At 38.1% G+C, this 247,240-nt stretch overlaps 3 protein-coding genes across 3 annotated transcripts; 2 read left to right on the plus strand and 1 right to left on the minus strand.

Moving 5' to 3' along the window:
* Positions 1-45,747: 45,747 nt before the first annotated feature.
* HCRTR2 (hypocretin receptor 2) lies at positions 45,748-78,495 on the plus strand. The gene is made up of 9 exons (XM_056487618.1): positions 45,748-45,899; positions 46,098-46,282; positions 60,154-60,332; positions 61,757-62,000; positions 69,216-69,331; positions 73,954-74,174; positions 75,468-75,589; positions 76,681-76,881; positions 78,100-78,495. The coding sequence occupies exons 1-9, from the start codon at positions 45,748-45,750 to the stop codon at positions 78,291-78,293; spliced, it is 1,614 nt and encodes a 537-aa protein (XP_056343593.1). The 3' UTR covers positions 78,294-78,495.
* A 6,460-nt stretch (positions 78,496-84,955) lies between these two features.
* On the plus strand, positions 84,956-111,808 carry GFRAL (GDNF family receptor alpha like). Its single transcript, XM_056487619.1, has 10 exons — positions 84,956-84,978; positions 88,722-88,856; positions 94,933-95,091; positions 97,420-98,256; positions 98,949-99,005; positions 99,634-99,958; positions 101,864-102,123; positions 105,098-105,196; positions 110,149-110,230; positions 111,227-111,808. Exons 1-10 carry the CDS (start codon positions 84,957-84,959, stop codon positions 111,312-111,314), a joined length of 2,064 nt encoding a protein of 687 aa, XP_056343594.1. The 5' UTR covers position 84,956; the 3' UTR covers positions 111,315-111,808.
* Positions 111,809-114,701: 2,893 nt separating this feature from the next.
* Positions 114,702-189,802, minus strand: HMGCLL1 (3-hydroxymethyl-3-methylglutaryl-CoA lyase like 1). The gene is made up of 9 exons (XM_056488109.1): positions 189,633-189,802; positions 170,480-170,557; positions 169,439-169,546; positions 166,056-166,151; positions 164,270-164,418; positions 149,664-149,727; positions 145,534-145,722; positions 123,628-123,753; positions 114,702-119,526 (listed from the first exon to the last, which is right to left on the minus strand). Exons 1-9 carry the CDS (start codon positions 189,735-189,737, stop codon positions 119,413-119,415), a joined length of 1,029 nt encoding a protein of 342 aa, XP_056344084.1. The 5' UTR covers positions 189,738-189,802; the 3' UTR covers positions 114,702-119,412.
* Between the last annotated feature and the right edge of the window lie 57,438 nt (positions 189,803-247,240).

Below are 247,240 nucleotides of genomic sequence, written 5' to 3' on the forward strand. Positions count from 1 at the left end.
ATCCATGGGTGACAGAGCAGCAGAGGTGAACCTGATCCCAGCCCAGCTGCAAGGAGGCTCACAGAGCCGGGTGGAGTGGGGCAGAGCAGTGCAAAGCAATGGCACCATGTGGGATTGAGCCAGCAGAGCACAGCGGTTCCGAAAACAACAGGTGGCACAGCACAGAGGGGCCACATTTTGGGGGTTTGTCAATCATTGTTTTCCATTGCCTCGGGCTCAGGGATGGGAAAACCACCTGTGGGGAGCACCCATCAGCTTGTCGTTGTCCAGGGAAACCATGTGGTGCTGTGTGGGAACAGCCACCATCTTGTCTTTGTCCTGGGAAACCATGTGGTGCTGTGTGGGAACACTGCCATCTTGTCTTTGTCTGGAGAAACCATGTGGTGCTGTGTGGGAACAGCCACCATCTTGTCTTTGTCCTGGGAAACCATGTGGTGCTGTGTGGGAATGGCCACCATCTTGTCTTTGTCCTGGGAAACCGTGTGGTGCTGTGTGGGAACACTGCCATCTTGTCTTTGTCCTGGGAAACCATGTGGTGCTGTGTGGGAACAGCCACCATCTTGTCATTGTCTGGAGAAACCGTGTGGTGCTGTATGGGAACGGTCACCATCTTGTCTTTGTCCAGGGAAACTGTGTGGTGCTGTGTGGGAACAGTCACCATCTTGTCTTTGTCCTGGGAAACCAAGCAGTGCTGTGTGGGAGCAGTCACCATCTTGTCTTTGCCCATGGAAGCTGTTTGGTGCTGTGTGTGTGGGAACAGCCACCATCTTGTCTTTGTCCCAGGGCCCATGTGGACTCCACCTACAGGCAGTGTCCAGCATCCTGCCTTGTCCCAGCAGCCACACAGAACTAAGTCAAGGTGGTGAACAGCTTTTGTGTGTAAAGCACTTTCTCTTTTCGTATACTTTTGTTATTTATATTGCTGCTCTTTCTGTGTGTTCCTTATTCCAAGGCCATTTGATTTCAGCAAATTGTTTCCTCCACCCATAGACTCTGCCTTTGTCCATCTCTTATTGGAAGAGGCAGGGGGAAGGGCAGTGGCTTATTTGGAGTTTAATTTCCAGCTGGTGTTAGACCACCACACCATCTCAAGTTGATTTTCATATTTATCATAGTTGATGAAGTTGCTTGGGATGAGCATGTGAAGTATTCATAGGCTGATTAGTCTTTGGGGATGGTAGACAGAAATAGCTGCAGAGACATGTTAATATGTTCTGCTTTTATTTTGTGATTTCTGAGCCATAGGAAATCAGCTCACATTTCTGTGTTTAGAGTTCACTTACACATTGTTATGGCTGATCCTCTACCCTTTTCCTACTTGTTTAGGCATGCAATTGTTTGGACATCCCAGATTCTCAGGATCCCAGAAATTATTTTCTTTATAAGGCACCTAAAACAAAATAATATTTCACTTCTTGGTTTTAATAAGGCAGCATGAAATCTCATTCTCATGAAATCTCTGCTTAGCCTTCTGTTTCTTTTTCTTGTTTCTGGGCTTCATTTACTATAGAAAATTGATGTATTGGCATACTCTTTTACCAGTCAAGCTCTTAAGCTATTTCTCAAGAATTTTATGGTGTTATATTTCTGTATAAGCATTTACAGAATGGAAGGCGAAGGCAAAAGGAACAGCTGGGTAGGACTAACATTATGTTCACTCCACATATTTCCCTCATAATAAGGCTGCTCTCCAGAATAACACTTTAAGTTTTAGTCCTCTCTTGAAACCAGAGAATTCAAGTCCAAAGTCACACTGGTATTTTCATGGCACTGTAATTTAGTGGAGCTGTGTTAATGCTTTTAGCATAGTGCTACTGAGATGCCCACCTACACCTTTTATTTCTTTAAACAGGTCATTTATTTCTTTAAACAGGTCAGACCCAAGCAGTATTTTCCTCACCATTCATTTCTCAGCACTGGCCCTGGCATGGCTGAGCATAACAGCAACATCCCAGCCCCAGCTCAGGAATCAGTGCATGCTGCAGATCCATCCAGTGTAGCTCAAATGTGTCCAGCTCCTGGGTTTGTGGAGATAAGGACTGAACTATGTGTGCTGGCTGGCCTTCAGTGCATGCAAAATCAGTCAATCCATGTTATCAGCCCTTAGGTTTGCCAAAACTATTTGCCAGGAACCTCGACTAACAGATTGTTAATGGTGTCAGTAATGTCCCAGCCCAGCCACAATGAGCTTAGGCAAGGAAAGCCAGAAAATATTTATTACTTCAGAAGAGAGGAAAGAGAACGATTTGGGAATTACATTTCATAACAACAAGCTCCTTAAATTATTGCTAATTATTCCTTTTTATTGTTGTCAAATCTTCTTAATAATCATTAAAGTGTTAGATTTAATTCTCCTTTTACAGCACAGGAGGGGTATTTTCAGCTGCTTTCCAGCAGTCAGTTGTGAAAACTCTGCAAAAGCATTCTGTCAGTATGGGGTAGAAGGAATCACTTGCTTACCTTGAGCAGCTATCTTTTGACCATGTATGCAGTGGGGGATACGGCTGAGTTCTCAGTCTGAGAGGTCTTTTGTCCAAAGACTAATGTGGATGACAGTGATAGGATGAAATTCAAAACAAGCCTGCAGTGATTCCAAATGAAGAGTTTGAAACAGTCTGGAATTATCCCCCCTGCAGGGCTAACACTAGCAGTGCATAGAGCCATGAGGTGGGACTCAGCTTGCTCTGATAGCTCCAGAGACACTTCTCCATGCTGGGCTCACAGCCAAGATCTGGGCACAGGGCATGCCAGGACATGCACTGAGGGCTCTGACCCCGTCTGATGTGCCATGGCATCACACCAGGGCAGCTCAGCACACAGAAACTCAGGCGGTGCCATGGGACCACGTGGCGATCTGTGCAGGCTTGCTCTGAACACTGACTACAGGATTGCTCCCAGGAGATGGATCAATGGCTGGCTTTTAACATGAAATTCAATATCTCTGCAAGAGCTTAACGTGCCCCCACCTCTTGTGAACTGTTCCAGCATTTAATTTTCATCCTCAGGGAAGTGGCCTGACTTCAACTTCTAGCAAATGTGCTATCTCATGCTCTTTTCTGTAGTTCTGAAATATTTCTCTATACACTACAATGGGAAATACATGATCAGATGTCTTCCAGAGGATTTTTTCCACATTCAAAGATTAATTCCTAATATCTAATTTATTAAACTATATGATGTTCCCAGAGCTTTCTGGCTCCTCTCTTTAGGGCCATTAAGTGTGATTTGTCTGGGCCACATGATGCCATGACCTGAAACTTGCATTGTGCCAGAACACTTTTATTGTTCATAAAACACAAATAAATAAAAATGTATTTTCTACATATAAATGTAAAGTCTTCTACACTTCAGATGTTGCACTGGGATACAGATTTTCCTTTCTAAATTTTTTTTTAAACACTTTCTTTTGCCACTTTACCTACTGGGATTTACTTCAAGGCCTTTTGCTACCTCCATATTAGTAAATTAAGAAGCATGGTAAAAGGAACAGGATGGCAACTCAACTGCCTATACTATTTAGTTGTTATAAGTGTACCTGGAAGCCTCAACCAATAATACTCCCCCAAGCATTTCTAAAAGCTTGGAATTCAGTCCAGTCCAAAGCTCTTTTTCAGAATATGGGGACTTTTAATATATAGTATGCCTATATATAGTATGCCTTGGAATCTCCAAATTTTTAGTTTGCCAGTTTAGAGGCATGTTTCAATATGTAAATTAAAGCATTTTCCCATTTTTCAATGGGAATATTAAATGCAATGTTAGGATTGATGACTAATTTGGTAAGAACTAAACTTTTTGAAGGTAATTAAAATATTATTGATCAGTCCAATTACATGAAAAGTTCACAGGAAGTAAAAAATCCAAGATATCAGGTAAGTGTCTTTCACATTGAGATTACCAAAGCCATGACCAGTTATCTTCTATATTTTATGAAGAGATATTGAAGACTCATTTTAATCTTAGGATGTCTGCAGTTTGACTGTAATATATATATAGAATGACTTACAATGCCACATACACCATAGGTCCTTTACAGCAGGCTGCTATACATTCAGCTATTTTCCCATCTATTATTATTAAAGGAATATTTTCTCCAGGAGCAGAACTTTGCACTTCTTTTTGTTGAACTTTGTGAGGCTTCTCTCAGCTCAATCCTCAAGATTCTCAAATCTCCTCTGGATTAAAGCCCTCCAGTTCAGCCCTTCACCCCTTATTTATCATCCCCTGGTAATCTATTCACAATCATGTTGATTAAGCAGGGTTTGGAGACTGCCTGTTCCTTGTTATCTTCTTGTTGCTCAATAAGTGGAAGTAGATTACAAGGAAATGTGCTCCAAGACTTTTCCAGGGACTGAGGTGGGGCTGATCAGCCTATTGTTTGCAAGGTGGTTCTTACTTTTCATGAAGATAAGCATAACTTTAAATTTTTCCCACCTGGCAGAAAATTTCTCCATCTGTCATCTACTTTCTGTAGATGATAGTCAACCTCCTCATAACGATGTGCCATTTCAACAGCCTTGAATTAATCCCTTACAGCTCCATGTATCTCACTACTATCAGCTTCTCTAAGTAGCCTGTTGATTCCTCACTTCAAGTTGCACTCTATCTCAGCAAATTTGCATACACCAAGCTGAGTGGTGCAATTGACACACCAGGGGGACCTGGATAAGCTTGAGAAGTGCGTTCATGTGAAAATCATGAGGTTCAACAAGGCCATGTGCAAGGTGCCACAGCTGGGTTGGGACAATCTCTGGTATCAGTAAAGGTGGAGGATGAAGGGATTGAGAGCAGCCCTGCTGAGGACTTTGGGGTGCTGATGGATGACATGAGCTGGCAATGAACATTCACAGCCCCAAAGACAAACTGCATCAAATGCAGTGTGGCCAGAAGGGCAAGGATGGGGATTCTGCCCCTCTGTTCTACTCATTCTACCCTGCTCTGGCGAGACCCCACCTGCAGCACTGCATCAAGATCTGGGGTCCCCAGAGCAGGAAAGACTTGTGCGTATTCAAGCAGTTCCAGAGGAGACCAGGAAAGTGATCAACAGGGCTGGAGTACCTCTTGTATGAAGAGAGGCTGAGAGATTTGGGGATGTTCAACCTGAAGAAGAGGATTTTTTGGAAGACCTTATTGTGGCCTTCCAGTAATGGAAGAGTACTTATAAGAAAGATGGGGATAGACATTTTAGGAGGTCCATTGCAACAGGACAAGGGAAAGCAATTTTATAATAAAGAAAGGGTAGATTTAGACTAGATATACGGAAGAATTTTTTTTTTTACAGTGAGGGTGGTAAAACACTGGAACAGGTTTCCCTGTTCACACAAAAATGTGGTAGATGTTCTCCCCTTGGAAAGATTCTAGGCAGGTTGTATGGGACTCTGAGTAACCTGGTCTAGTTAAAGATGTCCCAGGTCATTGCAGAGAGCCTGGATTAACAACCTTAAAATGTCCCTTCCAACCCAAACTATTCTATAATTCTATGAATCTGTGTTCTCAGACTTTAGGTGAGAAGGGCTGAAAGCCAATTTTTACTCTGAAGACTGAGACCTAAAAAAAATATTGAGTATGGTACTACCTCCAAAAAAGATACCACATTTTAACAGAACATCCTCTTATTACTTGCACACTGGTGGATTCTTTTCTTCTTATCCTTTAGAAAGCTGTATCTTCTTGGTTTTGCCCCCATGCTTTTATCACTCTACTTTTTTTCTCAACTTCTATGCCTCTGAGGCTATGTCTAGTCTGCACTCTGAGTAATTCAGAGGGAAAGATGAGTATATGTTTGGTCATCTCAGTGAAGGATTTTGACCCCCATATGACAGAACTAGATGCCAGTATCTCAGAGAACCTCCAAATTATGTTGTGTTTTTTTTTTTTTTTTTTTTTTTTCCTTGAACAGCTGTAGCTGACAATAGAAGTGCTCTTTTCCATCAAGATTGAGTTGGTGCAGACCCAAAAGAAAGCAATCAGTACAGTCTTTCTTCTCCAAAGAAAGTTATGAATAGGCATCCAGGGTGAGGTTCAGTTATCTGAGGAATTGATTCCTGATACATTTTGACATGATAAAAGTAATAGAAAAAAAAATTAGATTTCCAGTGTTCTGAATGTAGCAGAATGTTTGTGATATTAAATATAATTACCTTCACCAAATACTCTAATTTTGTGTATGGTTATAACCAGTGCTTTTATCATTTCATCTGTGTGATCTCTGATCTACTTGCCAAGTATTAGCAACTCCAGCAATGATGTTTCTTTTCTTTATGGATGAAGGCCAATACACAATTTAAAAAATATTCTATTGTTATATATTGTCTTCATATTTACTTTCAGATTTTCATGGCTATCTAGTTATATTTGATAGCTGATGTGTTCATCTGAAGCTAACAGAAAATCAGTTTCTCTGTGTTTGTGAGCAAATGCCACCAGATGGGAATAGAAAAGGAATGGCAAAAAGTACATAATGTTCTGATGTTAAATCTCTCTAAATTAGCTTGGTGAAGAAAGAACAACTATTTCTGCACTGATTAATTTCTAGTCAATAGAAATGGAATTGCCATCAGTGCTTCCACACAAGGCCAACATAATTTTAAGTGCTATGACAGTCATATGCTTTAATGTTATTCATCAAAGAAAAATGGCATTTCAGCTGACCAGAGAACTCAATAAACCTTCAGAGAAATTTTTTGGCATTGTTGTTTGGGTTTTGATTCATTTTTATTTTACCATTCTCTCAACCTGATTTGTAGAGTAAGAGCCTCAGGTTATATTTACCTTCACAGCTGAGTCTTTGATTCAGCATTCAAGTATATAAAATAAGTTCAAAATAAGACAACAACTTGTTTTCATCCTTCCTTGCTGACACAATACCTCCCTACTTGCCAAGGACAGTAAAAGTGGTCAGGTCCCTAACCTGCTTTCAGCGGCCCAGTCCCCTGCAGCCATTTTCCAAAAAGAGTGTTGGAGGTTTTGAGTTATGTCTCTAGGCAACCTGTTCCAGAGCACCATCCTTACAGTAATAAACTTTCTTTCCATGTTTAAATGGAATTTCCTGTATTTCCATTTTTGCTCATTGTTTCTTCTCCTTTTACTAAATACCAGTGAAAAAAGCCCAACTCCCTCTTCTTTATATCTTCCCATCAGGTTTATATATCCCATCATATTGGTGAGATTCCTCTTCTTCAGCCTTTTCTTCTCTAAACAATCCCATCTCTTCGAGCTTCTCTTTGTATATTAGGTGTTCCTGTCTCTTAACCATACTCATGGTCCTGAACTGGACCTGCTCCAGCATGACCAGGTTTTTCTTGTACAGGACAGCCCAAGACTGGACACAACACTGAGCAGAGCTGGCTTGATGAGGGACCACTGTGTTGAATTACCACAGGTAATTACTGACAGCATTGTCCAGTACTGGCTCTCAGGCTGAGCCCTCCAGTACACCACAGGTGATGGCCTTGAGCTGGATGTCACATTGCTGATCAAACCACTTTGAGCCAAACAGTTCATTTTGGTTATGTAGTCCAAGCTCCACTTTGTTGAGAAGGATATTGTGGAAATGTGGGATATCTTCTTAAAAACAAGATGAACAACAACCACTGGTCTTTCCCCAGCTACTAAGCTGGACATTTCATTGCAGAAGCTATCAGGAGTGTCAGGAGGGATTTCTCCTTTGTAAATCCATAATGACTAGACTCAACCAGCTCCTTGTAATACATACATTTGAAAATATCTGCTCTGTCATATTCCCAAGGAATTGAGGAGAAGCTGCCCGGCCTGTAGTACTCCAGATCTTTTTTCTTGTCCCTTTTGAAGACAGGAATTATATTTGGTCCCTTCTAGCTCTCAGTTTCTCTTGATTTACCTTTCAAAGGCAATTGAGAGTGGTCTTACAATAACACTGGCCGACATCCAAATAATCATTGTTGTATCATGAGACCCCTTAGATTCACGGATGTCCAGTTTTATTTAAGTATCCCCTAACTTGGTCCTCCTCCTCCAAGGAAAATTCCTCCTTGCTCCAGATTTTCCCACTGATCTTAAGGACCTGAGAGAATCAAAGGCCAGTCTTACCAGTAGAGACTGATGGAGTCAGTAGTCCTTCTCAGATTCAGCTCCCTGGTTTCATATCCCTACAGTCTGGTTTTCTAGAGTGCTAAAAAATGGCAGTTCCAGAAATTTTAAACCAAAGTTTTGCTGCCTATTCATTTTTTTACTCTGCAGACAGTCATCTTAAATTCAGTAATCATTGCCAAAAGTGTTAATATTCCTGCCTGCTGTTCTCAGTAGAACAATGTCTCATGTGCCTCCAAGACCGTGGTGCTTTGCACCTCATCCCAAAGTGCTAAAGTGCTGTGCTGAAACCAACCATCAATCACACACCCCGATTTACTTTTCATGTGACAGACCTTGCATACCAAAAACATACTCTGCACCTGTGCATCTGTAATTAGTAATAAATTAAGAATGTTATGGAGAATTTAATTAAGAAAAGAAGACAAGGTTAATATATTTATTTCAATATCACCCGTTTATGGCTTGGTCTCACAGTTCATCCCATATTGGTGGGCTGCACTCTGAAAGGAATGCAAGTTGGAGATGATTGCTGTATTCTGTACATCTCCTCTCACCTGGATTTTAATTGAGGGTTGCATAATTGTACAGAAAGTCTAGTGTTCCTAAATGAGAGGCTCAAGATTTAGTAGGATGAACACAGGACTTTCTCTTCCATTCTTTAGATACTGTAGCATAAGGTGGCTCAGAACACTAAGAAAGGTAGCTATCATGACACCTGTTAGGGGTTTTTTCTGGTGTATTGCATCTGAACAACTGGAAAATATTTCTCTGATATTGAAGTAGAAGTGAATGAGAAAGGGTAAAAAGTATGTTTCCTTGCAGGAATATATGAATGAAACCAGAAACAATGGAACAGTGAATGAATCTCATAAAATGTAGGAACTTACCTTTTCCTATTCTGTTTTGGTGATAATTTCTTACTATAACTCTTCAGTATACACTGTATTGAGGGAATATTTATTTTTGATTAAACAAGCATTTTGAAATTTGAGTCCAACATGAACTTAATTAAAGGTTGACATTTCCATTTTCCATAAAGCCTTTCTGTAATTAGATCTATTGTAGAAATAATTACTTTTCCTTTTTCTTACGTATGTGAAATGTAATATGTAATGTGTAATTGTACGTATGTATAATTATTCCTAAATATAAAAATTATGTGAACTAATGTTTCTTGGAAATGTTAAAGACCTTTTCCAAAAGTAATTTTGAATACATTTAAGTTAGAGAGTATAATAATATTGATTTTTTTCCTCAAATAACTTCCTAAAAGAGGGTAATTATTTCTCATAGACTAGCAGTAGATTTCAAAATCAAAAATTTGCATTATAAAATTGAGTGTGGTTATTGCTAAGAGTTGTTAGTAGCAGCCTCCTCCTCCAGCAGGTCTGTCCCAAGACTTTCTCCTGCCTGACCTCTGGAGCCCAGTGCCCCAGAAAGCTGGGGTTTCTGCCCAGGCTGTGAGATATGGCTCCCCTAGGGAAGTTGAATGCTTGTCCCTGACATGCAGGACCCTTGCAGGATGTGGACATGGCTGGCTGCACAAAGATGCTGCCCCTACAGAGCACTCACATCACATCAGAGGAGCACAGAGCACCATCCCCTCCTCCCCGGGGCTGGCAGAGACAGAAGGTCTCTGTGTGGGCACACACACTCAGTGTCCAGGCTCACAAGCACAGTCACGGATTCCCAGAGTACAGCATGGCCCTTCTGCTCATTTAATGCCCTGCTGGGACTCCCTTCTTACCCACCCTTTGAATTCCTGATTTGCCAGCTGCTCTAGCTCAGGGCTTGCTGCAAAAGGACAGACAGACTCACATTCTCATTGCACAGGCACCCCACAGCCCCCTGTCCCCATGGACTCTACCTGCCTGATGTTCTTGCTCCAATGTGGGGCATCCAACTGCTGCAGAGTCCAGCTTGGAGTTTGCTGTTGAATGACAGATGCACACTCCATGCACATCCATCTTGAGAGTGATACAGACACTTGTCCCCTGCCCCCAAACTGGCACCAGGCATGTGAGCTGTGAGCCCTAGTCCTGCTTCAGCTGCCACTGCTGGACCACAGTGCCTCACCCACACCAGAATCCCAGCAGGCAGCACTCAGACCTTGCCCTCACCCCTGTGGAACAGAGGGCGAGATCATGCAGAGCTAGTTACCACAGTATGTAATAAAGAGATAGGATGAAGGTGATGATCAGCTGCAGGGCTCCATCTGACAAGTGTTAATGGCTCCATTTTACATGCAACCAGCCTCTTTTATACCCCTTTCTATCAGTTTGCCCCTTCATTCCTCTGTGCTCCCCCTTCCCCTGCATATTCCCTCATCAGCATGCATAGCTCCATTGACCCCCCTTCCATCTCCATTCACCCTTGGGTTTGCAAAGTCCTGGTTTGCTTGCAGCTTCTTGATAGCCCACAAGCTACTGTGACTGGACAGGTTTATTTCTTGTCTTTGTCTCCATTATGCTTGTCTGTCAGGTTTGTGCATCTGCATCTTCTTGTTTATATCTTCCATGTATTCTTATTATCCCTTTTTTGCATTGAAAAGGTCCTTGACCATACGTCCTTAAAGGAGAAGATGCTCTCTCCTCCCACACACACTTGAATTTTATTCCATAGGTTGGCTGGATCACATGTCTGCTCCTTACAGGCTTCAAGAGGGAAGAGTTCAGAGTATTAAGTGAGAGTTTAAGTCTGCCACAAGGCATCATATTAATTTTAATATCTAAATATGTATTTAATCTACTACTGCCAAGTGGTTTTGGCATTTATAGACATGAAAGGAAGCCCCTGACTTGGAGAGTTTATGTAGAAGGTAATTAGAAGAAAGGCTCACTTCACTGAAGTGGAGTTAATCTTTCTGGAGGCATTCTATCCTCAGTGAATGAAGAAGTGCCTTCAGAAAGCTATTCACACTCACTTTTAATTTCCCTGTGGGAAATCCTTTCTCTTTCTGGAGAAGGAGCCTTGTAACATTAACCTCCCAAGAGATGTTGTCAAAACTACCAGACCAGTGTCAGTCACCTTTGGAAAAAAAAAAAGCTAGATATGAAGGGTCAACAATGCACCACAAAGAAGGTGAGGAAGAGGAAAATTGTGGGAAGACAAGTTAAATGGAAGTAATAGAGAATATGCCCATTGTTTGAGGTATCAAAAAATGCAGGGACCCAATCTGGCTTCTGGAAAAGTCTGTTTAGACTGGTTGTAAAGCATGCATCTTCACATAAGCCTAGCTAGAGCCTTCATCAGCAGATATTTCCATATCTGTCAATCTCCATGACCTGGTTTCTTTCCTGAGGAAGCAGGATTAGGAAACTGAAGCATACTTGTGTATGCTTCACTCTAATCAGCAGAGGCACAACATGGGGGTAATCTCAGTCTCATTTACACATACCTTGACTCAGTCTCAGAAGGAGTCTCCCTCTTCACTAGGTTGGAAAATAAATGTGACTAACCTTTTAAAGGAGTTTCCTAAAATACAGTCTGGCAACATGAAAGTTGCCCTACAAAATCTAAATAAAATATATTTTCTATTTTACTGTTTTTTAAAAGCAGATGTTTTGGTGTGGTAATGAGTTCATATTCAACATACTGTTGATTCTGCAGTATTTGCTCTCAGTCAGTCCTGGAGTCTTGAAATAATTCACACTTCTGATGATATTTCAGGGATTAAATCACAGGTTTAAGGCAAACTGATGGTTGAGCTACAGAAGTTATACTTGAGTGAATATGTTGCTGGTAAAAATATTAATGAAAAAATCAATTGTACCTTCCTGCTATATTTGTCAATAAATGTTCTAATGTCAAGGAAAGAATTTTTCTTGTTATAAATTAATGTTTCAGTTTGTTATATGTACTAGTCATTCATTCTCACAAGGCATAATTGTTACACATTTAAATTACAAACCCTTTTCAGAAGCAGCCTTTAAATTCCTGTGTCTATAGTTGTCTATACTGTTACTTAGGGTACTTAAACCTGACAATACCTGAACTTAGCAGGAGCCTCTGCCACTTTGGCTATGTAAGTGTCTGGTTTGTTCAAGCTGGGGCATGCTGCTTGTTTTTTCAATCTTAGACACTCAGTAACACCTTCCCATGAGGCCCCATCTGAAAAAATGGTTAATGAAAGATTGTATCTACAGTGGGAATTCAAATGACATGCAAGGAATATTCCTTAATACGTGTTCACAGGGTCCAGCTTCTCCAATAATACATTTCTGGATGTTTTCAGTTGGGACTGAGGAACTGCTTTTGCTTGCCAAGGAATTTCTTTAGAATGAAAGTTTATAATTATGAGCTTCTTTTTTTGCCAGGATATTTTCTTGGAGAAGGATTTTGTTCGCTCACAGTAGAGCAGGGCCACTGTGGCAAAATAACTCATAAAAACTCATATTATGTATCATAACTGATACAAAATAATTCTTTGTTGCATCAGAGAGCAAAAGAGCAGATGAGATTTTCAGAGGAGCACGATGATGTAGCCTATGCTGCATGTCATCTAAGACATGGGAACCATGCCCTTTATCACCACCACGGTCCATGCAGCTCTTCAACAACTCTTCAAAGAATCTAGACTGTGGTTCCTTAGTAGGTGAAGGGACTAAGCCATCCTATTCCTAGGAAAAGCCCTCTGAAACATTTATAGGTCCTCAGCACTGATTTTTTTCCTTGTCGAGTTTGGGTCTTGCAGAATTCACTAGTTGCAGTGTAAACAGATCAAAAATAATTTCTGGCTTAGTTTTCAAAATTCTAGGAGGGGTGGGTTTTAAAACCCTTTCATTTCAATGAGTTTCTTCTTTGCTAGCTTTAGGCACCTCCTCAATTTGAGGGTAGTTTTTAAGTCAGATATCCAGAGGCACAGAGATGGGGCTTTGAACTTTAAGTTTATTGAGATGGGCTTAGAATTCAAATCATGACTCCTTAAAATGTATTTCTCAATTTTTAAAATAGATACAGATTTATAGAACTGATAAATAAATTTCTGTTGATGTCAGTAGCACAGAAGGACTCCTAAATGCTGTTCAAAATAATTTCAAAATTTGTTGCATATACTCAAAAAAATTGTAAATTATTTTCTCTAAGTTACTATGCTAATAGGTTTGACAACAAATCAGCTGAACTGAGATATTAAGAACCCACATGATATTCAATCTGTTGTTTTATTTTTAATTGCCACATTTTAAAGAAAGCTTCATACAAACAATAAAAGATTGGGTTTTTGATTGAATGTCTGAGTAAGGTCAGTGTATTTTTCTCAGAGCCTCTACAATGATTCATCCATCTGTTGTCTCATTGCTTTCATGTTCAGTGGCTTCTCCTCTGTATTTATTTTGATATTAAACCAAAAGCAAAAACCAGCCCATTTCTTTGATTTTTCCAGTCATGTTACGCTAATGAAGGATGCCTTCAAAAGGTCTAATTCCTAAATATTCATAATTTAGCATGGACTTCTATATACACTGATTAAATATACAAAGTAAACCCACAAAATTTTCTATGTCAATTTCCATTCACTAGTAATTTGAGAAGTTAATTTGAGAAGTTAGCTTTAAAGCAATATGATTATATTCTCGTTTTGTTGCATGAATCGAATCTGTAAAACTCACAAGTTAAATTACTGATTTCCTCTCCTATCTGCTGATACATCTGATTTCTATACTTTCATAACCTTTGGACACCACTTCCCAGAGCATTCTCCTGGAGAAACTGGCTGGTCATGGTTTGGACTGGGACATGGTAAAACTGGGTGGATGGCCAGGCACAGAGAGTGGTGATAAATGATGTGGCCAATCCTAAGTGATGTTCCCCAGGGCTCAGTGTTGGGTCCAGTCCTGTTTAACATCTTTATCCATGGTCTGGATGAGGTGATCAAGAGCATCCTCAGTCAGTTTGCAGATGACACTGAGGGAACTGGGAGTGCTGATCTGCTGAGGGGTAGGAAGGTTCAGCAGAGGGATCTGGATCAGCAATAGGGCAGTCAGCAGAACCAGGCAGGGATTGTGCTTGGCACTGGTGAGGTGTCCAGTTCTACACCCCTCCCTAAAGGACAGGCATTGAGGGGCTGGAGAGTGTCCAGAGAAGGGCAGCAGAGCTGGTTAGGGGTCTGGAGCACAAGTCTTAGGGGGAGTGTCTGAGGGAGCTGGGGTTAACCTGGAGAGAACAAAGCCGAAGGGAGACCTCACTGCCCTCTACAACTACCTGAGAGGAGGTTGTAGAGAGGTTCAAGTCAGCCTCATGTTACAAGTAAGGTTTAGATTGGATATTAGGAAAAACATATTCAAGAAAAGGTATTGGAACAGGCTGCCCAGGGAAGTGGTTGATTCACTATTCCTGGAAATGTTCAAAAGATGTGTTGAGGTGTCACTCAGGGCGCTGCACTTGGCAGTGCTGGATTAATAGTAGCACTCAACAATCTTAAAGATCTTATCCAACTTGAATGATTTTATCAAAGAAGAAATAACAAACTTCATTAAATAAGATTTTTCCTCTAAGGAATTCTAAGGGAGTAGTCTTTTATTCTTTACACATGTTCATTCTACAATTTAACTATAAATTTCTTCCACCAGGAAATGTCTATCCAGCTGTATTTATGTATGCCTATCTATCTATCTATCTATCTATCTATCTATCTATCTATCTATCTATCTATCAATCATATATCTATATCTATATCTATATCTAAATCTTTCTACATCTATCTGTAAGTATGTGCATAAATATATATAAAATAATTGTTTTTATGGTGTGTCACTGACACATACCACACAATCATTTATTTGATCACCAGTAATCCAAAATTTAATGCCATTTTACCACTAAAGACACAAAGTCCCACCTCAGGTGGGCTATAATGTTCTCAAAACATATAAATCTTTTGAATTGTGCTGGATGCAGAATTTTGTAAAATAAATATCTAAAAAGTCAGTTTTAACCAAGTTTCCAAGGTTTGGTAGCTGGGAATGAAATGCACTTTCTCTGCTCAAATAGGAGGTAGATTTGGGCTAGAAGAGTGTAAGTGGATATTTCTGAGTTCTGCAGCCTCCTATAAACCACCAATAACTATCAGATCATTTTTGCTGATGTTGTAGTAAACTCTACCTGCTAATAGTAATATTTCAACATTTCTGAATTATATATCATTTAATAATTGAAAAAATACAATTTTTTCTTCAGATTTGTAATTTTAATACTGTTTTTCCATTTTCCTTATAAATGCAGCACAACAATATCTCCAGTACAATATATTTGAAGAGGACTATATGTTTTTCATTGATTTTTATATTAGATCACAGTTGTTTTTATAGTTTCACAGTTGCTAAGTTTGTTAAAGTGTAAGAATGTATTAGTTGTTTTCTAAAATGCAAAATCATACTGTCATGCATATTCACATGTATTAAACTGAGGTCTGAGTTTCAGCCTTTGAATTCATAAATCTTCCTCATAATTTGAACAATCTGAATAATCCAATATTCAAAATCACAAATGTGTTCTTTGATTATTCAGCATTAAAATCTGATTAAATTCATACTGGTAACCTACCACGTTGGCATAACTGCAAGGACAATTCTGCAACAATGAAGGCATAAGACATCTCCATTACCCTGGGGGCAAGAAGGGCAATTCACAGAGGCATGAAATTGCTGAGGCTGGGAGAGACCTCTGGAGCTTGTCTAGTCCCATCCTCTGCTCAAAGCAGGGTCAGGTATAACAGGTTACCTGGAACCATATCCAATCAGGATTTCAGTGTCTCCGAGAATGGAGACTTCAAAACATCTTTGGGAAGCATGTTCAGTGTTTGATGACTCTCAGTAAAATAAAAATTTTAAAAAAGTTATGTTTCAGTGGAATTTCCTGTATTTGAATTTATGACCCTTGCCTCCTGTTCTTTACCTTAATACCACTGAGAAGGGACTGGCAACAACTTGTTTATTACCCCGACCTATACATTGATACTTGTGTATAAATCTTCTCCAGTCTTTAAGAATCCCATCCCTCTCTGCCTTTTCTTGGGTAACAGATGTTCCAATCCCTTAGTCATACCTGTGTCACTCACTGAACCCACAGCACATCTCTCCTGTACTGGGAATCCTAGGACTGGAAATAGCACACCAGATGTCTCACAGATCTGAGCAGAGGGGTGGGATTGTCTCCCTAGAACTAATGGCAGCAGTCTTCCTAAAGCAGTTAGGATGCCACTGGCTTGCTTTGCCACAAGGGAGCTTCATGGACCTATTCCTTTCCAAGTGCATTTGACTTTTTGTCATCCTTTCCAACTTTTACAACCACCTCTATCATGGTCCTCCCTCCATTTCCTGTAGAAGTCTAATAAGAGTAAAGCACTTGCCACTGAACACTGTTGCTCAGTTTCTGGCTTAAGCTTTGTGTGTTCTGCCTGCTGATCCAAGCCCAAATAAGTGATCTAAGGCTTTTCCAAAGTCAGATCCTACTCTTGGTAGAAAACTTGGGATGCAATTTTCTTCTTTCTCATGATAATTCTTTCAGAGAAGGAATTTCTTGCCCATCCTCACCTGAGGAAAGGTAGAGCCTTTCCCATCAGGAAAAAAGCTCATGGAGATTTAATATGCTGAATGCATATGCAATGCATAAATATGATAAATTTAATGTCTTAAATCAAGTAGAATTTGCAGTTGCTTCAGTATGGAATTAATTTTGAAGCCTGTGCGGGTGTGGTAGCTTGACACAGCTCATACCTTTTTGTCCACTGTTGTATCTTTGACTCTGATGTATCATGTTTTGTCTTTCTCAAATTTGGTTTACCCCTATCTTACCCTTGAGGTCCTTTTCCCCAGTCAGCTTTGCCTACTGCCAGTGCAGAAGTGAGGATAGAGGATATGCCATGACTGAATTGCAGTCTGAGAGATACTGAAGTTCACAAAGTACATGCCCTGAGGGCTACAAGGTCAGAAATAGTTCCTATGGTGCCCTAAATCCCATTGCCTTCCCATTTCCCTGTCATGACACTTATAGTCCAAGTGAAACAATCAATGTAAGGGCACCTCACTATTTTGTTGCTAATTTTTAAAAGGCTGCAGTCCTCTCTGTGGAGCAAGAACATGCCTTCCAGGATATTTTTAATGATGGTGTAGGCAGCCCCATTAAAATTCCCCAGACTCATACAGACAAAATGGTTTAAATGCTGATGACTGCAATAGAACAGAGACACTTTATATTTCTTCTGAATGTAGAATTCTCATGAGATTTGGAAATACACTTCTAATTCTCAGTTAATTTGGAGGAAAATTTTGACAAAAAGCATTTGCCCAGTCCTGTCTCTGAAAGACAGTTGCTCCACAACAATGTAAGAACACTTTATGTACTAATTGATCAATATTGTGGGATGGTGCTTTGAACAATAAAACAGCTGCCATGTGCATTTTAAAGCTTCCTGTGCCAATGAAGCAATTAAGGAGTAGGGAGTGGGAGATTTTAAGACATTCTGAAATCTAAAAAGAAACCAAAAGCCTTCCTAAATACCATTCACAAACACCCTGTCTGTACTGCAGAATACTAGCCAATGTTGCCACTGTTCAGGGTCTCATGATAGATAGATAATATGATAGATATCTTATAGATGGATATCTTATGACAGATAAATAATATCTATCATTCAGTCTTCCACTCATCACAAGGATGCATGCTTGCTCCTGCAGAGATACATTTTCTTTGATGCATTTTCACATTATTCTATCAAACTGTGTGCTTATCTACCAGAGACAATATGGCTAGCATGTCAAGGAGTAATGGGGGTGTTCATTATTCTAGGCAAGTCTCAAAAGAGTACAGTACCTTGAAAACATAAATATGAATTCTTCTTTGTTGAAATATTAGACCAAAAGCTGTTCTTAAAAAGAAAATAACCTTGTCACAAGATGAAGGGAAAGAGAAAGGTAGACGGAAGAAAGTCATGTCCTTTCTCTGCAGTTTTGTCAATTGTGTTACCCTGGGCTTTTTAACTTTGTACAAAAGAAATGCACATCTTATGAATCACAGCCAAAAATTAGTGAAAATACCACATTGCTCCTGTTTTTGAATATATCACTGTATGAGAGGGATTTGATTTTTATTTAGTCAAATTAAACGAAGTCTCCCAGAATGGTGTTTGCAGTGATCTTATCCCTCTCTACAACTACCTGAAAGTGGTTGTAGCCAGGTGGGGGTCAGCCTCTTCTCCCAGGCAACCACAGACAGAGCAACAGGACACAGTACTAAGCTGCACCAGGGGAAGTTTTTCAGGAAAAAAATTTTCACTGAAAGACTGGAATCATCTGCCCAGGGAAGTGATGGAGTCACCATCCTGGAAGTGTTTAAGAAAAGACTGGCACACAGTGTTGTGGTTTAATTGATGAGTTAAGTCATAGGCTGGACTTGATGATCTCAAAGGTCTTTTCCAACCCAGCTCATGCTGTGACTCTGTGATCCCAAGTGTGATGTGGATTTACAAAGCAGTTTGTAAGTGGCAGTGTGAGCAAATAGCAATGTGTGTCCCTCCATTGAATACATTTTGTTATCAGATGAAATGCTTTATTTTTCAGATTTTAGTCACATCTAGTTGATAAATTTTTGTGTACAGGGAATAATATAAAATAGGACTGTAAGGGATCTTCAGATATTGCCTGGTCCAATACTATCCATGATCTATTACCCCCTCATCCTGCTCAGATAAGGTTGTTAATCTTTTTTAATAAGCATTCTGAAATGGAGATTTCATAACCCATTTAAATATCTATTCAAGTGCTTGTCTAGCCTTACTGTGAAAACATTTCCCTGCATCTGAATCTTCCTGGCTGCAGCTCAAGGTCATTTTTCCTTGTTCCATTCTGAGTAAGAAACAGTAGAAAAAAATATGTTTTTCTTTTCCTTGCCATAAATTTTTGTGTACTTGAATTCAATTAAAAAGTTTTCTCTAATCTACTTTTCTTCAGCAAAAATAACTTACTCAATCTTCCTTCAGAGGTCACATATTCTAGCCCTTTTAATTGTTTGTAGTTCTTCTTGGGCTCTTCCCAAGCTGATCCACTGTTTCCTAAACCTTTCCAGCTGGCATCTTGCCAGTAACTAATAGAACAGGTCAATTATTTTTCATGTTGCTAGTGTTTGTAATACTAGGCTAAATTTTTGTCTTTTCTCACTGTAGGGTTAGTGCATTTATTTACTTTTTCTTCACAAATTCCAGGCCTGGTTTTCACTGAGGCCTAGGCAGTGTCCTTTTTATGATTTCTTTTCTGTCATTTAATTTCACTGAATTGTATTCGATTTATTTTGTGTCATTTCTTTCTTTTGTTTAAGTTATTTTAAATTTTGATCCTCATTGTCAAAACATCTGAATCTACTACAGCTTGACATGACCTACAACACTGACTTTCACAGGTTTGTAGGGATGCACAGTTTGTTCCCAAATTGTATGAGCAACAATTACAGTCTAAAATTGCTGATGCTGAAAAATCTCCATCTCCCCTGTTTTGGAAATTCACCAGCTGACTGAAAACTGTTAGAATAAACATAGCTTATAGATGCACCACATGAGTCAGCCTAATGTAGTAGCCTAATTCAGAAACCATAACTGTTCCAAGATGGTAAATCTATAAACTCCACAGGCTCCAAAACCAGTAGTACTAGTTATCCTAAAGAATAACTGCAATATTAAGACTAAATACAGAATAAAAAAAAGTTACATATATATATATATATATATATATATATGTGTGTGTGTGTGTGTGTGTGTGTGTGTGTGTGTGTGTATACCTGTGTTTTTTCAGCTGTGTTTAAATGAAAGACTTTACAATGTGACTGTGAACTTTGCTCTACATGTGACCCAGTTATAGATCACAAAAATGTTGTTTTCTAAAGGCAATCTGTATCTATATATGACAAAATTTCAAAGAGCATAATAAATTTTTGTAATTTTAAAAATAATATGCAAAACATCCCATTGTATTTGTTAGATATATTTGGGCTATTTATGTTGAAAAATGGTGGAAGCTTTTAGCAGACATATGAAATATTTATCCAGCTCTGTTGACTGCTGACATTAGGGGAAATGTGGGTTCAACCAGCTGTAAAACAGATTTTAGGACAGGTAGTTTCTGGTGCTGCTGGAATCAGTAAGTGGGGCTGGAGGGCAAGTTGGTAGGCTGGCAAAGTGAGAAATTTGCTTCCAGTTTCTGTAGGTCCCAAGGAAGTCCAAGTCTGTATATCTGAACACAAATCCACTTCCAGGAAGTTCCTAAATAATCTGCTTCCATAACCTACAGAAATTGGATTAACAAGCTGCCAAGAGCATTGGTACTAGAATAGGTACAGAAAGAAGGAAGGTGACTGTGTAACCCACCAGTTAACTAAGGGTATGTAGGAGCCTGAGGTCAAAACCTGTCACTGTAATTTTTCTAGAGAGTCTTTAATATAAAATATATAAATTATCCTAGCAGCAAAAAACAGAATGAGAGGTTCCTCTTTTGCTTCCTCCACCTGAAAAATCTTGCTTCCTCAGATCAACAGGGCTGGTCTCCTTAATCTGTGAAGCTTTTTAGCCCACTGATCATGTCTGTATCCTCGGAGTTAAGTACTGGTGGAAACCTTTTTAAACAGAGGGAGGCCTAGAGTTCAAGTTTACCACTAAATGATGATCAAGATTTAATAAGGCTGGGTCTACTTTTGCTTTGTTTTCAAACAAAGATTTTTTCCCCCTTTACTTAAAAGCACCTGTAATCAGGAGAAGACTTGCTATGTTTGCTTCTGTTTCATTTAAAAATTAACCTCAGAGTTCCTGGGAGGTAATTGACCCCTAGGAGAGACAAATTTCAGAAGCGCATATAGGCTGGATTTTTCTGGCATAGAGTTAGTTTTCCTTATATCTAGTACTGGCCATGTCTTGGATTTGTGCTGGAGACAGTGATGATAACACAGGGGTGTTTTGGTTACTCTGAGCAGCACCTACACCATGTCAAAGCCTTCTCTGCCTCTCACACCCCCCAGCAGTGAGGAGGCTGGGGGAGAATAGTCATTTGGGAGGGGGTGGAACCCTCCCCCAGACTTCATTCTTAGAGAGGCAGCAGAGCTTCAGTGATGATTTGATTATAGACACTAAACCTAAATTGAGTCACCACAAGCTGATTCAATTCTATGGAAAGCAAAAAACCAGAAAGCTAAAGCTTTTTTTTTTTTTTTTTCAAGAAGGAACCTGTAGTTTGAGTCTATGTTATGAAACTTTGAGAACTTATAAAGTGCTTTAAGCTCCATCCTTCCTTTTCCTACTTTCAGTTTTAGGCTTCTGTCCCTTACCTCTTCACCTCTTCATAGAAATTTCTTGTGCCTCTAAGCTGGTAATTTATTTTGCTTTAAACTGGATCTGTAAAATGACACTAGTAAAAAAAAGTAAAAATCTTTTTCTTGTTGTTAGGAGACTCACTGGAGTCAGCTGGGGTCATTGATTGGAGGCTTAGCTGTAACATGGCATAGGGAATGTTTTTTAAGCTGAATATAAGACTTTGTGATGCTTGCAGCTTGTGTCAAGAGGAAAGCACATTAAGGCTCCATGTCTCCACAAAAGCAAAGCCATTTCATACAGAATATTGGGAATAAATAACAACCTGAAAGAACTAAGGAGAGAATAGAAAGTGAAGACAGCTGAGCCACATCTGGCAAACTGCAGTGAACTACAAAATGCTCATTCAAAACCCATAAAAAAACAAATCGAACAAGAAAGGAGTAGAATTGGTCCTACACCAAGAATGAGGAAGATAATCCAGTATGATGCTCTAACAAAGGAATATTTTATTTGTTTTCAGCAGTGTTGGTCTTTTTTAGGCATTGGTCTGCTACTAGGAATAAGACTATAGAAATAGAAACACTGAATTTGAGGAGAAAACACGGGAGTACTGCATTCTGTAATCTCTCAACCTTGAAAAAAATAACAAGTGAAACTAATACCCTCCTAGTTGTGATTTAGTAAATCACTTATTTGGGCATTTATGATGCATAAAGGCACATTCATCCATTGTCAAGCTTTTGGATGAAGGTTTGAAGGAGAGACAAGCTTCAGCAGATACAGTTAAACAGGCCACGAAACTGAAACTCTAAAATTTGCCTGCTCAAGATCCTGACCAGAATTCTATGTCACGAACCCATCTTTAATTGAAATTGATCTCAACAAGGATTTAAGGAGGAAAGGACATGGAAGGCCAATGTGGCTAATTAAGGAGTATGAAGAAATAAATCAGTAGCACAAAATGCTCACAGACCAAAAACTGCTCAGTAGAAAAATGAGAAAGTGTGACCATAGTGAAGATTTAAACAATCTTCAGAACAGACAAGTAAAAAAGAATCTCTTAAAAGGGGTAGGTTAAACAATATTTCAAAGCTTTAAAATGTTGGCTATGATTACTGTCCTCTCAGACAATGGTTTAGAGCCCATTATCTTGAATTTGTTTGAATTTAAACAACACTGCCTAAATACTGTGAGTTTTTGTTTGTGCCTGTTGGTTTGTTTTTCAGTACTTTAGATTTCAGACTTCTGGAGCTATTCAGCCTTTTTCTGAACACTTTTCAGCTAGTCACACAAGAGGTTAAAGGTGAGAGGAATAACTAACTCTCCACCCCACTGTATTTCTGAGCATGGACTGGTGCCTAATTTTGATCCTTTAAGAAAACTGACTGACTATGAATGTGCCAAGTGAAGCTGGGGACCCCTGAACTAGGCTGGCTTTTTTTGGATATGAACTTCTACAGTCCACAGTAAAGTTATAAAGCAAGGATATAAAATGTAATTTGTAGTATTAAACACACAGTTTGGTTTTAAAATAGCAAGCATCAAATGCTCACTGTGAGCAGCTCAGGGATATGTAAGAAAATAACATCAGAACTAGCTAATTTATTGAGGTAAGAAAACACTGAGTAATGTCAGTGTTTTCAGATATGGAATATATTTCTGTCTCATTGTTCCATGTCTGAATTCCCCGGGAGCTCCTATAATCTCTCAGATCATTTGTTTCAGCCGAGTTTGGCAAACCTTAGCTGTCTAACAAGGACTTTGAAGCAGTTACTATATCAAATGCTTTTTATCTAATGATAGCTGACCATATAATGTGTTTCACAGGATAATTCAAAGAAGTTCAGTAGCAATAATGATAGATTAAGCATGTGCTAAACTGCAATGATGTGTGTTTGATATTGTGCCAGCATTGAATAGTCAAGGTTCAATAGATCTCTAACTGCTCTTCCTCTTAACCACACTTTCCTTTTAATGTATGGGAAAAGCCTGCTACAAAGTAATCTAGTTTAGTCAAAGTTAGCAGTTTTCTATGAAATAATCTGTTAGTCAAATTTCCATTTCTACCTCATGCATGTGCCAGATATGTTGATCATCCATTCCTTTATTTCCTAAAATAAAAGTATTTTTAAAACTAAAGGTTAGTATACCAAATGCTAGAAATGGCAGGTCTTCCATTTTTTCAGCAAAAAGCACATTATTTACAAACATTGTATTTTTGTATATGCAGATAACTGTTTTTAATGTATGGGCTGTTTCCTTGCTGTTTCTCATTTCTGTTTATATGATATTAACTGCAGTAATTTATTTAATTAATGATAGGTGAGACAAACATTAAAGAAATTAGTTAAAAATGTCCATATCACGCTTTTCTACATATTCTCAAATTTTATCCAATGTCATCCTCTAGGAATAGCTATTACTGACAGACTTTAACATCTTGGCAGTCACACTGTTTCTTCTACAAGGCAACTTGCAGCATTCCTGTAAGGAAATAGGGCAGGAAAGCTCATAGACACAGCTTCTCTGTCCCCACTGATATTTCTGTAAACACATGAGGACACCTGATAGACCTAAACAGGATATAAATGAAGCTTTTACACACAATCTTTCACAGAGCAACCTCAACAATTTTATAGTATAGCTGTAAAGCAAGGAAATCCTTCTCAAAGCAGACAGTGCATATTGAAAATACAATAGGATCAAATGACAATATTGTGGAACAGAACCCAGTGTGCTATTGAATACAAATAAGCTAGCTCAAGAATCACTAGAAGCTGGGAGATTATGTGTGAGAAGTATCATTATGTGCTTGTTGTACTCTAAATCTCTTCCTGGGCTGTCAGCAGCTGAGGAAGAGCACCACACCTGAGGCTCTTGCCTCAGCACTGCTGCTCTGGTCCCACTGTGCTGAGCAGCCCCGGGCGTGGCACCAGCCACACTCACATAATGTGGTGTATGGGTGGTGTGAGATCACCTTGTTACAGACCACCCTGCTGTCCCTGCAGGGATCAGCTCTGGAACTTCAGAAAAACCATGAGCTCTGTTGGCAGAGTTAGGTGATCCATCAGTATTAGCTGTATCCAAGGAGGGATCAGCTATAATCCAGCAAGGTCAGAATGCCATCCTCAAGCAATTTGCTGCTGATAAAATTTCACTCGTGTTTCATTCTTCGAATGTGCTGGGGTGTCTGGATGTAAAAGAAAACAAAATTTGATTCTTGCTTGCATGTTGTGGTTCCACATCTGTGCTCTTTGAGCTATTATACCATAAAAGACAAGCACAAAGTCCAAGTTCTACACATCAGAGAATTAGTACAATCACAAAAATAGGCTTTAACCTAAGGAGGGATGATGTATTATGAACATGGATAAGACATGCCAGGCTACAGATGAATAAAATAGAGGCACTTGAATAAAAATACCTTTTAAATATTTAAAAAAACAAAAACAAAAACAAACCCAAAAAACAAAAACAAAAACAAAAACAAAAAAAAACAAAAAAACAAACAAAAAAAAACAAAACAAAACAAAACAAAAAAAAAAAAAAAAACAAACCAGAAAAACTCCAAAAAAACCAACCAACCAAACAAACAAACCAACAAAAAAAAAAAAAAAAACCAACAAAAAACCAAGCAAACAAACAAAAAAAACACCCCAAAACAAAAAAACCCAAAGCAACAACAAAAAACCCAGGAAAATTACAATGGAAAGAGAGGTAGTGATAATCTTTTTCTTTTGGTGTCATTAAGTATGCACTTAGCCACTTTGCCAATTAAAAAGTTTCAAATAACATAGTATGTGTCAGAGAATGTTGGTTAGTTCTCAGAAAATGTCATATATTTACTAAGTTTGTATTATATACCCTGCTTCTTAAAACACCAAAGAAGGCAAGTGTGTATATATATTGATGGTATTGTTTTTTAGGGGGAAGGTTGGGGTTTTTCTTTTGTTGCTGTTGTGGAGTTTTTTTGTTTTATTTTTAAATTATATGGGCATAATTCCCTGCCTCATACTTCCCATGGTTACCTTTAATTTACTGTGTTAATGACACATTTTCAAGAAATACACCCCCAAACAAACAGTGCAGAATCAGTCATTTTTAACTCCAGTTTGAACAGCATCTGTTTCTTTAGACAATATCTTTAGACAATGGCTAAATCATTGTGTCTATTGATAAGCAAAGCAGATTCCAAAAAACATAAATAATCAAAGTTTGCAGGCATGTATTTTTCCTAATATTCACCAAACTGTTCATTTTGCGCCGATTTTATTTTCTTTTCCATGCATTTAATTTTTTTTTAAGGGAGAATTTTTCAATGTAGACAATGCTTTACTGCCAGGGAACTGGCAGATCCCAGAACCTATCAAATGCATTATCAGTTATAGATATGTTTAAATTTGTACAACACATTCATATTCTTGACCATTTTCCTCACCTGCTTATGGTGAAAGTGATCTCATAATTCAGGATTAGTACAAGTTAACTACAGGCAACAAAAAGAATGATGCAAATCTCTCAGATGTTGATAATTCTGTATTTTTTTCTGAGTAGTTCTGCACTTAGGTTTGCTCAGCTGACATTTCTTTTCTATTAATTAATTTTTTGGTAAATTGTTTGATAAAATAAAACCTAGAAAAAATACTGAGAAGACCAGACTGCAAATTCTTATAACAATATTTAAAACAGCAGTAAACTAATCAGGAAGTAAGAACACAAAATAACTTATAAACTATAAAAATAATTTTCAGCCTTCATTTATTAACAATGGAAATTCAAGGAATGGGTTACCAGACAGGAGTATGCTGTACACATTATTTTGCATTTTAAAGATTTAATTGATGTAAAATCATCACAGTCTATTAAGTTGGTTTATTAATGATAAGACATCCACTTATCTTGTACAATATTTTGTCTTGCTTGCTAATTAAAATTGTCTGAAATAGCAGACTTCAACACATCTAAAAAGCAGAATAGTCTTGCAGTAAAAAAGAGTGTCTAATGCTATTTTATCAGATGCAACTGACCAAATTAAAAATGTGAGTCACAGTAGAATGAATATAAGAGTAAAATCAAACCTGATTTCAAAGATTAAATTTGTGTTCAATTATATTTAATTTTCAGCTTGTGGCTCTTTAACTCAGTAGCTCTTAACTCTAATCTTACAAACAGACTTACATTGAAGGTAAATCTTTTAAAAAAAGAATTAACAGAAGAAAAAGGGAAATCTTACGTTGGTGTCTCTGGATTAAACTGAAGGGAATACAGCTTTCTGCACAGGATAGAAAAACAAGATATTTCTAAAGTGAATTCAGAGATACATCCTCTTCCATACTTTAATATGTTAGTAGGAACTGGCGTGGTAACACTAGAAAGTTCCACCTTTATTTCTGAGAATGATCTGAGTTACACGTGTCAAGTTCAGGTTGGGGTCTAATGATTGCAATGCAGAAAGTTCCAGATAGAAGGCACAAAATGAGCCTTTATTCTTCCTCAGCACCCATCCAAGCCTTGTGCTAGGGTAAAACCTTCCTTCCTGTCTTTGAGCAGTTGACAAAGACACTGAAGTTCAAAACAGGGGAGGCTTCCAGACAAGCCTGTAAGATTTCAGTTCCCTAGAGACTTTTCTGCCTTGCTTTCTCTCTCCACTCAGACCCTAGGAGGATGACAATCCTGGCTTGGATGCTCCAGTTCAGCATTTAAATTATTTTGTCACTCCGTAGATAAAGCACATGCCAAGAGGACAGCCTCTGTTAAATAGAATCTGGTATTTGTATTTTATCTTCAGAGGCATATATCTTAACTCATTCTGCCACAATTTGAATGCTTCCTGCAGGAGTTCTGCATTCAGTGTGGAGCCAAAGGACTTGCTGACCTATTTGCCCAGAGGAGCTCCTGTTAATCCTTCCAAAGTTGTGACTGTGTAAGCAATGAGCCATTCAATTTCTGATTACAGGGAATGCTAGTATTATTATCTTTTCAGGCAAACAAAAATTAGGAGATTTTCGTGATAATGAACTCTTCCACTCCCCATGCATGCTCCAGGTTCTTATTCTTACTTCCCCAATGGCAGGTGCCTACATGACCTTCAGGGTTACACAGGTTTCCCAGAGTTTTTCTCCTGACAATTTGTGAAGCTGGTTCATAGCTGGTAATTTGTGGGCATAGCAACCACAAAAAGATGGAGTTTTCAAGTTTGGGTCAAGTAGCAGGGATGCCAGCAGAATTACCATGTTGGAATTCCAGCAGGCAGGATTGAATTCAACTATCATCAAACTTGCAATGGTTTTCTTTCACCATGAATAATCATAGGAAATAATGACATCAGTATACATATTTCTTGTACTGAAAGGTGTTATGTCAACAGACAATAACAAATTCAGTTTAAACAAAACATATCTAGTTCAGCCTTCTTTACAGATTGACAGCTATAAAATTAACTGGACAGCTCCTAAAAAACTTAGCCAAATATCAGAGCCAGGACAAAGATGAGCTTTGTGAGAGATTTCCTCTGACTGGTTGCAACTGAAGAGGACTGAAGACTCTTGGAAAAATGCACACCTGTGAGGAAGAAAAGGGTGAAAAGCATCATGCACCTGGTTCAAAGAAGGGTGCTCTATGGGTGCAAAACTGACTGAGAAGATGATCAGAGAAAATAAAAGAAAGGTCCTTTCCCTCTTGTACTGAGGGAAAACAGGCTTTGTGTGTAGGACAAAGAAAAATCCCGTTTTTATCATTCATTTATTCTCAAAATGAAGACAGCCGTGGGAGTTCCTGTCTACTATCAGCTCATAAAAGTAATGAATAATGGAAATTACAGAACTCTCACTAGGTTGTCTAGGAAATAATTCAGTGAAAGTATGTGATTGTCAGTCAGTGGAAAAAAGCAAATTATTTAGCACATACTATCAAACGTGCTACAGTTTGAACCTTATTTTTGAAATATAATTCTGTTGAAAGTGGGAGAATTACAAGGGTTGTTTTTAATCATACTTAAATGACATTATCCTAATGATAAATTAGATCCCTTGAGATCAGGAGATCTTTTCTCCTCTGACAGAAGCATCTTAACTATCAGCAACTTTAACTATTATTTTCACATACTACTTACATATTCACAGAGGATCTGAAAAGTAATTTTTCTGTGTACCAGAACAAATGAAAGATAGGGCCAGTTCCTAGATGGAAAAATTTAGAATAAATCTACAATGGTGATATGTTTAAAATTTTGTCATGTTGCATCTGTGTCAGCAAAGTAGCAATGTCCAGGTTCATTTTCCAGTCCCAAAGAGAGCTGACAGGATTAGGCTGCCTTAGTATAGTTAAGCTGACTGCAGGACAGGAGGATTCTTTATTCATAGACTCTACTGGGAATATTTCTTTGCCTGTGCTACCTGCTGAACAATTCCTCAGAATTTTTTAGAAGAGGAATTATTTAGTAAAAACCAGTTCCAGAACAATTTTAACCATTTTGAATTGTGACATTGAAGTTCCAGTGCCTGGACTCAGACATTGGCATAGATAACTGTCTGAATAGTTTATATCATGGAGAGCTTAGGAGAGACCTTTCTTTAATTTTTTAACCAACAGTTTGCTCTTCTAAGCCTGTTCCTAATGTATAGAAGAGCTTTTATTTTCAAATGAAATGGAGTCATGTTGGGTCTGAAATATGTCTGCCATCAGCATGCTGGAAACTTTTCAAATTCTTCTTAAATAGAAACATATTGTAAGCTTCCCATGAGTTGAAGGTACTTCCTTCAATCTTCATCTGTACTCTACCCAAGCATCTATAACCCAGGAGACATTATTGCCTCCTGTGTTATTGCCTAAAAGAGAAACTCTGTGGGCTGTAAATTTTTGCTGTCAGCCCAATACATAATCACTTTGGATTCCTTCCTCTTTTTGTTTTTAGACCTCTGTTACCTCTTTTATACATAATCACTCATAAAATAAAAAGAAAATCAGAGGGTTTATTTTCTTATTCACTCCAGATAATATGAGCTTGTCACTTGCACCCATGCAAGTATGCTCATTTTTTCAAGGAAGGGTGAGGAGAGGGGAAAATAAATCTTAGTCTTCTAAATATACATACACCCTTCTGTGCCTAGAGCTATCTGTTTTATGTTGAAGATATGACTCTCCACTCTGATGCCTTTCTAGAAGTGAAGAATTATTGGAGATTTTGCTAAAGGCTTTTTTCCCCTTAAGGCATTCCCTATCAATTTTATCACCAGAAGTTTTATATCCCAGAAGGAAATACATTACTGGAATCAGCACCATCCCCATCTTTGCCAGTACTTGATAAGGTGAGACCTCCCATGGCTGGTTTACTTAGCTCACATCTTCATAAGAAGTTATAATCCTTCAAAGAATTTGATAACAGTCCTTTGTTTCCTAGGAGCAGTACAAATGTGAGAAATATGTGGATTATAGCACAGATTATAGAACTCCTTCCTTACAGTTGAAGCTACTGACTAAATAATCTTTTTCAAGTTCCTACCTAGGAACTTTGTGCAATCTCTTTTGCCACTGAAGAAAAATTTCCGGAATGCTTGGAAAGGAACCAAGACCAATTGGCTTTAAGTCAAAACATTGAGAATGTTTCCTGATTTTTTTAAAGAAACATATTTATAAACGGCAATTCCTTATGCTTTACTAGACTCACTGATACATTCCTGCAATTCTAGTTTCTGGTATTGAACGAGCCTTTAGGCTATGAGCAAGTGGAAGAATTTAAAATGGCCCTAAGCTATCTCTTGTTCTAGGAACCTTGCTGAACTACTCTGTAACAGAAATCCTTGAGTTATAATAGTTGATCTGTGTAGCCATGCTCATGCATCGATGGAAATATTCATGTGATGCTGCATCACACACCTTTCCTCAAACAGATGATTCTTTGTGTTTCATTCAGAATTACATCAAACTTCCAGGGACCTCTAACTGACAGGAGCCTTACACATTCAGACTATACCTGGGCTTCTATTAGTGAATTGAAATACAGTTTGGACATAGCATCCTGATTTGAAGAGTAAAATAGTTAAGTAGCATCAATGCAATTTCTGGAGAATTGTGTCTGGAATACTAATTTATTAGTATAGGCACAGCCTCACTTTCATGATAAATACCACTTGTTTACTCAGATGGAAGCTCCCACAAAGGGCTGTGAGCTGTTGGCGATGGTACTTGGCTGCCTGCCTTGAAGCACAGTGGTTTTCTGTACCAGCACTTATGATGTCTTACATTTAAACATCACCCCTGCGAGCTCCTGACCTAGACATAGCTAAGTGACCATGTTCCAAGGAGCCAAACTGAGCTCAGGAGAAAACTTAATAGGTGCTGATTAAGAGCAGCATCTGTTCAAGCCTTTCCAGCAGCCTCCCATGTGTAACCCTCAACAGGTATCCAGTACAGGGAATGCAGGCTTTGATTAGCAGCTGAAATAACACAGCACACACAGCCATAGCTCTGCTGTGATCCACTACTCCAAGGAAAAAATATACTTATGGAAGTAAAGAATATATTGAAATGGTCAGGCTTGTGAATGCCTCTGGTTTTTGGTTGTTTTTTTTAAAGGGGCAACATTGCCACACTGGTCACAGTTCTGTAGTTTTGAGATGCAAAGGTCTGGTGTGTAAAATACAAGGTTTGAAACTGGGAAACATGACTTTGATTTCCAGCAGTGTGAGTGACTCTGGGTCATTAGAGAGGTCTGCGCATCTCTATTTTCCTCTTTGACCTCCCACATTTTTCTTTTGTGTCTGTTCCCATAATAGCTTCCTCAAACATGACTAGTTTTCTTTTAATTCTGCTTCTTTATGTTTTCTAGGCTACTGTGGTTTTCTTTTAAGTGCTGCATTTTGGAATAAGAACAAGGCAGTTTGTTCTAATTTTCAAGGGCTATGATTTATTACCTGCACTGCCTAATTTCATTTAGCTGAAAACTCTCAGTCCAAACACAATGCATATAGTACTTGTCACAGAAAACATCAAAGGCACTTCTCTTCCAAGTAAAATCCATCCCTAAGTAAGAAAACAGTGTGTATTCCAGCAGGAAATAAACATTGACATAGCAACCTGCCATATGGATGACAGGACCTGCAGCTGGAGTCGACAGGAGAGGCAGCCAGCAGCTCCCTGCTTACTTGCCAGGTCCTTGTAGGCCATGCTCAGCCATTATCAACACAAGATCTGAGTGCTGCTGGGTCACCTGGCAGTACTACTGTACACAGATGAAAAACGAGGGCATGACTGCAGTCCTGATGATTCTGTGATTCTGTGTAGTGGTTATTTATTAATGTTTTATGTTATCTCTGAAAAATGGATGATTCCTGACCTAATTTAAAACTCCTCAAAAAAAAAATAAAATTTGCAAGTACATTTGAAGTAGAGGTTGAACTTTTCACATCAGGTGACTGTGAATGTTTTTATCATGACAAGTTCTGAAAGCAGATTTACAATTGTGCTGAGTCAAATGAAGGAAACACAAAGAAGGTGAAAACTGGGATGGGCTACTCGGGGAGCTATAGAGATATTGCCTGAACATCTAGGGCTGGTTTAGCAACGTCAGGTATTAGCTGGAGCTGAAACTGGTGGAGTCTGTGAATGAAAATAAGAGTTTCTTAATGTATAGCAAAAGAATAACTAATAAAAATGAGGATATACTGCTCAGTGTGCTCATCTAATCACAAAGGACAGAGAAAAGGCAAAAGTATTCCATGACATTTTTCTCATAGTCTTTTCTGGCAAGGTCTGCTCTCAGGTCTTTTGCATCTGGTTGGAGAGGGTTTGAAAATGACACTATTTACACCAGAGGAAGATACAGCTAAGGAAGTCTTAAAGAAATTCAATTATTTGGGATGGGATGAATCCAGTGATGCTAAAGAAACCAGCTAATTTCATTGACATTGACTGGAAAATTTCATTTCTCTAAGATCTTTAAAAAGTCACGACAATCAAGGAAGATTTCTGCTGACTGTAGAAGTAAAAAATGTTATACCCATCTTGAAGAAGTGCAACAAAGAAGATCCAGGGACAAATACACAAGCCAGGAACCTAGCATGGCTCATGTCAGCAGAGATAAATTCTTCTCTTGGAAAATGTGTGGTGTCCTGAAAACTGTGTGTTGGAAACGGCTCCTGCCCTAGTTTGACCTCCAAACCATACTCAGGCACTGCAAAAGTTTGCTTAGTTTACTGTAGAGACACACCCAGTACCAGTAGAGAGGCTGTCAAAAGACTCAAAGATGAGAGCAAAGTAGTGTTGACATATCTAGCCTGTGACCCACTCACTCAGAACCAGAGAACAGCCCCTGACCCCAGTTAAATAAATTCTAGATGCATTCATTGCTGCACTTATTAGTTAAACACGTGCATAGGGACAAGCACATAGGCAGGCAGGCTGTGAATGCTTTGCTCACCTGAAGCCAACTTCTACTCTAAGTCCAGAACTTAAACTGGTTAACAACTATTTAGCAGAACATGTGGAGCAGAGGTGAAGAACTGAAGAACTGCCTTTGGTCTGTGGTACATCCCTGTGTGTGTGATGTTTTCCAGATGTCTCTCTAAACTATTAATTCTAAAATGAAAATGTAATTATTTGAGTACTTTGAAATGCAGTTTTGAGTACTTTGTTAATCTTTAATAACTTGTGTTTTATTTGTTTATTACTGCTTAAAAATGTTTGTTTAGTCAGCAAGAGATAACTGTAAGTTTTTTAAAAACTACAGAAATTCTGATAAAAAGTGAAACTTCCTCAACATTCAAGTTTGGTATATTTGCTGAAATGCAAATAATTTTTTTACTTTTATTTTGTAAGTGGGTATGAATGACTTTCCAGCAAAACATTACTCACAGAGAGAATCTAAAATTTAGGTTCAAAAACTGGTCACTAGAGAGTTGTAGAATAATAATTTAGTATACAACAACAGAAAATGTTGCATCTTGTAGACCAGCAAAGAAACTGTTTTTCTTATTGCATAGGGAATGACAATATTTAAAGAAAAGAAATAATCAATATGTAGGAAATGCACATCTTCAACTACAGACTGAAAGAAAAAGTATTGGAAGTCACAAGGTAGTGCAGTTCAGTATTACAGCAATAAAGTACAACCCAACATTATAATGCTTGCAATGGCATTGATAGCCCAAGGAAGCATTTGGCTTCTAGGTAAAGCCTATTCCTTCTCAACTGTATTCCTTTCCAGAGTGGAGAAATATTATCTGACTACGCTGTCTCTGGCAGAGTGAAGGAACAGTTTCTGGGTAATGAATTAAATACTAGTTTCCTAGGAGATGGATTGATGTACAGGAGGCAGTGTGAGCCCTTTTTCTTTCTATCCAGTGTACTCTCAGCCTACAATATTAAGCTCTGTCAATGGGTCTAAGAGGACAAAACTTTTTTTCTGTGCAAACATCTTGAATTACTGAAGAGCAATTTAGAACAGTTTCCAGGTAACTTATGCTAGCCTCTCATATTCTCTATAGGAGAGCTGAGCAAGACCCAAGTACAGACTTTAAGAATATATTATTACTACAATTCTGTGAGGTTATTTTGCTTACCACACAGGTACAAATTTGGGGGAGTTAATCTGCATATCTGAGTTGATATTTTTATGTTCCTGTTGCCTGATAGCCCCTAAAATCAAGAGCCAGCCAGATTAAGATGATAAAATGGACATGTGATACAGGGCTTCAACATCTTTATGTTTAGAAAATTAGCATAATTGACAAGAATCCCCAATTAGAAATACAGTTAATGAAATAATTCCCCCTTTGGTTCAGCCCCCTACTGAAGCCTCCCCCTAGCTTCTATCCCTACATTGTTTATGTCAAAATAAATGGGAAAGTGAAACAGCCTTGGTTCACTGAAGAAGCAAGATTAGAACAGGATTCCTGTTTGTCTAACAGGTAGGAAAAGTACTGGAATTAGCTAAGAAACTATATAATTATACAATAATAGTCTACAGAGCTACAATTATATTAAAAATACATAAAAATCAACAATCCTTTGGCATTAATCTGATGTGTACATTTTTTTATCTCTAACAAAAAGTGAAGTCTGTTTTCTTAGTTATTCACAGATGTTGCTATCTTATATTCAAGATGGAATATAATTTTCTTAAGTTGTTTTGAAGATAATAATGTAACTTGAAAAACACTCAGTTCAACTGTAATCATTCATGTTTACTGTGATTTTGTGACAACAGGAGATATATAGTTTATCTGGGTATAATTGGCTTACTTACAGGATGCTGGATTTGTGGAGAAAAGAAATTTATCTCATTTTAAAGTGCATATTATTACATTATTAGTGTATTCCATAGTGTGTTAATTTATGGGCAATGGGATTTCCACAGGAAACATCAGAAATCTCACCTAATTTCTAACACAGGAAAGCTAAGTTAAACCTTTAGTTAAAATTAGCAGTGACAAGCCTGGGTATTCTTGTTGTATATATTGATTATGAGACCTTCTAAAAGGTAGTTAAATTTTTTACTTTAATTAATTTTATAGTCTATTTTTACCTTGTTGGAAGAAAAGCTGTTGGAGCTATCCTTTATTTCCCACTACTATTTTTATTCAGTGATTCCTTCTTGTGCCATAAGTTAGAGCTGAAACATGTTATTTGCTTTTGTCCTGCTGTTCATTTTTGATACATGCACTGATATTCTTTCTGATTTGTTTCCTATGGTAAAACATTCTAGTTTTGTAAAGAAATTCTCATGGTGTTTATCATTCTCACCACTTTTTTTACAAAGTTCTTCAAGACCTGCAATGTGCTCTTTGAGTGATAGTTCACTAGAACTTCCAGCAATTTTACTAATGGGACAACATTGATCTGTGTAATTATACCATACTCTTGTGTTTTTCCCCTAATTGTCCTTTCTTGCTGTATATACATATTTATTAGAGACCTTCAGTAAACTTTAACAACAAAGTAACAAATATTTTGGGGTGCATTTACAACAGCTCGTTTTTCAGGGTACATTCTCCATCTCATGTTCCAGCTCTGTCTTTTTCTCTGGGAAGAACAATGGAAAATGAAGGAGAAGTTTATAAGCCCTGTAAAAAATACATAAGTATTTACACAGGTTATAAATCAATTCTGTTTAGGTGATTGTAGATGTGAGTAGATACACTGAAGCCAAATAATTTTGGAGGTTTTTACACAAATTAAACGACTAAGCAAATGTACAGAATGGAAACAAAACAGCTAAAGGAAGGGACAGATTTCTCATGTTCTGATATTTAGTTTGGACTTAGTGGACTCAGTCTGGATAATTTCACTGCACCAGTATCAGGATTTATGCAACTCTTATAAATTTTGGTGCTAAACTTGTCATCCTTCACCCCCTTCACTTATAGCACCTAAAACTTATGTTTTTACAGATATTCACACTAAGGAAATTCTGTGAACTCAGTTTGCAGATGAGTAACCAGAAGATGAGGTTAAGTGATAGAGTTTTCTATAGGTGATAGCAAGCAACAGACAATGATGTGTATAAACATACAGAATCCTCATAAAGTTGAAAATGCTAATAGTTCAGCTGTGCTTCATGAGAAATGGTCTTTACAGTTAAAATTTTGAAGTAGTCAGAAAATAAAGTTACTAAAGAAACAGCAAAAAATATCTGAGAAGGTCGAAGCATTTAAACAGGCAGCAAACTTGGAAGGAAAAAAGTGAATAGTGCTTTTTTAAATTATACTTTTCCAAGCTCTGCTCATGCTTTGCCATGAGATATTTAGATCTTCAGTTGAATATCTTGGTTAATCTGGTCCAGCTGAAATTAAACTGAGACAAGGATGCCTTGTTTACAAGCTATGCTATAGCAGTAAATGAAAAATGTGCAGCCAATATAATTAAATTTTAGAAGAGGAAAAAATGAAAAGTATCACATACTCAGTCTTGTTTATAATCTTGAATCCCACAGAAGTGGATTATTTATCTTCACAATCACTGGAAGAATTGCAGCAACTGAGACATCCTCAACCCCAAAGCCTTCCTGAAAGAAACTTAAAGGTGCAGGTCTGCTACAATCTCATGGTTCATACTTATCACTCAAAGCATATTAAGCACTGCCTCACATTTTCAACTTCACAGGAAAATAAGTCTTTCAGTGTTGGTGCCTCAATGTGTAACAGTATTGTGAGAGACTATAATAATTTTTTTGATAATGTGACTCTGAGCTGGCAGCTTGCTTATAAATACAAGAAAAGCAAGGAGAGTTCCTGTGCTGATGGGTTTCTATCTGATGGCCCAAATCAACAGTGATGAGTGTATTGTCACACATCTGAGCCCCAATGTGGTGCTGCACAATAGGTGCAGAAGTCTGCATGGGCTTAGTCACAGCTCTGATTCCTCCACAATTGCCTTTATCAGTAGCAAAGATGGTCCTTAAGTGACTTCTTCCTTCACCCCTCCATAGATAATGGGCTCTGCCTGTGAAGCATACACACATCTTTACAGTAGGAAAGGCAGAACTATAATTATTTGAGGCTCAAATACTGTCAAGTGGCAAAGGGAAAAATCTGCCCATAATAATAAGTACTGGTATTCTCAGGCATGAGAACTGAAGCTAATTTGACTTCTAAAATGTAAGGTGACTTGACTGAGATGAAAAAATATGGGTTTAATTCACTAAAAGGCTCATCTGATATTCAGGCTAGGGTAATTTCTGAAGTAAAATGTTGATCTGTATCTAGAAATTTTAACATTTCCTTTTATTTTTTGACATTTTGGGGCATTTTATTTTATTTTATTTTTTTCAAACTGACTTGTTGGCTTAAGGTGTTTAGCAGAGTAAAAAACTGAGCCAGCCACTGTCTAACAGGACACTGGGTAATAATATTCTTTAATGCACAGCCAGCCAGGTTAGACTTACTGAAACATGCAACTGACAGTAAGAGATGAAAAGAGAAAGCAATGACCAATATTTCAGGAGCTGGAGAAGACCACTAAAGGCTCTAGTTTTAATCATTCTGTAGCAGAGGAAACTTCTTTTATATTTTTTTTTTTTGACCCAACATATGTTACAGCCTGAACAATCAAGTTCTTTGGTGTTGAGTTTGAGACTTCTCTCTAACAATATCCCTTGTAAATATATATTTAAAAGATGCAGTAGCAAAGTGCAGAAGAGAAACAAATCAGTGCAGTCTATGCTGGCAAAACAGTGCACTTTGATCCTGAAAGATCTTGAAGAGCAAGTCTAATGAGGAAATGGCTGAGGAAACTGGAGTTGTTGAGTCCAGACAAAAGGTTCATGAGGGATATTACTGCTCTTTACAACTAACTGAAAGGACATTGCAGACTGGTGGGGGCTGGTTTCTTTTCCCAGGTAACAAGTGATAGGACAGGAGGAAATGGCCTGAGGTTGTGCCAGGGGATGCTTCAATTCGATATTAGGAAAAAATTCTTCACTGAAAGTGTGAGAAGCACTGGAATAGTGGAAGTGCTAGAATCATCATCCCTGGAAGTGTTCAAAAAACTTGTAGATGTGGTACTTGGTACATGGTATAGTGGTGGACTTGGCAGTGCTGGGTTTATTGTTGGGTTTGATTATCTTGGAGGTCTCTTCAAACCATAACAATTCTATGATTCTATGACAAAATGTATAAGAAATTCTATGTTTTTCTTTTGAAAATGAATGCCATTATTACTTCAATTTCTGAGGCACAAAACATGGTTTTCTATCAAAGAAACCTAGTAACAATATGGGAAATTATTGAAAAGTTTTTCATGTTGCAGTCCAAAGTAATGTATAGCCACCTACAAGCTCATTGAATGAATAAGAAAAATATTCCTGCAGCAGTTCATTGAAAATTAATGGAGGAAATTAAGCTCTTCCCTGTTATCTAACTGAAATATTTTATTAAGCTAGAAAAAAGGAAAAGAAAGCAGGCATGGAATAAACTATCAAGGCAGCATTGAAGTCTTTAAATGCCATGTGTAAATATACATACCTAAACAGAATATTAAATCACATCTTAAGAAACAAAATAGCAAGGGTGAACAGTGACACAGAAACAAATGCTTTTGATGCTTTGTGAACTTTCCTTATGACAAAATACTTCATTTTTATTCCCTGAAAACTTAAAAATGGAAATCTCAAAAGGTCATATAGTGGCAATAGATTGTAGAAAGTCTTTGAGAAAAGGTGACCTGAGAAATGTCCTCAGTGCCATGAACAGGGCTAGACAGAGAGCAGTGTCAGTATGTCTGAGAAATGGCATAAAGAGCATAGTCAGTTTGTTAGGAACGGGGAAACTTTAATAAAAGATCAAACTGATATTAGTGACACAGATATCCAAGGAAAAAGAAATCTGTTGATGAAACTTAAAATAGAAATAGGTAAGTTTTAAAGTTTACTATCTGAAAGCCAGTGTGCTAAAAAGTGTGCCATTTGAGATGATTCATCTGGTAATGAAGTTACAGAATGCTGCACTCAAATGAAGCATAGTGTATGGGACAAACCAAACAAAATTCAAACAAGTGACAGAAAAACACCCCCACTGAGTTAACTGGACCTTACTTAAACAGATAAGAGATAATTCAGGGCATGAATTTAAAAAGTAACAACATTTTCTGTTATGCTAAGTTAGCAAAAATAAAATGATTGCTGAAATGGAGGCAGTTTCAAACAAGGAGGACTTGATTGAGGAAAAATGTGTCACAAATGGTATGGAAAAACTGGAAAGGGAAATAGTCCATTTTTACACTATATGAGCAACAAACCAAATAAAATAAAATTATTTAGGAACACTTTTAAAGGTAGCAAAGGAGGAGCACTGTAACAAATTTGGAAATCATTGTTTCTGGTTTCAGTGGGAGACAGAGGTTCAGATGGGCTCAGGAACCAATTAAGCAAAATTTTTGGGAAAAACACGTTAAGACCTATCCATTAGGCAGACATAATGATGTGCCTCAGGAAGCTGCTAACTTGCAGCTTGCTCAAAGATAGAAAGCTGGGAAGTATCATTGGAAACTTGCCTTACCCTTATGTTCTCCCCTACTCACCTATACCTGGCCACTGCCAGAGATGTAACCGTGACTGGAGGGTTTGCCTTGTGCAACAGAAAGGGTTAGAGAACAAAGTAAGAACCAGTTTGATGAAAGCAATAGCACGATGTAGTTCTTACATTCTGGTCTTCTGTCAGGAGGCCAGTGAACCCAAATAGAAAAAATACAGGTCACAGGCCTGTAATACATGTTGGTGTCACTTAGCTTTGATAATACTGAAAGTGATAAGTCCCTTAAAGCCATCTTTGTCACTGTTGTCTTCCCATTCCTAATTTATCTCATCTGCTTAAAACGCACATTCTGCAGAATGGAGACTGTTCCTTGCACCATGTTACTAAGGGCAGATCCAATGCTCTAATCACCATGAAAACTTTGCAATAAATCATACAATTTTTTGGGCTGAATTCATTTGAAAGGCCTTTATTTCCTTTAAAATAACCAAAATATTTATTTTTTAAAAGCTGTGTTCCTCTTCCTTCTTGTTCCTCAAAATACTTAGTATGAAAACATCTAACTTGCCTCAGATCACACGATCACACCACAGATCCTCTGCTATTTCCAAATGGGTCAGAAGAAGATTCCAGGTAAAATAATTTTAAGAAAAATGTTCTATTTCAAGTTATATTTTCTCTGGCTTCAGAGCTCTTGACTGCAATGTGGCATTCAACCTGCCTAATTTAAGAACTTTAATGCGCCTGTAATAAATCTGTCTTAGCTTCTACAAAAATGACTTTCAGTGCTCACATACATTTATGAAGTTAAGAAGAGATTTTTTTTTTAATATTTAAACTCACTGACTGAAACCTTTGGGCATGCCTTGACTTAATTAAAAAAAAAATAAATTAAAAAAAAAAAAGGACTTTTCAGCTTCTTTATACAGTTGAGAGACATTTTCAGGAAAGGTGGCTTGTAATCTGCTCTATCTATGTTTGGATTTTTGCCCTGATCATTAAATGTGTTTGCTTTTAAATATTTGTAGATTTGGTGGAGGGGAGAATACTGCAGATGGTACTTATTCATTTTCATATATAAAAAACATTTTTTTTCTAAAAGAAAGAAAAAGAAGTTTTAAAATCCCTTTTAGTACTTGGCTGTTAATAGGCACATGGAACAAAAAAAGCATGGTGCAGCAGTGTACTTTTTTTTAATATATGCATTGTACACTCTTGGAAATTATATGTTTAACATATAGGAATGATGTCAGGCAATTCTGCTCCCAGCTGGACAACAGAGTTTTCATGGAGAATCAGATCCTCATATTGCTTTCAGCTTGTCTGAAATTGAACAACCATGCATTCTATTATTCTAATTTGTATTACAGCAGCATAACTCTACTGACATGAATGAAGATATTTCTAATTTACAGTAGAGTGAATGAGACTAGAATCAGAATGTTTTCACTTCAAATATGTTCTGCATTAGTGAATATTAATAATGAAGATGGCATGAGCTAACCAACAGCTAATTTTTCTTATCTGATCACTACCAGAAACAGAGCAAATTATCTTAGCTTTGACTTATTTTAATGGTGCTAGTCAGCTAATAAATCAATAGAGTGTTGCTCATATTGGGGTAATAATACCTTTGCAAGTTTTTGCATTGTTTAAAACAAGATCTTGCTTAACAGGATCCTGCTTTCTATATTCAAGAGAAAAATGCCTGAGGTTGCCTAAACAAAGGTAATTGCCAGATGCTTCTTATATCCTCAGTTTAAAAAATTTAGCAGCTGGTTTGAGCTGCTCTTATATTAAAATTGGTTTCGAATCTTTAACCTACAATTCATCACTGAATTGATGCTAAGAAAAGAAGAGACCTAAAGGAAATATGGTGCTGCAAATGCATTGTTGATGGAACATCATAAGGTTTACTTATAAAGGTAACTGATTAATTCATTCTGTTCACAAAAAATACACTAAAGTATGTATTTTTCTTTTGTGGTGCTTTTCACCTCACTGCCTGATGGGCACTATCCTTATCACTTCACAGAAATTAAAGGCTGTATAGGTTTCTAACCTGGCTTTTTCTTTCAGTCTTCCTTTCTTGCTCTTGGCTTGTTTCTACTTGCTCATTTATTGTCTTTACTATTTAGTTGATAGTAGTCCGTCTGCTTCTCAGAAACTACTTCACACTGCTGCCAGGGAGCAGCACTGCCACCCTGAAATACCATTACAGCAGGAAAGATACCAGAGGACCTTCATGGGCAAAATCTGGAATTTGACTGGCCAGGATGACTCAGGTAAATAAACATCAAGGCTGGTGGTTTTCTACTCTCAGGAGCATGTTTCATGAGAGAGACAAAGGAACAGAAAAAGGCTGTTACATGGGAAGGAAGGGAAGGAAGGGAAGGAAGGAAGGAAGGAAGGAAGGAAGGAAGGAAGGAAGGAAGGAAGGAAGGAAGGAAGGAAGGAAGGAAGGAAGGAAGGAAGGGAGGGAGGGAGGGAGGGAAGGAAGGAAGGAAGGAAGGAAGGAAGGAAGGAAGGAAGGAAGGAAGGAAGGAAGGAAGGAAGGAAGGAAGGAAGGAACATTCACACAAGTGTCTCTACTGCGAGCACAACAGTCTGTTTCTCTTAAGTGCTTGTGTTCATGTGATTTGCTTACAACAAAATCACCTGCTAAAATATTCAACAAAGGCAGAACAGAAACTGCCCAGCTGAGCTGCCTCTCAAACCAAGTTGCAAAAAATTCAAAATTAATTCTGATCTGAGAAAAGGGCTTGTAATTTAGTATGGTATTTGACTACTATGGAGCTACTACTACTCTGAATCAAATAGATTTTAAAATAAAAGGGCTAGTCTCTGACAGAAGACTGAAGAAAAAATGCTGCCTATTTATGTGATTAATAAAAATGTAGGTCTGCAATAAAATTATTGTTATGGAGGGGGAAATGTCTTTGGCGAAGCAATAAACTTGGATGCTGAAGTAAGGTTTGTTTATTCTCTATGAATGTCAGTTCCTGTGAGCCATCAGATGCAATAAAGCACAAAATTCTGTTTGATTTATATTCACGTGGTCTAATATCATATAATAAGTGATATTGAAAGCCACAAGACATATCTTCTAGAGCTGGTAATCTAATTTCAGTATTTTTGGATTAGTGATGGAAAGTTATGGATTAGAAGAGATATCAATATATGTGAACCTTTTAGCTAAATAAAGTACCAGACACTACTCTGCTGAGATAAGAAGGTTAATAGATATACCCTTGAATTTAAGCATCTTTTAAGTGCTGTGTCACCAGTATATTCTTTAGTAATAGAAGTTTGTAAAACCAAATGTTAAGCAGGTTTTGAACTGAAAAGAATAATAAACAATTAAAATAAGAATTACATAATTTTGAACATTTGCTATACACTTCCATATGAAAGGAACAGATTTAAACTGTTGCACCAAGATTGACACAGATAGTATAATTAATTAAAAGAAAAGATAAATCAGAACCAAAATTCATCAGGGGAATTGATTTAGCTAACACACTTCACAAATTAGAAAGCCAGAGGGGGACAACCATAATCATCTAGTCTGACCTCTTGCACTACACATCATGTGATTTTTCTGAATTAATTCTCATCTCATCTAGCACTTCTCTTTTAGAAAGACAATTGATCTTGATTTTAAAATGCATGGCAAAAATGGTTCCATTTGAAAACCATTTCCTCAGTAGCAAAGTTTTGTACATGGTGAATATTTTCACTAAGTTTCACTCATACTTTAAAACTTAATCTGTTTTCACAGGTATACCCCTTTATGCCACCAAGGATCAAATGAAGCTTTCTGCCTACGGATTTGTGATGAGCATGTATGTTTAGCTGATTACACCTGATCTTTGGGTCACCTGCCAGCTTCTTCAAGGTCACTGGAGAAATAACAGAACCAAGAACTGATGGTAGGAATGCATAGGCTCAGCAATGATTTTTGTCTACCTTTTCATTCTGTCTAACCTATTTTTAATCATTATAATGTGTGCTACATTGATTTTTTTACTAGCCTGCTCCCTAATCAGAATGTGTGGTATCAATCAAAGCAAATGTCTTCCTATTCTCTAGGAATACCAAATTTAGGCAGCTAATTAATCTGCATAATCCATTATTTATGTATTTATCGGTCAAATTTGTAATCTTGTTGAAAAAAATAATGAGTCTTATGACAAGTTTTTCACAAAATCATGTTGTTTCCAAATATTTTTGACTTTTAAATTCCATTCCTACTATTCATAGGAATCATAGGATATCTTGGGTTAGAATGGAAGGGACCTTAAAGATCATCTAGTCACAACCCCTCTACTATAGGCAAGGAATCTTCCAGCAATGTTCCTCAAAGCTCCATCCAGCCTGGCCTTGAAGATATCCAGGGGTGGGATATCCACAACTTCTCTGGGCAGCCTGTTTTGGTTCCTCACCATGCTCAGTAAACAACTTCTTCCTAATGTCTAGTATAAACCTACTCTCTTTCAGGTTAAATCCATCCCCAACCTTATCACTGCATACTTTTGTAAAGTCCCTCTCCATCTGTCTCTTCAGGTTCTCTTCAGGTGCTTGGGAAGCTACAAGTCACCCCTAAGCTGTCTCTTTTCCAGCCTGAGCCATCCCAATTCTTGTAACCTTTCCTGATAGCAGAGGTTCTTCATCTCTCTGATCACCTTGATGGCCCTCCTCTAGACAAGCTCCAAAAGATCGATGTCCTTCCTGTGCTGGGGACCTCAGAGCTGCATGCAGCACTGCAGGTGGGGTCACTGCTGGTGATGGAGGAAGAACTCTACATCAAAAAAGACATTATTTGATTTTTTTGGCAACTTGGAAGTAAATAGTGGTATTACAAACATTTTAGCAGAGAAAACAAGCTGGAGCATGAGTGTGGTTTTCTGTTATTAATTAGCAAATGGTCATTCTCTAAATCTCTTCACCACTAGTAAAGACCATGACAAGCTCCTTCAATAGGTCTCTTTTTGTGTATCAAATAGTCCTGCATTCCCACATTGTCAGGAGAGTTTAAATCACTTCTCAATATTCATACCTCAACTAATATAACCTTAGGGGTTTTTGTTAGCTGCAGAGTATCTAATCTTTCCTATGGTGTTTTCAAACTCTACCCTTCAAATTTATGTAGAACAGATGCTGATCCTACCTATATATCAGAGTATATTTCACTCTAGAACATATTTAGAAAGGTTCACTCAAGTTCCCTGTGGAACAGGAAATTTTTTCTATGTTTTACAAGGAACTAAAGAAAAGTGAATGGGTCTATAGAAACAGGAGGAGGTATTCCAGGTGCAGGCATGCTGCACTGAACTTTGAAGGCAGTAGAGAAGGCTGCACATCTATGAAATACAATTGGGTAGCCTAAAGTACTGTCTAGAGCTAAGCCCTCTATGCACACTGTTAATGAATGAATACCTGCCTCTTTATTACGTTTGTGTTGGAAGTAGAGTCACATCATAATACTTCCTCCTTTTCTGTGGAGGTGCAGACCCTGCACTGAAATGCTTAACTGAGCTAGCTGTGCCATGTCCCAATAGAAATGGTGCTTTTATCAGACTCATTAAATTATTCAGATACGAAGTGAACAGAATGCCTGAATAAGAGGGGATTTTATCAGTCATGGAGGGACATGCCCAGACCTATGCCTTCTCTTTCAGAGATTGTACACTTGGCAAAGTATGAAAATATTTCAAGAAGTAATGACCAGATGCCAGGAAACCTATCATAATGTTTAACTAGCACTTTTGGGTTCTCTTGAACTGCTTTCTGCCAGCTGAGCCCATTTCAGAATAGCTGATGGGCAGTTGCTGTATCAAGATCCCAAGTTGGATGTTTGAAACAACCTCAGCACAGTGAATGCATGCTAAACTCAAGGTACAGGGAGGTCTCACAATCTTCAAATCCAATGAAATCTCACAGTTATCTGCTCAGCTCACTTAGGGATTTTTCCACCAGTGTTGGGAAACGCACAGGGTTCCCGTTTTTGCCTAACTTTCAAAGCAGCACAGAAATGAGACAGCTTCATTAGCCACTGTTTTCTAATGGCTCCTTTAACCCTGCGCTTCCTCCCACCGCAGCCTTCCACAGCCTTTAATTCACAAATATCTTGAATATATCTGGAATCGTTTGCAGAAAGGTCTGAAGGGAAGTGCTTGTGCAAGAGAGGGTGAGAAGCCGAGGTGAAGCAGAGTGAGAAGAGGGATGGGCACGCTGGAAGTAGGGCTGGGAGAGAGCTGGGGATGAGCTGAATCGGGGGGAGGAAGGGGAGGAGAGCTATGTAGAGATGCGGGGGGGGGGGGTGTGAGGGTGCGTGTGCAGGATTTGGGGAACAAAAATCGGCATCGTCTGAAACGGACGTGACTTTTCCAGCGGGGGCGGGCGCACTCTGGCACCTGAGGCATGCAACCCACCCCGACCAGCCTTTTCCACGACGGTGCCGGGGGTGCAGCCGCCGCGGGGGAGGCTTCAACCCTTGCCCGGCCGGGGAAAAGGCTCGTCAGGGCGGGTTGGGGACCGACGCGGATCCCCAGCCTGTTCCCGCATTGGTTCCCGTAAGTTCCCGCGTCATTTTTCTCCCCACACCCCGCTTTTCGCACTGGCAACCACAAGCCTCGATGGACCGGTGGGAGAAAGCTCGGATGCTCTGAGAGGGTCTGGGTTTGGGGGGTTATTGTTTTTTTTTCCCAGCCTCCGGAACAACCACTAGGGATGTCCGGGATTCAACCAGAGGATGGTTCCCCTCCGTACAGGAATTGGAGTGGCTCGGAACTAAACGAAACGCGGGAGGCTCTTTTAACCCCTTCCTCCGACTACGATGATGAGGAGTTCCTGCGATATCTCTGGAAGGAGTATTTGCATCCCAAGGAATATGAATGGGCGCTGATCGCCGGCTATATAGTCGTCTTCATTGTGGCTCTCGTCGGGAACGTCTTGGGTGAGTCGCGCTCCCCAAAACTTCCCGTTCTCCCTCCCCGAGATGGGTTTTTCACGGAGGGTGGCTGGAAACCGGGGCGGGCTGGGCACACCCCTCCGGGAAGGCGGCAGTCCCCAGCCGAGGGGGAAAGTTCAGGCTGCGCGGAAGGGGCGGTAAAATCCGCTCCCGCTCCCGCTGCGCGGGCCGGGCTGCGGCGGCGCCGCTCGCTCCAGCGCCGGGCACGGGCAGCGGCGCTCCGGGCACAGAGCGGCGGATCCGGCCGGCTCCCGGCCCTGTCCCCGCGCCGGGGTGCTGAACCCTCCGCACGGCGGCGGCCGCGCCCTCAGCCCGCTCGGAAGGGTGCTGCTCCCTCCCGCAGCCCGGCCCTGCCCCGGGATATTGGGGGGTTCTCCAGGCCAGAGGCAGAGACAGGGGCGCGGGGCCGGGACGGCGCCCTCAGCGCCTCAGAGCTGTGCCCTCAGCGGCGGCGGGCGCGAGCGCGCGGCTCCCTCCCGGCGGGAGCGGAGCGGGGCCGCGGGGCGGGGGCGAGGCGGCCGCTCCAGGGCGCTCATTGAGGCGCCAGGCGGGGCGGGGCCTCCCTGGAGCCCGCCTCCTCCCTCTTCCATTCATGCTTGAAGGAGGCGGCGGGGGCACCGGGGCCGCCTCCACGGGAGCGGTGGGGGCGCTGGAGCGTGGCTGGGGCTGGTGAAGGGGGGGCAGGCTGGGGCGGCGGGCGGGAGCGGCAGCGGCGTGAGGGAGCGGCGGAGGGGTCTGGCCGCCAGCAGCCCGCCCGCTGCCCCCCATCGCTCCTCTTCGCTCCCCATCGCTCCTTTTCACTCCCCCGAGTCGACAGTGGCGGCTCTCGCCGGGAACAGGTGCCTGTGCTGGTGCGGGGGAGCGCGGCCATGCCTGTGCACACACCCATCCCAAGGCGGCAGTGCCCTCCATCCCAAGGCTGCAGTGCCCTCCATCCCAAGGCGGCAGTGCCCTCCATCCCAAGGCGGCAGTGTCCCCATCCCAAGGCGGCAGTGCCCTCCATCCCAAGGCGGCAGTGCCTCCATCCCAAGGCGGCAGTGCCCCCATCCCAAGGCGGCAGTGCCCTCTATCCCAGGGCGGCAGTGCCCTCCATCCCAAGGCTGCAGTGCCCCCATCCCAAGGCGGCAGTGCCCCCATCCCAAGGCGGCAGTGCCTCCATCCCAAGGCTGCAGTGCCCCCATCCCAAGGCGGCAGTGCACTCCATCCCATGGCGGCAGTGCCCTCTATCCCATGGCGGCAGTGCACTCCACCCCAAGGCTGCAGTGCCCCCATCCCAAGGCGGCAGTGCACTCCATCCCAAGGCTGCAGTGCCCCCATCCCAAGGCTGCAGTGCCCCCATCCCAAGGCGGCAGTGTCCACCATCCCAAGGCTGCAGTGCCCCCATCCCAAGGCGGCAGTGTCCACCATCCCAAGGCTGCAGTGCCCCCATCCCAAGGCGGCAGTGCACTCCATCCCAGGCGGCAGTGCACTCCATCCCAAGGCGGCAGTGCCCCCATCCCAAGGCTGCAGTGGCCTCCATCCCAAGGCGGCAGTGCCCCCATCCCAAGGCGGCAGTGCCCTCTCTCCCAGGGCGGCAGTGTCCACCATCCCAAGGCTGCAGTGCCTCCATCCCAAGGCGGCAGTGTCCACCATCCCAAGGCGGCAGTGTCCCCATTCCCAAGGGCAGCCTTGCCCCACCCCAGCGCGGCCGTGGCCCGTCCCGGGCTGCGGTGTCCTAGGGAGCGGAGCAGGCGCTGCTCCCCAGCAGTTCTGCATTTATGAATGACTTGGTGGCCGCCGGGAGCCGGCTCCGCCAGCAGGACCGCCCGGGTTGCGGTCACGGCCATTGGCATTCCCGGTGTCCATCCCTGTGGTACTGCTCCGAGCGGAGCGCCCCGGGCCCCGCCCCGCCATACGGGCCTTTCATTCATGTTTTTCTGGACGAATTGTGCGTGTCAGGGCTGTCACTGCAAACTCTACAGGCTTCCCGAAGTGAGATGCAAATGAGGCTGCAGCCAAAGGCAATATTTTTAAAGGCACTTTTTAAAATTTCAACGGACTGATGATGCGTTTTTGGTTTTTTTGGGTTTTTTTTAGTAATTCTGTAGCGTTGTGCTAAGTGCCTGTGCACACGTTTGCTCAGTCCATTGCTCGGCAGCCAGCTTGATCGACAGTGTGAAGATAACAGCCTCGGCAAAGAGGCTTTATTTTTAAACTAGGATAAAAGCTGTCCTTCTGTCTGATTTTGAGCACAGACTATTTTAGGAGAACTACCTGTGCTTGCCTATTATCCTCCACCGATACTGTAGACAAGCTGTCCTCTCACCAGTAAAGATTCAAGGTCGAATCTTCAGCTGGAGGAGCTTTTGCCCTGTTTACACTTTTCCCCTCTGAAGCCACGAGGATAAAAGCTTTTCTCTCTGTGCACTCACAAATAGAGATGATACCAGTGCAGATGTGCAGATGTTCTTTCCTCACATTTGTGTGTATGAACTTTTTGCTTGGGATGGAAACTGGCATCTGGCTGTCCACCCACTGTTTCTTTTACTGGATGGAATGTCCACTTTTTCTCCTCTGAAATCTCTCTCTCCAAGCTGTAGTACATGGTAGCAAATCTCTCTCTTAAAATGGACAGAGAAGTACCTGAACACCTTTCTATCCATTCCTCTAAATTGCAATAAATCTTACAATAGATAATTCATCTTTACAGCTGGACTGAATTATCTTAAAGGTCTTTTCCAACCTAAATGATTCTATGATCTTCCTCAAGCTGTTTGTTCCATATTGCTGGTTCTGTTTATGGGTGAATTGTTTGTGGTGCCTGCAGGTGCTTGGTAGCTGAATATTGTCTCATCTTTATTCAAGAAAGCTCACACTGCACTGATTGCAGGCTCATGTGATTCTGAGGAGAAAAATGGATGTGATCTAAGGCTCTTTACAAAGACATTTTTGAAGAACTTTTTTACGACCAGTGAAATCTGATGTAGAAGAGTTGATGTCCTATAACAGCACATGTTGATGTTGATGTCTCTGAGAAGCTGATTTCTGCTGCTTGAGAAATACATATTCAAGGTTAATCAGGGATTTAGTCATGGACCTTCTCAAAGAAGAGCAAGAATGCTTCTAAAAACAGTTTTAGTTACTGCTAGTGCTTTATAGTATCATCCTTAATGCTTTATAGTATCATCCTTAATGATGCATTGCCTTTTTTTGCTTATGTTTGCCCAGTGTTGCAGAACTCATGGCATGTGGAGCCAAATGCTTTGATTCTATTTTTAATATGTCCTATTCAAATAACACTTGAGCAACTGGGAAAAGCCCTTCCTTTCCATATGTGGTTCTGAAAATTACATTTCTGCTTCTTATTTTGGTTTGTGCACTCACATGGGATAAGGAGTGTCCCAGAAATTGTATCTGTGCAAGTGGAAGGCACAGCACATCCCTTAAATTATAGTAATAAACTGGATTGAACCATTCTGACAATTAATTACCAGCCAAGGGTAGAATCAGAAGCTCAAACTTTGATTGACATCTGTTGTGTTCTTGACTGAGATCACAGCAGGAATTCCACTAATAATAGCATTTAAACAAGGTCTGTGTTGCTATTTAGCTTTCAATTTAATTAGAGAGTTGTCACAGACTGTCCAAGCTGCTGCACAGACCAGCTAAAGTGAAAAACATTAGCAAGTCTCTGCATCTGAGTGCAGGTTTCAGTATTGCACACCAAGTGCTTCATGTCAATGATTCCCTTGTGTGCTTGGGTTGGCTGCTCACCAGGTACTTCAGTGCAAATGAAGGTAAAGAAACAGATTTTAGTGACAGTTGATTTTATGACATATTTACATGAACACTCAGGGAATCTGAAGTCTGGATGACAGTATCAGTATGAGGATTTATCCTATTTTCTTCTTCACTTGATTGTGATTTATCACTAGAAACAGAACAAGTGTGGAGGGCAAGGGCTTTCTGTTTTGCAAATAAGACCCAAAGTTTGCAGAGCAATGAAACTCTTGCAATTTCTTTGCACATCTAGTGAAAAACATAGGACTTCTAAATGTAGAATGTATGTTGACTATAAAGACTCTGTTCTTTATTTCGAAGCATATCATTAAAAACACTGCTGAAAAATAGGAAACTAGATAATTAAAGAACAAAAGGTATTTTTAGGATGTCTGGAGGTCTCTGGTTACTGATGCTATTCCACGTTGATCAGTTGCAGTAGTTAATAACTGAAATAAAGCTACAAGGGATTGAAAGGTACTGTACAACTACATGTATTTAACTGTGTATCCACATGAAGAATGCAAATGACCCTTGTTGAAGTTATTCATTCACAGGGGTCAGGATTTTTCTAATGAGATGGTCTCTCTCAGGGAACATGCATTCATCAAAATGAAAGTGTACAGCAGAGATGACTTGGTTTGATCAAAGACTGAAGGCAAAACTAGCAACCTCCTGGCATCCCACCAGCTGGGCTGCTGGGCCTCTTGGCAGGCCTGCCCAGAGCTGGCAGGAGCTGAAATCTTTAGCACACACAGGCTGCCACTGCCCAGCTTGAAAGTCCTCAACACTGCTGGCTTCCAAGGGTAAGAGACCATGCAGTACATCAGTGAGAGCTCTCAGAAACTTTCTTTCCTCACACAGTTTTGTGATACCTGCTTTTCATTCCAACTCAGAAGGAGATTGTGAGACTTACCCTTCTCTGGATAGATGTATTATTTATTATCTGTTTTACAGTAACTGCCAGTTTTGCTGAGATCTGTAAGAACCCAACTATGCTCCTTTCTTCAAAGAGTTTGTAATCTGACTCATAGAGTTCAACAGCCTCCATTTGATTTTTCTAGGGCTGGAGCAGAAAAAAATTCTGTGTGTGGCTCTAATACCAGAGTCCTGCCCAATGCCTATGAACAGGCAACTCTCTCAAATCCTGCTCTAATTTTAAAGATATCCAATGAATACTGAGGTCTAGGCATACATGCCTATGTTGATAGAATTGGATGAGTCATGTATTCTCTTAAATGATCTTCATGAATCCTATTTCATTGCTGTAGATGAGGCATATTTCATTTAATTACATTTAATAAATAAATTATTACATTTCATTTTTTTTTTAGATTACTTGGGGAATCTGATACTGAAAGGACTTTGTAATATTAGCAGTGAGAGACACCTTTATCTGTTGGATAAATAAAAGCTAGAATGGCTTTATCATTGTTAAGAAGGCAGCACATAGGAAATGAGACAATGTATATATTTTTTTCTACCTAAGATAAAGTGTAAGCTCAATTTATGTAAGAGTTCAAGTATCAATTGAAGTACATAGCTGTTTGCATAATCTAGGGATTACTCACTGTTTTTGAAAAGAAAAAAATATTGAAGGGTTCAGGATGGGTTATCTTTTATATAAAGCATAGTTTATTTTTTGTGCTGCATGTCTTCTTTGTTTTCTTGGACATAAGCAGCTGAGTTACTGCCTGTCTCACAAGTGGAATGTGTCAGAGAAGGATTGTGGGGGACTGTTCCCCAGGGGAAGGGGCACCAGGAGCTGAGGGCAGACTCACAGGGCAGTGTACTCACCAACACAGTCACACAGTGAGCTGGGTAGGTCTGAAGATGTTTACCAGGTTTCAGTCATCTCCCAGCAATCACCAGATGAATCTGTAGTGCTGAAACAGGTCTGAGGTTAAGCCAGAAAATCAAGTCAGTGGATGAGTTTTACAATCAAATTCAGCAAGGCAAAAGCTTACTTGCAACCTGGTCTTTGCCCAAGCTTAGTGTGAGACCCTGAGCTTAAATGCAGTTCTGGGGCAAAAGGCTGACTCTCAGAAGAGTACTCCAAAACTCCAAAAGCTGTGCTCCCAGAAGCCTTACCAGCTTACATGCTGCCCCATATCAAAGCTGGCTCCAGCATGGACAGCTGGCTCCTGGACAGGGGGCAGAGGTTGCAGAGCCAGAGGGTGCACTCACCTCTGACAGAACTGTGCTCTGTCTCCTGGCTCTTAGCACAGTAGGACTGCAAGGATTTTAACCAGTTTGTGGAATATTAGATTGACAATGAGGATCCAGGATACAGATTCAGAAGTTGTATGATATGCAAGATATTTGGTGGAACATGCCACTAGCATTCACTAGCATAGTGAATTGTATTTTCTTTGTGTATCCTGCAGAAAAGGCACTGAGTCTTACATCTCCATTAGAAAGAGACATGGACATGGAAAGGTTTTTCCTAGTGCAACTCATGTTGCAATGACTGATAGATGCTTTTTGAAGCATATTTTTTTCAAAGTTGCACAGCATTTCAGCTGTGAAACACACCATTTTAATGTCATGCAGCTTTAAATTGAATCAGCAAAGTGTGAAATCTTTTCAACAGTGTCATATACAGTATGACATCTAAACTTCTGACTCTTCCACCTGTAATAAGAATTGTGGATAAAGATTTTGTGGGCTTTATTTGTAATAGAATAAATTATTATTATTATTAAACATCTAATCAACCAGTATAGCCAGCTCTGCAGAGATGACTGGGTTTGCCAATACTGATAATGATTTTGGAGGTGGGAGTGGATATTTTAAACCAATCTGTCTGTCTTAATCAATACAGTTAGATTAGGAAGACACTCTGATGGAACCTTTCACTTCCTCCAGAGCTGACCAAACCAGGTATTTTGGGCAGTCTGTTTTTATAGAGTAGCTGATTTTCTGCTAATAACTCCCATTTCCATTAGACTCTTAATTGCCTAAGATTATGTAATGTGGCCGATTTAGGAAATGAATCCAGTGCCAATTAGATGGCTGTGCTATCACTCCCAGTTGTGATCCATAGACATAAGCTCCCAGTACACAGAATTCAGTTCTTGTTTTCTTATCTAATTCCTTGGTAAGCCAGTGCTTAAGATGTAGAAGCGTTCTGGGGCACATGAGTAACCCACAACTCACAGCTCTTAAGTCTGTTTAAAACCTTTGGTACAATAGAACACATGGTAGGTAGAAAACCTCAGAAAACATATTGCTGCAAGCAAACTAGTTGTTGTCATATGTTTTATTTATGTAGATCCTCACTGTCTTTTGCTCCCCATTAGTACATTCCAGTGAAGCTGGTATTCAACAAAATACTTTGGAATTTCAAGTGTTCTGTGTTATCCAACTACATTTTTTACAGTTTTGTTATTTTTCCTGTGTGATGGAACCTAACATACACACTTGTTTATACAAGGGAGCCTGACCCAGCCACCTACCCCTTTTGTCGTGTTTCTAAGAGTTTCTTCACATGTTTGAATATATTTGGTGTTTCCTGTTGATGAGGGGCTGTTGCCTCACTGGCAGGCCATGTAATTCTTTGCTCAGAGTCTTGGCTGTCTTTTCAGCTATCACATCACATGTTCAAGGACAGTTATCATCTGCCAGGTATTGTTACCAGATACGGGTTTGGGGTATTTTTTTAAGTATTTCCTTTATAATAAACATTGTATAAAACAGTGTATTTTCTTTGTAGCATTCTTTCTATTACTTTTCAATGTAAGCCTGGTCTCATGTTGGTCTCCTTTTTTTTCAGATAAGATTAGTCATGTAAAAATGAAGTAATGTGTGAGTTGAGAACTTAATAGTGGGTGAGAGATGGACAGCCTAAGGATTAGATATCTCCCTATTCACAGAAGATATTGCTTTGGTTTAGATCTTTTGTTCTCATTACTGGTTTCAAAAACCCCTAATTAAATATTCTCTACTATTTAAAGTGCTTCTTTCCCCTTAATCAAGATCATAAATGAAATTATTGAAAGACTCATGAGAAGCCTTCCTTAAATAAAATAAGCTTAGTCTTAGGCACCTAATTTTTAGACTTTTAAGTCAAAGCAGAAGAATCTTTAATCAGGAGTCATTCATAATGAAGATAGTTTTAATGACAACATTTTTCCTTCCAGCAGTATACATTCAGTGTTTTCACAGGGGCTCTAGCTCTCCAGGATTCCCCTTGGTGGCACATCTGCTTAGATATTATCCTTTCAATCTTCCATAATTGTGTTCCTTGACACACACCACTCAGATCTTGATTTTCAGCAGGTAATATCACCAAAAGAGAACAAGAGGAAGAATTCCATATGAAGAACCAAATAATTGTGAGGGGTGGGTGGGTTAGGAGATAGAGAATAAATGATGTATAATTCAAAACTATTTATCACATTTTTTTGTCATTGGTTGTAAAATAATGTGAAAGAGTAGAGTTTTTTAGAAGCTTTCTGCCTAATGCATTTGGATATGTTGATTACCAGGTCCTGTAATCACAGCATCAGTTCCAAATAACTTCTGGATGACTATATTATGATATTTCAGTCAAACAGTTGTGAGACTGAATTACCAAAGAAAAATAAAATCTTTGTAGTTTTGTATGAAAAATGATAATTCTTTGTTTACTTCCATTTGGGATTTATTATTCATGCAAAATTAGATAAGTGATAAAGTCATTCCTTTATATATGAAAATGTCAGGTATTGCTGGTTATGGAAACTACATTTCTATTCATCACTGAAAGATGACCCATTGAATAAGAGGCTGACAAGACTTCTGGAGTGTAAGGGAAGTTATTTAGGGTTGACATGTAGAAAACAAATTGACAGCTGACCCAGGAGTCCACCAGTGGAAGGACTGCAGCACAGTGTTTAATATGCTCAAGGCAGCATAAATCTTCCAGGAGGCAAGCAGCTGCACTTTATACCAGATGGAGCCTTTGTACTGTTTTCACATTCAGCTTGAGATACAATGAGCTGTGCTAATTGATTAAACACCATTAGAGCATCTAATTAAAATGCCCCAGGACATTAAACCACAGGGACTAAATTTGTACTTAAGAAATACCAATCTCACTATATTGTCATATTAGAGAAGGTTTTTTTTCTTCAGGAATGTGAGGTGAAGCTTTCTTGATGGATTTCTAACAGCAATCCGTCTTAAATTTTGACTTTAATCTTTTATTATTTTGTCGTTGTTGGGGCTTTCCTGTGAGACTTTTTTGGGGAACGGGACATTGTCAGTGTTTGGAGGATGGGTCCAGAAACCAGCTTCGTTATCACAGAGCTGTCCTGACCTATGAGAGCCTCCACAAATTTTTCCAAACGCTTTCAGCCTGGCGACTCCAGCTGGTTTCCGAGCCTTCAGTGACACTGTGTGGAATAGGTGGGAACAGCAAGCTCTGCGCTTAAAGCTCTGATGGAGTCTGGAAAAGGAAAAGGGAAGTGCCCCCGGTGAGATGAAGGATCTGGGACAGTCCAAGAGCCATCAGAAAAACAGCTGCTCCTTGTGAAACCTGGGCTGCCTGTTTGCACTTGAAGGAATAGCTCTAACTCACTGGTTTTGTAAAATAAAGGCAAAAATATGGAAAATAATACAATACATTGGACAGATAATTAGGTTCCATTAGGGCACTAGTAGTAGGGAAAATCATGCGGAGCAGAAGCACATTTTAGAACTGCTTTTTAAAATTTCTCTCCCTTTTTTTTTCATTATTCTAATCCTCTTTTCTCCAGTGTCTGTGTTAACACCACTTCCCCCACTTTCTTTCTCAGTCCCATTTATAGCTAGGAACATAAAAGTCTGCATAAAAGCTTTGCACATAATGTTAAATGGAGATTTTATTAAATTATTTTTAATATTTCACCGATTTTTTAATGGAGGTCTAAAGGACTTAGTTTGAGCCACTTTTCTGTGCTCCAACTAAACAGGCATCCTGTTAACACTGTGGTGTCTCAAGTTTTTAGGAAGGCTGCTGCTGGCCTCATCTCCTGTTTTATGATTTTGGTGTCTTTTTGGTAAAATACCCTCCCAACTGAGAATCTTTTCTAACTTTCTTATCCTTTCTTCTCTTCCTCAAGATGAGTGAAAATTCACAGCTCTCTGCTATTTCTGTTTGGGTAGGCAGATGGCATTTCCACTCCATGGAACTCTCTTTCCCTAGTGTGCTACTTGAGTGTTCCTGTGTCAGCTGAGTGCCTCTCTGTAAAACTGCCCGAGATGAAAATGTGTAATTAAAGGAGTGCAAGTGGAGACTAGATGAAATTCTTTTGTTCTGACACTTAACTAGCTGCACAATATTCAATGGCATAGTCAAACTATTTTTCATGCCTATAAAACAGCAAGTTTTGAGCACAGGCTAGAGAACCTCTCTTGATGAACTGCTAGAGCACTATCAATGAAGCTATTGTCCAAGACCACTGAGTAACCTTGGACTGTAGGAAACTCAGAAAGAGCAAGCCTGGAAGGAATGTATTGAACTAACTTTATGTCATTTAGGACTTATTTATTATTTTTTATCATTCTGTCCTATTAAAATAACATTACCAATGCTTGTGGCAGGTCAGTTCTGCAAACAGCAGAGGGCAATGAGGGCAGAGAAAGTTGACTTGGTTTTAAAATACTTCAGAGGCTTTTTTTCACAATCCCTCTCTTTTTTTTTTTTTTTTTTTTTTTTTTTTTTAATACATTCTTGCATTCTTGGAATGAGTTTCTGGGATATTTAATTATTATGGTAGCATTTAAATATTTATGTAAACATAAAGCTGATTAAGGTGCCTGTACTACTATGTGCCATTAAAAAAGTGAGAAATGTTTTACACTGAGGAGAAGAGGTCAAAAGGGGATATAGACAAGGATAAGCAGAAAAATAAAAAGTAACAAAATATCTTGCATTTCTATGCTTGCAGCATATTGGGCTTTTTCACCTTCCAGGTGCCTACCCCCATGGATTAGAATTCAATGAAATTGAGGGGTAGTTTCTGTACCTTGGCTTTCCTGAACACTGCTTCACCATGAGAGCAAGAGGCATAGTCTTTTATGTTACTCTGAGGAACAGGAAACACTGAAGTTCATCTACATTCCATCTGTGTGAAGCCAGTGTGATCTGGAAGTTTTAGTACACTGCAGGGAATTAGGAGTCCAAGTTTCTCATTCTGTGTCTGATTTATTGTTTGGCCTTTAACAACTTCTGTTCTGCACTTCACTTTCTTTGTGTCAGAGATGGAAATGGTAGTAATTCTTAGATCTCTAGGGTATCACAAGGTTTCATTTGCTCATAGATAGACAGCTTTGAACTCAACATGCAGAATGCTATGAATTGATTTCTGATACAGCTGGCTGCCAGTGAGATCGACCTCATATTTGTCAATTTAATGGATTTGTTTTACCAGAAATAATGTTTATGTTCAGGTCCTTTTCACATGGACCAGCACAGTAATGGGAATAGGCCTGGTCAAAGACCAAACATATCTGCTTAAACCCTGCAGCTTTAGGCACTGACATCCATGGCTGTAAATGCTGTACTTGTCTGAACTGGGTAGAACATGGGACTGTTGAAACCATAATATGAGAAAAAAAAAGTAGCCAAACTCTGAACTTTTAAACATTTTTTTTTATTATTATTCAATTTTTGCCTGTTGATAAAAGGAATAAGAAATACACAAAAACATTGCCACCTAATACCAACTTTTGCCCAGGTAAAAGACAGGACCATACTTTCAATATGAATTGCACCTAATATAAAGAACCAGCCATAAGTAAATTTTTAGAGATAAGTATTAAAATTATCAGAAGTAAAATGGTTTTTGCAATTTTTTTTAACAGCATTGCATTTCCAACTGCAAATAATATTCCAGAGGGGCAGCAATGTTTTATTTACTTCCCTGTGAGGTGCTGTCTCTGCACTATCAGACTGTAACTGTGGTAACCCCATGCACAAGTGACAGTGATAAAGCTCTAATGAGTTATGTTGCAATTATCATGCAATGCTGTAGAAATAATTACTCTGGTAGGTTCTTTGAATCTTCCAAATGGGAAGAAAATACAATCAATATGGTGTTTCCTTTAAGCCTTTAATTTGTAAGCCTTGCCTTTTAGATATCTGAGGCCAAAACTAAGAAAACCTGAAATTCTGTATTCAGGAAGAAAACAATAGAAGAAATCTATACTGTATCCTCTTCAAAATCAGTACAAGAACAGTGAAAATCTTTGTAGAAAGGTTTTCATTTGCATTTATGAAAGTGTGGTACACGTATAGAAAAAAATAAATTTATGTAAGCTACAGAATCTAGAGCTATCTCTGCAACACATTAAAATATATGAAGAACATATGTTGCATCACAATAGAGGTTTTAGATGAACCTTGGAAGCCTGTATCTTAAGAAGATAGTTAATAAAATCACCTGGTCTTAGAGAAACTGAAGGCCACCTAGCCTCTCCCTTTGTCTGTGTCCTAGTCGTTCTGGAAATGACTGAGAGTAAAAAATAAAGAGCTCTGAAGTTCTGGGGAAATAACAAAATAACAAGAATCCTTACATATGTGAAACATTGCTGCAGGAAAAACTCTTCCTCAACCCTGTCTATGTGCAGGAAAAAAAAGTTATATAAATAGCAGCAAAATAAGAGTAGATTAGACATGAGAAGAATTTTATTCTTTTTTTGTAGGGATGATAATTAAACAGTGCAACACATTTGAGAGATGTGTGATATCTTCAAATATAACACATTTTCAAATGTAAACTTGCCAACAGTTGCTCAGTTGTAGTCTTGCTGTAGTTCTATTGCTCTGAAGACATAAGAAAAGTTTTGTGGGCTTAAGTAATATGTTTTATTAGATCAACTGGTACAGCTGGAAGATAGACAGAAGCTTTCAGGCACTTCATCCTTCTTAGGATCTAAAGAAGCATCTGATCTCAAGAGCTCATGTGCCTTAAAGTCTGTGTATTTTTTTCCAGCTGTTTTAGCTAGTTTAATGACTTTAAGAGAGTGACTGAACCCTGGCAGATTCCATTTTAGGTTTGGGCAACTTCTGGAGGACCTTTTTAGCTCAATTTTTCACATTCTCTGATCTGTTTAATTTATCTAAATTAAGCATTGTGCTATATCCTGACAGAGTAGGAGACTTTGAATCTTCAGCTAGATATGCATGATGGATGAATAATTGTTTGGGGGGAAGACCCTTTGATGTACAATGAATTGTATTCTTGTCTTACAAGTAGTATTGTGCATCAGTTCAAAAAGAGCTTTGGGTGAATGAATTTAAAAATCTAAATAATTCAAAACCTTTGATTGCTCCAGTCACTCAGGGTTTGACTTCAAAAATTATTTTTAGAATTACTTTTCTGCTACATTCTCAGACTTAATTATGGCATTTTTAATTTAGCAGCTTATGAATTTAGTGTAATGATTTTAAAGACTGATTTGCCTCATTTCTAGAAGTCTTTCAGTTTGAAAAAGAGAGACATAAAATATACAAAACAAGCTTTAAAGGCACATCTTGTAAAGTGCCTTCTACATGCTGCTTTTGATCATCATCAAAAATGTAACATTTCATACAGAAAAAAATACTTTTATTAACTCAACTTGTATGACAATTACCCAGAAAACTGTTACAGATTCTCTGCAGATAAAATAGATATATTAAATCCAGCAAAATATTTTATAATATTATATTTGTACAGTTTGCAAGATTCTGTGTTGTAGCAATTTGATTTGAGCATCATGCTATCATAAGAATATTGTGTGTATTGCTGTAGATTAGAGCCAGTGGCTTGAAAGAGAAATGAAGGAAGTTGTATGAGTAGTTAGTGAAGATTAACTAGCAGAGAAGTAAGATGCTTTATATATTGGATTATTTCCCACGTTGCAGTCTGTGGAAAGCTATTCTTTGTGTATCAAGAATCTCTCTACATGTATTCTCTTTTTTCCATTCTAAAAGAAAACACGTGGTTCTTGCATTGAACTGCATATTCAGAAATTCTGTATTAAACAAAGGACTCAAAAATTTCCAGAATTCCACAAAGTCAAATGTTTTCCTCTTAAAGCATTTCCTAAGTAATTTCCATCTCACTAACTTGTCTTTCCAAATTCAGTTTGCCTTGCAGTGTGGAAGAATCATCACATGAGGACCGTTACCAACTATTTCATAGTGAACCTTTCTCTGGCTGACATTCTGGTCACAATCACTTGTCTTCCAGCAACTTTAGTTGTGGACATCACAGAAACGTGGTTCTTTGGGCACACCCTCTGTAAAGTGATTCCCTACTTACAGGTATTATTTTTCTGTTTCTGTACACGTTACCCATGTTATGAAAACCAGAAATGACAATGGCATCTTCCTAATACTTCTAATCCAATGGAAGTCTATGCCTGACACTGAGTATGTATCTCAGAGCATATGCTGAGGCTAAAAGGCTGTGATTGTGCATAATAAAGACTGGTTTTCATCCATCTGATTGTTGGACTTTGGCAATACATTTTTAGGACATTTTTCTCATGCTCTTTACTTTTTGTGACATTCATTAGCGATTCAGAAAGGATGGAAAGCAATAAAAATATCTGTAAATAGAAATAAAGTCATTCATATTTTCTCTGTGTGGATCTGAACAGCTGCACAAGTGTCCAGGACAGAGAATCCAGCTTCTGAAGGCAGTATGGGCTTTTTTTTTGCATTTACTGATTTCGTGTCAAGGTATCCAGGTTCACTGGGAGATGATCAGATTGTCTGCCTTAAGCAATAATTGCTTCTATTCATTTACCCATGGACTTAACTGGTTTTGAAATCATTTGCATCAAAATGATTGACAAATACCTTTTCTATGTGTATGGATGAACTGACTGGGCAAACTAGAATGCCAAGTGTTTGGATTTGTAGTCATTAAAATTCAGAAGAATTAAACAGTACTCAGATTATATAAAGATCATCAGCTCTGTGCCCTCCAGCACAATTTATATTTGCAGAAGATGCCTCTATGGCCAATGAGCCACATTGTCAAAGTTCTCCAGCAGTTATGAGCTCTACATGATACAATCAAAGTCAAAAACTTTGTTTTTCAAAACTTCCATTCTAGTGAAAGAAAATCTGAAGAATGAGTGATCACCCAGCATACAAATTGAAAGAATAAAACTGAAGTGATAGCTTATTTCCTTTACTGAAAAAAAAAGTAAAATATTTTAGTCTGCCTTAAGCTGATTGTTGTCAAGGACTTTTTCATGAGATCCTGAGTTTCATAGTTCTCATAAAAATAAAAAGCAAAATGATGACTCTGATATGTTAATATAACATAGAAATCAACAAATAAATTTTTCTACAGAGAAAAAAAGATAAAATTCACTGTCTAATATTTTAAAAGTTTTTTCAGTTTAAGTTTTATAAATTCTCATTTGATTAAATTTTCTGTTTCAAAATTTGATTTTGCAACACCCATTCAGTTTAGTTAGCATCCTAATGTGTGAATTGTCTTGTGGATTCTAGTAGGAGTACAGCAGATGAGGATATCTTGTAATTTGGTAATAAGTGATTTTAAAAGGAGTCTGCTTTTCTGGGAGTTTATTTAACAATTGCAGATAAAGAACTAACTGTTGAAAATATAAATAATTTTTAAAACACTGGGGGAAAGGTATGATAAATAATTTTTGGGAAACTCTGGGGAAAACCTTGCATTTACATTTACATAATATCCCTTTTTTGTTTAGACAGTTTCAGTCTCTGTGTCTGTCCTAACACTCAGCTGCATTGCTTTGGATCGATGGTATGCAATTTGCCACCCTTTGATGTTTAAAAGCACAGCCAAGCGAGCCAGGAACAGCATCATAATTATCTGGATTGTGTCCTGCATCATAATGATTCCTCAGGCTATTGTTATGGAGTGCAGCAGTGTGTTCCCAGGATTAGCCAATAAAACCACCTTGTTCACAGTGTGTGATGAGCACTGGGGAGGTGAGTCTGTCATTGGCCATACAAGCTGAATTTGTACTGCTATAAAGTAATCAAAATATCAGCAAATGTTAAATAAAGTAATCAAAATATCAGGAGATGTTAATATGAAGTCAAGTTGTATGAACACAACACAAAATGTCCTTGATTATATAAGCTTTCCTGGAACTGTCATTTTTCAAATTCTGTGAAATTTCTGTGTATTTCTTTTGTTTTGTTGAGGCTTTAAGTACATTTTAAATGAAGTTTAAATGAATGAGGCTGACAAGTGTCTTGACCGTGTTAATGCTTCCCAGAGGGTAGAAATGTTCCCATCCTTCAGTGCTTATGCTTATATAATTCTGTAACTGGTGGACATTGCAGGTTTACAAAGACTTCAGTATTTAGCCTTAAGAAGTAACTATGCAAGAACAGATTTTCTGTTTACCGGATATTTTGCTAATTGCTGGCATTTGGCAAGTGTTTATAGGTATCTTCTGGGAGTTCTACTCAAAATACATGTCTGCAGAATTCACAGAGAACTCATCTGTATAGGGTAGTGAGTTAATCTAAAATTTGACATTTTTCATGGACAAAGTCATTTAAATAACTTAGTGAAAGTAATCAGTTACAAATTAGTTTATACAAGAAGTAACCCTGTCTGTCCAGATTTGAATCTAAGATGTCCTTTATTGGAACGAAGCTGTAAGAAGCAGCAAGGATTTCCAGGGAGTAACTATTTCTGTTTTGTTCACAGTGAGGGGTGTGAGCCACTCACCCCAATGGTGAGGGCTCAACTCTGGTGGGCCTTGGCAGAGCTCCAGTGCTAACAGAGTGCAGGAGTTACATGCTGTGACTCTGACACTGGGTATAATGGCCATCAGTAATGCCATTATCCACACACAGGAGAATAAAGCCAAGTTTGCCAAAACATATAACAAAAAGGTGCCTGTTTAATAGCCTTGAGTCTGGCTAAAGCCAGATATTCTCCCAGAGCTGTCTCTGTGGAAGAAGATGATTCCAGTCCTGTGAACAATTATGATAAAATACAAATGGATCACCTGTACTTAATTATCATGATAAATTAGCTTAAACAGCCTGAACTGCTGAGGGCTCTTCCATGTGCTCTTCTGTAAGTTCCTTCCCTGCCAATGGCTTTCACAGAGCCACTAGAGGATTAATGAGAAGACACTGGGTATTGCATTCCCTGTTTTTGGCTCCTTCATCCCAGTCAGTGCTCTGGGACAAGGCAGGGGGGCAGAGGTGGCCACTGGCTCACTGGTACTTGTTGCTGACAAAGGTGTGCTCTAAGTTTGTAGCTGAGAGAAAGCCTCTGTTAACAGTTGTGAGTATTGTACTTGATGTTTCATTGGAGAGGACAAATCTGCTCTTTACTTCTAGTGTTCTTTCTTCATCTGTGAAAAATGTGAAAATATCCCTCCTGCTGCAGGGCTCTGCAGCTGTCATGGGACTGTTTTCTTTCCCAGCATTCATTCCAGGTACAATTTTTGTCCACTCATTTTGGCACAGAACCAGTTATTCATGCCCTCACCACTTCAAGGTTAACTCTGCAGCACAGATTATTTTAATCTCATCCTAGAAAACGATGTGGTTAATTAATTAGGAAATCAAGAGACATTTCATCAGGTTATGTAATCTCAGAATTTCCAGATCCTTATTGGCCACTTTTTGATTCCCAATGGGAAAGTGTTGCTTTTGAACTACAGAGTCTGTAGTAGGCTTAGAACTATTTTAAAGAGTGCCTTTTGTTCAGTTGTGCTGAAGTAGTTGCAGCCTGAGGTGAAATATCCACTATACAAAATAAAACCCAACAAGAAACAACTAACCCAAACTCCCATGTTCTTGCAAGACTCTACTCCTCTGGAGTGCATTTGTCTAAATTTAAATCTACTGGTCCTCAGGTTATGGTGTGAGCCTTCACTTGGATGCATGGAGAGATAGGGGGCATTATAATAAAGGCAAGGACTCTTGCATAGAATCAATTATAGAATCAATTTTTTTGTGTCTAGCTTCAGAAAGGGTGTGCAAACACTTCAAATTTTTTAACTTATTATTTATATTGAGCATGAAAATAATAATTTTATACTAAAAAGTTTTCTGAAATGGGAAGATTTTCACTGCACTGATAGATAACAACCCTATTTTTATCTTGCTGCCTTTTTAATGAATAATTCTTCTAATGGCAATGCACCATCATTGCTAGTTATTCCGATTTCAGATATCCTTAAAAAAAACCCTCCATATTCTAATAATAGCTTATCATAGTAACTTGAAAGAAGAATCTTTATATGCATTAAATTACAAGAAGCAGATTTCTCAAAATCGTTGAATTGCTTGGTAAAAGTAGTTAACCATATTTTATCAATTAGTATAATGCATATATACATGCATCCTTTTCAGACTATAGAGAATAGAGTGTCATTAAAAAGTAATTTCCATTCTGTTGAAAATGTCTAAGGACTCTGACTTAGATCAAAGCATAGAATATGCAGTTTTTCTACTGAAAAATAGGGTTTGAAATCACAAGGCCCCCAAAAAGAACAAAAGAAAAGGGTAACAAGGCAATGGTTTGAAAAGAGTGGTGAGCCTTCAAGCTGGAAGAAGAAAAAAAAAAGCTAATATTTTAAAAGAAAATAGTTACATTTTTGTGGGATTTTGTTTTGCCTTTTTTGACTATGCAAATATTGAGGGTCAAGCAAAGAGCTAACTAGGAGGATGTAGAAGGAGAGAGAAATTCATTCTGCTACAAATAACCTATATTTGCAAAGAGAAAGTGGAGATGCAGATGTTGCACACACTCAAGAGACCCTAAGAAAGTCCTATAGGAGAATCAGCTCAGAGAAAGGGGTTGTTTTTGGGTGTTTATTGCTTTGTTTAGAACTGCATACAATTAATGCTGTCCAAAACTACAGTACATCTGATAAAATCTTTGCAGAGTATCCTGTACACCATATGTTCCAAGGATGTTAAATTGTGAATATTAAAGATTGGGACTGCAAAAAGAGGATGCTTAATAACACTTCCCAAAGTGTTTTGGAAGTCTGTTGTAGTTCTGGGACCCCAGGGCCATTGGAACATGAGGTGCTATGGAGAAGTAACTGGGAGCCATGTCCAGGAAGATGTCAGAGATGCCAAAGCAGGAGACAACACTGCACCCTACACAGATTTAGGACCAGCTGCTGGAGACTATGAAGTCTGATGAGTGTCTGGAGGGAAGGTCTGAGCAGCACTGTGGCACTTGTATCCTTAGTGGTGAACAAATAGTTGCCACCCTGACTAATAAGATTTGAGCTGTTGGGAAGCTGCCAGTGGCTGCAAATGGAGCAATAGTTCAGCCTAAAACAGGGCTCAATTTCTTTATAATTGCTTCTGGCATTCCTGAATGTAAAATTCATTGCCAGTTCTAGGCTGAGGGTTTTTCATCTTGAGTACTGTCTAATAACAATATTTTATTTGGGAATGCAGAAGGATCCAGCTTGTGACCTAAGCAGGCTCACTTAAGGAGCCAGAATTGGCCAAAGTTCTATAATAGTCTGTAATTGCTGTGCTGAATTTGATGATAAAGTGCCAAAATAAAATAAATGTATATTAAAATGAGTTCACCATGTGTCCAAGTCAGCTAAGTATATTGTCTTAGAGCTGTTCAAGAAGAGAGTGTTGGCCAAAGTGCATTATCCAAGCCCTTTGCAAATGATAAAAAGAATATGGAGATAATCCCTTCCCAAAACTGTGTGGTTGAATGGAAACAAAGGGAAGACTTTGTGTTCCATTTCCTCTTAGACTGTTCATACAATAGTACAAAACCACATTGTGTTAATTCTGGAAAACAAATAGCTGGAAATTGCAGTACTCCAAGAAGCTTTATACGTCCTGTTTATCAAAGTGTTCAGAATTTAATGAAAAACTCATGGAATTTTTTAATGCAGAAGGAAGTCAGAATATTTCTAATACTAAAAATAAGCTGGATATTATTGTAAATTGATAACACGAGCACAATATATTAGGTTTCAAGATGTAAATTAGTATTAGCTAACTGTAAGTACTCTGACATAGGAACTCAGTTTTGAAGCACTGCATTATGTGGTTGATTTTTTTGTGCTATGGGCATCAACTTCTTAACATCCTTAATTATCAAGCTTTATTTTAAAAATATACACTTTTAGTTGCATTGTTTCTCTATGTTGGTTAAACCTCATAGGTGTTTTCCTGAGAGTAGGGAACCCGGGAACTCTACTGATGCTCAAAAAACTTGATAGTCCTGTTTTTCTCTATTCTTAAGGAAGCTGTCAGGAGTAGCAATTTTGTTAAGCACTATGGCTAAAGGGACTATATCATTTGATAGACATATCATAATATTTTAAGTCTGTTTATTTCAGTCTGATTACAAATGTGTATATATACACATTTGTATTTTATATATTTACATAAATATAGTAAAATTTTGGCAAAAATCCAGAAGCCGTAGTTTCAATCTACCAATTTCAGGCTGGGATTGGAAGACCATGTGGAGAGGGAAGCTTTAGAAAATTTTAAAATGTGTTCAATAACCCCTGCAGTAGACAGATGAAAGCTTGTTTTAACATAGTGATCCTTTATCGGGTGGGGTAATTACAGTGTATGAATGAAGCTGAGTAGGAATGCTGATCTGAACCCAGTCCAACTCCTATGTGCTTTATGTTTTATTCTCCCTTTTAAATGGAATAGTAGCCAGAGGCATGAGAGTCATTGTTTTATCCTTAAATAGGTGGTTGCTCAGCTAAGAACATTCCCCCCTGTTCCTGAAGTCCATTACATGACCATAGAAGACAAAGACTTTTCTCCTTTTCTGCTTGGCAGTAAGAGTTTCAGCCATCCCAGCCAGGCAGGAGCACAGACTGATTGATGTTTGAGCCTGGAACTCACTTACTTGATAAATGAATAGTATCCTTATCCAGCCCTCCTCCTTCTTGCTGCTGGAATTGTCAAACAGCTTTAAAGCTTTTCTTTGGCTTGAGAAGCTAAACAGAGTCATGCTTCTTAGGGAAAAGTTCTGCAAAGGGCTTTGCCCTGGGTGGAGGAGGGACAGGTTTCCTTTGATGTTTAGCAGCTGGCACTTTCCAGGTGGCTAAACTTCAAAGGCAAGTGTTAGGATCTTCCTCCAACCTGCTCCTCAGTTCTTTGTAGATAGCTAGGCTCATTTAATGTTTTACTTTACTTGGAATGCTGAATTGGGAGTCATAAACTCCAGATGGCCTTTTAAATATGTACAGTCCTTTACCTGAGAGGGGCCCTGCTGCCGGCAGAGCACTGACGGGGCAGGTGGCACCTCCTCCTGAGCAGAAAGAATGTACTTCACATTCTGACCTCCTGTGATCCCAGTGAGCCACGTTCCTCCAGTTTCTCCTTCACCTCTCCACCTGCATGTCAGCACTTCCCTGGCTAGCAGGACTGCTGTGAGGCTGCAGTTTCTGGAACACAGAAGCAAGTTTGAGATCGTCAATCAACATGTAACCTCAAGTTAATGCCAGTTATGAAAAACCAGCCCCAAATGGTCTGGCTCCCCCAGGGACATTGACAAGAGTTAGTAGCTGCAGCTGCTAGTTAGGAGTTGGTAAGGTTTTTTGCCACAGGATCTTAGAGCAAGAAAGAAGTCAAATACTACTCATCTGAATTTTTCGAACCCTGATCCATCAAAAGTATCAAATGTCAGTGGCAGCATCTCTTTTACCTTTGCTGGGAATGAACCTTGGCTGCAGTTTGCTGTAGCAGGTTTCCATCTCCTTGATACTGAAGGTTTTCTGTCTGGTGAACCAGCTGGTGCTTTCAGGTCCAATGACAAGTGTGAGTTACTTGAGTCTGTATTTTAGAGTGAGCCTGGAGTTTACATGACAGTGTTCTTCCCCTGCTATGAGAGTAATGGGGCAAGTCTTTCTATATCTTCCTCTGAGATTCTCCTGGCACGCTCCTCTTTGATAGGGTCCACAGTATCAGTCATTTTAGCAGGCAGAAAATAATTTTGGTGCACTGAAGTTTTGATTTCATGCAATCATGCAATTCTTTTATTTTCTTTCTCTCTCTCTCTCTCTCTCTTTTTTTTTTATTTTTTTTTTTTTTTAATTAAAACACCAATCAATACAGAATTCACTTGCAGATCTCATAATCCTGAAACATTTGGAAATTCTGGAAATTAACATAAACGTTCCTTCTTTTCTCTATCCGAGATACAATGTTTAGGATTACATTGCAGTTTAGTGGTTCATGAGGTGCAGTTTCTCTTCTGCTGTGCGTTGCTACTCTTCATACTGTTCATTCCTTTTCTGAGGCCATCCGTAGATGTTAAATTGTAATTAATAGCAATAATCAGTAGTAGCAAACTACATTTAATGTTACAAAAGAGAAGACAAGTTTTCAGGCACTGCATATTCTGGTATAAACTACTGATGCAACATTCTTAAAACTCAATACACGTACAGCACTTTTGAGATGTTTTCTCCAAGCAAATAACATTCATAAGTTGTCTTTTTTTAAAAGATATGTGGAAAAGCTAAAACACAACAGTACCAAACTCATTATTGTTAAAGCTGAGTCAAAAACCATCTTGGAGATTACCTAGATTAAAGCACTTGAATGTATTGATTCTATTTTTAAAATTTAATCACAGTAATTAATTACTGAGTCTTAATCACATGCATTCTGCCACCAAAGAGTGATTTATGAGCTGTTCTCTCCTGCCATCAGTGTCCTGTGTGCTGTGGTTTGCAGGTGCAGTCTTAAGAGGTGAGGGATTGTGCAGTTTACTCAGGGACACATAGTAGCCTTTGCAGAATTAAAAGTGAAGACAATAACACAACTTTTCAATATGTGAAGGACGAGGATTATTACTTTCCTATTTCTAGATAAGAAAATGTTTCACTTTTAGATAGCATTTTGTTTTTAGATAACAAATTAATCCATCACTGTTTTAACAAAAAGTAAAACTTCTTAAGGCTCCATAGGTAAAGTAATAATATGATAAGAAAACATTACTGTGATATAGGAGATCCTTGAGATAAAAAGCATGTTTCTAATAGAATGTATCTAGAAGTGATTAAAATAGCAATCTTGGCCATAGTATTATTTGATATATCTTCATATTCTGTGGAAAAATACATGCATATCTGTATGAATAATTTTTATTAAGGTGATTTTGAAATGTATGTATGTTTAAATGCACCTTTCCTATTTGAATTCTCTTTCCAGCTGAGGTTTACCCCAAAATGTATCACATGTGCTTTTTCCTGGTGACATACATGGCACCACTGTGTCTTATGGTGTTGGCCTATTTGCAAATATTCCGAAAGCTGTGGTGTCGCCAGGTAAGTCACTGGCTCTCTTTGCTGGCTCTTGCAACTGTGTGCAGATTCCCATGTACAACCTCTTTCTTTATAAACTCCATGTTGTCACTCTGGACTTTGATTTTTACATGCATGCAGGTATGCAGCCACCTTGGATAGGCATTGAGATGTAATTGAAAAATGAAGGCAGTCAGAAAATAAACCACTTTCTTGTGTCTGTGAAGGGCTTTCTCTTAGAGAGAAAGAAAAGCAGAAAAGTTAATTTCAGGTAGATGAAAGATGTCCCTCACTGTATCTGAAATGCTTACCAAAACACCTTAGGTGACCTTACTTATACTACTAAAATCTCTTGAAGCAGTCAAAATTTAAGATTGACCTTCTCATTTTGTTAGTTTTATTTTTCTTACTCAGGTTGATGGCAGGCCCACTCTAACCCAAATGTAAGCTAGAAGGTCCAGCTATCAGTACGGGGAGACTGGAACTTGCTTGATGTGGAGCTGACTGTTATCAATAACATTTGATGTGAATTGATAACAAATAATTGACACAATTTCTAATGTGAACATCTGGTTTTTTAAAGTTTCAATTAAAAACATACAGGAAAGAAAACAAGAATACTAAACAAAACAAACCCACCAAGCAGACAAAAATACAAAGAACATTTGAATTTAAGTGGCAAAAAAGATGTAGTTTTTTTCAGGAGTCTTGAAAAATTATTTTGTGTGTGTGGACTGTGATTTGCCGTGCACCAGTCTATGGTGCTCTCTGATGCCTTCTGCTTTGTCCAGGATTTATTTATAGCTGTAGTCCACCACCAGCTGCACTGTCATTCTGTAAAGGACAATAAACTCATCCAGTTGAAGAAATAATGCAAGATATTCCCTCTCATTTCCATCAACATATGGGCATGAATCACTTCTCTCTCACCAGCAGGTGATACCATCCAATTTGAGGCTGTCCTGGGCAGGGGATAATACCTGCCCCATCAGGAACATTTTTCATGTAGTTCATAATCACAGAATGACTGGGTTGGAAGAGACCTCCAAGATCATCGAGTCCAACCCAAGAGCTCAAATCAATTCATCAGAGACATCACAAATAGACTTTAGATTTCTAAATATGCATATGATGAAATTAAAATACAAATCTTATACTGGCAGAATATCTCTCTCACAAGTAACTCATATACAGGAAATACCAAATCTACTTTAAGGATTTTTGTTATCATCCATGAGTCATAGCAACAATTATTGTCACTTCTAATCAGATTAGATTAAACCAGAATTGCTGTTTATCATGCTCATCAGCTTTAAATTATTATTTTTGCTTTTAATTTCTTAGGTTGATAAGATCAAATAACAAGATAGCTTGGAGATAAAATTTAACCTTTACAGTTTGAGAGGGCTCTTCTCCAGAATAATGTCTTGCTTATTTTTTTTTATTAAGTTCAGTCTAAACATAGTTCTAATATGCTCTGCCTTGCTGAATCTCTCCTGTATCACCCAATGACTTTATCACCATAATCCTTCTCAACCTTCTCTTCTATACCTTTACAATCTGCCTACCCTCTCAAGCTCTTAATTAACTAAGTTAGTGCAAAGCAGTTGTTCTTAACCTACACGTAGCTGAAATTTCTGGCTCAGCTCTAGAGCAGAAGTTGAATGATTGAAAACCAACTTTTTTGAGGGGGGGGTGGGGGTGGGGGGTTCCCCACTGCCTCCATTCCCCAGTTGTTTTAGCTGATCTATTTGTTCTTCACCATGTTTCCTCTCCCTATTTGTCCTGCATGCTGACCAGGTTAGGATGATCCTTTATTTCTCAGTGGCAAAAAAAGAAATTCCACACAGGCTTGGTGCTGTCAGTGGTGCCAAAGTGCAGCTGCCTCTCTGCCTGGCATGGATGATAGCACTGTGTATAAGAGGCTGCACTAAGTGAAATTAAAGCCACGGCACATCTATTATCAGCTGTGACTTGGCTGCAGGCATCAGGCACTTTCCTGAGTGCAGCAGGTGTGCTGTAATCAGTCATGTAGCACAAATGAATGCAGTGCTCTAAATGTATTCTTTGGGAACAGTTTCAATTTAAAAAATCACGCTCTTTACCAGAAATTCAGTTAAATGTGGTGATCTTATTGCAAGGTACAATGAGCCTTTCAGATGTACATGGTAGAAAAAGTACAACAAACAGTACATGCTTTCTATGGCCCACATTTTTTCTAAATGTTCTTTTTTTAAAAAATGTAATGTGTTGTGCATGCAAATTTTCAGATGAAAAAATAGAAGATTGATTTACAAGTTATTGTTACCATACTTTGTCTAATAGCTTTTAAAATTTCTGATTGTATAAATCAAGCAGATCTTTGAATTAATGATTCACATTTAAAAAGACAAGAACATGCAAAAAATACTATAAATTTTGAGTAATTTTTAATTATTAGCAAGGAACTAGTGATTTAGAAGTCTATGTTGTTGTGTGGATTTTAGGTAGATTAAAAACAGCTTCTGAACAAATAGAACTGAATGGACTTATGATGAAAGTGTTGATACACAATTTGTAATATTAAATTCCAAATATGCTTCAATTTTCTGATGTCTTAATGCATTGACACTAAAACCCATTTGTACTAGTAATTAGGAGCTTTACCCATTTTCTTTTTGGTAGTTGAAATATACCCTTCCAATTTTTGCAAGTTGATACTACATTGAAGAGATTTTCTTTGGTTATAAACCCCATGATAACTATTAACTCTAAATTTTAGTATTTGTTTATTCACAGCTAATAGGCTTTTCATAAAACACTGGAATTACACAATGCTTCAGAATTTTCTCTCTGACTAACTCATTACTGACAAGCATTATATGCATTATGCTTCCATGTGTATACTTGGATACTTGTATGTACATAATCATAGAAACATTTATCTTGAAAAAGGCCCTTAAGGTCATTGAATCCAGCCATAGACCTAACACTGCCCACACTGCCACTACTAAACCATGTCCCTAAGTGCCACATCTACTTATCTTTTAAATATCTCCAGGAGTGGTGACTCAACCACTTGCCTGGGCAGCCTGTTCCAAGGCTTGGCAACCCTTTCTGTGAAGAAATTTTTCCTTATATCCAGTCTAAACCTCCTCTGGCTTAACTACAGACCATTTCTTTTCATTCTATCACTTCTCTGCTAGTAGGGTAAATCTCTTGGAATAGGACAGATGTGCAATTGTGAGCTGGTGAGTGCTGATTTCAGACGTGTGAGTAGGAAACCTAAGATGAAGTGCAAGGGGTTGAGTTGTTTTAAATCCATGGACACATTAGTAAAAACTAAACATTATAACTTATCCCCAATTTTGCTCCATAGATTTCCTGTCCATTACATGGCAACTTTGCCAAAATGTTCCAACAGGTGTAAATCATGTTTGGTGTTGCACATAAATGCTGAACTAAGGGCTTGTCTGTGCAAGGAAGATATTCACACACAAGACCTCTCCCACCCCCACCAACAAATAAATATATAGACCAAAGCAAAAAACCAACCAAAAAACCCACCAAACCCCATAAAACCTCACCAAAATCCCAACATAGTAGCTTTTCTAGAAAAATTCTGAATATGCATGCTTTTAAGCTTACTTTTACATTTCTTCAATACATATTAAAAAATTTCATCATTTTCCAGTCAGATTGTCTGGCTAAGGCCCTATTAAAAAAAAAAAAAAAAAATTACAATAGGCATTGTGAACTTTCCAGATATTTTTGAACTTGAAATATTTCACATGAGATTAGCCACCCTACACACAATTGCACTACACATAAATAAAACTGTATTTCTAGCCAAGAGGTTTTCACACTGTATGACACTGAAAATATTATAAATGTAATTATAATCGAGTTCTCTGAGAAAGTCCTTGACATCTGCAGTCTTTCACATTTTGCTGCAGGCAGGAAGTAATTTAGAAGAACTGAAGCAAAATTGTTTTACTTGGCTTATGTGAGGGCACAGAAAACAAAGGCCAATTTTTTTTTTTAATAGCATGGTCCTACATATACTCATTGCAACATGTCTTTAACTAACCTAATTCTTCCTGTTTCTTGGCACTTTTCCATGATTCCTCTCAGTTTTGAAGAACTTTGCAGAGAGATCCACACTTCAGCTGTGATTATTTAGCTAGTTCACTGTCATTGTATGTCATGTATGGAAGTTTTATGGCACTTAAAGCTATGCAGGTTTTAAATCCTTGTTTTCCAGTACTGAAAAACTGTTTAGTATCTTATATTAGCAGCATATTAATGGAAAAAAAAACCATTAAACATACAACAAAACATTTAATGTGGAACTTTATAACAACATAATTGTGGCAATAGGGTTGGTGATTTTGGTAGTCTGAAGACACAAACAAGAGAAGATACGTGGGAAGTAAAGAAAATTTGAGAACATCAGTTGATATCTGTGTATAAAACACAATTTTTTATGCAATCCCTCTAGTGTGTCTGAAATTCAGTTTGTTTCCTGCAGCTACACCAATTAATTTAATTTAAAAGTCCTTTTTATCACTGTGTTCTTACATTGTATATGTCAAGGTCTCTATTTTCCTTGTATCTGCATTAAAAAAATCAGGTTTTCAACATGCCCCTTGTTTTGTCTGCCTTAGATCCCAGGAACTTCTTCTGTTGTTCAGAAGAAATGGAAGCCTCAGCAGCCCCCAGCACAGCCCCGGGGTCTGGGACAATCAACAAAGTCAAAGATTAGTGCTGTGGCAGCTGAAATAAAACAGATTCGTGCAAGAAGGAAAACAGCACGTATGCTAATGGTTGTCCTTCTGGTTTTTGCACTTTGCTATCTACCAATTAGCATCCTCAATGTCTTGAAAAGGTAAAGTTTATCCCAAAATATAAACACTTGGTAAAGCTTTCTGTTTAAAAACAATTCTATGTTACAAGATTCCTTTTATTCTGACGGATACTTTTGAAGGATAAGCTTACTTATTGTATGATAAAGAAGTGGGAAAGAAGCATACAATTGCAAGAAAATATTATATATTATATATATTCAACCTATCCATAGTACTTAAACCAGAGGCCAGATTGTGGAACTCTTATTAACAAGATCTTCCTCATGAAAATTATCTAACCCATCCTCATTAAACCTTGTGATTTACATGAGATTACAGCTTGTTTGCTGTAATTGCCCCCATGGAAGTGCAGTCACCTAAAGCACCAGCTGAAGGTTAGCAGCAGAGTGCAGTATTGTGGCTTGGCTCTGTGAAATGCTGAGTTCAAACCTAAGCTGTGTACAGTTTGAGACCTTAGGCTAACCCTTCAGCTGACCCTATGAAGTCATATTTTAATTTTTATATTTTTCTCTCTGTGCATTTTGTATGTAATTGTGTGCACTCCTGGTTTTTGTACAGCCTCACTATACTTTTGTACAGTGGCTTTGGTAAAGTTACACCTCATGGACCTTCTGGAATATCAATAAATAATGGCACATAGCAGAAGATTTGGATATCCTAAAAAATAATGAGCATGTTACTGGTGCTTTTTTAATTGTAGTGTTATTGAAGCATTTTAGTTTTTAAGGGACTGTTTCAAGGTTTAAATACACCCCACTCCATTCTGGCCCTTCCTTGAGGCCTAATTTAAAGACTTTTCATTCTGAAGTCCCTTCATAGAAAACTATGAGAGAGAACTATCTCCAGAAGATGTTTCAGACCACCTACAACTGGAAACAGAAGAAATGCACAGGCTGCCTCAACAACAATAGCAGAGTAGGCACAGAGTTAGATTTTAATTTCAATGGCAGAAGTAATGTGCAAAGAGTCTGGGAATGCAGACTCCTGCAGGACAGCTCAGTGACATGAGTTCATCAAAAGCAACTTCTCCTGTCTTTTCTTGGCTTATCTGACACCAGATGACTTTAGTCACTTGGCAGAGAAGTTGTGCATCTTCACCACAGTAAAGTCTCAGTTGTGCTAAGCCACCAAGGCAGGAGGCTGAGGGCTGGGGAGAGGATTTCATTCTCTCAAGTAAGAGAGCAGTGCTGAATCAGCCTTTCTGTGGTACTGCAAATAAGTCATCAGAGATAAAATTAGGCTAGAAGTTGTAAAATCATTTAAAATGAATTCTAATTTTGCCATCTTTCAGGTTTGCTTTTCTCTTTCTGTAGGGTTTTGGGGATGTTTAATCATGCTGATGACAGAGAAACTGTATACGCCTGGTTCACATTCTCCCACTGGCTTGTGTATGCAAACAGTGCAGCCAATCCTATTATTTATAACTTCCTCAGTGGTAAGTTACAGTTACCTAGAATTCAACTTTAAAGTATAATTTGAATGTAATGAGCCATACCAAAAATTAATGACTGTGTAACTTCAGCTCAGCTCCTCCAGTGGGAACTAGATCCTCTTCCTAGAAGAAGTTGCCTCAAGTATCCCGTTACCTCCAGGCTGTCTACCAATAAGTAACCTAGAGCATGGCAGGAGTGCTAGAGTGTGCCTGCCCATGACATTAATGTGGTAGAGAAGTTCCTGGCATGACTTTGATCTGAAACAATTGCCATTCCTCTGAACACTCCCTGGATGCTCTCTGGCAGGTGGCACAGTCCAGGGGTCGTCCCATCTGGCTTGTTATATTCAAGTACTGGGATTTGGAGGCTGTGAGTCTTCAACAGTACTTGCATGACCAGACTGTGCCAAGTAGGGTCAGCTCCAAAGAACCAGCCAGGATGTGGTTTACTTACTAGGATAGATTTGTCTGAGTTTGTATATGTGTCATTTGGCTCTGAGAGCAGAATCAGGACCTGAACTGGTGGTATTGAAGATAAATACATGGAAGCAAAACTCTATTGATCTTCACTACCTATTGGCCCACTGTAGTTTTTTTGTGGTGTGTAGTATGAAAATGATCTGAACAATTTCTTCTGAGCCCCAAAAGCATGGGACTATCAACTGTGTTTCTTCTTTTAAAATCTATTAATGATAAAACACAAATTGGCCATTAGCTCTCTCATTTCACATATCAAGTAAGGATTCAATCATTCAAGGCTGTATCTGCTCAATTATTTTTTTTGTTACATATGTAATTAATCAGCAGACTATCTATGAGGTGCTTTCATTAATCATTCTAGTTTGTCCATTCTGTCTAGCCAAGAATAATTCAGTCTTCCCATCATACCTCGCATGTCCTCTTAGAAAAGTTATCTTTTTTCTGTCTTTCTCCAAGATGGTTAAACTGTGATTTTCTCCTTCTGCATTAGAAGAGCATCTGGGTGGTTCTCATTAATTTCGCTTTAGATAACTCCTTTGTATCCGAATCTATAAAGTTTGATGAAATACGGTTTACAGTACAATTTTTTCATGAGTCATTTTTGTGGTTGACAGGGAAATTTAGAGAAGAATTTAAAGCAGCATTTTCCTGTTGCATCTTTGGCATTCGCAGCCACCGTGACGAACGGTTCAACAGAGGTCGTGCCAGTACAGAGAGTCGGAAATCCCTGACCACCCAGATCAGCAATTTTGATAACGTTTCAAAACTTTCTGAACACGTTGTATTGACCAACATAAACACAATTCCATCAAATGGTACTGCTTCTATTACCCACTGCTAGTATACTGGTCCCTATGCCTTTTGATCCCATAGAAGTAAATTCTGATCGTGCATCCATCATTATTGGGATCTGAGCACAAAGACAGAAGGGTGTTTAAAACTAAGAACTGACCATAAGAAAGGAATATTAAAAAAATATTTTATAGAATATGCCATAACTTTGATTATATAATGAGGAAAGAAAATTTCATCATATTTATTTCAAAAGTCGTGGTGCAAATAAGGAGGGACTAAAGCAGTCATATTTTCTACAAATATTTTCTTTGGATACCTACTTCTTTTAGACTCCTAAGTAAATAAAGAGCAAGTACCTGAAAGTATGAAAATTATTTTCCCTGTCATTGGATAGTGTTTATGAATAGCTGTATTCTGCTCTGATCTAATTGTCTGAAGTTGTGGTATATTTTATAACAAATATTTTGAACAAAATTGGGTATAGAGATTGAACTACTATAATGTCCTTTACTATTTCAAATTATCTTCTTAGTGTGCATTCTGTTGTGAGTTAGACTGATCAAATAAGAAATCCATAATAATTTATTTCCCAAAATTTTCTGTTCCTTTTCATATTACGTAGGCTATTGCATGTGTTCAGGAACAGCTTTTCCCTTAATGTAGAAGGAATGGGGTTTTCTCCTGAATTCAGTAGTATTGCCATTCCTTTATGTACGGCACAAGAAAAGTTACAAATATGAATCCCATATAAGAGTGTGGCTGCAAATTATGTTTTACTCTTTGTTTCTCATTTGTCATCATTCTCTTCTCTCTATCCTCTGCTCATGGCAGGGGAATTAGATTGGATGGTCTTTAAATGTCTCTTCAAACCCCAACTATCAATGATTCCATGTCTGACATGTAAACAGGAAGCTGTGGTGCTCTGTTGGTCAGAGAGGCATCTAGATAAGAAACCACAGGGCAATTTACTAAACAGTGTATATTCATAAGTAGTAAAACACATAAAAATGTTGAAAAATAAAAAAAATCGAGATTTATGTGTCAGAAATGCCCTTAGTCTTCAGTCAAGAATCTTTCACTTAAAATTTTCAAATGCAATTTGAAATATTTTCTGGAAAACCACTTTATTAATAGATTATCACCTGCATAGTGTTCAGAGAGAGAGAATCAGAGAGTGAGTTAGCCAGCCACCTGATACAAGCAGTGAAATGATCTTAAAATCTTTATTTTATCTGCAGATATCCCAGCTATGCTCAGCCCATTGAAGTCAGCAGAACTGCATCTCCACATACCCGGGATGAACATGACTTCAAATATAGATGAAGCCATGAGGGTTTCTGCAGAAGACACTGTCAAAACAGAGAATGCAGAGTGGGATAAATTTGTCCCTAGCATAACTAAGCTTACTTCGATGGAGTTACAGCAAGGATGACTTTGGCTCAACACACTACCACTGCCAGAGACTGTCACATGCTTTTAGCTGTGGTACAAACTACAGCTGGACAAAGGGATTCCTTCAAAATAACTGCTAATCCTCCTTTTTCTCAGTCTTACAGAAACCTACTTACCTCAGTATGAGCTAAAGAACAGGTCTTTACAATTCTTTTTAAAGATTGGATTGTATCATACTTTGTAAATATTGTAGATATTTATTTTTATATATTTTAGATGCTGTGAAATATTCTAAAAGGTATCATATAAAGAAATCTAAGTATTTGAAAGAAGGCTCAAACATCATTTATTTATACTGTCTTTCTATAAATGATTGACTCATGTATGAGGAATGCTTACTTATGCACTAGTGATATTCTGGCATTACTTTGCACTTCTTTTTCTGCAAATCCACTTGTAGTAAATTCTATATTTATTATGGAACTTTCACTTCAGATTGATTTGGGGAGAGTCCACATTATTTTTCTAAGCACAGACGTGCTTCTAAGGTGTGAATCCAAAGCACTGAAAGTCACATATTCTCATAAGATTACACTTAAACAGCCTTTTTTTTTTTTTTTATTTCAGATTTGAGTGCCTAAAAAGTAACCCTTTAAATAAAACTTATGTGATGCTCAAAGGTGCTATAGGCTCAAATTTCCTGCTCAGGCCAAGAGGAATAACAAGTGTCAGCACCGCTGAAGGACAGAACATTTTAACTTTGGTAGCTTGTTTCAGTACAGAAGGTGTAAGTGTTGCTCCAGAAGATCTCTGAAAATCTTTAACATAGGAAGCATTAGCTGTATTTCATTTTCATGACTTCTCTCTCAATTGCCATTGAATCCTAAAGATACAATCAATTTACAAATCTATATATCCATTTATGGGATAATCTCTCTGGCCTGGAGCTTCCTACTGTCTATTGTATTTTTCTCCTTAAAGGATGAAGATGGTGCATCACTGGAGACTTAGTCTTCTAAAAGAATGTGGTCTGTTGGTTAGAAAAAGGCTAATTATCAGAACCTGAAATACAATTTCCCTGCGGCACTATATTTGCGTTTCAGTCTAGATTTTTCAAAAGAAAGGGTAAGATGAGAATGAGACTTTTTTTTCATTAAAAAAGATTTGGTATAGAAAGAAGACAGTCTCATGTATTCAAATGTTTCTATAAAGCCAATTTTTAATTGACCAGGTGTTATTTGATTATCTTTTGTAAATAATTTTTCTAGATTTTCCTTGGACCTAATGTCATGCAATGTACTCTCTGTCATGGCAACTATAGTTTTATGAAGTGCTCAATCACTTTATGCTTTAGCCTTCCCCAACAGCTGTTTGACTTGACATTGTTGCAATTCCTCCTAGTTTATATTGATGTTAAGTGAAAGAAAGGGATTTGCATTCATTTGTATATTAAAGTTTTATATTTAAAGAGAAAAAGGAGAATTCTCTTTTTTTTATAAAAAAAAGAATAAAGAAAAATATCTCAATAGACTGAATGTTTAAATATCAAATAAAATAATAGGAATTTCAATATTTCTATATATAGGCTAAATTTTTAAGTATAGCTATTATGTCCATGTTATTTCAAGACATTATTTTGCCTTGTCTCTTCTAAGAAAACAAAACCCAAATAACTGTGGAAAGCACAGCAGGATTTGATTTCATAGCTATTGCAATTCCTTTACCTTGAGAAGGCTATTTTTTGCTCTTCAACCATGGAAAATGCAGAATTGTTAAAGAGTGTTGAGCAAGATATATTTTTCTTCTGTATCATTTGAAATGATTGAACAAACAGCTGCTGAATTAAAACTTTACAGATATGGGAAAATAGAATTTTAAAAAGTCTTCTAAGTTTTTCTTGTGTTTAGCTATAAGCAAATAAATAATCAAAAAGTTAAAAACTCGTATAGCAACCTTGATGCAAAATAATTATTAGTAATCATTTATTTGAGACATAAAATATCTCAGCCCTTGTCCACTATACCCAATTTGGTAAAGCTATATTTTTATTTCAGAAAAAGTATTTTTAGCTTTTCCTTGAAGAAGGAGAAATAATGTAGAAAGCAATGGTTATTTAACAAAACCTGGACAGCCTAAGAGAGGAGTACGTATACATTTCAAACATAGAAGGTCGTGGGTCACTGCAGAAGGCCAGCAAAATCTTTATGCTTTGTCAGGTGTGTTGCCCAGATCCCTGTGGGACAAACAGAGAGGAAAAAGGGTCCAGTGCTCCCAACCTGAGCCAGCAAACACGGAACTAAAATATTGGTGTCAGTGTGGCTCATGGAAAAATCCTAGTTACATCTTTCTAAAGAGGGGGCTAATACCACCTGCTGGCACGATTTGTATTCTTTCTGCTGCTGCTTTAATGCCAGGGGGATAAATTGTGGTAGCTAACTTAGTTCTGAGGCAAGAACATCACTAAAGGTCAATGGCAGTTTTTGGAGCCTGGGGGTGTTCTGTGCCATGTTAGAAAGGGAGGTTCTGCCCTTAATTTTGTCTTTGTAAGAGAAATTGTTCTCCTTTTTATGTTTTCTGATTTTCATCTAGATCTCCAGAGCTGAAATGTCCAGACATTTTTAGGAATTTCTTTTAACCACAACTTTAACTTAGCAGTACTTTTTATATGGAGAAGATAAATAAAATATGAGACATACATTAGCAAAAGATTCTGGGTTTTCACTGGACAATTTCTATTGAATAAACAGCATATCTTTCAGACAAAAAATATGCAATCAGATGTTATATCAGATTTGAAATTCTAAGGATAGCTAGAGACTGTTAACTAATTTTTGTCAGAGATTATGGTTATGAAGTTAAATAATGGTGAAATATGGTTATCAAAATAAATATCTGGTTATTTTTATGAAAAGATTTTTCATTCAAAAATTATTTTTATGCTTTTATTTGTTTAGTTTCACAAAATTCAAGAACTAACTTTTTAAATTAAAATAATCACTGGGAGAAATAAACCCAATAGTGAGCAACAGCCAGCAATGGAGATAGAAATAGCTGTGAGAAGAGAGGGTTTAATGAATGAACATTTCTTATCCAGCATATAAATACTGAAAGTTTTATGAAAGCTGAGCCTTAATTGGGTTTTGTAACCTCTAGCTGCTTTGCTATTGTAATATTTCCACTGTTGAAATGGAGAGAAATGGAGAAACAGAGTTCTCATGGCATTGTTTCTGCTTGTCCACAGCAGCATTAAAGACAGGGCTTAACTCACAGCACATTTGTTCCTGCAGATATAAGTTGTTGTGCCACCATCATTCAGGTGCTTTGTCTCTCAACACATTTCACAGTCTTGGAGGTTTGATATCCTGACCTGTTTCTCCTTTACTGTTGTCACTGTAGTGATAAGCTTGTGCCTTGCAGTCACAATGAATGCAAGATAATATCTGCCTGTCTCCACCTCCAAAAACACAATGTTTTTCCTTTTCTTCTGGACTACATAGAGACAACCATCTCTTTATTATCATATTATCAAAATTGATATGTGTTATTAACCTGGAGAGTGCTTTATATGGATGCCTGGATGGAGAATACACCAAACATTAGTTTAACTCATCCTGTACTCTATGATGTATCATAACCTACTGCTGCATATTACAGTGGTTTAGAGTAAAGACAAATTTAGCTTTTTGACCTAGAATTTGTCTCACAGCTAAAATTACATTAATCTCTCAGGCTGCTCCTTCTTCTTGACAATTAGGTCTTTCTGTGGCTGTTGGATATATTGGGTGAAGTAATATATTAATTATTGAACAATTTTAAAAGCCCACAAAAATATTTAGTAATTTTGTCATTAAGAGCTTACATTAAAAATGTACTTAAAAAAACAAAGCTAAAAAATTTGTGTAAAAAAATATGAGAAATTGCATGCAAGATTGATCTTTCCTGAGCTAAGAAAAATAACTGAAATCTCGACTTTGGGTTAAGTTTTGCTTTGTCACTAGGGATAGGATTTAACCACTATATCTGTCTCTGATAGCTAAACTGGAAATTTTATGACATCTTTTTGTTTAGGCATTTAAATACCAAATACAGTTTAAAACGTTCTGTATGGGGCAGGCCATTTCTGAAAACAAGATTCATGAGTAGCATGGAGAAATCAGTCGGGATTTGTTGCTTCCTCCTCCTCCCAGTGCAAAAGCAAAGAGCACACACTGAAGCCAGCAGGTGTATGATTGCATCCTTATGGCTGACTGCTTCACTGTTAAGTACCAAGTCAGCTGCTGACTTTTGTGTGGCAAACTGGTTTGTGAGGTATTTTAGTGGAACACCTGAGGTTACACTCATAATCCAGTCTGGGTCTAGACTATAGATTAATTATTTGTTCTCCTGGTCTTCTGTCCAACATATTCCATAGATCTTATTGGTCAAGACCATATTCCACATCTGAGATGGAAACAAAAATATTCACTTCTAAAATGCATTGAAAAGTGCTTACAGAAGATGATAGGACATTGCAGGCAGCAGCCAAAGGCCTGCTCTGTTAGTTTCTCTGGAGATCAAATGAGAACTGAGTGCACAGGGAGTGCCAGATCCCATGGAAGATGATGAAGAACTCATCCGGACCCAGCCCAGCTCAGAGACTGTGGCAAGAGAAGAAATGTGAGCACAGGGTGTGACAGGAACAGCAAAGGCTGCTCCTGGGAGTGGGGGGCGTCATTCTCTGCCCCCGTCTGCAGGGCTGGGCAGGGACAGGGACAGGGACAGGGACAGGGGCAGGGACAGGGACAGGGACAGGGGCAGGGACAGAGACAGGGACAGGGACAGGGACAGGGACAGGGACAGGGACAGGGACAGGGGCAGGGACAGAGGCAGGGACAGGGACAGGGACGGGGACAGGGACAGGGACAGGGACAGGGGCAGGAGCACAGGCAGGGACAGGGACAGGGACAGGGACAGGGACAGGGACAGGGACAGGGGCAGGGACAGGGACAGGGAAAGGGACAGGGACAGGGAAAGGGACAGGGGCAGGGACAGGGACAGGGAAAGGGACAGGGTCAGGAGCAGGGACAGGGACAGGGACAGGGACAGGGACAGGGGTACAGGTAGGGGCAGAGGCACAGGCAAGGGCAGAAGCAGGGGCAGAGGCAGCAGCAGGGGCACAGGCAGAGGCAGGGGCAGGAGCAGAGGCACAGACAGACAGAGGCACAGACAGACAGAGGCACAGGCACAGGCACAGGCTCAGACACACGCACAGGCAGAGGCACAGACAGGAACTGGAGCAGGGGCAGGGACAGGGGCACAGACAGGGACAGAGGCACAGGCAGAGGCACAGGCACAGGCACAGGCAGGGGCACAGGCAGAGGCAGAGGCACAGGCACAGGCACAGACAGGGGCAGAGGCAGAGGCACAGGCACAGGCACAGGCACAGGCACAGGCACAGGCACAGACGGGCACAGGCACAGGCACAGACGGGCACAGGCAGAGGCACAGGCACAGGCACAGGCACAGGCTCAGGCACAGGCACAGGCGGGCACAGGCACAGGCACAGGCACAGGCACAGGCACAGGCACAGGCACAGGCACAGACGGGCACAGGCAGAGGCAGAGGCAGAGGCACAGGCACAGACAGGCAGAGGCACAGACGGGCACAGGCACAGGCACAGACGGGCACAGGCAGAGGCAGAGGCAGAGGCACAGGCACAGGCACAGGCACAGACCGTCACACGCAGAGGCACAGGCACAGGCAGAGGCACAGGCACAGACGGGCACAGACGGGCACAGGCACAGGCACAGGCACAGACAGGCACAGGCACAGACAGGCACAGGCACAGACGGGCACAGGCAGGGGCACAGGCACAGGCACAGACGGGCACAGGCACAGGCAGAGGCACAGGCACGGGCACAGGCACAGGCACAGGCACAGGCACAGGCACAGGCACAGGCACAGGCACAGGCACAGACGGGCACAGGCACAGGCACAGGCACAGGCACAGGCACAGGCACAGGCACAGGCACAGGAACAGGCACAGGCACAGGCACAGGCACAGGCACAGACGGGCACAGGCACAGGCACAGGCTCAGGCACAGGCACAGGCACAGGCACAGACGGGCACAGGCACAGGCACAGGCACAGGCACAGGCACAGGCACAGGCAGAGGCACAGGCACAGGCACAGGCACAGGCACAGGCACAGGCACAGTCACAGACGGGGACAGGCACAGGCAGAGGCACAGGCACAGGCACAGACGGGCACAGGCACAGGCACAGGCACAGGCACAGGCACAGACGGGCACAGGCACAGGCACAGGCACAGGCAGAGGCACAGGCACAGGCACAGGCACAGGCACAGGCACAGGCACAGGCACAGACGGGCACAGGCAGAGGCACAGGCACAGGCACAGGCACAGGCACAGGCACAGGCACAGGCACAGGCACAGGCACAGGCAGAGGCACAGGCAGAGGCACAGGCACAGGCACAGGCACAGGCACAGGCACAGGCACAGACGGGCACAGGCAGAGGCACAGGCACAGACGGGCACAGGCACAGTCACAGACGAGCACAGGCACAGGCACAGACGGGCACAGTCACAGACGGGCACGGGCAGTCCGGCGCTCGGGCAGAGCCGGCGGCAGGGGCGGGGCGGGGCCGGGCGCTGTCCCCGGGCCGGTGCTGAAGGGGCGGCGCCGCTCCGGCACCTGCGGCCGCCATGGCCGCGCTCCTCGGCCCCGGTAAGTGCGGGCCCGGACCCTCCGGACCCTCCCGACCCTCCGGACCCTCCGGACCCTCCCGACCCTCCGGACCCTCGCCTCGCCCCCTACCCTCCCTTCTTCCCCCAGGGCTCCTTCCCCGCGGGTCTCCCGGCGGGGCACCGGGGGTTGTTGGCGGCGCTCGGGGAGCCCCGGCAGGGCAGGGCAGGGCTGGGAAGGGATGGAAGTGGAGGGAAGGATGGAAGCGGCGGGGATCCCCCGGCTGGGACACCCCGGCTGGGACCCCCGGCTGGGACCCCCGGCTGGGACCCCCGGCTGGGATGCCCGGCTGGGATCCCCGGCTGAGATCCCCGGCTGGGATGCCCGGCTGGGATCCCCGGCTGAGATCCCCGGCTGGGATGCCCGGCTGGGATCCCCGGCTGGGATGCCCGGCTGGGATGCCCGGCTGGGACCCCCGGCTGGGATGCCCGGCTGGGATGCCCGGCTGAGATCTCCGGCTGGGATGCCCGGCTGAGATCCCCGGCTGAGATCCCCGGCTGCGATCCCCGACTGGGATGCCCGGCTGAGATCTCCGGCTGGGATGCCCGGCTGAGATCCCCGGCTGAGATCCCCGGCTGGGATCCCCGGCTGGGATGCCCGGCTGGGATGCCCGGCTGAGATCCCCGGCTGGGATCCCCGGCTGGGATCCCCGGCTGGGATCCCCGGCTGGGATGCCCGGCTGGGATCCCCGGCTGAGATCCCCGGCTGGGATGCCCGGCTGAGATCCCCGGCTGGGATGCCCGGCTGGGATGCCCGGCTGGGATGCCCGGCTGGGATGCCCGGCTGAGATCCCCGGCTGGGATCCCCGGCTGGGACCCCCGGCTGGGATGCCCGGCCCGAATGAGCAGCCGCCTGTTGCTGGCTAGGGAGCACTGGGTGCTGCCCGCGCTGCACACAGGGCTGCTGCTGACACTGCCTCTGGGTTTGAGTGGAGAAAAGGGGAAATCAACACAGCTGGTACGGAAAGATTCGGTACAGGTAGAATATGATGAGACACGGATGTTTTAATTTTTGTTATTCTCCTTTTCTACTCACTACGTTCTGTATACCTGCTGCTTCTCTGTTTAATACCCACTACTCTAAACTTATATTTCTGTGTTCAAAGTATTCCGTAGGTAGTTCTGCCCCAGTTTTTGTTAGAATAAAGTTGTTCTTTATGACTTTTCAACTACATTCAAAGTATATTCAGCTGTTGTTTGTCATTTTGCTTTTGGAGCTTGTTATCTCACTGCTCTTGCCATTGGATGGAAATCATACCTTGATTTCCCAATATTCATTATTACTTATTTACATTTTTTTTAGGATTTCAGAAATGGGAAATGTAATTCCTCCATTCCTCAGTTCCCAATCTCCAAAATGAAAGTGCTAAAATATTCCTTTTCCCTCTTCCTTTTGACCTTAGACACCAAATTCTACAGAGAACAGAGAATTTTACACCTACCCAGTGAATCAATAGGCCTTTGCATAAAAATGCAGACATCTGTAGAAATTTAAATGTGTCTTCTTGTCAATATGGATCTCTCTAAAAGTTTTAGCTACAAACTGACTCTTAGATACCCTGAACTCTTCTATGCAGAAGTCACTTAGTATTCCAAACATGAGAATAAATAAGTGAGTAGTAAATGTCAGTTTAAGGAATTGCATAAGCTACGGTGCCCTGAATTCTAAAATCATATAGGACAGTTTGTTTCATGTAGGCTTGTGGCAGTGTACCCCCTCTGTGCTGCTAAGGAAACAGAGACCCATCCATAATGTGTCATTAGACCTAAAGAAGCCTTTTCTTAGGCTGAAGTGCCTTCAATCATAGATGATGCTACTCACCTCTTTATTTTGCAAAGACATTTCCTCCCATTTTGTGGCCAGTTTCCAGGTAGGTTCAAAATGAGCAGCAGTATGAAATACTCCCTAAAAAGTAGCAGGAAGGCTGTGCAATCAGTCCTGGTTTTGACTGTCTCAGCCACTGCTCCTTGAAAACTGTCTCAACATGTGGAAGAGAGCACAGAGACTTTGTGCTGTGAATCCTAGTCAGATGAGTAAATCTTCTGTTGTGTTAGAACCTACAAAATAGATAAATGGTCATCCAGCAAAATACCTTTTCTTAATAAATTTGTGGGATTTTAATTTTGTATTGGTTTATATATGCAGTCATTTTAACCTGTGAGGTATTTGGCAACTTCTTTTCTCTGTCACCTGAGTAAATAGTGAGTAATTTTACATTAAGAAAGATCTCTTGGAGACAATCCTAGAGCTAAAATGATGTCATAATAACCCAAAATTGTCACTATGGACAGGGCCAGCTGCACATTCCTCAATGTCAAGAGATTGGAGCTGTTTTTATCAATGTGTCTTCAAGGCTGATGAGCAGACACAGCCTAGGAGTGTTTCAGGCTGGAACGCACTGAAATCACCACCAGTCCTGCAGGGATCTGCCAGGAATATGCACAAGTGAGGAAGGATTAGCACCAGCTATAATAAGCACATGTGGCCTCTTCTTTGTCTCACAGGCACACTAGTTGCTGTTGCACCTGTCAATTATAAAGTATTAAATATTGCTTCGTGTTTATTGACATGCATCCAATATTGTTCCCTACAGCAGCATTATTATATCACTGGTAAATAATTTCTAGAAGGGATGGCATCACCTCTAAACAGTAGTGGCTGTTTGAGTTTATCTAGAGGGATATTTGATACAAAATTTCTTATTCTAAAATGTATCATTGGAAAATTTAATTTCTTTGAATAGGGTCTGGACAAATCCTGTAGCAATATTTCATGCCTCTTGCACATGATGTTTAAGGGATTAAACAATGCTGGAAACCACTCAAATTCCATATGAATTTACCTGAACATGATGGGGGGAGACAGTATTTGGTCAGAGAAATGATGTGTCCTTCAACAACTAAAGAACATCAGGTTTTCAGAAGGCATTTTGATAAGGCCTGAAATCAGTGACTGAAATTTAATTTTATAGAAAATAAAGATACATGATTACAAATTAGAGGTTGTCTTACCATGGGAATGTTAATGAAAGAGCAAAACTCCAGCTGATTTATCCTTTCTTAACAAGCCAATTTAATTTTCTACTGATAAGTCACAGGCAATGCTGCTTTAAAATTCTTTACCTTGAAACCTCCAGAACTTTTAAATGTAATTAACAGGCTTAATGCCCTCAGGAAAACAGATAAAGGCATAAATGTGGGGGTTACTTTCAAGAAATGATGTGTCTGTGAAGTCAAAATAAAGAGAGTGAAGAATACTGTATTTATAAAGAAAAAATCAGGTTTATTATCTAACAGTTGTGTAGTTGTCAAATCTCTTTCACACACTCTATTCATAGGAATTCCTAAAAAGCCCAGCTTGGTGAGATTTCATGTAAATAAAATGCTATTTCCTCTGAATTTTATACTGTCTTTCTTTCTGTAATTTATTATGGATCTCAGAACTGCAGCAATTTCTATATATCTATGCACTGATGTCAAATATAGATATGGTTGTTGTTATAACACTGGGGTAAAACCAATGCAAAATATGCCATGCTGAAACTTTGAACATTTAAATTTAATTTTCCAGTTGCAACATTGAGAAAAAGCTTTATTCTGCTAAAAATGAATTTGATAGCAAATGTGAATCTATAGAAAAACTATATTTTTAAAATTTATGTGTAAAGGGAAAGGGTCAGTACAGTATCAACTGCATTAAATAGTCATTATATTCTGTTTTTACAGTGTTGTTCATTTACTTCACATGTATATCTACTGTCCAGACTACTGACTGTCTGCACTTGAGGGAACAATGTATTAATGCTGGAAAAGGATGTGAGAGTGTCTGGAATATGGTTGAAGATGCCTGCAATATTTCAGGTAATTCTGTATGGTGTACATAGCTCAATTTTGAATTGCTGTATGGTTGCATATTTACAGTTTATTACAGTATTGCTGTGATAACTAAATGAAGCTGGTGAGATTTCAAAGAGAAAAATTATGGCAAAAGACAGTCAGCTTCTGAAACCCTTTACAATGGCCAGTGCTACTTTTAGTAACAGTGACACTGTCTCTTCAAGAAAGTGATGAATGAAATTTCTTCTCTATGAGCAAAGTCAGAGCCTGAACCAACTCAAAAAGTCTGAATTCAGCAGAAAGTGGGTTTCTGTGGGATCCTGTTAAATAAAGCCTGCATACAACTGGAAAAGAACTTCCAACTTTGTTTGAGAGAATTTGGAGGAGTTGATCTGCCCCCTCCCTGGCAGTGTTCAAGGCAAGGCTGGATGGGTCTAGTGGAAGATGTCCCTGCCATCTCACACAATACCCTAAACAATGCAGTAGTTACTTAGAGTAATTTTTAATTCTTGTACTGGAATAAGAAACAAATAAAATAAGGAATGCCTCAAAGAAAAATGAGGGGGGCACACTGTATTTATTCAGTGAACAATACCAACACATCACTGGGATTCATTTGCAGGGGGTGGTGGTATTATAAAGTACAGATTATGACATTAGGCCTCCTCGAATTGTTAAACAGGTTCTCATGTAACTGAAGGCAGATATTTAGTCTCTTTCTATGTTTATTGCATTTCCAATAGCTGGTGCTTCACTTTCAAATAATCTATGTTTTAATCAGGGAAAGACCATGCTACCTGCATGAATGCCTCTGTCTGTCGGATCTGTTGCATGTATTTGGTGTCCCAAATGTCCCAAGTCACAAGACAATATTTAAAAGCCTCTGAGGAGTCTTTCTTTGTGTGTCTGTTCCCAGATACTTATTTATGTATCACAGAATGGCTGAATACTTTTAAGAACAGATGAAGTAAATGAAAAATACATGATAATGTAACAGTTACTACAGTACCCAAAGCAGCTGGGCTTCAGCCCATGTTCTATTGACCTGTTAAATATTTTATGTGAAGTGAAACAGTTTCAAAAGATATGGCTGCTGTTTAGAAAAAGGAAAAAAATTATTGGAATATGCAGTACTTTCTGGCTCAAGTGACCTACAGATGAGCTCTCTAGAACCAAAGCAGGACAAGCTCACATCATTCACAAGCCCATTAGCACCAGGACTACTTGCCACAAAGACATATGTTTGTGCTGTAGCCTGTTAATCTTGATCCCCTGCTGCCAGATGAGGTGGGCCAGCATGATTACTTCTGTGGCCCCCCTTTGGATATACAACACTGTCCCATAATATGGCATTGCTCTCTCTTATTGTCCTATGTACCTATTCACTGTATTAATGATACCTGTAACTGGGCCAGAGAAACCTTCCAGAAATAATTACTCTTGTGATTGCTTGTGTGGATTTGCATCTGTGTGTTTCCTTAGGATAACAGCTTTTGGCAAGGGCTCTCCAGCATTGCAGAGCACTCAAATATTGTGTTGGTTCTAGGGCAAATTATACTAAATGTACTTGTTAGGTACCCTGATCCCAGAGCATGTAAATCCAGTCAGACAGCTGATGGTACCTCTCAGCCCACAGAAACAGGGATAGAAAACCTACCAGCAGCATCATGAGCAAGAATAGCACTATACTGCCTGTCATGTGCAAGTCTAGAAACTTCATGGATGAGCTGTAGGAATGGAAAATGTCCTTTGAGCACAAGCCTGTTACTTGGAGGCAATAGAAAATGGGGTAAATATTTGTTTGTTAGCTTCTTTATGCAAAACCAAACTACAAATGATAATTAAACTCCTTTGGGGTACAAGTTCAATAACTCAGTCCATCAGACAGTAACCTCGAAGTTAAATGTGCCCATTATCAAGACTTCCATCTTTTGCTCTTCAGTGAAGGTCTGGGAACACTCTCCAAACTACTGCCTAAGTCACTCCTTTTCCTGTCAAATTTTCCATCACTGCTTCCCCACTACTCCAGCAGCATTTCCAGAGTATCAGTTATAATTTTCAGAGTCAAATCCTTCCTTAAACTCTGTGGCCAAAATATGGTAGAAAGAAAAAACAGAGTGTGAAAACATCTATGAATCAGCTTCCAGGTCAGGATAGAAAAGATAGAAATATTAAATTTTGGTGAAATAAGATTTTTCGTTCTGAAAAAAATCAAAAGAGTTTCAGCCCTGCAGAATGAAGACTTTAAGGTTCGGGCTTTTATGATTTGTTTGTGGGACTGGTTTATTTTCCTTCTGTTATTTCAATGTTAAAAAAAAAAAAAAAAAAAAAAAAAAAAAAGACATTTCTGAACTCTGATTTAACCATAAGTATAAATTTTCTTAATTTTTCTGAATGGGAGACAGTAAAAGTTTAAAAAAAAAAAAAGCAATTCAGATCACTTAAATTTTAAGGAATCACATTTTGAATTAAATTTTGATGAGTTTACTTTTCTTAGAATAACAGACTCACTGAGGTTTGAAGGATCTCTGGAGATCTATCCAAACTGTGGTCTCACCAGTGCCAGAGAGAGAAACCTCAGACTTTCCCCTGTAGTTTTCAAATTCAATTCCCACTGAGATGACTGAAGAGCTGATTAAGCAACAGCAGAGATTATCACTCTGGGAGTGTCAGCTTCTACTCTGTCATGCTTCTATCTGTGGTCCTGTGTACATGAATTATGTACCTATAAATAAAACAAATCATGAATAATGGCTGCCAAGCATTAGGTTGAGAGAGCATTTTTTTTTTTGTAAATGCCTTAGAAGCATATGTATAAGATAAAATATATTGCCTAGAACTAATCTCTGGTAAAGCACCAATAATTGAAAACCAGTAATAAAATATTTTCTGCCGTTCGTCACAGCTGAATCAATACCATGTACAAACAGAGCAATACTGATAATAGGTTATTTCTATACAGTTTTCAAGAAGGGAGCCCCATAAATCTGATGTGCTTCCTGATTCTGTCTATGCCCTTTGCATAGCCCCACAACCTCTGCCCCATCCCTGACCATCAGGTGCTGGCTCAGCCCAGAGCTCACAGCACAGGGGCCACTGAACACAGCCCCTGACTCCTGGCCACAACTGGTCAGTGTCTTGAAGACAGGTGAGCTAAGTGAGGCTGGGGTGCTGCTCAGAATAAACTGGGTGTGGGGGTTTATTCTTCTAGTTCTTCTCACCTTCACCCTTGAAGTGTACTCTGCACCTTGAAAAAGACAGTCATAAATTTTGTGAATAAGCTAATTTTTACACAAGCCCCTCCTGATCTTTTTTGCTCTTTTTCGACTGGAATATGATTTCCTGAAATTCTTTTATCATCCCTTACTTAGTTGATAAATATGAAGTAGAATATTCCCATACTCATCTTGAAGGGCCATGTCATCTCATCCTTTCCATTCTATTTTTATGGTCAGGGACTATCCTATGTCTGTGGCCTTTGATAAATCTCCTGAGTTCCTTGACTTCTGGAACTGTGAGGGCTAAGGATCAAGGGTGATGATCTATTTCTGAAAAAGCAGAAGGAAAGTTGAAGATGAGGTTGGAGAGATACAGCCACCATCACCTTCTTTGCTGATGCAAGAGGTGGAGTGGGAGCAGAGGCTCTTGCTGGCCTGTGACACTCCCCTCTAGGAGTGTATTATTTGATATATCCCTCAAACCCTCCTTAGGCAGCAACTGGAGAAAGGGCAATGCAAAAATGTTTAAAAAAGGGGGATCAGGACAGGGATATGAAGTTTGGAATAGCTGATTCTCATTATTTCAGGCACAGGCAAAATGCACTGTTCCCTCTTGCAGAGCTTTGCCTCCCTTGCCTTCCATTGCTATTTGTGTCAACAATATATAAGTGATTTTAAAACTGGTGACATCAAAGCTTGCCCGTGGTACTGGTGACACAGGACTTCTTGTCACTTTGCAGTTTTACTGAGTGCAGAGTCTGCTGCTCCACACCTGTGGGGAGGCAGCAAGGCAGGAACCAGACAGCACCATTTGCAGGGCAGAGACATCAGCCTGTGTGCTCAGGAGACTAAAACCAATCCTCATTCTGCCCTGAGACCTGGCTGGATCTTGTGGGCCAAGCACTGCTTCTCTTAGAGATTGTGAGACATTTAATATCTGTGAAGTAAAGAGAGGAAATGTGCTGGAGCAGCACATACCTGTTTCAACAAGGTAGATCATGGCTATCACAAAATAAAACTTATCTAAATTAAATTAAACTGCTTCACATGTAACATTCTTAAGTAATGCATAACCTTCCTAAGCAATAATAAATCACAGAATCATAGAACGTTGAGGGCTGGAAGGGACCTTAGAGATCATCTAGTCCCAATACCCCTGCCATGGGAAGGGACACCTCCCACCAGACCAGGCTGCTCAAGGCTTTGTCAACCTGGCTGTGAGCATGGCCAGGGATGGGCATTTACAGCCTCCCTGGGAAACCTCTTCCCTGTCTCATCATCCTCACAGGAAAAAATTTCTTCCTGAAATCTGACCTAAATTTCTCTTCTTTCAGTTTGTGCCCAGTATTCCTTGTTCTGTCACTACAGTTCCCAACAGAGTCCCTCTCCAGCTTCCCTTAGGCCCCTTCAGATAGCTGAAGGTTGTTGTGAGGTCTCCACACAACCTCACCTTCTCCAGGCTGAACAGTCCCAACTCTCTCAGCCTGTGCCTGTAGAGGAAGGCTCCAGCCCTGTTATCATCTTCCTGGCCCTTGTCTGGACTTGCTCCCACAGTTCCAAGCCCTTCTGGTGCTGGGGACACCAGAGGTGGGTGCAGCACTCCAGGTGAGGTCTCGAGAGCAGAGCAGAGGTGAAGAGTCACCTCCCTCACCCTGCTGGCCACTCTGCTGTGAATGCAGCCCAGGGCACAGCTGCCTTTGAGTGAGCACTGCTGGCCCATGACAGGTTTTCCACCAGCCCCCACACCCAAGTCTTGTTCTGCAGGGCTGCTCTCAATCCCTTCTCTGCTCGACCTGCAGCTGTGTCTGGGACTGCCACGCCCCAGCTGCAGGACACTGCACTTTGCTTCACTGAGCATCATAAGGTTTGCACTGCCCACTGCCCCAGCCTGTCAGGGTCCCTCCAGGGACATCCCTTCCCTCCAGCATGCCAACTGCACCACACAGCCTGGTGTCAGCAGCCAGTTTGCTGAGGATCCACTCAATCCCACTATCATAATAATAAGATTTTAGAAAAGCTTTTAGCTCATAAAGTAGATGGTTTATTGATTTACCTTTGCACCACAAACTATTGCTCTTTATTTTCACTACACATACATGGAAAATATGACCTGGCATCCCATGTGAGTTTTTACCATTCAGTCCAAGTGCACATGCAAACAGACTTGAAACAGGGCCATTGCACATTTATTTTTTTAATATTAATTTACCCTTCATTTTTATTATAAAAATCCTAAAAATCAGACTATTCTTGGGCTACTTTACATTTATTGTTATTCTCAAACTTAGGCAGTGAAGTTTTTCTATAGGGTAGCAGTTCAAGAGAATATCCAAATGGCATTTGTAGGCATGCACCATCCTCACATGAGAGAGAGACTCTGACCCAGAGCTGGCATCTCCTCAGCCTGGGGATGTCATCACCATCATCATGGGGCTGGGTCTGCCCTCTGTGTCCTGTCTCTCACTCCGTCACATGGTGATGCCTCAAGCCTGCACTGTGTGTTCCTGTCCCTGTGCCAGGCACCTCATTTCTACTACACAGGGCCAAGATAAGTTCTCAGTTCAAGTTGTGCCCCTTCCACTCCTTTTTTGTTTGGTCTCTGTGCCTTGCCTGCCTAAAATAAAAGGCGTGAGTTTAAGGTTTTATGTGCTTTGTAAATGTGAGCAGATATTCTGGCAATGGGTCAGATCAAATAAAAGAAGTCAATATTGTATCCACAGCTTTATTATATTACTTTGAATGTTATTTAAAATTTGTAAAGTATGACAAACCATCTTCTCTTGGCAAAGCATATTATTTTTGTTCTTCAATTGAATTGTTTTATGTAACCATATCCCTTGAGCACTCATAAACATTAATGAAATTATAATTTTAATGGTGAGTTCTAGGTAATAGATGCAAGGCAGAAGACACTGTTGGATGTAATAGGATAATCCAGGTCCTGGCTGATGAATACCCAGAATTTAAAAGCTGTGTCTGCACTTCAGACAACATCTGTAGCATCACAACTTTGCTTGGGAAACAGTGCGGCATTAATAAAGGTAAATAAACATAAAGTTGGAATTATGAAGACCAAACCAAACCCAGTAATTTTGTAACCACCATTTTAAGTGGATTCAATTTTCTTTGCAGATTCTCAAGTCTGACAAATGCCCCCAAAAAATTAGTTTTGTCTTTTCTATGATATTCACGCTCCAGCATGCGTATGAAAGAAATGCCACAAACAAAAGCAATAAAATGCATGTGAGGAATTCAATGGCTTCTAAAACTCCTGTTGAATCCCCTGGGAAGCAGGAGTGAATACACAATGTGTTCTGGGGGCTACTCATTGCCCATGGAGATTTGAGAGCCACTGGATCTAGGTTGTGTATACACATCCAGTACCTTCTGAATGGGAGGATGAGTGAATGGGGGTGCACAGGGGTGCAGTTGTGTCACACTGTGCTGCAGGAGGACCTTCACTACATCTAGGAGAGGCTACTGGATTTGTGAAACATAGGCACCACCTTCAGAAAGCTGCACATAATATATAGTGCATGTTTTAAAAATTCTGTTGTAATCCGTAGGCCCCTCAATTTATTTTTTATTTTTCTGAGAACCCTTATCCCTGCAGAAAGCCTATCTCTGTAATCAAGAATTACTTAGTACATTAAGAAATTGCAGTTTCTGGTCCAAAGTCTCCTGGCATAATGATTAGCAAAGCTGACACAAGAGAGGTAAAATCATGCAGTGAATGAGAGTCTGAAAAGTGGGTTTTAAAGTGAGTTTCAAAGTGATTCCTGGCACTGGTCCATCACATACCCTACTGGCATCACACAGCATTCATCATTCAGTACTAGAATATGTGGTCTTATTGCAGAGGGAATAAAAACATCCCTAAACTCCTTGCCCCAAACAAGCAGGATTGATATCTTAAACCTGATGTTGCTGTCATTGGAGCAGTTGCTTATGCTTCTAAGCAAAATGCCATAATGTTGTGGTTTTTTGCCAACTGAGATTACATTCCTCACCACTGTAGAAACAAGTTTGGATGGACTTACAGTAGGCTGAGTTTACCTGCAAAGGATAGCATATGGTGTTGCTAGGCACTTTCAGGAGTAATTCTCCCTCTCTAACTTCAATTACTGTTTTAGCTAATGAATCAACCACTATCTGGAAATATTATTCTCTCTTTAAAAATTACTCTTTTGCTTAAGATGATAATCCATGATAAATCCAGACTGTAGGTGGTTAAATTATGTGAAGTTAAACTCTTTATGCAGTAATTTTAGTGAGGATTTTTTACTACTGTTTTGCAGCTGAACTGTTGGAGTGGGCTGTCCTATATACCTGACAGCACACAGTAAAAATGAGGGAGATTCATTGGTGCTACCAGGCTAGGAGAGCAGAGAAAAGGATGTAGAAACAAACTTCCTTCAGGCAGAAGAGAAGCAAAACGCCCTTCATTAAAATAAACAAATGACACTTTTATAGACTAGATCGTGGAACTGAGGATAGACTCAATTTCATTGGTTCAAGGAAGGTAATATGTGGGAGAAATAGACCTTCTGGGCAGGAAATTATTTTGATTATGCAGATTTCTTGTTAATTTTTTAGCTTTAGTTGTACATTTTAAGACTACTGTTTACATGATCACACATTTTTTGATTGGTGCTTCTATGCTGTTCATGTGCCTTGCACGACCTCTTCAAGTGTGGTGATCAGTGGTTGTTTAAACTTCACTGCCCACCTTTATTTTGGGTCTTTTAATTTCGGTATTCTGGTTTTTAGCTCCTTCTCTCCCGATTTAGCACAGTTGATGTTTCAGCAGCTTTGAAGGGTCTTAAAAAGTTATAGAAAAACGCTTAAAAATGGTTCATTTGGTGCACCTGCTATAAACAGTGGTTTAAACTAAGAAATACACAGAAAAACAGCTGAGCCTGTGAAGAAACAGGAAAATATGCAGAAAAACAACTAGACAGCAAAATATGAAGAAAAACAGCTAAATATAGTTTGGCTGGTGTACACAATACAGACTAGGGTCTGGATGTGTTCAGACATGTTCACTGTGGCTTAAGCTTGTTCAGTATTCCTACAGTAAACAAAAACATGCTGTCACGAAAGCATCACGGCTCTCACGCGTCCAGCAGGTGCTTAATCGTTGCTGCAATTCTTTCTCTCACGTTTTCCTTGAGCAGCTTGACAAAATCCAAGCCTGCTTTCTCCCCAGAATCCCACAATTCATTAGTTTGTAAGGCTCTGAATCATTACGTGTTTAATCGGAATTAAGCTAGGGCCGTTTCGCTCATTGCAATGCGTTAAGACAAGCGCCCTTTTCCGGAGTTTTTGTGCCATTTGGTTCAGAGCTGGGTTTGTGCTTCTTCCTGCAGGCTCTTTGGAGTCTTTCTCGGGCTGGGGGGCCGAGCAGAGCGCTGGGCAGCACGGAGGCCGCGGGGAGCGGCCCGGCTGCTGGGCCGCCCTGGGCAGCTTCCAGCGGGCGTGCCGGCCAGCTGCAAACAGCTGCAGCCCCCCCGGCTCTGCCAGGTGCCTGCTGGCCTGGAGGCACCTGAGGAAAACTGCCCTGGCAAGGTGCAGCTGCTCCGCGCCGCAGCAGCCCAGCTGCACCCGCATCTGGGAGGGGATACTCAACCACCCCTGCGTGCAGCGCGCTCGGGAGAGCCAGGCCTCGGGAGCTGGTGACAGGGATAGCAGCGATGGCAGTGATGGCAGTGATGGCAGTGATGGCAGCGATGGCAGCGATGGCAGTGATGGTGGCGATGGCAGCGATGGCAGTGATGGCAGCGATGGCGGCGATGGTGGCGATGGCAGCGATGGCAGCAATGGCAGCGATGGCAGTGATGGCAGCGATGGCAGCGATGGCAGCGATGGCAGCGATGGCAGTGATGGCAGCGATGGCAGCGATGGTGGCGATGGCAGCGATGGCAGCAATGGCAGCAATGGCAGCGATGGTGGCGATGGCAGTGATGGCAGTGACGGCAGCGATGGCGGCAATGGCAGTGATGGCAGCGATGGCAGTGATGGCAGTGACGGCAGTGATGGCAGTGATGGCAGCGATGGCAGTGATGGCAGTGATGGCAGTGATGGCGGCGATGGCAGTGATGGCAGTGATGGCAGCGATGGCAGTGATGGCAGTGATGGCAGTGATGGCGGCGATGGTGGTGATAACGCTGATGCTGATGGTGAGAAAAGTCTGGTCACTGACACAGGTTAGTGCTGTTCCTACATAACACTAGTCCACAGCCTATGAAAAAGGTTCCCTTGCCCATTTGCAATTCAATATTGAAAACAAGATCATTCTAGGAGGTTTGTTTGTAAATAAATTCATAATCTGATAGAAAATGATAGCCTGAGAGCAAATACTGTTGTCCTTCAATGTGGTAATTTGTTACAACCTGATCTAAATCAGCTGGTTTTAGCTTTTCAATATAACTAGAAACAGTATAAGACAAATAAAAATAATTTTCTATTAGCAAGAATTGTCTGCCAGCCTTGACAAGAAGTTATTTGAACCTGAAAACTGGTCCACTGTTAAACACATTAAGGCCTCTGGCTTTTATTTATTCACAAGAAATCTGACTTTATAATGCAATGAGAAGCTTTAAAAATCTCTTCTTGGGTTCATAGGATCTATAATTGTGTAAAAAATGTTAGCAGCAGCCTTTGATAAACCATGCTTTGACCCCAAAACTTATGAATATATGTAATAGCGGGTTTAGAATTTGTTAGTGGGTTCTATTTGGTCAAACTAATTTGTTTTATTCTTGTTTGTTTTTACTCCTGGCACTATGCCAGTGAGACTTATACTTGACTTATACTTATACAGTGAGCCAATACTTGAAAGTTAAAAAGCTAAGATACTATTTACAATTTATGCCTGTACCTCTACTTTTTCTTCTAGACAATATTAGTATGGAAACAAAATTGCAATGGGGTTTATCTGCTCTCTCCAAACAAGGTAAGTCTGAATTTACTTATGAATCCTAATAAATAAATTTAGCTCCGTTTTCAGACAGTGTACAACGTACCTTCAGATTAAAATTAATACTTTTCATTCAAATGAATGAGCAGGGAGTTAATAGATCCAACATACTTTCAGTTAAGGTACTGGATAGAGAAGAACCCAAAAATGTAACAGGTAAGAATCAAGTCATGTAAATGTAAATCAGGTAACAATCATGATTCTGTCAAATTAACAGAAGCAAATCTTATCCCACAAGCACTTTGGGGTCTAGAATTTTCTAGATATCTTTGCAAGGTTTATTTCAAAGTCTATAAATATCTAAACTGATGTTACATGTACAAAAATGCCATTTATATTCTCTTCTTCTCTACTTATTATATAGCCTAGCATAAGTCTGCATGCTGGAGATTTCAGCAGTTTCAGGAGGGTTGCTTGTGAGGGTCAAGCAGTAAAAGAAAGAAGTTACTCAGTAGGCTTAAAAGAGGCAATGCTGCAAGAGCTGGATCAGAGCTTTGAGAATTAAGCTTGATTTACTGGGAATTTTGTAGACAGGATGCCTGCCAGTCATCACCTGAGAAAAATTTTCTTGAGATTTTATTTTAAAAACTGTTATTCTTTTTAGCATACACAACAAACAGAAGCTGTCTGGATGTGAACAGGGAGTGTGTTGAAGATGAAGTGTGTAACAAACAGCTGTCCCTGTACCTTAAAGTTTGCTCAGTAAACAAGTGCAGTGTGGAGGGATGCCAAGCAGCCATAAGGTTCTTCTATGGAAACATGCCTTTTGAAGTTGCCCAAATGATGATATTTTGTGACTGTGTCCAGCATGATGAATCCTGCCACAGAGCCAAAGAACTTCTCCATGGCAAGCCCTGTGCAGTTGCTGCAGTTCCACCCCCATCGTGTCTGAATGTGATCCACATGTGTGAAGAGAACCAATTGTGCAGGTGAGTAGAAATACTTTGCTCACTAAGGTCCTTTTGAATAGTGATTTAAATCATTTTTATTATACTCTATATATCTCAGCTATAACAAAATTATTTTCTGCACTGTATCTGCTGTGTTTGACATCTTTACAGATATTTGTGTAAACTGTGGCAATTCCAGAAGTAATCCCACAAGTAAACTGAAATGATTGGTTTTCAGAAAGGTTTGGAATCTAATGTGGGCTTTTCTTCTGCCTGTATCATGACACTTAGCACCATTTCTGCTGGACAAACTTTGCTATTGCAATTTTCATTACTGCTTCCTTCAGATAACACCTGCCTGTCTGCACCTTTGCCCTCCAGCAATTTGCCCAACTTGTGCAGCAGACCAGACAAAGTTTATTTGGTAAAAGTAATTACCTTTTGAGGGCAGAGTCTGACCCCTTGCACCCAACAGCCATGCAACCAGTTTGGCCTGTTCAAAAAACTTTTGTCTTATTCTCTTCATCTCAAGGATACTTGCAAAAAAGCTTTTGAAAATCTGGCCAGAAACATGCACAGACCACAAATCTCATGAAGGATAATGCCTTTTCAAAGTTTCATTTTGCATTTTTAAAACATGCAACAGGATTGCACCTGTTTGTAATTCAACTTAATTTCCCCCTTTTATGGATGGTCAATTGGCCCACTTTGTTTTTCAGTGTAGTCACCTCGTGGATTAAAGTTGTGCTCAAATTAACCTTCAGGCAATAAACCAGGAGGTCAAGAGATGGTTTTTGTTTTGTGCAGATTATTGAGATTGATATCAGTGAGAACAGCCAAAGGGCTATAAATGTACATCTGTACATGTACAGACATGTAATATCATAATGGCTGAATTCCCCATCATTTTGGGAACATTAATGTTTCCTGGCACTGACAATAAATGCATATAATTAGCAAAATTAGTCTGTGAATTATGGCTAGTCACATCCATAAATCAGGAGGTGAATGAAAATAATTCCATTAGAACAGAGGTGGCATCTGCTTCGAAACTTTTGCTTGTGTAATGAAAACTTATACTAAAATTTTCTAGCCAGTAATGCAACAGTCCATGCTTTTCCATGTGACATGCTTGTGGCTACTACACAATGTCAACAGCAAATTAATAACATATTTATATGATTAAGGAAGAACATTTTAATGACCTAATGTACAATGTACTAGACTTTACCTTTATTATCCCCTAAAATTTAATGTGATAGGTTTGCTTTTAATTAACATCTACATATTTTTTGTTAATTTAGAATGGATATTTTCTATTGTCATCTACAGTGCATTAAAGGATATTTTTATTCCATCCAAACAGCAAACAAACAGAAATAATTTGAGAATACTGAACTGGGTAGCAAGTTAATTCTTCATGTAATTTATCTCTGCTATCAATTTATGTTTAAGTTCACTGAATTACTTGTACTTTATACTGAGCCTTGGACATTTTGTATTTTCTTAGCATTTGGAGGGCCAAGGGATGTGCACATTGGATGTAGATTATTTAATGCAAAATAGGTTGAATGATTGTCCTTCCTTCACACTGCTCAAAAATGGATCCACTAGAACAGCACCTGGTGTGGTTTCATTGTGATGACTGATCTAATTCCTGTATTCACATTTCTTCTCTGAGTCTGAGATTGTTAGAATTCACACTGTTTTTTACTGGACCCTGGGAAACAGATGCTGATTAGAAGTGCAGTTGCTTTTTCTCAAAATCAGAGAAGTTTTTATGTTAGCTATCACTGAATATTGTGATTTTTATGGCTTAAGTGGTACTTTGGAAATACACTTTCTTTTAGTGATGTCTTTTATGAAATCACAGTTGTTAAAGTGTCATTGCACACTTCTTTTGCTATTCTTTTTTTTTTTTTTTTTTTTTTTTTTTCCTACCAGGAGAAAATACACAACTTTTCGGTCAAAGTGTTGGAAACATGTGACAAAAAAATGCTACAGTGATGAAGCTTGTCTTGAAACTTTAATCAAGGATGACATGCCCTGTTCTGCCAGCACTGATTGCAAAGCAGCCTACATCAGCAGCTGGGGCACGATGCTGCACAGGGAGTGCACCTGCCAAAATGTGCCTCCTGAGGAGCAGCCTTTGTGCCAGCTCTTCCATCACATGCTGCACAGCACATCCTGCTTCAGTGACTTACGTGAGTAACACTTGCAGATTTACAGAACAATTAGTTTTAAAGAGAATTAAGATGCTAATTTACATCAAATCTTTACTATATCTTTGATACCACTGTATTCAGCAAGATCTATAGACTTGGGTTTTTTAAAATCCATATCAAAACAAAAATTGGGCATAAATTTTCTTTCTCTGGTTTGGGGAAAAAATATAATGGTAGTAAACCAATGAAATTGACTACATGTCTAACTATTTGAATTTTCTGAAATAAAGAAATAATTTCTAGAGTCCATATTAATATGCAAATTAAAAAACTCCAAAGTCTTCCTATTCTTGGGTTAACATTGTACTTATGTACACTACTTTTACAAGTAATATGAAGTAGAATTTTCTTTCTTATCTCCTTGGAGTCTGAATATTAGTAAACTTTACACATATTTAGCAACAGAATTAATTCTGCAGGAAATAGTTCAATTGTTTAAAGTAGGCTTTAGGATTTGGTCTTCAGTAAAAACACTGGGTGTAATTGAGATGAACTATAGGTACTTTCTCAGAGCCAGTAATGGCTTTTATGTGCTTAATTAGCTAATTATTTTTTTTAAATATACATGTCTATGCCAAGCCTTTGGTTAAGAGAATTGTTAATGCAATAAACAGCAATACAGGAGCAAATATTAATGTTTTATTCTGAATCTGCAGAGTGCATTCAAAGCAGAGCTCCTCTTTGTCCCCACTTTCTGTGTCGTGGGTCAATCACAGGGTGGTTCTCTATCACAGGGTGTCCTGGTCTCCTGCAGCAAAAACTGAACCTGGAGGTTCATCTGCAGCCCCTGCAGTGCTCCAGCTGCATGCACTGGATGATCAACCAGATCAATGGCCAAAGCAGTCTCTTATCCTCAAATCTCTGACTTATCACACCAGCTATTTTTCAATATAGATCCTCTTAGGATATGTTACTGGCTAGTGCATCATGCCCTATGCCAGCTATATTCCACATGTATACTCTAAAATTATATATATTCTTAAACTAACTTGGAAGAGGTAATGATATCCAAAGATTTCATTGAAAAGAAATGGTTCTTCCATAGTTTTATCTACTGGACAGTACATTGAAAGCATATATGGATTGTGTTCATGCATTTCATTGAATGAAGTAGCTACTGGTTTAGTTCCAAAAACCAAAATAATACCACTGAAAAGGATGTAATTTTTTTGTGTCACTCAAAGCCTACCCAAAAATTAAAATCAGGTTGCTGAAACATTACTCTTAGTTCAGTTAATCATTACTCCAATCCAGACTCTGAGAAAATATTAAAAATCTTATCCCCTGAAAAAGTGATAATGTAACACACTTAGACTTGAGACTTCTAGCAGTGCTGATGAATATGATTTACTTGCTCGATTTAGGGCTGAATTTAATAGTCCAAACGAGTGAACACATCATTGTGTTAGTTATTCCTTAACCTACAAAGCAAAAAGATGATCCTCATGTCTGAATAATCAAATAATTGCTGACGAGCTTTTGCCATTCCCTGAAGCAGTCTCAGGATAAAATGGTTTGAGGGTTTTTGTGATTAAAACTTCCCTAACATAATTGGGATTGAAAAACAGAAGGTTGTGTTTCTTGTCCTGTGCAACAATTTCCTGGCAGTTAAACAGAAAGAATTTGGGGATCAGTACCAACTCTACAGAATACTTGCAGCTTATAGTTATTCTGGCTTTATTTTTTCTTTTTCCTAGATGTCTAGTTGTAATGCAGCTAAACTGATGATGGTGATGGTTATGAGTTTTATTACAAAGCTTGTTTTTAATGCCATTCTCTGCATGGCAGTACAGAGATGTGGAGTGCACCCACCCAACCCCATTGCTGATTTATTCCTCAGGCCTGGTGGTGATCTTTGGCTGACTTCCACTCTTACAATGGCAATGATCTTAAACTCTGAAATGTTTATGAACAGACAAATCCCCAGGCTTTGGAAAGGGGATCTTTGCCTCTAGAACAGGTGTGAACAGAGCCACAAGAGGTGTTTACACCATCTCCTCTTCCTACTCTTGCATGGCACTGCCTTTGCTAGAAGTGTTTTCCCTCGAGGCTGTGCTCACAGGATTGCATTTGCTGCAGACTCAGTGGAAGGCAAGAACTGTGACTGACTGCTGCTGCATGAAGCAGAAGCACAGTGTGGATCATTGCCAATGTGGGATCAGTGTCTCAACAGGAATAAGCAAAAATGTCAGTGAGGGAAAGAAAAAATATAAGTTTCCAAAATATTTTATCTCTGGGTTGTACTTTTGGATCTCACAAGAAAAAATCCAGATTACAGGTGGGTTTAGTCAATTTTTATTTGGACAATGTTCCAGGCTGCAAATATGAGTCTTTCTTATATTACAAAAATTTCTCAGCTTGCTGTTCATGTGAGTGACCACAAGTATCCTTGTATGGTTTAGCCTCCTACTCTGTAAACTATGTTACTTAAGTAAACCTCCTATTTTTCACTTCATCTATTTTTCATTCATCCTATTTTTCATTTCATCTTACAGAAGATATGTATTTTCAGATATATGCCTGAAATTATGGCCATTGAGAGGACAGGCCTTTGTGAAAAGTATTTGTTGAAGTCTAGCAACACAGCTTGAGAATAAACTCTGCCTTGTGGAAATTTCTTCAGACTGGAACCTCTTTCTCACCACTTCTCTTGTGGTTTGGTGGACCAAATTCTTTTGGTGGGCCTATTTTTAAAACAGTTTATGTGAAAAGTGAATTTAAGCTCTTTTGTGGCACAGAATATTTTCAAAGTGTGCTTGTCATCCATAAGAAAAACTGAGGTGTAGCAGGAAGAACTTATGCACTCATTCAATTTGTTCATCAGGTATCAGTAAACAGTATTTTTAAATAGCTCCCTTTATAAATACTGCAGCTGTTAGCAAAATATCAATATTCACTTATATTATTACTTTAAAGTACTATTTTGAATGGATATTTTCTTTCCAATGTCCAGGTCAAATTTCTATTCAGAAGAAAGGTTTTCACTGGGTAAATACAGAAAGGCCAGGGGAAAAGATTTCCAGAGCACAGCTCCATTCTTCTGCAGTTAATGGTGAGTTTGGGCAAGTGACTCCATGATTTCCACAGCACTGCTCTTGAGATATTCCTCATGTATGATAGAAAAGACCAAGGTTTGATCCCTTGGGTGGGTTCAGGCAAGTGAGCTTGACCTGTTGCTCCTTCATTTGGTCTGAAAATCTCCCTACCTGTTTGGCTTAGCTTATATATCCACAAAATAAAGTTAATCAGACTGAACCAATTACTCTGATAAATGGTTTTGAAATAGATGTCTCACAATCAGTGTAGGATAATTGTGGAAAATTAAGCTATTAAGCCTACCAGAGCCTGACTCTCTGTACAGTCATTAGAGAGTAGTAGTCATAATGTGTAATACAAATTATTATCTTTGATGTCACACCTACTTCTGTCTCTCTTGACTTTCTGTAGTAGTTACCACAACAAAATCAGGAGCCACAGTAAGTGGTCTGAGAAGGGGCTTGTGTTACACCCCATCAGACTCTACCTTCATACACAGCAGAAGGGCACACAGTATCCCATGGGCTGAAGAGCTGCAGCTGCTTTTATTTCCATGCATTTACAGTAAGAAATTAAGCAACATAAAATTAAAGGATATTGAATTAATATATAAATGTTTTCATTGCTTAAATAATATTATTTTGTATTTCCTTTTGAGGGAGGCCAATTACAGGGCTAGAACACTAAAGAGCTTAATGCACAAATATCACCTCTAATGACAGTGACCTGTTCTACCTTGTGCAGGGCAGATTACAATTCTCCACACAATACTACAAATTAGTTCCCAGAACTGTTCATACAGAACACTTCTAACTGTGAAAAAAATAATTCAATCTCTGCATGCAGTAGAAAATTAAGTGACTTCTAGCCTCTCCATCCTTCAACTATTGCTAAAATGGGCAAGCTGGATAAGGGATACAAAGGATATAAAATGGATTAAGGAATGGGATTCCTGTATGTGCATAATTAAGCATTTGGCTGTAGCATTAGTATTAAAGTTACTTAAGAATCATGTATGTCATCCAAGTGCTCTGTGTAGCCAGAGAAGAAATCAGGGACCCTCAAAGGAAGAACAGTCCAATCTTTTAGGACTGCATTTGCTGAAAGTATTGACTCCTCCTTGCCAATTAGAGAGGGAGCCTGAATCCCCAGCTGGAACGAGACTCTAGTGGTTAAATAATGCAAGTCATAATACAAGAAATACTGCACTAAGTGAGAAAATGCAAAATGTGAGATATTACACCCCTGTGACTAGTTCTAACTGCAGACCTTTTCAGTGGGTAAAATGCATTATGCATTTTACATTTCACTCAGAGATTCAGATAAATACTTGCAAGAAGCAACCTGCACCCAGATGATTCTGTTCACATTGAAGTCTGGATACTTTCCAAAAAACTTTCCTTGAAGTCTTAACAGAACTTTGGATGGCTTTAGAAAAATAAAAAGAATGCTGACCAGCCTAAACCATACAATAAAATATTCTTTCTATTGTAGCTGTCATGTACATGAGATGGGAACTCTAAGCCATAAAAGTCTCATAGGAAGCCAGGTCAAGAAGAGTAATTTGATTCAGGATATCTGCCTGATGGTAAAAATCATACTGGAAATTTCATAAATCCCACTGCCAAAAAATCAAACTCAGTGTCCTGGAGTCATATGCTAATAAATGTACATTACTCAGCCTGCAAAGGGAGTTATAATCTTCACGAAATATTTATCTTTAATGAAATCAAATCCCAAGAAGAATTCAGGGCACAGGAGCAAAACAGTTAAGTTGTCAAATGTGTCCTGTCACATGTGTGAAGACTTTTGAAGACATTTGCTTCTGGGCTGTTTTCTGCTTGAAAACCACGAGATAAAATCTGCTGATGTGTCTGCATTAAAATCTCAGAAGAATGCTTAGTTTGTCATTGAAAGATACAAGGAACACTTTCACCAGATGGAATGAATGGCCATATACAGATGAACCTGCTCAGAAGAAACTCAGTATATCTTCAGCTTTTTCTTAGTTTTATACTTTAAAATATAGATTACTGTACAAAAAACCAGTTAGATTTCTCTATTTTCTTCAGCAGCATCACAAATCATCCCATTGGATAAGATTGCTTTAATAGAAGGAGTCTTTCACAGCAAATAATAAATCTAAGCATATATACATATATTCAAATATATTTTTAAATAAATAGAAACGTGAAAGTTTAAAAATCATTACTCCAGCTTTTGGTGTAAAAATTGGATACCAGGATTGTGCAAAAATTTTGACTGGATTTAAACACATTCACATTCCCAGGAGGGAACAGGCCAAGAAACCATCATCTTTGGGCTGATGCAACTCTGTTAAAAAAATGTGATGTGGGCAGAGTCAGAACCATACAAAAGTTAATGAGACTTTTTCTGTGAGATTGAATTTTATCTCATTTTGGTAACAATATCAAAAAGTGATAAATCAAATAAAATTTCTCCAAACTTCTAATATGCCTACCCAATTATGCATCTTCAGCCTGGTTTTGGCTTTATCCTATGCAGATTGTATAAATGACTTTACAGATCCAAATAATTTAAAAGATTGCTTCCTGCACTTTAGTTTGAAAAATGATTCATGTGGGAAGATAAGGATTTACTTTCATCACCATGGAGCTTTGAGGCTAAGTTGTGGGTTTTTTATGGGAGAGGAAACTAGAAATACAGAACACTTACCCTGTTCTTGTGAGATCAAATAAAATTTGATTTGATCCAAAACTGTTGAAATTTTGTATTAAATTGTACTCTTATCATATATTTCCTACTGAGGAGTTTTGCAGTGCTAAGTATTTAGATAAACAAGTAATTGGCAGGGTTTATCTCTAAGTATACCAGCTGCTGTGGGAACTGAGATTAGTTCAGCTCCAGTGCCTTTAATTTGTAAAGAATCAAACACTGTCAGTCTGACAGTTTTATAAATGCAGAAAAAAGTCCATGACAAACTGCAGGTAGCCAAGAAACCTCTGAGCAGAGGCTGGGATTAATCTGTTTGATGAATATGCACTAGCAGTACGTAAGCAGGTAGATCTACAATAGAGTAAGATTCATCAAAACCCCTCTTTGTTCCTGATAGAACTGAATCAACATCTCTTTTACCAGCAAATCATCAAAAAGTAGCATTTTTTCAGATTTTGTTAAAAAATAGAAAAAAGATTTCAGTTGGTCATTTCAGTGTTTTGTTTGATTGAAATGAAGCACCTTTTACAAATTTTATATGAAAAAGAACCCAATACTCTGCTGAAAGATTATTATCCCATTTTTAACCATCCCTAACTGCACAATGCATAATTTGTTTGATATAATAATTTTTGTGGTAAGTGACATACTTCAAAAGTTTCTGTTTACCTAAAATATGCGTGAATGTCACTTTCCACTTCCAAAAAGTAAGAAACTGTTGCCCCTACAACTGCTCCTACGCTTGTAAAAAGTTTTAAAAAATAGCTGCATGTACAATTAAGATTCAGAAACTGAAAAAAAATGCCTACAAATTACTCTTTTGCCAAAACCCATCATCTTAAAGAAATGTTTCAACTTGAGAGCTGGGCCAACTGCTGATGCAGTTTTTAATATACATTATTAGCAGTCCTTCTTTAAGATAGACCTCACCCTTCTTTCTTCAAAAATTCACCATATTAATTATGTTCCAGTAGGTTACTGGATTAAATGGAATGTTCATTCCATTTGTGCTAATTGTGGTGGTTTGATCACTTTTTTTTCATTTTCTTATATTGGAAAACTTGAAGTTGGGATAGATTTTTCAGAAAAAGTGATCACAATGAAAGCCAGGCAGGTCCAACGCCCTGCTCAGCTCCTTGTTTTCCTTGCTGTGGAATACATATTCCCTCCCTTCCTGGGCTGCTCCAGCTCTCAAACACCTGTGCTTGTGCTGTGTGATACAGCAGACCTGCAGCATGCACACAGTGTGCACAGAAATGCCTCATTTAGGGCTGGGTGTGCTTATACAGAGCACATGAACACACAGTAACTGGTAACTTACTCACAGGCCACAATATGGCCTTTTCACAGCCCTTCATGAGCCCTGGGCATGGGATGGAGAGGCTCAGGAGCAGCTAGGGCCCTCTGAATTCCTGTATAAACAAAACTTACCTGGTTGTACAAAGGTGACAGAACCAGTGCAACACAAAAGCCACACAAAGGTCTCGTGTTTTTGGCTCGTGGCTCTGCATTTGTGGCCACCTGTCAAGTCTCTGACATCCACATCTCTCCATCCTGTGCCCAGGGCTTATATTACACTCTCAACTGAAACGTTTCCTTCAGATATTTGATCAAGACCGATGGATTCATTACTTCAGGAAAAAAAAGGGTTACTCCTCCTTTGAAAAATAAAATTTGAAACAGCTCCCAGTTTTTCAACAGTTGGAATTTTTAGCACATAAGCCACCTAAGTGACTTTTTGGTGAGAAGCCTAACAGAAAAAGGAAACTCCATGGGACTGGGGCCCAGAAAAACAGTGTTAGGTCCCATTTTACATTAATTTGATTCTAGGTGAAGTCTTGCTCCACACTGTGATTACAGTAATATGTGAAAAAGGAAAATAAGTCTAGTTGATAAGTAAGAGCCAAGTCTGCTTTGATACACAGAATAAAATAAACATTTTAAAATCAACAGGGAGAATACTCCAAAACAAAAATCACAGTAAAAAGCTGTTCCCCTGCAGCACTGTGAAAGGTACTGCTATACTTTTGAAGTGCTATTGCAGCTGGTATTTACTAAAAGAAGTCTGAAAATTATGTTGCATCAAGTGGCAAAGGAAGAGTTATTCCTATCACTGACATACATGTAGGTATTTTTGCTCCTTTTAATTACTTTGACAAAATTGATAGCTAATTAACTCACATATATGTGGTTTTCAATGTAGATCTCAAATCAGAATCTTATTACTAAAAAAGCAAATGTTTCATTTATGTTTTCTATTTTTATTTTTAGGTGAAAATGTCTACATTATTGCTTACTCCTCCTGCATAGCTCTCATCCTAGGAATAGTCCTGTTGACTCTCCTAAAGATCAGGTAATTTGATAGGGATATTAATCACTGCTTCTAGGAAATTGAAAAAAAAACAGAAAATAAAATGTTTTGGCTTAGTTGAAAGGTGGACATTGTGATTGTCTTTAAAAACAGCCCAGTGATGGAAAGAACTGACATTGTGGGTGTCAGCAGGGAAGAGTGAAATTTGATATGGATCTACAATGCCCTCCATTCATGCAGAGATCCCAGGCTTTGGGAGGTTTCATTTCCTGTCCCATGGCAGGGGAAGGTGAAATCTGAATTCAAAAATTCTGTGAGACTATGTTCCTAGCAGGCCGGGGTAATGCAAAAAGGAAATGAGAATATTCAGCATTCTAACATATTTAGAAGCCAAATTGTGAATGCTGCTATTGTAGTTAATATTCTTGCCAAATGCCATTTTTGCTCATAGGACTCTGTAAACAACACCCACCATCCCTGCCATCCTTTCCTCCCTCTCTCCCTCCCTCCCTCTGTATGAGAAACTGCCCATACACCAATGCTTGGTAAGAAAACAGAAATGTGCATTCACTTAGTTAAATGAACATGGCCTTTTCTTAAATGATACATTTTCTTGGACCAAATTAAATGGCCAGATTTCAAGAATTACACTGTCAGATGATAGGTAACAGAACATGATGTAACAGGAGCTATGTATAGTGGGAGGGATACTGAGTCAAATTTCATTATTAAATTCCAAGACAGATCAAAGAGGAATTGTAGAAAAATGCAAAAGGCAAGTCAAGGATATATGGGAACAGAGGATTTCTCTTTAGGTTTGCATTTACAGAAATATCAGCATATAAAGAAAATTCAGATTTAAAGAATACAGAAAATGGAAGAAAGAACAATGCATTAATAACAATGAAGGGATTATTTTATACCACAGTATTCATCATAAAAGAGAGGGGAATTCTGCCACTGATTTCAATTAAGCCAAAGTTCAAACCAAAAGCTATATAGTTTATTGTTAAATACATGCACATTCTTTGTTTTCAGAGCCTGCAGAACAAAATATGAGTCAAGAAGTCCCTCGCCAGACCATTCTTCTGAAACATTTATGGCCCATTATAAAAGTCACAGATGAACTACTCTGTTTCTTGTGCTTTTTAAGGCTATTCCTGAAAGCCAGCCTGTTGTACATATGTGATAATAAAATATATATTAGAAAAACTGCTATAAATTATGGAATTTTGTAGTTAAGCATAAAAAATATTTTTTATATTTATTAGCTTATTTTAAGCCTTTCAAAACCTGAGAAAAGGGGTAAAAATGGTAAAACTGTCATCTCTCTTATTTGTGTAGATTCACAGATCTGTCTGAGCTGAACATTTCCTACATTTTTAGATGCACATGACACTGGTGTAAATGCTGTATCAACAATGGCAATCTTTGAAGCCCACCCTTTCTGATCTCAAATCATCTGGAAGAAATTAAAAAAAAAATCCACTCAGAAACATTTTAGAGACTTGATAAAGAGCAGATACGTGGGAGTTTTGCACACCAGGCTCCCAGGTACCAAGTCCCTGGAGCAGCAGTCACAGCTAAGCTGCCTGTAGTTTGATGGTGGAGCACTTGCAGGGTCAGGAGATCAAGATTACAACCCCCTTCAGAACTAAAATGACTCTCTGGAATAATGATTTGACTCCAAAATGTCACTGAAATTGTTTTCAATTTCTCCTCCAATATGCTTCTGAAAGAAAAGAGTGAGCTTTGCCACTTTGAATACAGTAACTTTAGAAAGCTTTTTTTGGTCTGGATGCCCAGTGGAGAAGGTCACTTGCCTGGGGCTGCAGTGCCTGCTTCTCAGCAGAGAAGCTGTGACCATCTCCTCATCTGTGTTTCCTATTCATTGTCTCCAGGCAAGAACAAAGTGCCTAAATGTCCCCTTGCACTGCACTGGGAGTCATGGTCCCTAAGCACCATTCTGGATCCACTTTGTGGCTATGACCTCTGGATTTCTCTCTATAGCTGAGCTGTTTTGCTAGATTTAAGCTTCTATTTACTGCCAGTGAGTTGTGTTTGTTAAATGTTTGTAGCAATCTGGTTCTGGTGAGCACAGAATAACGGACTGATGTTTCTTACTCAACTGTTACCATGAATAGCACATGTATTGCCTTGTTACAATATCTTCTGATTAATTAACTTTATTTTGAATGTGATTAGTTTTAATTTTGTTTGGATTATCACTATATGTAACTCACCTTCAGTTTTGACCATGAGGCAACTGATCCAGGGCTACATCTAGTGCTAGATGACAGATCTAGGACTAGAAATTAATGTGATCAGAAAAGCAAGAATCTCTACTCTTCCATGTGACTTGTTTCTGGCTTTGGTGTCTTGCAAAATCATTACTATAAAGCAAAATCTGAGTTGTGCAGTTCTATTGGGGAGAGGCTTAGAAATCTTAAATAATTATTACAACATAGATTTTCTCTGTCTCTATTATCTGCATAAACCAAAGAATGTCCTTTTTATTTTGCAATCAAATGTTCTGTCATTACTAAATCAGCATTTGGACAAAAATACAGAAACAGAAAAGTGAAGTTCGTTTGTTAATCAAAAAGATCTTTAGCAGAACAGCAATTCACAGCATCTGGCTTAACTCTCACCAAACTGGTATATTCATATTCTTCATTTTAAAACTACTAAATGGGAAGACTTCAAACTGAAAATACTGTTGAGATTAAGCTGTATAAAAACATTTCATTGTACAAGAAATATGCTTCTGACATGAAAACTGTGCTGGTTTTCAGTCTGATTTCAAAAACCAGTGAGCCCTCCATGTCACAAAATTTGAGAAGATCAATTTAAATTCATCTCAATGAAAAACAACAAAACATTACCTTCTGTCTTAGAAACTTTTTGTTTTCTAATTACCTTATATTTAGACACCAGAAACCCAACTCATATATGTGCTTAGACACACTCACACTCACAAACAAGTATGTGACATTTGAAACTGAGGGTAGGTTACTCCAAGAGACAGCAAGATATTCAGTGGTTATTGTGTTGTTCTGCAATTTTACAGGCTCTGTCTTAAGAGATGACCTGAATGTTTAATGGGAAAAGTGCATTCCCTCCACCATATGTGTAAGAAGCAGTCTGTCAATTGTGTCTAGGTGTTAGTTATTAAATAAAAGAATTTCTGCTGGGATGAGTCCTGTGATCCTGATTATGCTCTAACTGCTTCACAGTTTTCGGAACAAAGAATTATAGAATCAGTTAGTTTGGAAAAGACCTTTAAGATCTTTGAGTCTGACCATGATGGAAGAAAAAGCTGCATTTTGTAAGAGCTTCATTATTAAAATATTTTCCCCTGAAGTATGACAACTGCATCCATACCTAGATGAGGAACATTAAGTCTCACTGATGACAGCATTCCCAGGACACATGTCATTTTGGGTAAGGATGTAGCATTCATCCTCTTTCCACTGGAGCTAGGACATCTCAAAGTGAAGAAATAAAGGCTAGAGGGAGAAAGCATTAATTTTTGCCTTACAGCACTTTCACCTGAAAGGGAGAATGCTGGGTTCCAGTATTTTCTTTGAAGATTATTTATGCATTTTATCTAACAATTGTTTCAAATTAAGTATGTGAAGATTTTTTGAGGTAAGTACACAGGACTAGCTCCTTCTTATGCAGTGTGAAGCTAAAACACTGTAAAGCCCAAGTTTCTACTTTGGTCATGCCACAGCAAGTCTTGAATTCTTTAAGAGGAACACTTTTCCCAGCTGTCTCACCTGCTTGTGTGGGTCAAAAGAATGAGCTGCTTGGATAAGCATGGGCTCAGCCTTTTGAGGCTGTTGTGGCAATCACATCCTGGTCCTCTCATCTAGATATCAGACCAAGCTAGGAACAGAGAAGATGGAGGGAAGCAGCACCAACACCAGAAGATGATGCCATAAAACAGAAAACATCATTCACTTCTTTTATAAAATAACTATGGCTGTCTCTCCACCTAGGAAAATACTAACCCTTATGTTAAAGCTAGTGAAGATAACTAACTGCAGCTCATGCTTGAGGCACTTCAAGAGTAGCATGGGATAGGGAATTTTGCTGTTGATTTTGCCAAGAAAGTTCCCTCATTAGCATTTTGATGTTTCAGAGCACATGCTGAAGCCATTCAGTCTCCCATGAAGTGTGTAGGGAATCTTAGACATCAATTAGATGGCACAGATTTCTATCCTGCATTGGAACATCTGAAGTTAGATAATGCCTCATTGAATTTTTTCAACTCCTGCCTCCATTCCTGCCTGTAGCTTTTAATGTTTAGTTAATGGAGGAAAGAAATGTTTCCCCAGTAACTTAAAAGAGATTTGTCTGCTATAAAAACACACAGGAACATCAGATTAAAAGGTAATCCTAAGAAAAAACACTCAAAATGGATTACAAGGTAACAAAGTCAACACGGGCATGCACGTCAGTGACAGCTTATATTTGCTAATGCTGTACGCATGAACTGTTAGTCAGAGCTGCTGAATCTGGCATAATACATGAGCATATCAGTTTCAATAAACAGCAAGACAGATTTTATTTCAGCTTTAACACCACATATTGCAAAATCACAAATGCATTCAACCAGGCGGATACATGACAATTCCTTGACAAACATATCATCTCTTCGACATCGGTTTCAAAGGCTAAATTGACTTTGGCTGCAGTTCTTCTGCCTGCTGTGTTATTGCAGCAATGAAGATCAACACTGCATTACAGCAGGACTGCAGAGAAAAATAATCTTCAAAAATACAATATAACAAAAGAAAAGCATTTATCTTCAAGTCAAGAACTGGAATTCATTTACTTCTTTCCACTGTTAGACCTGTTTAGCTACTTTTCGAGATCACAATCAATGAAGAGAACTTAAGGCAATGTCAGAAATCAGAAAAATTCAGTGGCAGAAAGTATCAATTTTCTGATATCACAGTAACTAAATATTTCTACCCCTTAAAATAAATTCTTTGAAAAAATAGATCTTTTACATTCACACTAACTCTTAGGATAAGTATTATTTCATTTCAACAGCACTGATCCCAAACATAAGAATTTTACCTCACAGACTTGTAGTCTTCATTCTGTGACTCTTTAATACAATAATAAAAGTTTTATGAACTCAAATGACACTATTAAGAAAGGAAAACTAGCCAAAGCCTCTCTGGACTTATTTACAACAGTAGAATATTTAGTTCTTATTTCATAAACTCTGGTTATACATGAAAATGAACCATTAAAGTGCTGGTCCAGAGCCAAGTTGCCCTAGTACATAAAAGTTTAAACTACAAAGCAAGCTGCTGCTGGAAGACATTAGAACTGTATGTGATTGCTGTGTTCTGGAAGGCACTGAAGAATGATTGTGCCCATACTACTGGAACTGATCAACTTCACCTCCAACAAAGCACACCAGTCATGCCTTTAACAATGTAATACCTTAACTTATAATTTTTATAATGACATAGTGGTAAGAACACCTGCTCATGGAAGCCAAACACCTGGATGCAAGCCCCCCACAGGCAGGGGGCTATTTCAGGGTGAAGTGGCAGCAATGTATTCAGCTGGGGACAGTGATAGAGACTAAAAGTGACCACTAGTGATGGGTCACTCTGAATATAAGCATGAAGGTTTAGGAAGTCAGAAGCACTGGAGAGCCTCATCCATGTCTTGACATGTTTTTTGAAGGGGTATAGTCTCAGCTGTTCTACTATGTGCTAAATTCAGTGCTGCTGTGTGAGTGATGCAGGCTCATGGCATAGTTATTGGATTAGCCTTTGCTATTAATAGCAATAGATGCCTATTTTGTGAAGACAGAGATTAGGTGTCAAAATGTTCTTCATAGTCAAAATTATGCCAGCCCAGGAAAGCAGAGCAGCAGCATTTTACACACCTAAAAAATATGTGTAGGCAGAACATAAGATGTCTCAGGATTCTCAGCCACACTACAAGTAAACAAGGATTTTATATGGACTGCTCACCTGGATCCACAGACCTAAATTCATCCCAGGTGGCAATTTTGGCACATAAACACTGTGTTGGGGTTTGCTTTTTGAAATTTTGGCTCTATATTTCTTTCTCCCTTGTAACAATCCTGACAAACAATCTATTTGTCTGCGACCTCCACCCTGGGTTACTATAACTCAAGATGTGGTTGAAGCTGAACATGTGGGTAAAGTACAGGCTCCAGATGTGACTGCTCATCTTTTCCAGTGCTCACATCATTACAGAATAACAGACCTGCAATTAAGGCTCTCTGCAAGTTTCCAAGTAGTTTCTAAAACAGACCCAATAAAGAACTGAGACATTTAGGTTGTTCATCCACATGATTTAATAACTACCCTGTTTCACTGCATAGGGAGGATGAAGAGCCTTAGAATTGCAAACTAGACAATCCAGATACTGAAAAGCCTAGGATGCACTGTTACAGAGGCATAAAAATGGTCACTACCCATCCAGTTCCTTACTTGGCTGATAATTGAAGGCCTCCCCACTACCTTCAAGGAAAAGAACCTTGCCATCTGTTGCAGAGGCACTGACATGCTTTTCTTGGGATTTTCCTGGTTTTAGGATTTTTTAATTCCATTCTACCCAGTGGCACAAATTCATCCAGATTTACTATAAAGTATGTTCTTTTTCAGTTCATATTCACAGGATAAGCTGAATTGGAAGGGACCCACAAGGATCATCAAGTCCAACTCCTGGACCCTGCACAGGGCCATCCCCAAGAGTCACCCCTTGTGCCCAAGAGCACTGTCCAAACACTCCTCAAACTCTGTCAGGCTTGGTGCTGTGACCACTGCCCTGTTCCAGTGCCCAACCACCCTCTGGGTGAAGAACATTTTTCTAATATCCAACCTAAACCTCCCCAATACAGCTTCAAGCCATTCCCTCAGTCCTGTCATGGGTGTGTATTTAATCTCCCCAGGCTGAGCAGCAAGCTCAGTCTCAGTTCAGCTGTTTAGTCTCACATTCAGGTTTGCATCACAACTGCTTTTTTTTCAAGGGCTGACTCCACTTTCAGTCTTTGAGAAGCTCAATATTGTTTATGGCAATTAAGCATGCTTGCTCAGGGGGTCTTGGGTGGAAGAAAATTAATTAGGGCCTACATGAAAACTGCATACTTCAGCTCAAAATGAGCCAATTCTGTGCCTACGGAGAAAACTAAACAGGAAAATTTATCATTAAATAGGAAAGTATCACAGTAGGATTGGTCACCATCAGGGGTAAATGGCACATAAATCAGTAAGTCTTTAAGATGTCAATTCTGGCACCACATTTAGGCTTAACTACTAATTATTAGACTCAGTACAGTCTAAGTACTGCTGCAGTTTCCTCACCTCTTCATTGGGTCTAATCCATTACAGAATTTTTAAGTTCGTGAATCATTCAAGACCTGGTTTTATTTAAGTTCATGTTTTGATATATGAGCTATGGTGGCTGCTAAATAGCAAAGCCCCAGCTGAAACATGAGAAAAAGAGGAAAGAGCTTTTTTGTGGCATCCAGAAAATCAGGGTGTTCACACCTCCAGGAGTACTTGAAAGTCTTCTTACTAGACTCTGCAGGAAATATTTAGTATTTTGAAATGATAGGCAAGATATTTCTTGCCTCATCTGAACACATTTCTTTGTTTATCCTTTGATTTTTACCATGAGAAGAGTGAAACAGAGTAGCTTATATTAATTTTGACTATCATTATGGCATAAACATGATAGAGGTATTATATAAAATTTACACCTTTGTATTGCCTGGCATGCAAATACTGACTTTCTTAAACTATGCCAATTCTAAACTACACAACTGGCTAAAAGATCTCAGAAAAATTCACTTTGGTATTTCAAAGGCAAACCATAACTCAGCTGTAACTTGGCAGACTTGAGTTCCAGACAAAAAAAATGTCAGCCTTTTCTTTTTTTATGTGTTATCTTTCACTTTCTTTTATCTTACCTTTTGACAAGATTTCACATTTTTGAGGAAAATTGAGAATACCGATGAAGACCACAGTCCAGGGTTTTAGATTTTCATGTCAACAGGCCATGTTCAGAAAAAATACAGATCAAGGTTAACTACACAAAGTACAGACAGATCCCACCCAACCAACCAGTAAGAGTACTGAAGTTTCAGGCTGAAAAACATGACAGTATTTGCATGGTACACTTGAACATTTATAAATAGGATAATTCTCTTTGAATTTGTCCATTTGTTCTTTATTGATCTAGAAATGACAGTGCAGTTCATTGGCATCTTGTTGAACTAAGGGATTTAAAAGAATAGTATCATTATCAGTACAGCACAAATAGAAATTGTAAGTGGTTTCCTTTGTGTAAGCTAGAACAGCAAAATACTATTATCCTAAAAAACCTGTGACTTCTGAATGAGAATATCAATTCATAGCCTATAGAATGAAAAATCTAATTGATGAAACCTTGGATGAAAATGTAGCCTCTTCTACACCTCTATGAACCTGAATGATTTTGAAAACCTTGCCAATTTTTATTTGCTATATAGAATTAGGTTTTAATAATTTGACCAAAAAAGGCAACTACAACAAATTTAACATATGTAACAAATAAGGAAATTTGCAATAGAATTTGAAGGATCTGGCAAAGTGCCATTCACCACAATGTCTTGGAACAAGATAAAGTCATCCATAATTTAACAGATGTTAAATAAAATTTAAAAGAAGATCTAGTGCTAAAAAAATCTTACAGTGAATTCAGATCTGGCTCCATGTTCATAACACAGTGACTTGACAAATGAAAAGCGAGAATTCAGATAAATAAAATACACAATAGAATGGCCACACACAGTGTGAGATCCCATAAACTACTGAAAATATTTGTACTGTTCTGAAAGACATCTTGATTAAAATTTAACTATGTACTCACTGCTTCTACCCAATTTTCCTGAAAACAACTAAAAATTCAATTTAAAACATGGTAAAATGTTTGTACATTTTTCTCATCTGTAGAAGTACCAAGCACAGGGTTCTGTACTACAGTCATTTATTTCTTACAAATCAGACAATTCCTGACAAGGCAGTACAGTACAATAACTCCTCCCATTAAAAAAGAATTATATATCAGTTCTATTTTGCTTCTTTGACGCAATGGTTTTCTTGTTTCTTTTCCTGATGCAAATGTCCTTGGTCAAGGTAAATGGAAAATGTAATCAAGCTGCAAAAAGAAAACTCTGTTTAATTGGTAGTTCCAGTTCTGAAGGAAGCTTGTGCAACCTTTGAGTTTGTTTTCTTGTTCAAAGCTGTGCAGATGAAGTTTCCAGCTTCCATCACGGCACAAAGATTTACTCCCTAAAAAAGAGGTGAAAAATGTTAAGAATAATAAATGCACATGTTGAAAATGCTTAGACTTCTAGTTTTTTGCTCCAGGGTCTAATTTTTGCAAACAAAGGGCCTGATTCATGTTATAGGTCAGTAATGGAGATCAGTAAAGCTACAGTGATTTACGGGTAGTTACAGCTTCTAGTGGTTCAAAAGGTTCTGCTACTTGGAGAGTGATTTCTTGTCCCATCAGCAGTGGACCAAATACTGGAGTAATACCTTTCAACCCCAAAAGAATCTGGAATAAAGAACTGGAATTACAACTAAAAGTTAGAAGAAAAATATAGTGTCTAAATATGTGCTATACTTATTTATCATCCAATACTATAAAACTTCAGGCTTGCAAGTGCCCCACTAGCAGCTCAGGAAAATGAAGAAAACACACTTGTACTGGCAACTGAATCCAGGAGAAATGGGCTCCTGTACTCTCTTGAATTACTATAATCTCCTTCTTGAAGGAGTCCATTTCAATACAAAATTACAATTTACCTTGATAGCACAGCTGAGCAAAAGCTCACAACTGCTTCATCTGCCCATGCTAAAAAACATGTCCAGTGAGCAGCTGTTTTTTAACTGCAATACATATAATAACTGCTTGATTGCTAAAATTAAATCAGATCACTGATTAGAGAGACAAAACCAGTTCTTTGTAAGTCTCCTTTATAACTCATGTATAGTAGAGATTTTAAAGTTAGATCATGTGATATAAGTACTTGCTCCAAAGATTGCAATTTGAAGCCAGAGTAAAGTTCCTGTAGAAAGGATAAAAAAGGAGACTTTGAACTACCAATACACTGAGCAGTCATTCAAAACTGGGAGAATGCCACTCTCCATTAAAGAGTACAAGGTGTATTGCATCAGAAATTACATGTTCATCACACTTCCAAACTGAGGCACTAATATTCAGACCAAAACCTGACTTAAATACTTAATCCTTTAATTGGATCAAGCACTTAGTTCCACATTCTGTGTTAAACTTTGCCTTCTTCATTCTTGATACTGGCTAAAAATGCTAATGAGAATAGAAATGACTTAGCAGAAATGTAATCAAAAACATTTTTAATTTGAAAAAAAATGCTAGCACCATCTAAACCACATAGTTCAAAGACATTCTTTTATTGCTATCTCATTTTAATACAGTTATAACAAGGTTAATTTCAGCTTATTCCTTATTCCTGTTTATCCTTAATGGGTCATTACTTAGATTGTAAAGTGCTTAGATTGTAAAGTGCTATTGCACATAACATAATCTAAAAAATTTTAATCCATCTGTGCTTTTTAATAAGGGAAAAATGAGCAACATACCACCATAGACATATTTGGTAGTTAGATTATGGAAGATGTCAAAATAAACTCCCCAAATTAGACAACAGTCATGTTTCCATCATTGCAGCACTGCATAATGTGATATGTGTTGATAAGAAACATACCTTCACAGTTCACATTCATTAAATGGAATATATGAATTTTATACTGTCTTTCTTAATATAAGTATTGTGAACCAAAGGGGACTCCCATGAGGGCACAAAACCCAGCATTCATTAGCATGACCCAGAGATAGGGATGGGACAGAAATAGGTGTTTGTAAGGTTGTCAGCCTTTAGATAGATACCCAGAATGTACTTACTAAGGATACTGGGTAAACACTCCATGTGTCCAGAATTACTCCTTCACACCAAGGAATTATTATCGCCCCCAAAAAACCCAAAGAAAAGTGCCTCTAATATTATCTATAAACTTGGACAGGTGCCTTAAATCAAAAAATCTTCTGCCAGAAGGCAAAATCCTTTAATTCTCATTGACTTCAAAATTATTTCACATTTAGTCAGCCAAAGATTAATTTCAAGGGTCACTTCTTGTTTATGTGTTCTGAAACAGTACAGAAAAAGCATCAATTATTATTTTGATGTATTTAGTCAATCTGAACTCAATAATTCATAGATATCACAGAATAATCCGAGTTGGAAGGGACCCACAAGGACCATCAAGTCCAATTCTTAAGTGAATGGCCCATATGGGATCAAACCTGTGACCTTGGAGTTATCAGTACCATACTCTGACCAACTGAGCTAAAATAATGTATGGTTAAGTACTGTCCAACATTGCCTGATATTTAGGGTTACTTCAGTCAACTAACTGAAAACTTTAGCATATAGCTGAGATGAACATGAAAAAGTGCTCCTTGCAAATGGACAGCATTAGCAATCACAATTACATTTTGTGCCATTACACAAAAAGGAACATATTAATAGTCTTCTTCAATAATGATTGTACAGAATTGGCAATGGTAACAAAAGCAGCCAACATTATAAAGAGAAAAGCTCACATATTATGGTAATAACTTTGAGGGTCCAGGTCTCTCATCCAGTAAAATACTTTTTATTTAATGAGCCAGAAAGTATCCAAAGTGTGTTTTGTTATTGCATAATCTAAAATATAAAATAAAACAAAATGTAAATAAAACCACCATCAAACCAAACAAAAGAAGAACTAACATTTGATGGTGAGATTGTCTCCATGGGATTTGGCATCACCCTTTAGGACAAGCTGGAAAATTGCTTGGCCACCAGATTGTTAACAGATAATCCATTTTATCAAGAAGCCTGGGACATGGTATATTTCATATAATCTGACTATTTTTGCTTAATTACTTCCTTTTGCTATGAGCCAGTTGGAAAGATCAATGACTATTTTGCCCAAGGAAAGACTATATTGAAATCCTAAGTCAAAGGTGCACAGCAGTATAAAGTAAAATGCATGATTTCTCCTCCTTGCTTCAAAGAATTGTGTTGTTTCAAAAGAATAAACATCTTCATGAAGAAAAGCTACCCCAAAGTGTGTACAAGCAGTTCAAACCAGAGTCCACTTGTACAGCGGACACTAGTGATTGAACATTTTCTAAACGTGTCTGACATCTACCCTGAACTCCCTAAAAACCAAATGAGAGCAGATAAATGCTTACAGTGAATATGCTGAATATGCTTTAACAGTGCCCAGGGAATGTGCAACTTAGAAACAAGTTCTGTAATCCTTTCATTTCAAGGAACTCCACACAGAACTGCAGCCTACAAACAAGTCATAAGTTCCAACAAGCTCCTCAATAATTGAAATCTTGCTGTTTCAGATATCAGGCATTTAGATTTCTTTCTGTAGTAGTCAAAATGAAAACCACACACATTGCATTTTTGGCAGTTCTTTATATGCTCTCCTTTGAACCTGACTCTGCAAGTCTATGCATAAATTAAATGATGCAATGCCCGAGTTAGCACAAACTCATTATGCCATATATCCAGAAAAATGGGGACCAACAGGAAGACCAAGGAGCACATTTATTGAAGAAGGCAGTAACTGAGTCCTAGGAATACAGAGTAATTTAACATGCCAACCGAGCCAGAACACTAAATGTGTGGATGCTCACACATAAGGTGTGGTTCATTAATGCACAGCTCAGTGTTTATAGCTGCTCTGCCCTCTCCTCCGAGAACAGAACTGGTAATAAAAATGACTGTGAAGCCTCCTAGCCAGTAACAGGTTCTGTCCAACTTTGAAATATATTAAGTGGTTACCAGAGAAATAACAATGTCCTGTCCTTGGATGCCAAACACCACAATTTTTTTCAACAATCAAATCAGAAAAATTGATAACAAATTAATAAGCACTATGAGCCAAATCCAAAACAGTGACAAAAGCTGAGCTCTGCTCATTCTTTCCACTGATGAGACGATCAGCCTTCTGGGGCAATGTCTACAGTACTGAATTTTTTGTGGTTACTGAGAAAGAACAATGACACAAAGCAGCTATTACTCGGTTCCTCATAGCTCCAGGTAGAAAGAAGTGGATTATTCAAATTATGTTAAATACACAAAACATTTCTAGTCTAAATTGCTAGTGAAGACAACATCATTCCTGTTATATGTCAAGCCATATTAAAGCATTTAGTTTGCAAAAACTACTGTGGGCCCTGAATATTTTTTTGAACAGCACAAGTTATTGTGAGGTATATATCGTATGTTTCCTAGAAAAATATATTTTTGTCCTTAAATTCTTAAGTAAAAAATAAAAATATCTCACTGTGTTGATCCCCAGACCATTCAGCATGTATATCACATCCTCTGTGGCTACATTTCCAGTAGCACCTTTTGCATAGGGACAACCACCAAGCCCTGCAACAGATGAATCCACTACAGCAACTCCCATCTGGAAAACAACAACACAAAAATGAAGCATCAGCACAAAGTATTATTTAAAAATTTTCATAAATGGCAGGTCATATGTATTAGTTACTGTGCATAAAATACACATTTCTCCACAAATGGATGTGTTCCTTGGAGGAAATTCCTTATAATGGCTTTAGTCCTGACATCTTTATAAGGTAAGATTTTCTAACACAGGATATGGAACAAAGAAACTAATGGTCCATTACATTTGGCAGATAAGATGATTGCTGTTTTATAGACAGAGGTATAAGCCTTTTCTCTCTTTATCTTTCAACTTGGTGTTTTTAAACAACCTGCATCTAGTATGAAAGGTTTTCATGCAAAAAACACAATCGATGGAAGTTCTCCATAGATATGTATAGATTCTGAGGTTGGAATATTCTTAAGAGAATACTTGGCACACAGTGTTAAGCTTTCTCATTTAAACTAGACCTAAATTAATACTTGAAAAAACACTCAGCTGTGGTAAATTCATAATTGTTTGATTTTTTTTTTTTTTTTCCTGCTGCATTCAAATGTCTTCTCTCTTCTGATCCACTCAGCAAATTAATGATAAAATGTAGTAAACCAGTTATCAACTCCACCCAGGAGATAATATTACATTTCCTACGTGATAAAGTCTTCCCTAGGAGACTGATAAGGGAGGAGACAAAAAACTGAGCCAGTGATTGCACTGATATATTTAGTGAGCTTTTGCGCCCTCTTCTTTCTGTGATTTGATTTTAAAATAAAGCTGAAACTGGAAAGCAATCTTTTTCTGTTACAGCACGTTAGGTATGTGGTCCAGGACACTGGATCTCCCTTGTCAGAGAAAGCTCTTCAGTCTCCCCCTTGACTCTGGAGGCATTCAGGCTCTGCAGATAACCAGAAGCAGGCAAGGGAATTAGGCAGAACAATTATTAGGTATTCAAAGACACAAGCTCCTCTTTGCCTTAAGTGCACTAGATGGTCCCCCTTCCCACAGGAACAGTTTAGACAGGCATACACCAAAACTGCAAGACTGACATTTCAGGCCAGGAGTTTCTGTGCAGAGATAAATTTTCAAAACCCTGACTTTGAGTGCAGAGAGATTCAGAGGTTAAACCACGCCTGCTACTTGCATATGGAAGTCAGGAAGTTTGGTTTAGAGGCCTGACTGCAGAGATTGCTGATCTTTCCTCTGAGGAACCTGCCTGTCCCTGAAGGCTGGTCTGGGAGCCTGAGTGCCTCCTTCTTCCTAGACATGCACAAACTAGCTGGCAAGGTAGGCAAATGATATATCCTGCATGTTGCAGTTGGCTAAGTCTCCTTTCCAAATACGCCTATTAACTGGGTTTTTAGTTCTGAAATGAACTAACTAATGTGGGTGGTTTTTTTTGTATTTGCTTGTAGTTTTAACAGGGCATTCTGTAGTATTATCATTGGCTTTACAGGGTCTTTGAACTTCCAACATCTCTGGAGAGTAATAGTAAAGAATGAAGTGTTGTCCCAGGTCCTCTTCTTGGACAGAGAATATTATCTTGATCAAGGCAGCTGCTCAAAATCTGTAATAAAGACCTCAAAGGAGTCGAGGTGCATAACTGTGACAGGCAAGAGAGTGCTATTTAATATTGCTCACACAGTGACAGTCTCTAAAAAGAGATACTGTACTTTAAAGTACACTCATCTGTGACTTATGGAGTGAATCACCGAAGTGCACATTTCACATTTCAGTCACTTGTCACACCCTTTGTGTAAATCACCAGTCAGAAAACGTGTTATATGACACATATATCTGTGTCCAGTACACAGAGGATATGCATTCAAGACAACTAGAAATTCTGTCTCTTTTTGCACTACCTGCTAAGATTCATACCTTTGCTCTAGAAGTCATTGCTCCAAGCTCCACAGTGGCAGCTTTCAGCTTGCAAGTGTCCATGCAGAGACACATAAGGCTTCTTACTGGAAGGATTTAGGGTATGGGGAAGGTCTGCAGAAAAGGGTGTCTAATGTGGATGTACAGGTTGATACAAGCATGATCCCACTACTATGCCTGCTCTCTCAGTCTGATTTTAAGATTTCCATCAGAAATTATTGTTTCAGAGATGAAAATATGAAATGGAGGTCTTTCATGGAGGTTTTCCCAATCTGTAAGGTTATGTCATAACTGCTAGAACATTCTTCTTCATGTACTCATTTTCAGTAACTTTTACATGGGGATAAAACTAATAAAAAAATATATTTTTTATTAATTAATTAATTAAATTTAAAAAATAAAAAAAATAATGTGGTGAGGTACATCACAGCTCTTAAATTCCCAAGGAATATCAGCACACTCAGAAACAGCTTCAGCAGCCTATAAACAGTCACTTTCTAATCCCAAAAAATTATCTCAATAAACTCTTGTCCTTTTGCACCAATGGGGAAAAGTATCAACTAAATAGTATTTGGTAAAAAACAGCCAAAAAAGTCAGTAGCCTGCTCCAGTCCTTCACAGGGCACTCACTGTAAGCAAAATCAAGAACAATATCCTCCAGCATTAAAAGGGCATGTTTTCTAAAGGCATTGAATATGTATACATATTAATTCTTGATATCCTTGTACAAAAACTTGTCATGGCACCATAATTCTGAATTTGCAGTGCAAATCTTGCAGCAGTGGGGTACATGCTGCTTATAATTGCTTGTTTAAAGTGTTGGTGACTATATGGGTGGATAGGATATCACAGTGACTTGAAGTAATGTTAAACACCTATCTTTGTCTAACCACACCCTGGTATTCTGAGGCAGCCTTATCTGAGTTATTCAAAGTACCCTCACTGGAAGCTGGAGTAAGCTCAGACAATTTATCTTATAGTAGATGCAAAAGCATATAAAATCCTGATGCCTTCTGCAGGCTAAGAAGTGAGAGCAGTAACTTCCACATCATGGACAGTGATAATGCTCTATCTTTTAAATAATTGACTATTTTGGCTAAGTATAAAAAAAAAGAGAAGGTCTAATAGCACCTTTACATTAGTAACATCCTTGGGGGGATAGCTTTAACCCTAGTACAGGACACTTAATCCATTTCTTCCCAGAAACTATGTATAAACATGAAGTCTCTAAAATTGTATCTGTCTCAGGATGTATTTGTTATTTGAACATCAATCCAGTGGTAGACAAGGTACAGACAAGTATATATAATAATATAGCCACCCTTATTGACCTCCAAATCTGACAGTTCTTCAAACCAGTGGTCATAATATGCAGTAAGCAGGTGTCTCTCCTTTAAGATTATGTCTTTTAAAGTTTTCTTCACTATTCTTTTCATAGGATATCTACTGCAATGTACTACTATTTCAGCAACAGGCTCAGCTGCATCTGTCTGCTCTTGCATGTTGTACAGACAGTTATAAAGTGTTTGCTCACTCAAGTGCAGAATCACTCCAGTTCATCTTCAGTGTAGTCCCATTAAAAAAAAATCCTTAAATAATCCATACTCTAAGCTCCAATCTAACAGTGCTAAAAATAGATGTTGGAAAACATCCCTCAGCAGTGCTACTAATTTGGAGGTTGATATTACAGCCCAGCCTGTCCAAGCAGAGTCTGAAACAGCACCTAATAAATAACTCCTCTACACATTTGAGCAGCTATGAAGGTGTTTTGTGTTGCAGCCATTAAAAGCACAAGCAGCTCTAAAGTAAAACCTAAAAACTGACAAAAATATGTAAAACAAAGTCTTTTCCTCCATCACATCTTCAATATTCGTCAGACTTTTACAGGAGATAATGACTTTCAATCCTTTTAGCAATCCAAGATGGCAAAAAACTCACTGTCAATATGATGTTTAAAAAGTCCACAGTCTCACTGTCACTTCCTGACAGGCACCAAATTGTGCTGACATTCATGTGAAGTTGTACTGCAGCTATTTCATAGCATATGTCCTAGATGAGCACTCACTGAGCTGCTTACATATGGACATGTATGGGGGTGAACAATGGCTTGGCTTCCAGGACAACTATAGTACTTCAATATTTTTTGATAAACACAAAATTCCTGACAGTGGTTCCTGAACACCTTCCAAACTTTAGCTTTGGCTAGCTTTAGCTTACTCTCTAGAGAAGGCAGAGGACTTTTTGCTCCTGTCCCATGCTAACTTCCTAATTCCCCAATGAGAAAGCCAGGAATTAAATTCATCACCTTTGTCAAACAGCCAATTTTAACAGGAAACCATTATTGCCAGTGAATAATAAATGCTTCATGTTTCTCAGTCTGCTTTACTAGCTCCCCATAACTTCTTGTTGGGACAGTCAGTCTCCTTCCTTACTGATCTTTAAATCTGGTTTGTCTGGCAGAAGTTTAACTTTGTTTCTCTCTTAAAAATGGCAAGGTCAGCATCAGTAACTCCAGGAAAGTATGTGGTATAAATCAGAAGCTATAAATCAGGTCTTTCATAAATTTGGCTTCTTCTAAACTATGAGATTTTGAAAGCATAATATCACGGATACAAGGTATTCATTAAACAGGAAAAGATTTGTGCCACAAAGTCAAGGAGCCACAGTGCTGCGAAGTTCAGTGCCCAGTGTCTTAAAGAAAGGTGCACATAGATATGACAAAGAATGGCTGCATTAGTTCAGTGTCTGCCCAATGAAGGGAGAAGGCAGGGAGGAAGAAACAGGACATGTCAAGTCAGAGGCTGCCCACACAAAAGGCAGTACAAGACTAATTCTGTTTAATCCTACAGCCCAGTCAGTGCCTAGCTGGCACTCTTGGAATGGTAATATGGGTCTGCTATATTGCTGTGCCTCTCTGGCATCAGTCTGCTACCCATACTACACGGTATACCACTGGCAGAAACACCCTCTCCTGTAGAGAGACAGAGAGGTAACCACAGAAACAGAAAGAACTATGCCAGAAATGCTTTGTAAGGTTCAGTCGCCACAAAGACCCTTCCGTAATTTACATTGCCAAGCTGTCTAAAAACAAAGCTTGCTATTCTCCTGTATTTCAACAAAATAAATGGATGCAAACAAATATTATTTTGGCATTTAAGAAATTAAAAACATAATTTTCTACGAATAAGGCAATAAAATGGGATAACATCTCTCTGTGGAAATCCCTGAAAGTTATCTGCATTTCCTTCCTGCTTCTTTTTTTCCTCTGCTTTTGCTAAAAGCTAACGCATCACAAAACTGCTTTTCAGAGTTAATACCATCCCCACTGACCACATGGTGTCACTGTTACATCAAAATCTCCAATTCCCCAGTTCACATCGTTTGAAAATTAATACATTCATCAGAGGAAAAAAAAAACCTTTTCTTCCAAAACATATTGAGATGCAAGCAATTTGTGGGTAGACGTGCAACATAAAATAGGTTAATACTGCATTCCTTTTACTTATTGTACACATCTTTTCATATTGCTACTGACACATTTATTATAAGCAAAGCTGGCAATGACATCTAGAGTTAAAGTTCCCTAACACTTTCCGTCATAAGGCCCCACTTTCAGTTGTTTATTGCTTTGTCAGCCTTTAACTGCTGGAACTTATATTTTCCATACCTTGTCTCTGCCTCAGACTGGATTGTTTTGAAAGTTTTAGTGAAAAATGGGCTTGGCCACTTCCAGGAACAAGTTTGGGGGAAGAAAAACACTCTGTCACGTTAATATCCAGTAAGTATTACATGAGTTTCTTGGAGATATTGTTGTACCTTTGCACTCTCAAGTCTGGCACAGTAGGATACTGATCTTAAGAGATCCCAGTCTGGACTTAGTTACAAGCATAGGGAAGTTCCATCTTATTTCCACCTTATTGTCAGGAACAGGTCAGTCTGGGAGTTAAAAGGTCCAAGGGTCAAGAAAGCAGCAGCTGACAATGATTTTTTCTTAACCTCAACAAAGAATTGTGAAGCAATTTCCCTGAGCTGGAAAATCTGTGTCTCTGACTAACAATGCATTGCCTGCACAAAAAGCCTGAGCAGTGAGGTCTGTGCTGCAGATCTGGTTCTTCAGAAAATATTCATAGATGTTTAGGGGAAATCAATTCCATTCAACATGAGACTGATTTTGAGATTTTGGAATGCTAATAAAAATCCTATGCCGTAACAAAATTAATGAAGCAGATGTTCACAAATCATTCTTCTTATTGCCTATGCAGGCTTATTGTGCTCCTTTTAGGAATATGTGCACTCTTTTATTTAAAAACACTGGGGTTTGCTGGTATGGGGCTGTGCTCAACTCAAGCTCTGCCTTGCTAAGGATCACAAAGCTGCAGGGGGAGCAGGAGGCACACCAAGGTCTTGTTGGAACCCATGAAGATGCAATGATCATCAAAACAGTAAGTGACTTTCCAGTCTCCCTTCCCTGCCCAGGCAAGCCAGGGCATTGCCAGATGCTGCTCTGACTCACAGGAAGCAGCTGCTGCCCCAGATGCTCTTCAGTAGAAGTTCTGCTCTCAAGCAAACCCGTGATGGTTAAATAATTTATCTGCTTACTATACCATGAAACAACCTGATCTATAAACACAAGGTATTTGTTCTATAGACAAAAGTTTGGACACAGTCAGATGACCAATGAAATAGGTAAAGAAGAGAAGATAATAATCTTAGAATCTGGAGGGAAAGGGGGAACTAGTTAATCTATCTTATGTACCCCTTTTACCGTACCTGTACCTTAGAAAGAAACTACAAACTCTTTTGATCTTGTTTTTCTGTCCTCTCTAGCTTCTGCCAAGTCACAACCCTTCAAGTTACTGGAAGACCAATTTGTTTTGTGTCACTTTTTAGCTTCGCCTGGGTGACCAAATTGTTCCTGTAGGTGTAATTTCCCTCACTTATAACCAGAACACTTGCAGCATTATGCACTAAGTGGCAGTGGACACTACCTTGTACCAATGTGAGCAAATAAATACATGGATGGCATAAAACATCTATTTTTTAAAATAAATTTGCAGAAATGACAGCACTTATACAAACACAGGGAACATAGAGCAGAACCATTTTCATTCCACAGCAGCATTATCATGTATCAGCATCAGGGTATCTAAAGGAACAAAATAATCACATTTAAAATGCCATCTGACTTCAATTCAGCCTGAGCCTTCATGAATTGTCACATTTTTTCAGATTATTTTAGAATGTACTACAAGGATATGTAGAATTTAGAATCCTAGTTTGGTCTTTACATAATCAATCTTTTGCATTTTATATGAATATACATAATTGATGCTTTGTACTTGGAATACATAATATATTTTTATAGCAATTATTTTCTAATGCGAGAGATTCTCTTTCTCATTTCTGGAGATAAATCTAACAATAGAAATGAACAATTGTGCATCCTACTCAAGCTGAACAGATATGTATCTCCATCATTCTCTATCACTCCATAATAGATTTAGAGTCAGCCAAAAATAATTTGTACAGTTAATGCTGTTAAATAAAACCTGAACTTTTTATTCAGACTTAACTACTATTTCAAATCTTTCTTAATTCTATTTTCAGAATCCCCTGAGTGAAACAATACTTTATTCTACTTTAGTATGTAGGATATACGGAGGTTCAGAGACTCTGATCACCAATATCCATTGACAAACCACACTCAGCATAAAGAAAAGTGGATTTCCAAGATGTATGGCAAACTAATCTCAGAAAAAATAAACTGGCATTTGTTACATCTTCTGGATTGCACAGGTGCTCATCCATCTTCTCCCATATATGGAAAACAAGAACTGCATCCTCCATTCAAATGCTTTTAACTTATTTACAGATAGACTGGAGACAATATTTATCATCACAAAGTATAAAGCCAAATGTCCATTTTCTTCAGGAGCACCAAAGATTAACAGATTAGAATGTTTTCCACATGTCCACTTTACTGTCAAGAGAATATTAAAGAAGTTTTCCAGCTTCCGCAGCTCAGCCAGATGTCAATGGATCCCACAGTGAAGCAAAATTGGCAGAGTAGCCTTCTCATGACCCCAGCATTGTTTTATCAAGGATCAGTTTAAAAGTATAAAGGGCCATTTCTTGCTGAGATCTGTAATGTTTTTCAGCCCTTTTCCCCTGCAATTACACAAAAGTGCTGACTTTGTTGAACTGCTGATATGCAGTAGTATTTCTTATGACTTCTCTCACACTGTGCTGTAATTGCTGTTTATGTTGGCACAAGGAAAGTACCACGTCTTGTTTCCACTGTACATTTCCGGACTCTGGTTTCAGTAACATCAGTGTAGGATATTGTACTGGGCATATGTTTTGTTGTGTAAACATTAACTGGTAATTTACCCTGTCAATCTCCACAGTATGACTTCTAATTAACAGAGGCTGAGGGGCTTCAGATGGATATTTGACAAAATATTTACAGCAGCTATCCTGCTTCTTTTTTTTTTTCCCTTTCACTGGTATTTGTGTTTTGAAAATCATTGCAAGAGTAAAAAAACAACTCCATTAAATGCCATAAAACAAAACCCAAAATCAAATTTATTCATTCTTGTGCACCTCATTCTCTAGAGTAACTAAAGACTAGTTTCCTAATTAGTTATGCAAAAATGATGGCAATATTACAGTAAACATGACAGTATAGGAAAGTACCAGATATTTCTGTTTGCTTGCAATTTGATTATTCCCTTAATATTTTTAACAAGAAAAAAAATACTTCTATTGGCATTTTTTTTCCTTAAAATTCATTCTTGCTAAATAGCCTGTGAACTTGCAAATGGCTGTGCACATCCTTATTTGATTCAAGACTCAGACAAATGTACTTAACAAATGGTACTACTATGGTCTTGTTGGAAAATCTACTGCAGAGATTCAGAAGCAAAGAACAATCTCCCTTTAAGAGCTATGGAATATATGTTTTAGTCATTCACCTGTATAATTTCAAGGAAGTAGCACTTTATATTTTGTGCAAAAATACAGTGTCTTGAGTAGAATTCCAGGGTGGGATTATACAGTAACAATAATTACAGTAACATGGGCAAAGAAGATGCAATTAAATAGGGCATTTTTTTGGCCACCCTAGGCAGAGAGAATTTTCATTTCAAATAAAATTTTCATCAAGATTTTCATTATAATACATGAAACCTTTTTTCAAAAGTGTGATAGTCTCTCATCTTCTACTGTTCCCTTATAATTGGGTCAACTTTATAATGTTCATCACATTACAGTATCTCAGCATGTTACACTTTAAATACATGGACTAATTAAGTGGTAGCATTAAGGTGGAGAGACACAAAATGTAAAATGTCTTGAAAATATTTTTCTCTTATTCTGATGGAAGTTCCTTCTTATAAAAAGACATTTTAATTGTCTATCCAGTGTATCTGCCAGCAGTAAAGCCAGAATACTTCTTTTGTTTAAAAGGGCATTCAACTTAGCATCTTTTATTTTGCTATAGATGCATGTTATATTGCTCTGCTAAGTCTACTTTTACTTTGTTTACTTGGTTTATTCTTTAGAGAAAAAAATTCTCCATCAAGTTAAAAATTATTTCCTATTGTTGCAACTCTTAGTGCAAGCAAAATTTAACTGTTATGAACATTGACTAGAGAAAAGAAAAATCTTTCTATAAACATTTACTTTAGGCATTTGAATGGATTCCGATAAGCAAATCACATCATTTGCCTCTGGCAATCTCACCACATATCATTTTCACTAAGCAACAAAGAAAAAAGTAAACAGGCAAACATGCAAGCTGGCAAAATTATGTAGTGTATAACATAACCATTCATTTATGTTTAAAAATTATTTAAAAAACTTATTTCTGAGTTCCTGGCTGTTTTGATTCATAGTCCAATATTTCAAAAGGAAAAGATAAATGACAAATGATTTGACTTGGGAGACTGTTTTTGTGTTGCTTCTGCACAGCACAGAAAGAAAAAATTATTTTCATACTTTAAGAACAACATCAGCTTTGGTTTCTGTCTTAGCTGAAGAGTCATCTTCAACTTATTCCACTTATGCAAATGCTCACTTGTTCTCCCAAGCTACAAAGATCCACCCAACACTCATTTGGAGTGAGTTCAGAGCTCCAGCCTTCTGGCCACAGTTATCTACAGATTTTCTGCAGTTTAATTTACCTTAAAAACACCCTAAGATCTTGTTTAAAGACACTAGATGCATCTTAGAATAGGAAACAAGTCTCCCTCCACTGTTTGCCAGATGATAATAAAATTCCTTCTGAGAAGCTGTAAATATGCAAGCATGGCCTGAGTTTAGTTCCACCCCCTCAGCACAGCTGTCTGTAGAGCTGCCCAAAAAGGAAGGAAGCATCATCCTGTAAACTACACTTCCCTACTGGAGACACTGGGATTTGTTATTTCCCAAGCCTATTCCAGCCATGGCAAACTCCTCTGATCCTTACTTAGGTCTGAAATTCAGAATCCATGCAAAGTCCTCTTTTTCAGAATAGAATACACACACTCACAAATAATGAAAGATCATGAAAACAGTAATTTCCAAGAGGGAAGCATTGTAGTGATTCTGTCCTTTTTTTTATAGCTGCTATTAAACTTTAAGAAAAACTACTTTAGGGTAAAAAAGGAGAGGAGTCATCCCCATCAAGTAGAAAAATAAACATATCTAAAAGCCATTTATCTTCCTCTAGCTGATGTGTACAGATTAAAGTTCCATATGATTATAGTGAGAACTTCTAAAAAACAAGTCCAGCAACACTCATAGAAATTATTTCCTTTCAAAAAAAATGTAAATTAAATGAGGAATTAAATTCTGGGGAAAAAAAGCTTTAAAAGTACTTAAAATAATTGTATCTTGACCAAACTTTTGAAATTTTTCTTTCATAATTATTTAAAAAATTATGTTGAAATATTGTATTTTATTTCTGTCACTGCTCCACATACCTTTTTAGTGTCCAGCATATAAATTCAAATCCCCACAGACATCAGCAGCACACTCAGAGCTGACCAGAACCTATGAAATCTCATCTCCAGAGACATCCTTAGATGTCATTATGGAATGCCACAAATGCTACTAGTAATGACAGCAAAAATCTCACTTTTGTGTGGCTAATGCACAGGAAGTTGTGCTCTTTTGTGGCTACATATATCTATATGACGAAAAACCTAAATGGCATCAGGACTGTAATTCAATTGTCCACTGTGTGTAACTCTTGCACAGTCCTTGCATAGCTTCTCCCTGGGGCAGATAGAACTCCATCAAGCAGTTTCTGGCACAGCCTGGGAATTAGCATCCTTTAGGGACCATCCATAGCTGTCAGTCCGGATTTTGGGAGGGTAAGAGTTTGGTTTTCAGGATGCAAGCTTTAAACAGCAATTGGCTATAGTGCCAGAGAAGCCAGGACATGCTGAGCATGGCAACCCTTACAAGGAGTGATAAAGCAACTGAAGGAATGCAAACACTATTGAGACATACGACCTCATCTCCAAAATTACATGGCAGCTGATGAGGTAGCAACTGAGGAAGAAATGCATGTTGTGGCAGGGGTGCTGAGAAGGGAGAATGGGATGGGCTTGCAAGGATGGGTTCAGAGATGAGCCAGCTGTGTAGGACTATATTTATGAAAATCCCATTTCATTTGTTGTGGAAGTTGGAAGGTGTGGGAGAGACCAGCAAGACACCATAAAACTAAAGGGGACAAGTAACAATTGTGAAGAACTAACTTGTCTTTTCGTGGATGAGAGAGTGCTAATGTAATGCTGAATAAGGCAAAAGAAACAATCTTCAGACGAATGAAAATTCTTTATTTTCCAGTCATCTAGATAATCAAGACTTTAATTTTCAGGAATTGAATCAAACACTGTTGCAAAATAACAGTTATCAGTTCAATTTCTGATTGCTGCAGGCAGTCATCTCATTAAACCTACAGCCAGTCACTATCAATCATGCAAAAAATCACCCCAAAATACTACTTTTTATGCATGCAATCCGAGGCACAATAGAAATATGCATGGGGAATTTGACACCGGTGTGCCCTCACCATGCTTTTTATGCATGCTAAAGATCAGTGATTTCAGGTTTTTAGCACAGTATTTTCACAGCTTCTAAAAGCACTAAATATTTATTTTAAATGTGGCTTAGCATTTTGAAAACTATTTTATACTAATTTGTTCTATAAACACCTGAAACCCTTTTTTTTTTTTTTTTAAGCCTTCTTACATTTCCAGCATTTGGAAGTAATTTGTTTCTAGTCCAAAAAATGAATGTCTGTCCATAACAAAAAGAGCTGGATTGCTGCCCAATCGACTTCAGAACTGGATGATGCTGACTCTTAGCCATTTAAATAGTCAAGTTAAACAAGACACAGTTGGGATGATAAAAGGAGGTCTGTAAAGAGACTATTGCTCTGACTATGTGAACTTAAAACTATCAAACAATGACTAGGAAAATAGCAAAAGAGAGAAAAAAAACTAACATAAGTACCAGGGAAAACATTCAGGTTAGGTGAATGCAGGAGCACGGTATCTGTTCACATCACTCTTTCCTCTTGCCTGTGAGCTGCCAGCAGGATATTTACTCTGCTTAAGCACTGACAGAGGCAAAGAATGGCAAAAAGGCATTACAAAAGACAACAAAGTGAAAGGGATGTTGACACTAACAGGCTGCGTGGAGTATTATCCTAAAAAGCAACTATAATCTGATAATTTTGTATTTAAATTATATTCTATGCTATTTCGTGTGAGTCTTATTTGCAAGAACTACTGTGCAAGCTTCTTATAATCTGGAAAAGGGTGGAAAAACCATAGTGTCTTCTCATATCTTACTAATACCAGTTTCTTTCCCTTTTGCAAACTATAGTTCCAGATATGACAACTAAAGATGCAGAAGAATAGAATTTGATGAAGACCAGAGAACTATTTAAAGTAAATTCTCTGAGTCTGCTTATTTTTGCATAGGAAGAAGTGCATTTACAAGAGGACAAAGATGCACAGTAATGAAAACAATATTAGAAATGTATTTTAGGTACTGATCGACCAAATCAGAATGACCTTAATGGCTCTAGATTTAATGAATCAGAAAATTATCATGAAACTTAAATTGGAATGTACCACTCCCGATTTTATTTGCATAGTTGCTGCAATGATTTTCCATTCATATTCCATTTAGACATAGAGTGATAAGTATGCATGAATTTGTAGAGATATAATGAAAGTTGCCTAGATTTGCATGTGAAAATCAAATGTTAAAAATCTTTTAGAGGATAGTTGAGATTTGATTGTGAGCCAAACTAAAGTCACGTCTACTGTTCCAAGTCAGTTCTACTGAGGTAATTTGAAGATGAGAATAATCTTCACCTGATGAAGGCTCTCTCTTTTTAGCATCTTGAATCAGACTTAGACTTGAGGTTTGTTGGTTCAGTAATTAGGTCTAAAAGCTTCTGAAATCCAATCAGCATATTACAGGCAGCTAAAACAATGTACATTTCTATTATTCATTAATCCTTTATAGTATGCTAAGTTTAATTTCAAATGAAAACCAAAACTCACAAAGCCATACATACAGGCTACCTATTGGTATATGCATGTAAACAAATCTTTGCCTCAGGAACTCTCACTGCTATTTCAATACACAATAACAAATATATTCCCCTTCCTACCCTAAACTATTCAAACAGTAAGAGTCCTGAAACAAAGTCTACCATTTATTTTTTTCCCCAGTTATACTGCAACATTTGCAATAATAGCAATGATTAGTTTATTTGTGGACTCTTAGACTATTAAGTTTTTCTGAAGCATAAGGATAGAGGTCAAAAACTTTCAGCTGCTAATTCTTTTGTACTGATCTGAGAGAAGAATAGGAGTGATGCTGCCTGGTCATTTGTTTAATTCCTTATTTTGCTGATATTACAGGCAAAAACAAAACAAAAAAAAAAAAACAAAAAAGACAAAATACTGGAAAACACCTGTCAGATTTTGAGCATGAATGCCTATGTTTTCATTTTTTTCCCATATGTGGTCTGATTTATCCATTTGTGCAGTATGTTTTTTCACTTACAATAGTAACTAGCTGACTGCTCACAGTAGCAAAATTATTTGATCAAATGCAAGGGCTTTTTTTTCTACTTTCTCTTTTTTTAAGTTATCTTCAGAGGAAGAAAATGAGTATTTTGCAGCCTGCTGCCTTTGAATAATTCACCTGCCATTTCCCCCCTAATTTATGTGCTTTCAAATTGAGTTTTATTCACCTGTCTTTTTAGCTTTCAATCTCATTCTACTCACGTGCTTTCCTAATACCTCGTACTTCTTTGTCTCCAACATCTGCTTTTTTAATTGCTAGCTTTAGCTAAGTGCTATGTCATTTCCACAGAGAAGGGGGAATAAAAGGAAACAGAAACAAAACGGCAAATTGATGTTTTCTAAATAATTTTACTTTACTGCCAACATTTCACCTAGCTTGCTAACAAATAATTCAAAAGTACTGTTTCAAACACAGAAAATACCTAGTAAGTGCCCAGGATAATTTAATTCTGAGAAAAATCCAAAAGTAGAAATCTAAGAATACCCTTATTTAAAAGAACAGACAAGTTGTAATAAAGTCTCTTGCTTTACCTAAAATCTTCTGTATTCCCATTCTCTTATGTTTGTTCTCAAACATTTTCCTTTGCATGTTTTAGAATATTTCACAGATTTCCACTTACAAATTGTGCCAGCTATCCTATTTCTCACAATGGAAACCTAAAATTTGAAAAAAAAAAAAAATTCTACAAGTTAAAACAATTGCCCTTAACATGAGCATCACAGTATTGCAAATTATTAATTTAAGCAGGAAAACCTAGGACCCACAAGCCAATATATCCACAACTCCGCTGATGGGCGCTTTCCAGCTTAAAGAAGTTCCGTTTCATAATTCCATTTGTTTCCTGCCATTTAGCCAACTTTCCACTTATTACATGCCTCCACACCTAATATGAACTTCCAGTGCAGAACACTTTAAATTTGCTATGGCCATTGTACATCCTTTGTCTTCTTTGGCAGTGATTGCCTCTAAGAATTCCAGCAAAATATTGAAGCATGACCAGCCCTTCCTGAATTCTGTACAGCTACTCTCATTCAAGCTGAATTTTTTGGTAATGTTCCCCTATCTGAACCTTGAAATTAGTTTCTGGAGATCTCTGTCTTCTGCAGTTTCCTAGCATATATCTGTAAACAGCAGAGGAAAGCAAACTTGTGAGTTCTGCTGAAGCCTGTCCATTTCTATGCTTTCCTCAAAACAGGAATGCAAACATATTAAAATTTTTTCAGTATCCCAAATATGTGCATTCTTCATATGGCAAGTCTCTCCTACACTCACACTGTGCTTCACAATGTCTTCAGAGTGCCAGGTTGTGCAGGATCAAAGAAATGGAAGGTTACAGGGCTCAGATAATTTGATTAGGCATATATGTATTTTGATCATTTGCTCACTGACATATCTTAGCTTTTTTCATTTAAAAAGTACATTCTACAAAAAACTTGAAATCTATTCTGTTTTTAAATTTCTATTTCAAAAATTAAGTTTTTAATCTTCATAAGAACTATCTGCACTTGTCTGATGATCTTCCTCCGTTTTTTTCCTAGCACTTCACAAGGTGAAAGAGAGTAGCCTTATTTCTCATTTACAAATAAAAACAATAATAAAAAAGAAAAAGCCATGAGTACAGTGACATGTGAAATTAGGGAAGGACAAGCCAAGATGTATGTTCCTGTCTCCTGTACCCCCTTAATTCCATACAGTACCTCACTATTAGCTTAGAAAAACAGTCTGTAAGACAGTGTTGAAATTTTAACTGAACTGTCACAATTTCATTCTGCTCTGTTAAAATTTAGTTCAGATATAAATAATCTAATTGTGAGTGCCCCAGCATACTGCTGAAAAAACCCAAAATACTAATATCATTTAATGCATTACCGAAGCAAGAATTTTGGCAGGTCAATACAGGTTCATTTTGTCAGTTACTATAGAACTCCCCAAAATGAGTATTTTTTATATGTGTAGCAACAGACAAATCTGGCCGGACTGACTTCCTCAGCTAAAAAGTGATTATTCACTGTTATAGGAGAAATTCCTAGCACAATGAGTACATGCAAGGCTTCACACTTTTTCACACTTTTCACACTTTTTTTTTCTCTTTTTTTATCTATCTTCTCTGCCTTAAAACAGAAGTGTCAATTCATTGTATTCACTAGAGCTCTGGATGATTGTGCTTTTCAGGGAAATAAAAAGGCAGTGTTGCTTAAAAATGAAAAATAAGATATTGGTTTGGATTTCTTTCCTTTTTTGATCAGTACATAAAGCTTGTGAAAACTAAACTAAAGCTAGTGTGCTTACAACTTTTTACAACATGGTTTCATAAAACTGTAACTGAAGATCATCCTGTTATTTTATAAATCACGAGATTAACTGGGAATTGTATACATGTTTGTATGTGTAATTCAGTAAAAAGGTAATAAATCAGCAAAAGAAAACCTGAAACAATTTATCTGGAACTACTATGCACATGCATTTTTCCCATTCAGCCTTCCACCACTTCTATCCATATCTTCATGCCATTTTACCATTATTTTATGATATCACTTCTCTATTCTGTTTAGCTACCTAACTTGCTTGGCTTCAAGCTGTAACTACTAGTAATTCACTGGGATGAGCCCTCATCCAGGCAGATGTCTACTAAAATATGCCTGACAAATCCATGATGAAAGAACTGTATGCAGGATACAAATGTTAAGTAAGTTTTCTAATAAAGAAGTGTTTTTACATATGATGTATTTATTTGGAAATTTATCACTACTGGCATTACAGGTATATTCTTTTATGTCAGTCACAGAAATGCAGATCTGAAAACCTAAGAGGAAAATATCAGCGAATGTAATCTGGCACCTGAGAGAGACATTTAAGTGCTGTCAGACACCAACACCTAAAATTTCCTAGACTTTCTTGAGTCTTTTTTTTACCCACAAAGCTGCAAGTGCAGAACTGTTAGGGCTTTATGTCGCCCAGACACCAGGAAATGCTTTCTGAATTTTATTGAGTAGGAATATCTTTCCTCTGCAAGACAAACCCTCCAGCTGAGCTCCAAGAACAAAGCACATGAGACCTGCCAACTCAGCACCCACTCCACTACCTGCCATTAAAAGCCATCCATAAAGCTCAACTTATTTGTTGCCAGTCCCTTCTCTAAAGACTCGACTGTCCTAAAAAGCAGCAAGGACAAACTATGCCATAAAGGAAGGAATCAAGGAGCCCAGAGTCATAGCCAGGCAGGCAGTGCTGGCAACATCAAAAACAAAGCCAGTAAGTTGAGTAAGAGATTCAAGACTGGAATCAGGTCTGGACACCATATCCAGGATCAGACAAGATCAGCCAGGTCTGAGGGTGACTAGTAAGTCAAGCCAGCAGGTGAGGATGAGAATGGGAATCAGGGAGGTACAAGATGGCACAAGTGCAATTGGAATGCAGCAGCAGAGGGCTCAGGCCAAGCACTAGAGCTTCAGGATTGAAGCCACTGCCAGATGAAGGAGAAGGAGCCTGCACTGAGGATCCTTAACATCAAGCAGCTCCTGGAAAAGAGATTTCACCAGCAAGCCAGCCTTGAGCCTGCACCTGAAGGGCCATGACAGCTTGTGACTTCAAGCAAGCTCAACAGCTATAAAAACCAAAATCTGTATTTGGGAAAACAAAAAAAAAAAAACAAAACAAAACCAAAAACAAAACAAAAAAGGGACAAGATAGCTATATCTAGGAGATGATTATTGGTGGAAAATTCATCTCATCTAATGTTTTGCATGGAAGTTCATGTAAATCACGGAGGGAATTTTAAACAGTGTTTTTTCAGTCACTTAACTTAGGCTCTACAATTTCATGCTGCTGGCTGTTGTGAATTCTATTCCTGTTGAAAAGTGATCCTTGTAAATTAATAAACCATGAACTTTAGCACCTATGTTCAGATTCCTCTCCTGCTTCTGGCAGTTAAAACAGCCAGGCCAATACTGAGTGCCTTTGAGTGAACCTAGATTTTACTACATAAGTAAACTGGATGCACAAAAATATGCAGTTTAATTAGGATCTCCAGCATACACCAAGAGGTTAGAATTAACTTAGTTAAGTGATGCAGGGAAAAGGTCAGCAGTCAGCCATTCTTATTTGGATTTATTTTTTTATTAAGTATATTTCATCTTTAAAATTCAAGGATCTTTAAGAAATTCATAAAATATTATTAAATATTTTCAGCTCTCTAAAAGGGGATATATTACAATGTTTGAAAGAAAAACCTGTGCTCTCAATTCTGGATTTGCAGTCTGAACCTTAAAAGTTTAATTAAATGCTTGTTAAATTCTGTTTCTGGCACTAAAGTGGGGATTTTATTTCAAAATTCCTGTTTTCTGGAAAAAGAAAGAACTAATAAAATGAAGTTTCATTTGGCATGTAATCAATCAATTCATCTCATTGTGTTCAATAAGGTGAACATGATTACACAAGGTGGTAAAAATCCTTGGTCTTTTTAAGTCATTAGAGTTTCATACTTGTTTTCTTTAAGTTAGAATTTGATCCTCACAGTGTAGGGATCAGTTCAATTTAATGAATTAGGATAGCAATTTGAGTTTGATAAAATTCTATGGGACTATCATGTGATTGTTTCCTTTATTCAGGTATCACAGCCAGACAAATACCCTCTTTGTCTCTTAGCATACTCTATCTCATGTTTGAATACAGACATTATAAAGACAGACAAATCTATTTCTGGCAACTACACAAGCTTTACAGGAAGACAGTTCTTTAACACTTGCAGTAAACACTTTCCCTTCCATATCCATTCTGTATGCACAATGGGAGTCAATTGTCAATGAAACTCAAATCTCCTTATAGATCAATAGCCTACTTTACTAGGGCCTCTCCAGAAAGAATTTTCCTGACCCATCTTTTTACCCTTCCTTGGAGGTCTGTAACAATTTCCTATAAATGTTTTACTATTTCTCTTAGATACACTATGTGTTTGTCACATTAGCTAACCCACATGTAGTTTCACTCAAAAACACCATAATCTCTAACTAGATCTCCACATCATTTCCCATCTTCTGAATTGTCTCTCCAGTAAATTCTATACTCTGGTAGTTTAATATTATGCCATGTAACCAAGAGCCAGTCACATTTCTACTTTAAATGTTTAGTGGTTTGTTTTGAAGCATCACTTCATGTGCCTCACATTTTTACACAAGTTCTTTTCATAAGATAAAGTGAATTTCCTTCTATCTGTATTATTCACTTCAGCAATTCAAACATTACTTATGCTTTAAAAGTTGGCTAATCTCTCTCCCATCTTTCACTACCTATCCTTTTGCTAAAACAACACATATAAAACTGAATGCTAAGACTGCGAGACTACTGCCCTGCTAATTTCTTATACAGATACAGCCTGTCAGTTTAGATGACTTTGGATCAGACCCAAATGAAAGAAAATATTCTGGGTAGTATAATCCTGCATGAAACAATGAGATCTGTATAAAAAATCACTTACTGAATCACCAGCAACTCTTTCCACTCCTAGGAGATCTCCCATTGAAGCAATGCCTGAATTAGTGCAGAGTGATTTGTGGCTTTCCAGCTGCCATTCATTAATTCTTAGGAAATACAATATACAATACAACAGTACTCAGCCTGGGGTTGTTCAGTGATGTCTTAGGAAGAGTGTAATTTGTCTGCTGAATGTTCTTTAAACTTGTTTTCAAATAATAACTGTAGCTTATTATTTCTATGACCCCCCCAAACACATTTCACTCTTGCTGAAATATTGTGTCGGTCACGCAGACCCATAAAGGGAGAAGGGAAAGGAATTGTGTCTGAGAAGAGTTTGGTTTAGGAAACAGCAGCTGGGTTGAAGAAGGAGTTTTATTCCAGTGCTCTGCCATTCCTATTTCTTTGGCAGAAAGGAAAGCAAGAAAGGCAAGCCTGACAGCAGGGACTAGAAGTGACCTGGGCACTCTGATCCACTGGCTTCAGCACTTTACCACACAGCCGACCTGTGACTTAGAGGGAGTCCCAGTTTTAGGAGTATTGCTTTAGGAGGAGTTATAACTCACTGCTAGCTGCCTTGGGTTTTTGACCAGAGACAAGAGAGGACGCTATGAAGTGCAGGATCTGTTTGAGCATCCATTGAGACCTTCTTTTACATGAGCCAAGGAGCTGCTTGTACAAAGCCAGTCAGAGAGACTGTGTAATGCCTGCTTCATCAAGGACTTTTGGCAAACTCTATGACAAGTTCAGCTCAGCCAAAACCACTTCACCTTTAGACATGTACTGCAGGAGACCTTGACAAGAGAGGGAAGTTTTCTGGTGGGTCTCAGACACTCCCGCCTTCCCAGAAATCTGAGAAGGTTGCATAGGAATTTAAGTCTTTTGCTCCCTTGAATTTGCATGTTAATTATCCTAAACTGCACATTACATACCAAAAAGGTTTTGTTTTTTTTTTACCTTTAGCTCTTACACAGTTTGTTTAAGAACTAAATAAAAAGACAGGAGTGAGAGGTAAACATGAGACAAGAATCACTTACAACAAATACTGGAGTTAACAAAACATAGCCATTGTTCAGTGTTTAGTAGGCACCATGACAGCAATTATTTTAAGGAAGGATTTGAAAAACAATGCTTCAAGTATTTTTATGGCCAACTCCTCCCATGCTCAGGGGTTTTCATGCTTTTAGCTATTGCATCTGCAACTGAAGCTAACTGTGAAATTAGCAATTTATTTATCCCATGGTACATACACACACATTTGCAACAGAAAAAGTGAGTAAGGGGGAATAGTGAATGCTATGAGTAAAAGTTAGAACCTTTCTTACCAGATTTTACCATTCCTTATTGAATGGAATACCTGCAGATACCAATGTTGAAACTTTCCTTGTTCCTTCTTATGGTGCATACCACTAATACTGTTAACGCAATTGTATCTAAATAACATCATATGAACTCTGCCAAAATACCAAGTCAGACAAAGGAAACTTTGGCCTTCAAAATGACTGCCTAAATTGCAAAGAAATAGAAGATGCCATTAAGAATAAAACAGAACAATAAAGGTCTACAATTTGTAAGTAGCTTTTGATTCTGTAATGCTTAGTAAAAGTAGGTCTCCTTACAAAGGCATATGCATATAAAGATATTTCTCAGGATAATATCTTTACAAAATCTACATTAGAACTTGCAGTCTCTTTTCTGCATTGTGTCCTATTCTGAAAAATGTATCAACATAAGGGAAAAAATCTTTTATGGAAATTAACTCTGATTATTTAGGCACAGGTTTGAAAGCTGATTAAATAAGATATAAAGTTGCTGCTAATCTTACTCGGAAGGCATAACCGATAAACAAAAAAGAATAATGAAGGCACATGAATAGTGATGAAATTATCTATTCTGTGTATATAACTACCAATATTTTAGATTTATCCATCTGAAATCAAGATGTAATTATGCATTATTCCATTTTATTTTTAGACACATCTATAAAGTAGAAATTTTAGTTTAGTGGAAAACAAACATACAGCTGTTTCTAAGAAAACTGGAATCTGAGATACCAGAAAAAAAAATTCAATGGCCCTCCTTCATCTAATGTCAATGAAATGCAATAATCATTACTGTTTCTTAGTGACTTTGTATGGAATTGAAGGTAATTAATAGATAAGATTTGACATTTCCTGGTAAAAGCAACAGCAATAATACCAGTAGACAATCTGATGTGTGAGCAATATTTTTCTAAAGTTTAGTGATTGCCTTTTTGCTCTTCTAAAGATTTCTTTAATGGCAGGATTTTTTAAAATTGCACATTGAATTAAAATAAGAATACTATTATTGCATACATAAAATGAGAAACTAAGTCACCTGTATGGCTGTGAGGATATTGGCTAACGCCTGACCATATGTGTCATGACAGTGAACAGCAAGAGCACTCAGAGGAATTTCTTTCATAACAGCTTCCAGCATTTTTTTCATACTTCCAGGCGTCCCCACACCAATTGTATCTCCCAGAGAGATTTCATAACAGCCCATACTGTACAGCCGCTTCGATACCTGATTAGAAACAGAAAAACACCAAGAGGTCAAGATGAAAGAGTATAACATAGGGTCAGGAACATACATTACAAAGGACATACCTCTGTACAGCTTTTAGGTTTTGACCTACTGAAGTGGATCTATTTATCAGACACCCTATATTCATTCTTGAAAACTGCAATTGAAGAAGAACATCCCACAGATCCTCTTATTTTAAAATTATAGTTCTGCCTACAATCTGTATGTGGAATAGCTAACCTAGTCAAATCCATCAAAAACTTGCTTTCTGACTCTCCCACAGAATCCAAATAAGCAAAATTTTAACATTAATTTTCTGTCAAGCCCTTTCCTAACATTTTCTTCTCTCTGGGGACTTCCCAGCTGTTTGGTTTTCTCCATGTACTTTTCAGCTTACAAGCTGTGCAGGGTAAAGACCTGTCCTTTTTTTTGCATATTAAATGAAGCCAACAGAGATAATAAGTAATTAACAAAAAGCCTGATTTTTCTTTCTCTTTGCACTTAAAAAAATCAATGAAAACTGAACTTTTAACATGCTGCAGCAAACATTAATTTTGCTTGCTGTTCATGAAGTCAAAAATTAAAATACTAAGAAAGCAAAACTGAAACTCTTTTAACATCTTAGTCCTTAAGGTTTAAAAATTTTCTTAATACCAAACAAAACTATACATAAATAGTTACTTATGTAAGCAGAACCCTAAATATTTCTGGAATCATGTCTTTGAGGAGTTATTTGCATGAGTGAAAACTGAGGTCTGGCTCCATAATTTTTTCCATGGAGAGAAACATATTCAGAAGCACAAAATCATGTTTTCACTGAAAATATTGCTTCAGGAATTGAATGCAGGATCTTTCCATATTATTTTTGTTGGATTTATTTGGAAAGATTCCATCTTATTTTCAACTGCTCAATATGTTTGTCCCTTTTAGGATTCCCCACTGTGTTTGAAAGATCCCAAAAGACCACTCCACTGGAACGGAATCCCAGCTTAAAAACTAACTGGTAAGAAATGAAAAAATACAACCCTCTTCCAAAAAGACATCTTAAGTCACACTGCAGTCTGCTGCTAAAACAATTCCAGGACTTCATCAGTGGGATTGCTGTGAGCATGTCTGAGGAAGCGGACAAAGTGCTGCACCAGCAGTCTCGGAAGTGCTGGATTAATATTGCTGTTCACTTAATTCAAAGAACAGCTGAAGAAGAACTTCAAATAGTCTGAATCATCCTGTTTAAGGCTTGGAAGTACTATGGCTATTGCATATATATTTATATATATTTTGCATATATATTGTGGTAAAACTGTGCTTTAAAGTCAGTTCATATACACATAAATTCAACATTAGTTTCAAGAAAGGGACATTCACCAGAATGCAAAAGGGATCCATCTCACAGCATATTTTTATATCATCAACACATCGCAGGCATTTTAACTAGACTACTGTTGTAAGAAAAAAAAGGATCATCTGCAGTTAGTGGTGGATTACATCCAGTAAAACCCCAAACCTTTGTGTTTCTTTAAGATCAGGGCAAATAAATGTACTGCATTCCCTCCCGCCCCTTCTTTTAATGTATGATTCAAAGTCTTTCTACACAAGTATTTTAGTTATAACTTTAGTATGAACTGCTAGAAATCATATTGCATTCACTTCTTTTTCATGCTCAGTCCTTAGGTCTTTCAGCTTCCTGAATGCAGAGTTCTGTAAGATGGAAGAACAGCGTGAAACTGTTAATAAGCTGAGCATCATTACTGACTCATGATCTAAACTTAAAGTGATCCTTAAAAAGATATCTATATTTAATTTAAAGAAGATAAAGCATGCTTGGAAGCTGAATGGGATATTTTTGTACTGAATTTTCTACTGTACCATATTAGAAGGAAGCTTGTCAGTTTTTTTAAGTTTTCAATATGGATTTTTGGGAGGAGAGTGTGGGAGAAAAGAACACACTGGTTTTTTCTATGTAATTAGGATGTGATTATGAGCTTTCAGCTTTGTTGATTGAACAGGGTGGTGTTCTGCACCATTGAGCAGTTTTGTTCAGTGCATGAGCCTTGTGCTACTCCCCTGGGGAATACTGACTTGACACCAAGCATTGATCAAAATGGGAATTGGTGAACCAGGACTGTAACCTCTTAGGCATGTGAACGGTCTTACTGGAAGTAATACCTGAAACTATATTCTTATATTGAATATAGAAGATGATAATCTAGTCACAGATTATTTTAAGCAACAATCTAAAAAACCTGCAGTTCTTGTGCTGTAACTGAAACTTTAACGATTTAACAATATTCAAACAAGAGTAGGTACATTTTCTATACTTTGATCAAAATGTGTCCTGAATATTTAATTCAATGAACCTGCTGTTTTAGATTAAAAGAAAGCTAAGGAAAAAAATAAGCAGACAGAAAGACAAAAAAAGCCAGGCATATGATGGACTTAGATGATAATGGATTATACAACTGGCTTCAAAGATGTTATACAGTGTTTCCAAGAACTTCCAAGCTTTATCTCCCTGAAGTTGAAATTCTCAAACCACAAAATGATAAATGACTAAGCAGTGACTTCCTTTCAAGAATCAGCAGGCTGGTAAGACTAGGCAGTTTGTTTTACTATATGAAAAATTATTTTGTTTTAAATAAAGAACCATACAAATATACCTGACAGATTCCAGCAATCTGAAGGCTTCTGAATTTTGCACTCACTAGATAACCATGTGGAAAGCAGTTATGTATGTAGTATGCTAGAAAATAAAATAGCTGTGTGAGTAAAAGTTTTCAGGTCTGGAACATTAAATAGCAATCCCACTGGCAAACTGAGAAGGAGCTCTTCTGTGCAAAGAGCCAGTAAAAAACAAGCAACACGTGGAAAAAAGCCTGTTGGGGAACATGGTGTCATTTTTAACCTTCACTTCATGATAAAGCAAATAAATTTACAAATACTGAGTACCTTCCAAATTAGCTTTTTTTTTTTTTTTTTTTTTTTTTTTTTTTTTTTTTTTTTTTAAAGTCTGATTATGTGTGGATGCTGTGGAAGAAGTATTATCACAAATTCCATCTGGAATGTAAACTAGAAGGAGATGCAGGAGAACAGGACCTGAAAACCACCCACACAGAACATAATATATAAGACAAATGTTGACTAGCTGCTAGTGCTACAAATTAAAAAATAATAGTTTGGATGTTCTGCTAGATCAACAGAAATAGGTGATTAAGTGAAACAGAGAAGGCAAGTCTGTCTCTAGGTGGAAGGCCAGCATGTTCTGCCTTAAGCCTCCAAATTTTTACTCCACTTTGGTTTATTCCTGTCCATTTAAGCTTTGATGACCTCTTTGCCTTCCTGCAAAATTTTACACTTGTGTTTTAGTAATCTCTCTTCTGGAAAACAGGCTGGACTAAGGTATCTTTTTGTTTATCCTTTATTCTAAATGAGGAAAGGGTCAGAGAGGAAAGCTGCAACTTATTCCATCATGGCACTAGAGCAATTTAAGAACGCATACTGGGAGTGAGTTTTGGTTCATGTGTCAATCACATGACCCTCACCAGAAGCACAATGACAACACAATGTGCTTATTCCAGCATAAAATGGATTTAAAAGCAAGAAGCTGTGCTGGAAACCCTCTTGTACAACAGAGTCCAGTGACATATGTGCTTGATTCTATTTCCTTAAGTTATTTCTTACCTTCTTGCTAGACGAAATAGTGCATAATACTTTTTCTCATGACTGATAAAAATCAAAAATATGTATTTTTTCCCTCACATTTAACTGTATATGTTAAAGTGTGGTTATGCACTAAGTTTTAGCATTAGCTAGGCTTTTTGCTTGTTTTCCTTAAATTTCATCCATTAAAGACCTTTCTATGATTAAGTAAAGAAAATTACTTATAGACATTTCTAAATGTATTTTTGATTCATTAAAAAGACAAGCCAGAAATTCACTCTTACTTCTGCCACTTTATCTGGTACAACATTTCCTTCATATGGGCATCCCAAGGCACAGGACACATACCTATAACAAAAAGAACACAAAATGTTCTGTTTTATGTATATATAAAATATGACATAACATAACATAACATAACATAACATAACATAACATAACATAACATAATGTAATATATGTATGTATTCATCTATATTACATTAAAAATAGGTTAAATATAATTTTGAACATATAAACCAGTTAATGTAGAATAAAGATTTGAATGAAAAGTCAAAATTACATCATATGAAAACAGAAGGTTTATCAGTTTTCCTTTCAGATTACAGAACAGCAATGCACAGCTTTATTTATGCTCAATATATATCAAGAGTTATAAAGGACTGGCAGTGCAGCCAAGTTGACCATGTTGTAGGACACTTGGTTTTTATTGGTATTTCCTTCTGAAGTTGCAAGAACCAGCTAAAACTTTGCCCTGACAAGGTTTCAGAGGAAGATGCCACTTTCGTCCTTGTACTACCTCCCCAGACCATAGTGAGCAACCATAGACAAAGACTACTTCTGGCAACCCCACCATCTCATCACAACTGTGGTGAATGAGAAAGCTTCCATGCTCTCTCTCTGTACTGACTTTTCTGTTTCAGTGCCCCAGAAGAATCATAGCTCCATTCCAAGCTGTAATTTAGGTGTGCCTTGAGACAAGAAGAAACTGAGAAGCCAGACTGTGTCCCTCAGCAGCTATTGGCTCCACAAAGAACAAAAACTGAAAGCCACAATGAAACTTCTGTTGTTCAGCCCTAATGCTCTATTAGCATAGAATTCAGTTTAAATTTCCTACTTTTAATGACAATTAAGAGCCATGAAATTCTAATTAAACTTCTAATTGTTTATCTTAAATTGATCAGGAATATGATTAAACTAACCAGAAACATCCAGTTAAATCAAAAGTGTGACTGTAAAAGGATTTACAACAGATTCAAAGGCCTGCAGAGCCCCAGTGGGAGATTGCTCAACTGCTTAATAGGAGAACAAGAGCCTTCATCGATCTCCCATCATTCTGTTTCGCTCAACACTGAAGGATATAATGTAAAATTATACACTGTATAATGCAAAAGGGATTGAACAGATGCCAGTTTGTATGTAGTCAAGGTCCGTGGGGTAAAGGATGTATTGTTTCTTTGCAGTTGAAGGAGAAACTGATTGATAGAATGTGAAATCAGGATCAGTAACAGGCAAAAACAAATTGCAAAAAAAGTCCATATTTTAATGCATAGAGCATATTCTATCCCTTATATGAACGTATGATGCTGGCTCACCGTAACAAGTAACAGTAAGAATGAAGCAAGCCTTAAATCTAAAAAGAGCTTGATTAGCTCTGACAAAGAAATGGAAATGAATTTTGCTTCCACGAAAGTGGTTGGGTCCATTACATCCTGCTCATAATTTTAATCCAGATGCCTACTAGGCATGATTTCAATTATCTGTATGTCATTATGAAAACCAGGTTTTTGAAACTTGGCCACAGAATTCATTAACTATCAGCCCCAATTTAGATGTCACTGTTTAAATTCCAAAATTCTGAATTTTCATATCTACATTAAAGATAATAATGTAACTACTGTTAACAGTTAAACACTACCCTGATTTTCAGTGACACATAACTCAAAAACAACTCAGGATAATTTCCTTAATTTTTTTTATGCATACAGTATTCCAAATGAAACTAAGCATGAAGAACTTCAGACCCAAAGGATTGGTTTTTACATAATACTACAGTGCCTAGAGCTAGTGATTGCATACACCTACTGAAATTATTTTTAATATCAGCCACAGTACTTTTTATAAAGTGATTAAGAACAGAACTAAATACTAAGTAAATGCAAAACATACAGTACATATGTGCACATGTTCCCTTTACTTACATATCTTTACAGGTTCCTAATGGCTACATATGTCAGATCAGGAAGACATGCATTTGGTAGTGATAATGTGGCATGAATGACATATGGAATAAAGTAGGGTGAACAAAAGAAAAAGCAGGCCAAAAGGTATCTAGGGAACAACAGAATACTCCCTGTGGTTCACACCAGAGAGCAGAAACTTGCCTGAGCTCACATAATTCAGCTGGGTCTGCTGGGGTATGGAAGTATGCAGTGACCTGAGGAATCTGCCTACTACAATACACAAATCTGTTTGAGATTATGAACTCTCTGCATACTTAAACCATTGCAACTAGACTGACATTTTAAACAAGGAAAATATGGTACAAATAATCTATTTGGGCATCTGATATTCAATATTAAACTGAAGAAAATAAGGATTACTGAAAGAATTTGACTGGAAAAGAACTTCCTACCAAAGAGACAACAAAGTCCTATGGAGAATGGAAAAACAAATTTTCAGTAGAGTTTATCAAGAATGAGCTTGGCAGAATTTTATCTAATATTTTCACTTAATGAGTTGGAATAAAAAGTAGAGATGTGGTGATAACAATGAATTTTAAAGTGAAATACTTAAAATGCAGCTATAAAAGAGTAAAGTGCACTCCAGACATTTGTCAGGACAAGCATTTTTAATAAAGGACATAAAACAGCAGACAGAATTACAAAAACGGCTGAGCTAGAAGAGACTCACATTGAGTGCAGCTCCTGGACCCTGCACAGGACCATCCCCAACAGTCACACCATGTGTCCAAGAGCACTGTCCAAACGCTCCTCAAACTCTTGTCAGGCTTGGTGCTGTGACCAATGCCCTGTTCCAGTGCTCAGCCACCTTATGGGCAAAAAAACCTTTTTCTAATATCCAACCTAAACCTCCCCTGACACAGCTTCAGGCCATTCCCTCAGGTCCTGTCAGACACTACAGAGCAGAGATCAGGGTCTGCCCCTCCTCTTCCCCTCACAAGAAGCTGTGACTGCAGTGAGGTCTCCCCTCAGTCTCCTCCAGACCAAGTGACCTCAGCTGTTCCTCATACAGCTTCCCCTCAAGGTCCTTCCCCATCTTTGTTTCCCTTCTATGCTCACATAGAGAATGCTCACAAAGATTTTTCTTATATTGTGGCACCCAAAACTGCGGACAATATTCAAGGTGAGGCTGCCCCAGCTCAGAGCAGAGCAGGACAATCCCTCCTTGCCTGGCTTGTGATGCTGTGCCTGATGCCCCCCAGGACAGGGGTGGCTCTCCTGGCTGCCAGGACACTGCTCACTCATACTCAACTTGCCATTGACCAGGACCCCCAGGTCACTTTCCATGGCACTGCTTTCCAGAATCTCGTTCCCCAGTCTGTCCATACATCCAGGGCTGTCCCATCCCAGGTGCAGAATCTGGCACTTCCCTTCATTGGTGATTTCCCAGCCCTCTAATTTGTCAATGTCTCTCTGCAGGGCCTCCCTGCTTTCGAGGGAGTTGACAGCTCCTCACAGTTTTATATCATTTGCAAACTCGCCTAGTATCCCTTCCAGTCCTGGGTCCAAGTAATTTATGAAGATGTTGAAGAACACAGGGCCTAAGATGAAGCAAGCCCTCTGGAATTCCTTTTGAAAAGGTCTTGCTGTATTCTTATAGGAAATGAGATACAACTTGAGTCAGTTGCAGAAAACTACATGCAAGTTGGAACATACACAGGCTAGCACTGAGTACTGTTAGCTGGGGTACAGAGACCCTAGCATGTGAAAGGAGAAAATATGCACGTCTGCATGAAAAAGCAGAGAAAATTATGTATCTGGTCTGAGTATTTGCCAGGATATCTAGAATCAAGATATTTTCAATTCAAGATAAACTCAAGCGCCGAGTGGGATACTTCGTAATTGCATTTGTGTGTTTCCAAATCATTAAGTGGATGTGTGAGGAAATAGGTTTCAATACACAGCTTTGTTATCTACAGATAAATTTGGCTGTTACATTTTTCTTTTATTTTTGAGTATGAAAGAATCCATGGGGCATTAAACTCACAAGAGAATACAACCAAACTAGAGCACCAAGACTTTCACCTATGTGGCTCCAACATGGGAAAAAGCTTTGAGTCTGCAGAACTGCTTGGAAAGAAGAAAATTACCAAGACAGAGCCATAGAGAGCAACAGAAGACACAAGTTAAAGGAATAGTCTGGTCAACTGAAGCAAACACTACTGACAAATCAAGAAGAATAAGGATAGACTACTGTTTCCGAGATCTTGTCATCAGGGAGTTTGGTGAAAGTTGTTGCAGTTGCAAGCAAGGAACAGAAGCCAAAGTGTAGGAGTTATAGGAGGGAATCACAGAAGAGGGTCTCCTGACAGTAATTATAAACAGCACCTTCAATGAGCTTAGGAATGAAGAAGAGATAGGCCATGAGATATGATATGAAGAACCAAGTAGGGTCAAAGGTGCAATTTTTAAGAGGCAAATGCTTGCTTATATTGTAAGTGGAAAAGAGCCAGAGGACAGTAAGAGGTTAAGAAAGAGAATAAGGGAGAGAAGAAATAAGAGGAAGAACAGAACATGGGGTCACTGGGGCAAGTGGAGGGGGTACAGATGAAAAGTAGACAAGAAACTTCTGCTGCTCTGACAGTGGAGGAGAAAGGACAGAAGGAAGAGGATATCGTATCTATTTTTCTTAGAAGAAAAAGCAGCAGAGGAAAGTGAAGATTTTGAGCAATAAATTACAGAGGCAACTGGGATTTAATTTGTGAATTCAATTAAGTTGGAGAATACAGCTGTTTTCTAAAAAAGATAGCAGAACTGAAAGAAAAAATATACCATAATGAAAAAGACTGTCCCGGTCTCAGAATATTCACTGGAGACACTCCACAGTATGAGAGCAGAAGCAAATATCTGGGAGTTCACAAAGTGGAATCTGCAATGGAAGTGTTTAATTCTAAGTATATGCTTAAATCTTTGCTGAATCAAGGGCAGACACAGCTTAACTGTTATCTTCAGCAAACAAAAAAAGAAAACAGCCCATGAGGCCAGAGATGGAAAGAAGGACTTGCAAGTGAACACATCTATATAGCTGCTTTAGCAACACACAGGTACATGCTGTTTTGCTCACTCAGGTTTTGAGAAATCAGAATCCCTCCCTTTAAGAAAAAGTTTTCTAGTTGTTTCACCTGGCATAGTTTACCCAGTCTCTTGTCTGTCTGCAGGTGAGTATCATTCAGTCTTCTACAAAATTGTTTCCTATGCATATAAAACAAAAAAGAAACCAAAAAACTCACAACTTTCCTGTGTAATATTTTGCACAAAAAATGCTGAACAGTCTCCGGGGATGGGGAGAGAGAAGGAAGAGGAAGAGAGTTTTTAATTTCTTCCAGTATGCCAAAACCAAATTTCAATGTTCCAGGAAGGGTACAGACAGTACAAGGTCCCCGTGATCAAGGTCACTAAGAGTGGTGATAACCACATTAGCCCAGTGCCTATGAAGAGAAGGATGTAAAACCACAAACAGAGTGAATGAGCAAATATTTCTTAACCAAAGTGTGTTAAAAGGAAAATTAATCCAAGCAGAAACTGAACTCCATGTTGCAATCAGCCCTTTGTCAACTTGTTTCAGCAGGAGTCCCAGAGCCAGATCCACAGCTGCTACCACAGCTGGAAGCATGAAGCCTCCTGAGAAGCCAGTTGCAGACTCAGATGCTGCTGTTTCCTGTTTATTATTATAGTGTAAGTTTGCACATTATTTACCATGCTCACTGCAAATGTATTTATTTTTACTGGATGTTTGTGCTAAAATGTACATGCCTATCATTTGGCGAATTCATAATATTAAGGTTGATCTATTGTGTCTCTTTGCAAAGAAAACCATTGTTAAAAATAGGGAATCTTTACTGTAGGGAGAGAGAAAACAAAAAGAAAACAGAGAGAGAGGAAGGAGATTCTTCCAGAAATGGATTCTCCAAGCCAAGTCCAGAATGTGTAAATAATGTCAGGATCTTTTTTTCCACATTTGATTTAAGAAACAATTCAAAACCCTCCCAGAGATCCTCCCTCCTGCCCTACAAAAAACCGAATACAATCTCTCTATGTATTTAGTGCCCAGTTGCAAGTAATGTATCCTTTTCTCAGTGAATACTACAGAAAAATATGTGTTAATCTTTTTAAATGCCAAAAAAACATTGTTAAATTGTGAACTATGTTCTAGGAAATAGTTATTTCTCTAAAAATATAACCAAACTGTTACAATAATGAAGAGCCACTTAACCATTTAACTTTTAGTAACTCTCTCAAGTTACCTATCGAGGCATCACATACTAGCAAACACATCACGTTGTTATCTTAGAATTTCATGCTAATATTTCACATCTGATTTATGCTACCCTTTAAGAAGACACAGGGATCATTTTTACTTCCCCACATCCCAGCAATCTCTGGCTTCTTAAACTTCTCCAGGGCACTAATTCCAGCTGGCTTAATACTGTATAACCCTGCAGATATGTTTACCATTCACATACAAAAATGTGTTTCTTCCAAGCCTATTTAATGCTCATCTACATTTTGTTGTTTCCAATCCCAAATATAAGCTCACTTACAGTGACATGAAGGTGTTATACGGGTCTTACTATCTAGAAAAGAGGTAACAGTATAAATCACAACATTCTCAAAATAATTATGACTATGCTAAACTACACAGTTAAAATGGGGAATCTAAAGCAATGTGAAAAAAAATGTGTATTTGAGCCCTAAGTATTCCAGAAAACCAGAAAATATAAGTTGAGTTTCTGTCTGTATTTGTAAGACATACACAGCTTTGAACTGTATGTATTTGTGCAAAACTGAGTTGTTGAGTTTATCTTAAGGTATTTCTAATTACATCTAAAAGATTCACTACTGTAAGCCATCCTAATATCTCAACTTAACTTACTTAGGATGGACTGTAATAAAAGAAGAATAAAAGAACGTTGTTAAACTGGATTATAAAGATCTGATTATCTTGATAATCAGGAGTTTTGGATAATCAGGATGTGTCTTTATAAACAAAAAAGGCTTTCCTATGAGTTCTAAAACCAATTGTTACAAGTACATTAAAATAAAAGGAATTTATTCTTCCACATCTTTTTTTTTCCAAAAAAATCCAGATTTAGCACAAGACAAAGATTACTAAAATCAGTTCTTTAATTCTTGATTATATTTTGTTTAATATGTATTAGCATCAAAGTGAGCCAATAATTATTTCCTATAATCAGCAAAGAATTATGTATGTTGTGACTTGTAAGTTTTATTATGGCACAATGCAAAAGGTGGTAGTAGTAATAATAATAGTAATAGTAATAATAATAATAATAATAGTAGTAGTAGTAGTAATAATAGTAATACACAACATTATTTGTTATCTATTTGTCATGGAAAAAAATATTCCTATATTTCAAGTATATCAACAAGTATTTGAATTCTATATAAACACAGATGTAAGCCAAATAGTGATACATTTCAAAATGTTTTTATGCACTGTGAACAGCACCACACAACTCATTCATAAAAGGCAAAGGACATAAGCAAAGGAATCACATAGAGCAGTTCAGAATTAACGTGTGATTGCATGTGCTTTAACTGATGAAGCAGCAGCTTTGTAAGGAAATGCCTCTAGAGGTATTTCTACACCAATCATTTGCATCTGTTTTTGTAACACTGAACCTCTAAACATTCACATACACATTCACATTTGAACAAAAGGCCTTAAAAGGGCTACTCCCACGAAACATTTTCAGGTCTGGGATATAAATACAGTTGCTGGCCAGGGAGAAATGTTTTTTTTAGTAGAGCAAAAAAATTACAACCTTTCAGGTTGTATCCTATAGAATTATTCCTAGTTCATTTTTTATTAGGAATAAGGCAGTCCTATATAGTATTGCATTTTTCAGATGGAGATAGTCTGATTTGATGTCATGGTCAGAGGACCTAAGCAACATTTTTGGAAAGAGTGAAAAGTACCAGTAAGGACTGCCTTAGTTTCTTTACTGTTCTATTGTACTAATTGCAATTCACTCCTGTGTCTTTTTAAATTTTGGAATACATTAACTTAGAAGAATCTAGCTTAACGGAATACATTACCTTGGAAGAAAACAACTTATTCAGAATTTACTTAACATTTTCTTCATATGGACATTCATGATACACAAGTTAAAGAACAATCCAAGTGACTACTTCCAATCACCATTTCCCACCATTTTTTATCAATCCTGGCTGTTAAAATTTAATTTTAAATCACTGAATAAGTTGTGATATTTTTAATAGTACCTGAATTATGCACTGCAAGGTGCAAATTTAAAACCAGAACTATATTGTGTCACTTCACATGTAAAACATACATAGTAGTAACATACACATAGGTCACACATTAGCTGACCACACAGCTCATAACTGATTCGGCTCAGTGTCTTCATAGAGTGTTTCCCAGATGTTACTGTAAAGTTCTTATGTATGCACTAAAAAAACTCACAAACTAACCCAACACCCAAACAAAAACCAAGAGAACCCTACCCCTTTATGATGCTAATAAATGGTCAAACTTCTAAGACCATATGCAACATTTCAATTCTTCATAAACATTTGAACTGATTTAGTAAACATTTAGAAAACTGTGGACTGTGCTACAGATTTTAAATGTGACAGCTGATAGCATAAATTTTCTGGATGATGATGGAGTCAATGTTAGTGCAGCTGTAGTAACAGTAAGACATGCAAAAGCTTAAAGTTTAGTTTCAACTCTTTGAGTGCATTTTTCATAAGATTCAAGGATTGCCAATGATTTATGCTCACTACATAAATTGTAAATTGCCAGTAAAAATAGGAAATACAATTTGAACCCCTTAAAATTATTTTTGGAAAATTTTTCAACTGCTCAAATAAGGAGTTAGGGCAAGGCACTAAATTATCCATTTCCTGCAAATAAATAACACTTTAAACAATAAGAGTGCTTTAGAAAGGAAACAATCTCTGTATTGAAATGAACACAAACACAATTTATACATATTATTACTTTCATTACTTTAGTAATTCTAGCAAAACATTTAACCTACAAAATTTATATTAGAATTTAAAATGTGTAGTCCTGGGAGCTTGCTTGAGGAAGGGCTGAAGGTTTTGGCTATAGTTCTTTAAATCATCGAATATCTAAAAGGCTGATTAAAAGCTATGTCCACAGAGTAAAAATCTTTTTCTATGTAAGTCAACAGCTTTGTTTTGTGACACCTTGCAGCACAAAGCCTATTAATACATTTCTTCTATATCCTGTAATTTACACAAATTACAGGGTCCTAATCCTTTGCCTAAGCAAAGAGGTAGGATGGGATTAATTTGTTCTTACTACTGATATCACAGAGAGTCATCCACAGCCTAGCCTAAGACAGGCCACCAACACTGGATGGATCTAAACTCCTTTGCAGCCAAAAGGATAGATCATCCAGACAGCATTTCATCTTATCCTGTAGCAGGATAAGATACTGTACTGTGTACAGTAAACCACAGCAAGAAGGTTGTCTAGTTTCTTCTAGTAAACTACTAGAAAATTTAGGATTACAAGCTCAGGCTCGTTGTGTGGTCATGCTCAGATGTGCCTCATGTTACAACAGTGAAAACCAATATATAATTACTACCAGTAAATAATAGCCACATAACAAAAAACCTGAAACTAATATTCTTCAATGGAGCAACAACCAGTCAAACCATGAGCACCTATTCAAAATACTGAATATCAAAAAAACTTGCCAGAAACCCCTGACTGTCTCAGCATTTTAAAAGAGTGCATGGAATCAGGATACCAAATTGTCATTTATTGTATCTGTCACTAAAAGCAGCCTCTTCAGCAGCAGCTAAATATGGAATCATAAATTCAACAGCTAATTCTTTTTTTTTTTTTTTATTTCCAGGAAAAAGTCACCGGGATTGCACTGAATATTTCTGTGAAATCTCAGTTTAAGTTTTACTTAGTGATCATATTTTAATGTTTTTCATTGAGGAAGAGAAACCTAGTGTTTTATCTCATTAAATGCAATGAAAAACTCCAGAAGTCTTCCAAATGTTCTGCAACATTTGGGAACTAATTAACTACTTTCTCTCAAGTACTAATGAATTCCCTATAGTACAGGCTTTTCTACCAGAGAAAATCATAGTAGCTTTCTAGAATTAAGTCTGAAATGTCAGACTGCTTCCATAACCTTCCTCCTCACAAATATCTGAAATGCTGGAAACAGATTTACTTACTTTCTGGATTTGGAATTCAAAACTGATATTTCTTCTTAAAGAGTATTTTTTTCATTTTTTTAACTGATTAGAAGTTTTAAGTCTATCTTCCTGACCTTTTTTCAACTGCTGGGAGATCTACTATTAAAAAAAGAAGTCCTTGTGAATCCTCTATTTCCATATTCAGGCTTCTGCTAATTTTTTCTGGTCTTCAGAATTCTACTCAACAAAATACATGGTAATATATGGAAACTAAACAACCCCTTTTGATTATTATTTCTGAGTAATCATTCTGTCTCAATGCTTCCCATGGACTCTTGTAATTCTGCAACCCATGAGGACTGCATCTGAATGAGTATGAACAAGAAGGGTCACAAGTCAAAGTATCACAATCCTTTGCAATTACTCTCTTTAAAACATACTTGTCTACAGTCTGATCCATAGTACTATCTTATTTCTCATTAATAACTACTATTTTGACTCCTTAAAATATTCTCGGGATGGATTTTTTAGAAGCGCACTCAAAATACAGATGTATGGGGTTAACCAGTTTCCTTTTATCTTCTAACTTATAGTGCTCAAAACCTTCTTTCCAGTATTTTCATACACGAAATCCATGTTCAGTGGATACTGAGAATTATTGCCTCAGAAAAGGCTTTTTGTTATGAAATTAGGATCCCTACTCTGCAATTTAGATTCTCAGCAGGTTTTAGCAGATTTGCTATTTTATTATTGAGCTACATTAGATGAACCCTGGAAAAATACTAGTTCTCTCCTTAACTTTTCAATTGGTCAAAGTGCCCCAACCTCTATTTTTTACTGGTTAAATTATTCTCAAACTAATATAATGTGATGAAGATACATGTAACACTCTCATAACTGTAACTTCTCTTCAATATACATATCCTCTCTATTTGGATCCTTTACTTCATTACAATCCCACTCGTGCCAAGATGTTTTTTTGCCTTTTATATACCTTTTATACAACTTTTATGTCTCTTCAGTATTCTTAGCATGCATACTTATAATTCCTTAAGTCTGATAACTTAGCATAGTTCTAATATTTTGTTGGGCCAGGAGAATGAACATCCTAAAGGTGTTGTGGCAGGAGGCTGGAAAGCCATGCGGCTGTTGATGCCATCTTGGGAGATCAAGGTCCTCTCTATAACATATCCTGCAAACTAGAGATTTGGCCCATCCAGGGGGGAATGTCATGGATGGGAGAATATCATGCCATTAATCCAGACCTTCCATTGGGGCATCCTTGTTAGATATGCTAATTTGTAAAGCCTATAAATTGTATACTCGATCAGTGTGTGTGTGCACTGCGGCACATCCCACCTTGGCGAAGTGGTGCACCATAAGGATCCTTACTAAACTACCAAGGTAAAAACCCTTTATCCCTTAGCTGTGTCTGGCTCTCAGTCTTCTAAGACCAGGAAAAGGCACCACCACAGACTGAATTATTCTGTTAATGGCTATTCAATTCTGAATGATTCACTTTTCCTAGACCTAAAGAAGAAAGCTGGAGTGCACTTAACATAATTTTCATTCACAACTTTAAATAACTTTGTAGCATATCTGATATTAAGCAATTCTCTGCTGAAGTGCTCTGTAACACACCACACCTGGCATGACAGACTCAATAAAATTTTCCTGCATGTACTGTATGAAGTTTATCTTATGTTTGTATATTGCACTGAAATTAGTGATATTTGTACTGGATACACAAAATAAGCACTTTCAAAATACAATGTTTGTATTTTCCCTGTATTTTCAATTATTTCCTTTCTCTTCACCTCTGTACTGTTCTGTTTCCTTCACCACCTGGTTCTTGATACTCCTCCATTTTATCTCTCTGCTTTGTTTTTGTTCTTTAAATTATTACTTTTTTTTTTTTTTTTTTGCTGTGCTGGTCTTCTGTTTCACCATTTTCTGCCTCCTATTTCTTTCTCTCTCTCTCTCTTTTTTTCCTTCTTTTTCTATTTTTCTTTTTCTGTGTGAAGAAAAATAAAAGCCACATGGTTTGTCAGACAATAAATGTTTGGGAATGTTGTAGAATCCTGTCATGGGAACAATTACTTACATGACATCATCGTATCAGTGCCAGAATAATTGCTTCTGGTATGTTACAAATGCAATAGACATAATCTAGGGGGAAGGGGAAGCACCAGGCTGCCACTTTTTTAAACATGTGAAAACTAGTGCACAGAAAACAAGTTAATATTTTAAGCAGAAAATCAATCTACAGTACACCAGAGGGGCTTCTTCAACACCTACAATTTACTTGTTATGGACAAGTTGTAAAGCCCCTTTTTTGACATTCTCCATAATTATCCAAAAACAATACATAGGCTTTGAGGATTTCCTGGATGGTTGGTTGCCTATATCGTATCATTTAGTTGAATTTTATTAGTTAAATACAGGAATGTGAATAAGAAAATATCTCCTGACATGCCTAGACATCTGAAAAAAACAGAAAACAGAAGTTTAGTGTAAAAACGTTCCCAAGTGGATAAGGTTTGTTGCTATACACTTGCTGTTTTGTCTGAATTGACTGCCTGTTCCCTTAACCACACCTGTCTGGGACCTAAAGTTCAGGCATACCTGAACTTAATCTTCCCGGAGAACTCAAATTGCTAGTTAGGTTCTCAGCTCAGAATTTAGTTTTAGAAAAAAATGTGATGAACAGTTGTGGCAGACAGCTTTTAAATAACAGACCTCTTATGTGAGAAGTTGCTCAGGAAGGCAAATCATGACTCTACTGGCAGATTAGCAACTGGAAAAAGTATTTAAACTCTGGTACAAGTTACTATTTCTTACAGTGAACGTCCTTGCTTCTCTATTTGCTGATTTTCCTCATGAAATATACCAAGGCAAAGGAAAAAGAAACCGAGAATTTATGAGCTGTCCTTGGTTGGCTCTTCTGTGTATGTCAAAATCATAGAAGCACAGTAAGGTTTGGGTTGAAAGGGACCTTAAAGATCATCTAGCTCCAACCTCTGAAATGGGCAGGAACACTTCCTTCCAATAGATCAGGTTGATCAGAGCTTCATCCAACCTGGCCTTAAACAACACCTCCAGGGATGGAGCATCCACAGCTTCTCTGGGTGACCTGTGCCAGTGCCTCACCACACTCACGGTGAAGAATGTCCTCCTAGTCTCTAAATGAAACCGACTCTTTCATCTTGAAGCTTTTCCCTCTTGTCCTGTTGTTACAGTTCCTGACACAGAGTCCCTCTTTGTCTGCTTCCCTGCAGCCCCCTATGCAGGACTCCAGGTGGCATCTCATTACAGCAGAGTAGAGGGGCAGAATTCCCTCCCTCGCCCTGCTGGCCATGCTGCTTTTGATGCAGCCCAGGACATGACTGGCTTTCAGGGATGTGAGCACACACTGCTGACTCAGGTTGAGATTTTTTGCCAACCATCAACCACAAATCCTTGGATTGGACAAGATGATACTCAGAGTTCTCTCTCAACCTAAACCATACTGCTGGCTCTGTGATAATCTGGGGCAGAGGTATAACTAGAAGTCAGATTTCCCTTTCTTAAGGCAAATGCCCGAACAACCACACACTGTTGTGAAAAAAAGTGTGCAGTAGCACTACCTGCATCACTATTTCTGGAGCACAGAGAGAAACTAGGATTTATTCCCAGACTGATTTTCAAGTACTTAAGTCTTTGAGGTATCTACCTCTATGTATTTTCAAGTCCAAGTATTTTCTGAGCACGATGCAGATTACACTACTAGTAATCCTCAAGGAATCTAACTGCTGAGTTTCTCCTTGAATCTATGTGAGCCCTTCTGCATTCACGAGGACCTTCACAAATAATCTTAGGTAAGCAGTTCTTACCTGTGATGCAAAAGAAAATGGAAATAAAAACTGATACTGTTCAAGACAAAGTACCATTCAGGATAATTTTAAGTTAAAAAATAAATGCTGGACAATTCTAGAGTTTCATGCACTGAAGAGTCAAAAATTTCAATGCTGGATTTTCAGGATAACTTATATACAGAGTAAGTTTTTCTTATAAGTAAATTTGTTTTCTCGCTTTTATACCTTGATGCTGCAATGTATGTAGTGATATATTATGAATTCTAGAATAAAATAAAAATTTGTAGGGCATTTTTGTAAGGAGCCTGCATTACAAATTCCCAACAGCACAAAAAAATTTTATTCTGTCATCTGTGATAGTAAAAACTAATTTGTATGATAAAACCTCATAAATACAGCTTTCTTTTTTCAATTTCTACAGTAAAAGAGTCACCAACAGTAGTCAAAAATGGAAAAATAAGAAAATATATTCAAACCTAAAAATAAAAATCACAGTAAAGACTATTATTGCAATTCATCTACAGTGTAAAAATTTGGTAATAAACTTTTCTACTGGTACCAAATAATCCCTGTAACAATAACTCTAGTAACTCTGTATTACTTTAGAATCTGAATATTTACCCACGCACTGGAATATTCATATTCCTTGCCGATTTAGTGACTTCTTCAAACCTTTCTATGCTTTCTTCAATTGAACAATTAATATTCATTTTGCTAAAAGATTCAGATGCTGCACCAAATACTGAGACTTCTGTAGCTCCTGCTGCAATCTAAAAAACACATTTCAAGAAAACAGAATCATAACACTATTAGATTAAGCACTTAATTCTGTACAACATTCTAAAATTTTAAAGTACATTAAGTATATAATTCATGACTAAAATCTAATTTTAATCCCAATTTTTTTTTTTAGTTATAGCATACTGACAGATTGAATCAAATTTTGAGATCATTCACTATAGCATATTTTCTGCCTCTTCTTAGCAATTGGTTAAACATGTTTTTACTTGATGATAAAGGTAATGAGATGTAGGAATTCACATGAATCAACTATACAAAAAACAATGATTAACACTTATATTAATCTTTCCAGAAAAGGAAAAGATCATACAACAACTGCCATACTGCCTTTTTGTCCTGAACACCAGGAAGTCATTCTCATGATTGGTAAAGCTCTCTGTGTGCATATGCCTAGAGCAGCAGCAATAACCAGCAGGGATTTCCTTATTAGAGTCAGATCTAGGATCAAGGGCTCCACTGGTCTTGGTGTCACAGTCGATAAGGATAACATGGAAAATGTATACATGAGAGAAGCCTCAGAAAATATCAGTCTAGAAAATGTGTAAATGTGGCGACTTCACTGAAGGGGCAATTAGCCTGAGCTTGTACTCAGTACCTCAGTAAATCAAATAACATGAGGCAAACTAGAAGGCTGAAAGCCAACTGATAGGAGAAGAAAACATTTTAGCTTAGAAGAATAATTAACTAATTCACTCTCCAGTCAGAATAATACTCTTGTTCAATGGAAAAGTATGGAGCTTTTGCCTTTACTCTCTGCCTCTGCAGGATAATGTCTAAAATTCAGCAGTCCATATAGGGACAAATATTCTTTCAAACAGAGAGAAAAAAAATCAGCAAGGAAGAATGCAGGAATAATCTACAAATGCAGTACAGAGATAAAGCACAGTTAATTAATCTAGTACTACCATTGAGACTAAGTTGTAGCACTTTAATCTGCCTGTTGATAGTTAAGTCAACTATGCACAGGATTCGGTTTTAACAGATATTTCAGTATAGGAACTGAATGACAGACTAGAAAACAAATGTCCACCAAAAAGTATGCTTTCCAAATACAGCTTGTCCTACATCAGGACAAAAGCAGAAGCATTAAAATTTTTCAGAAAACAAAAAAGTGTAAAGATTTGACTAACAATGTGTATATTTCAAGACAACTGATCTGCTCTATTTTCACACTTTTACACACTTCAAGTCTATAATTTTAACTATTTTGGAAGAACTGAAACAATTAAAACTTTCAAACCAAATCAAAATGCAATCCAGAATTGCTATAAATCTTTTTAATTTCTCATCCTTCTTCAGTATTTTCCACCAAGACACTCTTCAGAAACTTTTCAGGGCCAACAAGTCAGAAAAAAAGAACTGTCTTGCCCTTTATACAAACATCATGTAAAAGAACTTACAAAGCTCCTGGTCAATATCTCTGGTAAAATACGAGCTTAACATCATTCTGTGAATTTTCCCATTTTTCATAAAGAAAATTGGGAGTTTTGAATGAAAAAAACCATAGCTTATTTCTGACATTAAACAGCTAGTTTCTGGTACTGAACTTAAAGTTTCTGAAACCTTAAAAGGGGTAAATGTGGAAAACATGTACGAAGGCACTTACAGCAGAGTGAAAACCTTGAAGATTAGGTGTGAGAACGGGATACTGGACTCCAGGATGCCGCTCAATACCCCTCATTACTTCTTTGTGATCTGCCATCTAAAATATATAAATAATTTCTATTGATCAGCAGTTATTGTCTGATTTTATACAGCTAACTAGAAAATGAATTAAGACTGTGGTTTTGCCTTCATTACTTTTACAGTTTATACCAAAAAGTCTAACAACAAGGGGGTTAAAATGATTTTGTACAATAACTCTTTTTTAATTTCTTAACTAATGACTATTTCCACTGTAATCTTTTAAGATCTATATGAATATACAACTAGGGCTAAGACTTCTACATTGTTCCTTTGTGTGTATCTCTAAAAATAATTTGCATTATAAACTGACAGACTTATGATCATGCTGTTCATCAAGTGTTACAGCAACTTTAAATTTGCTTCACTGGACTTAATAGGTGGAATTAACAGAATCACTGAGATTTTAAAAACAGAAATCTTGAAAATTTCAGCACTCTGATAAATGCAACTTCACAATGTTAAGCATAATTGGGCTTGAATTACTCAACACTATAATCAGAACATTTGAAAAGACTAAACACATCTCTTTTAAAAAATACAGCAAAATCCAGATGTCTGCATAGTGCAATGTTTTAATATATTCAGAAGTTTCTTTCTAAGAGGAAAACACTTCTTTATTATAGCAAAGATCAGATTACTTGTTTTCCTTAGTCTCCCCTCACAAAAGAAAATCTGCCTTTTTAAGATACTCTTGCATTTTTATCATACATTCAAAATTAAATATACTCCCTGTAACCATGAAGAAGATGAACAAAACTTATTAATTTAATTAAAGGCAGATTCTTCAGATATGCACATTTTCTTAATAGAAGTGGCTTGAAAATAAATACTGTTCAATAGTGTGCACATTTGAAAATACAATTAATAAAATATATCCCTCTAAATGTCTTAATGATTCTGAGTTTTCTCTCATAAAAGCAAATCTCTCAAGAAAACACTATTAAGTTGGATTTCTGTTTCTTTCCACACTGGTGGAAAGTATTTTGAGAAGTACCATGTGAAAAGACAAATGAACTACAGAGCTTTCATTACTCCTTACTTTCAGCAGATACCTTCTTGATAGCTATGTAGCACCACAATTCTAAATACATGGTATTAAATTATACCACACTATTAACTAAGAATACTACTTGTAATATGGAATCTTCCTGTCACCCAACTTCCTTCTATGAAAATAAATGGTTTAAAAATATCAGAAAAATCCATAATCTTCAAATATAAGCACTACATGTATCTATAAGGAAGCATATATATGGTACAAAAGGTGTTTTATAGCCAGAGACAACTAATTTCTTATCAGGAATTAAGTGATATCACAAAACCTTTTGTATTTGCTTCTATGTGAACTAAATTGATCTGATAATCTCACAAAAAACCCCTGTTAACACCTTAGTTTTTTAAGAACATTATTTCATTCCTTAATTTAATATAAGTAGTAGGGCAAAAAAGTATGTCTGAAACCAAATGATAAATTAAATGGCAGATGCTGGAACTAAATTCACTCACCACAATTACAGCCTGTCTTAATATATACTGGAAAACCAAAATGACACTTTTTCAACCAGTATAAATCTGGCAGATCCAAATCATATTTTATGTATTAAATTTGTCCCACTGCTATTTTTCCTGTAAGTAAAATCCCATCTTTGCATATATTGCATGTTATAAAATCTTAAATTATAATAAAATATTTCTTTTTCCCAATTTCTTTAAAAATAAGTTTCCTAATAGTAGATATTTATAATTTTTGGCTGTTGATGTTATAGGTGTGGGATCCTGTTTTATATGGCACCTTGCTACTGTGGAACTTTTTAAGATTTTTCAGTAAAAAAAATTCTTTGCCAAAAACAACAGTGAGTGGGAAACCATAAAAAATTTAAAACACTAAAAAAAGAAATAAGTGAATGAGATCTAAACATAACCACAAATTCTATTCCCATGGCTCATAAAAAAAAGAAAGAGCAAAGAAAAGACAAAGTCAAGACTGCACTCTCTGTCAAAGCAACACAATCTTATCTTTCAAATTTAAAAGAAAAACATTTTAAACACTAATTAAACCATTAAAACAAAGTATTGAGTGAATGAATTTGAGATAAGAAAGGATTGCTCATTTTTTTTCTAAACTGACAAACCTGTGATAAATTTGGTACTCGTAATGGCTCACAGGAAAAGGAAATAATTAAACAAGGAAGAAATACACCTTTGCTTTAGACTTTTTCTTCTAACATTTAAAAAAACAACATTATTCTCTGTTGCAGTAACTGACAAAGTGTGATGGCACTTAGAAAAACTTAACTTATTCCATCTTAGCAGACAAGATATCACTGCCCCTGCACTGATGCCAAAGAAACTCTGCACTATCATTCTTCTCTTCACCTTTCCTATTATCCCTCTTCTAGACTCTTCCCTGGTGACCCTGAGAGCACCGAAATAAAGCAAAGGACAATTTGTACAATTTGCTTTGCTAATTCATGAATAAGTATGGCTGCAGTATGTTTTTCTCAGAGAAAAGCCCAGAATACAGTCCAAGCCCGGGATGTATTCTCAGTTTAAAACAGCCAAATTTATCTACATTTTGTCAATGTGCAACATGCAGTAGACATTATTAAAACTGAAGTATTTTATCAAATTAATGCACTTGTTTTCATTTGTAAATAAGTTTGTATGCTCCTTGTCAAACATAAAGTATTCACATGCTTCTGTGCAAACAAGTGTGCAATTTCTTGGAAAGTAGTTTAAATTATATACACAAGTATTGACTTATTTCAGGTAAATAGTATGAAACACTGGCTATCTGTCAGGACTAAGCCTGAACTTGCAGTGTTAAATCTCAAATGGAAACACGGCACTCTAAATGCCAATGCATTTGCTGCCAGTACCAGAAAGGCTAGGTTTCTGCTGAATTCTACCTAATGTAAAAATTAATTCTGGAGAAATAATAAGCAAATTATTACAATTCATCAAAATTTACGTGCAGCTTCTGATAGTGTTAGAACTCCAAAATAGGTAATGTCCCTAACTAATACTACATATACAGAAGTCCCAAATTTAGATCTCCCAAACACATTTCCAAATGTGGAAAATTAAATTTAATTTAGACAAAAAAGAAAACAACGTATGCTACTTTTCTTTTTTACATTAGTGACTACTAGTTTTAGAAGAGTAGAAAAGAAATAAGAACAACAATAAATTATATTAATGATGTGTTACCATCCCAAATCTTTAGTTACAACTAAATGTTAAATAAATAAATGGAATGGCATTTAAATTGAAATAGTTCTGAATGGAGCTGATTTTACATACCTGAGGCACCCATTTGGATGAAACAAAACTGGTCACTTCTATTGCAGGCAGGCCTGTTTTGGAAAGCTGGTTGATTAACTCAATTTTTGTATCAGTTGGAACTATCACCTATAGACATGGAGACATACTTTAGCAAAGTATTTCATATATAAGAAACTTTTGTAAGTTAAATATTCCCTGTACATAATCAACACTTTTTTTAAAATAATGAACTACACTTAGATATTTTACCATAACTCTACTGTTTCCTGATAGTAGGAAGTATAAGGAAGGTACAGTATACATGATGTTACTCCATTTTCTGTCCATCACAAAAGGAAGCACTCCTGTGTTATAGATCTGGCCTCATTATTTGTTACTAACCAAACACCAAACTAGCAAGAACTGACAAAGGAAATACTAACAGTGCAACCAGCAAAAAAAAACTCCACAGCTGAGGCAGAGTAACACTATTCTTCTGATACCACTAAGATCTCTGGTATCAGTAATAATGATATATGTGAGCTTACCTCCTGTTTGTAGAAATAGATTACTGTTTCTATACATGCACCCTATAACCTCTTGCAATCTTCTTCCATGCTTCCCCACCACTCTTTAGACAAATAATGCTATCAAAAGAGTAATATTTTTCTCCCTTGTCTCTTTAGCAGGAAGCATGATAAAACCTACTTTACTATTCCTTCTACATTAACAACTGAAGTAGAAACACAAGTTACAAAGATAGCCAGTGTTTCATACTATTTACCAATTATGTCACAACAGAATGCTATTGACTGACAAGACAAATTCCAGTAAAAAGAAATGTTGAGTAACAGAAAGGCTAGTTAGTCAAGTATAGAAAGAAATTATATCATCTAAAACCTGAGTAAATAGTAATAGACTTTCATTCTAATAAAAATGAAGTTATCAATATGAAAATAGATATATTTAATAGTACAAAATAAAAGAAACATAATTAGCAGGATGAACATGTTCTACATAATGAAAATAACACTAACATCCATGTCAAAGCACACACAAAAATAAAAAAAATTAGGTTACCTTTTCATTTTGTAATCCATCCCTTGGCCCAACTTCTACAATTTTTATGTACTCAGGCAGTCCAGATGCTTGAGGTTCCTGAAATAAAAATCAATACCAAAAAATAAAACGACTAAGGTCACTAAGATCAAATGGTACAGCTTGTAGTCGTCCTTTCACACGATTCTGCGTACAAAGTCATATTGTCAACATTAAGTTTGCTCAGCACATTTAAAAATCTGTGAGAATGTTCCACATCTTGACCTAAGGAATAAAAGTTAAAAACAGAAGTTAATGAATGTTCCACTGCTACTTTGAGGTCACAAAAGTTTATTAAAAATGTATATAGAACCATAAATGAACACTAAGTTTCACAGCGAGAAATATTTCCATTTCAAAAATCTTTCCAATCAACCAGTCCTCCAAACTTGTAACTGAATGTTCTCAATTTAATTTAACAGGTACTTCTCTGTAAACGTTTGCAAGACTTGGCTGTAAATCTGAAAAGAACATAGCAGTCAAGAAGTGCTAAAGAGATTATTAATGAAAAATAAAAGTTATTTCTCTGACAGAAGGTGAAGGTTTTAAAAAATTATTTAAACGAGAACAAGGAAAGCCTCTCATAGATAAAAAGAATTTTTCAGGTGTAAGACGAGCTATGGAAAGGCAGGAGGCTGATGGGGACAGGAGGGAAAGAAGGCAGCAGAGTAAGGTCAAAGGGCTGAGGGGAGCATGGGGAACTGGGAAGGGGGGGAAGGAGAAATAAGAACAGGAAAGCAGGTGAAGGGAAATGAAACTTCCCTTTTTATTATTTAGCTGCTCTGTGACTGAATCAAGTTGACAGGTGTGGTAGTTAATGTAAACTGGACCTGTAAGTCTTGAAACAGTTCAGAGCAGTTGGCTGGATTCAGCCCCAAAAGCTGACAAAAACACCCCACGGCTAATTTGGGGCACGCTGTCCATGCTCAGGAATGGACAGGAGAGACACAGACAGCCCTGCCAGAAGCTCTGGAAATACCCTGTTTTCTGTATTGCACTGAGGACAGAAGCCAAACCAGTTCATTCCAGTGCTGAAAGCCTGAGCTGGGATTAGCACGAGCTACCTGCAGGACAGCTGCTCCACTGAACCCACCACCTCTCCCAGGAGTTGAACACCACTGGAAGGGCCACACTGTCAGGGGAAGTAACAGCTCCCCCAGACCGGAGAGGCTCTGTAAATACAGCCACCAATCTCACAACATCCACAACCAAAGGAAAACCCCGTATTTTATTCCTCCCTTACTCATATCATCAGGGTTGTTTCAACCAAATGGCTACTAATTTCTCCTCAGTAATGGAAAATGAGCATATCTATGAGTACCCTTGGTTTCTCCCAACATTCTTGGTGCCTGTGGGCAGTTCTGTGCAGGATTTGCCAAAATACAATAAATATATTTCAGACCATTTACTGTGTATTTATCTGAGCCCGGTAAAAAGAATGGGAAACAGCTGTATAGCATCTATTTGATCACATGGAACATCTGGTAAGTTGAAACTCTGTCAGGCCCTGCTAAGCCCACACTCACTGACAGTATAAACCTACTTAAATGTGAAGGTAAAACCTTCACATCTGCTGCATATTGTTCCTCTTAAGTTATTTTCACAAATATGGCACTGCTTCAGCACTACAGGCATAAATCTGGGTTATTTCATGATTATCAGATCCTTCTTGTTGCAAGACAAATGCCACAGCTGTACTATGAGTGAAGCTGTGACTGGAAAATAAAAAGAGAGCTAAAATAGATTATGGGAACCAAAACATAATTTAGAGCACGGAAAATGTCCATAAAACTTTGAGAGCAAAAGCATTCATTTTCTGGGCCAATTCTTGTAAATCCTATTTAGTGCCTACTGTGGCAAAATTTTGTGGAAATCAAGAGCTGTACTTGTCTTTTCAGAACAGGTCGCACAGATATCAGGTGATGTCCACAGCCCTTGGAGTTCATAGGGGTCAAAAGTTTGGAGGGGATATTGCAGAAAGGCATTCAAGTATTGGTTTTTATTTTCTGTCTTTGTTATTATAGATATAGAATCTCTTTGAATCATTGTCCAAGCCCCTGATTTTCTCTACAGCCTTCCTGTTCACTAGTCAGTCTCAACTTGAATTCACTGTTCACTGAGAATCACATAGGGAATCTCTCCTACATACTGGAAACTCAAGGCAGTACTATAGTATGGACTGTACACTCTCAAAGCTGATGAACTAACTGCTTAGAATAAATTTCTTGGCTCAGAGTCCAGAAGTCTTGCTTTGCATTGTACTTCATCTGATTTTGGTATATTGATCGCTCCTATCTTCAACATTTCTCCTGTGTGGCATCCAACTGAAAATGTACTGAAAATGTCTCCTTCTCTTATCAGCAGGTATTACCACCTTAATATTTTCTTATGAAAACTTTTGGACTAACATCATTACCTTATTTTAGTGCAAACACATATTATTTCAAAAAAAATTAGATTAGTGCCATAGAAGAAAGACATTTTAAAAAACATGGAGGAACTCCACCAGCAATGCCTTTCTGGACTAATAAATCTGCTTTCAACATTACCTCCTATTTCCTCCTCAGCCAGTTTCTTATTCATCTCACCAATTCTGTTTTGATCATTCCTCTCCCCAGCATAACTAATAATTTCTCTTGTGCTGCATTGCTGAAGCTCAAGAGATAACATGCAAGTCAAAGACAGGCAGGATACTGAGATTCAGGCCCCTGTACAGTATTTATACATTTTACAGTCTATTGCTGCTGGATAGAACTCAGAAAGAAATTGGAGACTGTAAGAGTATGTATACCATCTTCTGCTAAGGTGACTCTAATGTTTTTCTATGCTGTGGCCCAAGTTAAATCCAAGGAGTAGAGGAATCTCACCTGTCCTGTGAATGAATACACTCAGTAACTAGCTGTTAGGACATTCTTCCAAGGGAGAAAGAAACATGTACGTGACAAAGCTGTTGGGAAGAAAAAGGAGACTCCAGTTTCTAGGAACTTTTCTAATCACAGCACCACACTTGCAGAATATCTGGACATTACTTATATAATATCTGAAGAAACTGCCTGAGCCACAAGTCTGTGGCACATTCTGTGCCAGGCTTAATGCCATCTGACTCACTAGTCAAGCTTCAAATGCAGAGAACACAGTAAGTCTGTAAGAACCTAGGCAGAGTTTAAACAATTCTCTGTTTACTACCTGGATGGCATCAGACCTCAACCAGGACTTGGGCTTCATGAATTGAAGGACTCATTTCCCCAAACTCTAAATGGAGCATTTAAAATGTACACTACACCTTTGGGTAAAAGGAATGATTTTCTGAACCAACAAGACTAACTTGGAGAATTTTACCATCTTTAAGTATAGCATTCAATGCCCTACAGATAATAATTAGAAAATATAAATAGAAAAATGAAAACCAGTTTCCATATTTTAAATGAATTAAAAATGGTGAAGTATGCAGAAATATACAATTACCAACTTTAGTACTACTAAAACATGTTAGGTATACAATTTTGTTTCAGAAAAAATATTTACCGAATTTAACTGTATGAACTATTTTTATGTAACAATATATGAAAAGTATTAATGGCAAATACTTAAGAGGGACAGCTTATTGAATAATGCAGGGTCTCTATTAAAAAGTAATGACCACCAAAGTATCATGTTTTAAATATCAAAAAGGAAATAGCTGACATAAAAGACTAAGAGCCTGGAAAATTTGTTTTTCCATGTATCAAACCTTGCCAAGGGAGCACAAAAACCATATAAAACCACACACACACGCACAAAAAAAAAAAAAAAAAAAAAAAGCCTCCCTCAAAACAGAATGTAGCCAAAGCGTATTTTTAAAAGAAATAGAAAAAGGAAAACCAAACCATTTAGCTTGAGACATTGAATGCCAAATTTCTGTATGGAAACATTTTCTCTCAACTATAAATAGCTGCAAATTTAGGTTCATTACAGAAAACCCTAGTAACTTTTAATTAAAGCAGTATAATCTCCCTAATGTAACAATAAATATAAAGAAATTAAATAAACACACTTTTTAACCTCTCTCATTATTTCACTACTTCTACTAAAGGCGTTGAGGTTCTTTCAGCCTTCTGGTTTTTATTCCATGAAGGCCATTCATAAAGGCAGAAACAGCAATGGCAAATATTACCCTTCTATTACCAAATACTAGCTTCTCAAAGGTAACTGAAAAACACAAAAGTAAGAGAGAAGGATCTGGAGATTCAGGTATTTTCAATCCTTCTAACCAAGCGAGATTAAGCTTTGCTTTCCTTTTCCACAAGGTGGTGTTCTGGCACAGAGGACAACTGAACAAAGGTAGGTCCACCGTGTACAAAGAAGAATTACTCAGGAAAGCAGTTTTCAACAAGAAACAGCAGGGAGGTGGCATCATAACTCCATAATGTATATCTGCAGTGACATGGAAAAATGCCCAAAAACCAGGAGAAGGCTCTAAGATAAATAATATGATTGCTGGAAGGAGAACAAAAGAAACAGGTCAATCTTCTGAACACACAGATGTCTCTAAACTTTATAAGACATAGAAGAAATAAACAGGAAGAAATTAACATCCTTGTTCACACAATTCACACTACTAGAAGGCAGATACAAAACATTAATTCCCAGCTTAACTAAAGGAAAAAATGGAGAAGATTCAAAAAACAGTGGGATGCACCTGAGAACATCCCTCAGGAAAGATAAACTGAGTACTCATTCTAGAGCCTCTGCTGTATGCTGCTGAGATGACCACTGGGAGAAGAATGGCCATGAATGAACCATGACTAGCAAAAACCCTCAACCACTGAGAAACTTTCATCAAATGAAGTTTTCTTATTATATCAGTCCATATGCATGACCTGAAGGTTAACACAGACATATCACAAACACAGCAGTTACAACACATAAAATACCAGATGCATTTCAATAAAAGCAATACATATGATAATACTTAGGACTCTCCATATTGTTTCTGATGCTGATTGACTATGAAAATGAAATAGCACAACTGATCCTGGACTATAAACTAGGATGTCATAGATAAAACAGTAGCCTGGCACTTAATGAGTAGAAATATTGGGACTCCCTACTTCAAAAAAATAATTTAATCAACTCAAGATTGTCCATGGGAGGGCAAAATATAAAATCCAATTAAATCACTACTAATAAAATTAATTAAGTGCAGAGTTAACCTGTCTGGAATAAACCAAATTGTTGTTGAGGTCAGAAGGTTGTTTGAGCTTACGAAAGAGTAGTGATTTACATATATAAGGAGATTATCTGAACTGGGAGAGAATTCACTGTAGGGATTTCTATGGTAAAATAACAGCCCTAATATTTCTACTGTCATTTATATTAGCTATTAAATTGCAATATAATCTGCTAGTATACTACTTCTTATTGTTGCAGGGTGTTTACAAATATGATTTTGAACAAGAAGGAATTTAACTGAACTATGAGGATCATACTTATGCTGCTGGAATGCCCAGTTGTTTGACCTAATCCTGTTTACAAAGAGGACTTTAATGGTAGAGGCAAAGGCAATAAAGTAGAAATAATATTAACTAATAAAGAAAAAACTATTTTATTTAGAAAATAGAAATTAAGATTTGGAAAAAAATAATTCTGTCATGTATTCTGATGAGCTGGCAAATGCAAAGGTTAACAAATGACATTAATAAGAAATGCCCGGAAGACTGAAAAAAGAAATGCGTTAAGAATACTATTCTTACACAAAACTAGAACATTTGAGTCACACTCACAACTCATGGACATACAAATTTTAAAGAGCAAAACACCATCTATGTATCACAATTCCTTTTGAAAATTCTTTACAATAAGTCTTCCACAGCTACAGCAGACAAGGTTTTCAGGTCAAGGTTAAGAAACCTCAGCTAGCACCAGTCACATGAAGAGGATACTAAGCCATTTCAGAGCATTTCTTTGGAGCAACTGGCATGATTTCGATTCTTCTGCCCAAACTACTCCTTAGAAGAAAATCAGACCAACTTAATTCTTGCCTCGTTTTCCCATGACTCCTCTGTAAACAGAGAATTCGCATCGATCCAGACCTAAACCCATGGACTGACTCTGCAGTTTGACCCTGAATCTCCCTCATTACTATGGACCTGCCAGAGGGGCACAGGGCTGCATGGCCAACTCTGTTCACCACCACTGGACCGAAGCCTGACCATGACTCACAGACCTGCACTCCCAGCTGTCACCTGGGGCCTCCCTTAACATACAAACTCGCCTGATGACCCGGATTTGTGCTTGAACCTTCTCTAGGCCTACCCTTCTCACCCCACTTAGCTCCTGTGGGACTGCCTGTTACCACCCTCAGGCCCCTCCCTTAGGGAGCTGCTGGCCCTCACTGCTCCCTGACAGAGAAATTTCTTATTCTAGAGTTCACTTTAATATCTGAACTTTGTCCCTTAACATCCAATTCAGATATATACTCCTTGAGTATTTCTTTACCCCAAGTCCAACAGGCTAGGATTAGAATGCAGTTTTTTTCTCCCTTTCTTTGCCCCTTTCTATCAGTTGCACCTAAAACCAAAGTGTAGTAGTTGTTAATGCCTAGCACCCTAAGGATAAGCTTTGTTGATGAAGGCCAGAGATATCACACTTTTCAGATTAGAGTAGCAGCACTCATAAAATACATCTGAACATTAGTGTTTTGTGTATTAACTCTGATTTATCTTCTTATCCACTAGAGGCTACAGCTATCAGATGCTATGACAGTAATCCCAAAGAATAATGTTTTATTCAAGTAACAAACAAGTGTTTGACATGAAAAAATATACCAAAATCCAACTAATAAAATATGTGTGATACACAAACTGAACCATGTTTACAAAAGAGAAAACTTAGGCATAATATGCAGTCATGCTAAATCACCCATCACACAGACAACTGCCACAGAGGTACTAAGTTTGCACATCAATTTCTCAGCACAATACTTCCTTGGTCTTAGCAAAATGCAAAAAGATGTAGCAAAACAAATAAGGAACTCCTTTCTGTAAGAAAGAACATTTCTTTCAGACAAACACAAAATCACACATTTTCTGAAGAGCTACAGAGTTAATAAATCAGTATAACCTCTGTCTGCAGGAGAGAGGGAACAGGAGGAATTCCTCACTTCCCAGACTATTTTCCCTTATATTAGATCAGAAGAGATCAACTCTCACATACTTTGGGTGAAACACCTGCTGATTATTTTCTGTGACTTGTAGTTTACTCTTTTGCTTACAGTGGATGTACTTAATGGATGGGAAACCAGAACCTGCAGCTGCCTCTAGTACACAATTTACCTCATATAACCAACTGAAGTGAACTCAGCTTGAACTATGAACACACATAAACTGAAAACCTGGAACTCTCTGTTTTGTTTAATTGAAAGGGGAGTAAGGCATTTGATACTGTCTGGGGGTGTCTACTTTCGCTTTTATTTTAAAAGCATAAGAATAAAATATAATAATAATACATTTTTAAATGCATGGGAGCATGAAAGTTTTCTGTACTTTTCACATCACATCGCACACCAAAATCATGTTCCTTCTTAGGTTATTACTCATTTTCCCCTTCCATGAGGAAGTGCAGAGTTCAGAAGCAGAAAACAAGCATAATGTTCCTCACTGTTTTATTTACCATGTCGAGAGTTTGGAATGCATTCTGAAACTACTACTCTTAGTCAAACAAATTACATGGGTTACCATACTGATCTTGCAACAATATTATTCTGTATTTCCGTATCACCTTGTCAGTTTCTTCATAAACTAGATTTTCTTCTCCATCTCTCCATTATTTGAAGAGAACACAAAATGTAACAGTGTTTATTCCAAAACTGATGGTACACTGAACTTCTATACCAGGCAAGTGTTTTTCTGAGTAACAGGGTATAAAGCCATGAATTGTTAGCCCATATTCTTTAGCTTTAGTCCTGATTAAATCCTTGCTTTGTAACTTTACATGTATCACTTTCAAACCCCAAAACTGTACAAAATATAGGTATAGTGAAATGATAGCACACAACTTAACTGGTGGTGTTATCTCAGGGATACAGTAAAGGCTATGATGGATAGAAAATCAATGAAGCATAAATCTAATAGTCATGAGCAGAATCTATTAATATAAACATTCACAAAGAAACATATGTAAGTTTCACATACAATACCATTGCTAATATTATTTCAAATAATATAAATAAGTCTGGGGAAATAAAAGCATAGAATTATCAACATTTAAGATTCATTATTAATTTAGACATTTCATTGATATTTTCATAACTCAATAAAAACAAAGCCAGAGAAAGTCACTGGAAAATATCCATGAAGCAATTTTGATGTGAAGATAGTTACAGACTCCCAGAAGCTTTTCCCTTTAGTAAGCAAAGGGAAGAAATATTAATTATATACACTGAATTATATACATTACACATTTTAAATTGTGATAATCAAAATCATGGGAGTCCATGCTACATTCTAACTATGCAGCCAATGACAACTAACTACATGTCACTATAGAGCCACACAGACATTTTCTGTGGTCATGGCTAAAATTTACCAAATGGAAGCTCCAATGGAACAGAAAATTCCACAGGCTTGTGGCAGGCTAACAAAACTGCTGTTCTGACAGCTCTTCAAAGAAGGAAATCTCAGGAATTGGAGACCGAGTGTCTAACAGAAGCAGCAGCTAGTTCTAGGAGTAACTGGAAACCATGTCCAATTCTCTGCCATGATGTTGGAAGCTCTTAAAAAAAAAAGTAGCATTACAGGAAAAAAAGAAAGATAAAATCAAGCCCAAAGATTGTTCACTACCTTTGAATACAAAGAAATAGCTTCTTTAATATTTATGTCTATACTTCAGAAAATTCATTCATATCCTGACAAAAATAGGCCACATTTGTCAAATAACAGTCTCCTAGATGAGACTGAACTTTCTGTATTATCACTGACAACTTGACACCTTCTAAAAAACATTTGTTGCTGTTTTCAATAAATGCAGAGTACATGGAATAGCAGAGATCTGAATACCCAAATTACAGCCAACAGTTCCTGCAACCTAAAAAGGCACATAGATGCGCTGTAGTCACAGAATTTTTGACAACTTGAAAAACAATGATCAAGGAATCTATTAGTAGTGTCAGGTGGTAGCAGAGGCACAGGCAACCACAGTTAGATTTGTGTTACAGTGAAATAAATAATAAATGGTACTAGAGACCTCTACGACTAACAGGAGGCCAACACAGCCAGTCACTTCAGCAAATATTAAAAATGTATTTTCAGGACATGGTGTATACATTACCTTTTTCTATTTCCCTAAATGCTTCCCTTGGCTAACAAGAAGCATTTCTCCATTAACCAAGCTGATTTACAGCCAACTCACTTTCATCCATATCCCTATCTTGGTCAAAGCCTGGAAAAGCAATTATACTCTGCCATCTGGGCTGGATGAAAAGGATACAGAGAACGGAGATCAACAGCATACTGATGACACTGGAGCCAAAACCTCCCACACTTTCCTTTACTATTATTTATGGTAATAGTATTATGGTGTGTACAGTGTTTTACAGGCTAAAGAGAGAATTCTAGAAAGGAGAAAGAGTGGTGTTTTTCCACACACATTGAAAAAGCAGAGGCATGATCATCATTACAAATCAAACATGTGCAAGCAATTTGCTCTTTAAAATACTTTGGGCTATCAGTGGGGGAAAATGAATATACTGACAAGTCAGCCCATCTACCCTATCAGGTAAGTCTCTCTAAGAAACTCATTGTCAATAAAAGTGAGTTATGCATAGATCTTTAAGAATTAAAATTAAAAGCTGAAAGTAAATCAACTGTTCTCCATTACTACTGCAATCAAAATCATCTTCTATGTCCAAAGGCTGGGCCTAAAAGATTAAGTCATGAATTTCAATACAGGTGGCCCACCATGTTTTCCATAGCTCTCTTTCCAAAAGACATTGATTAAAATGACAGTATTTTAATGGTTATTTATTTCATCACTGTTGGCAACACATCCTTCAGGAGAATTTGAAATTTATAAAGTTCTTTAGAAAAATAACATCTGTAAAGTATTAACATAATAATTTCCCAATAATGGTAAGGAAATTATAACTTGAACACTACGTCATTCTTGATGTTATAAAAACCGTCCATTTTCACAATGAAATTAGTCAAATGTGAGCAAATTTGAAGAATATAATTTCCTTCCTATTTAGCTGAAAATAATGAAAGGCATTAAAAATTTTCCTTATATGAAATTTTAAAATTACATAGATATAAGTTGCTAGATTTTAAATAAACATTTAAAATAAATTATCACTTTTCATAAGCTTACTAAAAAATACTTATGTAATAATGATATGTCACAGCATCTTCTGAACTGATTAAATTTCTAATTTATTACGGCAAATAGTAATGTAGCAGTAATTTTAGGGCATTCAAATCATGCAGACCTGAAAACATTGAAGTGGAACAGGTAGAAGAAAATATACTGGTAGTGGAGGAACTTTGACAAAGATAAAATCAAATTGGGAACATATCACTTTGGACTGTTTGAGAAGATTAAGGGTTGTCATGGCAAATTGAATCATGTTATTTCCCAATTTTTTATTGCTTTCACTTCTAGATTTTGCACACTTAGGAAGCTGCTTTTTTTTTAAGCCTCCATATTCTGGATAAAAAAGTGCTAACTCATGAGAAAGAAATTACGTAGTTATAAAACTGATAATAAGACCAGTGTTAACTAAGGATAAATAAAAGGAAAATATATCTAATAGTACTACTATTAGCTGTACTTTTATTTTACTGTGACACATAAAATTAACTGAGGGATTTTTCCAACCACTGACAATAAATAATACTGATTACGGCCTAAATGGCAATGCAGCCAGACCAAGTCCTGAAATACTCTTAATGATAGGACTCAACTGGACTTTAAAACACCTGCACTTAAGTATCTACACTGCTACGTCTACAGGTGTCCTGGGTATCCCTGTACAGTCAATGTATATACTCACATAAAACATCTTAAGGTTCCCTAAACAGAATGCAGGACACAGGTCCTGTGGCTTTTTGGAAGCTGGAGATAAAGGAGGATAGCATAGGGCATGTTAAATGGTGTCATGAAGGAAGAATGGCCAACTGAATGAAGCCACTTCTCAGCACTGTCAGCATGGTCAAAAGCATATCCAACAATGCAGCAAACGCCAGGGGCACAAGTCAGATGGCTAGTTACAGGCACCCTTGTGCATTTGGGATGCATCTGACTTGACCTCTAGCCACTGTGCCAGAGAACACAAGTCTCCTGTAAATCCTATTCGATACCTGCCAACCCTATAAGCCATCTCAGCTACCTTAGGGCATCTCCCATGGCATAAGAGCACTTAGGAAATTAAATCAAATCATGAATATCAAAAAACGGCAGGGAGACAAGAGAAAATTCTCAATCACCAGTTGATTCCTCTCTGCATAGCCAACAGACAACTGGCTTAGTAGCTTAATATTCCACATCTTCAGTCATCCCATTTTGGCTAAAGTGACCTGCCAAGGCCAATGAACTGGCCTATACTCTGTCTTCTCTTTCCCCAATAAAATATTCATGTATGCTGCTATACTTTCTATGAAGCTAGCACATACTTCAATTCAAATTATGTTTCCAGGGTTTTAAAAATTCAGCTGTGATCAGCTGCGGATTCTGCTAAATCTTTTCCCTAATCCCAGTGTTCCGCATGATATACCTTCATCACTTACCTTGTTCCTCCCTTTCTCACATACTAACACCTACATTTAATCTCATCTTAACTATTTGCATTAAAAGTAAGCCCTAAAGCCACATACAGTTCCTTTCCAGATGCTGCTGTTGAATTATTTCCCCATGGGTTTCACCTAACATTCCGGCAATGTCCTCTGGCGCTTCAGTCCACACATCTCATCCATTCAAAGCCTTTAAATTTCTTTTTCCAAGAAACTCATAAACTAACACCTTTATTCCCATACAAAACAGCTAACATCTGTGGACAAAAAAACCCACTCAAACAAAGAATAAATGTCCACCCAGCACAGTTTTTTCACCAATGCACCTTTTAGCAGTTTTTGCATGTAATAAATCTGTGTTTTTGTCACAAGAGCTGCTGAGAATGACTCTCATAAGAGTATTTAATCCAAATAAATTCAAATGCAATGCCACAACTGGAGTAACTTTCATTTATTTACACCAAACTGTAAATAAATCTCCATTTAACAAGGGAATTATCTAAAAATAATACTGGCTATAACAACATTCCAACAGCAAATATAATTTCCTTCTTATCACCTACAGCATCTTTTCCATCTTTTGCAATATTAGAATTTTGTCCCAAATGCTCATCAAAATCTTCACCATTGACATAATACCTAATCCAATTAGGTTAAGTTCTAAAAGTTAGGAAAAAACTGCTATGAGCTGATTAGTTCTAACTGTAGTAACTTAAGTTTGAAAGGCAACTCTTAAAACTGTTCCTGGAAATACTTTTCTGAAATGTAAACCATGCATTTAGCAGTTTTCTGGTTCCTCTGAAGTGATTGATTAAAAAAGCAGGTAATAAAATGTCTGATTAATAATATCTTATGTAATAAAATTCTTACTATTCACTGTATGTCATGTCCCCATCAACATATTAAGGAAATAGAAAAAATCCTTCATCTCTACTGCATTGCTTAATTTTAAAGCATGTGCACCATTTTGACATTTCTACCCCAAAAGGGCTATATAAGCATACATTAACACAGCAGTAATATTTTCCTTTTTCTGAAAAGCAAAAACGCTGAATTTGTTTTATGGGTATTCAGCACAGCATGGAAGTCTGATTTTGATCATGCCCTCATCTCAAAAACTTCAGATCAACCAATAAAGCAACTTCTCTCAGAATTTCAATATCCTGATGAGTTTTACTAAGTGACAGAAGATGGATGGATTAGATAGACAGAGAGAACCTTTTCCCACAAATTTCTGCCTGATTTTTATTCCCATTCTTAAAATTATTCTTTTCTGTTCTAGCATTTTCTGAGGTTCAATTAATTGATGATCCTTACTGAGTGCATAGTACTTCATGGCACTGTATGTAAGGTCCACATCTGCACTACCATGTGCATTGGCAAACTTTTAAGGTGGCACATTTTGCCCAGCAAGTTCACAATAACGCACAACATTGTCTCTTTCATACTTCATCTACCTTTTTAAATATACATTTGGGAGAAAAGAAGGATTCTCCAGAAAATATTATACCTTTGTTAAATGAACGAGAGAGCTAAACAATAGAAGAGAATTCAACACAGCCTGAGGTACTAAACAACTACTTTTCTGAAGCCCTCCACAGTTTCCTTAAACATAACTTCTGTCATACTTGACACATTAAGGATTCTCAATGGCCTTCAGTTTCTAAAATTTCAGAGAATCATCACCTTGCTTAAACACCTCAAATATCTATACAGTGAAAGAAATAAAGATGACAAGAACTCAGCTTTATCTCTGGACTGTACCTACATTGCACCAGTTTCATACTGCATGCTATTTATGTATAAACTGAAATTCAAACATATGCTTCCATAAACATTGCATCTTTCAAAGCAGGTGATGCAAGAGCTGAAACTATCTTTTTCCTCAGAAACACCAAAAAATAGTCCTATCATTAAAATGCAGGAAAACAAGTAACTTCATCCTAGACATCCAGCATTCCACCCTTAAGCATTCTAGGTACTCAGCATTCCTTCTAAGTGAGAAAAAAACCCCAACCTTAAAGCCACTACAGAGACAACAGTTAATACTATGTATTAGTCACCAAATCAGAAAATACAAAACCAGAAAATCTGACTAATTAGAAGCAGTAAATTGTTTTGCTTTATGAAAACTTCTATGTCTGACCAGCTGGTACAGTAAGCTTCTAAGGCGAGAAGCTGACTTCTCAAATCATAAATAAGATCCTTATTAAAAGAAATTCTCATTTATTTCAGGAATTAAATTGGGATCTGACTGATCTTCAGCAATTCACTTATCTTCACTCTCAGCCTAATCAACGAGAAAAGAATGATCTCAAGATGCATGAATTTTAGAATTATTTGACATGTGGGGTGCCTTAAATCAATCCTCCTTCTTGAGCTGGCATGAAAGGAAATGAACATCACTATGCCCATATTTAGGCTTTGGAGGAGATGGAGGTCAGAAAAGTCAAAAAAGGGATCTTACAAAATGCAGATAGAGGGTTTGAGTAAAAACTTCCTGTGTATTTTTAGTTCCCAAATTTGCAGAGCAAATCCTTTACAATATTTCCACTTTTATTATAAAGTTTTAAATTCACTTAATAATCCCAATATAGCATAGATCTCTAACTAAAAAGCTCCTGTTACCCATCCAGTATTTACAGACCAATGTACAAAAGAACTGAAAGTCAGCGACTCCGCTTAGGTGAAACTTACACTTTATCAGCTTAACTTCTAACATCCTGTTTGGCACCCCCAACAAACCAACCACTCAGCCTTTTTGGACTTTCTCTCTTCAGAGCTCTTGGGATCTTACTCTGCAGTATATAAAATACCTGACTGAAAAATTTGGCATGAGTCTAGTGACTGGATCTTCTGAAGGGGAAACTCCTCTTGACTTCAAAGAACATTTTACAAAGAGCTCAGGATTGCACTCTGCCTACTCCAGTTAAATTCAGTGGGAGTGGGTTTTATTTACTGCCTTCAGTGTCAACATGTATCATATGCCATTCAACATTTCCAAATTCAACAAGAAAAAAAAGAGCATGCTGATACAAACTGAATAGATTGCTGTAATTTAAAATTAAATTATAATCTCTTCTACTTTATTCCTCTGTTTATTCTATTTTTATAATAACTTTGTATGTTTTACATCTTACAAACGCTAAGAAAATAAATGCTCCTTGGAATTTGCAACAAAGCAAAAAAAAACCAATTCCCATTCTTGGGACATAATCCATTTAATGAGTTCTGTATTGACAAGGCTTTTGAATGTAGAAGAATACAGAAGGGCAGGAGTAATGTAGGACTGGAAACCAAGAATTTTCTAGTCTCTTAGTGATCAATTATTTGGTCTTTGGTTATATGAAAGACAACACAAGGTCAGGATGAAAACAGAATGAGGTTAAGAATGGTGGGCAAAAGAAAGAGAGAAAAACAATCTTTGCCCATTGAAATTAACATACTTTCTCTATAAAATTTCATTTATTATCTTTAAATAATGCCATCTTTTAAGAGTTAAGAAACAAAAACTGCAACATAAAGTCCAGGAAAACTACCTTGTTTTTTTTCCTCTACTTATATGCAATTTTTATCAGATTTAAAAAAATAAAAAAAGGGGTGTGTGTGTAAACAATGATGTATGGTAACTGCCATAGTAAATTAATAAATTTGTAATATTGTTGTCAGCAATTTTTGATGGTGCTTATTAACTAGATAAATTTAATTAAAAATGAAAATAGGCTGAATAATTATTTAATGAGAGACAGCAAATATTAATTTATTCCTGGAATATATAATTACATAGAGATAAAAAGAACATGAAATAGAGTATGCCTCACATCAGTTGCTCTGAGGTGTACCTACAAGACTCAAATAAAACAGATCTGCTGTCTCCTCCCAGGCTGCATAATACCATATGCCTCATTTTTTATGCTGTAATTTGAATCAAGAATCAAACATAAGTGAGTACGACATATGTAATTGTCATATGGACTTGAGTTCTGTTGTTATTTTCAAGTTACTTTAAAAATAAATTTGAGAGGTTTCTAGCATATGTTGAAAACATGACAAGCTGTTACAAAATCTAAACTAGCAAATTAAAACAGCAAAAGTAAGACACTTGTGTGCATCTCTTGATCCAAGAGTGTCATGCAGTGAGGAGATGAGGGAATCTAAGTCTGTGCATTTTCAGTTTGGATATTTAGGCACGTAGCATATAAATCATTGCAATCAAGGCTCTGAAACAGAAGTCAGCTTTCTAAATTAGAGGACACAAGTTTTTGCTTATTATTTTACGTATTTAGCAACTAGCATTCCTATTCCTCTCCAGCTACAGAACTTTCCAGTGGTAATATCCTGTACAACTTAATGATTCTGGAAATTGCATTCCATATGATAGCCTAAGTCAGTGATAGATATCCTACAACATAACATAGCACACATTAACATTATTTAGACATTACACTTCCTAGAGGCACAGCTATGTCCAGCAGAGTAAGAGACTGTAGTCTTATTTTTGTCTTATTTTTGTTGTATTGTCTATATTTGTTGTAAGTGTAGATAGCCCTCACCAAATCATATGACTCCTAATATATTCTTCTTTTACTATACCCCTTAGTACACCTAGCTAGTAGTACATAAACACAAGTGTTTAAGAAAAAGATGCTTATAATTTATCTATGCTTAACCACTAGCCTCGTGCAGTGTAGGATTCCCCAGTTTGCAGCAGCAGACAAATACTCATGCTAAAGCTGACACTAACAAAGTACTATTATAAGCCATGCAATGTAATTTAGAAAACTGGACATGGAATTTTCTCTATTTTAAAACATTTCAATTTCTAGTCCTCTATTCCTTACTATATAATCTTTAAAAGTTCTTAAAAACCAAATAATTTTCGCTACTATGGAAACCACATCATATAATTCTTTTAGTAAACCTAAATCATATCCTCATTCTTGTGATTACAAAGCTCTTAAGGAATTCTACCAATGGATCATTTGCTTTTAAATTTCTACTTTATATTTATTATATGGACTACATTCTCCAGGTCTTAACACTAGGTATCAAAGTCATTTTACATTTCACCCCCCTTTTCCAAATCATTCCAGTGGTCCAAGACCTAATTTATCTCAGGAAAACAAAGACTAAGACATCCCACTAAGACATCCCATTATTTCACCTTCAGTAGAGCTTCAAGTGGTTAAACATGGACAGGACTAGAAATTAGTCAGTACAGTATAAAACCAAATTTTTACATATTTGGGGTTTTTAGACAAAATAGAATGATTTAATTTTTACAAAAGCCCTGGCATCAGAGTTTATATTTCACTTGGTGATTACAGAAAAATCCTGAGGAACTCCTGAAAATATTTCAGCAAGTAAATAAACTCTTTATTTTTATCAGCCATGAAAACATTATTTCTGGGAAACTGTTCTTGCACCTAAACCCCCTTTCCTATTTTATTTCTTAGTGTACCCTCAAAAATATCATTACAGTGGTGCTGCCATAACTATCTTGCATACACTGGTCATAAAAAGAAAAAAGACCAACAAACCTTTTTACAACCATTACTTGAGCCAATATAGTTTCTAGATCATGTAACAAGAAACACTTTTTTCTTGAACAGGATTGGTATGGAATGCACTCCTATATAAGGAAAACCTTTGTGGGTTGTTTAAGAATCCATGTCAGAAAAATGGAAATTTGAAGAGATTCATGTAAAATCACAGCAAGGTAATGCAGAAGCAATTAAAACATGAACAATGACCAGCTCTCGATTTAATTAGTGCACTGTGCAGCTCACACCCACATCAATATGCACAGGGAAGATGTTTGCTGTTGATTCTCATATTTGCTGTTTACTGATGACAACATCTTTCTGTATCCTTGGAAGAAGAAAAATGGTGATGAAAATGAAAGAAGAGCACTGCAAAAATTAAGTAAAATGATCCATTACAATAGACTTTTTTTTTTAATTACTATTTTCTGAGATGTTAATGATTGTTTATAACTGCAAATGCATTCTGTTGCAAAAGCCTTTTCAAATCAAGTGGCATATCAAGGAATTTTGAAGAAAACTTTTAAAATATGTTCAGATCTTTTGAAAGGAAATGATGCAGCAAAACGTAGCAAGGGCACATGAACAGAATTAGAATGAACAGAATTATAATGCTTTGCTTCAAGCCTAATGCATAAAAGTCCATTAATTCTATTTTATTTCTTTACCATAATAAAAATTTCCACAAAGAAAAAAACAAAAAAGGCTGATTATTTCCCCAAGCTTTAATGCTAGATAGACACTATTCCCAGGGAAATATGATAGCCTAAAGCTGTATGGGGGCTCACCTATACACAGCAATGTTGCTTTGGGTATTCCATATAAGCAACTTTTGAGATATGAGGCTCAGAACATCTGAAGCAAAACTAAAACGCTGCCAGTTTTCATACCACTCAGAACATTCTTCATAATCTCTCCACCTCTGAAGTCACACTACTACCTCGTAATTAAATGTCGCTTCCAAAGAGTGGAGAAAAATGGAAGATAATCCCACCGCCTATCTAAAAACGGAAGAAAGATGCAACAATCAAGAGGTGTTCTTTAAAAAAGAAAATTAAAAACATATTTAAATGTAGTTTAAACGATTTTGTTCTAAGCTTGGCTTGTGTTTTTAAAGGTTTGAAGTACTGACTGATTACTGGAGCTGGAGTTGGACTGAGTGACTGTTCAGAGAGGATATGCTGGCAGCTTTCCTTCACTTCATTCCCTACAAAGCCATGTTTAGGACAATCATGGCCCACGGTGCGGATCTGGCAGCCTGCCCGGGCACTCTCTAACCTGCTCTCCCGCAGCCACTGTCCCCACCTGCCCAGGGCTGAGAGCCGGGAGGGCGAGCAGCCACCCTCGCTCCCCCCCGGGGACCCCGCGGCTGCGGTGACTCTTCCCGGACACAACCGCACTCGAGGGAGCCGCACAAGCTGCGTGCAGCAAGGGCAGTGCCGAGGGCCCGCCCAAATGCGGGTCACCCTGCCGTTCTATGATTTTCACTGATATGATCACGCGTGGCGAGCACCACTGCTGCGTGTGCTCGCCACTGGCTCACCGCTGCCCCAGCACCGCCCACCTGTGCTCGCAGTGCTGGAACACGGTGTAACACCGCCCGTGTGCTCCATCACTGAGCAGGCACAGCCCAGCGGCGCGGGGCTGGTCCGGGCAGGACAGGAGAGGGGAAAGAGGAGAGGGGACACAGCCGGGCGCTGCCGGCCGCACGGGCGGCGCGGGGGACGTGCCTGAGGGGCGGGGGGCGGCGGCGTCCCGTCCTCCCCCTGGTGGCGGCCGCGCCCCGTAGGGCCGGCCCCGTCCCATCCCTCTACCCGCGCCGGGCGGTACCTGCGCGGGGTGCGCGGCCGCGGGCGGCTCCGCGATCCAGAGCTGCTCCTTGAGGAGGTGCTGGTAGCTGAGGCAGTGCTTCAGCGCGGACGGCACCGTGCCCATGGCTCGGCCGGCAGCCGCCGCCGCTCGGAGGGCGCAGCCGCCCGGCCCGCGCGCCAGCAGCGCCGCGATTGGCGGAGCCGAGCGCCGCCGCGTCCCCTCCCGCGCGGCTGCGGCGGCCGCCGCCTCACGCCCGCCGGCCCCGGCTGCGCCCGTGCGTCTGCTTCGCCTCCTGCCCTCTCGCCTCCTGCACTCTCGCCTCCTGCCCTCTCGCCTCCTGCTCCTCTCGCCTCCTGCCCTCTCGCCTGCTGCCCTCTCGCCTGCTGCCCTCTCGCCTGCTGCCCTCTCGCCTCCTGCCCTCCCGCCTGCTGCCCTCTCGCCTGCTGCACTCTCGCCTCCTGCCCCTCTCGCCTCCTGCCCCCTCGCCTCCTGCCCTCTCGCCTGCTGCCCTCTCGCCTCCTGCCCTCTCGCCTCCTGCCCCTCTCGCCTCCTGCCCTCTCGCCTGCTGCCCTCTCGCCTGCTGCACTCTCGCCTCCTGCACTCTCGCCTCCTGCCCCCTCGCCTCCTGCCCCCTCGCCTCCTGCCCTCTCGCCTGCTGCCCTCTCGCCTGCTGCACTCTCTCGCCTCCTGCCCCCTCGCCTCCTGCCCTCTCGCCTGCTGCCCTCTCGCCTGCTGCACTCTCGCCTGCTGCCCTCTCGCCTGCTGCACTCTCGCCTCCTGCCCCTCTCGCCTCCTGCCCCCTCGCCTCCTGCCCTCTCGCCTGCTGCCCTCTCGCCTCCTGCCCTCTCGCCTCCTGCCCCCTCGCCTCCTGCCCTCTCGCCTCCTGCCCTCTCGCCTGCTGCCCCTCTCGCCTCCTGCCCCTCTCGCCTCCTGCCCTCTCGCCTCCTGCCCCTCTCGCCTCCTGCCCTCTCGCCTCCTGCCCTCTCGCCTCCTGCCCCTCTCGCCTCCTGCCCTCTCGCCTCCTGCCCTCTCGCCTGCTGCCCCTCTCGTCTGCTGCCCTCTCGCCTCCTGCCCCTCTCGCCTCCTGCCCTCTCGCTTTCCGGGTGGAGGAGCCGCGGCAGGCGGTGGCCGCGCTCGCTGCGGGCTCGGCCGGCGCTCAGCAGCCTGCAGTGGCGGAGTTTGCGTGGGGGCAAACCGCTGAGGGGAGCCTGAGGGCAGAGCATGGGGACAGCCGCAGGACACCGGGCCCAGCCTGGCCTGGCAAGGCTTGGGGCAGCAGCGGGAAAAGAGAGGAGCAAGGGGAAGGGACAGGGCTGCTTCCAGACAGGCGACATGTCCCGCTCGGCATCCCGGGGCAGTGCGAACGATGCAGGATGAGCCAGGTCGTGCTCGCTCGGGCGCCCAGGTGACACGAGGCTTCGTGCGCACACTGGCTTTGCTGCTTTCCATTTAGGCAGCAAAAACTTAGAGCATAGCAAATGGAATACTGTTCGGGTTTCAACAGCTCTCCCCGCAGCAGCAGGTTATATTTTGTCTGCTCCCTTACATTCACTGTCAGACAACTTTCCAAACTCCTCTCAAGCAAAACTTGTTTCTGGGTCATTCCTCTTCTGGGGTATCAGGGATATTTTGTTAAATTTATTAACCTTTCCATTGATCATTTTCTTGGTTTACCACCAAGTCTCTGTTTCAGTTGTTCACAGCTAGACATGATTCCCTCAAAGCCCCATCTTTTGCAGTTTTGCATTTCATCCTCGTTGTTCTGTGCATCTAAAAATTGTATTTCCGTAGCCATTGTAAACCAAAACTGGATTCGCTGGGAAGATTTTGTTTTTCAAGAATAACTATGGCTTTTCAGAAAGAAAATATTTGAAATCCAATGTGAAAATTTAAAAATACTTACTGGTGGTCATCTCTGCAATTTTAAATCTGGCCACTTAAAAGTGCCAGGAGGTTTTTTACTGACTACTATCTGATGCAGTTAGTATCTTTTCTGCCTTTTTCCAGTAAAATATTTGTGAATTTGACATTCTTTTATTTTCACAGTTCAAAATTTGGTTTAGCTTCCCTTAAATGTTGGCTTTAAGTACTTGCTTTGGTCTTATTACCTATATAGTTAGAGATAAAATATAGAGAAAGTGGCAAAAAGTTATGCCTTTCTTTTTTGTTTCCCAGTGAGAGAAAGTTAATCAATGATGTGGTGTATGTGAAGAGAAAGGCACTTTATTAAGGTTAATAATTTCATTTTTACTTTTCTGTACATTTCATAGCCAGCTGGAAAAAGATAAAAACTGCAATTGTGAGAAAATTGAGAGTATGTATATGAATAAAGTGTACCTCTCCTACCTACCTCACCTCTTTTGAATTACTCCAGTTCCAAAGTCGAATTTCATATTGCCTTTAATCATCTTTCTTACAAATACCTTGGAAATTAGCTGCATTGTAATGCTCTGCAGGTAGCTTATATATCAAACTGCTATTTTCTCCATGTTAAATCCCTTCTAATTGTATTGGTTTTATGTCTGTTACTGTTTTGTTTTTGTAGGGCTTAAAACCTCAGTGGGCTTTTCCAGCTTATATCCAGTGTAAATGTTTACTGTCACAAACCTGGACTCAGGTTTGACTGAGAGTCAAGACTCAGAGTGCCACCACATATGCTGAAAAAGATTATCTGAAATCCCGGTATTGCTGGGCAGAGATGGAAAATGTAACAGATGCATTTTGAAGTAATCCCAAATTGAGTTCTCATGCAACAGTTTCTCATTGTTTCTTTTCTGTTCTACCTCTCACTCTCCTGCAATCAGAATTTGTTTTTTCACCCTTGTCAATTCTGCACTGAAATTTTCAACTGGTCCTTCTAAATGCAAGCAGTTTTACGTATAAATAAAACACATTCATCTGAAACATGCATGTTCTTGGGAGAAGGGTGTGATAGTTTTTCTGTTGCAAAAGGCTCTGTGTGTTAAAACCTTTAGAGCTAAAATGGATTGTTATTGCTAAACATGAGTCACGTTGGACAGCAATCATCTTGACACTCTTTTATTTGCAGAGGCTACAAAACTTATTCCACCCCACTTCATGTGTTAACATTAAGGCAGATACCCTTGTCCTGTGATAGTACCAGTGTATTTACTGATGGAAAGGTTTGCAGGGTCATGTAAAGAATAATGGGCACTTCTGGCAGATCTTTCTGTAACAGCACGTGCGCCTCTCGAGGTCTGGACTTTTATGTGCTCTTTGCTGTTCTTTACTTTGATTCTGCATATTTTTTGTTCAACAATGGCATTTTGGAACAACTTCAGTTTACTAGAACACATGGAAGGGCTCATGTGTTTAGTGCTGTATCAGGGTAGTGAGTAGAAATTGCTCACAACTGGCTTTTGGCTTTCCATCTGTCTCTTAAAACTGTTTATCATTCTGATACTCCTCTGAATTTATCATTGTCATTGGCTCACACTGTGTTGTGGTCAAAGGTTTTAAAACATTTATTAAAAGGAATGCTTTTCACTAAAATAAATAATCTTCCTAGAAGTCATGCCACCAAGCCAACCAGATGGGGAGAACAGGCATATTTGTGTAATATGCAGAGTAGCTCCCAACACTATCACAAGAGGTGTTTCTGTACTCCTTATTGTTCCCATGCAGTTACACAGGTAGTTGGCAGTCAGATCATTAGGAGTGGAAACATAAAGCTGCTGAATTTCCTGCAGTGTGACACAAAACCTTGGCCAAGAAAGCCATGGTAAAAATAGGTTGATCGTTTATAAGCATCTAAAAGAAAATAAGAAAGTTGTTTAAAGAGTGATTTGATGACAGCAAGAAGGACAGAATCAGAAGCAAGGGAGCTATTCATACTGATGATAATCATAAGTGCCAAACTGGCAAGCAGCCAAAGTGCCTACTAGGCAGGGATCAAAGACACATATGGTGAGTCTCAAACAACAAGTAAGCCATAGAATTCTGGCAAGCATTGCAGGAATAATGTGCTCCAGCCCTGACAAAGATGAGGGCTAAAAAAAAAAAAACAATGGGGCTACCAATACAGGATCATACCTCAGGGAAAGCAAAGCTTTCATCATTTCAGTTTTATTGGAGAAAAATGTAGATAACTTCTCACATATGGTAGGTCTGGTTGATCTAAATTGATGGGAAGTGTAACATAATGTTAAAAAATATCCTTTACAGTTGTGGCAGTAAATCAGTATTCCATTAGCTGCAGCATCATTCAGACACGGCATTCTTCAGAGAGTTAGTAATAGATTTACTTTGCCAAAGTAAAACTATATCCCAGGTGATAGACACCTGGCATTTGAAACAGACACAATCAAGAAGCAAGTCCAAGTTAGTGTCTTGCCAGATGTTGGAGCCTGTTCTTTTCTATTTTTTCACTAACTTGGTCAGATGGCAGGGTTTATGACAACTAGGTCACAATGTAAAACAAGCAAACACAGAAGGGGACACATTTTAACTTTTTTCTCATGGTATTTTGCAGCATCAAATGCAAAAAGAAGGAATTTCTGTGACATTAGACCTGGCTTCATAGTTAAACACCCGTATTCAGAGTCATTAAAAAGGGGATGTGTCATAAGCTGTGTTATTTTACATTTGTAAAGGGTGCTGACTTTTACACTGGCAAGAATGGTGCTCGGCAGCTCTTTGGGTCTTTGGGTGGTCTCCAAAGTACCAGCACTACATAAAATTGTTATGAGGCCTATGAAGGACAGCAGAGAATTGTAGCAGAAAGTGCTTATTTATGGATAACATTTTCCATTTGAGATGTTTCCATAACTGACAGAAATGCTGCTGAACCAAATGTGTCCCTTGTCTGACTCCATCATTTAGACTGTAATTTCTTTGTCTCAGTGACCTGACCTCTACCACTCGACAGTACCAGGAGAAACCATGAGCCAATTCCTGAATGGATTTTCAAGGTGCTATTATAATATTTAAGAAAATATTTCCTTTTCAGAGCAAGTGTTTTGCCTCCTGTTATACAGACTTTGTTTCCATCTCTTTTTTTCACATCAATGTTCTTAGTATCTCCGTCTCCACCTAGTCTTCTCTGCTGATAAATACTGCTGTGATTTCTTACAGGGATCATAAGGTACAATGTGCAGTAGCCTCTGATTTCCTTCCTCTCTTTAAGTTATTAAGAGACAACAAAATTGTACTGATTGTCAGTGCAGAGAGTGTTCTTGTTTTTCAAAAAAACTACCCTTTTACATCACGTAGGAGAAAGAGAAACTATAAATTAATCTTAGGAAATAGTTATTGAATAAAGAAATGCTGGGACAACTTTTATGCTATATCCATTGCTTCTCAAATAGAGAGCATTTCTCAGAGTTTAATCAAAACAGGACAAAATAACCACCTGAAAATTGTACCTGCACTGCATTCTGGTTGTAGTGCTTTCCAAACAGGGGAAAAAAAAGTTAAAGACCTAAACCTTTTCTGTTCTCGTATGAGCAATTCTTCTGATTTATTTCAAATATATGTTTTAGTATCAAATTAACTATATTCTACAAGCCACATGCAATTTCTCTATTTCAAACTTGTCCAGCAAGTGAAAATTAATTAGGTATTACCCAAAAAAGCACAAATGTATGTAGATGCAATGAACACAAAAGCTAAATTTACATGTTCTTTTTCATGTTATTTTTTTAATTACTAAGTTAACATGCAAAACATATTTTGTGGTCAAAACAGGAATAAGTGTTTGAGGGATTTTTTGAGGCATTTGCCATATAACTGTAGTATGTCCCAAATTGCTATGTCTCTGTCATTAAATTGTCCAGAGCACTCGCAGCAGTTTGAATTAGTATAGTATAATGACCAGTCTGGCAGTAGAATTTTTCTATTTCTTCTGTCACCAACATTACTCAGCTTAGAACAAAAAAACCCAAACAATGGAGAACTTTTCTGGTGTAGTATAAACTTGCTTAATTCGGCAACTAAACAGTAAAAAAGTTATTGCTTAAGAGACAAAGCAAAGTGTTTGCACATAACGGATGTACTTGCCAAGGTAGTTTGCTCATGTTTGATATGGCAGTTTCATGTTTTTCAGTTTACTTAATATCATTTTGCCTAAACAATATGCAATTAAAATGTATATTCACAGTAACTGAAAGCAGTTTTTAAATTATCAACACAACAAAAACTTTTGGACAAAATACCACTAAATAATGAAAAATAAATTGGAATAGTATGTAATGTAGGAGAAAAATATCACATGTGCCATAATGCAAAGTAATCTGCTATCATCAAATGGATGTGTGCATCATTTTTTCCTCCATTTCTGTTTATATTTAACTTCAGAGTCAGATTGAAGTTTTCAGCTAAGTCCTATGATCTAAAATCCTCTTCAGTAGTATGCATAAGTAGGACAAAGAATTGTGTTTTTTGGCTTCAATAGTAAAGACTGAACCAGGCAAATGAACACTGTAACTCTGGAGGAAAGACTGACATAGGAATTATTGGAATGATATTGACATTCGGAGATTTCCTTTTTAGCAGAATGGTAGCAGCAGCACCATAAAGTAAAAAAACTTGGAAAAAGTCAGTATTTTACATCTTGTTTTGCTATCTTCATCATTAATACAAGATTTAGTCACATAAAAATTGATGTGCACTACTTCATGCTGCATTTGCAACAAAAAGCACATTCTTGAATCCATGGCATTTCTAACAAAAATTTGTCTGTAAACTCCATCTGGGCAGAAAAAAAACTAAAATACCTTTACATTAAAATGCTAATTCATATTGTGAAGCAGAATATGTCTTACTTTTGTTATGTTTAGGATTCACAGTGTTGCTTAAGCAATATTCTGTGAAACAGAGCAGTGTTCTTTTTCATAACAAGAATGCCATTTACAGTATCAACCATTCCATGCTATCCTTAATTATTTCCTTCCCCAATTTAAAAACAATTCACCTACTAAGCAGATGTTTGTATACCAGGATGAGATTTGTTTCACATACTACATCTGGGAGTTTTATGGTCTATGTGTCAGCTCATAGAATTATCAGAGAATCATAAAATTGCTTAGGTTTGAAAGACTTTCAGAATCATTGAGTTCAGCCATTAACCCAGCACTGCCAAGTCTACCACTAAAACATGTCCCTAAGAATCATGATTGCCTGACAATGCAAGAACTAGAATTTTCTTGGAAAAATTCATAATTTTGTCACCTTTTGATTGCAGATAATGACTTTTAGAAGTGTTAGTGTGGTCCTAGTACAACTGGGTGCTGGTTTGGGCTGGGATGGAGTTAATTATTTTCATCATGTTTTGGATTTGTGATGTAAACAGTGTTGATAAGACATCCGTGTTTTATTATTTTATTCCTGATCATTGTCAAAGCCTTCTCTGTTTCCCCCAGTTGTAGACTAGGGGAGGGCAAGGAGTTGGGACACAGCTGGGACAGCCAATCCCAAAATGATCAAGATACTAATAAAAGCTGAGGAAGGAGGAAACAGGGTGACATTCAGAGTTATGGCATTTGTCTTCCCAAGTAACAGTTGTATGTGATGGAGCCTTGCTTTGCTGCAAATGGCAGAACACCTGCCTGCCAATGGGAAGTGCTGAGTCAATTCCTTATTTTGCCTTGCTCGCATGCACAGCTTGGCTTTCCCTATTAAACTGTCTTTGTCTCTACTTGCAAGTTTTCTCAGCTTCATGCTTTTTTTCTCTCCCACCCACTGTTGGGAAGTCAGTGAGTGTGACTGACCTGCATACTAGGGTTAACTCACAACAAACAGATCCAATCTGCATGAGACTACAGTGGAAAAAAATAGACATGGACAGCATTAGTCAAACCTCCTACTTTAGGCACTTAAATTAGGCATTGCAGCATTTATAAGCCTTTAGAGAGCTTTAAGCTGCCTAAGCTGCATTTTTTCTGGAGTAAGTAAGGGATCTAGGTGTCCACATCACCCTCAGGGAAGCGTTTGCTCCAGTTTAGCTACAGTCTTGCTTTTCCAGTGTGATGAGTGAAACTGGTGTTTTCTAGGCAGGGCAACAACATGTGCACTTGAATTTTGGCCTGTAGGAAACATCAAGCACAGAGGAATAACTATGAAGTTCCTGGCTGAGTTTGAGAAGCCTTCAGAGTATTGGACCTACACTTTCCATTTACTAGGGGAGAATCCTAAATGCCAAGCCAAATGTTGACACTGCATCCCTGTAAAGACAGGAATTTGAGTGATAAGGAATCAAAAACAATGCATAGAATATTTCATTAAATTCTATAGTAATACATTTATATTACAATTCTGACTTTTCTTTAGCCTTTACATATTATGGGTCCTAGAGCAGAAAGATTCTTTAAGATATATAGTTTTCCATGAGGTCAACAGTTAAACAGACTTTTGGACTTAAAGCTATTGTGTTTGGGGTTTTTTTGGTTTGGATTTGGCTTGTGGTTTGGTTTGTTTTTCTTGGTTTGGTTTTGGATTTTTTTTGGTAAAACTTTTTGTTCCTTTTCTGCTCATGCAGAACTTCAATTAAAATTTTTGAGGTGCTTTGCACCATGTTAAGGAACATCATTTGACATAATGCCTAAATGATTATAAATCAGATTTGTTATTCTAAGCTCAAGGAGAGCGCTAACAGAGACTGGAGGTAGTGTGAGTTTATATAATTCTCTTTTAGTGGGTCTTTTGAGGAGCATGAGCAAAGGGGAGCAGGTCACCATGGGTTGCCAGAAGACCCAGCACAGCAGAAGAGACAGCACTGCAGCCCCAGAGGCAGTAGGACTGCTCCAGTCCTTGACAGGCAGGAAGGGGAGCTTTAACTTCCTTTCACAATTAGGTCCCCGAGAGACTTTGGCTCTTCAGCCTCATTAGCATCCATTTCCTGCTCCTTCCCACGGTGTTGTCACCTCATTTGTTCATGAGACAATGACCTTGTGTTCCCATTGTAAACACAGTGGTGTTTACCCGTGTTACATCTGGGCCTGATATAGTGACCACTCTATTTAAGTTGCCAAAACTTTTCTGTTACGAAATTATGTCCAACTGTTTCCAAAAGGCTAGAGATGTCCCTGTCTTGTAGCAAGAATCTGGAGTTTAGCAGAAATATAGCCTGGAGTCAGGAACATGTCTTCAGTTGTGTCAGTAAATATCACTTTAATTTCTAAAATGTTGAGAAATGTGATTTTCTAGCTATGTTTTACTCTTTTATGTTTGCCAGAGACTAACAGCTAAGCAGTTTAATATTCCAGTTGCTCTGAGCAGATTTTGCTCTTGCATGTTACTCCAGCATGGGAAACAATACTGAACCTAAATCTGGAGCCCACATAACTCAATTTCTGCCACTGCTCCACAACAAACACTCTCAAAGAGTAAAACTTAGTGAGACACTAAAGAGGAGTTCTGGAATGAAAATAAAACTTCATGCTTTTGGGCTTCAGACAATCTCTTAAGTATCAAGGTTTAGGATGAGACCTCCTTAATAGAGAAATAATCCAACATCTGCCTACTGTAGGGGGATTTTGCACCTTTATGTAAAACATCTGGTGCTGGCTACCATCACAGACAGGATGCTGTGCTTCAGAGATTACACATTTGATGCATATGTTTTCTATAGCATGGATAGAAAGTTCATAGAATGCTAATTCAGAAAATGCGAGTTCTAAAGGAATTTGGTTGTACCTGTAGACTATTTTATTTCTACTAAAACAACGATTTCCAGCAAGAGATCATTCAGGTAATGTGTATAAGATGCTAATGATGAACATATGAAAATATAACCACACTTGCATGCTTGCCTTGAGATTGACTGTATCCAGACATAAAATAAAACATGTTTCCTATCCCAGTTTATCAAAAGAGAATGGAAATATGGCTAGAGAAAGATAATCCAAAAATGCCAACTTTTAAAAGCCTATTATTGACAAAAGAATACAATATGTGGCCAGCCCTGTTCCTTTTAGACAGAAGCAGCTAGGAAAATATGGTAGACAGGATACAGGATCTCCTGCTGGTCTCTGTTTATTTGTGACAAGATTTTAGGAGTTATAACATGTTAGTTATGAATAAGTGCGTGCATTAATAAAAAATATTTTAAGAAAACCAAGAAAAATTTTTGTTTGTCACAGTTAGATATCTGAACAAATCATTCTTATGGCATTTGGATAGTGATGTGGTACAAAGGGAGTTTGTTCAGCCATTTGAGAGGGAAGAGAGGTCAAAGCCATCTCTAGCAGCAGGGAAGTGGTAGGGATCTCTGAAGCTGGAGGTAAAATTCTAACCAAGACATAAATTTCTTCTCCAAGGGATAAATTCCATGAAGGCTCCACCCAGAAAACAATTATATGGAAGAAGCAAAAATAGTTGAAGTGTCCTTTCTGCTGGAAAATGTGCAGCAATCAGCTAAATTAATGACCACTCCCTGATGAATAATTCACCACCATTATTCTCATTAAACTTCTAGTGTGTCCAGACAGATTTGGGATTATTCTGTATAAACATAAATGGCCTGTTAAGGGTGGTAATTGTTGCATTGTATTCAAAATGTGGTTTATCTGAAATGTACAGTCATGAATTATTGTGCAGCTGGTACTATATACAGACATGGAATAAAATAATTCACTAAAGAATTAAAGAAATAAAAAAATTTTATTGCCAGTGGGCCTTAAAAGTCTTTATGAACAGCACCAGTGATTTGGGCTTTCCAAAGTACGAATCAAAGTGAGAATGAATGAAGTCCACAGTCAATAAGATGCACATTAAGGATTAACAGGGCATAAAATAAGGAGCCTATTATTCTACATATTCCAACAAAAAATGGAGACTTGGCAAAAAAGATGTTTGAAAGAAATCTTTATGAAAAAAAATAATATGCCTTGCTTAAATAGGTTGTGTCACTCATCTGAGAGAAAAAGGGGAGATATAACCAAAAATATATTTCCTAGGAATAATATCTGAAAACAGTGATTCAGTTTTTTTAAAAAAACAGCAAATTATGTCTCCATACCATTAAGAAAACAAGTTATTTCTTGATTCTTTATATATCATCATGACAAATCAGAAAATTATGACTTTCAAACCAAGTTTACAATTGATTGTGTCACATTTTCCCTTAAAACTTCAAACCGAGGATGTATAGCATGTCAGGCAGAACACTTCAAACTCATTACCATGTTCTTATTACAGTACACACTTGGCAATTCTTAACTTGTAAGGATTATTTTCTTTGCATAAGGTATCTTGGAAGCTAAGGGCTCAGCAGAATTCTAAGAAGGACTAATGTCTATATGCACTAAAAGATAGCTACAAAAGAAAATTTAAAAATATAATAATTATTTACCCAGTTGACACTAGGTGAAACTGGAGACTTCTACCTAGAACAATATTTAAACTACTGTTTGATTAAGTCATAATTTTAAGGACTTGATTGCTGCCTTTTAAGGTCCCATAAGGAAGCCCTTCCATTTTTAGCACAAAAAAATCATACTACTATATACAATACTGGATAGGCAATAACCATGATAACATGAACAACACATACCAAATTTTGATTTCACCTAGCAACAGAGTGAGGGATGATGTCAGAAGTCAATAAACTCGATGGATCTGTGGCTGTGATAAAATCAACTTTCTCCTAAAAATGCTGCCTAACAGTAAAGGATGTCCAGGCAACAGAGGACACCTGACTTCATATGAGACATGAATCAAGACTTTGATAGTGATTCATCTTTTGGGGGTGTGGGGTGGGGGATAAGTCAGCAGAGCACCCTGGTATTGGTGATACTCAGTAGTCTGCAGAAGGAAGAGAGCTCACTAGCAGCTGGGCATTGGGTGGTTCCCATCCTTGGCCATGACTGGTACACTCGTCTGTACCCTCAGGGTCTGGTGTCCTGCCCTGTGCTGCCAAAATACAGGTGAAATGAAGGAGTTGTCTTGGCCTCAGAAGCAGGATTTGCCCCTAAGCAAAGGGAAAAAGGAGAAGAAAGGAGAAAAAGCACTTTTTTCCCCCTTGCAAAATAAGAAATCCTGTGTAATGATGAGGTAGTTGGCCTTTGTACAGGTGCTGCATCTAGAGTCTGGAGGAAGACAAGTTGCCACGTGTTCACTTTTGCTCTACTCTTGCACTACCCCATCAAGTATTCACAGAATCAGAGAATCAATTAGGTTGGAAAAGACCTTTGAGAACATCAATTCCAACCTATGACCAAAACACCACCTTGTTGACTTGACTGTGATACTGAGTGCAACATCCAGTGCTTCCTTCAGCACCTCCAGGGATGGTGGCACCACACCTCCCTGGGCTGCCCATTCCAATGCCCAGTCACCCTTCCTGTGAAAAGCTTCTTCCTAATGGCCAGCCTAAAACTCCCCTGGTGCTGCTTAAGGCTGTGTTCTCTTGTCCTGTCACTGGCTGTCTGGGAGAAGAGACCAAACCTCAGCGGGCTACAGCCTCATTTAGGCAGCTGTAGAGGGAGATGAGCTCTCCCCTGACTCTCCTTTTCTGAACAACCCAAGTTCCCTCAGGTTCTCCTCATAGAACTTGTATTTCAGACCCTTCATCAGTCTAGTTGCACTTTTCTGGACATGCTCCAGCAGCTTAACAGCCTTCCTAAATTGAGGGGGCCCAGAACTCAAAAAGGTGTGGCCTTAACAGTGCCAAGTAGAGTGAAAGAATCTCTTCTCTAGACCTGCTGGCTATACTGTTCTTGATACAGGCGAGTATGTCACTGGCCTTTCTGGCCACCTAGGCACACACTGGCTCATGTTCAGTCTGCCATCAGTCAGTACCCCCAGGTCCCTTTTCTACCTGTTGTCCCCAGCCTGTAGTGCTGCAGGGGGTTGTTGTGGCCAAAGTGCAGGATTCAGCACCTGGTCCTGTTAAACCTCATACTGTTGCATTTGACCCATCTATCCAGCCTGTCCAGATCCCTCCCAGAGCCCTCCTACCCTCCAGCAGATAGACATTCCCCCAGCTTGGTGTCTGCATATTTGCACCTGCATCAGCATATTTGCTAAGAGTGATGCAAAGCTCATCTTTTTATGAAGCCCACTGTACTGTATAATACAACCCCTATTTCCTTACTTATCCCTTCTTTAAAGCAGTAATAGAATTTAACACAGAAACTTCCTACATGAAACTTCTGCCACACAAGGCTCAAATATATCTTATGATAATATCTGGGAAATCTCTCTGTCCCTGGGATTTTACACTGCTGCCTCTTCCTACAGAGTTTGATTCTTCACATATAGAATCAGTAACAGCAATTACTTAAAAAAAATAAACTCCCTTTGGACTAGACTTTGTTCTTGAGAGGCAAGATTATAGTCGCTAATTTTTGTTTAGATGGATATACTCTCAGATACTAACACTAGAAGCCGTGGTGTGACTGTGATGGATATGCACAAAAAGTTTTTGGTCAGATGCAATATCTTTAGCATTATTCATGAATATTTTTAGAAAAAAACAGATGATCTCTTGGGCACATTAAGCCATCCTCATTCATCAACTTCTAGCTACAGGGTTAAGGAAATTGACTCAGTGTTTTTATGAGCAAACAAGTCAGGGTAATGAATATTGTTTTGCAGCAGCAAGTTTCTTCACAGAATGATTTTGTTAATGGAATAAGAAGTTCAATGTTATTAAAAACAAGAAATCTGTTTTGTCTGGTCTTACTAGATTAACTGGTAAAGCAAACACAATACTTGGTTCCTCTGGAATATGATCCTGTAGATTTCCATGTGTTGCTGTAAATTTAATGCTTTGTATGTACTTTTACAGCTGGATTCATGAGCTGAAGCTGTTAAATTTAATTTCTAGCAAGCTAAATAGCTTATGGTCTAGTTTTATTATTATTCATATTTCTGAGCCTTAAGCAATAAGACATAGCCTGTAGGGATGTTTTAAACCAACACATGACTAATCCACCCCACAAGACCATGAGCAAAGGAGTGGCAATATATCCACAGCTGATCCCCAGTGACTTTTTCTCATTATTCCTGCAGTCAAAATAGTATAATTTTAAAATTAGTGTAATAATAGAGAATAAAGCTTGGTGACTAACCTGATGAACTGTTTAAAAAATTTAATAAAGCAAAACAAGACTGAAAGATAAAGTGGACTGGAAAAGGTCTTCTTGGTGTGGTTCTTCACCTTTGACAGACTCACCTGCTGTGAAAGTAGCTAAAGGACATTTCCCACTGAGGTTTAAACTTTTTAGACCTTGATCTTCAAGTCAAAGAGTGTGGAAACCAGTCTGAGGTGGGCCTTGCTCTTCAACTGGAATTTATTTCAAATCATTCTGGAATTCTGCAGGCCTATACTGGTTTGTATATCTATGTTAATCTTGGTGATAAAATATATTTTCTCGAATGAAAATATTCTTCTATTAAAGAATATATATATTCTTCTATATATTCTTCTATTAAAGCAACCATTCCCTTTTGTATTTAAAGTCTACTTAAGTATTTTTCAGCAAAATACTAGTTGTGCATATTTTTTTTATGAAAAATGACAGGCAGACTGCAGTTGAGTTATTTAATGTATGAGTTATGCTCTAAATTACACTTTCAATTTGACCCAGTTTGTTTAGGGGAAAAGCCTCTGTATGGATGAAATCTCCCTCATGTTGGATGAATGCTTCAGATTAATGCCACCCAAATTTGACAGCTCAGCAAAATTGACAGGCTCAGGTCTGTGATGATCCTAGTGTGGCTGTTCAGAAGCAAAGTGGAACAGAAAAGCAGTACTAGGGATGGCTGCTTAGCATTTCTGCAATACATTTGATTTTACCAAGGTGCAGCTGGTTGTGCAACATTGTAAGCTGGCTTCTTGCTGTAAAGAAAAAGCAACAAACCTACAACAGCAAGCAACCCAAACATGTGAACAGTATAAAATTGATACCTAGTTTGAAAACTGTGTGTTTAATGTTAACATAATGGAACCCAGCTTAATGACTGTGCTGCTTAAGGACTCTCTTTTGGGAGGTCTGAGCACTCTTAAGACACAAAGTATTTTATAGTGAGGACCTGTGCAAAACAAAAAAGACATTTCAATGTCATCAGAACTAATTAACCAAAATTATAGTGCATGAGTGTATATATCCTATATACCAACTTTATATGAAAGCTATTGAAACTTAAAATAATCAAGTCCATAAGTCCCTCAACACCTTCAGTGTCTGAGGAGATTCATTATTATTATTTTGTTCTATATAATCAGGCTGTTATGCTAGAAAAGCATTAGCTACTGTGTTTAATGTAAAGTTTAGAAATCTAAATAAATTAGCAATTTGTACATAGGAAGGATACCTATTGATCCCAACTGATTTTATAAGCATGTGAGTTAGAAGATGATACATAATGCATATCAATAATGTATGTTAAGTTTAAAGGAATAGTTCCTACTCAATATATGTGAAAATGCACTAGATTAGGATTTCCAGTAATATATTTTCTAGGGAGAAAATTTGCACATATAAATGCATCCATACACACACACACACAGAGGAGATGTTATTAATACTGAGACATGAGCTTGCACATCATGCACATATATTTCTACAAATATTCACATATTGATGTAACTGCATTAACTAAATCTAAATTACACACAGGGTGCTTGTTTACCTGTGACATAACCAGTGAACCATCCTTTATGAACACTTGCAAGGACCAGTTTCCCTTATGGCTTCTTCACAATTAGTTTGGCTGTGGCTCAGGCTCATAAACGTGGATGCCTGATATCTTTAAGCACTGTAGTTACCAAGACATTTGTGTGAGACTAACAGACAAAATTAGAGAGGATACAGGCATTAATTGGGATTGGCAGAGATATGGGACTGTGCCTTTCTAGGATGGCTGGGCGTTTGCCTTAGTTGTCTATCAAGTGATTTAAGGCTAACAAAAAGATAAGCATCTCTGGGTCCTCTGAATTTTAAGTTGGCTCATGCTCTGTTACAAAAACTTCTGGTTTTATTTTCTAATGAACAAAACAGAAAGGAAAGAAAGGGCATCCATATACATCACTCCATCTTACTTCTTCAGCTGTGTATCTTGTGTAATGAAGCAAGGTCAAACAGCTTTTCTCTTTGATCAGTCCTTTTGATTTCATGTCTCCCATGTGGCAATGGGGAGTGTCAAAATCTGTAATGTAATCTCATAAAGATTTGTTCTTCTTATTCTGAGAATCATCCCCAGTGTTTTTGTTCAGACAGAATTAACAATTTGTTCTTTTACAGTTATATATTTTGGGCCTGACAAATTCCATATTGCCACTATGAGAGATGATTTTCTTGCATGCCAGCAGTGTCAAAAACCCCAAAAACTTAATTTTCCAAAATAAAAAAGATAAACCATAAAAATATCAAACCTATATTTTTCTATTTTTCCTTTATTTATATTTTGAAGGTGTATTTTATTTTTATTGTTATTTTCACAACAAAGTAGATCTAAAATACTGAATTTTTCCATAATTCCAAAAGCCCAAATTTGAATTACAGTGGGCAGTTCAGAAAACTGGCCTCTTTAAGCGTTTCAGAATGGCTGGAAATATCATCTGTCAAAAGCACATGGAACACCTCTTAAACAGATGCAGATCAGTGTTCTACAAAGGACTGAATTCAAGTGCCCTTTAAAACAGTTATTCAACTTTAAAGACAAGCTGAAATGAAAACCAAAAGACATTCATGAGACTGAAACACAACAGCTTGGACTTCCTCAAACTGTGTGCTGAATAAAACGCTGGACTGTCAAAAGTCATGAGCTGAGCTTCCATTGACCTTTGCTCTGCCTTCTTAACTGTGAAGAGTGCAGTGCTTCAGGACTGTAGATAACTAGAGTCATGCTTCAAGAAGAGCTATTCCAGATTCAGGATACCTGCTAATGTGTATATAAGTACCAGAGAGAGAAAAAAATCAAATCCTCAAAGGTAACATATTTCTTCTGGGTAATTAAGCAAAACAAAGTGTTTTAGGAATATCACTTCTTTTTGATAACAGAATTTTAAATTCTTTTTTTTTTTTTTTTCAAAATCCTTACTAGTTCCTGTTCTTCAGTGGATGTTCTGTGTTGGAAATATTACAGGACTCTGAAAGATGGAAAACCACCCTCATTTTTGTAGTATGGGTTCTTTTTTGTAGGTTGAAAGAACAATCTTGAAAGCAGTCTTGTTTTTCCAGATCTCATATTGGAAGGAAAAGGAATAGCATGCTCAATTTTTAACTGCTTCTCCTTCCTTCCTTCCTTCCTTCCTTCCTTCCTTCCTTCCTTCCTTCCTTCCTTCCTTCCTTCCTTCCTTCCTTCCTTCCTTCCTTCCTTCCTTCCTTCCTTCCTTCCTTCCCCTTTTCCAGTCACCAGTTGCAAGAAATTTCTCAATAATGTCCCCAACCCAAGCTTATCCCCTGTGGAATTATTATAATCTCTACTGAGTTTCACCAGCAACAGCAGAAGTAAATCTGTTACCTTGATTCTCAAGGGAACTACCTATGTCTTGAACTTACAACATAACTAAAGATTTTCAGAAAATACAGAAAAAAGTATCAAATACTACTCCCTCCTAGCTTTATTGATCTTACCAGGTGCAAGATGGAGTCTCATAGATGTATATAAACTTGTGCTGTGTATGTGAAAGGCTTTTACAACTTAAAGTTTACCAATTCCTGTGATCATTGCAAATAAAAAGACAATTATCTGGCAGCTTTTTAATTCAAAAGCATAATTTACTTTTTTTACTTTTAGACAACTGTTTCTCACAGCTCAGATTGTTAAGAACTGCACCAAATTCTTCCTATAACTCGATTTCCAGCTGCTAAGATTTGCACTCTCCCCACACCTGTGAATCTCTGCAAAGCACTTGTAAGCAAAGTGTGGGACCAGGAGGCCTTCAACTACTTCCACTGAAGGAAGACAGCAGAAGGGATGGCTGGTAAAATGATTAAGTCAAAAGACAAAAACTTTGTTGTCTTCAACAGGTAAGAAATACAAGTCAGAGAACAAGGGAACCAAATGCTTCTCAGGAGAGTCACAGAAGGGTTCACTTGCTCCCATTGACATGGAGTGAAGGTAAGAGGATGTCAGAGAGTGGGAAACAAGTGATTAGCATTTCAGAAGAGCTGGGAAGCAAGAATCCCACTGGAATGGACATGAGCCACAAATATGATCATTATATTTATTTTTAAAGGACAAAGAATAAATGTGTGGCACTTCAGGGAATACACTAAAGAGAAAATACAAGTAACAAGTTGTAACTGGGAGAGAGGGAGAGATATTTTTTCTGTATGGGACAAGCACATACATAGTGCTCAGTCCTGTGAGTTCACAATCCTTTGGAGTAGCTCTATTGAAATCAGTGGCCTCCTTCCAGATCAAGGGAAGTCATGGACTTCAGTGGGCTTTCAGTTTTCACCTAGGTGTGGATTTAGAGAGTAAGGGGATGTTGTCAAGGTCGGGGACAGTTCTTTATTTTGCAATCAGCAAGGTTCTGAAATTCTAAGGTTTTGAATTGTGGAATGGTACTAAGAGTGTCTTTCTCAAAAAGAATCCATTCATGATATGTATCTCATGTCAGAATATCAGAGAAACTGGGTTTGATCTCCTACTAAGTTAGAAGGGGAAGATCTTTTTTTTTTTCTTTTTAGCAGAAGTCAGAGGTTTTAAAACCTACATGGAATCCAGAGGGTTGCCTATACATTTTCATAAAAGTACTGTGAAGAGAAGATGGAGATATTCTCTTTTCTGTCCTTCCCCAATGCTACACCTTCCATAAATTATGTCACTATAATTGTGAAAGGCTTTCTTCAAGGTTAGAGGGGGAAGAGCTTAAGCAACTGTAGGTGAAGGTGAAGTCAGTACTCAAAGGGAGTGATAACAGTGTCTGCTTTTAACATTCCTCAGCATCCTCTCTTTCCTTGAACTGAGGCCCCCCAGTACTTATTTTAGCAAAGTTGTTCTCTTCCTGTAAGCTGTGTGTAAGAGTTTGATTGCTTCACCATATTGAAGGCAAAATACATACTTTGAAGGAAGCACAGTTCATATTTTAAGGTATTTCATCACTCAAGACCACAGCTGGCCAATACCAAAAGAACAATCAAGAGACTAGGGACTGTCAACAAAGAACAGTTCTCTACATCAGAGAATCAGACACATTTGCACTCAATTAACACTTTGCTTAAAAATAGACAAAGATAAGCCCTAAAGAGTGTGGTGCCCAGCAACCCCATCATTATATATACAATAGCAATGCATAGCAGCAGTTATCATCATGCCCTACCACTCCATTTGCTGTAACAACAAAAACATCCACTATCAATTCCTTATCATGTTTGGATATATTTGGAGATATTATCATAAAGCTGTCTCTGTGATATGGTCAAAGGGGTGATAACCTAGTTTGTTTTAAAAGTGAAATTTATATAATCTTATTCTTTTCTACTTAAATTCCTTACTAAGTGCTGATTAAGCATAAGCCTCTGTCATGTATGGGTGGGAAAGATGGTTTTATGTCACTTTCACTGTTCTTGAGGTTCAGCAGAAACTATTTTGACTGTTGTAGAAGTTAGCTCTGCTTCAAAATTATACAAATCTGCATAGAGCCAAAGATACAGGATTCAGTGGAGTGCAGAAATGCCATGGACTATCACCTCTTCAGGGAGAGCCCACTTGTTTTTTTTATGGCTGGAAGTCAGTTGGTACATAGTTTTTCATTCATTTTCCATCCCCATGACATGGGGATTTAGGCACACAAGAGAATTCAAATCTGCATAGATCAGCTAAACCAGCAGCTGTTTTGCAGCACCTGAGTAGTGCAAACTAGAGAGAATTAGGCTGAGAAGAAAACTTATATTACAGCAGGTCACAATTCAGTGAGGCATTCATCCTTACCTCAAATATTTCCATCTGCAAAGCAGTATCTGGAGAAGGCATACAGCATTTACAGAGCACTCAACAAAGGAGTAAACTCTTTGTCATTTTCCATGGCAGCTTTCTAATGAAGGAAAGCACTTGTAGAACAGCAGTAAAAACTTTCCTTTTACAGAAGTTCAGTTCACATGAGATGGTTCCCACATGGAGAAGAAATGCCTCAGATTTTTTTTAGCATTTACTTGGCAGTTGGGACCTATTTATTACTTCATATACTTGGATGTAATGGCAGTTAACACACAGTTATGATGGGGAAGTGATGTAGGATTCTAAAAGATACAAATTGCAGTACATATTAAACTTTAATTTGCTGCCAATCTCAGGTCCTTCAGCTTTTTTAGGACTGGAGGGCCCTTACAGAAGTGTGGTGGACATTAGCTGTTGGTCAAACCCAGTGCTGCTAGACTTGGGGAATAATATCAGTGTGTTCTCTTCTCTGCACTTTCCTGATGCTGTGGAGAAGACATGCATAAATAATTGCAGTTTTTGTGAAAGTCTACACAATACCTGGCTTCCATGGCCAACTTAGAGTTAGTTGGTCTTGTGCAATATGTTCTCTAAATCCTAATAGTTCTACTGATCACAGTGAAAGTAGTGGAATATATGACAACTAATTATAAGATTCTTATAAGATTATATGACACCTGAGTTTATATGCAAAATAATATATGAAAAATATAACTACATGCAAATGTCTCTCCTTGTGCTAGACACATGAGCTCTAGTGGCAGCCAGGAAAAACTTAGCAAATGCTGTCCTTAGAGATGGAAAAGCCATTCCCAGCTCCAGGCACAAAGAGAATTAAATCACTCTCTAGACTGTGCTGATTAGATAACTGCTATCACACCAGTTTAAACACCCTTACTGGGATTCAGTTCCCTAAATTTAACATGCCTGCTTACAAAATTTGAGATGCCATAGTCCGCTGATGCCTGTCTAGAGGAGAATTCTCCTGCAGGCCCTGTGATATCTGTCAAACATGCCACAGATGTTTTAGACATCCCCAAGCACCTCAAATTAAAATGATATAAATAGGAAATTATCTTCAGCTACATCCCTTTAAAAGTTCAGGATGCTTAATTACAGATTAAAGAGATTCTCTCTCCTGATGTCTCAGTTTGAAAACTGAGAGCAATTTTTACTTTCAAGGAAACCAGAACAATCAAATACCTTCTATTTAGTCCATAGTCCAGAGGTAGGGATCCAAATCCTGCCTGAGCAGTGTTGAGCACTTGAATTTAGCTGCAGAAGTTCCCTAGCTATCACTATAATTTTTCCAGGGATAATATGAATCAGCAGGCTGTGGAGTTTCTGATGTGCTTAATCACAGCCACTGACTAGAAAACATTTAATCAGGCAGTGGAAAACATTAATTAAGCAGAAAATCTGACAGCTCCTATTCCCTGAAACCTCTGAAGCCTGGCAGTTTAGAAACACTGTTAGATTCAAAGGATGGAACTGAAACCACATTTCTCAACAGTGATAAGTGCATTGTCTGCTGTGGAATTCAAAATTAAATCTCTGCTCTCTCTTCGCCTTAAGACAGAGCTGTCTGTGGATATGCTGAGAAACAAAATTTGTGACACTAGAACAACTCTGAAATCTTAAGTTTAAATCCACAGGAATTTTATATACTGCAGTTAGTTGAGTAAGGAGTCAGAACATCTGTGCTTTAGAGTTAACCTGGTAAAGAGACATTTGGGTATATAAATTCCTCTTTCATTTCCATTAGCCCAGTTCTTAAGTAACTGAATAATTTGTCAGAAAGGTAATTGGTTTTATAAAAAAGTTGACTTAAAATTTTCAAAATTTTAAAAATCTTTTAACCTCAAGTTAGAAGAGAATTATTATTTTTACAATACATGTATTATATATAAATCTGTTGTGGATTAGCATTTTATTTTTCTGTCTTGTGCCTTAAATCATTATACTGCCTAAGGAAAAAGAAACATCAAACACAAAAACAGGAGCAAGCATATTATTATTTTATTATTTAGTACTGAAGTGTAAGACTGTAAGAAAATGTCACTGAGAGCTTCCTGCAATGAAGTCAGCTAATCACTGCAGAAATAAATATATACTGGAAATACAAGGGAATCTGGAAAGTAACTGTGGCTATTTTTAGATAACTCCATCCTTCCACTCCTTGAATGATGGTACAAGAACCTTCAAGTTGGGAACTTACAAGGAACTTGGACTGAGTTCCATGCCACGTGTATTATCTCAGGAAAGGACAGTTCACAGAAACATGGATTTGAAATTTTTCTTTTGTCTTTTAGTATTACCTGCTGGAAAATGGCATAATGATTTCTTTCTCTTTTTAACTGGATTTTTCTTGCCTCTCCCTTTAGAATATTTGTAGTTTTTCAGAAAGATGACAGCAAGTAGGAATGCACTGGCAGTCTAATAGTAATAAAACACATGAAGTATAATAGTTTCCTTTGTGTTCATGGAGACATTTATGCTACTGAAGGGTTTCTCAGTATTCAAACAATGCACATATTTAGTGAATTATTTAACTTTTACATATTTAAACAAGAAACATTCTGTGCTCAAGGGAAAAAACAAGGATACAGCCTGAACTGTACTGTACTCAGGTTCAAATGATGAGCATCTTTCAGAAAGAGAAAAAATGGTCTGTTAGCACTCTTAGGCAAGAATGGATTAATTTTTATCTTAATCTGGTTTATAGAAAAGCATTTCCTCCTCTTTGATGTGGCATATGCTAAGTGAAAACATCATGCTCTACCCATCAGAATCATGCAAGTGGTCACTCTTTCTTCTGCACTGATGTTACAAAAGGAGATAGCCTGCATGGCTGGAAGGTATCCATGATATTAAACAGTTCATGGGGCTGAGAAGTGCTGAGAGCAATCGTGCAGAGCAACAGGCCACAGGAATGCAAATCATCCACAAAGCCAAAAGTGGAGCTAGCAGGTGGCCTCTCCTATTCATCTGATGTCAACACACTGTTCAGATCAAGCCCTTTTAACATCTGGGTAGGCCCACTATTGCTTTTAATTAAATATAATACAGCCATTCAATGTTCTTGCATCCATGAAAACCATGCAGTAAAAAGTATATCTTCTGCACACTGAGGGTCACTCTAGTTATATAAATAAATAGTACCATTTAACTTAGATTGTGAGGTAGTTTAAATTTCATATACTTTCCATATACTGCTCAGTTAGAGCCTCTGACATTTCAGTGACTGACCATATTTCCATGGAAAATGTTCCTGCTCCTTCAGAGGATTTAGAAGGGGAAAAAAAAAAGCCTTGTAGTTAACTTTTTCTACCTTTCAAACATTTCCACTGTAAAAGATTTTGAACAGAAACATTTGTTCTCAAAATTAGTTTACAGAGAGAATTTAACTGTGTTAACATATAAGCCATGGAAACTGTCATAATATCTAATTAAATTATTACTGACGTTCCAATCAGTAGCAAAAAAACATCTGTAACTGTAATTCTACTACAGAGAAAGTATAATTAAATCTATTCAGTAATGGGTAGCAAGCTATTGCAGAAGTATACTGCAATGCTTTAGAAAGCTGGTATGCTTCAAATATCTTTTACAAGTATAATAAACCTTTTTTTTTTTTAAGTGGGAACATGAATATTCTTCTGAAGACCCTTTATTGGGATTTAATTTCAATGCATTTATGATTACATTAGTTCTTCTGTTTGAAACAGACTGGAAAAAAATAACTGCCATAGCCCAGGATAGAGAAGCCTGTAACTGTGTTTTGGTTGTATCTCTATGGAGAGCAAATGGTAACAGCATTCTTCATTTTGATTTCAGGAGATAAGCAAAATAAAGCACACAGTGGAGTGTTTTTGTGAACAGAAACATTTTCCAGAACTGGAGCCAGAAATGTGTGACAAAGCTGAAGTGCATTATTGTAAAAAATTAGGAAAATAGATGACTTGGGAGGAAAGTAATGGGATGTGAAGCATTTAATGTAAGGTCACAAGGTCAACTGTTGGTAATGGACTGAGAGTTTTATGTGAATGATGGCTGCTGGTAACTGTGCAAAGAGAGATGGATGTCCAGCCCCTAATGGGCAGATGTGGTCACCCCAGAACTCCATCACAGTTACCTCTTTCTCCAGTCAGAAAAGGCTGGATCCAGCTGGAATCTCAGTCTATGATGCACTTGCCCACCTGCACTGAGGTAAACTCATGTTTGGACAGAAGCTTTGCCTGAACTGGTCTACTTTCTAATTATTCTCATAACATGGATATTTGCTCACCTTCCTCTAAAGCTGCTGTTATTACTGAAACAACAGTTTGTCAGGAAGAGACAAAAAAACCAGCAACAAATCAAAATTCTGTCTCAGCCACTCTTTATGTCAAAGGTTGAATTATAAGCAGTAATTTTTTTCTACTTCCTTGGACATGCTATCAATCCATAAATTCCATTTCATTAATTCACATGCTCAATAGCATATATTACAAATAAATAATGTCTAGTTTTCATTCATTTTTCTGACATAAAAGCCCATATGTCTCCTAACAACTACACTATGTATAAGAAAATGGTACCTCAATAGCACTTTCAGAGTGAACATCAGGTTTGCATAATCTCTGTTGTTTTGCAGAAGATTGTATACCTAAAAGCCACATGAAATGCTTTCAGAATTTATGCCTGTGTAACTTTTCCAAATGTTAAGTTAGTCTAACTGTAAGCAAAAATATGTGGTACAAATGTGTTTCTGCCACTGTGCAAATAAGAAGTTTATTGGCCTGCTAGAATAAAGGAGGTTTAGAGTGCTGCTCTTAGTGAGGTTTTGGCAAAACTTCCACTGACTGCACCTGCCACAGAGTTAGTGTGGGGGGGAAATGAGATTTTCATTCTCTTGTGTGAACTGTGGAGTTGGGTTGGGTTGGTTGGGGTGCATTGGGTTGGGTTGGTTGGGGGTGGTTGCCTGCACTGGAGAGAGGGGAGGAGGAGAAAAACTCCTGCCCAGGGCATTTCTGAAAAGCTCCAGGGCATGAGGCATCACACTGAGTGGAGATCTGCCTATTCAGCTGACGGCTCTTGAAGAAGAAATATGTAATAATAATGCCAATTACTCCATCCTGATCACCTGTCAGCTGACATTAGGCAACAAGAGCCGACAGATTTACCAACTGCATAGTTAAGGAACAGCTAGATGTGGTTATGCAGTTCAGACACCTAGAACTGCAGATTTTAATGCATAAACAGTAAAAGGACACTATACTTAATTTTGATAATTGCATAAAATTTCTACATTTTTCCATTCTCTTTCATATATTATTAAATATTTCTTTTTGGACATAAGGGAATTTAAATATATATTTAATTTATACTTATTTTAAATATATACTTAATGAAAGATCTTATCAGATGTCTGTCTTTTTAACAATATTTTTTTAACCCAGATATGCTTTCTATAGTTTGCAATCTCTTCAGCAAAGACAGAAACACCATCTGTAGTAGTCAAAAGGGAATAAGTGTGTCTTTAAGTATAGCCTTGCAAAATTTTGAAATCTCAGAAAGACAACAGAAAAAAAAAAATGCTCCATATTTGACTTAAATTATAAACTATAAATTTGGCAACTATACTTATTCAGAATGTTTGTTGTGTCTTGTTTTGAAAACAAATCATTAGAGTAATTTTCACAAGCCTTAGGAGTTCATTTTAAAACCCAACTAAAATACTTCTCCTATCAATCTATGTCTTAAAAGTCCTAAAGTCACTTTAAAAATTGGTATTTTGGAAGTCTTCTTTAGAGTGCAGATATTCTGTCTGCCCTTTTAAGAATGCTCAGCACTTTTCTTGGAAAGATAGGTCTCTCATAGGTACTTCAATAAAATATGTAGGCTTTCAGATTCATTACATTGAAGCCTCTTTTTTTATTCATTTTACTTTGGAAGTAATTATGTTTTGGAGGTGTTATCTCTGTTAAATACTTTGTGAACTGTTGTACATCTGTCGAATCTATTTTGCAAATATGATACTCTACAGAGGAATTCTGAGGGATTCATACAGAATTCAGCTGGATTAAGTGCTGTAATGAAAATGCTGCCCAAGTGTATTTTATACTACAGTAAGTACTTATTTCAGAATTCAGTTATACCTACAGGAATATATTCTATGTCTGGGAATGCCAAAGATACACAGTGTTTTGGCAGAATGACTACAGCTCTGCTAACTAAATTAATGACTTTGAAGAGGAAATTGTGTGAAGATACTACATACAGCCTGAATTTCTGCCTGGTTTACCGAACAATGCCATTTACTTGACAGTAATGAGAACAAGAAGGTTGGTGTCTTTGCTACTTCTGTACAAGCTTTTTACTACAGGTATATGATTGGAAATGTAGCTGTTAAACCTTTCTAAATTGCAGCTTAAGAAAAATAAGAAAAAGAATATGACAGTCAGGGCTAGTACTTGGTATGAGCTAGGCTAAGATCCTCCTGAAGTACAAAGAAATAAGGGAAAAGAGAAATTGCTAGATGGGCTGCCTCAGTATTTCATTTGGAATATATTTTGAGGAGTAGCAATCTTATATTTTTACTGTGCTTGATTAGCACTGAATAAGAAAAATAAATAGCATTTCTTGCCATTTACATCGTTCACTCCTAAGCAGAATTCATTGATAGTCTCTCCCCCTTTTAGCTCAGTGAATTCTTTTGATGATATCTTGATATACATTCAAGAGTGTTTCAATTTTACTGGTTCACTGGCTACTTGAAGACTTCATATTCAAACAAATACAATTTTACCATCAGTTTGAAGTAAATTTTGTTGTTTTATTTAGGTGTTGAATTTATGAGCCATTTAGGACAGTTCTATTTTAATTACCTTTTTTATTATCTTCATTCTTACATTATAATTTTGCAAAATAGCTTTTTTTTATCAAAATAACGTTACTGTTAATACTAAATATATTGCTGCTGTGCACATAAGGAACAAAATATACAAAATCTGACTGAGAATGTAATTCCTGTTAAACAGTATTATCATTTTACTTACAATTTTGCACCTCTTAATCTGTAGCAGCTTTACTATTCATTACTTAGTGACCCACCCTTTTGTCTTTATTAAAAGCAAACTAACACATTCCTCTCTTATCTTTCTGGCATCTTGATACAGTGAAACATTTTAAACTTTTAAAAGTTTTACAATGTGTTATATGACAGTTCCCACATAGAATTGCCCATGTCTTATCTTTAAAAGAGTTTAGAAAACTCTGTATATTTAGCAGATATACAAAATGAATTTACAGACAAGCTCAGAATAAATCTCCTACAGATTCCTTAGTCTGTGGTTTTCAGTAACACAGGGCAAGGATTTTAGGGGATGTAGGTATTTACTAGATCAGTGTTAGAAATAACAGATATACTTAGAAACACAGAACCTGGCTGATCTGAAATGCAGGCAGCAAACTTCAGATTAATTGCAGACTGATTTTGACTATTTGAATAAAGCAGAATGTCAGCAAGAGGAAAACTTACTAAGTTTGTAATCCTTAAAGAGCCAAGAGACACATATTAGAGAACCCTGTTCTCTGAAGGATTGTAGTTCAGAGTTAGGGGATTTTTTTGAATGTAGTTGAAATAGAATGTAGAACATTCTATTTTATATATTATAGTGAACAATTTCTGTCCTAAGATTCCCCCAAAACCTCCTTGCTCAAAGCAAGACAATGGTTATGTCAGGCAGGTAATTAAAGAACCCTTTCTAATATATTCTATTCTATATATTGGTAAGGATACATAAATATCAGGCATAAAGGGGGAAGAAGAACTTTGGAAGGAAGTACAAGTGAATACAGAGATGAATTGTTCTCCAGCTGATCCTCTGCATGCTACAACCTCTGCAATTCAAACTGCAGTACATTGTAATGTGCACTTGGTGTGAGTGATATTCTCTTGCTTGGGCACATTCTGAGAAGACCATGTTGATGTGGCTTAATTACATCTGATTTGCATGTGCCAGTTTTAGGAAATGGAGTTCCTAACACTGAGTCAAGACCCTGCATTCTCTATAGAATAAATGGAGAAAGCCAGCATCCTTGGGAAGGTGTGGATAACACTGGCCTACGTGAGTATGAGGGACACAGCCAAAGGAGAGTGCTCAGATTCTGACCCTCACACATACTTCAGCTGCTCTCTAATATGGATTCAGATGTTGAAACTGCTGTTCTAAAGCACTACATTTGTTTTTTGATGTAAATAGTGGGCCTGTTCTTCAGATAAGAGGTGGCAGTAGTAGTAGCACCAGTCAGCAGGATTCTGATGCATGTGGTGTGCAGCCACCTTAACTTCAGGTGATCTGGATCCTTCTCTTCTTCAGAAAATGAAACCATTTAGTGACTGTTTTGCTGAAGGAGCACCACTGGATTGCCAAGAACAAATTGTGGAACCTAGAGGAATTACATTTCTTAAAATAAGGGTGGAGAAACACTGGGATATATTGCCTAGAGAAGTTGTGGGTCCCATTCCTGGAAATGTCCAAGATCAGGTTGGATAAGAATTTGAGCAACCCAGAAGATGTCCCTGCCCATGGCAGGGGGTTTAGAACTAGATTATTTTTAAGGTTGTCTCGAACCCAAACAATTCTATGATTGACAAGACCATACTTGCATTTTTTATCTACATGTTTTACATGCATAGAAAGAATAAAGAACTTAATTTTGATAGCAAAGACTAAACCAGATCATTTGTTATTAGATTATGCTGATAGATTTGGCTAGATATTATACTGATATTTTTAAAATCAGTGTTCTGATGCTAATTATTTCTTCAATGAATGTGATAAATAAAACCATCATCATTTTCACTTCATGAAAAGCTGTGTTATAACAGATTACAAGAATCACTGAGTACACTCCACTTAATTCTATTGACGTGACTAAAATCAGAAAATGTGAGCTTGTGTCAAAGTTCCATTAATTTTCAGATTATTAATATCTTTTGGCTTCTGTCTATTCTAATTTTATGGATAACAGTTTTGTTTAATTAAAGTTCTGTAAAGATTCAAATAAAAATGAGTAACTACATTGACTTGTAATACATTAAGATAAAAATATCTGTAGTGTTCAGAAACAAATCTGGCAATAAATTGTTATGCTTTGAAGATTCAGTGTTTGGCTTCAAGATCTTCTTAGCACTTTTCTCATCCAGGCTCCTACGAAGTCCTCCAAATATGCAGGATGATATATGGCATTCTGTTTAATCACTGAGCATATGAATTGGTGGGAGTTTTTTAGATGGGAAAAGGGGCTCTGAAGTGCATTTTTATGGTCTACACTTCTTTACTCATGTTTAAGCAAACACAGAGGAGCCCAACACTGTATATTCTCTTAGTGAAAGAATATTATAATCAAGCTGATTTCTTCTCATTTATATAAGCATGGGTGGTTTTTTTTTTTCCTGTTTTGGAATCTTCTTGACTAACATAACCCATCTGTGACAGCTGCTGTTGATAAAAGCTTTTTAAAAGCTGCTCTACTTGAAAACATCATGTGCTGTTTTAGGGGCTCTTTTCTTCCTTTCACAACAGTAAAAATTATTAGAAATGATTGATTGGCTTTTTAATCTGGTATTTCCAGTATCTAAGTGATTAGGTTAATTATCCATGGAAGGCAATTCTAGTAAGAAGATGCAGTCAAACTGAGAATTTTTTCAGTAGTTTATTGGAAATTTATATTAGACAACTAATAGACAGTTAACTAGGAAAAAAAAAACAAAAACAAACAACCAAAACTGTTCAAAAAAATTTTGTAAAGCAGGCAGAGTTGTAAAAGATTACATGTTAGGAAACAGAGGAAAATGCACATTGTGATTAAGACTTGTAAAAAAATCTGATTGTGTTTTATACCAATGCAAACTATATAGTATTTTCTATATTTATGTTTTATTAATCATAAAAAAAAATCACATATTTAAAATATATGCTAAAAGGGCAGAAATGCCTTTTGGTCTGGAAATTCCTAAATTATGAGTATCTGAATAAGCTATTAGATTGCTATTGTTTTATGTATGAAGAAGATCTGGGTTTTACATTTGAAAGGAAATTCAAGAAATAAAAAAATAAATAGAAAAGATAAAAGAGAAACCTGATATAACAGCCCTTTGATCTCCCACTAAACCAGACAAAGTTTCTTCCACTTGAACAAACGAAGTAACGTGATATCACACTTGGATGGGTCTTCTTCTTTGCTGGTTATCACTGGAAGGGATAGGTCACATTGTTAGTGTTTGCTGATAGTGGTGTGATAGCAGGGACAAGTGCTGGGCTCTGGATGCAGAAGAGCTGCCTTTGGTGAGTAGGGACTGCCTGCTGTGATGTGCCCCTTCTGGTCCTCTGAGCCTTGATTTTGGCCTCTTCACCAGTCAGCCTGAAAATCAGATTACTGAATATCAGAGTTTTGCTATAAATACCCTGGTTTTTTTCTTCCACGAAGAATCTTTGTCCTGGTGGGGTTTGCATACCCCATCAGTGTGCTTTTCTGCTCAGGGAAATAGCTAATTGGGCTAATGAATGCTGAGAAACATCAAAGGAATGGCTACAATGCACAGGCAGATTTGGAAGAGTAGTGAATTCAGTACATCAGAGAGAAACGGCTCAGTGCAGTAGTTTTAGCATGTCACAAATAAAAATTTTTAGGTTCATATATATATTACACATATTTGGGGGCACTAGATTGAGTGCTACACAGTATGGATGCAGCCAAGTTATCAGGTGTCAGAGCTAGAGGGTGGTTCCTGGCCCTTTTAGATCACTGCATGTTGGTCACAAGCACAGTTTGGAGCTATCAAAGGCATGATGCATTGTGAGGCATGTCCTAAGGCCTTGTAGGATGGGTGTCAGCCCCTTGAGTTCTGGCAGCAGTAGAATCTGGAGCCCTGTGAATCCAGGGACAATGGAGTGCAGCTTGCAGCCAGCTGACAGCTGCAGTTACAGGGCAGGCTGCAATTTCAGATGCATTCCCTCAAATCTCAGCCAAATTTGGACACATTACAAATGAAAGAGTATTCACCTAGAGTAGCAGCTGCCAGGATGCCAGCAGCTGAGCTGAGAGACACTCCTGCTACTGTGAAGGCATGGTTCTCACCAGAGAACTGTATTTCTTCATGTGGCAAAAATACTGCTTGTAAAGCAAAGTATTGATGTCCTTAACTTTCAGGAAACTTCTGAAGGTCTTTCCTGATAACTTCAAATAAATATGCACAAGCCCCTTACAAACTCCTGCATCAAAGGCTGGCTGTTGACTTGAACTAGGTCAGATCAAATAGTTCAATTTTGGCAACTGGATATTAGATTTTGTACTGGAAAGTGCCAGGCAACTTTAAATAAACAGAGCTGCCAGCCCTGCTGGTAATAAAAAATTGTACATACACAGATGCACACACATGCACTTCCTCAGAAACCTCATTTGTGCCCGTGTGTCTGCTCTGGATAGACTCAGCAGAGCTGGCCAGAGGCAGATGGGAAGAGAGCTGCAAGAGCAAGAATAAACAATCTGGAGTCAGCCAGAAAATGAGGCTCCACTTCTGCAGATGTTGCTCAGAGGTGGTGCTTGGGCAGCATGTGAGTGACAGACTGAAGAGCTGTGGGTATGGGGATCTCTTCCAGGTCAGATGTGTGCAGCCATGACCAAAGGGCAACAGCAAAGCTGCACATCTGTCACAATGAGTGTGGCACCATTCCTTTCTCATCAGCACTAAATCAACCCCTCTGTAACACTCCCTGACTGGATAAATAGCTGTGAAACAGGACAAGGTCCTCAGGAAGACAGGAGTCAAGAGACACACAAGAGTATTTCATTGCACCCCTTGACACCATTCCCATTAGGCTAGCTGCCATTAAGAGAGGACAGAAATGTGAACTGTACCTCTTGAAGGGTGGGTGGCCTATTTAATGCCTAGACCAGTGTGTGGTTATTAATGCAGCCTCTCAAAACAGAGGAAAACCACTAAAGCTGCATGTTGGGGGAGTTCAGGGGAACTCCCATAGACTGACAGCTTCAGGGAACGCTCTCTAATAAACACAGGTCCCTAAGAAACAAACCAAATGGTACTATATTATGAGAATTAAACCCACATTATTAAAAGAAGGACTTTATGAAAGTACTTGGACTATTTTTCAGGTTTCTTGGCTCACACTTTCCTCCCTGCTGTTCCAGACTTTCCCACAAGCATTGTCACAGCTATAGGATTCGACAGCCCTTCATCTACTCTTGAGGTTCTTACAATTTTTTCCCCCATTAAAAAATGCACATAGAGCTCTTTACTAGTGCCAGTTTTGTTTTCTTTTAATTAAAAAAAAAAAAAAAAAAAAGTAGCTTATAAAGGGAAAACTTCTTTCTTGAAATGAGAATAGTAAAAAAACACTAACATAGAAAGAGAAAACACCAAAACATTCTTCTGTTTCTATTTTGCATACTTTTTTTCCCTGGCTTGCACTTATATTGCTTATTGCATTTCTCTTTTTGCAGGGGTGGTCTCACCTTTCTCTCCATGATGGTTTTCAATTCCATCACTGATAGATGAAAGGGGGGAAAAAAGGAGACATGAAAAATCAAATTTGAACAGCAGTCATATCCATGTCTCAGAAAACAATTGTTCTCTGCTTTGGGCAATGGGGGGATTAAGAAGTGGCTAAGTATTTGTTTGGGCTGTCTGAGAAATGTGTAGGTTCTATATGTTGGAACCAATAACCCATTTACTAGTACTTAACTTCTACTGTATCACAGTTGCTCTGCAAATAGCTAAGCAACAAAAAGTATGGGGATATGACTTTGAACTTCTTCTTATGATTTGTAATATTAGTGTGACAGACTGTTCTAGTACTCTGTTACTCTGATAAATGGGCAAAAAAAGGAAAAAGATTATCATGTTATAATCAGTTAAGTCTGTTGCATTTTAGTGTCAGCAGGCAGAGTAAAAAGGAGATACTTGCATGCACTGTGCTCTAATTATAAAACAGGATGTCTTTTTTTTCTTTCTTTTTTATCTTCTAGGATAATGACACAGTTAACTTTTTTGTCCTTAGTAGAATAAACTATAGACAAGCAATGTTCCCTGGTCTCCTGAAGACATTTAAAACAGCAGCAAACATCTAAACAATACTCAGGACATGGTTCTCATAAGAGTAACAGCTGTTGTCAGGTCATATCTTTCCAGAAAAGAGTGAAGACATTATATTCAAAGAGATCATGTCCAAACATGAACTATAACATTGTATGACTAAATGTGTTAACACTTTAACATAATTAAAAGTGCTAGAAGAACATCTTAGCTGTAGTTTACAGTGGTAAGCAGGCACAGAGTTTTTTCCCTTGAAAAATTCAGTTGCAGTCACCTCAAACTACACATAAATCCTGCTGAATATATACAATAGTTTCATTTCTTCAAGCCAAATTTTTCACAAAATATCTGGTGTGAAGAACCTTTCTCTGTTCTTTTTATCTGGTAGTTCAGAGGTTAAAGCACTAATCTAGGCAGTAGCCAATGAATTTTCTGGGTTAATTTTCTGGGCCCAAAACAGGTCATATGAAGACTTGATCAGAATAGGATTATTTAATGAGCCCTTCAGTCTGTTAATCTAACATTAGAAAGACCTTTCTTTATACTTCAGAAGCTCCTGAAAAATTCTTGCTCTGTGCATGAGTTGAATTCATCTTACAGGCGCTTCAGAGCCTTCTCCTCTCTCCTGCCACAGCTCCCAGCAAATGCTGAGGGGGTTAATGATTAATTAAACCCAGCTGGCTTTTTCCTACATCTGATAATTCATCCTGTCACAACAACCATGGAATTAAAACAAAATAAAGCAGTCATTAAGAACCTGGGTTATCCTATGTAATGGTCACTAAGAAGTAAGCAGTCCTTAGACCAGTGACTAATCCAGCTGGTTTTTAGACCTTCCCTTACCCAAAACACAGCCTCAAATTTCTGTATTAACTCAACATAATGTATCCAGGAAATCATCACCCAAATATTTAGGGTGTGAGTAGCAGGCTGTGCAAATAATTGTTTTTTCCTATATGACCACAGAACCAGAATATACAATGCAATTCTTATTTCCTCTCTCATCAATCAAACAAATTGTTTTCTGAGATGTTTTAGGAGTTTAAACAGGGGTTCACAAAGAGTGGCAGTGAAAGCCATCACACTGGAAGAGGCTTGAAACACATCAAAAGAGAAGAAGATAAAGGGCTTGAGTAGGACATCTTTTAATCAACTACCCAAGCTACCATATTGCATCTTACCATGGGTGCAGGGACAGTGGCAAGAGAGTTATGGGATCTTAGCCTTGCTGTGGACAAAATCATAGCATTTAATGTGTTTAGAAATTTCTCATTACCAAATTCTGTCTCTATTTTTCACTTGGCAGGAACAACTGAAAAATTAAAATTTGAAAATTAAAAATATACAAGTCAAATTTGATTAATTTATTTTATAGATCACCTCAAATTGTATTTTAGAAAAAGAAATGAAGGGTAAAGGTAATTGTTATGGGAAGAAAAGAAAATCATCCAGCTTCAGTTGTTAGGCAGTGTAAGCAGAGTACACATCTGAGCCTCTATTCACAGCAAAACACTGGGAAAAAAAGCCTGCAAATTTATCATGACAGTATAATAAAAATTTAGACAATATAAACCACTTTAAACTGCTATAAATAGTAACTTTTACTTAAACTCACATGCGGATGAATTTTTCTTAGAATGGAGGGCAAGAGATTAAAGATGTTCTGCCAAAAAAACAGGATTAAAAGATAGAGTTCAAATGTACATTTCGGGCTGGGAAAGATGAGGGATGGTAGTGATTATTTTAGAGCTCCACCAAGCACCTTTGTCCAATTATCCACATGCTTTCTTTCTTCTTCAGAGCAGCTTGGAGGAGTCCAGAGCTGCTGGCTGGCCTATGGAGCAGATGTAAGTACTGTAGCTGGAGATTGTTAATCTTACTGTCTTTAAACTTGGTATTCTGTAGAGGGAGAGAAAAATACTACCACTTGTTCCAAAATGTTGAGTGCAGGTACAAGGGCTGCATAAACACATCAAGACCTTGCTTGATAAGAATTTTGAAAATTTATTCTTTCACTTCACATTTTTTCTCTCTCTCACCTAGACTCCAAGCTCTTTCAGAGATTGCTCTTTCAGAAGAAAGTTTGGGTTCTCCTCCTAAGGCACCCATTTCCCTGATCACTTCAACAGTCTCACCCTCATGTCTGTTTTTCTTGAATTCCCTGCAACCCTGCATGTGACAGTTTAAATGGTCTAAAATATTTGGTTAATGTGCAGGAATCTTCATAATGATTATTTTAGCAAATGCTTTTTATAAAGCTGATCATCTTCAAAAATATTAGATGGTTTAAGAAAACTCCTTCTGAGGGCTGCTGGTAACATCAGAAGGTTCTCATGGAAAAGATTTAAATGATTACTAGGACCAACTAACAATAACAATAACAATAACAATAACAATAACAATAACAATAACAATAACAATAACAATAACAATAACAATAACAATAACAATAACAATAACAATAACAATAACAATAACAATAATAATAATAATAGTAATAGGTTTTCCCACTCCTTTTCAGCATAAGTGAGAAAAACTCTCAGAATAAAATGTTGTCAGGCCATGCTGTAACTTTCTCATTGCTAGAAGATGGTGGCTATTTGTGTACTCAAGAATCCTCAGATAGTTCCAGAATATTGTAGCATTTTTTTAATTACATCAGCTTCAAAGTACAAAACCCACCCCAGGGGATTTCTCTTCAGCACTAGAATAATTAACACAGTGGTAGCTGTACCACTAGAGCAGTTATCAACATAATGAGTCAGCCCAGTGTTTGCTTTAACAAACAAAAGCTTTAGGTCAATATAAAATGATTAGCTAGGCCCTTTTATTTAACTCTTTTCACTTAGTTAAATCTTTAAATTAAAATCTTTTCAAATGCAGAAATAAGCTTTAGCTTTAAAAGTTCCAAAACAAAAAGATTTTCCGCTTTAGCCTCCATGCTCTGAATTCATTGACATTTGCTTGTGGTTTCAGTCCTCATGAAACTCCTGTATGAGTTTACAAGGTCAAAACGTTTCAACAGATGTACTTAAACACAGTGAGCAAGTCACCACTTTGTCTTCTTTTTTGATAACCTAAGCAGATTGAGGGGGTTTAGACATTTTCTCCAGCTCTCAAATCATGTTGCAGCCCCTCCAGTTCCTCAATGTCCTATGTAAAATGCAAACACCAGAGATGTCTATGATGTTTTTTTAGTGTCCATCTCATGGATGAGGTTGAGAGTTAAAAATCTGTTCCCTAGAGTGTCAGGAGAACAGGATAGGAAAAATAATATTGGGGGAAATTCAAAGCATTGAAAGATACTATAAACATAGTGGAACTACTCTTCCTTTTCAACTGAGGATGAATATTGATTACCTCTTTAGGTGGGAAGACTCCAGCTGTGTCTATGGACAGTGAAGCAAGTTTTCTGTGAATAAGTTCAGAGCATCCTGCACATCCCTTTGAAGGCAGTATGCAGACTAGTATCTTTTAAACATCACTAATACAGCTCTGATTTCAGAAAGGTGGTGCCTCAGTTTCAGAAGCAGACTGATACTGAACAAGGAAGAAGCAGTTTGTGCAAGGACTGTGATGGTGCATCTCGGGTGTCCCTGAGGAATGAAGGTAAAGATACAGAAATGTGAAACTGCCCATTCTATTTGACCAAACTTACCTACTTCAATCTCTGCACCCCTGTGGATTAGATTCAGCACAAAGCATGTGCTGCCTGGAGGGCCCAGTGTGTCCTTGCTGGTGTCTGCTAATGGAAATGAAGGTGATGGCCTAGAAATCAGCACAGTCTGAAGCTCCTTGCAGAGGAAGGGGGAAGGATGCAGTCTTCAGGCACACACTCTTTTGACAAGCCTGCCCATCCCCTGTGGCTCCTTTGGAGAACAGCTGTGGCACAGGAACAAAAGAAAAAGCAAAGTCTACCACTTGCTACCACCCAGCATTAGCACTGCAAATTCTGTGCCCCAGTAGCCCCATTACACTGGTCTTGCAGACAAACACCTTTCTTCTGCACTGGCAAGTGGACAAGACTCCTACCACAGTTTGTCAGCTTTATCTTGATGATGATGATGACTACTATTATTAGTGATGATGGTATTTTTTGCTAACTTTATTTCTATTTCTATACCCCTTTCTTATTTTTTTCATCATCCTCCTCTGTTACAAATGCCCAGAACAGCCCATTAAGGACACTGGAAAAGTCAATTTTCCTGGCATGCCCTGACAGATGAAAATCAGGCTATTAAAAGAATAAAAATGCAAATATAGTTACAAACAGATAGTTTCTTTATCATCATTCTTTTGGAGTCATATTGGAAATTGTACATTTGTTAAGAGTGGGGTCCTTAAATAGCTGGATCATGATCCCACTATGGTGTCAGCTGGCCGTGTCAAAGCCAGGTAAATCACCCAGATTCCTGGCTTTCCATTTGCTGCAGCAGACCATCTGTGCCAGAAATGTCCACCAGAACACTTCCATTCCAGGAGGAGTAAAACATCCAGGGCAGGACCAGAAGGAGCAATTCAAAGAACAGTGGCCACTAGAGTGGAAACCTAACCCAGTAAAGCCCATGAAGCACAGTGGGGCCAGGATTTCACCCCAGCCTCTTTTTTCCTGCTTTAAGTGTGTGATTTGGCAGGGGAAAAGTTCAATTGAAGGCACACAGTTAGGCTATACATACAACAAAGAAGCAGGGAGGAGGGAAAAAAAGAGCAACACAAAGGATTACTTTAAAGTTAGACATCAGCTCCTTTAGCTTTACACAATAAAGGAAAGCACATAGGTTTCAACAGGATAAAAGCAGACTTTATTTTGTAAAGAGATCTCAGGATGAAACAAAGGGCTGTAATTGTACCTCCTATCTGCAAATCTGAGGTGGTGAAGGAAAAGAAAGTGGATGGATGGTTAACAAGAATAGCTTGAAACCATGCTTTGTTAACAGAGTAAAATTAGCTTGCTGAGAACCTTTATTTTCCACATAACTTTTAACAGGAGCATTATTTTACATACTTCTATGGTAGAGAGCCCATTTACAAATTTGCAACAAGTAACCACTGAACTTCAGCTAATTTTTCTCTGTTTTGTGTTTCATCTGCTTAATTAATGACAATACATCTGAGGTGGGTTGCTAGCACTTCTGTAGCTGAAAGTTTGTCAGCATTTCCATTCTAGGCACCTCAGGCTTTCACACTCACTTATTTTCACCCTGTGAAATAAAATCTGAAAAAGGTTTAGAGGTAAAAGTATTGCTTGGTTTTCAAAAAAAGCATCGTGCTTTGTTTGAAATGTTGGATGAACCAACTAAAATTAAAACAGCAGAGGATTCAATTCACATATCCTTTTTGTTTGCTGGTTTTTGAAAATATGAAAAGCCACAGATGGGTCAGACCAGATATGTGTCCAAGCTCAGCATCTGCCTGCTTAGAGAAAAGTGATCCCTCTGCCCCTCCTGCCAGCTACTGTCATAGCATTGTCTTACATGTTCATCAGAGAAATTAGTTGAGATACGGGATTTCTCTTTTTTTTTATTTTTACAGTTGCATCTTAGCAGATGTGCATTGTACTCAACATCACAAAACCTGCTTCAAAGGGCAGTTTCATTGCTGTCAATTCCTTCTGCCATACAAAACATCTGTGGTGGGGTGTATGGGAACATTCTTTTACTGTTGAATATTTCTGTTTGCCTGGTGCTTAGCACCAAGGAAGTGGTGAGACCTGTTAGTGCTGCCATCCAAAACCAGAATTCAAGATTCTGTTTTTAAAATCTGGCAACTTCTCTCTTTTTTTTTTTTGTTTTTTTTTTTTTCTAACCTTTTCTGCAATCTTCCAAATGCAAGATGCAGGCTATCCCTGACATCCATTTCAAAACCTGATCAGTTTTTTGGCTGGAAGTCCCCTCTACAACTCCACTTTCAAATTCAGAAATAGAGATTTTCCACTCATTTTTTAGGACTTTTCTACTTAGTGAAGTGAATTTCATTATGACTTATGTCATGGCAGGTGTTCATCTCCCCTCACCTTCTTAATGCAGGAAGCAGATGGGGCATTACCCACAATAATAACCCCACTGAATGTGTCTACCAGCAACGATGACTGCAGAGCCAACTGGCCAGCCTGGAGTTCCCTTTCATAAGGGAAATTCCGTGGGAGTTGTGGGGCTTGTATAATAATAGCCTTATTCTAGAATATTTTCCTATATGAACTTCATGTTCAGGTTATGGACTTGGGAAAACATTTTTTTTTAAAGAAAGGAGTAAATGTTTCAGAATAGCAATTCAAGAACACATCAATTCAGATTTAATTTCAAATTGTCATGTTTTGGGGATTATACATTCAGCCTCTTGATCTTATCAGACTGTATTTTTCACACGTTTCATTCTTGTTTTAAGTGTTTTATTTCATTCAAATTTATTTAGCAGATCCCTCTTTGGAGCAGGAAATCCCAACATTATTAAATTCAAGGACTCAAAGAAAGGAAGGTAGAAAAAACATGTTATTTGGAAAAATCTGTTGATTAATGCTGAAGGGCTCTCAAATCAATTTAAAATTAAGATTAATCGGAATCCATATAATATATGGAAAATCATTCTAAAATTGAAACTTAAAAAACTGTATTTTAATCTTGAAAAGTTTTATTTCTTTTGCTACAGCAAAGTGGATGTGTATTTACACTCTGAATTATACACATGACTCATCCTCCAAATAATTTTTTTAGAATATTCATTAATGGTACAGTAATAAATTTCAAACATTTTGTACAAGCTTTTTTTTTTTTTTTTTCAATACAAGAGTAGCTCTATAAAAATGCTATACAAACCATATAGTATAGACAAATGTTAGGGGGTTTACAGTGCTTCATTATTTCTTGGAATACTTCCAAATAATTTTTTTCCTTTCTAATTTCCCTCTCTAATTTAACTCATCAGTCAGTCTTTCTTTTCTTCTCTGTGGTTTTAGCCAAACTGAGCTGCCCAGTCCAGAGTGTGTGGTGTTGCTTATACTCTGCTCTCAGACTGGGACAAGGCAATCCATTTCCCTGGTAGTGGGAAACACAGGATTTCCACTGCTCTGTGGAATGCTATTCTAAGGAAAGTTTCTGGCTGAGCCAGACAATGCCCCTGCACTAGACAGCTCAGTGTGAAGATTGACCCAAATGCATAGATTTCACAATGTTTTCCATAAAATTTTATGGTACACCCTCTCTATATATTCTCCTACTCTCCTTCTAGCCAAGAAATATTTGCCAAGCAATCACTGAAATTACATGTGATCAACAGATCATGAAAACTGTTATTTGTTTTCTCTTTTCTCAACTACAATAAAAGATAAAAGAACAAAAAGGACAGAAAGTAAAGACGCATAAAAAGTAAGTTATTAAATTTAAAATAAATATTGAGACTGCTCAGAGAAATTTATTAACACAGCTGAGGGTTTTATGGTCAGAGACTGCAAGTTGGGGTAAATATGACTTCCTATTGCTACCATGCTCCTGTGACAGGGAATGCTGCAGCACCAGCAACCCTCTGCAATGGGGCTGAATTTATAGCAGTAAACTTGTGCAGAGGTTCACTGATATAATGCTGCCTAAAAATCTTTCTAGTGTCAAATTCCTGTTTTCACTAAGGTATAAGTTTTCTCCCATTAGATGTGCTCAGGTATTGTAACAAACATTTAAGTGCTGTACTAGAGGAGGGTTGAAAATGCTTCTATTTTCTTAAATCTTTGGAAAATTATCTTAAACCTCTGTGGCACATACTGATAATTTGGAGACAAACCCTTTAAAAATGAGAAGTTTAAAGACCCTTGTATATGGGGAGGAGGAGGTTTAAAGAAATGCAGTATAGGACATCTAACTGTGCTTCTATATAATCCATGCTCTGCTTAAGGGTGCAAGCAGTGCCCTGATTGGAGCAGAGCTTGCTTCTTTTGCCTTTTCCCATTACAAAGAGTTCCCAACAACAATAATACAAGACCAGGACAGGAGAAGACTCCCATTGCTATATTTGAGTGTAGTGAATAGTTATAACCACAAAGACTGAATGGTGTTTTGATGCTAAAACTTATGCCTTCTTCAGATTTCAAATTTCACTTCTACAAATGGTTTAGCTGTTACTTCATTATAAGAGTTCAGAAACACATATCAAGTGTCTACGTGGAAAATGTGATAGAAATTTGTTTAACCTACTTTAAACAGCAAACAGATGCAATAAAGCAGTAGCAACAAAAGGAATTTCAGTAGATTTCAGAAAGTAGCATGAATAGTACATTGTGACTATAAGGATTCCTCTTGGCAGACTCTGCTCTCACACAGATCAATGACCTCTGTGTGAATTGTCATTGCATTGCACTTTAAACTAAGAGATTTTTATCCCCTAAACTTTTCTGGATCTAGTTAATGCAATAATAAGCAGAATATAAGTCCACCATTTTTAACATTTGGTCATCTTATTTCAGGCATGCAGAATAGACAAATCAGGATCAAAGTTTTTGTGACAATAAGGAGAAAAACCTAGGATGCTCACAGAAGCTAGAAACTAAGATGGTTTGCTAATTAAACACCACAACATTAAAACTTGTGTTAGGACTCAAAAATGGTAGCATATGTACTTGGTGGGAAGTGGTCACAGCACCAACCATGTCAGAGTTCAAGGAACATCTGGAGGAGGCTCATACTCACATGGTTTAGTTTTAGGTAGTCCTGCAAGGACTCGATGATACTTAGAGGTGCCTTCCAACTTGAGAGATTTTGTGACAATACCAATTCACTTCTGAAACAAACTGCTGCAGGTGTTTGGTAAGGCCCAAATGGTATTGTAGCTGTTAAATTATCACACTGCCAGTCACTTGACATGGTTGGTCCAACCACTCTTTCTAATCCAATTACAAATACTGATGAAATGAATGTGAAGTGTCAGAAGATGTTCCTGCAAGTCACAGCATCACAGAATGGATAAGGTTAAAGGGACCACAATGAGTCCAACTTCCCTGCTCAAGAAGGGCCATCCTAGAGCACATTGCAGGGAATTGCATCCAGATGGTTCTTGAGTATCTCCAGTGAGGGAGACTCCACAAGATCTCAGGTCAGTCTGTTCCCAGATGTGATCACTTGTGGTCCCTTCCTCAGATTCAGGTGGAATTTCCTGTGCATCCCTTTCTGCCTGTTCCACCACTAACATGAGCCTGGAAACATCCTATTGATCCCCTCTCTTCAGATACTCATAGACATTGATGAGGTTCCACCTCAGATGTCTATTCTTGAGGTGAACAGGCCCAGCTCCTTCAGGCTTTTTTCATAAGAAATGTTCCAGTCCCTTAACCATCTTCATAGCCCCCCTGGATGCACCCACTCCAGGAGCTCTGTGTCTCTGCTCTACTGGGGAGCCCAGAACTGGGCTCAGCACTCCAGATGTGTCTGGACAGAGGGGCAGGATCACCTCCCTCAACCTGCTGGCATTGCTTTACCTGGTAGAGCTCATTGGCTTTTGCAGCAACAAGGACACACTCTGACTCATGGACCACAGCTGGAACCCCAGCTTATTTCCTGAAATGTGCAATGCTCTATGTCCTCTAGCATTCTCATCTGCATATTTGGACTTTAGAAATAGATTGGTAGATATCCAGCCTCCCTCAGACCCAGTCCCAATGAACTCTGGCAGCAATGAGTTCCACCAGCAACCATGAATGGTATGAAGAAACATTTCCATATGTCACTTTTCTTCCCAGTTCCTGGCAGGAAATCGCTCTGTTTTTCCTTCTTCATTTCAGCCAGCTGATCTTTCTAGTGAACAAGGTGATCCACCCAGATCGAGCAGCTGTGACTGGCTGTGATTCACATGGAGAGGAATGTGGTGATACATGGGATTTTTCACGAGGCAGAAGCAGATCCATGGGTTTGGGGGGGGTTGATCTGCAACATTCACCGTGGCTTTCTTTGCAATCAAAATCTGCAGTAACCTGTAAAACTAGTTTGCAGTTTGGAAGTGATGAGTTAAGTGCCATTAAGGTATTTTTTTAAGTGTCATAGGTATTTTTAAAGTAACTGTCTGTATTCTTTTGATGAACTTGGCCTGAAGACTGTAAACATTTCTGAAGAGAGCCTCGTTAGCAGATCATCAGCAATTGTCTTGGGAAGGAAAAAAATGTAAAATCTGCATGGCTTGAAGGAAATGGCATTTTTCCTTTTATTTTTTTTTAAAGTTTTTCTGGTGCACTGAATGTGATGATGCTTTGCTTTTTCAGTTTATAACAGTATGTGTTTACCACGCTTTCCCCAGTGACATTATGAAACAACTATGTTTTTGTGATACTGGGAAGTTATGAGGTTTGCAAGGCAAAATTTGGGTTCTTGTAATGACACTGTCTGCTTTTTTCTTATTTTTTAAAGATCAAATTGTCCTCTAAGGATTTGAGTCACATTCTATATATTTGTTGAAAGTTGTTGTGAAATCTGGCTTAGTCAGTAGCAGGACCTGATTCAGTTGTTCTTCCCATCTCTGGCCAACTAATGTTATTAGTCTTTATTAAGTGACTAACAGTGTTATAGTAACTTTTACGAGTTTCTACCACAAGATATATAACAGGTAAAGTCATAGAGAATAGATTAATCCTGGAAAACACAACATACATGGCAAATGTTCACCCTGTACTTGAGAGGTTAATTATGCATACTTTTATTCCACATGCTTTTGTGTATAAAGTGTCCATTATGTGAGCAAATTTTTTCCAAAATATTTGTGAAGGTTTTGCCCTTTAGTCATTATGGAACATTTGAAGGAGACGAGTCTGGAGTCTCTTTTTTTTTTTTTTTTTTTTTTTTTTTTTACTTTCCAGGGAATGGACAGTGATACAAAATAATTTTTCTTCAGTCTTACTCAGGGAAATTTTAAAACCAATGCTAAGTGAGTAATAAGTGCAAAATCGAACAAAAACATTAAGAAGACTTGCATTAGAAGATTCTGAAAATGAAAAAGAAATATATATTAAAAAGAACAGGAAGTTACAGACAATATGAGACATTAATGAGTTTTTTAAAATTAATTGTTGGTAGTTACGTAGACGAAACCTTTTCTTTATCTACTAATCAGTGGGGGAATGGATAACCTTTTCCCAAATTTTATTACATTTATAGTAGTAGCTCTTCATCACCAGTAAATAAATAAGGAAGCTACAGTTTCAGTAGCTGAAGTTTGTAGCATGTCAGCATTAAATTATCTCAGTCCTGTAGTGACTGCTAATCTCCTCACCTCGACCTTCCTGTACCTGCTGGATTCTGCTTGGTGTATTTGAAAAAAACACAGTGGTAGAGTCTCCCCTTCCAAGCCACACTGTTGCAGACCCATCGATGCACCCCTTCATAAGGGTTTAAATGCACAGAAATGCTACATTTATCCACATCCTTAAGGTGCTAAAATATATGTTGTATTTAGCCCTTTTATGTTAAACAAAGAGTACCTCCTAGGAAGACTTGGTAGCCTGTCTTTCATTGGTTAGAGCTGATTTTCCTTCAATGAATTCAAAGTTCATTTGCTATTTTAAGGGAGCCCAGTAAGATTTTATCCTGTGGGAGGGCAGTACAGTGGGGAAACAGTGAGGTTTGGCTTGCAGCCAGAATTAGCTGGAGAATTTCTGGATTTTGGCTGCACTTGCTGTAACAGCAGATTAGTCTGTGCTGAGAGATTTATCAGGGCCTGCACAAAATTAGAAAACCAAATCTGCTTATGGTGAAAACTCCTCTACCATGTCAAAGCCCAGTTAGGTATTCTCTGTGCAACCCACCACTGACTGCTCCCCTCAGACATCTGGTGACTGGATCACAGCAAAGCATCTGACAAGTCATTTGTTCTGAACCCTTGGATGAGCTTTCATGAGCATACTGAAATGAAAATAAAGAGAAAAAACAGAAAAAGTCTAGAACTTCATTCTCTTCATTGTTTCTCCACAGCCCAGCAATTATTCAAGGGATAAATGACTGAATTTTATATACATGGCAAAACATGTTTCCATTAATATTTGTGAATGAGCTACAATTATGAAACTGTTTTGCTGTCTCTGATTTTTTGCCAAACCTCTTCCAGGCGGACTATTTTTGTCATGGGAATTGGCCATAAACATTTTATGCTTAAGCATAAATTTAAGATAATTTATTCTGGATTTATATCAGTATATCTCATTTTAGCTCATGGCATTTTCCTTATTTAAAACAGTACAAATCTCAGCAGCATCTGACTTACTAAAGAGAACTACAGAGGTTCTATGGACAGTGAAAGTCATACTTTTTTTTTAACAAAAAAGCTGCTTGCCTATGTAAATACTATTGAAAATATTTTATGCCCCAATAGTGTATAAATATTAATTAAATCTTGGTCTGCTGTAAGGGATTTAAATCGTCATTTCTGTAGCTTTTTTTTTCCACTTTTCTCACACAGTTAGTATATTTGTGGTTTTTACTGAGTAACTTTTAAAAGAGTAAATGTATTTGCATATAAGTCAAATTCAGAAATGTGAAACATGAGAAAGCTATTTCATGGAAACAGCATCAGGAAATTGTGGAGAAATAAATATTATATCTCATCTCTGACCATGAGGTCATACTACACCCAGTTATGAAAAGTCATATTTATAAGCTCCTACCTCTGTGGTTTTGAAGGAGGGGGAGGGAATTCTCAGTTTGCACGCTGCAAATCACAAAACCAAGAGATTCACTCTTATGGGAAGAAATATGTGAGTTATATCAGTCTAAAACTGGATACTGCTCCTAAAACCAGGGTTACATTATTAAAATACATAAATAAATAAACACGTGCATAATCAGAAAGCTATACAGGGTCAGGAGGAAAAAGTTATTTGCACTGTAGCAAGAAATCCTCAGATCAAGCAGCCTCTTTTCAAAGTGTGATTGTGGAATGCAGCAGCTGCCCAAGGTTCTGCTAACTGTGGAAGATTCATGGCCAGTAGATTAATTTACTTTTCACCAATTATAACTTATCTTATATCAGACTGTTTACAATTTCTCTGCCATCTACATGCATTAGCACCAGGTTAACGTGCAAACCCTGCACTAAATTATGTCCTGGATAAATCTCTCCTGCTAAATACCACAGTCCTTGTCCCTGCTTCCCTAGAATAACCTCTGATCTTCACATCAACAAAAAAAATAATTACTATCTTTGCCCAACCCAGGACAAGTAATTTCCCTCCTAAGTAACTGCACAGCTGGAGACAGATGTGTTCTTCTCTCTGGGCAGACCCTGCAGGGTCTTCCACAAGGCTTTATATCATACTTGTCATTCGTTTATCAGGATCCAAATGCTGTACGCTGAAAATGTGTGTAAAACATTCTCAGAATTTCAAACAATAACAAATCAGAATGGGGGAGGGGGAGAAAAGGCTGCAGCAAAAAATAGAAGTCTCCCAGCTGTGCAAACTTAAGTAGCTGGATTAGCAGAAAATGCACTCCAAAAGTTGCATTTTTGCCATCCTCAGCAAAAGTTGATTCAAGGAATGTATTATCAAATTTTAAATTCAGCACCAGACTAATGAAAAAATGTTTCAAATCTTACTTTAGCATGCACAAAGATACCCAGACTATAATATAGAAGTCTTGGAACTCCTTTTTTATCCCCCCAAATAAACTGTTATTTTCTGATGAAGACAAAGAACTCCTTATACCTTTCATTTTTCAGTTAGAGAAGATTTTTCTTTGAGGCATATGTGTTAATGTTTGAGTCTAGTTTTCTCTTCTATCTTCATGTCCCTTTTAGGGTTTTTATTCCTTAATCATATAAAAGATTGTATCCTTTTTGCTGCATTAGGAAAAATAAAACTAAATAAGCAGTATCATTTAGGGAAATTATTTATTTCAAATAATTTTTGATCATACAATAAAAAGGAAAAATTTAAAGGGGAACAAAAATAGAAAATATAAATTTTAGAAAATAGAAAATATAGATTATTACTTTAGGAACTATAAATTAAAGAAATATTTTAAACATCAACTTGTGAAATTCAATATCTCAATCAATATGAATATTAAAATCAATTATATGGCTACTGATATATAATTTATTAAATATTAATGAACATATTTGTATATCCTAAAAGGAATATAAAAACTTTTGAGCCAATTTAATGAGCCAACTGATATTAAGCAAAACTTTAAGCAATGTTCTGAAATCAAATGTCATATGAATTTGATCCAATATGACATGTGCAACTCAAAATGAAGCATGAAATTAAGTAGTCTGGATAATTGTTTTTTTTTTTTCTTTTAATTCAGAAATCAGTAGTCCATCAGAAAATGTCAGTCATGTCTAAAGGAGGAAGGAATTGCCCAGTTTCACTAATTTTTTTTCTGTTCTTTATAACTATTTGCTTTGTCTTCAGTCTTCCCTGGTCTCTTCAAGACCGTCCTGCATTGCTTTATTTATTGCTTTGCACCCAACAGTGGCACCTCTTCCAGCTCTCTTACAATATCAGGGTGAAATCAAGTGGGAATACAATCTGGAGGGAAAAAAAGTGAAACAGCCTATTAGCAAATGACCATGTTCAATTGGCTACTCTTTCTGTACTCTGCTATTTGAGAAGTCTGCACAGGTTAGTCTTTGGCTGAAACAAAGGTCTTATCCTTGCTGAATGCTCTTTTTCATCCTGCAAGGGGGTCTGTTGCCCTCTGCAGATCCGTACTAATGAATAAAACCCCTGAGGGCTCACCTTGGGCTCCAAGGGCAGAGGTTTGGCAGGGTGATGCCCTCAGAGCTGTTCCTCTGTGTCCTGGTGTCCCTGCAGGATGGCCTGGCCCATCCTGCTGCTGGCAGCAGATCCCCAGCTGAGCTGAGCCTGGGGACTGTGCTAGCTAGCATGAGCCAAGGCTGTGTCCAGAGGAAAACCTGCAATTCCCCACCAGCAGTTTGGAGATGGACAGCAGGAGAACACAGAAACAAGGGATCCCATGCCCCATCCCTGTTAAGCCAGACAAAGTTACAGGGACTCAAATTGCCCTTCTGCTTCATGAGATATATTTCAAGCGTATAGATGAGGCAAATGGACAAAATTTTTGTGGGCATTTTCAGATCTAATGTGCATGCTCTTACAATTTTATAGTCCTAGACAATTCTCAAACACCACAGTCACAAGGAAAACACAATTTTAACTGGCAACCATAGAACAGGACTAAAGCTAACAATGCAAGACCAGAAGAAAAAGCTCCCTTACTTTTAAGCTGATTGCTGAAATGCAGTCATGGAAGCAATTCCTTTACTGCAATGAAATCTCCTCAAATAGTGAGCTGAGTCTGATGAAAATTAGATCAGCTACTATGTGAGGGTCTCACATTACATTTGCTGGGGAAATGCAATAAGCTTTCTTGGTCTACATCTCTTTAACGTGCCTGTGAATGGGAGGCTTCACAGTGACCACAGGGTTCAGAGTCCAGATTACATATCCTGAAGCAAGCAGGGAGTATCACATTCTGTACAAAACATTTTTCAGCTAATATGGCAGGCAATGATACTTTCAAAAGTTTCTAAGGGACTTAAAGGTGCAAGTTCCATTTCCAGCCAGGACCCTGGTCTGTATGTAGGGTATGGCCACAAAAAGCTAAGCACCATAACCCCAAGGGTTTGCATATCTCAATATCCCCAAGAGTAATCAGCAAGACTAAAGTTGCTGTCTCTGAACAGAAACTGAGAGAAGAACAGACTAAGCTAAGGAGCAGATACTCCTAAAGTAATTTTTGAAGATTTGCCAGAAAAGAAGGCCCCGTGTAATTGGAATTCATGCCATGAATTCCTTTGTGAACTACTATTTTTGCAGTCTTAGTAAAAAAAAAGCATGGTGTTGGTGGTAAGAAGTAGTCATGCCAGTGCCAGTGCTCCCTTTTACCCAAAAATTTGAGTGTTAGAGAGCAAGATGTGGTAACCTGGGGCTCAGAGCAGCTTGAGGAGATTACAGCCCACATATCCCATGTGAGTTCTTCAGCCATGAAGGTAATGATCCTCATAATCATAAACATATTTTCTCTCCTACACAAAAATTTAAGTATGCTACTGAAAGAAGAACAATTCTGTCAGACAATGCATAGACCATTTTATCCCAAAATATCCTTTAGAAGAGAAAGTGAACTTGTAATATTTAGTCAAGGCACATGTGGCTGAGAATGGCAAGTTGTGTGGCACATACCTGGGAAAGCAGAGAGGCATGGAGGAGCTGCAGGAATAGTCCATGGCTGGAAGGTGGTACTGGCTGCCCAGATTCCCAGAGGGTGGAGTAAGCTGGGCTGGATGCTCAGCTAGGTTCCAGGAAGGTCTGGCAGTGTCTGCTTCAGCTCTTGAGTCACCTGCTACCACAGAGAAAATGTGGGATGCACAGTAGCCCATGTAGTAGGGTCAGGGGATTTGGCCTCCAAATGAGAGCCCAACTTAAACTTCTCATAGCAAATAAAGCAGATGGAAAAATGAATGTGCAAGTCTTCCACTGTTTAATGACTGGAAACAACCTCCACAACCACTGGGGTGAAGAAAACATCTTCATTCCTGCTTTTTCCATGTGGCATAACCCAGAATTTGCCCATGGTGGGTTTCTACAGCAGGGTGAGCCCCATGGTCCTGCCCACCCTTTGCTCCTTTCCACCACACCCACCTGAGCATTTGGCTGGGGGTGTGTTGATCCTGGTCAGCATGCTGAGGGAAAAAACACCTGTTTTCACATCCAACATTTTCTGTTGGATTTGCATGCTGAAATGGTTCAGTATAGAGGCCAAACAAACTCAAAAACAGGGAGGTCAGGACCCTGGGAAAGGAATCTTGGAAAAGCTAAGGCAGGTTATGACTGCACACCAGCCATTGAGCCAGCAAGGAAACAGGTGAGGAATTCCTGCTGTGAACATTAAGGCATCAGGCTGCTAAGCAAGTGTACAGCACTAAAGTACCTCTCAAGGGGAGGTATTTAAGCATTTTACGGAACTTTATCAGAAGAAATTAGACTTCAGGCAATTTAAGGATTCAGTGTTGCCTATATTAATGTTTAATTTGTTTTGCTCAGAGACTCTTTGCTTTTTTGAAATAGATGGAGTGAAAAAGGCCAACATCCTTTCCATAGACCAGTCTGTCTCAAGAACAGACACTTTCTTTATTTATACATACAAATAAAGCACATGAAAAACAAGTATCACATGGAAAGGCACACAGATATACAAATGCTGAGAACATATGTTAGCAAATAGACATCTAAAACCATTCTCCAGTTATAGTGTGTGAAGAGGAAGAGTGCTTAGATGTCAAAGGGCTGTTCATAGTAAAGTCACTAATGTATTGAATGCTAATTCAATATGCATTACAGTTCAGCAGTGTAAACAGGGTTAGAGCTGGGAAAGTTCAAATTAAGAGAATTACGATTTTTGGGGCATCTATATTCTTGACTAAGGCTTTTGGTCCCTTGGGGTGCTATGACCCTACTTTTTGTTGTGCAGAAGATTAAAAAAATATGTATGAAACCAACATAAGAACTAAATCCATCTGGGGGTATCATCTCACTAATATTTTAACTGAATGCAGAGTCTGTCATCTTGCTCCAAGCTAGTTTAAGATAATTCTCTTTCTCTTGACCTTTTAGATGTGGTTTACAGTTGCATTTACCTTTCTTTTTCTGAAAATAAGAGAAGTGGTAGCAGTGAGTATTCTGACCCAGTGAGTTCACCATGACTTTGGAGAAAGGCTTCTGAAGAGAACAATTGTAGATGGCCCTGAGTGTGCATAAGCTCCAGACTACTCAGTTTTTGGTGACACCCAATATCCCAATGGAGATATACAGTAAAGAATATTACTATAATCAACAGCATGCATTTCTGTTTGGTTTATTCACTTTTATGTCATGAGGGGAATAAAGATCAACACAACTAGAATGTCTGTTAGGCATTTATTTCAGTTCTCTCTGCCCTGCACCTTGCATTAACCTGCAAAATTCTGCAAAGACTGCTACAGTGCAATGAATCATCCCCCTAAGTCACCAATTAGAGAAAATCCCTCTCAGATTTAATGAGTCATCAGCTCTGCACATTATATTTATCAGACTTTTTTACAATATCTAGAAAATCCTGAGAACATGAACAGTAGCATTTCATAGACTGGAGAAAGTCAGTTAAAGGGAATAAACAAAAAAAATAGCTTCAGCAAATAATTTTCTTCATGATTAAAGATGTTCTTTAGTATTAAAAACAGTACCTTGAAAGGATCAAATTAGAAAAAAATGCAATTTTCTAATGAAGGAATATTTTTTAAATTAATAAATATATCTGATGGTATGTGTCTCTTGCATTTGTATATGCAAATAACAAATATGCACAAACAGGTCTGTCTGTTATTTGACCCCCTCATTTCTATTAAGGTATTTATCCTCCTAATTCTCCTTTGATACTGGTAAATGTTGTTATTATTGTATTACAAATGAGAACAGAAAGAGGCAAACATATCTGTGAAAGTTTTTATCACAAAAAGAAATGTATAGCACATAAGAATTCAGAAGCAAGCCAACAGCAGCATCTAATGCCCCAAATAGCACTGATTTTGCTCTGCTTAATGCTCTGAATGTCTAATTAATTTCCTTGTCCTTTGTTAATGCATGACAAATTCATGAAGATATGGAATACTTGTTTTCCAAAGTTTCATTGTGAATCAATGATAGAAGCAAGGAAGCAACCCAGAACTTTTAAGCCTGTCTCATTTTCTTGCACCAAGGAAACTTCTGACTCTGGTTTATGCCCTTTAAACTGTATCTGAAGTTTTAATAATTTTTAAGACATAAACTGGGTAAGTTGCTTCAAATATTAGTCTCTAGCCTTTCCACAATTAATTGATTAAATTGCTTTGATAGTCAGCTGACAGTCACTCCTTTCTTTTCTTTACTGTCCAGAAAGAAATGGGAAGAAAAGACACACATGTATTAGAATATGGCCAAGAGTTGTGTCTGATATGAAAATGATACAATTTCCTCTTAAAAAATCTATCCAAAAAATTATAGTAATTTGGAGATCTACACCTTTGTGCATAAGTAAAAGTTAAATAAGGTTAAAACTTTACTAGCTGGGCTGTATTTGTGCTGTAGCAGACTCTTAAAGATATCTAGCATACAGTCTTGACCTTGGAAGAGGCTGAGAATGCAAGTGCTGTCAGTGCTTCTTACTTATACAAAACTGAGTCAGCATCAAAAATGTCAGCAGAACACTTTCTGTTTTAATTTAATTCTCTCAACATTTTCGTTGGGAATGTGTGTGGATTTCAACACTGGGCTGCCAAAGTTAAGGAATTCCCAGCTCTGCACAGATGATTGCACTGTTAAGCACTTCACTGCATCTCTGGAGCATAAAGCTGGGGAGCAGCCACCTTTTCACAGAAGTAGGACCTCAGAGTTGCAATGAACCAACGATAAAAATACTCAGAAGTACTCCTGACAGGACCTTAGTCAGAAGATGGTGCTATTATAACAGAACTTTTAAGGCAGCTGAGTCTCTATGGGAAAATTCAAGAGAAAGGAAACCCTAAGTGTAAATTAAAAGCTGATTTCAATGTGAGCTGATGCTCTGCATCTCACTGAATACACCTTACAGAAATGCACTCACTAGGACACCCTTTAATTCTATACCTTGGCTTGCTTGCTTCAAGGGGGAGATGCACACTTTAAATGCACACACTTTAAATTGCCATTCACAAACTTTTGCACACACATTTGGATCTCAGCTCATTTCAGTGACCCTCAAAAGACCAACAACATTTTTATGTATTTCTTCCCCACATAGTGTGTTTCCATGTCAATATATTGGTTCTGACTGAGCTGCTGCTACTATTGCAAAAAACCTGGAAATAGGCAGTAATACAATTTCATGGCTTCTGGAGCATTATTAGCTCAAATATCTACATAGAACCACTGTTTTGTATAGAAATAGATTTGAAAGCTTTCATATAGAAATAGCTTTCATATAGAAACAGCTTCATATAGAAATAGCTTTGAAAGCAGTTCCTTTTGTCTTTATAAGGGGAAAAATGGAGGTTGCACAACTCTTCAAAAACAGAATACTAAATTTTCTGCAATGTGAAAAGATTGCATTGTGACTGTGAAGGAGAAAAAGCTGCTGTTGGTGGGAAAATGAGGAAACAAACATAATTACTGAAACATCTGGTTGCAAGTAAATGAACATGGTAATTACCTACACAACAAATGGGTGATTAGAAATGCATGAAATTAGAGCAGTCCACAGGAAAGTTAATTGTTATAATTGATGTGATGAGTGATATGGATTCTGTAGTCTTTAGGCAAGCATGAAAACTAGATTATAAAGGCAGAACCACTAAGTAGAAGAGACCACAGATGAGTTTTACTGCCTGACAGAGATCTCTTCCTTGCTAGAAAGGCCATAGTGCAGTTCTTAATATCTAGAATATAATGAATATACATGTACATGAAGAAAGCCAAGCTGGGGACAGGTGTTCTCATCATGACCCACATGCATTAATGGAAGAGGTTACCATTCCTGGCTGCAGTCCAGTGCCCTTCTGAAGAACTGCATTGAGTAAACTTATAGTGAAACAATCTGTTCAAAAAATTGCAAAAATAACATCTGTGAGATGAAACAGCTTGATAGCCTGGCATTGCTTGGAAATTCAAGGAGACTGCTCTCCTGGAAGGCTGATAGGCTTTAGTGTTAGGGCAATGTCATGTAACTAATGATTGTAAGGAGAATGATGTAACAGCTGTATATAATGTTTAGTTACCTAATTAAAACAATTTAAATATATGCATTTCACATGATTTCTGCCTTAACAGCTATTATTTGGCTCATTTCTTACACCTTTTTTCAATAGAAAAGGTCAGGTAAGGGAAAAGATTCAGAGGAATGGGAAGAAAACATTGTAGGAAATATTTTGCAATTAGCTATTCTTAGCTGTTATTAGTTACTTAGCTATTCTAGAGTAAATCCAGAGGAACACTGCTGCTTCTACTGCAATGTGTATTTACATCATGGGAAAAACCAAGAGAGTGGGAAAAGAGACAGTCAGTGGAAATGGGGTGTAACATGATTGAAGAGAGGGGTCAAATTCTTTCCTGCCAAAAATGAGCAAACCTCTGTGAAAATGTCAGTGAAGCTTCACTCAGAAATGTCAGGAGAAATTTTAGACAGAGTGGGAATTCCACAATGAGTAAGTTTTCTGTTTTTTTGAAATAGAGCCATATCTTTAAGCACTTTTATGACTAAATGCAAGCATTTTCAGCGGGCTCTAGTGCGCACCGTTCTATGAGACATTTCTCCTGTTTCCTTGCTGGGCAGCCCCTGTGTCTGCACAGTGTTAGAGAAGGGAACCCTGCAGCTTCCAGGCTCCTTTCCATGACTGTGGGCTGCTGGCTCCTCACTGGGTACATCCTGCCAGGCTGATGTGCTCCTGCCAGGTGTCAGCACAGCCCTGGCTGCTCTGTCCCAGTGGCATTTCTACAGCACTGGTGTGAGCTCTGCAGGTCTGCAAGGATCTTTTTAAATACTGCTCTCATGATTAAAGGTTAGGAACTTCCACATTCAGTTCAATTCTGAAGCATGAAATTATTTTCCCATAATTTTAAGTTGTCTTCAGCCATATTTTGTTGTAGATGAGTGAAAGAGTAAAAGCATCAGCCATTATTTATAAGAAGAAGAAATCTGAGAATTAAGGAGTTAATTGTATTCTGGCACAAATAGCATTCTCATTACCTCACTGTCCAATATGGGTAAATAGAAAGAATCAAAAATATGTTTACAAGTATTTCAAGGAAACTATTAAATTTGATAGATTTTGTATGTACACCAATACATCCGAGAATATTGATGTGGTCCTTGGATATATGTCCTGAGGTACACAATGTAAGTCCTGCTAGCTAACAACTCTTAAATTTTCACTAAATTAGTAGATTACAAAACATGAAATGTTTTCAGGCTCAGTAGTTTGCTAAAAACTGTTTCCTTTATAGGAAATAGAATTAGCTATATTAATTCAATTTTCAAAGAGGAAACCAATTAGGCAGTTTTGTTTCTTGCTAAATGCAAAAATCCTTTTCGCAGACAGGTTTCATGGAACCCTATGCACTTACCTATGTATTTTTATCCACAAGAATTCACACCAAGACAGCAAACCAAGAAAAATCCAAATGAATGCAAAAATGAAAGAAAAAATAAGCAAAAAGGTCTCTCCAAGTTTCACATCCCAGCTAAACAAGTAACTGACTTGGCAGGTCTTGTCTTTGTTCTGTCCCTGCAGCATAGTCTAGGAAAGAGCACTCCCGGTGGGAGCTGTTAGTCTTGAATAATAAAACAGATAACATGCAGAGAAGGCTGAAAAGAGCCATTGCAGAGGTTAAGGAAGAAACACTAATTTTGGAAAGGAATCCCAGCAGTGGATGTAAAATTTGCCCAAATAAAAGGGAACACATGTTCTTGTGGCAAAGCAGCTCAGCAACCAAGAAAATAACCAGGCATGAAAACCCTTATTTTCCAATTAGATCAGTTCAGGGAGTTTGATATATGTGCTGTGTTTCTCCACCATGTCTTGTCCAACTTTTGGTCTCTCTGCAGTTGAGTAGCTCCAGGTTCAAGCCTGGACTTCTCTGACAAAGAATTTATAGGGCAGAGATGCCAGAAAGATCCCCCACAATGTTTTCTCCTTACAGTTTAGTCAAAGACTTTTCTCATTTCCACAAGTGTTTCTGCTCATAAGTCAGCTGGAAACTCAGAAGAGACCAGGACAAGTTATACAGAGATCTGCTCCCATATCTCTGCTTCTCTTATTCTCTGAGAGCTGTTCCCTAGAAAATATGTTTCTCTCACATCTCCAGCCAACATCTGGCCTGAGAACCCCTGCTATACAGATATGAACACAGTCCCAGTCTTAACACATTGCTGAACTTCCCACTGAGGAGGAGGAAAATGCAAGGGGAGGGATGTAACACTGCCTTCAACTCTACTGGCACAGATTTATGACCTTGTTGAAAAGGTGCTCCAGGATCTGCTGCAAGATAATCTTTGTTGGTTCCCTAGAAGTAGCTTTTAAATACAACCACTCCCACACTGGAAAGGTGTGGCCTACATTCTGCACACAAATAACCATGAAAATATAATTTTTTTTTGTAAATGCAAAGTATATGTCTAGGTAACCCCTAGGATTGCCTATTATTCCTTAAAGTTATGAGCTGCATGGACAGAAGGGCCAAGTGTATGCATCACTCCCCAAAAAAGCACTGGGACACTGGTGGCCTAGTTATCCTCCCTGTCAAGCCTCTCCACTTCCCTGTACATATAGAGCTTAGCAATATTAATAACACATACTTCTATTGTAAAGCATTAACATCTGCTAAAGCAATGAAAATATTCATTCATATTAATAAGAATAATCGGTGGTGCCTATTGGAAGCAAAAGTGTACAGGAAGAGAACAGAAAGCATTTAGCTGGAAATAGAGCAGTTGGGAGAAGTGTCTGTGTCATCTGTTGTAAATGTGGAAAACAGAATACAAAAGGCCCATTTAATTCACATGAGATTCATGACCCCTCATATACCACGTTTGTTGCTGATTTATTTGAATTAAGATGGCAAGAAAACCTCCTCTCACTGTTTTTTGTTGCATTTTTTAGTTTAGTTTTCTTTTGTTTTTAATCAAGCTCTTGCTCAAGCTCTGTGAGTAAGAATTCAGTAACACATTGTAAATCACATTTTGCAAGTTCTGTGACTTCAGATGAGATAGTAAAAGATAATGCTGTATAATTCACATGTGGCTGGTTTGTCATTCAGGCACCACATGTCAGATTCTCCCTCTGCACTGCTGAATGTGTGAGCAAAAAAAGCTGTAGAGACTGCAAATAACATATTTTTAAGGCAATTTTCCTGGTAATTAGATATTTTTTGCTTTTGCTGAAACAATTCAGAGTCTAATGAGTACAAGCCTAAGCCATTTTTTTAACAATCTTTGAGTCAAATTCAATTTATCATTAAACTTTTCCAAAAGAGGAATTGACAAAAAAGCCTAAAAAAATAACAACCAACCAAAACAAAACAGAAGTACACAGTTAAACATTCCCCAGTAAAAGTAGATAAATTTAAGTCCCAAAGCAAAAGTGTGACAACCTATCATGATAAGAGAAGATTTCTGAAAGCTTCACATATGAAATAAACATCTGAGTAAAACTTTTTCTACAATGCAATATTATTTTTAAGGTGTCAGGGATTGTCACTGGCTACAGTTGCTCAAACAAGGTCTAGCCAGAGTCACTGTCCTAAACCTACTCTTTATTCTTTGGAGAGAAATAGGTGAATTGCAATCCAAAAAAGCAACTTTTCAATGCTGTCCCTAAGAGAGTCTCAGTTAAGGTGTCTACAGCATAGGTGTGACTCACAGCACTCATGGATCTACCATTTACCAGAATGAGGCCCTGAATGGTTGGACAATTGACTCACCTCATAATGTAAAGATTAAGTATTGCTTTATAGTTTTTTACATCCCAGTATGCAAAACAAACAGAAAAGGCCTGGTTTCTTATTCCTGAAGTTAGCCAAGCTCCTCGTGTGGCTTCATTTTAACTGCCTACCTAATCGCTCACACCAAAGGATATTTTCCTAAACATCCCTCTGCAGAAGGAGGAGTCATGGCACTGTGAATTCCACCAGCCCTTCAGG

This window comes from Oenanthe melanoleuca, chromosome 3, assembly GCF_029582105.1.
Source record: "Oenanthe melanoleuca isolate GR-GAL-2019-014 chromosome 3, OMel1.0, whole genome shotgun sequence".
In the NCBI taxonomy this organism is placed as follows: Eukaryota; Metazoa; Chordata; class Aves; order Passeriformes; family Muscicapidae; genus Oenanthe; species Oenanthe melanoleuca.

Excerpts from the sequence above, each read along its gene's own strand:
- HCRTR2 (XM_056487618.1), top strand. The coding sequence starts at position 45,748 with ATGCAACCCACCCCGACCAGCCTTTTCCACGACGGTGCCGGGGGTGCA. Across the intron at positions 60,333-61,756 it reads AAGTGATTCCCTACTTACAG|ACAGTTTCAGTCTCTGTGTC; the intron begins GTATTATTTTTC and ends TTTTTTGTTTAG. Across the intron at positions 62,001-69,215 it reads GTGTGATGAGCACTGGGGAG|CTGAGGTTTACCCCAAAATG; the intron begins GTGAGTCTGTCA and ends TTCTCTTTCCAG.
- GFRAL (XM_056487619.1), top strand. The coding sequence starts at position 84,957 with ATGGCCGCGCTCCTCGGCCCCG. Across the intron at positions 99,006-99,633 it reads ATCTGCTCTCTCCAAACAAG|CATACACAACAAACAGAAGC; the intron begins GTAAGTCTGAAT and ends TATTCTTTTTAG. Across the intron at positions 105,197-110,148 it reads CCATTCTTCTGCAGTTAATG|GTGAAAATGTCTACATTATT; the intron begins GTGAGTTTGGGC and ends TTTTATTTTTAG.
- HMGCLL1 (XM_056488109.1), bottom strand. The coding sequence starts at position 189,737 with ATGGGCACGGTGCCGTCCGCGCTGAAGCACTGCCTCAGCTACCAGCAC. Across the intron at positions 169,547-170,479 it reads ATGGATTACAAAATGAAAAG|GTGATAGTTCCAACTGATAC; the intron begins GTAACCTAATTT and ends CCATGTCTATAG. Across the intron at positions 149,728-164,269 it reads ATGAATATTCCAGTGCGTGG|GTATGTGTCCTGTGCCTTGG; the intron begins GTAAATATTCAG and ends TTTTTGTTATAG.